General features: G+C 52.1%; 12 protein-coding genes and 2 long non-coding RNA genes across 29 annotated transcripts; 6 read left to right on the forward strand and 8 right to left on the reverse strand.

Moving 5' to 3' along the window:
• The first annotated feature begins 18,332 nt into the window (after positions 1-18,332).
• CD34 (CD34 molecule) lies at positions 18,333-31,058 on the forward strand. The gene is made up of 9 exons (XM_039565367.1): positions 18,333-18,384; positions 19,780-19,797; positions 23,543-23,662; positions 23,853-24,142; positions 24,245-24,334; positions 26,537-26,684; positions 27,001-27,047; positions 27,901-28,065; positions 29,373-31,058. Exons 1-9 carry the CDS (start codon positions 18,333-18,335, stop codon positions 29,571-29,573), a joined length of 1,131 nt encoding a protein of 376 aa, XP_039421301.1. The 3' UTR covers positions 29,574-31,058.
• A 1,594-nt stretch (positions 31,059-32,652) lies between these two features.
• On the reverse strand, positions 32,653-37,092 carry LOC120411285 (cuticle collagen 2-like). The gene has a single exon (XM_039565506.1). It carries the CDS (start codon positions 37,080-37,082, stop codon positions 36,600-36,602), a length of 483 nt encoding a protein of 160 aa, XP_039421440.1. The 5' UTR covers positions 37,083-37,092; the 3' UTR covers positions 32,653-36,599.
• An 11,380-nt stretch (positions 37,093-48,472) lies between these two features.
• Positions 48,473-52,031, reverse strand: LOC109145275. Its single transcript, XR_002046564.3, has 2 exons — positions 51,832-52,031; positions 48,473-51,746 (listed from the first exon to the last, which is right to left on the reverse strand). It is a non-coding gene; the product is annotated as an uncharacterized LOC109145275 (long non-coding RNA).
• Positions 52,032-55,670: 3,639 nt separating this feature from the next.
• LOC120411290 (membrane cofactor protein-like) lies at positions 55,671-75,137 on the reverse strand. 4 transcript variants are annotated; one of them, XM_039565528.1, is made up of 12 exons: positions 74,988-75,137; positions 73,947-74,138; positions 73,644-73,740; positions 72,951-73,036; positions 72,458-72,646; positions 71,736-71,918; positions 71,057-71,245; positions 70,765-70,956; positions 70,428-70,454; positions 69,701-69,767; positions 67,592-67,644; positions 64,422-66,303 (listed from the first exon to the last, which is right to left on the reverse strand). In XM_039565528.1, exons 1-11 carry the CDS (start codon positions 75,064-75,066, stop codon positions 67,635-67,637), a joined length of 1,311 nt encoding a protein of 436 aa, XP_039421462.1. In that variant the 5' UTR covers positions 75,067-75,137; the 3' UTR covers positions 64,422-66,303; positions 67,592-67,634. The 4 variants fall into 4 exon arrangements, with proteins under 4 accessions (XP_039421461.1, XP_039421462.1, XP_039421459.1 ...); XM_039565525.1 differs by lacking the exon at positions 67,592-67,644 and adding an exon at positions 68,106-68,211; XM_039565527.1 differs by lacking the exons at positions 64,422-66,303; positions 67,592-67,644 and adding an exon at positions 55,671-55,758.
• A 947-nt stretch (positions 75,138-76,084) lies between these two features.
• On the reverse strand, positions 76,085-135,562 carry LOC104692504. The gene is given in 88 exon segments (XM_039565552.1): positions 76,085-76,568; positions 77,242-77,326; positions 77,576-77,651; positions 77,795-77,824; positions 78,239-78,418; positions 78,626-78,808; positions 79,077-79,259; positions 79,467-79,514; positions 79,929-80,108; positions 80,844-80,929; positions 81,458-81,557; positions 81,803-81,994; positions 82,208-82,390; positions 82,885-83,076; positions 83,791-83,973; positions 84,064-84,246; positions 84,428-84,610; positions 85,235-85,414; positions 85,767-85,949; positions 86,439-86,633; positions 87,167-87,252; positions 87,426-87,525; positions 87,686-87,877; positions 87,973-88,059; positions 88,062-88,151; positions 88,505-88,699; positions 89,593-89,678; positions 89,950-90,049; positions 90,295-90,486; positions 90,781-90,999; positions 91,215-91,397; positions 91,574-91,753; positions 91,910-92,092; positions 92,588-92,770; positions 92,882-93,061; positions 93,218-93,400; positions 93,988-94,167; positions 94,787-94,921; positions 97,588-97,611; positions 98,196-98,272; positions 98,603-98,702; positions 98,829-99,017; positions 99,125-99,307; positions 99,726-99,917; positions 100,017-100,099; positions 100,799-100,895; positions 101,318-101,500; positions 101,635-101,877; positions 103,567-103,778; positions 104,673-104,768; positions 105,027-105,122; positions 105,333-105,560; positions 105,789-105,899; positions 106,066-106,129; positions 106,236-106,262; positions 106,362-106,421; positions 106,797-106,991; positions 107,251-107,336; positions 107,504-107,600; positions 107,806-107,997; positions 108,506-108,697; positions 110,199-110,460; positions 110,930-111,003; positions 114,670-114,807; positions 115,308-115,390; positions 117,013-117,112; positions 117,752-117,943; positions 118,372-118,560; positions 120,745-120,886; positions 121,203-121,402; positions 122,094-122,273; positions 122,545-122,733; positions 123,237-123,419; positions 123,876-124,055; positions 124,568-124,747; positions 126,196-126,506; positions 128,031-128,211; positions 128,450-128,638; positions 129,096-129,278; positions 129,948-130,145; positions 130,562-130,750; positions 131,312-131,494; positions 131,979-132,191; positions 132,588-132,673; positions 133,206-133,305; positions 133,896-134,087; positions 134,571-134,716; positions 135,420-135,562. Coding segments are annotated over 86 exon segments (13,008 nt in total). The 5' UTR covers positions 134,659-134,716; positions 135,420-135,562; the 3' UTR covers positions 76,085-76,568; positions 77,242-77,244.
• CD55 (CD55 molecule (Cromer blood group)) lies at positions 112,377-119,290 on the reverse strand. Of its 2 annotated transcripts, none has more exons than XM_019288901.2 (11): positions 118,800-119,290; positions 118,372-118,560; positions 117,752-117,943; positions 117,013-117,112; positions 115,308-115,390; positions 114,613-114,807; positions 114,097-114,156; positions 113,857-113,985; positions 113,582-113,758; positions 113,168-113,263; positions 112,377-112,753 (listed from the first exon to the last, which is right to left on the reverse strand). In XM_019288901.2, the coding sequence occupies exons 1-10, from the start codon at positions 118,918-118,920 to the stop codon at positions 113,184-113,186; spliced, it is 1,326 nt and encodes a 441-aa protein (XP_019144446.2). In that variant the 5' UTR covers positions 118,921-119,290; the 3' UTR covers positions 112,377-112,753; positions 113,168-113,183. The 2 variants fall into 2 exon arrangements, with proteins under 2 accessions (XP_019144446.2, XP_019144445.2); XM_019288900.2 differs by having other exon boundaries at positions 112,377-112,756; positions 118,800-119,289.
• A 749-nt stretch (positions 135,563-136,311) lies between the features above and the next one.
• On the reverse strand, positions 136,312-149,709 carry PFKFB2 (6-phosphofructo-2-kinase/fructose-2,6-biphosphatase 2). 5 transcript variants are annotated; one of them, XM_039565522.1, is made up of 16 exons: positions 149,628-149,709; positions 148,070-148,195; positions 147,884-147,980; positions 147,454-147,520; positions 147,242-147,316; positions 147,070-147,126; positions 146,489-146,613; positions 145,778-145,985; positions 145,455-145,601; positions 144,782-144,886; positions 144,024-144,153; positions 142,979-143,041; positions 142,378-142,451; positions 140,891-141,082; positions 140,289-140,351; positions 136,312-139,470 (listed from the first exon to the last, which is right to left on the reverse strand). In XM_039565522.1, the coding sequence occupies exons 2-15, from the start codon at positions 148,179-148,181 to the stop codon at positions 140,325-140,327; spliced, it is 1,479 nt and encodes a 492-aa protein (XP_039421456.1). In that variant the 5' UTR covers positions 148,182-148,195; positions 149,628-149,709; the 3' UTR covers positions 136,312-139,470; positions 140,289-140,324. The 5 variants fall into 5 exon arrangements, with proteins under 5 accessions (XP_039421456.1, XP_039421453.1, XP_039421452.1 ...); XM_039565519.1 differs by lacking the exon at positions 149,628-149,709 and adding an exon at positions 149,267-149,328; XM_039565518.1 differs by lacking the exon at positions 149,628-149,709 and adding an exon at positions 148,829-149,028.
• YOD1 (YOD1 deubiquitinase) lies at positions 149,501-153,461 on the forward strand. Its single transcript, XM_039565529.1, has 2 exons — positions 149,501-149,731; positions 150,335-153,461. Exons 1-2 carry the CDS (start codon positions 149,524-149,526, stop codon positions 151,039-151,041), a joined length of 915 nt encoding a protein of 304 aa, XP_039421463.1. The 5' UTR covers positions 149,501-149,523; the 3' UTR covers positions 151,042-153,461.
• Positions 153,462-156,368: 2,907 nt separating this feature from the next.
• Positions 156,369-164,167, forward strand: C26H1orf116 (chromosome 26 C1orf116 homolog). 2 transcript variants are annotated; one of them, XM_039565523.1, is made up of 5 exons: positions 156,369-157,307; positions 157,421-157,497; positions 160,237-160,343; positions 161,665-161,827; positions 162,226-164,167. In XM_039565523.1, the coding sequence occupies exons 1-5, from the start codon at positions 157,282-157,284 to the stop codon at positions 163,371-163,373; spliced, it is 1,521 nt and encodes a 506-aa protein (XP_039421457.1). In that variant the 5' UTR covers positions 156,369-157,281; the 3' UTR covers positions 163,374-164,167. The 2 variants fall into 2 exon arrangements, with proteins under 2 accessions (XP_039421457.1, XP_039421458.1); XM_039565524.1 differs by lacking the exon at positions 157,421-157,497 and having other exon boundaries at positions 156,634-157,307.
• Positions 164,168-166,096: 1,929 nt separating this feature from the next.
• Positions 166,097-177,760, forward strand: LOC104692510 (polymeric immunoglobulin receptor-like). 6 transcript variants are annotated; one of them, XM_019288781.3, is made up of 10 exons: positions 166,097-169,702; positions 171,551-171,658; positions 172,222-172,563; positions 172,995-173,324; positions 173,398-173,727; positions 174,286-174,508; positions 175,596-175,708; positions 176,335-176,473; positions 176,885-176,930; positions 177,508-177,760. In XM_019288781.3, the coding sequence occupies exons 2-10, from the start codon at positions 171,622-171,624 to the stop codon at positions 177,571-177,573; spliced, it is 1,626 nt and encodes a 541-aa protein (XP_019144326.2). In that variant the 5' UTR covers positions 166,097-169,702; positions 171,551-171,621; the 3' UTR covers positions 177,574-177,760. The 6 variants fall into 6 exon arrangements, with proteins under 6 accessions (XP_019144326.2, XP_019144327.2, XP_019144331.2 ...); XM_019288782.3 differs by having other exon boundaries at positions 172,219-172,563; positions 176,335-176,469; positions 177,508-177,542; XM_019288780.3 differs by having other exon boundaries at positions 166,098-169,702; positions 172,219-172,563.
• A 1,588-nt stretch (positions 177,761-179,348) lies between these two features.
• On the forward strand, positions 179,349-189,709 carry PIGR (polymeric immunoglobulin receptor). The gene is made up of 11 exons (XM_010404314.3): positions 179,349-179,497; positions 182,700-182,795; positions 183,028-183,357; positions 183,518-183,847; positions 184,454-184,777; positions 185,144-185,458; positions 186,853-186,976; positions 187,478-187,596; positions 187,943-188,068; positions 188,193-188,251; positions 189,098-189,709. The coding sequence occupies exons 2-11, from the start codon at positions 182,714-182,716 to the stop codon at positions 189,221-189,223; spliced, it is 1,935 nt and encodes a 644-aa protein (XP_010402616.2). The 5' UTR covers positions 179,349-179,497; positions 182,700-182,713; the 3' UTR covers positions 189,224-189,709.
• A 1,686-nt stretch (positions 189,710-191,395) lies between these two features.
• LOC104692336 (interleukin-20-like) lies at positions 191,396-196,466 on the reverse strand. 2 transcript variants are annotated; one of them, XM_010404316.4, is made up of 6 exons: positions 194,195-196,466; positions 193,463-193,642; positions 193,295-193,360; positions 192,737-192,889; positions 192,274-192,348; positions 191,396-192,157 (listed from the first exon to the last, which is right to left on the reverse strand). In XM_010404316.4, the coding sequence occupies exons 2-6, from the start codon at positions 193,619-193,621 to the stop codon at positions 192,080-192,082; spliced, it is 531 nt and encodes a 176-aa protein (XP_010402618.1). In that variant the 5' UTR covers positions 193,622-193,642; positions 194,195-196,466; the 3' UTR covers positions 191,396-192,079. The 2 variants fall into 2 exon arrangements, with proteins under 2 accessions (XP_010402618.1, XP_019144359.1); XM_019288814.3 differs by lacking the exon at positions 194,195-196,466 and having other exon boundaries at positions 193,463-194,181.
• Positions 196,467-200,284: 3,818 nt separating this feature from the next.
• On the reverse strand, positions 200,285-208,084 carry LOC120411260. The gene is made up of 4 exons (XR_005603643.1): positions 207,665-208,084; positions 202,955-203,033; positions 202,251-202,363; positions 200,285-201,455 (listed from the first exon to the last, which is right to left on the reverse strand). It is a non-coding gene; the product is annotated as an uncharacterized LOC120411260 (long non-coding RNA).
• Positions 206,353-210,789, forward strand: IL10 (interleukin 10). Its single transcript, XM_010404578.2, has 5 exons — positions 206,353-206,550; positions 207,878-207,940; positions 208,212-208,364; positions 208,901-208,966; positions 209,237-210,789. The coding sequence occupies exons 1-5, from the start codon at positions 206,389-206,391 to the stop codon at positions 209,327-209,329; spliced, it is 537 nt and encodes a 178-aa protein (XP_010402880.1). The 5' UTR covers positions 206,353-206,388; the 3' UTR covers positions 209,330-210,789.
• Positions 210,790-214,170: the final 3,381 nt, after the last annotated feature.

Raw genomic sequence — 214,170 nt, forward strand, 5'->3', positions numbered from 1 at the left:
GCAGATGGCTTGGATGCCTTCATCATCCCCCACGTCCAGTGAAGAGCCACAGACACAGCGTGGAAAGAATCAGGAGAAGAGCAGGTTTGGATCTTCCACGGGAAGTTTGGGGGTCCCAGCACTGAAACAGCAGCAAAATATCCTGGAGCTTCCCCTCATCCCCCATTTTGTCGCTGCCACCCCGTGCATCCCCTTGGCCAGCTTAGATTTCACCTTCTGAGCGTGTGGGACCGTCCTGTTGGTTAATCACTGTCACTCTGCAGATTGTGCAGCAGATTTTGGACATCCCGGTGCTGGCTTTTCCAGCCTGGTTATCAGGGCGAGCTAATGGAGGTGACACTTCCAATTATCAAATACAGTCGTGGCATTAATTTTGACCTGTTTAAATTTCAGCATCTTTTCCCTTCTGCGAGTGCTTAGCTAGAGGGTGACATAGAATTGGATGGAATCAGACAGTGATCTCAGACTGGCAATAACAGCCACAAAAATCTCCTGCTTTTTATTTATGCAGGGTCTGGTTATATTTAAGTGGCCAACTCATTTGTAATGGAAATTTAATTCCGTGTCATTGGACACTTCACTGCTTAAAATGAAGCAGATCACTGAAACCCACATTAAATCCCCTCCTCTCAACTCCAGACTCTCTCCAGGGGACATTTGGGGACCCCCTCGCCTGCCGGGGCTATAAAAATTACAATTTAATTAAAATTTAAAGGTAATAATAATAAAATATAAAACACATTACCCCAGGTGCCAGGTCAACCTGGAACCTGCAAAATACTGATGTTGTCCCAGTCTGACATCAACGTGATGAAAACTCATTAATTAATTTAGAGATCATCCCAAAGAGAGATCTTGTCTGTGCTCCAGTATATTGACAGGTTTGTGCAGGCAAGTGTACATAAAATAATGTGAAAGTATAAAAACAAAATATAAAGTAGATGTACAGCATAATCCAATATGAGCTTGTCTCTGTCTATTTGGATCAAGAGTACGCCCCGAGGTTCATGTTAAACTTAAAATTACAAATATTTATGCCAAAACAAAGAGTTTGTTTTTACTCCCAAATAATACTTAGGAAGATGGGAACCATTCAGGCTTTATTGTCACTTCATAATTAACTCCAGTGAAGGAATCTAATTACAAATGTTCAATGCTGCTCCGGGGCAATGTGTGTAGGAAAAGGGAAGGAGGATGGTCAGGCTTAAACAACTCAGGTAAAGATGAACTCCGTGGTAATATTTGATAATTAAGAATGTCTCTATCAGCTTGTCTGGCCATTAATGAATTGGGCTGTTCTTTTCACATTTGATTACTGGAGTTTTATGATGCCTGCTCGCCTTTATTGCTCCTGGGAATGGGCTTCTCTGTGGGCTGAGCACCAGGAATAACGTTAGAGAATGGGTTGGGTTGGAAGAGACCTTAAAATTCATCCAGTGCCACCCCTGCCACGGGCAGGGGCACCTCCCACTGTCCCAGGCTGCTCCAAGCCCCATCCAGCTTGGCCTTGGACACTGCCAGGGATCCAGGGGCAGCCACAGCTCTTCTGGGCACCTGTGCCACGGTGTTGGGAGATTTAATTGTATTTTGAGAGCCTCAGCTGAAAGGCACCAGGGATTAAAACATTCCTTAGTCCTGCTGGGTGCCAGGGCTGGACACACGGACCCCTGATGTTAAAGTGTGGTAGATGGCCGGGGGTCTGTGGGACGCCGGGCAGAGCTGCTGGAGCTGGCTCTGGACGCACGGAGCCCTGGTGCTGAGGCGCAGGTGGGTGGCAGAGCTGCCGGGTGATGCCAGGCCTGCCGGGGCTGGCTGGCTCCGCACGGCTGGAATTGTCATTCCGCTCAGCCGCCGCCGCCTGCCTGCAGAGGAGAAAGCGTTTTCTCTTTTGTTCGCACTCAATTAGGCTGAGCTTTGAGGAGAAGATAGAAATGCTTAAAAGTTCCTCTTTTTTGCCGTGTTCAGCCTTCACAAAGGGAAGTGTCGGGATGATCTCAGGGGGAGAGGCGCTCTCCACGCGTTTTTCAGGATTCTTTTGACGTTCATTTGATTTTTGCAGCGGGAACCTGCAATGTCTCTGAGCTCCCCACAAAGGCATCGCCTCGGGCTGTACAGGGGTTTATAGGCTGGGTCACGGACCTCATGCATATTTTATTTGTGCTCAAATGGCATCTTAGCCTTTGACAAGCCCGGGTCAGCGTGCCAGCACCCTTCTGGGAGGGACATGGCTCAAGGCAAGTCACACGGAACAAATGCACCAAACAAACAGATCAAGCACCAGAGATGCTCCAATCCACTCTGGGAGGGAACTCAAGGGATTGCTCTGTGCGTGGCCTGGCCTATTTGCCTGCACAGGGAGAAGCAGGAGGATGGCCTGATGTTTCCAGAAGGGTTGGGAGCGAGGAATGACGGCCCTGGCCAGCATCTCTTACCATGCTGAAGGATGGAATTCCCCTCACCTGCTGTAGATGAGTAAAAGAGATCCGTGTTTCTAGAAGGCCTCGCACCCTCTGGAGATGCCGTAATTCCCTGTACTCCTGTGGGAGCAGGAGCTGCTGGAGCTCGGTGTGTACTGGCACAGGGGAGGGTGTAGGAAATGTGTCCGCAGTGGCCTCAGCACTGTGCTAATTGCAGGTCTCAAACAAACACCTCATTTCCACACACACACTAATGAATTGGCTGCCTTTTGATGGGGAGCTGTGGAGTGGGGAGCTCTGCGGGGAGCTCCCAAGGCTGCACCTCTGAAAAAAGGCAGAATTCCCTCCCTCCATCTGCAGAGGAGCTGCTGGTGGGGAGCCAATGCCCCCAGTGCATGAGCTGGAGGATTAGCAGGCTGGTAATGGATATGGGTAGAGTAATAATCTGTGGAGTGATTAATATGGAGATGATTTTTGGATTAATAAGGATGCAGCAGAGCTGTCTGCTCAGGAAAGATGTTTGCACTCTGCAGCTTGAACGCGGTGACCGTTACCTTAATGCTGTGGTTAAATCCACATTTAAGACACCTCATTAAATTAGAGTGTAAGAGTGAATTCTTATAACCCACAGCAGGAAATGCATTCGGGCCTGGTGGGTGAAGAATGCCAGAAGATCCCTGGAGCACCTCTGGGAATGTCTGACAGCTGCCAGCCCCGCACCCTGCACTGCTCCCGAGTGTTTGGCTGTCATCACCTTCACCTCAGTTTGGAACTCTGCCCTCCAGCAGGGATCCTGACCGTGGTCACACGGCCACAGTCACCCCTCTGCAGCTGTGTTACCTTCAGTGAACTCGGTTCAGCTGCAAAACGAGTCTTGAGCAGGAAAATCCACTGCGAACCACGGGTGTGGGGCTCCTGCCATGCTCTGAAGTGCACCGAGCTTTCCCACCTCTGCTGAGCCCTGAAAACGAGGGGTTCTCACTTCAAAAAGGGCTTAAACGTACAGGTGGATCCCTGACCTGTCTGCAAAGCACTGACCTAGAAGGGAAGGAGACTTTCAAGCACTTTATGACCTCCCCTGCAGCTCGAAGCTCAGCTCACGTCCCCCTCAGTTGCCTTTCACTGCTCTGGGGATGAAAGCAGCCTTTGGCAGAGGGGATTGGAGAACCGAGGCACTGCAGATCCTCTCCTTCCAGCCCAGGCAAACGCTGCTCCGACCCTGCGGGGACGGGAGGGGACCCTGGCAGCCAGGGCCACCCCTGCCCACGTGTGTGCCCAGGCCCGCGTGCCCTGTGCGTGTTTGTAAAACAATCTCTTTCATTTTCCGCCTGGTTTAATTTTCTGCAGATCGCAGCTGCTCCTTGCCCAGAGCTCCTCAGCACATTTGCACAGGTTCCCGTTTCCATACGGGAGGGCTTTTCAATCCTTCCTCGCCGTGTGTTTCAGGGATCAACCCTCCGAAGTACCGCGCCTGCCTGGGACAGGGAATGGGGTGTGGGATGCACGGAGGGCACACCCGATGGCACAGCCCGGAGTTGTTGTGGCTGCCCTGTGGAGGAGGATTTCATGGGGTTTCGCTCTTCACTTGTTTTTGCTTTAACTCACTGGCTTTGTGTTTATCAAGCCCGAGCCGAGGTGCTTGAGGATTAATTGATGCTCGCCGCTGAGCGAGGCTCATTAAGCAGCAGCTTTGGGGTGCAAGTGGCCGCTCGCAGAGGCTGTAATGAGCAGGACAAGAGCTCCCGGACTGGAACTTCTCTCCCCCAGCATCTGTTACCACAATTACGGTCCCGGAACCACGGGAGCAGCCACCAGCACGCACAAAAGAGCCTCATTAGAACGAACGGCTCCGGCCACCGCCTCCCGCGGGGGAAACGGCGGGGATTTCTCGGGGAGCAGCACCCTGCAGTGGGTTAATCACGGGTGTTTGGGGAGCCTTTCCTGCCGCAGAACCTCGCACATCCCCGCGGCAAACTGGGCAGGGAACGGCTCTGCTTAAATCAGCGGCAGAACCTCGGGGTGTGGGGCGGAGGGGGGGCTGGCAGGGGGCTCCCCCCGGGCTGGGGCGGTGGGTTCAGCAATTAGTGTCCTATTGTGATTAATATGGTGCAATTTGTGCGTGTGCTGTAATTACAGGGACAATTTATGCACGCAGTTGATGATAGCGGAGCTCGATTGCTGCGGGTCCCGGCTCCCCAGGGCACAGCTCCGTCCCCCGGGGGCGATGCCCGGGCCGTGCCCCCCGCCGTGGGACACCGGCCCTGTGACCGCCCCCGGGGCGCTGCCAGAGCGAGGAAGCGGTGCAGGGGATGCAGGAGGTGTGAGGATGCTCCGGTCCCGCCGCTCCGGCTGCCATCTGGTGGCTTCCTGGAGCAGCTCCCGTGGACTCTGAGCTGGGGTAGGAGAGGAGCGCTGGCCAGGCTTTGGACGGGTGACAAGGATTTGCACTGGGTGGGGAGTGATACGGGATTTATTTCGGATTTATCTCAGTTTGCTTTATTAAAGCACTTTTCTGATATTGTTTGGCTCAACTTTTCCCTGTTTATGCCCCGAAAGTGCTCCTGACCCCGGGCACACAGACTGGCGTCAGCCCTGTCTGTCCAGCTCGGAAGATGCCGGTGATGACCTCGAGGGCAAGGGGTTTGGAATAATGATCTGCGATGTCCTCTCTTCCCAACCCAGCTGGGAGCTCGGATCCTGATTTGTAGCAGAGCAAATGGTAAACAAAACAAAACAAAAACCCCCCCCAACAATCTTGATCTATGTGCAGAGGCAGCGGGCTGTAAATGTAAAATGTAAATGTAAAATATCTGAAAGCTTGTCCTCACAGTGTCACCCTGCAGCTGGGACAAGGCTCTGTGCTGTTCTGCTTCTGAGGTTTAAGGCTTTTGCCTCATCTGGAAAAGAAGGATAAAATTAAGTGAGAACCTATGAACTCAGTGGGATGGTTCTCACCCCAGAGTGCTTTAGGGACTGAGGATCAGCCCTTTGAGTTGCCCTGATGCTCTGCAGTGCAGGATCTGGGCTACAATGGACAGCAAGGGCTGAATTTTGGAGGTGTGACCCCGCTCCAGATGGGATGGGAGCCCCTCAGAGCACAGCCACGACCCTGCAAGGACCAGCTGCTGCTGTGGCAGAAAGAAACCCGTGAAATAAACAGGATAAAATGCATTTTAGCCACTCCATGGGCTGCCCTGAGTGTGCTCTGCTCAGGTGAGTGATGGGAGCCTCCCTCTTGAGTCTGAAACCCCCCAAATTCCCTGGAGGAAACATTCCCCCAGAAAGCACAAGGATCCTGCTCCCACCTGGCTCCATGGTGCTGTTAACAGAGGCTCTGGAAGGCACAGACATCAGAATAAATGTGACCCTCTTGAAGATGGCTGATGATGCAAAGGTCAAAAGAAATGACTGACGAGGAGAAAAGTACATGCTAATATTTCTCCAAGAGGAGGAAGAATTGCACATAATGGGTGTAATATTCAGAGCGAGAGAGAGCACAGTCTGGTGACTGATGCCAGCATTTTAAAGGCACTTAAGCCTTAAATTTCCCCTTGACAAAAGTTATGTCACGTCACTCTTGCGCTGACACGGGCTATGGGGGAAGTGTCACAAAAACAGAGCCGGAGGAGAGGAGTGCCAGGGAAAACAGCAGGAGCAGAGGGTGGGCACAGCTCTTCCCACCTGCTCCTTGGGAAGGATCCCCCTGAAAGGTGTGCTCAGCACAGCTCTGGGCACTCAGATTGAGCCTGTGCAGGTTTTTTGTTGTCCTTTGTCCGACAAGAAAGAGCCCCAAATTCCCCTCTCTGCCGCAGCAGCTGGTTTTGATCATTACCAACAGCATCACACCCTCAGCTCGGACATGGCCAAGGGTGGGACTCGTAAATCCTGAGCTTTGCTCCAAGCCCACAGTGTTTGTGTCAGAGTGTTGTGAAACGAGGGCCTGGGGCTGTGAGAAATTCAGGGGTTTAGGCAGAGAAGGGCACAGGGTGCAGGGCGAGGATGCAGCATCCTGAGGGAGCACCAAGCACCTTCCTCAGCACCTCAGCTCCGAGCAGGGAGAAGTTCCTGCACCAAGAAACCCTCGGGATTGATTGATCTCTGAACTGGGCACACAAAAACCCCAACCAGGGCAGTAACCACAGTGATAAACTTTATGCTTCTCTATCACAAAAAATAATTGTTCTGCCTGAGCATCATTATCCTGACATTTTTCTGCTCCTGTGTCTCTCACCGAAAATAAAGGTTCATTTCTGCTGTTATAATGAGCTACACTTTCAATAATTCACAGCGATTTTTTTACTGGGCTTTTTTTTTTAATCTTCATCACAAGGCTATAAAATTTGTGCCACTTTTCCAGGTGTTCCTGGAGGATCAGCAGCAGGAGAAAGGAAGTGCAGATTTGCTGCAGTTCATTTAGTGGGGTTTTCCTGTGCTCTTTTGGAACTACTATTATTATTGTTGTTGTTATTATTATTAATATTATTATTATTATTACTATTACTATTCCAGTGCCTACTACTGAGGGAAGACTTGGGTTCAGAGGAGACTTGGAATGAAATTTGGGCCCCAAAGATGCCCTCCAGGCTGCTGTTTTAGAGACAACATTTTCTATTCCTGATACCTGCAGAAGTCTCTGAAGCAGTGAAATCCTTGCACAACCATTCCAGGCTAAAAAAGTGCCTTTTGCCCCCTCTCCTCCTATTGTTTCTTACCGGGTTTGATGTGTGATAACTCCATGTGTGTAAATATACGTAGTTAATTTTCCATCTGGAAAGTTCTGCCTGTCTTCATGAAGACAATGTGGAACTTCCTTGACATTAATCTGGCAGCATCCCGAGTTATGGTGCTGTTCCTGAATGCTTTCTTCATCTCTATGAAATGATTATTTGACAGAACAGCCATTCAATATTGTTGGAATAATTATTATGCTTGTTTAATACATCAATTTGAGCTGTTATCATGGATTCTTTGAAATGTTGGATAATTACATAAATAATTAGGAAACAGTCTATCAGTGCATTTTAGGGCAAAGCAGAGCTGCTGATCTTTTATACAGACCGGACTCAAACTTGGGGAAGGAGGAGGGAATCCATGGCACCATGAACAGGTGGCTTTCTGTGTATTCCCACTGGCTGTTGGCTCCTCCTCATCCTCTTTGTGCCCTCATGGCACCGCACATCCTTAAAATCATGGGGTGATCTGGTTATTTCCACAACTTAAATGTGTTAAAATGGCTTTTCTTAAGCAGAACGGTGCCTTGTGTCCAGTACAAGCCAAGAACTGGGGATTCCGTGGGATTCCATGGCCAACAAAGCCACTCTTGGCCCTTCCCTCTGCCTCTGCTGCTGCCTGGCAGGAATGCAGCACCTCTATTGATCCTCAGTCTCCTGGGGGTTTATTAACACACTGTTAATTAGCACACGAGGCCGAGGGGAGCCCCTTCACCTGCCATTCCCAAACCCATCACCTCCATTTGCACTGGAAAGGGCTTTTTTTCCTTCTTTTTACAGAAGAAACCAGGGATGGGTGTGAAGAGCGGCGTGAGCAATCTGAAGAAAAAAGAATTTCTTAATTTGGGAAGGATGGGGAAAGGATGGACCTGTGTCACTTGTGTCACCTGTGTCACTTGTGTCACCTCTGCTGTGCTGGCAGCCCAAGGATGGGCAGGAGAGGCTCTGCTGGATGCTGGAGCTGCAGCCCCAGCTGCCTCAGCTCAGCACATTTAGTGACAATAAATCAGAGGTTTGAATGAGGCTCCTTGAACATCGTGGGGAGGATTCGAGTGAAGCTCTGGGTTCTGACTGAATTTTCCTCCCTTTGTTTAAACTCCTCTGCAGTGAGGGGAGGCAGCAGCACCCCCTCAGCTGTGAGACCCCAGCAGCCCTGGCACCCTCCCCGTTTTGGGGGGGACATCTGGTGCTGTCGGCTGAGCAGCTCCATCACAGCTCCCCTCCGCTGTCACCGGGAGACGCGGCGGAACGAAAACAAAAGACGTGACAAATTTGTCCTTTTCTCTTTTATAATTAACCAAAATATCTCGTTGTGTAGCAAAGCGTGGCTCCTAATTAACAGACAGGCGAGAGGCTATTTTTAAAATCCAGACCCCCAGTAATTATATTTGCAGCAGAGAATGATATTTCAGTCAAATGCGACAGACAGTGAGCCAAGCTCCCATGTGAGGCAATTAATATTTCACACCTGCCAAGCAAATCAGTGGCAGGGAGGGGAGGGGAGGGCGTTGAGGCTGCACTGGGGGGGCCCTGCCTGCTCACAGAACACCAAAAATCCTTCACCTGGCTGTAGGGTGGCCGGTGAAGCAGCTCTGGCTGCTGTTGGGACAAAGAGAGTTGGCCAAAAGGGCCAGCAGGAAACAGAATGGGGAGAGGATGCATGGGAAGGCTGGGCCCTGCTGGAAAGGGGAGTGAAATAACCAGGAACACCCAGAATCCGCCCTGCCCTTCCCAGTACAAAGTTATTTTTCTTCTCCTGGCCCCTGGGGGCTGGAGGACGCCTCTGGCTCGGGCTGCTCTCCTCACCCAGGGCTCTGCTCCACGAGCTCCTCATGGCTGGAGCTGCCCCTCTCCTGTGAGTTGTCCACATCAGTGTGTTCATTTTCCCTGTTATGCAGACAAAAGCTGTATTTTCCTTCCCACTGTTTGTGCAGCTCAGGATTAATCTGCCCGTTAATGGATAATCTGTCAGCCTTTGGATGCTCTGGAAGCTGGGAGGAGATTCACGGGCGTGTGATGCCATCTGCTTTATCGGGAGGGTTTGGAAACCTGACGTTCGATTTGTTCTGCAGGATTTGATGGTGGATTATTCTCCAGATTCCAAAATAATTAAGGAAATCAAAAAGCAGAAAGAAGGATGACAAGGAGGAGGAAGCAGAGGGAGGGGAGGCAGCTCTCGACCTGTGCTCTGGGTAGGACAGGCTGACAAACCCTGCCTGGGGAGGTTTTCTGTCCTTTGTTCCTGTGCTTGGTAATAAAACTCCACAAGCAGTGGCTGGGGCACCTCAGAGCCAGCAGGGCTGATCCTGGGGAACAGCAGAGACACAATTATCCCTTATTCCTGGGTAATTTTAAAGCTTTTGTGTTTAACGAAGGAGCTGGTCAGGGAAGGGGTTGTGTGGTCCAGAGTTTGCTCTCAAACACTGTGCAAGGTGCCCCGGGCACTGCAGCTCTGGAAATTTCCCTTCCAAATTATGGAGGAATCTCGTCCAGGCAGGAGCCTCTATTGACCTCCTGCCACCCTCCTAATGAGAAAAGATGATGGCTACACTCCAGGGGGAGCAAAAGCAAACAAACCTCCTCTCTTCCATAAAAACAAACCTGCAAACCTGTAACAATTAATCTGAGACCGGCCAGGAGAGGTCCCAGGATGGGGTTTGCATTTCCAAGGCTCTCTCTGAAGCACTCCTGGTAAGTGACGGAGCCTCAGCCTGCCCGGATCGATCGTGTGGCCTTTGCCACCCCAGAGCTTTCTCTAAATGATGCGGCGTCACTTCCCATCACCAGCCTCTCCCTGCGATAACAGATGGGGCTGGGGGGAGCTGTGTCCCACAGGATCTCAGGAAAAGTCCTTTTAGGTGGAAAAAACAGTCAGGTCGGAGCATTCCCCATCCCAAACTCCCTGTGTGAATTCCCGCAGTCCTCCCACTGCCCCAGCCAAAGCCACACTGAGCAGCGCTCGTGACCCCGCTGTGGCCACCATGGTGCCATCCTGGGCATGGAGGGGCAGAGGGGCTGTGCCTGGAAAGCTCCTCCTGGCCCTGAAACCCTTCCAGCTGCTCTGGGAGCACCCAGAGTCATCAACCCTCTGTTCCTGCAGGAGGTTCTGTGCCTTGGTCATTTCTAATGCATTTTTTATTCTCTCATAAATGTTTTTTTTTGCTGTCGATCACCACAGCACTGAGAGGAAAGGTTCGGGATGGTGCCCACCATTTGGGTGCCTTTTCATGGTATCACGGAATTACAGAATTATAGGATGGCCTGGGTGGGAAGGGACATTAAAGCTCATCCCATCCCACCCCCTGCCATGGGCAGGGACACCTTCCACTGTCCCAGGCTGCTCCAAGCCTTGTCCAGCCCGGCCTTGGGCACTGCCAGGGATCCAGGGGCAGCCACAGCTGCTCTGAGCACCCTGTGCCAGGACCTGCCCACCCTCACAGGGAACAATTTATTCCCAGTATCCCATCCAAACCCACCCTCAGCGCCTCTTCAGTCGGACCCTCTCAACATGAGATAAACTGTAATTTGTGGGGTAAAACAGCACTATGATTTTAAACAGCAATTCTGTGGGATGTTCCCATTTAATGTGACTGTCCTGCGAGTCCCACCTCCTCCTGAGCTGCCCCTCGCTCCCCTTCCCAGGAGGTTTCACTGGATACCATCTACTTCCATATGCGCTTTGATTCCCAGTGATCCTGGAAGCTTTTTGTTCTATTATTCACCGTCGGTCTGTGTTGTCTGCGCTTATTATGAGCCATCAGAAGGTACCTGGGAGTCTGCAGCCTTCCCAGCCACTTCTATTGTACAAACACATCAATAAATAAGTGGTGTCTGAATTTAGCTGTGAGCTCGTAACTGTTAGCAGAGCCCTGTCATTTTTTCAGGTCATCTGGCACTGCAGTTAAAATAGTTTTGCTGTTGCACCCTTCTCTTCAGGAGAAAACCAAAGAAGTGGCTCTTAGATTTCTATTTCTTTTTTATTTATCACTCCTAAGAACAAGGACAGACTTCAAACTCCAGACAAAAGGAGGTTTGGAATGCAGGCCCTGGCGGTTTCCAGAGCAGTGGGTCAGGAGCAGCAGGAGTTGGTAATGACCGAGGATGCTCCCGTCCCCGTATTTGAACAATTCCTCCTTTGAAAAATGGAAAGCCTCGTCCCTCTGGGACCTCATTTCCCAGGTAGAAAACAGCAGCACTTTATTACCAGCAATTGCCAGGGTGGAGACAAGAGCCCTTTGCAGCCCCGTTCCCCTGGCGCTGCTGGGGCTGCCTTTCATCGCTGCCTCTGACGAGTTCTGCGTCTCCGATGCTCCAGCAACACCTGGCACTAATCTGGTGTTTACTCAGAGGAAAAGCCATCCCTTCATTTCCTAATTACAGTTTTGGTTTCTCCCTGAGAAGCGCCACCAAAGTTGGGGGTTTTTTTAGGCTGTACTTCCTTTGCATGAATTACAGCTGGAGGGGGGATCTCCCTGGAAACAAAGGCAGTTCAACTGAGATTTTTTTCTCTAATACCCTGGGCAGAAGGGATGCTCAGCAGGATCCAGCCAGGCTTCTGGCAAGTGTAAGCTTGGGATCAACAAGGCAACCCATCAGGTGGTTGTGTTTGAAGTGTATTTGTAAAGACAATAAATGAAACACATAAAAGCAGCCAATGGGAGATATTTTTTCACCAAAAGTTTGGTCAAGAATTGGAAAAGGTGACCCAGGGTGGAGTCCCCCATCCCTGGAGGGATTTATAAGATGTGTGGATGTGGCACCTGGGGACATGGCTGGGAACAGCAGTGCTGGGGAATGTTGGACTCGATGATCTCAAAGCTCTTTTCCAGCCTAAACGATTCCACGATCCCATCATTGCCCTTAAAACGAACAACGCCGCAAACAGCATTTATCTGGAATTCAATTTTAAATTAAACATCTCATCTATCTCGGATTCTGCTCTCTTGGGCCATCAACACGATGGACTTGCTGCAGCCCTGGCAGTGGGTGGAGAGCCCCAGCCGTGAGCCCAGCTCACACGTTCCTGTGACATCCACAAACGGGAGAAATAAATTGCAATTAGCGGGCTGCAGATCCGGCTGGAGGAGCCAATCTTCGCCCTGAATTACGAGACTTAGGCTTTAATGATTTTTATCGGTGTTTTGTGGTGCTGCTGTTTGTTACAGTGAAGCACTTGGGAGGGGGCAGCGATGGAAAGCACTCAGTGAAATCAGGTTAATGAGACTCTACCACTGATGGATGGGGACAGGAATGTGACCGCTCCAGCTCTGTCCTCTCCTCTCTGTTCTCACATTCCTGCAGCTCCTTGCTGCTCCTGGTATATTCAACTGATTTTGGTACATTCAAACTAATGGGGAAATTTCCAGAAAAATTTTAAAAGAACAGTTTTTGAGAATATCTTGGTACCTCAACACACTGAGAGTAGCTGCCTGAAATCACACTTCGTGCATGTGATGGCAGACAGGGATTCAGCTGCATCCCACAGAGATGGGTAATTCACTTATTTACTCTTCCCAAGGGATTATCATAAAATTCCAGACTGGTTTGGGTTGGAAGGAACCTTAAAAACCCCCGGGTTCCACCCCTGCCATGAGCAGGGACACTTTCCTCTATCTCAGGTTGCTCCAAGCCCTGTCCAGCCTGGCCTTGGACACTTCCAGGGACGGGATAGCAATTAAAATATTGGGTTTAGAATTAAAACCCATATATATATGGGTCTGGGGTTTTTTTAAATTTTTTTAACTTGAGCAAATTCTTGTCTCTTCACAACCCTTCCAACTGCATTTAACTGTGCCCTGCTATTTATCACCCTCTTGCACAGCTACTACTCACCCACTTACACAGAGCAGAGTCATTTCTCTGGGAGAAACAGCTGGAAAAGCCCCTCAGAATCCCAGACTCTTGCTCTGCAGATCACACATTTTATTCCAAAAAAGCTCTTGGAAATCTTAAAAAAAAAACAGAAAAAGAAGAAAGATGCATGGCTGCTGCAACTCTAACACACTGTTAATAAAAGTGGTCTATTAAAACAAATTGCTCGGTATGATCATTCTGCTAAAATCAATATCTTCAAATAATAAAGCACATATGAAGTGCACACACGACTGCAGCCCGGCAAACCATCTGCTGGGGAGATTGCTGAGGAGTTTTATGCCTGAAACTTTTACTCCAAGACTGTTGGTTCAAATCTAATCAAGGCAACGCTCATTTACTGCCTTCTGTGTGCTCAGCGCTTTGTGGGCTATTCCCAGGTCTTTAATCCCGGTTTAAGGGGCAGGCTGCGATGTAAATCAAGGCACTTAAGTGTTTTTCCATGAAACTCTTCCCCAGAGGAATAGTTTCCTGCAGCAATACCGGAGGTGGAACGAGTCAGGAGGAATTGCCTCGAAAAACAAGGCGAGAAGGGGCAAACCCAGCAGCCTGCAGGGAGCAGATGCTTTTCCCAGCCGCAGGAACGGGAGTTTGGGTGGGAAGAAAGGAATTCTGGCACAGGATGGGCACGGAGCCGGGAGATTCTGGGCCGGAGCTGCTGGTGTGACCTGGAAACAGTTGGTAGCACATGGAGCAGCACAGGCAGGAAACCACACCGGCTGCCCCAGCTCCAGCGCTAAATAAAGCCCTTTGTTGTCCTGGAAAGGAATCCCTCCTGGATTTGAGACGGGAAGAAGGAGGTCTGTGGAGATGATATCTGCCCGTGCCAGAGCTCTGCTCCCAGCGCGGCAGACGCGGCAGCAGAGGGACCGAGAAAATCCAACAACAGCCAGGAAACTCATCTAAAAACCCCCTCAAATTGGGCTTTTGGCACTGTGAGAGGACAGGCTCTCACTGCAGTCCTCGGAATGCCTGGAGGAGGAAAAAAAAGGAGGATTCAGGGAGATGTTTTAGCACCTTCCAGCGTCCCCAGCACCCTCCTGTGTGGGAGGGCAGCGTGCCCAGGGCAGTGCAGGGCTCTTCAGGACACTCTGGTGCAGAAATTGAGGCCACAACCTCTCCAGAGCCGCCTTCCCACAAAGGATGCCCTGGCAGGAGGCTCAGGATGGAGTTTCTGAAGCCCCACTGAAGGAAGCATTTCCTGCCCCAAGAGTTACAATACAATGATGCCACCGTGCAAATCCCAGCACAATCAAACAAATGGATGACAAGTTCTTCAGGAAATCACAATAAGGATGATACTACCAGGGCAGCTTTGGAGCTCTTTGCCCTTTCTTGGATGAATCCCATCAGTTCATTCCTCAGGAACTGCCTGCTCAGAGCAGAGTTTGTGTCCTCCTGCAGGGACAGGAGCTGCCCTCGCTCAGCCCTGGGCAGGATTTGGTGCTGCACCTCCTGCTAGCCCAGAGCAGATGTGATCCCAACAGCATTAATGAGGAGAAATAACCCAAACTCCACTAAATCCCATTTTATTTGCGGCTTCACGCTCTGCTCTGGCTGTCCACCATTCCCAAAAGCTGGATCTCCTCCTGCAGTGTCTCCTCCTCCTCCTGCATCAGCAGATTTTGGGGGCTGAGCGTGCTGGATGTCGAGAGGGGCTGTGATTTCCAGGGAATGGGGCAGTTTGGTTGCTAAGGCTGAGGGCTGGGATGCAGAACTTGTGTCTTTTGGGGTTTCCCCGCGGCGTGGCCCTGCTCCAAGTGCTTCCACGTGCCTCTGGAAGTGCTGTGAAGAGTTATTACTCACTCCAGTTGAAGCGGGAAGGTTATTAAAATGCTTTGAAACTCGTGAATAGCAACGGGTAGGTGGGTGTAAGGCAGATTTATTTGATGTGATTTTGCACAGAAATAGCCCTCTAACACTGCACATCCTCTGGGTCAGCAGTGCTGGTGCCTTGGGCGGATGGTGGGAATGGGATTATTTCATCTGTCCGAAATAGTAACTTTCAAGAGGTGAGGAAATGACTACACCGAAACCATTGTGTGCCATCTGCCTGCTAAAATGCTTATAGAAAACATGTTTCCTGGCATATAGCTTCCCAGCCATATGTCTATTGCATCACTCACAATTAAATTAAATCACCCTTAAACACTTGGACAAAATCCCAGCCCACGTGAAGGAGCCTTCATCGCTGCACCGTACGAAATTCGGACACTTGATCCCATAAATGTTTGGTTGGAAGGGGCTCAGGCGTTGTTAACCTGATACAGCTGACGCTGAGTGCTGTGAGATAATTCAAGGGCATGTTCCTTGTTGTGGTCTTTCAACTCCTGGCTATAAAAATGTGTCAGGGCTCTGAGAGAAAGGAAATAATTCTGCGGGATTCGATTGCAGCACACTCGAGTCACTTTAATCAGGTTTGAACGGAGGGTTGTATCCATGAGAAAAGGTGTTGTCTCCCACTCGTGGAATAAACAGAAATAACTGAAGGGCCTGGTCACAGCTGGATATTTGGGATGTTTAGGATGTGCTCGGAGGTGTGTACACAGAAACTTCCAACAACAAAGCCTGGCCTGCTCCGTGCTAGGCTGGGTCAGCTTTTTGTCAGCTGTGGGGGGAAGGAGGCTCCCGCTGCCACCACCCTGTGCTGTGTGTCCAGCACAGCAATTCCTGGGCCACAGGAATGATCAGGCTCCAAAACCTGAGTGGTTGGATGCATGGATGGATGGATGGATGGATGAAAGCATCCCTAGATTTGCCCACAGAAGTCCCCTGGGGACAGTGCATTCAGTTAAAGAATAATCTTAATAAGTCACTTATTTTGTGGTTTTGTGGCTCTTCCTTTGAGGAAATGTTGGATTTCCCTGTGCTTAGCTGAGCCACTATCCCAGGAGGAGTTCTGTGGGATGGTCTGACATGGGCAGTGCATAATTAGGAACGAAATTCTACATCTTTGACACAGGGAATGACGTTCCAATCCAAACCAGCTTCCACTGGAAACCAAACCCACGAGCTTCCCGTGCGCGGTGTCTGCCAGACCCGGTCACAGCCTATTTTTAGTGCAGCTCTCTATTTTCAATCTGGTTTTGAAAGGTGAAACAAGCCCAGCAGCCAGGCCCGGATGATCCCGGTGGTTTCTTCCATCCAGGAGTAACCTGGGCTATGGAAGGTGTCCCTGTCCATGGCACGGGTGGAATGGGATGATCTTTAATGTCCCTTCCAACCAAACCATCCCATGGTTCTAGCAGTCTGATTTTCAGTAGTGTTATTCAACCCAAATTCTCATTTTCATAGACAAAAACATATCTGTTATTTAAATAAGACTCTTGTCTCACTCTGCCTTTCACATTTCATCTCTGAATTCATTTTCTGGGCTGATATGCAATGTAAAACCTGGTTACACACTGAGTCAGGCGCTTCCCAATGTGCGTCCGTGTGTCTGAGGGAGGAAAAAAGGGAAAATTCTTGGTGGGAGCTGTTGCAGTCAGCAGGGCCGTGCCCACACTGAGGTTTTAGACCACGTTTCACTGGGGTGTTTTGGCCTTTAATAGAGCTGTGTGTCTCTGTCAGTCAGTAATGGATTACTGAACATAATAGAAATCTTTATATAGATGTTGGAGCCCTTTGCTGAGCTACAGATGTTTCCTTCCAAGAAACATTTTCCTGCCACGGAATCACAGAATGCTTTGAGTTGGAAGGGACATTTAAACATCATCTCATCCAACTCCTGTACTATGCTAAAAGCAAAAGCTACTGGAATTCTGTCCTACAATAAATGTGGAAATATTGTTTGAGGATTTCTTTGTAGGTAACACCATCTCAACCCTTTTTTTGGTGTCTTTTAATCCTTTTCTGGCTGTAGCCAAATGATGGCCATCCCTGCCCAGGGCAGGGACTTGGAATGTGTTTTGGGTCTCTTAAAACCCAAACCAGTTTCTGTGATTCTGTGATTGTAGAAGTGTTACAGGAGCATCCACAAAATGATAATCATGGAGTAAGAGCTTCCTCATCCTTCTTTCCACAGCTTTTTTTCCTGTCCACCTCATTTTTCAATTTCCTGTTCCCAATGACTCCTTTAATCACCTCATCATCCAGCTGTAAAAGAAAAGATGGAATTAAGACTGAACTGGAGCTGAGTTTCCCAAGTGTTCATCTCTTTTTTTTTTTATACCCAAAGGCCAAATTTTGAATTCCAGTCTGGTTTGGGATATCGAGGATCATCTCATTCCACCCCCTGCCATGGGCAGGAACACCTTCCACTCCCCCAGGTTGCTCCAAATCCCATCCAACCTGGCCTGGAACATTCCGGGGATGGACATCCCCATGTGAGGACACAGAGCATCCCTCACCCTGCCCTTCCAGAGCTGGTCTCACGTGTGTCTGCAGGGCAATCACTGCAGAACCAGAGAGCCAAGTTTCCCACTTGGTGAGGCCCAGCCTGGTAATAAAACTGCAGTCGGAGTTCCTGTGCTGCCTGCAGGGTTCCCACAGAGCAGTCCTAATGAGCTCGGGGAAGTTATTGCTCTCCTGTCCCTCTCCTGCTCCAGGTTCAACGCCAAAGCTTTTGCCTGTGGGTTTTTCTCTGCCCCAGACCTTCTCTAACCCATCTCAGCCGTGCTCCCTGTTTGACTGGAGTCAATTTAGTGCAGCTAATGGAGTTACTTCTCTTCAGGTCAGTGATGATTTTGCATCCTTGAGTTCCTTGCTTAATTTGCTGAGAAAATTTCTGATTCTGAAGCCCATTTTCAGCATTCCCCCGTTTTCCACGGTGCTGGGACCCCGCTCAGGGCTTGCTGGGCTGGAGCTGGGGCTTTTCCACGTCCCTGCTCTCCTCGGGCTGTGTTTGCTTTGCTTTGAGGGAAGCTCAGCTGCAGGCTCGGCTGCAATCCCTGCATCCAGCTGGATCAGGCTGTGTCCCTGCCTTCCCTCGGACAGGAAAGCAGCAGCTCTCAGGAAAGAGTTAATCCCGGCGGGCCTTTGGGATCCTTTGCTGGGGAGAGGGCTGATCTTTTGTTTGTTTTGAAGCTGCTGGCAGGAAAGTGGGGAGGAGAAAATTACCTAAGTGATAGTGAGGTTGCCACGAACTATATAAAACTGGGAAATCAAAGCGGAGAAACTCCACCTCGCAGTTCTGAACCACAAGCACAACCCCTGAAGAGAAACCCACCCCACAAGTGAGTGAACTCAAAGGCTTGAACTCCAACCAAGCTGCATGAGCTCAGAGCTGCTGCGGGACTGAGAAGCCCGGCGCTGTCCCGGCCGGATCCCGCTGCCCCGGGAGCAGGGAGCGCAGCTCTCGGCAGCTTTCCCAGCCATGCAGTGGGGGCAGCTCCTGTGCATCGCCGCCTGCCTGGTGCAGCTGGCTGGTGAGTATTGATGCCCCAAACCCGCGGGTCACACGAGGCACCGGTGAGTGGGGCAGCTCCTGGGAGCAGCAGCTCGGTGGGGGGAAGATGCTTCTCCGGGAGTTTGGGATTGCAGTTCCACCCAAAAACCCTGCGGTGACATTTTACGGAGCATCAGCAACCCGGCCAGCACGCTCACAGCCATGTGCTGCGGAGAAAACTCGCAGCTGCTCTGAAAAGGACAGGAATCAGGATCTAAACTCCCTACAAAATTCTGGATAACGTGAGGGGATGGGAGTGCAGCAGGCAGAGTGCAGCCACAGCTCGAGTTGTCTCTCAGCCTGTGCTGGTGTAAATGAGCCACACTCCTGTTTTGTGGTTGGAACTAAACATTTGCTGAAAATCAAATGAATCTCCATAAATATTAAAATCTCCTATTGCAGCTCTTCAAATATTCATCACATGGAGCAATGAATAACAGCACCGAGATTTTCTCGAGGTACTACTTTTTAAAGGGTTATATTTTAGGGAAATATTATCATTTTTGTCCCAAACCCAACAACCATGAGGTAATAAAAAAGGACTAAAAAAGTGAAGCAGCACTCTGTGTGTTGCCTGGTGTGCTGGGACAGGAGCCAGGAGCCTGCGGGTGTCTCCTCAAATGTAATTTTTTCTTACTCACACGAATGTGAGCGACGAGATCCATTGCAGGAATTCGCTGGGTTTTGTTCTCCTGTTCCACAGAGCTCCTTTCATGTTCCCCTGGCTGCCCAGGTAAATGGCTCACCTGAGATGCCAGCTGACTCTCCAGTCTGTGTTAATTTTACAGGAATTGAAAAAACAACCAGTTTTATTTAAGGGAAATGACATTCAGGACTGTGTGGTTGGGCTGAACTGAGCCAGGGTGTGTCAAAGGTGTGAGGCAAACCCTGAGTTTCAAACCTTGAGTTCCTTGTACGAAGCAAAAGTGATGGAAAAGTGATAAAAAGCTTGGGTTTTGGAAGGACAAAGCTGCTGGGCAGCAGGCGCTTTAATGCTGCACAATGTCCTTGCACAGCCCCTGCCCAGCACTCCTGCAGGATATTCCTGGCTGGGAGGTGGAGGAGGTTGATTTTTCCTCAGGCAGCTCATCCTTGGGACTCTGCTTGTTCCTCAGCTCCGTGGGGAATCCCAGAGAATCCATCAAAGGCTCCAGTTGTGCAACTCCCATGGAAATCCCAATTCTGTGGGTTTGGGCTCAAGTTGCTCCTGGCAGCGCTGCTGAGGGTGGGAGCAGCGGCCTCCTCCTACTCCCAGGACACCTTCAGCTAAAGCCACGTGTTTTATGGGAAAAAAACCCCTTGTGCCACACTGGGGCAGGGGTCCTACAAATGCTGCTGTGGATGTGGTGTGGGGAGGATGGAGTCTGGGTTCCAGGATCTGGAGCCAGGAGCAGCCTTGTCCAACCCCACAGGAGCAAATTCCCTGGGAAACCCAACCTCAAAGGCAGCAAATCCCCTGTAAATGCTCATTCTGGCCTTTGCCTGGTTCTTTGGGGTCCTTCCTGAGTTTCAAGGAGCAAGGAAGAGGTTTACACCCATCCCTGGTCTGCAGAGTGGGCTGCTGTTCCCAGACCCTCCCAAACTCCTGGGAGGATGCTGTGAGCAGCTTGTGTTGGAAAATTGGGGATGGATAAACCACATGGAGAGCTGTCCTGTGCTTGGCTCAGAGTGAACATGGAAAAGGGAGTACGGACTGTATCTGTACCCAATGAAAACACTTTATTTCTTTTACTTCACCTTTTATCTTTCTTTTTTGTTTATTTTTCATTCATCTCCCCCAAACTTGATTCTTAGAAAAATTTCTTTTCTTGCCATTTTCCAGCACTCTCTCTTTCCTCCACTCCTTTTGCATCACTTATGGAAGTTCTGAATATCAGGAAAGGAAAAAGAGACTTTAAAACTTCCAGCTGCTCGAGTTTAACATCCTTTAGAGGCTGCTGCTCCAGCCAGGAGAAATCTCAACCCCCGGGAAGGTGCCGGGCTCCCAGGCTGCACGAGAGGCCCCAGTCCCAAGGAAAGCCTTGGAGCAACAGCTGGGCTTTGGTGTGGCAGCTCGGGGGGCTCCCCCAGCCCCCGCCCCCGGCCCCACACCCACATCCTGTCTGGGCGAAGGAAAAGGCGGAGGGAAGGGATTTTTATCAGATATTTCCAGAGGGAAGAGGGCTCCACCCGCTTGAATTCCTGCCACATGGCTGAGAGCTGTGGAGATGGAAAGGCATGAGTAATGCCGGCTGGAGCCCTTGGAGGGGCTGCTGCGGGGAGCCGGGGCTGGCTCCGGCTCCAGGACTCGGCATCCCACGCTTCCACAACTCCTCTCCTGCCTCCCGTGCTTCCAGAACTCCTCTCCTACATCCCAGGGTCCTGCACCCTCCTGTCCTGCATCCCGTGGCTCCCCACCCTCCTCTGCAGCCTCGGGACCGGCAGTGCCCCTGTGCCAGCCCGGGGCATCCCTTTGCCGTAGCCCCTGGAGCTCCTGGAGTGCTCAGGGAGCTTGGGAATAAACTCTGTTAAAGACAGAGCTGGAGGAGCTCCCCTGGCCCAGGGTTTGTGTGTCAGCTGCCCAAGGAGCCGAAGGTTGAGCACAAGAGCAGAAGGTTGAGCACAAGGTTTGCCAGAGGTTGACAAGAGATCTGAGGCAGGATCAGTACAGGAGCTGCAGGTCCTGCCTGGAGATTCCCAGTGGGATTCACCTCCCCCGGTTTCTTTGCTGTGGGTACAGGATTGGGCTCCAGTGGTGGAAACTTTCCTCCTCTTTCCTGAACCTTTTCCACTGCAGAGCTGTTTTGTGGCCCTGGCTTAGTGCTCAGGGATGGGCCTTGGAGCAAGTTTAACATTTATATCATTGCCTTTTCTTTATTCCATCTAAGATCCTTCCTAAGCTCCGTTATTAAAAGATCTTTAAAAAATAATTTACTTTTTAAACCCAGGTGGGTGAACACAACGGGTGCTGTGAAGTGCAATTTTCTTTCCCATCTCTGCATGGTTTTGCTCCTGCACGTGCTTGCACCGCCAGGTGAAGGTTTCTCCCAGGTTAATAAATAGCTTGGCTTAAACTCTAAACCCTCAATCCTAACAAATTGACGAAGTTTAATAAAGCCATTAAAAATGGATGGTGCAATAAATAACCCTCTTTAGCTGAGCACCACGTGGATTATCCAGCCCACATCTGGATCATTATTTATCTCATGAGCCCAAAGATTTCAAAAACTCATCCATGTTCTGTGGAAGAGCCTCTGCACATGCTCCAGGAAAGGCAAGAAAAAGAAATCCAGAGTGACAGCTCCTCTCCCAAATTACACCAAGCAACAGCCAGGCTTCCGTTTCAATATTCAGTGCTGAAAAGGCTTTGATTAGAAATACCCCTGGTGCTTTACAAACATCTGGAAGAGTTCAGAGGTGCTTGGGTGGCTGTGGCACTCGGGGAGGTCAAGCCCAGGCGCTGCATTGTTCTGCCGATGTGAAGCTTCCTGCTCATGGCCATGAAAACACGGAGCTGTGCGTAAAGCCTGGCTTTAGCTCTGTGCTGCTCGTTATTCTGGGCACGCAGTCCTGCCTCCTGCTTTTGATTTGTTAAAAGTCGTCAGGAAAACGTGGTGATTTAATCAGTTGGAACTGAATTGTCTTGGAGAAGAAGGAACTTCTCTCCCTGAAATAAAAGCTGTGCCAGAACCTGAATTCCAGCTCCAGACACCTGCACCGAGCCCTCAGCAGGGCCCCCCCAGAGCAGCTGCAGCCCAGGATGGGGTGGGATGGGATGGGATGGGATGGGATGGGATGGGATGGGATGGAGATGGGATGGGATGGGATGGGTGGGATGGGGTGGGATGGGATGGGATGGGATGGGATGGGATGAATGGGATCTGCTGGATGGGATGGGATGGGGTGGGATGGGATGGGGTGGGATCTGATGGATGGGATGGGATGGGATGGGATGGGATGGGATGGGATGGGATGGGCAGCACCAGTGTGGGCAGCCCCACAGGTCCAGTCTGGAGCCCACATTTCCCCTCTGGCCCAGCCTCCCACGGCAGGACCATCGGAGCAGCTCTGCCCCTGCCACCCACGGCCAAAACAAACCCCAGTTACCTCAGGCTTTGCTCTTCACAAACCCTTCAGGCTCTGTGGACCTGACCCATGACGCAGAACAGCTCCTGCCAGGCCCATCCCAGTGCCCAGTCTCACAGTGCCCGGTGCCGTTTCCCTGGCAGCAGGTCCCGCCCGGAGCCAGCGCCGGCGGCTGCTCAGGACCTGCCAGAGCTGCTCCATCTCTCAGGGTGGTTTTGGAGGATGAAGTAACTTTTCTTGGAGCTGGGGCTCCCCTGGGCAGAACTACAAATGAAACAACACATTCTGTATGATTTTCTCTTTAGTGCCTGGATAAGAATCTTAAACACCAAGAGCCCTGGGGTAGAGGCTGACGCTGTTTGTTAAAAGTGGGAATAGATCTTAGGGAGAGAGGAGGTTAAGGAATGGGGAGAAATGCATTTTCACTGACTCACATAGCTCATTTCAGAAGGACAAGCTGCAAGTGTCATCTCTGTAACACAGCAGGAAGCAATATATAAACTTTAGGTTAGAACAGCAAACCACTCTCCAAACATTCTGCTTTACCTCCAAAGATGTTTTCGCTCATGAGTCAGGGCTGATCCCAAGCCAGTGGGAATGTTTCTATTTACTTTGAGATTGTGCCTGCAACTGTAAATCCAACTTATCTATCCTGAGGCACACAAGTGATCTCTTCCAAGGCTTGATTCTTTCCTCCCAGGATTATAAACCCAAACTACTATGAAATCCAGCTTTGTGCAGCTTTGTGCATCCACCAGTGAGCTGAGGATGGGGTGGGTTAGGGTAGGAACAAGCCTGTCCTTCTCCTCCTGAGAGCCCTGGAGCCCCTGCAAGGGCTGCACCAGAGTCTGGTGCTCACCCAGATGAAAAGTTTCATCCCTGAGCCTCTCTCCTGCCAGTTCAGGGCAAGAAAAAGCCAATTTGTAAGAGCAGCTAAACCTTTCCTGCTTTCCCACAGAGGCTCAGGGCTGGGCTGCGGGTTCCGCAGCCCCTAAGAGCTTCCTCTTCCCTCAGGCTGCGCTGCTGGGAGCCCGACAGCCACCTCCACACCGGCAGCCCCCCCACACCGGCAGCCACCCCCACACCGGCAGCCACGGGCGTGAGGGCGAGGGACACCAGCGGTGGGACAGCCAGCGGAGCCACCAATGCCACCACAGCCACCAGAGATGCCAGCAGTGCCAAACCTACATCTGGTAACCCCTTCCCTTGTTCCCCCCGTGATTCCCAGTAGCGTTTGTGTTAATAATTAGATTTATTAAGTGCACAGGCCCTGTGCTGCTGCTGGCTGTGGCAAATCAGTGCTGTACCTCAGTCACCGCGATGCCACCGAGCTCAGAGGGTTTAAGCTTTCTCCTGTGTACTTCTCTTTGCATTTCTACCAAGCTCAAGCCACAGTCGGGTCCGTGGCCACCAGCCTCACATCATCAGGGGTCAGTGGGCAGCTGAGCACGAGCCCCCAGCCCAACCCAGCCCCCACATCCCCACCGGGCACCTCCCTGGAGGCACATGGGAGCTCGGGGGTCCCCACAACCCAGAGCCCCCTGACACAGCCCAGGGACCAGGCAGAAACCTCGGGCTCCGTGGCGGCCGGGACGAACTCTGCAGCCACCTCGGAGCATCCTCCTGTGCCAGCTGCCACCACAGCCCTGCACGCAGCCAGGGCCAGCCCCAAGGTGAGGATGGACTGGGTGCTGTGGGCTGGGGGACCACGGGGAGGTTGGATTGTCCCCCAGCCCCCAGCAGGGCACTGATAGCACCCCTATTCTCCTTTCCAGCCTCCCTCCCCTGCCATCACCTGCCACAGTGCCAGGGACGAGGGTGACACTGGAGCCATCTGCCTGCAGCTCAACCAGTCCAGCACCTGCGTGAGTGGCCCGCGCGTCTCCAGGCGGGGAACGTGCAGGGGGACGGGGCTGCGAGGGTCCTGCAGCGGTGGGGGCACCCCGCACTCCTGGGGGGGCTGTTCGGGGTGGGCAGCGCCCATCGGTTACCCCTGGGCAGAGCAGCCGAGCTGTGCCAGGCTGGGGCAGGAGGGCACGGTCCCAGGAGGCTCCCAAAGGGGTGCATCCCAAAGGGATCACAGCAGTTCCAGGGGAAATACAACCTCCCCGTTGCATAAATCCTCCCTTTTTTTAGTGATTGAGCTCTGGGGTCAGCCCAGCTTCTAAAGCATCTCCCATCGTGTCTGACAGGAAGCTGCCTTTGTTCTTCTTCTTCCTCTTCCCTGTTGGGAACAAAAGTGCCTTTTTTTGTCTTGCCAAGTGCCTTAGGAAAGAAAACAGGGCACTGCAAGGAGCTGCTCAGTGTCCCCATCAACTCCTGAGGGAATCCCAGGCTCTCTGTGACCGTCCTTGGCCTTGTGCACCAAAAATGAGGCATTTGTAACAGCAGAGGGGGGTCTGCTGTGGGTGCGAGGAAGAAACCTTTCCCACTGGAGGCACGGAGGGTGGATGGTGCTGGGTCTTGCGAGACAGCAACGCCCTGGGTGTGAAATACATATAAAATATATCACTTTGGTTTTGGCACTGAGCCACACTGCTGCCGCTTAGGGTGAGTGAGTCTCACTTGGCTTTCCTCTGCAGATGAGTGGTTAAATGGCATTTAGGCTCGTTCCTGTTTACAGCGACTGCGCTCGAGCAGGAATCCACAGGGAAACTCCTGCGGGAGCCCGTGATTCCGATCTCAGATGCCATCTAGTGGGCTCCGATCCCTTCTGGGCACAGGGTTTGTGCATCCCGCGCATACAGCACACCCAGAGCATCCGACAGAGTCATAGCTCACATACCCCGAACCCTCGCTCCACGTGAAACAACCCAAACACCCCCAATTCCCACCGTGTTTTTTCTGGGAGCTCCCACCCCGCAGCAGAGCCCTGCCCTCAGTAACCCCGGGGTGGGAGCAGGCGGCTCGGGCTGGAGCTGGGAACCAGATAAGAGCAGTCCTAGAGCGGAGCAGCCAGGAGGGACCGTGTGTCCCTCTCTCCTGCTGGCCTTTCCCGAGGCAAATGAGCAATCAGCTGGCACCCGGCGCCGCTAATTGCAAAGGGAAACTCTGACACTCCGATGAGTTCTTTCCACAGCACAGAAAGGAAAATACACACTTGGGTCTCTTGTTCCATCTTGGCCTTCCTCCCCCCGAGCCAAGCTCTATAGAAACAGCTGAAAATGATTTGTTTGTTGTTCTCCCGTGGATGAGTTTCTGCATTTTCGAGCGCATTTTCGGGGGATGGAGGGACCCGAGCACGGTCCTGGGGCAGCTCTGGGGCAGAGGGAGGAGGGCACAGGACCATGGGGTTCTCCCCTTGTGCAGCCCCAGTGGTGGGATTCAGCCCTGGGCAGGGGCAGCACAGGGCTCAGGGAAGCTGCCTCTGTCTCTCGGGGTGGGCACGGCCACTGTCCCAGCTGGGAGGGTGTCGGGGAGCCTGATAAGGGTTTTAGCAGCACTGGGCTCTGTCTGCAAGCCTGGCTGTGGCTGAAAATAGCCCCGAGGAGAAAGCCTTTCCTGTCTGAGGCCTGCAAAGCCTGCAGCTCCTCACTCTTCTTCCTCTTCCACCCCAGAGTCAGTTCAGCTCTAAAATGTGAGAAATTTGTGGTTTTTTACCTAGCCTTTGATCAGCAACCTAGCAAAAACATTGAAGACATTTCCTAAACAGGAAGGCTCAATGCTTCTTTGTTATTTGCCTCCTTTCCCAGCCCCTGCCTGCGACTCTGAAACAATAGGGCTCTTCAGTTGTTCCAGCCCAAAAACTGGGGAGACTTCCCATGAGATTCAGATCCTAAATTTAACTTCGTTTAAATGCCATTTTCAAGAGTTGCTAATAATATCTCCATTTAATTTATTCTCGTTAAGTTGAGACACGAGAAACGAGCACCTCCACCTCCAAGGTGTTGGGGCTCTGGGCAGTGCTGGAGCGGGAGGGGAGGGTCTGACACCCAGCTCAGCTTTGCAGGGCACAGAGGAGACACCAAAACTCACATGGGACAGCACAGCACCTCCACCAGCATGGCTGAGGCAGAGAATTGCTCGGTTTGGTTGTTTAATGTCTGTCCTTTCTGAAAATTTTGCAGGAACACTTTTTAGAGAGGAAGGGATCGGATTTATGGCAAGCACTATGTGAAAATGGAACCTACACCGTGGACTCCTCCTGCGAGATCAAACTCATTCCATCCAGCCTGGACAGAGACTGTTTGCTCCTCATCCTCAGAGGAGAGAAAGGTCAGTGGAAGCGATTCCTTAGCTGTGATCCATGGATAATGACCCTGTTGTGGGCAATGGGACAGGGATTCCTTGTGGGAAGGGCTGTGAGACAGATCCTGGGAGGAGAAAGCTCTCTGCAATTCTGCTCTTTCTTCTGGGGTCCTGCTGCATCCCTGGAGCCATGGAACTGCCTCCAGGAGCAACCTTGGCTCCTCTGTGCACATCCGGGCTCTTTGGTGTGCCATGAGCTGCAGAGTGTGTGATTGATGCATGGAATGTACGTACCTAATGCGTGTCATGTGTGTCATGTGCTCTCCCGTTTCCAACCTTGCAGATCCTGACAAACTGCTGAACATGCTCCAGAAGTCTCACTGGGAAAAGGTAAATCCCTTAAGCAAATTCAGCTGAAAACGTGCCTGGCCCAAGTGGCTGGAGAGATGAGAGTTTTACATCAGTTGAGGCTGGGGGAGATGCTGACACTTGGGCCTGCCTCCAGTTTGGAGGTGCCTGAGGAGCGTAGAGATCCCTGGCAGTGCCCAAGGCCAGGCTGGACATTGGGGCTTGGAGCAGCCTGGGACAGTGGGAGGTGTCCCTGCCCATGGCAGGGGTGGCACTGGATGAGCTTTAAGGTCCTTTCCAACCCAAACCAGCCTGGGGTTCTGTGGTAGGAGCCAACCACCTGTGAGGCTGTGATGCAGCACAAGAGAACCAACACAACCCATGGGGGCAGAAATGCTTGAACTGGTTCTGTGAAACGCTGCAGCATTTTCTTAGCAAAGGTTTAGACCTCAACAACAACTCTCAGGATGCAACTGGCACTCGGCTCCTTCCAAGGACCAGGCTGACATAAATGAATTCCTCCTCCCAGCACTCCGCTGAGGCTGCTGCTGGCTCGTGGGGCTGAGCCCGGGTGTCTCTCAGGGTGTAAATTCAGAGCTGCAGCACACAGAGAGAGCTCAGCCGTGCACACGGGCACTCTAAACCCCGGGGTGTGCTCCAGAGGACAAAAGTTCCCTGTGCCACAGGAGACTCCAGGCTGGGAATGAGGCTGTGAGGACGTGAGGGCTGCCAGGGCTGGGGCAGGGCTGGGGCAGCAAAGCCCAGCTTTGTTTTCGTGCGCTTTCCCAAGGAGGTGAGGAGCAGCATTGTTTGAAGCCTGTGCAGCAGATGCAAATGTTTCCTGTTTGTCCCACTCCCGGCTCTCTTTGGTGTTTGTTTTTTTTTTTCCCCCCAGTTTGGAATAGAATCCCTTAAAAAGGAGAGCGCGAGGGGCCGCCGGGACTCTTCTCAGAAGACCCTGATTGCCCTGGTCACATCTGGGCTGCTGCTGGCGTTCCTGGGCCTGGCCGGATATTTCCTGATGAGGCGGCGCAGCTGGAGCCCCGCGGGAGAGAGGCTGGTCAGTGCTTACAGGTGGCAGAGCTGCAGGTAGAGAGGAGCCTGGAGCACAGAGGGGTCTGGGGGGACACAAGGGGCTCTGCAGCCACCCCCGTGTGTGTCCCCAGCTCATGGGACAGCCCAGCCCCGCGTTGGGGCCGAGTCTGGGACAGCCTGGGTGAGGCAAGGGGCAGGGGCACTGCACAGGGCGAGGGGAAACCTCTCCTGCCTTCCAAAACCAGCTCCTGCAGCAGCACCGCCCCTTTCTCGCACGTACTTCAGGTCTAACACTTATTTCTGCTCAGCAGCAAGAACTCATCCAGCAAGAGTCACCCTGCAGAGCCACTGAAACCCTAAGAATCTGTCATTAAAAGTGATGCCCTTTAATTTCTGCTCCTTGTTTGAGTCCCGTGTCTGTACCTGTGCTGTAATAAAGGCTGTTCCTCCCCATCAGCCATGGTAATAAAACATATCCAGAAAGAAAGAGGCAGAAATTTCCTATTTCCATTCTCCCCCATTCTCTCTCCGGGCAGGCTGACCCTGAGGGCTCCTCCCCACCAGTGACTTTTGTGTCCTGGGAGGCCATCAGGGTATTTCCTGATCAGAAAGGAGCTCCCAGAACACACAGCTGGGAAATGCCTGTGTCAGAGGCAGGGACACTGCCTCCTGTCCCTGATGGAAACCCCTGGCAGTGCCAGTCCTGATTCCAGGCGAGACGTGTCCAGCCCTCCCATGGAAAAGGGGCTGAGTGAACACCAGCCAGGAGAGTGCTGAGGAAATTCCAGCTGGGAATTGCCACCCTGGATCACCAGTGCCCATTCCAAGGCTGCATAACATCTGGGGAGTTCTTGTGAGAGGATGGAGGCAGCTCTGGGTGGCCCTGGACCCTCCAGAGGCAGCTGCTCTTCACGGCAGTAGCATCACCCAGCCCTGCAGAGGTGAAGTTCGGCACCCCTGCTGCACCTGGCAGCAAGCTCTGCACCTCAGAGGAAGGGGAAGGGAAGAAAAAGAGACAATTTCCATCATTTCTATTCAATGGTGCTTCTTGCTTGGCCAAAGCGGCCAGCAGAGGTTCTGTCGCAGCGCCAGGTCAGCTCCAAAACCTGGTTAGGAGTAAACACCAAGCCCCAACAGCTTCTCTTTCAGGTGCAGGAGGAAAAGCTGCAGCACCTGGGTGGTTTTCTTCCTCCACATGGGTTCAGGCCCTCTGCTCCCCTTCTTCTGAGCTGTGGCTGTTTGACCCTCCTGCCTGGGGACTGTGGGCAGCCCCTGCCCCCAAACCAGCCGCCCTTTCCCTCCCCTGACTGTGTCCCTTGTGTCCCTGCCCAGGCTGAAGACCCCTATTACACGGAGAACGGCAGCCAGGGGAACACGATGCTGATGTCGCCCTCCCAGGAGCCAGCAGAGCTGCAGGAGAAGCCAAACCTCCCAAACCTCAACGGGGGCACCCAGGAGAACGGGACAGGCCAGGCGTCCTCCAAGAACAGCCACTCAGCCCGGCAGCACAGCCCCGCTGACACCGAGATGTGACCGGGCCCAGAGTCCCCACGGGAGCCACCAGGGCAGCGGAGGGACAGGGCAGGGCAGGAGATTTCTGTGGACAGATAGGGAATTGCAGACCTTCTGTAGTGTTATTATTGTCTCTGTGAAGAACTTCAAAATCAGCCTAAAGCACATTGAGGGCCAGAGCTGCCAAAGAACAACTTCTCTGCCTCTGCCTCCTCCTCCTCCTCCCACTGACCACACAAGACACTTTTTTGCAGCTGTTCTGTGCTTTTGTTGTTAGAAGAACATCAGGACAAGTGCGAGTGCCCTTAGCCCTCCGCAGCTTTTAAGCAGAGGCAGAGTCTGACTCCAAGCAGCCCGAATTTCTGGTAGCAATATGTTAGGCTGACTAAAGTAGTTAAGTTGGGATTGCAGTGACAAAAGCCTCTCAGGTTTCAGATAGTTTGGGTTAACAGAGTTGTTTATAATCTCATCTTTATGTTTAAGTGCAGGACTTCTCCCTCTTCTAAGGCCATCAGGCATTTAACCCCCTTCCGGTGCTTTAGGCTCCTGTCCTATTTCCTACTCCAGCAGAATTTGCTGAAGCTCTGTAAAACTTTCCACATGGAATTGAAGGCTGGAATGTCAATAGGCCTCAACCTTGTTTCTTTGTGAATCCTACCAGAACTGTGTCCTGTAGCTGTTTTAGAGGAAAAAACCTTCCCCGGCCTCCTCTTGTCAGGGGCTGGGGGTTTGTGACGAGGCAGAGCCAGCAATTTATCCCTTGAGTGAGATGGAGAACTCTGGATAGGGCTATGGGGCTCTGTGGGAGCTGGCACCTGGGGCAGGAATTTGGGAATGAGAGGTGCCAAAGGGCTCCCAGAAGGATGAGTGGGAAATAAAATCCCAGCTCTGCAGTGGGTGTTCCTCTCCCTGCAGCAGCAGCAAGTACACGAACAAGGAGCAGGATTTTCACTTTGGGAAGCACCAAATCCCAGGAGCAGGAGCAGGAGCAGGTCTGACCTCTCTCTGTGCTGATCCTGCTCCTGAGGGAAGCACTGCTGCTGCTGGGAGAGGAACACCCACTGCAGGTACCCAGGGACCCAGGGCAGGTTTGTTCCCCATCCCAAGCACATTTTTAGGGAGCCAAAGCCCTGATTATGCCAGCCCTGTGCTGCTGGTGCCAGACCAGGAGGGGTGGTAGTTCAACACGAACACCAACAGCCACCTCCACACCCAAAATAAGCCCAAATATGGCCCTTGAAGCTGATCCACCCTCTCACGAGTGAATTCATCCCAACCTTTCCTCAGTGCTGAACACCTGAGGGGAGGGGTTTTTTCTGGTACAGCGTTCAAAGCAATGACGGCAACGTCCGTCACCACCTGGGGCTGGTTTTTTGTGGGGGCAAGAGTCGCTTAAACACAATTAAAATATTCCAGGCTGTTTGCTTTGGTGTGACTTGCTTCTCCCACATCTCATTGTAAATAATCCCCGTTGAAAAAGAAAAATAATGAAGTGCTAAAAACCGGCTTCTGCGTTGTGTCCTTGGAAAAGCAGCGTGTTTATCCCTCCGGGATGTGTGGCTCTGGCTGCTGCCAGCAGGAGCGGAGGACAACGCCTCACAAAGAGGTTCTTTCCCAGCAGAAATCCCATGACTAAAGGCTCTGGTTTGCTCTGAGCACATTCCCCCTCTCCTGACAAACACGAGTGGCACGCAGCAGACTATTACACCTCGTTTGTTTGATTCGGTTTTTTGATGTTTGAGACACCCAGTTAAATCCTGGAAAAGTAAGTGAGACTCCAGAGCGTTGTGCAGGGCTGGGGCTGACCTGACAGCAGGGAAGCTGCACCAGGGCAGGCTCAGGGTGGACAGCAGCAGGAATTTTTCTATGGAAAGGGCGGTCAGGCCTTGGCAGGGGCTGCCCAGGGAGGTTTGGAGTGCCCATCCCTGGAGGTGTCCAGGGACGTGGCACTCCGAGCTCTGGGCTGGGGACAAAGTGGGCATCGGGCACAGGGTGGAATCGATGATCCTGGGGGGATTTTCCAGCCTAAAGGATTCTGTGGGAATGCAGGGAATGCAGCCCTTTAGTGCCTTCTCCCGTGGTGATGCTCGAGCTGCCCTGAAGGCAGGAGCTTTGGGAATGGGGATCTTTCCTGATTCCCTCTCCTCCCTGCGATGTCTGACCCTTCCCAGTGCTGACTGCCTGGCACAGGCACACCAGGAACTGCTCAGGGGACACTGCCCAGCCACTGACTCCTGTTTTGCTGTGTTTTGGGGCAGTCTGACCTCTGGCAGCCCGGCTGGAGGGGGAACAGATGCAGGAAAACGAAATCACTTTCCCAGGGAAAGCTGTTCCAGAGGCTTGATTAGAGCTGGGAGGTGGGACAGGGAGCTGGGGCCGGCTTCTCTCGGGGCAGTTGTTTATCTAATCAGCACTGTATCAAGGGCTGGAGATCTAATCAAACGTCAGGTGCACTTTTCACAGCTCAGGGTATGTCCTAAAGCCAGGCAGGGACAATAAAGTTACAGTCAAGTGCTCTGGCAAAACAAAAGGTTCCTCCAAAGCCTCCAGATTGAGGGAAATGCAGGGAGCAGGCAGCGGAGCAGGGCTGGTGCTGAGCCAGCGGAAAAGGCTGGAAAAGGCTGCACTTCCAGCTCAGGAAGTTTTTTGCCTGTGTGTAAACACAGCCAGGCTCAGCCCTGGCCCGGCCAAAAAGGTTTTTATTATTATTCCTTCCTTATCAGCCCCCTTGCATTCCTTCCTTGCCCCCTCCTCTCACCATCCCCTGCAGCCTCACAGCTGCTTTTTGAGCCATTTTGGGGGGTCTGAATCCATTTCAGCTTCCAACAGCAGCCTGATTTCCCATAAATGTGGTTCAAGGTTGATGCAAGTGCTGCTCCCTGGTTCATGAGCTCAGGTTCTGCTCCCACACAATCTTCAGCTGGTGGGGAGCCTCATATTGAAAGGGATGCTCTAGAGGAAAATAATTGGGATGAAAACATCCTCTGGGGAAGGATGGTGGGGAATACAAGGCGTTAAATACAAATACAAACACCAACACAAGTACAAATACAAATATAAATAATATAAATGTAAGTGCAACACTGCCATTAAATGCCAGGTCCATTTCCCAGCCTGGAACAGAAGCAGGAGCTCTGCCACCCACCCAAGCAGCCCCCAAATCCTTCTGCAGGCTGACATCAAAGATTTTTTCCAGAAATGAAGGAACACCTTCCTGTCTGAACTACCTCAAAATTCTAGCGTGAGTTGAAGGTGGCTTACTCTGTGCATTGCTGAAGCCAAACTTACGAAAGCAAGCAAGTTTTAATTAATTCTTATTAACCACATCCCTCGGTTGGATGTTCCATCCCGCTCACAGTAAAACCAGCACACCCCTCCCAGGTGAGCACTGCACCATCACAGCCAAGCAGCCGATGCTGGGGCGGGGGAGAGCAGCTCCTGCCTCTGGTTGCTGTCACTAATTTCCCGTTCGGTGAAGCGGAGGGAGGTCAGAGCCCCGGTTTCGCGCACGCCGAGGATCCTGCAGGGCTCTGAGGAGGCACATTTGTACTCCAATGCTGCTATCTGCTGGCTGTGCTCTGCCAGAACGTTCAGGACTGGGCTCTAGAGGGCAGCTGGAACTCGGGGAATGGTGCCCAGGCAGAAGCAGCTCCCAGAAAATGGGTCCTGCCCCAGCACAGCGCCCGTGGTGCTGCCACTCAGCCCCGGGCTCAGTGGGACGATGGAATTACGGAAGAATGCGTTGAACAGCGGGACTTGGAGCCCATATTCCAGGAAAGGCGAACAGCCACAGTGACATTTCTAACGTGGATTTCACATCAATTTCTTCCCCATCCGATTGCTCAGGGCCGGGTCCTGCCAAACTCCTGTGGGAGTTCTCCCATCCCCTGCAAGGCCACGCAGGATTTTTGGTCTGAGACAGGGAATTTGGTGGCACAGGAAGGCTCTGGTGACATCCAGTGTCCCACCTCAGGGGGCTGATGGAGAAGAAGATGGAGACGCATCAGTGGGGCCGGGACATCCCTGAAATCTGAGCCAGGGATGCAGCAGTGCCCTGGGCTCAGTCCCTCTAAGCGCCAGCTTTGAGCCAGGCTAAACCTCTGTCACCATCAGATTGCCAAAAAGACGTTTCCCAGAGCTGGAAAAGGGTGATGATCAAGCTCATTTCTTTTTTTCCCTCGTCTTCCAGCCATGGTGGAGGACCTGGCAGCGCTGGGTTAATGGTCAGACTTGATCTTAGAGGTCTTTTCCAGCCTTAATACTTCCATGATTCTGTCTTTGCTTTCAAGGTAAAAGAACAGCATCTGTGTAGGGCTTTTCCACGCCAGGAAAAAAAAAAATTTCAGCTCTTTGCATTACAGGCACTTCCCATGTGTTTGGAGCCTTTAATCTTGGCCTTCAGATCCATTTAATTTGCCGCTGTTTTGATTTGTAGTAACAGACGTAAATGAGATTATCCATCCCTCGAGATCGACTTTCGAAGGCAAATGCTGAGGAATTGGGGTCTAAAAACATTTTAATGTGCTGCAAACCCCGAGATGGGCAGAGATCAGGGAGAGCCAGGACTGAGGTCCCAAAGGTCCCAGGCCGTGCCAGCAGGACCATAGGGTGGTGCAGAGCTGTCCCCGTGTTCCCAGACTCCTCGTTCCTGAAGGACCCACGGGGCAGGAAGAAACACCTTCACAGCATGCAAAGAATATCCTGAGTGCTGTGGGGCTAGAAATTTTCTTTATTAACTTCAAAAAAGACAAGGATGGGTGAGCCTGGGGTGCTGGTTTTGGGTCGGTGTGGAGTCACACGCAGGAATTCCCTTGGGTTAAGATCTTCCTATTGAAAATTCTTTGTGTTTTTCTTCTGGAGGAAAAAAAAACCAAACCGACAAACCACCACAATTTTGAGTAGTTTTGCTGTTAATTTTCTAACGGCAACTTCTGGTGTTGGGGAAAATGGGTTCCACTCCTGGTTCCACTGCTCTGACTGCAGAGAAACAAAGGTCTGAAAAGTCCTGTCCCGTTTTGTCCCGCATAAGACACAGACGCCCCAAGGGCTCCTATGTAGGAAATTCATTCTCAAGTTACTTTTTTTTTATTCCTATAAATTAAGCAGTATATAACCCTTCTGACTCTTAGTTATTTGTTTGCTATTTCTGGTTCTTTTAATTTTTTTTTCCTACATATTTTTTTAATCTTCATGTTTGCATCTTCCTTCTTTCCTTATCTCCTGCTGCCCCAGAGGCTTATTGCTGCTTTGGCAACATGCTAACATGTTTAGGAATGATAAGACGTCTAATTAATCGTTTAATTAGCAGTACAAGGTCTTAATAGCTTATTAAAGGAAATACATTCAGAAAATTCTTTTCCTCTCCTCGCGCTGGTACAATATAATTTACTAGCAAATGATAAAACAGTTTGAAACGTTCAGATTCTAGAGAGGGAAGCGGGGCTGGGTTGGTGATTTCACGGGGGATTTTGCACTGCTAATGCCATTATTTTGTTGTTGTTGTTGTTTTAAAACAATTTAAGAGATTAACAAAAGCGATTGGGAAGGAGCAGGCAGTGCAGGCAGGAGCCTGAGAGAGGAATTAGACACAACTGCTTTCCCTGTTCGTGCTTATAAACAAGTCCTGGGGAAGGCAAACTTGCTCTTTAAGAGGCTCTGGCTGAAATGTCAGGTCGCGGTCGGAGCCGGGGCAGCGCAGTCTCCTCCCGCTCCTTTGCCACTAAATTACTTTAAAATCATTATTTTAAACATCCTTGGCTCATAAACTCCAGCAGAGTCTGGCCCACCTCTAGACCCTGTGGCTGCCTCTTGCTCTCGGCAGTGAGAGCCGCAGCGGTGAGAAATCCTGCGGTGAGAAATCCTGCTGGGACTGAGCCGAGGGAAACCAGAGCGCGCCGCCGCAGCTCGGATTCCCCGGGCCGCCGTGTTTTTCCTCTGACCCACACAAAGATTTCTTTCTAAATTTATCACAGCGTTCATCGGCAGTCCCACTTAGTGCAGATTAGGAGGCTGGGCAGGCAGGGCCCATCGGAATGAGGGCAGGGGAGCCTGGAAAACCACGCGGGGCAGGTGCAGCCGCATCCCCGCTCCCCCAGATTCGCCGCTCCCCCAGATCCCCTGGTGCACAGGATCCCTCCCGGCGGCCGGAATGCTGCTCACCATGGCAGCGCCCCACCTCCCGGCTGGGTCCAGGGAGGTTTTGCCGGTCCCTGGAGGCCCCAGCGCTGGCACCGCTGGGGAATTTCCACTGGGCTGCGGAATTCTGGCGGCGCTGCGCAGGGCGCGGAGGTGAAGCAGCACTTGGGGAAGGCTGGAGCGGGGCTTTGTGCAGCACCCCCGAGCAGCTGAGCATCCGTCCGCCTCCCCAGAGCTCTCGCGTCCCCCCGGTCTATACCTGCACATCCTGCCCACCTTTGCGGTGGGCGGCCGGGGGACCGGAGCTGTGGGTTTGTGCCCCGAGAAGCCCCGCGGTGGGGACACAGACGGGTGCTGCCGTGGGTGCCGGCTGATTCTAGCTGCGCACTTTGCAGAGATGAAGCCCTGCCCAGGGAGTCTGAGCCGTGTTTGGAATCACGCAGGGAAATTATGCCGTTCCGAGGATGGCATAATTGGGAGAACGCTTGACTAGCGCAATTTTCTTGTGTGCCCGTCAGCAAATCACTTAATGTGTGCTGTGCCAGGTTTCCCAGCCGTTAAATGGGGAATGATTATCCCACTGCTTCCTAAGAGGGAGTGAGGATAATACCCACTAATGACTGTGGAGGTCCTGGAAGGTGGTCCTGGAGATGTGCAGTGGCACACGCAGGGGCTGCAGCCCTGCAAGGAGCACGCAGCACTTCAAGCCCGACAGTCAGGCATTTATTTCTCCTCATGCTGCTTTTTTTTTTTTTTTTTAATTGAGGAAAATCCCGAAATAGATTCGTGTGTTTGTGCCGGCTTTTCAAAGACTTCGCTGTCATCCCCTGGGATGGGACATCCCAGCTCCGATGGGGAAGAAGAGGAAAATGCCGGGGGAAGGCAGCTCGGGGTGGGTCTGGAGCGGACTCCTCACTCCTCCTCCGCTCCCCCGGGCCGGCCCCGGGATCTCGCTGCTTCCTGGGAATTGTAGTCGCTGCGGGGTGACCTTGGCCCCGCCGCCGCCGCCTCCTCTGCGAGGGATCCCGGAGGGCCGGGGGGCCCCGCCGCCTCCACCGCCCCCGGCCCGCCCCAGCTCGAAGCGGCCCCCTGGCACCGGGCCCGGGCCGGGGATGCTGCGCCAGGCGAGTACCGCGGGCGCGGAGCGGGGGGATCGGGGCCGCCGGGGCCGGGCACGGCCCGAGCGCAGTCCGCGCTCATCCAGCGCACATCGCGCTGTATCTCCGCGCACATCGCGCGCACATCGCGCTGTATCTCCGCGCTCATCCCGCGCACATCGCGCTGCATCCCCGCGCACATCGCGCGCACATCGCGCTGCATCTCCGAGCACATACCGCGCACATCGCGCTGTATCCCCGCTGCATCCCCGCGCACATCCCGCCGCTCCGCGCGCATCCCGCCGCAGCCCCGCCGCCGCCCCGCGCACATCCCCGCGCACCTCCCGCCGCATCCCCGCGCACATCCCCGCGCACATCCTGCTGAATCCCCGCGCACATCCCTCCGCAGCCGCGCCGCCGCCCCGCGCACATCCCCGCGCACATCCCGCGCACATCCCGCGCACATCCCCGCGCACATCCCCGCGCACATCCTGCTGAATCCCCGCGCACATCCCCGCGCACATCCCGCGCACACCCCGCGCACATCCCGCGCACATCCCCGCGCACATCCCCGCGCACATCCCCGCGCACATCCTGCTGAATCCCCGCGCACATCCCGCGCACATCCCCGCGCACATCCTGCTGAATCCCCGCGCACATCCCTCCGCAGCCCCGCCGCGGCCCCGCGCCGCCCGCGCGCATCCCCTGCCTGCATCCTGCCACGCTCATCCCCTTCTCATCCCCTGCATCCCCCCATGCTCATCCCCTGCTCGCTCCCCACTCCCGCCCGTCCCTCCCGCTTGTCCCCCTGCTCCTCGCTCGGACCGGGACCCCCCCGCCGCAGCCCCGGGCCCGAGGCGAGTGCAGCCGCGGCCGGGGGAGGGACTCGCGTGGGACGCGGCAAGGTCTCTCCTCTCCAGAGTGATGAGGATGATTTAAAATCGTGATAATGTTGATAATGACGATGATTACTATACTAATATCAATAGGAGCAACAATAAATAGGAATCATAATAAATAGGAATACTAGCAATGATAGTAATAATAACGATAATGATGATGATAATAATAATGGTGATAATGCTAGTTATCATAATGCTAATAATATAATTCTGTTACATTCAAATAAAAGCTTATATAATATCATAATAATAATAATAATAAATAATTTGTTACATTTAAATAGAAGGATCCACAGGATAAAATCTTAGGCAACTCTGCCCAGGCTCCCTCCTTCCCAGTGGATAAGTGGGAATGACAGCCCGAGGCCAAATGGGAACATCAGGTGGAATTTAAGGGGTCTCTCATTTCCACGGGGGTGGAATGAGCTCCTTTACAGCTTCGTATTTTCCCTGCTTTTCTATTTAGCGATAATTGCTCCACACAGCATTGTAACTCCCATGCCATGCGTTGTTATGTTCTTGCTCCTTTTTTTCCCCTCCCAGAATATACGATGCAGTTTCTGTTTGTGGACTGTTTTAATAGCAAGGTGGCTGAGACAAAGTTTACTCAATAAACTTGCTGTTCCCCTTGAGCAGCTTTAGCTTAGATAAACGGGCTTTAAAGTCCCGGTCTAGCGTGGGACTAAGACTGTTTACCATTCATCATTGTTAGTTAATTGCTGTTTGCTTAAATATTTAGTTTGGATTAAGTTCTTTTATGCTCTTTTCTTAAAAAATAATAAATAAAGGTGTGTTTAGTAATGTGGTAAAAGGCTTTTTAGAAGGCTTTTTAAAGACACTGCAGGGGGGAAGCTCCATAAAGCTCTTTTTTTATATTTTGCATTTAAATTTTCTTATTTGTAGTCTGCTGTGTTGTTATATTTGTAATTAGCCAGGCTGAAGCAGCAAGGGCATTTCACTGTTCTCTGCAGTGGCTGCAGACAGTTTTATTCCTTATTTCAAAGAGAAGAACCCATTGAACCATGGAATATCCCGAGTTGGAAGGGACCCACAGGACCATCAGGTCCTGCTCTGGCTCTGCACAGGACAGCCCCAAATACAGTTCTCAGCAGGGTTTAAAGCCACCAAATCCAGCTCGAGGCCTGCAGGTGCATTGGTTTCCTGTAAGAGGACAGCTGGAAAGGCAGTTTTGGGAAAGGCAGTTTTGGGAAAGGCACCGAGGAGGGATTCACAGCCCTGTGAGGTGTTTATGAGCCTCAGGATGAGGAGCTGAGTGCCGGGGTTCAGCCCCACAGCAGCTCTTTGCTCTCAGGTACCAGGTCCTGCTCCCTGCAGAGGTGAACGAGGAGGAGGAGCCGCTGGGGACAGAGGGGGGAGGCGTGGCAGAGAGCAGCAGATCAGTGCCTGCTGGAAAGGGCCTTTTTTGGTTCAAACTCCCGTGTTCCAAAGCAGCAGTGACCCAGTCGTTACGTAAACACGGGTTTAATTTTGGAACTTTAATATTTAACGGGTTAGGTTTCCTCCGCTTGCTCTCACACAGTGCCCGGCTGACAAAATGCTTCTCACCCACATTGTCGGTCACTAAAGACGTGTCCTGTGCTGGGTTCGTGTCCACTTGAGTGAATATTTGGTTTGGGGATAATTCTGTGTCTCAGTACTGCTCTGTCAGGCTGGGGCAGGGGTTTATAAGGTGCCGTCACCACGGGTGGCTCCTCTGAGCTCTGCTCTGCCATGACCAGGGAGGACAAGGAACACCAAAGGGTTTTTCTGCACTCAGTGACCCTTCTGCACAGGCCAGTGAAGGTACCACAGGCGTCTCCTGGGAGGGGACAGAAGCTCTGCCTGTCCCCTGCTGCCAAGGGCAGTGATGGTTTCTCACCTGCGGTCCAGCCCTTCAGCCTTGACTGGGCTGTTCCAAAACCAGCAGAGAAGTCAGAGGAACAGGAAGCAAATTGCATTAGGAGTGCTTTGAAGGAAGGAGTTTCCATGGAGATGGGGAGCCGGGTGGGTTTATTTCGGGTTATTAGGAGGCAGCAGGTCCTTCCCAAACGAACCTGTGTGGTCTCCATCCCATGACTTCTGCCTTTCCTTCTTGCTGAGCTGTGTTGGCTTTGGTGGTTCCCTCCCTGCCATCCTCTCCAGTCGTGGAATGGCTGCAGCTCCAGCTTGGAAATATCCCTGGACCACTCTGAGCATTCCCTCCCAATGCCAGTGGGATGGATTTCCCTGTCTCATGTCTGTGAAAGGGATTTGGAATCACAGAAAGGTTTGGGTTGGAAAGGACCTTAAAACTCACCTTGTTCCACCCCCTGCCGTGGGCCGGGACACCTTCCCCTCTCCCAGGTTGCTCCAGGCCTCATCCAGCCTGGCCTTGGACACTTCCAGGGATTTACAAGAGGAAGCTTTTGTTCTCTGTGCTGCAGGAATTACATTGGTATTCTGGAAAAGAAATATTTGCCTTTAAACTGCCATGTAGCATTTCCCTTTTGTTCCCAATACTTTCTTACCTGGGTGGGTCTCCAGGGCAGTGGCCCTGCCACCTCATTCCCAGCCAGCTGCCGTTTCCATAAAGCACTGGGAGAGGGAATAATGGAGACTTTGCACCCTTTAAATATGATTTAATGGTGCATTTCTCAGCGCTGGCTACGCTGGGCTGTGAAATGGGTAGGAACTGTTTGGGTACGGCCTGAAACTCGTCCCTGCTGTGTTTACCTGGCCTCCCACAGGTGCTCTGTGACCACAGCCCGTCACGCTGCGTGCCCAGCACAGTTTGTCACGTAACTGGAATGATGCAAACACGGGAATTAGCCCTGCCCTGCTGGGGCTGCACAAATCCATGCTGCCAGGAGCCTGCCTTTGCCCCACAGAGAACACCCAGGGAGGAGCCCCCAGGCATGGCAGGAGCTGCAGCCCTTCCCAGCCAGCTCTCCCTGTACTGCTGAGTAACGCCGTGTCCAGCACTCGGCGTGTCCGCTGAGGCTTGGTGGGCTTGGGGTTTTTTAACCCATCCCTTTGAACCTACAAATTCTGAATTTAATCAGATCGTTTTCCCCCAGCCACTGCACATCAGCAGCTCCTTCCTCTGCTCCTCACCCTTTTCCCATGGATGTGCCTCAATGACTTTCTGTCATCTCCGCATACTCAATTTTTCAAAATGTTTGCAGAATTCTCAAGAACCTCCCAAAATCCCGGCCTGGTTATTTATGTAGATTTGGGCACTTCAGTTCTCATTGGTGAATGCTCCTCCTACAGCAGCTCTCCTCTTGGACAGCCTCATTGTAACCTCCCTGTTCCGAGGCAGGGATGGCTTTAGATACCCCAGATTCCATCCCTGGGGCTGCTGGGTTTGGTGTCAAGGCTGTGCAGAGCCAAACGCTCCCCTGGACCCTCCTGCAGCAGGGAGGGGAAGGAGTGCTCCATCTCCAGCAGAGGAGCTGCAGGTGTCCAGAACAGCCTTCCAAAAAGCATCTGTTACACCTCACCAGGGAATTCTAAGGAGAGAGGCTGGAAAGCAAACTCCTGGGAATGCCAGAGCTCCTGAGGAAGGCTGGGATGCAGGGCTCGGGCATTCTTGGTTCACTGCTGGCACATCCGATGGCTTTGTTTCCTCCTGCCACACCCCGTCTGCCTCCCTCCATCCCCCCGAGCTCCTCTCCCCCACCTGGGATGACTGCAGTGGGGCAGCCGAGATGCCAGGAGACACATTCCTGAGCATTTCCCGTTCCACAGACTCTCTGATGAATATCCTGGACCTTTCACGCTGCCATAGATGCACCAAACATCCTCCAGACGTGCTCTTGTCCCCTGCCCCGTGGCAGAACCAGCCCAGCCAGGTCCCTGGGGACGCTGCTGTCCCCCGGAGCTGTGCTGTGCCCATCTTCCTGGCACACCCCGTTGCCAAGGAGCCGACGGTGCTGGGCTTCTCCAGAATTCCCGTTCATCCCCAGCTTCCTCCCCCACCTCCCACTCGGCCTCTGCCACCCCGGCACTGGGAACACGGACGCTGCAAACGCCGCCTCGCTGTGCTGGGACGTGCTCGTGGAGGATCCCGGGGACGGAGCAGGGTGTTACTACCGGGGGGTGCCAGGCACCTCTGCGAGATAGCTCAGGTTGCCATGGTTACAGGTGGAAAACTGGGCTATGGGTTACCTCGGGCCAGTGGCACACGGAGCAGAGCATCTCGTGGCGTTTGGGGACACCTGAGCCAGCCTGAGCCGGGCTGGCGGCCACCAGAACCCCCTGAGCCCCCAAAGTACAGCTGAAAACTTCCCCAAACTTCCCAGGCAGGAGTGGCTGTGGGCAGCAGCCCCAGGGATGGCATCGGGCTGGGGCAGAGCAGCCTCCTGTGAGACCCTGGCAGAAGGAGCCAGTCCCAGCCCTGGGGCCTTTGGTCACTTCTGGGTGGTATTTGGGCACCCCACATTTGGGCATCCCAAATTTTAAGGCTGCAACCTGGTCCAGTGGAATATGTCCCTGCCCATGGAATGAGAAGAGCTTTAAAGTCCCAACCCAGACCATTCCATGATAATTTATTCTTATTTTCTTGGGTTTGTTTTTTTTTTTTTTTTTTTTGATAATTTGTTCTTATTTTCTTGGGTTTTTTGGGAAGGGCTAGTATTAGATGCCAGCTTAGAGGCTTAAACCCAGTCCTTGCCATTCCTCAGGTGCTGGCCCTTCCTGCAGGATGAACAAGAATCCTCAGCTTTCCCTTCCCCTTTCAAGGAGTAAAACAGGCTGGGAAGGAGCTGGTTTATGTGGGGTTTTTTAAAGAGAAAAATAATTGGCAGGAACATGAGCAAAGCTGAAAGTATTTTCATCTGTTTTGGTTTGTAATGTTTAATGTTTTGGTTTCTACTTTACGAATTATACAAAGGAATCACTCAAAACAAAGTTCTCCCATTCTGGTAAGGGAAAAAAAATCTGTGGTGGGACTAATGAGATTAATGAGAATTGGCTAAGAAAGAAAAAATCCAAAATATCTTGAAAAATAACAATATCCATTTTTTCTTAGGAAAAAAAATGGAAACATTCATTCTCTAATTGAGCTTTGTTTGCAAAATAATTCCAGGCTGGGAAGAGTAATCAACTCGTGCATAAAAATACTGTTTCAAGATTAATTTTTATTTTATTAATGGTAGCTTGGGTTTTAGAAATTAGTGGTGGTTTTCAAATTATTTTTGCTATAGAAGTACAAAATAACTATCCTAAATTTGTGGGCCCTTGTTTTATGAAAGGCTATGGAGAGAACTGATCAAGAAAACACATTAAAAAAAAAAAAACAACTTGGCAGTTTGAGGCCAAAACAGCTGTGAAAGGATCCTCTCCTTGCCCCCTCTTTTTTCCAAGTATTTTAAAAGATAACAGCTTAGAACTCCTTATTTTTAGAAGCCTCTAGAAGGCTCAGCTGAGACCCAGAGGCCACAGTGGCTCAGCGCTGTACAAGCAAATTATTTAGGCCAGTTTATCCCCGGCCAAAATAATTTACAATCCCAGTTTCCAGGCTGAGGCAAGAGGCAGAGAGAAACCTCAGCCAGCGCTGCCAGCACCAATCCCAGCAGGAACAGCAGAACGCCCCGGTCAGCGCCGGCGCCGGCGCACCCAGCCAAGCTGATGAATATGATAATCCCAAATATGATAATTTTCGGTAATAAAAAGCACTTCAGGATTTTTTTATTTTTTTTTTCTTTCCCCCAGATCAGTATAAATCATTCGTGGCAGCGAGGTTCTCGTTCTGGGCGTTCCCCTGGCAGCCGGGGCTGGGCGAGGAGCCGGAGCTGCTCCGTGTGTCTGGCAGCTCCCGGGCGCCCGTGGGTGCTGAGCCGGGGTGGGAGCGGGGCTGCAGCGGCTCGGATGAATCACGGCACATTTCCCAATCCCTGCCGTGCTTGGAAAAGCAGCCACGCCAGGCAGGGCTGGCAGACACACACGGGCAGTGGGATGTGCCCTCCCACCCGCGGGCAGCTCCAAGCCAGGCCCGGGGCTCTGTGCACACCTTGCGGAGGGCACGGGGAGCAGGGATGCTCCCGGGCACGGGCTGCTGCTGGCCCAGCACGGTGCTGAACAGGCTGCTCGGGAATGCCTGAACAGATTCTTTCCCCGTTTGTTCATTTCCCAATTGGAAAATGTTGCTTTGTTACATTACAAGGTTGGCGGAACTTTTAATGGGAGGTTTTTGTGTACCCAGGGTGCAACTCCAGGGAGCCGGGAGCTGACAGCAGGAGGGACAAGCAGCACTGCGGGACAGCCAGAAACTCTGCTCCAGCATCAGCTGGGCTGCAGGAGACTGGGACTCTGCGGGACTGTCTTCTGGGGAATCAAACAGGGCTGTGCAGGGGAATTCCTGTCAGCTCGGGGGAGTGCCCAGCAGCCCACAGGTACCAACAGCTCTGCACTGAGTCTTTCTCATTTAATTGAAAACAAAAAAAGCCAAATCCTGGATCTGCATTTCAGTGCAGAACCCTAAAAATGTAAATTGAAATCTTTTCTGATCAGCTCTAAGCAGAAATACTGTTCTCCCCAGCACACCCAAACCCTTCTCCCCACTCAGAGCAACCTGCCAGCCCTGGACATGGGCCTGTCTCTCTCAGGGGTGTGTCCCGGCCTTCACCAGGACTTTCAGTTTTTATTTAAAACATCCCACCACGCTCAGTTGGACATTTAAATGAAACCCATGCTGTTCCCCCTGTGCCTGCAGGAGTTGTTCCTCAGGTAAATCCAAGACACTGAAGTTTGATTTCTGACACGGAAACTAAAAGAAACCCCAGAGCATTCACTCCTGGTGTCTGATTAAACAGAACTAAGTTGTTATAGCTGAAGGGATATATTTTCTGGCTAAATATTTAAATAGGTAATTAATATCCATCCCTTTGGTGGGAAAAGAGTTGTTTGCCAGAGTTTCCTAGACTGAACAGGACAAATAAACTTACCAGGGTTTGGAAAACAGAGCCTTAAATCTCTTTATTTCACACTAAACATTTTGTGACGCTGCTCATGAGGAGCAGTCGCCTCCGAGTGCGAACGTTGTCCCGGAGGAAATAAAACCAGCAGGGATTTCTGGCACAGCCCCGCAGCGGGGCTTTAACCAGAGCCTGGCACGGGCCACGCTCAGCGAGCCGGGAGGGAGGGAGGGAGGGAGGGAGGTGCCGGGGGTTCGATCTTTAACCAGGGAGCCGCAGCCCTGCCCTGCAGAGGTTTGGGTCAGCGGCAGAGCAATTTGCAGCAGGGAGCGGAGTTAAGCCGTGCTGGGCAGCTGGGGCCGGAGCCAGGGCCGGCAGGCGGGGACGCTGCTGTCACTGTCACTGTCACTGTCACTGTCACTGTCACTGTCACTGTCACCGTCACCCCCCGCGCCCCTGGCTTATGCAAGAACGGGCACCGAGTGCCCCCGGCCCCGCTGCGGCCACCCGGGCACCGAGCCCCTCTCCATTCACCGCCTCCTGTGCCCACGGGAGACGGGAAACCTGGGAAAAGCAGAAGTGTGGCTGTAATTGGGATTAATCTATTTTTAGCAGGCTGTCTGCTGCCCTGTCCACGCTCCAGCTGAGCTGTTTAATTCTGTCCAGCTCGACTCTTTCTGCAGTGGCACCCAGGACTGATTTTTCTTTTATTACAAACCTTGAATTTGTTTGGGTTTTGGTTTGGTTGTTTTTTTTTTTTTTCATTCCATTGTTATTTTTTGTTTTGTTTTTCCAAAAACCCTTTCCCCCTCCCCCTCCCCCCCCCCCCCCCCTCCCCATATAATAACTGGAAAATCCACACTAAAGTAATACAAAGGTTGCTGTATTAAAAAAAAAAAAAAAATAGAAGGAAAAAAAAAGTTATACAACGTTTACTATCGTTATTATTCATTTTACTATGGAGTTTGGAAACCTCGTCATAGATCAGGAATGTGTTGTACCCTGCGCTGCACAAACAGCACAGAAGGAAAATTGCCTCTTCCAAGCGATATTGGATAAAAACACGCAGTGATACCGAAAGGGTTTTTGTTAAACAGCAGCAGGACAAGATGTTAAAGCCATCTCTGAGCGCCTCTCCATTCACTGGCCCCGCATTTAAATACCTGCCGAGCGTTCCTTTAACCTATTATGAGGTATTTGCAAAGGGAACTTCAAGATTAGCGCTTCGGAAACCACCCTGGAACACGGCTGGACCGACATCAAGAGACTCCTCCGGCCGCGCTGCCCGGCCCGGCAATGTTCGCCTTTTCCAAATACTCCTGGCCCGCTCCAGAGCGGCCCTGGGGACGCCCTGGCCAGGGGAGCGGTGCCTTTTGCAGAGCATGGGGCGGCGTGGGGGCTGGTTGGGGTTTTCCTCCCGTGGGCGGTCCGCGGCCTCGGGATTGGGAAGATGCTCCGCAGGGAAAAACCAGGCTGCCCTGCCAAAGCTCCCCCTGCAAACCCAGCCCGGGGCCGGTTCTGCTCGGGGCACGGGCAGGGCGAGCTTGAATCCTGCCCACCGCACCTCTGCCCCCGCCCGGGGCTGGGGTGACTCACGGAGCTCCGGGTGCTGAGCCGGAGCGTGGCTATTTCCGTGCTCCCCCTGCAATCCCCGCTCCTCCGGCTGCGCTGTCAGGCACCTCAGCACCCCCGCCGCCTCTATTCTTAGCAGCTAATAGCTGAAATAATTCCTTTTGTCTCCGCGCTGCCGGCTCCTTGGATCGGGAGCTGAGTGAAAGCTGCCCCCACAGCCGCTCCCAGGGCTGCAGGAGCGGCCGGGGGTCCCGGGGGTGAGCGCAGTGCCCTGTGCCCGCCAGGAATTCTGGCGAGGGCTGAGGATCCCAAATACCCCGACCCCGACTTCAACACAGGCCATTAAGCTGTGCTTTGAAGCAGCTGGGATGTTAATGTGGTGCCGCCACCTCTTTGAAAAGGATCCTGGCTCTTCCAGCTGGGAGTTTCCTAGACTTCACCGGAAAAATTCCATGTTTTCAGGGGGAGGGCCAGGTTTTCACCTTCAGGCTCCCATTTCAGTGCCTGCTCTGTGGCGTGGGCTCGGTTTGCACCGAGAATGCGAACGCTCGGCTCCCCAATGCCAGCACAGCCGTGCCAACACATCCCCGACAGTGCCCGGGAACGATCCCACACCTCTGGCAGTGGCGGCTTCTGATCTCGACACCAGCTGCTCCTCACAATTCCCTTGAACCACCTCCCAAAGAGGACTGTGGACCCCCCACCCCGCTCTTTGGGGACTGTCAGCTGTGCACACCCAAACAGATGCATGGAATCGGCTTTAAAACTGGGAAGGGGTTTATTGCTCTTTATCTGCCTGCTGCTCTTCCTCCTGCTGCTTGGGACCCCAGGGAGAGCAACAGAGTGTTCCAAGTGGGACAGGGTGCCCAGAGAAGCTGTGGCTGCCCCTGGATCCCTGGCAGTGCCCAAGGCCAGGCTGGACATTGGGGCTTGGAGCAGCCTGGGACAGTGGGAGGTGTCCCTGCCCATGGCAGGAGTGGGACTGGATGGGCTTTAGGGTCCCCTCCAACCCAAACCAGTCTGTGATTCTATGGGCTGGTAAAGAAAGGACTCACTGGCCATTTCTCTAGAATGCACTAAAGAAGCTTGTCTGGAAAACAATAAACCTTCTGGAAAAAACTAAACCTAAATGTTTGTTGTGACTCTGGACCTCACCAAGGTTGTGTTTGGTAAGGATGAGGTATCACTGACAAACTCAACAAGACCTACCCCACATCAGCACTTGAAAAACATGTTATTCTGAATTTTAAAGCAGCTTTTAGGCCTCTGGGTTGGTAAAGTGAAGAAACTTTTCCACTGCCCTGTCCACCTTTGCCCGATTCTTTGCTCCTTCCATTCGTGCCCAGCCACTCCCGAGGGGATGTGCCAAGACTCCCCCTTCTGTGGCTCCCGAGGTCGAGGGGTTACAGATTTACAGCTGCCCAGACTTGCTCCGTCCCGGGCAGGAATTCGTTTGGCATCAACGAGGCCTTTGGATTATTTATCTCAGCCTTTCAGTTAAACAGGAACATGCCCTGATTTTAACAATCGTGCTTCCTGAGCTGGGGGAAGGTGTGGCCGATGGCATTTAAACCGAAACCCGAGCCAAGGCTTCCCCGGCAGGAAGCTGGAAGTGCGGGCAGGACCACGAGGGTTTCCTTCAGCACTCAAAACAACCAGGGCCTTCCTCAGGTTATTTTAGCACCCCCAGCAGCATTAATGATGTGCACGAGGGCGAGATTTGGGCCATGTCAGACTCCATATGTTGTTGCTATTAAGGTCATCGTAGCGTGAGAGCAGAAAATCGACGGGAGACGCTGGAGAACTGAGGATGAGCCTTTAGGTACAGCCTGGCACAGAAGCAGAGCAAGCCCAAACTTCCTCTGGAAGCTGAGGAAACGCTCCCTGGTGGTGCTGAGGGAACTGTCAATGACAGCCTGGAGGGTCAATCCCCTCCCTCCCTCCTCAAAAAATTGTATTTTCCCCCAGACATCCAGCCCAAACCATCCCGGTTGCAAGTTGTGAAATCTTGTTAATGTCTAGCACAATAAAAACTCTTTATTTTATTAATCAGCACTGTAAGCACTCGGGGCCCAGCTGTGATCAGCCATGGGGTCACCCCCAGTTTTGGAAGGGATTCCAACCCTGCACTGATCTCCCCTGCCTCCCTCTGACCACAGCCATGGATTATTCCCACTTCCCAAGCCTGTTTTCTAGCCCAGGACTTTGCACCCTCATAGGCAGCTCTTACAAAACCAAACCTCTGCCTCCTACTTTCAAAGTCTGGAAGGAAAAGAAAAAAAGCTAAGAAAAAAAAAAACCAAACCAGTACCAACACATGGAAATGGGCTCCAGTTAAACCAGAGAAGCAGCCTAGATTTTTATTGTGGAACCATGGCCTCTATTTCCTTACAGAAAATGTCAAATCCTGCCCAAGAGTGTCAGAAGATGACTTTATGTTTTAGGCCTCATCACTCAGTTCAGAGGGCCAAAGTTTTCCCAAGATTTCTTACACAGCAGATTGTTTCCCAGTGCAGACAGCTCTGAGTTCTTCTTGGGAGCCTGAGTGCCACCAGCAAGTACTCAGAGCCAGGTAAAGATAGAAACATTCCAGGGCTGCTGATTTTCAAACGAAAGCAAACCATAAAATAAACGCCACAATTCCCCTGAAAGCCACCAGAACAAGTCACTTGAAATAAATCAAAGCTGGCTTCACCTTCTTAATGCACCACAGGCCTGACAAAAGCGGTGTGAGCTGAAAGCATCAGTGAACTGCCCCATTTCTGAGGCTCTGAGTGTTTCATCTGGCTCTGGTGTTTCATCTCGCTCTGTCATGTTCGGAGCTCCGTGGATCTCGAGGTGGCCTCTGCCTGCCTGCACAGTGTGCTGCAAACCACCGGGGAAAAGCGGGAACGTGGAAAATCCGCCCTGGCCCTGCGTGCTGGGGCTCCTGGGAGAACTGGGGGTGACCACAGCAGCGCAGGCAGCTCCACATCTCAGCTCACCCCGGCCTGCCTGGGCGGGGATGACTCATTTCAGGAGCCTGTGCTCGCTTCGAGCCATTAAGGAAGGAGTTAATCCCTGCAGCTTTGGCCACAGAGTGGATGTGTAAGGCCTGAAGTCCCATGGGCTCGATTGCATAAGAAACCATGTATTGTGGCATTTAGTTGATCATGCACTACTTCTTCTGGTCACATGGAGGCTTGATTTCCCCTTGCATCAGCTACTACAGACTTTACATTTCTCGTACTGGTGTCTGTTCGGTTACCGGGGTCATCCCCTTCACCCCACAGCAGAGCCTGTGCTGCTCACCCAGCCCTGATCCACGGGATCTCACTCTGTTTTTTGTAGGATCCTATCAGAGGAACCGGGCGCTTGTAATTTTTCTCATTTGTGTCTGTGCGTAACAGGTGTCATTTTCAGTGTAGTACAGACAAATCCCAAAATAGCTCAGGCTCTTCAGACGCGGCGAGGAGAAAAAACCGTGGCTACTTCAGCTTTGGTTGTAGTGAAAAACCCAACGCTCGCAGCCGGCTCTGAAGTCGGAATTAAAATGGCAGACGGAGGTGGGGAGCAGGGATCTCTCTGCATTCCGTGCTTCCTGACGGACTGCTCCTCGCTGCTCCGTGTGTGCACATGAACTCCCTCACACAGCGCTGCCTCCCCATCAGCTTCCCTGATTCCCAGGAGCTGCACCTACCACGGATCCTCCTCCACACTTCCCGGTGCCGGCAGAGCTCTGCTTCCCCTGCCGGCTGCCGGGGCCGGCCGGAGGCACCGGAGTTAATCGAGGGATTTGGGGGGCAGAGGCAAGGAGAGAGCGTGCAGCTGCAAAAGGCTCCTTGCCTGGGGATGATGCCTGCTGTGCTGAAATGCAGAGCTGCTTGTGGACTGTCTTTGTCAGGGATTATTGGATTCTGGTGACTCCAGGAACGCAGTTATTAGTTCCCCTGCCTACGCCGAGCGTTTTGAATCTGTGTGTGTGATAACACTTATTAATACTGCTCAGATTAAGAAGATCCTATGGCTTTCCAGCACTTTCAGCACCTTATCTCACACCAGGCATCTGCCCAGCAGCTGAACCACGCTCAGATCAATGTCCTGTGGCCACCAGAGCAGGGGCTTGTGGGGCCAGCAGTAGCCTCATGCCCAGAAGTCCTGTGTTTGTTCACAGCAGCAGCTCCTCTTAAGCTGCCTTGTGCTCCAGGGGATCTGTCTGCTGAGGATTTGCAGGACGTGGGCCTAAAATATTTTATTTCAGGAAGTCAAGCAGTGGTTCCTGTCACCGAAACAGTTAATCAGAAAGCACCAACTCTCTACTGCAACGTGTGTGTGCGTGCGTGTGTTTTTGTTTTTTAGAGCCAGCAAGATTTGCTTTGGTTTCTTTAAAGCAGAAAACACCAGAAAAGTTGGCTGTGGTTTCAGCTGCTATCGCTTGAGATTTGTACTGCTGACTACCAATCCTAAAAGAGTTAACCTGGCAAGTATGACTCAGAAGCAGAGAAGTGGATGCGAGGCTGAGAGCCGGGGAGGAAGTGCAGAAACAGAGGTGAGGAACAGAATAATTGCCAAAAAAAGGTGCAGAGTCCAGGAGCGACGTTCCCTCCGATCTGCCTGGCCCTGGCACCGCTGGCACGGGCTCCCTGGAAAGCTGCAGTTCCGCTCTTATAACACAAGGAGCAGGCTGGAGAATTTAGAGCTGCGTCACAGAGCTCAGCGAGAGAGTGAGAGAGCGAGCTCCGTCGATAGGTCTACCAGCAACAGCCCTGCTGCAGCAAGAGGGGAGAGAGGCAGCAAGAGAGGCAGAGAGGGCTCCAGGAAGAGAAGTGGCACCAACACCACGGACTGGGCTCCTGCCACCATCCACTGTCATTTGCACCTTGTTCTCGGGCTCGCTTGGTGTAGGAGGCTTCGCCCATTGACGATGCTGGAGACCCGGTGCGCTTAATCCCGCGGGGAGGGAGAGTGGGCAGACACCGAAAGGGTTAACGGGAAGGAAATTTCTGGAACCTTCTCTTCTGCGGCGCTCCAGAGCGAGCGGAGGGCTGAGGACTGCGCAGATGGTGCACGGGCACAGCTCTTCGGTCCGGTTCGTCTCCCTCACGTACGTACCCTTTGATCAGGATGGGGCTGGAGCTGCACCTACGTATTTGGATTATTTGCAGGGCGTCCCTCTCCCCCAGCGTCCGTAAGTTTGGATCCCAAAGTGCCTTTATTATTATTTTGGCTGGGTAGGATTGCTCTGTTCTGCGTCAGAGCTGTTTTCTCAATGGAGCGACGGCACAGGTTGTACTAATGTCACTCTTGCCGGCATTGCTGTACTGCAGAGGAGGGTAGTAGTCGTGGGGGAGAGATGACAACTTTGCAAAGACTGCTGTTTTCCTGGTTTGTCTGGGCTTTTTATCCCCCCCCATGTCCCCGGAGGCTGGCATGTCGGCGAGGGGTTGGTGCAGGGGTTAACAGGCACCCTGCGATTCAGAGCTCCGAGGTTTGTCACTGCGTAGTTCGCAAAGTGGCAAACGGTGACGCAGTGATCATTGCAGGGCACGTCGTCCAGTTTTTAAAAGCACTGGGGACAGGTAGACGGGTGCCTTCCAGACGCTTCCACACCAGCTGAAAGGGGTTAAAGATGAGTCGAGCCGGGAAGCGAGCATTTAGGGATTAAATGTCATCATTTTGGCGTTGGAAAGTTGTTTACCTTGCTCTCTCGGTGTCTCCATGCTGGCAGGCGGCCAGCTCACATGTGATAGTCTTCCCTGGACTGCTGCATCATTAACGAGAGCCAGCGCGGGCTCCCATTGGCCGCGGCGGGCGCGGCGCCGGGGCCGCGCCGCCATTGGGCGCGCCGGGGATGGCAGGTGGAGCGCCCGAGCCCATTGGCCGCGCGGGGGGCAGCGCAGCGCAGCGCCGGCCGGGCCGGGCGGAGGGGAGCCGGGCCGGGCCGGGCCGGGCCGGGCGGAGGGGAGCCGAGCCGAGCCGGGCCGGGCGGAGGGGAGCCGAGCCGGGCCGGGCGGAGGGGAGCCGAGCCGCGCCGAGCCGGGCCGGGCGGAGGGGAGCCGAGCCGAGCCGGGCCGGGCAGAGGGGAGCCGGGCCGAGCCGAGCGGAGGGGAGGGGAGCCGGGCCGGGCCGGGCGGAGGGGAGCCGGGCCGGGCCGGGCCGAGCGGACGGGAGGGGAGGGGAGCCGAGCCGAGCCGGGCCAAGCGGAGGGGAGCCAAGCGGAGGGGAGCCGAGCGGAGCGGAGCCGGGCCGAGCCGAGCGGAGGGGAGCCGAGCCGAGCCCGCGGCGGGCACCAGCTGCTGCCTGCTCCCTACTCCCTGCTCCCTATTCCCTGCCTGCTCCCTATTCCCTGCCTGCTCCCTACTCCCTGCCTGCTCCTAATTCCCTGCCTGCTCCTAATTCCCTGCCTGCTCCCTGCTCCTCATTTCCTGCCTGCTCCCTGTTCCCTGCCTGCTCCCTGCTCCTCATTCCCTGCCTGTTCCCTGTTCCCTATTCCCTATTCCCTATTCCCTGCCTGCTCCCTGCTCCCTATCCCCTGCCTGCTCCCTGTTCCCTGCTCCTCATTCGCTGCCTGCTCCCTGTTCACTCCCTGTTCCCAATTCCCTGCCCGCTCCCTGCTCCCTGCTCCCTGCCTGCTCGTGTCAAGCAGAGCGGCCGAGTGGCGCGGCAGGCACCGGCTGCTGCCCTGCTCCCTATTCCCTGCCTGCTTCCTATTCCTTGCCTGCTTGTGTCAACCAGAGGGGCCGTCTGGCACAGCCAGCACCGTGCTTCTGCCCACTGCTCCCTGCCTGTCCCCTGCTCCCTGCCTGTTCCCTGCCCTGCTCCCTGCCTGTCCCCTGTTCCCTGCCTGCTCCCTGCCTGTCCCCTGCTCGCTGCCCGCAGGTGTCAAATGGGAGCGTTCATCCAGTGCTGCAAGCACCGGTGGCTGCCCCTGCCCTGCTCCTTGTTCCCTGCTCCCTGCCTGCAGGTGTCAAATCTTAACATTCATCCCAGCACTCCGAGTATCTGCCTGCTGCTCCCTGCCTGCTCCTTGTCTGTTCCCTGCCTGCTTCTGCCTGTTCCCTAACCTCCCTGCCCATTCCCTGGCCTGCTCCCTGCCTGCTTCCTGCCCAATCCCTGCCTGCTCCCAGCTCCCTGCCCACTGCTCCCTTCCCACTCCTGCTACCTGCCCTCTGCCCACCATTCCCTGCCTGCCACTCCCTGCCCGCTGCCCACCACCCGCTGCTCGCTCCGTTCCCACCTCGGATCCCAGGATGCCAGGCGTCCCTCGGGCAGCAGGCAGGACAGGAGCCGGTCACTGCTGGGTGTGCTGTGTGCAGCCCTTCGCCCACGGGTTCTGCTGGGACATCTTGTTTCCCTGTCCAGTCGCGATGATGACGATGACGTGTCAGAGCTGCAGCTCACGGGGCAGGGGAAAGTACTGGGGTTCAGGGCTTTTCTCCTTGCTTCCTTCTCCCTTGTGAGGTGCTGGAGTGTTGGCAGCACTGTGAACAAGCAGCTTGGGGCAGGGATTGCACCTGGAAATTATGTTGTGGGAATAGTCAAAAGAAGTGAAAACGACTCCTGCCCAAACTCAGCTTTTGTTTGCACAAGTGTGAGTTTGCCAGAGGCTCAGTAACATCACAGAGAGATGGAGACTGCCCTCAGTGATGGGTCTGCAAAGACTTGCAAAGGAGAGAACAGCATTAGAAAGCAAGGACTGAAGGACTGGGAAGGACTGGTTAAGGATGAATGGGAGACTGAGGGCAGAGAGCAGCTCCAGAGAGAGGATGAGGAAGTGAAGGGGAGAACACTTTTCCCTCTTAACCATTTACTATACTATTTTTTCACCTCTCTTCTTAAAGCGACCAGCAGTGAAGATGGCAACTCTGCCTGGAAGTGCTGAGGACACAACCAGCCTTGAGCTTGGTCCTTCTGGCCGAGGAAGTCTCCCGATTATGCAGTGGAGTGGTAACTTTGCTTTCTCATATGACAGGGACCATTATTCCATAGCCTTTCATCATTCCAAAGCTTACCCAAGTTTCAGGATGTGCTAGCAGGAGTGTTTAATCTCTCTTACTCACTGGCTGACATCTCCACTGTCAGGGTTGGTTGGTTAGCAACAACTGCTGGGCTCAGCACCGGCTCAGGCACCGCACGGCCGCCGTCCCCATCACCTGGGCTGCAGCCCGGCCTCTGCAGGGTGGTCTGGGAGACAGGGAGACAGGGAAGGGCTGGATTTACACCCCGAACGGAATTTCGGTGGTTTGGTCGCGAAGGCCGCAGGCGCTGCGGATTTTTCCCGACTCCGTCCTTTGCGCAGGGCCGCCATTTCCAACGGCAGTGCGGTGCAGGGACAGGGATGGAAGAACCCAACAGACTCTACGTGCCACTCCCCACTTTCTTTCCCTCTTTCCCATCTCCATCTTTCCTCCTTCCCCTCCTTCTGTGCCCGATTCCATAGGGAATTTCAGCCTCTTACTGCAGTCATCACAACCCCTCCTGACTCACTGAGCCTTCGCTGGCTGTAGCTGGCTCCCTCGGAGCATCCTCACGTCCTGCAGCGCCAAATCCGCAGAGCAGGGGAACAACGGGAACAACAGGAACAGCAGCGATGACGGTGGTCCCTGCAGCCAGACAGACAGGCATAAATACTCCCACACCCACGAGAACAGGCCCAGGCAGCTGTAGAGGGGGTTCTGTATGGCCAGGAGCTGGACAAAGGCACGATGCTGGGTTGTGTGGATGATGGGTGGGTCGAGTCTGTTTTCCCCAGTGTTGGTTGCATGGACAACTCTTTGTGGTTTTCCCCAGCACAGCTGTGGGGTAGAGAACCCCTTAATTTGTAAAGCTAGTGCTGTTTCATGGCTTTCAAGGAGGTGCCACTGGCTGCTGAGTGTGTTCAGTGTAGGGATGCATTTGGTTTAGTTCCTTTTGCCACCGTGTTTTGGCCACAGCGATGGTTTAACTGTGCCTAACCGCAGGGAGGGTAAGGAGACGGATAAAAGAGGAGTTATTTCAATGTTAAACTCCAATGTAAATCTCATTACTCAGGAATTGAGGTTACTGTCAGCAGGTAAATCTGTGGGACTGGCAGGAAACAAGGCTAAGAAGGGGACAGGGCATATTTCTGTAGGACAGCAGTGATGGTGTGCACAGGGATGGCACTGTCACCGCGAGCTGTACCTGGGTAACTGTTCCATAATCGTTCTCTGCAGAGTGCCGCAAAAGGACTGGGGAAAGCTGTGATTTCTCCCTCCCTCCGACACTCGTGTGTGACACTGTGAGAGCTGATTCATTTTCCTCTATCTGGGTTTCCCTGCTCTGGGGAGTGGGGTTTGCTCTGCCTCGGCCTTGGTGCAGCATCGTGACGCAGCGCTCGGTACCGCACCGACAAAACACACGCAGTTTTCTCGGGCGTTCTGACCGCTCAGGGACCGCAGGATTCGGGGAAGGAAGGCCAGGATTTCACATGCCCATGATATAAATTTAAAAGCATTACCTCTGCTTCTCTGCTAGCGGAGGAAGGCTCTGTAAGGGACGAGACAGCCATGATCTCCTCCTGCACTTGTTTTGCCGATGGTCATATTACATCTGTGACGCAGACGAATTTTGCTGTTGGTCCCTGTCGGTGCTTTAGGGAGTGGAGCTGATGAGGGCACAAGCTTGAATATGGTTAGAAACATTCACTTCATATCGATGTCAAAGTTCAAAGCACACCTGGAGGGTCAGGAGTATCAGATCCACCTACTGACCCCCCCAAATGGTGGAGGAATTCGGATGAGCCACAGCAGCCCTGGCCATTTTGCTGCTCGCAGAGCAGGCTCGGAGCCTGCAGCGCTGCTGCTGTTCATTTCCATGTTATACAAATACAGCATTGGGCTCTGTGTCAGGAGCTTTCTGATGCTGTGAGAAGCTTAAAGTCTACAAGCAAATGTTTTTCTTTTCTTATTTGGGAACATTCATTAAAATGTCTAAATGCCAAGTGTTCTACCCTCTCTCCTCTGACAAATCTCTCCCAGACCTATCCAGAAAATTCAGTGCTGCTGCGTAGGATTTTTAAAACTTTATCATGGTGTTTTCTTACAGTTTAATATGGGTGTGGCTAGGGAGGACAGTAAGATTTAATTTGGTTGAATATCTCAAATGCTGATGTTAATGGACAAGGATGTAGGCAAGAGACAGGAGTTGTCCACATCCTCTTTATCTCTGTATATAGATAGCCCCAAGCCCAGGCTGGAAGGAAAAAGAAGGGAATACTCTATCCCATTCCCACCCACCCAAACAATTTTGGTGCAAAGGCAGCAGTAGAAAAGGCCAAGCTGGAATGTCACAAAATGGTTCCCCCAGCACTCAGAGATGCCAGTGCCATTTATCCTGGCACGGCTCCGAGAGCGGCACTGCGAGCCGCCTGCTGCAAGGTCATTCCCCTGACTCATGGTCAGCAACCAGTTGGTTCAGGAACTCCCAATCCACTTCTCTTGCAATTGTGCCCATGCCTGAACCTGGAGGGGAGGCTTGAAAATTAACATTACTGCAGTAGTGGGGGCACTGACCCCAAAAGTCCATAAAAATCCTGTGTCTCTGAAAGGTTTTAAAATCCATATCTGTAATTTGTTTCTTTGCTAGCTCCAAATACTTTGCACTACCTGCCTCATCCCCCTTTTCCCCCAAGACTTCCTCTGGACTGCTGGGAATCAGGAGTGGCGTGTATTTAAGGACTCACAGTCTGTTCTAGGGAAAAAAACCTCGGTGTGTATTTGCATTTCTGTAGCTGCCAGGTGGACCCTGCAGGCTCCCCAGAGCCTGTCGAGCCAGGGGTGTCTCTCAGGTGCTTTCAGTTTCAGCTACCTCAGCTCAGGAGCTGTCTTGTCCCCTCCCAGGTTTCCCCATTTTTCCCTGGTGTTCCTATTTGTCCATGTCACTCATATTTTCTGTTGTCTCAGGACAACATCAGCCATGGATATGCTTAGGGCTGGCTCTGGATGTCGCAGCCACACAGGCAGCAGTGGAGTGATTAATGCCTCTGAGCAAAATAACTTATTTAGTCCCCAAAGTTCAACCTGGGGGCACGTTCTGTGAACAAAGAGGGGCAGGGGGAGAAGTGCAGGCCAAGCAGGGCCTCCCGGAGCTGCCAGCCCACCTCACCAAGCCCCCAGCCGTGGGCAGCCTGGCCCTGCTCACCATAAGCCTTCGCCTTCCCCACCATTATTCCCTGGTTTCCAAAGGGACAGAACCTGGCTGCCAATCCCGATGCCAGTGACGACTCCTCGCCCACAGGGAGGCAGATGTGATGGCTCGTCTGCTAAAAACTGAGCCAACACACTGTGATTCAGCCCTCCAGCTTTCCAAGGAAGAGCTATTTCTGAGTGAAGCTCATCTCTTCAGCTCCCCCCACAAATTCTCACGGTGCTCAGGAGTCCAACAGCAGCCACGGGGTTTGCATTTGGATATCCAGCTCAAATGCTTCTTAAACATCGACAGTGGCTCTTGGACACACGGTGATATTCCAGGGATGGAATGGTGGAAATCCTTGGAACAGGGACAAGCCAGCAGCGCGTGTGCTTGGGGGAGTCAGCCAGGAGTGTTTGGTCAGTGCTTTTCTCCAGCTGTTCTGCCAGCTCCTGGTACTGCAGGTAGTGTTGAACTAAAGGCTTGTTTTCAGAGGTCTGGCTTAAAGGCAGGTTGTACTTCAGTGAACATCTTCTGGCTGGGTTTGTTTCCTTCTGCTCCTCACTGGCACAGGACATTCTTTTGTCTCTTGAATGACACAGAAGAAAAATATGGCTTCCCTTGCCATTACCTAGAGGAGCTGCAGCGGTGGTGTTGGGGGAACACCATGTTCCTGAACTGACTGCACAAATCACAACAATCATCTCCCTGTGAGTGCTTTCAAGCCCTGCAATCAGTACTTTACATTCTGAAGTGATGCTTAGGTACAGAAGTTAGGAATGGAAAATGGCCTTTCTGGTTGCAGCTGCTTAGGTGGATCACTTGTTTGAGTGGAGGGAGTTTTGCAATGGGCTGCTCGCTCAAGCTCTGTAGGGCTGAATTTGATGGGTTTTCATTCCTGCTGCCCTTCCCTGACCTCAGCCGTGTAAGGGCGATGCTTCTCTTCCCCTGTGTGAGTTTGCCCGTGAAAGCTGAAATCCTCCACAGGATCCAGGGCTTCAGCAGTTCCTGTGCCCTCCAAACAGGCTGAGGGTTTGCCCAGGAACTCTCCTGAGAGCAAAGGCGGGGGAGAACTGGATGACTCCAGGCAGGCCAAAGCAATTTCAGATGAGCAGGGGGGGATCACAAGATGGGGAACTGCAGCACTAATATTTAAGCACACCTCTGATGGCCACCATGCTAAAACAGACACTGCTGAGTGCTCTGACAGATTCCCCTTAACAGGAATTGAAATCAGTGACTCAAATCAAGCAGGCCTGACAGTCCCATTGCTCAGAGTTAAAAGGGACACAAGGCTCCACAGGCTTTTACCCCGATTCTGTCCCAGTGTTCAGCCTGCCTTGGGGTTTTAGACACGGAGTTTTTAACTCCATTTGTACTGCAGTTCTAAGGCTGCAAGAGGAGGACTGAAGGAATAGGCTACGTTCCATTCAGGATTGCAATGTGCAGTTTTTATTGCAGTCTTTATAAGCAACAAAAAAAACCTCCATTATGTTTTAAACTCATGAGGGAGGTACCTGGTTTTGCTGCCCACAGCAGCAGTGGCATCTCCAGAGCCATCTCTTAGGCACAAATATCAATTTTCCTAAGCAGTGCCGCACCTACTCTGCCTTTCCTCAGCCCAGGCCCGTGCTGCTGACACACCAAGTGTTCCAGGCTGAGCACTGGCTCCAAGTGCAAGTCAGAGCACATTTGTCCATAGCTGACCCACGCAGCACCAGACCTGCACAACAAAGAGATGCAGTTACAGGCTCCCCACGCCGAGGAGGCTTTTTTAGAAACCTTAGAAGTTCACTCATTTCCATTCCCCTTACAGGTCACCACTTGTACTGTCACACCCCTTGTCCTGCACCTGGCCTTGGGCTGATTCATTCCTTCACTGGGAGGATGATGCATCGAGCTCAGATTCTCAGCATGTAAAACAGGGATTATTTTCTCCAGGGGAGACCAGAGCCTGATGAACCACGAGTTTCACCCCGTGATGTGAAAATGCAGGAGAAAATTTATGATGCACACTGAGATCTGTTTTGCTCTCTGTAAAAGCCCCAGAACTGCCTTTCTATGCAAAGTGCAGGTTGTGAAAAATCAGGTCTGTGACATCCAGGCTTGCCTTGTTCCTGCAGACTAAAGGTCTCAGGGTAGAGAGGAAGCTCCCTTTCACAGGGAAGGCAGGGATTCCCTTTTTGTCTTTGTCTCCTATGGAATGTATAAAGCAGTGTGAAGTCCACGACAGCCTTTGAGATGTTCCTCTGAAAGAAGCTACAGAACAGCACTGCCACTAAAACATCTGAAAAGGAGGAAAGCCACAGAATGACATTGTACTTTCCCTACTGTTATTTACTGGGAAGTCCAGACCACTGTGACAAAGCCAAGGACAGGGGACAGTACTTGCTGGTTGCCACGCAGCAAATGTTTTGAGACAAGCACTGCTTCATTTTCTTCCCTGTGAGGGTGGGCAGGCCCTGGCACAGGGTGCCCGGAGCAGCTGTGGCTGCCCCTGGATCCCTGGAAGTGTCCCAGGCCAGGCTGCAGCAGCCTGGGACAGTGGAAGGTGTCCCTGGCCACGGCAGGGGGTTGCCCTGGATGAGCTTTAAGGTCCCTCCCAACCCAAACCATCCTGTCATCCCGTTTTCCTGCCCATGTGCACATTTCCAGCAGGGTGCTGTGGATCACAGCATCCTGAACCATTCCTTTACTCCTGCCCAGACACACTGAGAGCCTTGGAAAGGAGAGCACAGACAGATGAACCCTTCCCAAAACATGCACCTGCACCTTGGCAAGAAGGGCTGACACCTTCTGAGGAGCTTGTGAAGGCAACAGGACAAACTCCAGGTAGCCTGGAGGAGGGACAGCAGCATCTTAATTATGCTGAAGTGAAACCTGGTTTTATCAAAACTATAAATAATAAATGAGCCGTTGGTCTTCATCTGCTGCATGATATTTCTGGAAAGGTTGGTCTCCTTTGCAGAGGGGAAGATGTGCAGATGTTTTAAGTCCTTCTAAATCTCCTGCTTTGACACAAGTTCCCATTTTCAGCAGCACAAAATGAAGTGACATTTCCTCCAACCATTTTTCAAAACCCTAATGAGGATTTCTTTGTAATGCTTCCTACTGAGGCAAGGAAAACCCAAAGCAAACCTCACTCTGAGCCTGTTTCTCAGGGATGCTGCTGTGATTCTGTGATCTGTGCTGCACCTGCCTCTCCTCACCAGCAACTCCTGGTCCAGCTTATCTCACCTGATAATAGAGGGTGCCTCATGAATAACTGTGCCAGCACAGCAGGCACTGGGGAGGGAACCTGCTTTCCACTCATCTTTCACCCTGTTGCCCCAGATAATGGATTTAGAAACACCAGTAAATATCCAGACACGGGAATCTAGTCCAGTTATTTCCCCTTCCTCCACCCCTCTTTCTTGGAAGGACAAGCTCCTCTCTCTCTGAGCTTTCCCTCTGCTGCCTGGGAGTGTGCATTAGGATGGAGGCACTGGAGCAGGTTTTTGGATGTGGTTACAGCAGGAATATGCAGAGTTGCCAAAAACCCAGGGCATCAGTAAGTGAAACTGCCGACTGCAGTTGTGCTTTACTCCATTTCACATCGGCCTCTGCTCCAGCACAGGTCAGACACTTATCCAAGGGTTGATAGCTCCTGAATTATGCATGTGTGGAGCAGTTCAGAGGCTTCACAAGACCCCATCTATTCCCTCTGCTCTGAGCCATGGCCACTGCAGGTTAAGTGCACTGCTCAGCCCTGCTGCAGTTCCAGGAACCATCAGCCACTCATTTCCACACTCTCCTTCCTCAACAACTTCCACTGAACCATTTACAGTTCAATTTATGAACGCTCCCTTTTTGTTCTGACCCACACTCAAGGTACTTCCAATCCCATTTATTTTCATTCTGCCTGCAGAATTTAAAAGTTGTCTCACAAAAATCTGCAAGTCCTCGCTTATTTAAAGCACAGGGACTGGTGACAGAGGAAGCTCTATCAGGATGGTCACATTTCCTTTCCTTGTCACAAAAGCACCTGATCTGCCCTGTACTCTCTGATCAGTGAGTGACAGAAAGCCAGAACACTCTCTGTCTCGGACAGAATGAGGTTTAGAGCCTGGTTTCATCCGCAGTGAAATGGAAAAAGCATTCCTGTACAACACGAGCTTCCCACTGTCACCCCAAGAGCATCGTGCTCTGCACCACCACGAAATACAACCTTGATCCCCACTTGCTGGGAAGAGCTTGAGTGCATTCCCCTGGCTAGGGCAGGGAACAACACTCACTGCCAGGCTGGGGCTTTCCTCACCACATACTCAATTTCTCCTACACCAGCCTCAACCATCCGCAAGATGCCACAAGAAAGTGTATCCATAAAGTAGCTAAGCCAAAGGTAACTGTCTTGCTGTCTAATAAAATTAAATAAATGAATTTTTCTCTAGGTACGGTGGAGATGAAGGATTTTCTCCCTCAGCCTGCAGCCATGCACAAGATGTGTCTTCCTCTGGAAGCTGGTTTCACATGGTGGCTTAGATTTTCCCACTTTGTATCTAGCACCATTTGAAATCAGTGTTCTAGGAGCAAGAATTACAGCGTGGGAGGAGACCAAGCACCTGCTCACTTCAACAACATCCTCTGCTCCTCAGATCAGCCCCTTTTCCAAAGGTTATTTTTTTGCCAGCCATCCACTTTGTAACATCATCTGATTTCTAGACACTTCTCCAACCACTGTATGCACGCTCCCAAGCCAGGGCCACGCCAGAACAGCCTCCTGCTCATGTACTTCTGCTTAATAAACAATGGATATGAGTTCAAGTTGTCCAGAGTAAAGTGATCCAGAAGTTGCACGAAAACCAACGTGGTGCTTCTTGCACCTTGACAGGCAGAGTGTGTTTAATATCCAAAAAGTAGGACCAACATTTAATTTACTGCCTCAGAGCAAAAGGATTTCCACTCTCTGCTCGGGGACTCCATCACCACAGGCTTCTCATTCCATAGCTCCCAGAGACTTGCTCTGCAATCACAGACATTCCCTCCAACAATTTGACCTCAGCAGTTAAACACAGAAGTGCCTTCAGCAATCCCAGAATCCCAGAACCCCAGACTGGTTTGGGTTGGAAGGGACCTTAAAGATCATCTTGTTCCAACCCCCTGCCACGGGCATCATGAAGATGCCACACAGCACACACAGAGCCCACTCCTTTTTCTACAGTTATTTTCCAGTTTGCTGCTGGTAACATCCAGCAGTCTTTCACTTCTCCAGCCCTGCATCCCAACCACTAGAACGAAGTGGAACTCTTTTTGTTTGCCCTCACTGATGTCCAGCGTGTTCCCAGACATGGAAAAGCTGATCCCTGTGCGGATGAAGGTTTGGTCAGAGCACTGAGTAGTCATCTCTAAAGAATGCATAGCTGTCATCTACAAGAGGATCCTTCTCTGAGCCAGGAAAACGTCTCTTACACAGGCTGACCGATTTCTCTTGGTGTTCAGAGTCTCAGTTTTTGTCTAGCACCATTTGAAATCGGTTATGATGTAGGGGGAAAAGCAACAATAGTGGAAAACTTCCTTCCCCCACCCCCCAAGTCACAAACAAACACCATCCAGAGCACAACCTGGCCTCCCAAACACCAGTGGTTTGCTGTTCTCTGACCTGGAGTTCCCCCCACAGGCCGAACATCCTGCACAAAAGGAGGACAGTCAGCATCCCTTTCAAGTAAGGATGGGATGCTTCCACACAGAGAGAAGCATCTCTTCAAACATAACTCAGACTCTTCAACTCAAGCAAGCCAGGGCCTGGGTGTGACAGCACAGCCTCCCAACCTTCCGACCACTTCTACTCCATGTGCTGTTTGTTTGCCTTAACCTGTTCTTTACACAGATTTTTTTTTTTCTCCCTTTTAAATAAAATTGTGTGCTCTACGCTCCTGGGCTGTGTCTCAGGTAGACAGATCACCTGATTCCCTGCTGGACAACACCTAAGTGCTGCAAGTCTCTTCATTTCAGCCCCCAGCTCCACCTTCCCCACTCTCAGAAGTATTTAGATTCAGAGAATCAGAATGGTTTGGCTTGGAAGGGACTTTAAAATCATCCAGTTCCAAGCCCTGCCATGGGCAGGGTTTAATTTACACTGACCTTAAGCGTGACACCGAGAACCCACCAAGCACTGACACTTTGCACTATTTAACCCTAAACCAGGTGACTCTGGACCTGTTACCAGTAGATGGCAACAACACATCTTTACTCCCTGCAGCCTCTCCCTCAGCACAGAGCTCATGTGTTCACGGCTCTTCAACTTTCAGTTCCAGACTCCAAAATGAAAGAATTCACGCAGCACTGAGTTTCAGAAAAACAGCACAGGACTCATAACAATTAGGCCAAATTAATGTGTAGTGTTTAAGTCAGATTCCTAGAATCACAGAGCAGAATCCCAGAATGGTTTGGGTTGGAAGGGACCATAAAGATCATCCCATTCCATGCCCATAGGCAGGGACACCTTCCACCAGAAACTCTGCTTATCCCCTCAATGCTCACTGCAAACCCAGAACTTCATGGTGCACAGTTGTTTAGTCTGGCATCATTTCCACACCAACTCACTTTGAGTGTCACAACCACAAACTGGGAAAGAAATACAGCATATGAGGTTATTTTTTCTATTCCACCCTCTGAAAGGCTTCACTCCGTCAGGCAGCTGACTCCACACATGGCTTTGCCATGGAAGTTAAGTACATTTCAAGTGTGAAACTCCTACAATTCCTAAACCTAAACCCACCAGGGCTGTATTCCCTAGGGATTGCATTTGTCACACACTGGACAAAAGGGCCAAAACACCCTCTGGGCTTTGCCTCAAGTGTTCCACCAGAACAGCCCCAGGATAATCTTCCTCTTCTCCATCAACTTTTCACCAAGTTTTTCAGGAGTCAACACTGGAAAGTTTTGGAGGTTCTGGGAAATTCTCTGCAATTCTAAAAGAAAACTCCCAAAGGCTGCTCAGCAAATTAAAACACACCCCCTACACTACCACTGAGTAACTCTGTGCACGAGCTGCAAACTTCAATCTCAGCAGTTACCACCTGATGTTTGGGACATGAAAAATCACCTGGGTAACAATGGGAAAAGAGCTGCTCAGCACCATGATGAATGAAAGACAAACACTTACTGCTAAATAATTTAACATTTTTATTTGCAATATTACAAATCATCGCTAATCTTTACATCCAGAAAGAAGTGCAAAAATACGGCCAACTTTTACAGTGATTTCACTTGCCAGTGAAGTGCATTTCAGTGTGTTTTAGGACATTGCAGATGCCACGCAAAGCAAGCTGAGCTCCTGACCACCACTGCACTCACTCCCAATCACACATCCCAGTGTTTACAAACAACTCTCAAACTCAGATATCAGCCAGGCCACGAACAGCAAATCCTTCTGCAGAGCCAAAGCCCCTTTCTAATAACGACAGCCTATTATGAACTCTAATAATACAACTGCTGGGATTGTCCCAAAAAAGCTCTATAAAGCCCTAAACAGTTCTGTGCCACTCCAACAATCTGATGATGACAGGGAGAGCAGTGCCAAGCAGCCACAGACAAGCCAGAGTCATTTCAGTGCTGCCTCAGGCATCTGAAGTGAGGCTATTTGGGTTTTCTGCGAAAACTGGTTCTTAGAAGCTGCCTGCATGTTGATAGTGAGATTCATGAAGCTAAAACCGGTTCTAGCTAAGGTCTGGGGTTTGCCAAGGAATTAGAAGTAGCAGTGAGTCTCAACTAATGGCAAACACTGTGGTGGGAGCTCCTGGAGTCAGAATCTGGACTAAAACCTTGATGAACAAACAGCAAACAAGAGACCACCACATCTACCAGCACTCCCACAACTGAGCCAGTCTGGTTTTCCTTTAACCTGAAAAGTGAGTGACAGGGAAAAGCTTCTGCTTCTGAACACGAATGTGATGCTAAATCCAGCCTTTCAGAGCTTGATTTGACATCACAGTCCACAGACAAGAGGTTAGAAATGTGGAATATGTGACTTCAAGTAAAAAAGCAAGGATGGGGGAATCACACAGCATCCATTTCTACCCTTCAAATCAACAGAAGATCTCCAGAACTGACATCAAGATTCCCTAAAAATCAAGCACCCTAAGGAACTTCCACTGTGCTCATGACAGGAGATGGCCACCACTGAGCTCTCAGCAGTTCCTTTAATTAGGGAGCTCCTGTCAACAGGCAGGGGATGCCTTTGCTACAGAACCCTTCAGTTTCCTGCTCCAACAAATCCGCTGCAGTATTTGGTGGATTATAGCAAAGAATCAGAAATATACATATATGGCTTTTTTCCTTCTTAAAAGCAAAGGAAAAGCTATAAAACTCTGATTTCAAGGCACACTTTAATTCACTATATATACAACAACCACCTTGGCAAACAAAGAGGTAGAGTATATAAGATCTTGATTGTGATCTTTTCCAAATGACATCGCCTTCAACGGCACCAAACTCTTCAGGGAATGAGCAACAACACATTTCAGAGTACAAAGAAAACAACAGAACCATTTACACCACCTCAACTGCAAAAAGGGACAGGAAGGACAACCAGGTTTGAGTGATCAGAGCTCTACAGGAGAGAGGAGAATACTGGACATCTTCTGAAAGCAAAGAGGTGGCACTGAAGGCAGCAGGCAGCAGCAGCTGGCACTGGGACAGTGACATTCCAGCACTTCCACAGACTCTGGCATGCCACAGGTATTGCCTTTCCCCCAGCTCACATGCACAGAAGGACAATGAGGGGCACAGAAGGCGAAGCAGGATCTATCTGTGTTACCTATATGCATACACACTTTTTATCCTATTAAGCATCTCCTCCTGCAGTTCATCAGCAGAGCAAGACACAGCACAAGGAACTCATCGACAGCAACTCACTGCAAGGGCAGTAATTTTGCAGCTCTGACAGGGATATTCCACCACAAAGTCCCTCCCACCCCCCAACAAGGCCAGTCATGCTTTACACATCTTATATTCGGCAGAACTGGGAGTGCTCTCACGTTTCCTACAAACAAAAAAACAAGTCAAATCAGAGGTTTTACATTTCAACAGGTTTTACATTTACACTGAAGCACATCCTTAGTTTTATCATTAAAGCAGCAGGTAAAGTCACAAACTGGGTCATTCTTTATCCTCTCTTTCCCAAGCAACTGCTGGACTGAGGAGATTCGAGCTTCATTCAGCTACTGAACTGTTAGGAATGACCCAAGGAGGAGCAGAGCCCTTGATCCAAAGGGATCGTTTCAAATGATGACTGATATTACCAAAAGCTAACACCAGAACAGGTACAGGATTCCCAGAACTCTACCAGCTGCACCCTGAAATTAATTTTCATCACAGTGTGTTGTTTATCTAACCAGAAATGAACTATTATTCTGTGTGGATTTTGATTCTGCACTCCACTAGCAGCAACTTTACAGTACTTAAACATTCAAGAATTAAAATTCACAATAATATTCTTATGTATGTCCCAAGTTCTTGAATAACTCCTGTTCTGCTTTACCAAAAAACCCACTCCACACCAAACCTCGGTGCTATTACTCCAAGTCTCTAAGGAGTTCCACATTCCATAAGAAAACTTCCAGACTTTAACAGTGTTTTCACACACCAGACCACTAATTTCTCGTATCATGTGTAAAGGTAAGATTGGAATGAAGAATTCTATTCTGTTCTATCTCCCGATTCCTTTTTTCTCTCCAAAAATAAGCCCAACTAACTCAGAAAATGAATCCTATCTTAATTAGAAACATCTTTCTTCACATTGAAGATGATATTCCTTAATCTATACATTATTTTAGAAGAAATGCCAAGCTTAATCTTCATATAAAAACTCACCAAAAACACTGAAAATTCACTTGTCCTTTACAAGTCAATAAAATCAAGACTATGCACATGAAAGACCTTTGCATTAAGCTGGAATAAGAGAACCCGTCACCTCCTCAGAATTTGTGCAGTGGAGAAAAGCAACACAAAAACAGAAGATGCTGGTTCAAAAAATATTTGTAGTTCCAGCTCTGTTAAGGTAGCAACGACAAAATCCTGTCAAGGAACAGTCAAACTGAGCTGTCCTGTCTGCAAAGCGTTCTGTTCAAACAAGGTTTGAAGAGTCAGATTTTGGAAGAGCTTGTCTGACCCTACACAAGTGCAGGAGGAACCCCAACACTCATCACATGCATCTCACCACTGGGCTGAGCTTTAGGTTAAAGTACAGGAGAGGACAGCAGCAGCAAACAAGCAACTGTGTTATGATCCTTTTTAGGGCTACAGAACTCTGAATTTGAAAAAGAAATCACCTTTTCATAAGAAGGCTTCAAAAGATCTTGTTAGAACCTTTGTTTATTCTCTTCTAGAAAGCAAAAATGCAGATGAATCAGTAATTGTGAGAGATGTGATCTGGTTTTCTCTGAAGGGATGCACAACTACCTTCAGAGTTGTAGTGTCCAAAGGTGGTTTCCAGCTTCTGATTACAGGGAATTGACTATCAGCTAAGAAAAGTAACTCACCACTGGAATGGGGGCAAACATTCTGCTGAGCATTGAAGGCAATACGCTACTCATTCCTCAAAGACAACACCAAGAAATGGGATTTACAATCACTGGAAGCTCTTAATGAGAGTGCTAGATGATAATTCTTTATGTATTACATCCTGTTCTCCCAAAATGAATGAAAGGTTAAGATATTCTTTCCTACAGGAAGCCAAGGTTCCCAGCTAGCTGGATTCCACACTCCCGAAATTCCAAGTAAACCACAATAAAAAAGACACTTAAGCTGCATTGCAAAAAGTCCAAATGAAGTGGGAAGTTATACCTTTTAAAGATTCAATTAATTCATTTGTGCAGTTTCTTCCATCTCAGCGGGGACATTAGTTTTTAAAATACATGTTTCCTTGCAACTCTCATCAACTGTGTACGAGCTGAACAGCAGAAGGGGAGAAAGGTCTAATTGAATGTCCCATCCAAGTGGCATTTTAAACACAAAAGAAAGAGAGGCCGAGGAAAGATTTGCTGCCATTTGGAGGCTACAAACCAGCAAGGATCAGGGGCTGGAAGCACAACAGCTCACAAAGGCTCAGCTGCATCAGGAACTCAGAACACTACACAGGGAGATGGAGGCCTTAATGAAAGGAGATTAGATCAGGGTTTTCAGACACGAAAGAGCTTTAACAGTCAGATGTTCACAGAGAGGAAGATAAAGGGAAGCACTGGGCACAATAAGGCTTTTCATGCTGTCAAATATTCAGGAATGTCACATTCTTTAATTTTTGATGATGCTGGTTTAGATCCCTCCTGCTTTCTACACCCTGAGAAGTCTTTCCACGGATGAAGGCAGCAAGTGCTGCCCTGAACTGCCAAGAGCTCTTCTCTGGCCCATCCAGGCTGCAGAATATCCAAGCACTGGATGAAAAGCAGTGGCTCAAAAGCACCAAATTACTCAGCAGCACACTCTGGCCCTTGGACTGATACTGCAGTGCCTGTTCAAAAGACACTAAGGCCAAAATCTCACTGGATATAAACCACCTCCAGGGCTCTCCCTAGTCCTCTGTGTGTACTTTATTACGAATAGGAACCACGGGAATCTTCCCACTGGTTTACTTCCTTTAAAGCATCCCTTCCTTTGTTTCATGTCCTCCAGATAAATCCCAACAGATTTTGGTAAAAGGCAACACAGTTTTGATGAGATGCTTATCCCAACATTCCGTGTGTACCACCTAACCTGCTCTGGATTGGGTCAGTGTTTTGTGTTACAAAATATTTCTCTGACAAAAAAGGTTTTTTCCAGAAGATAAAATCAGGTATCACAGCAAAAAGCAATGCACAGAGGCATTTAAATCTCCTGCCACCCCTCCATGAAAAACCACACATAAACCCCAGTTGTTCTGAAGATAAAGTTTAAAACACCCTACACGTCTCATTAAAAACAGAACACTAATTGCTTATGCACAAATCTAATATTTTACAGTTGATTTTGCAAGTCTTTAACAAGGGACACCAACACTGGGACTGCAGGAGGAAAAGAAAAACCTGAAAACCTTTTGGCAGCACAAGCCCACACAACCAATGCTCCCCCTGGCTTCAGCAGATAAACTGACATGTTTGAAGCAGATGGACAAAATACTTTCCTCGTCCAGTGGACACTGCCAAACACACACTTAAGAACGGGATTTTTCCTTCCTTGAAATTAGTGCAAGCGTTAATTAGCAGCTTAGCTGAACAGCAGATCCAAACCCAAAGTCAAATACAAGGTTAGGCTTTAGCTTCCATCAGCTGCTGGCAGGAGCTCACACAAAATCAGACATTTGAAAAAGAAAGGGCACACAAAGCTCAAAGAGCTTAAACATCAGCACAGCTTTGGCTCAGTCATTTGGAAATTTGCAATATTAATAAAAAAGGAAGCTTACTCACCCATTCTGTGAGAAGAATTTCTTGTAGACCCAGAAGGCTGCCAGGAGCACCACAATTACCACAATCACTTTAGGAAGAATTAAAAAAAAAAAAAAAAGCCTTAGAGTGATAAAGATCATCTCCAGCTGACAAAAAAGCATCAAAAAATTTTGCAGAAATAGCCTTGTTTTCATCTACAGGTCTACCCCACCTCTACACTCCCCTCAAAAAAACCCCACAACCCAACTAATTTTTGGAATAAGCCATGCAAATTCAATATTTGATGCTTTACTCAAGACTCTGCAAGATAGTTCAGCTCAAAACCAGTGACCACCATGATGGCAAAACCCCACCAGCTCAGGAACACGAAAACAGGAATGACAAGGCCCTAATGTCACTTTTTACGAGTTCATACAAATCTGGGTAACAAATGCAAGGACAGAAGAGGCACTGAACACTCCTGTTCACGGCAGAGTTATTCACTCACACCCCCAGTAAAACCAAGCTCTGAAATCTATCAAAGCTGCCAAGTTGTTGTTGAAATGCGACCTCACCACATGAGAAAATACACATTTCACACTAAATTAAACTAGAATTGCTAAGCAGTCTTTTTTTTTGAATCACGCAGCTTTAACCAACACTCCAAAATCACACTGCTGCCGTCCCAAATGACTGGAATCAAAAATGGATTTTCACATAAAAAATATAATTTGTGTGATATTTTGTTAAGGTTTTAGAAAACACTTACCACAGATGATGGCTATAATATATCCACCTAAAAAGACAAGGAATCAGTATCACAAGAGGAACAAAGTTGCTTCTTACCCAAACATTATTATAAAAATATTCACAGAGCTATTTCAAGTCATAAAGCACTTCTGTCAACACAATCTTTGAAGAAGGCCAGTTTAAATCATAACACTGATTTAACTTTAAATACGAATATTGTAATTAATTTCATCCAACCCTACTTTTCACATCAAAATAAAAAAGGAAGTTGCACTAAATTATTTCTCCCGAATATAAAAGGACTGCTCCCGTGGATGTATTTTCACCCTGGTGGAGTTTTTGCAGTCCATACTTACTCAGCTGGCAGGTTGGCACTGCAGGCACCCACTGGTTGCTTCCAATGTACTGAATCTGAGCCTCCCCATGCAAGGTGTACCCTGTGTAACATTCAATGGTAATGAAATCCCCCACAGAGTAGGAAGGTTTTTGTCCAGCTGTTACTCTGCCGTAACTTATGACTGGCGTGGAACCAGAACCTTCAGACACACCTGGAAAGAAAAACGGGGAGAAAAGAAATTAATATTACTGCATGAGACATTTCAAACTTGTCAGTCTGCCCCAGTTTCAGCAATCGTGCATTTCACTCACAGGCACAGTGCTCTAAAGCACCCCAGGAACTCTGCTCCTGACACGTCACGGTCACCTCTGCAGAGCCATCAGGGAAGGAGCAGCCAGCATTGCACCTGACCTGCACAGACTCTCCTTTTCCATAGGCAGCCTTGGCTGGAGTCAGCACTGCGTTCCGGATCTTTGGGGCAGGACACACATCTGCAGTAACTAACACAGCAATTACAAACAAGTTCAGTGAGAAGAAACTTCAGTAACTCACTCCACACACATACACATTCTCCCATGACAGCACCTCAGTCGTTTAAGTTTACCCTTAATTTTAAGTACAAATATTCCCTTTAGACAACCTCAACATCACTGTAGGTATTCATTAAGGCAATACAACCCTACAGTGTGGCAGCTCAGAAATCTGTACTGGTTCATTATTTCTCTGAGCTCTAGAATAATTTCTAGAAAGTAGGAGCTGAAGAGCTGCATTAAAAAAAAACCACACACAAAGACTTCAATTACTGCAGAAGGATACTACAGCTTTCCTCGTTGTGCAAACTCCTAATTCTCTGTATCCAATCTTTTCTCCTGTATTCCCCACCCTTTCTGCTGTCTTTACCCATGAAATCACTATACCACCACGATGCTCTATTTCAGCTGAAACACTTTCAACACACAACAGAAGTCAGAATCTTACAGAAAGTCTTACTTTTCTCACAAGTTGGTTTTGGAGGAACCCAGGTGCTATCTTCTCCACAGGTAATTATCTCTGCTCCAACCAAGAAATAGCCTTGATCACACTCAAACACAACCGCGTCCCTGTAACTGTAGGAAGGTCCAAATCCAGATGTTTTTCTCCCATGTTCAACTCTGGGGTTTTCACATTTGACCACTGACAGAGGGGAAACATTTGTTAACACAAACATCTGTTAACACTAACGTTGCAACAAACACAACATCCTTTCCCTACTTGCAAATTTCTTTGCAAAAATTGTGTTGCAAAACAACAAAAAAGTTGTTTTGGAGGGAATCTGTTTGATTCCTGCACTTCCACAGTAGCTGTGTTTTTAGGAAAAGGATTCTTCCTTAGCTTTTTACAGTTCCTAACCCGGCTCCAACATCCTTGCCCTTGACACAATTTTTCTGCGGCTACCCAGGATTTGTGGTCTCTCAGGTCCTTCACTTTGGCCTTGTCACTTCAACCAACAAGACACTCACACAGGCATTTTTCAAGCTTTAACTCAAATTTCAGTCATATTCTGTGTCATAATCAATCAATATCCACCATACTGACGTGACCTCCACTGGAACTGCACCAAACTTTGTACCAGAGGATTTGTTTCTTCTTTCCTAGAGGGAAAGTCCATTCTCCCCCCGCTGCTTCCAAAAAAGGGACAAACACTGTAATAAAGAATGAAAAATCCCAACAACCTCTGCATTCTGGAGGCGGTCCACTCCAAACTCCATTGAAATGTGCATCAGATGTGCAGTGAATCGTGTCTGTGCCAATGAGGGAGAAGGGATCCTGACACCTGTAGGTCACTGAGCTCTGGTACACATAGTCAGCTCTTTCCTCATACCTCCCGTTGGCTATTTCAGGCGGTGGCATACAAGGAATTACTGTAAATAAAGCACAAAAATTGGCCAAACAGGGTTTTGCTGTGTTAGCTGGTTCATTTCAAAGAGCAAGCCTTGCTTTTCAAGTAATTGCATCGAAAATCTGACACAGCTACTTGAAGTCACGTTACAGAACCTCAATTTCAACAAGAAATTGATTTTAATATGAGATAATTACCACAATAACTGATATTTTTCATCCCTGTTTTACCATTATTTTTTACACTGGAAAGTTGACATCACAGCTGATTTTGTATGAACTACCACCCTCTGAACAGAAAATCCAACACAGCAATTATTTACTTACTTTCACAGTAAGGCAGAGGTCCATTCCAGTCAACACCTTCATTCTTGATAACACAGGTAATCTCCTCATTACCCCGTAATCTGTATCTAGAGAGGTAAAAATTTCGAAAGAGGGGAAAATTAAATCTCTCATTTCTCCAACAAGCACCTAAAAATGGGTTTATAATAATTCTGTTCTGTGATTATGGGGACATAAAGGCTTTGCTGTAATGAGAACAGAATCTCGTTTATTTTGCTGACAGCCTCACTTTGAAAGCAAAACAGAAGCAAATGAGACATCACTAAGGGAACTGTGGAAATCTCACCATTTTCAGATATACTCTCTAATACTAAAGTCCTAAAATTACTAATTCTACAGGAAAAGGAGAAAAAAACCTCCTCAGTGTTTCTGACTTAATTGTTCAACAATGAAGGATGATGAATATCTATTTATGCCCTCTTCCACAGGAGCATTAAAAGAAGTCACTAGAGGTAACACTCTAGTTCTGCAGAACCTCCCTAAAAAGCTTCGGGTTGATGCAAAGAGTAATTAAACCAGGGAATCAAAGTAAATTCAGCTGCAATTTCATTTGCTACAGGTAGAATTCAGATTTCGGGTCAGAACTGGAATAGAAAATTTGGGTTTGGTTCAAATCTGGTGTAAACATAAAAAAAAAAAACCTAAAAGGATTCATTAACTTCACCAAACACTTACCCTTCTTTACAAGAAAACGTCAATTTTGAACCAAATGTAAGCTCTGTCGCATCAAAATAACCATTTTCCAAGTCTCCTGGGTACTTACATTTTCTCTCTGGGGAGATGAAAAAAAAAAAAAGAAAAGAAACAAAATCTACATTTTTGTAGTTACATACAAAGACAAAGTCTGTGGCATTTACTGCCCTTACCTGCACCAGCGTTTTCCAAGCTTCTTTTAAAATATGACAAAACCCACATTCCCACTCACAAACCAACTGAAATTGTTACATATCAGAGGAAAAAAGGGGTACAAAAAATCACCTGTACAGAACACGGCCGTGGGTGACCACTGCAAGTCAGCACCACATGTCCAGGTCAGTGACATCCCCGGGACTCTCACGTATCCCGGGCGGCAGCTGAACGACACCTTGCTCCCAACGGGAAAACTCTCCTTGGTCCTGGAGCTCTCGTCGAGCTCTGCGTACTGCAGCCGCTCGGGTCTGGGACACGCGTCTGGAGAGGCAGGAAAAAGCAACACAGCACCTTAGCAACGAGCAGAGAAACACGCCGAGGTGAAACAGCACGGGAGCCAGGCTAACTCAGAAGGCTTTAAGGATATATTTAACTCACTCCCAAATTTTTAATTTCGATTTGAACTGCAGCCAGAGTCCAGCTCTACACGTGTACAGGATACGTCACTTACTGTTTTCTCAAGTTCTTTCGTCATTCTACCCAGATAATGCACTTCCTTCTAGACCACAGTTTTTGTCTATTTGCCTTTTTTATAGTGAAATACACGACTTAACTCACCGCACACCCATCTAACTTGCTGCATGAAAAACAAACAAGCCAGCCCCGCTCGCAGAGCTCACCGTCCTTTCTTAAGGAAAAAGGAAAGCGAGTCTAAGGGACAGAGAGCGGAGTTTAAAATCGGCTCCAAGGCCAGGCTGGACGGGGCTTGCAGGAACCTGGTTTAGTGGCAGGTGTCCCTGCCCATGGCAGGGGTAGAACGAGACAGGTTTCGAGGTCCCTCCCAACTAAAACAGTCTCATAATTCTACAATTCGAGCCCGCCCGAAACCGCCCAAACCCTCGTGGTTCCACCGCCGCCCTTAAACCATTTCCTTCCTGCCTCCCCCTCCCTCGCCCCTCCGGGCAGGCCCCGAGGGCCCCTTCAGCACCGCGGGGACCGGAGCGGGGAGCAGGGCACGATCCCCATCCCGATCCCCATCCCCATCCCCATCCCTCCTCCCGGCTGCTCCCGGGGGCGGCCCCCGCGGGGGCTCCGCGCCGCGCCCGCCCCTCCGCGCGCCCCTTCCCCACCGGCACCGCCCGCCCGGGGCAGCGAGCGGCCGCCGCTCACCCTGAGCCCGGGCTCCGCCGAGCCGCCACAGCAGCAGCACGGGCGGCAGCAGCAGCGCGGGCACCGGCAGCGGCCGCATCCCGGCAGCGGGACCGGGGCTCCGCTCGGCTCCCCTCAGCTCCGCTCCGCTCCCGGCGGCGGCGGCAGACGCAGCGCGGGGCCGGGTGCGCATGCGCGGCCCGCCCCGCCCGCAGCGCGAGGCGCCATGGCCGCGCCCGCCCTCCGCGGCTCTGTGGGGCCGGGGCAGGGCCGGGGCACGGCTCGGACACAGCTCGGACGCAGCTCGGACATTTGCTCCGGTGCTCGTCCACGTTCCGCAGCCCCGGCTCTCGGTGCCGTTACTGCACGCAGGAGTGCAGGGTTAGGTCGGTTTCTGAGCACAGCCGCGCTGTTATGATGAGTTAATTTGCACACCAATGGCGCAATCCCGGCTCAGGTCCACGCATGCTCGGGGAAGGCTGTGTTTGACCCGAAAGTGTGGTTTTTAGCAGGATATGTTTGACCCGAAAGTGTGGTTTTTAGCAGGATAATGAACCTAGTCCAGCTGTAGGATACACGGACCCAGATCATCTTGCCAAATTAGCGGTGTACACCTAGACACGTATCAGCACCTTGATTTACTTCATCCTCAAAACGTGTTCACTCGGGGATGTCCTTGGCTAAGGGATGCTCCTGCCTGTTCCAATCATTACATCTCCTTTTTTTATGGATTAGGATTTTAGGTACAAAAAGATCTTCCGCCAAAAAACGCCCTGACTTAAAGTAATCTTGAATATGTGGGCATATTCCACCTTCTAGAACACCCTCAGTGCATTACAGCCCCGGGTGTGAGAAGATCAAACCCTTTCCTGGGCAGCTCAAGGAAAGAGGGGAAAAAATCAAAGTGTACTTAGTTGTGCAGCTGCCAAGATCTGAACACCTACAGTGATTAATTAAAAATAACAGCCAGCTCAGGATGGACACCCCTGTGCAGGGCTGCTTGCCTTTGGAAGTTCAAGCCCGTGTGTGGCGGAGCAGCATTAAAATAGAACAGCCACAAAATTTAACAGAACAGCAGAAATTACTTAAAGTTCTAGATAGACCTAGAAGACACAGAATTGTCATCATCAGCTTTTATTAGGTTAAGCATTGGTAAAGGAACACTGCACATAAGCATTTCTGGAAGGAAATAAAGGTGTAAATACAGCTGTAATTAAGATATTAATTAACACATGGTGACTTCCACCCCTGTTTTGGTGGGCACAGGGAGACAGGGAGAGGGGGTTATGGTCAGTACATTACACATGGTTTCTCCCTACCACAGCTTGGGGTTATCCACTTGGTTATCCAGTTTTTTGGGAATAAAGGAAATATTCTTCATCAGGAGCAGTGCACAGAATTCCCTCTGAGGCAGCATCTGCACAGTGTGCAGTCTGAGCCTCATTAGATCCTTACAGAAACTACTGGGAGCAGAAGAGCGTTAAAGATTTACAGTAAAATGCCCTTTTTTTGGCCAAAGAATTCCAGTCTCCACGTGAGCAGCACTTCCTCGCTGCAGGGAAGGAGCCCAGGGCCCGGTTAGCAGCAGCACAGACACCCAGCCTAGGAAAGAGATTATATCCTGGTGTTATCATCAGAGCTTTCCTGTTGTGTAGAGATTCCATCACCGCCCAGAGAGGGAGGAGGGGATTTCTGGGAAATGCTTTGTTTCAAAGAAATCACGGAAAAAACCCAAAAGAGCTATTGTTTGCACATGCCTCTTTGTAGGCAAAGTGCTGCCAACACCGTTGGCTGCAACAGATCCACCACAGAAAGTAGATTCACCTGTAAGTAAAAATACCATTGTAGTAAATGTGAAAGCAATAAAAAACCCCCCAAACCAAGTTCAGTGTCCTTTTCTGACTCTACTACAGCTTTTTCCGTTTTTTCATCATCTGTGCAAATTAAAAGCAGCTTTATGTCAGCAGCAAGGGCTGGTCTGGAAGTCTGACCTGTGCACACCTTCCATCCAGATTATGGAAAAGGAAAGCCACGCATTGAGGGTGGTGTCAGAAAGAAATAGGATGTTTTAAAGCCCCAATATGTTTAAAACGTCTTTTATTCAGCAAAAGAAATTATTCTATCAGAAGATGGAGGGGAAAGAGGTTTCTACTTGAACGACTGTATTAGGAAAATAATGACTGAAGGAGACAATGTAGTCAGCAATGTAAACAAGTGACAATGCAGTTATTGCAGCTGTAACTGATATTTTATGTAGAGGAATAGAAATCCATACCTCCTATGGGAGACATGAGCCTTTCTGTTCAGTTGCTGGGTTCAGGGGGGTTCTGCAATTATAGTTTTCATACGTACGATAATAGCTACGTGAAAAATAAGAGAACAGTGAGTTGCTTTGTAAAAGAACACTCACGTTGGTTTCCTTTAGGAAAGAAAAGCTTGACATAAAATGACATAACCACGCCATGGATTCCCAATTCTATCATTTGCGAGCCTAAGCTGAAGGTAAAAAATTAATAAGGCCTAAGCACACTGAGGCAAATATTTCAAGTGTTATCAAGTGTACAAAGCTTGGGACTTGGCAGCAAATGATAGGAACAAACCAGCCTTACCCTTCCTTCTGCTTGGAAATGATTTTCCAGACAACGCCTGCCCCCAGGAGCAGCACAACTGCCGCGGCTGCCACTCCTGAGGGAGAAGAGCCCGGGTTATTTTCACCGTGTGTGTAAAGCACCCGAAATACACAACAGGGTGTGTGTGCCAGGTAAGCAGAGGGAGCCTGTGCCCCTGAGCCACTGACCTCAAATGCAAAATGTTTGTAAGCTGCTTACCTAGGCCCACTGACCCAGACTTGGGGGATGCTGGAGGGAAGGAAAAACAGAAAAATCAGAAGATTGTTCTACCAAAATACAGCATTTCTCAACTGTCCCTAATTGCTTTACCGACAAACTTTTTAGAATCATGGAATGGTTTGGGTTGAAGGGAGTTTAAAGCTCATCCAGTTCCAGTCCACTGCCATGGGCAGGGACACTTTCCACTATCCCAGGCTGCTCCAAGCCCTGTCCAACCTGGCCTTGGACACTACCAGGGATCCAGGGGCAGCCACAGCTTCCCTGTGCCAGGGTCTCACAAGAGACCCTGCTAAGACCCACAACACCAGATTTCTTAAAACCACACCTTTATACACTTCTTTTTAAACGCAGACAGGTATTTGCATGTTTAAAATGCATTTACATGTTTCTGTTTGATCTTTGCTTCGTTCCAGTTCCACTCACTCAGTTTACAGGCTGGCACGGGAGGGTCCCAGCTGAAATCCTCTTGGCACTGGGTGTGACTGATGCCTTCCAGCATGTAACCATCTTCACATTCAAGAGTAATGTTAGTCCCAGAGCGATAAGTATTTCCTTTAATGGCTCTTTTAACACCTTGGATATCCGGGAATTCACATCTGATCTCTGAAATTGGAAGCAATAGAAGGAGGACATTTAGAGGAAACACAAAATACGTGAAACACAGCTGTGGGTTATTTAGGACATTGCTCTTGAGTTCCGAGTGTAGCCAGGAATGAATTCTTATTCCGCAGGATAATTCCTTTCTTTGTGGCTGCAGAAGTGCCTCAATCCCACGTGAGATTCCAAACAACAAAGGAAGCACAGACTCACCTTTGCACTGAGGGAGGGGCTGGCTCCAGGCTCCCGACACCGTGCAGTTGATGAAAGCATTCCCAACCAGCGAATAACCAGGATCGCAGCTGTAGGATACAGCGGCTCCATAGGGAAAGGTGTCAGAGGTGTTGCCTTTGAGCCTCCCATTGCTGATGTTTGGAGGCTGCAGACATTTCACAACTGGAAAGTCAGGGAGAGACAAACAACAGGATGCTGAAGGAGTGACTGGGACATTGTCCCTCTGCAGCCTTGACTGTTCCCTTTGATTTTCTTCCCCTGGACTCAGCAACTCAGACCCCTGTAACTCTAGCAGGCCTTGGAAAGGCTAAAAACTTGAGCTTGTTCTTGTCACACATTCTGTACCCAGATTTAGACCTTCTACAAACCTTCCCCTAAGGCAAGACTTGTTAAATGTCCTTTGTTCTTAGCTCTCTGCAGCCACACACACCTTGGCAGACCGGAGGGGGATGGCTCCAGGCTCCAGATGGTGTGCAATAAATGGATGCTGTCCCCAGGAGAGAGAAGCCATGCTCACAGATGTAGTTTACAGATGTTCCTGGAGTAAAAACTGCTTTTGCTGGGCCACGGAAAGACCCGTGGGTGATGTCTGCAGGCTTGGAGCAGTGCAGCACTGAAAACAGAGATGTGCAGGTCAAAACAGAGCTCAGAGGGGCAAGAGGGAAATCTTGCAGGGAAGGCTGAATGCTCTCTCCCACAGCGCTGACTCCAACAGCCCTGCCCAGCGCTCTGCAAAGTTCCCTCAGAAACGCAGGACAGGTTGGGAGACGGAGTTAGAGATTAGTAAATCAAATCTCGCCTCTTCAGGTGAGAGACCTACCTGGCTTTGTTGTGGTATCAGGATGGTGATAACGTTCTGCCACTCCATCTAGATGCAGCATTAAGAGTTTAAAAATGTGATTGAGCAAATAAAATGCACAAATTGACCTTCATTCCCCATCATCCTGATGTTATGTTTCCAGGAAAAAATTCACTCCTCTCTGATTGTCAGTGTGCTGAAGCTACCAAATTCCTCACTTCCAGGGAATGAAGAGAATGTGGATTATGGATTGCAACTAGCAGTGTGAGAAAGTGCAAATCGTGCCAATACTTACAGCATTACCCAAGCCCTGGCTCATCTCCTGCATGTGAAGAGAGGCATAAATGAAAGGAAAAATTTCTGCTTTCTCATTAAAGTAGTTGGGGCAAACGGGAAAAATAAAAGCAACTTTGGCTTTGGTGAGTGGGCAGGAGGAACCAGGAGGAATGTGCAATCCTGACAAGCCCAAGTGCTGATTCTTACCCTTCTCACAGACAGGTACGGGTGGGTGCCACCTCCTGTCCCCTCGGCACTGGGAGGTGGAGTGGCCCCGCAAGGTGAAGCCCCTGCGGCACTTAAAGGTGACAGAGTCCTTGTAGGTGTAGCGGGACTTAGGGCCAATCACTCTCCCGTTGTGGATCTGTGGGACTGGGCACACCACCCCTGAAAGAGAAATTGCTATTTAGGGATGCAAAGCCTTGTGATGTTGTAGTTAACACATCCTAAAGTCCATTCTCAGTGTGCTCAGAGGAGTTTCACTGGTACTACTTAGAAGCTCAGAAAAGAATTTCAAGAACTGAGGGGTTTTAGTTCTTTTAGGTGCTGTAAGGGTACCACAGTGTTATTTATATAAACATAGTTTTGTGCCTATAAACAGAATGGTACAAATACAGTCTAATAAATACATGAAATGGGGTAGAAATCTGTCAGTACTGTCATTCTCACGAATGCTTTACTGTCCCAACCTCGTGCTTTCCAAAGCAATTCCATCTGAAGGAAAGACTAATTGCAATGATCAACCCCTGCAAAACATCCCTGTGCTTTGGGTAACAGTACAGGATTTGGAAGATTCCACTTCAATCTTACTCAAAATCCCTCTCTTCTACTACAAAACACTTTTCTTCCTTGATTTCTTATGTATGCTTGTGAAACAAAAGGGACAAGTCCCTGCAGGCATGTCACAGCTCTCCAGTCTGCATTGCTGTGACAGATCAAAAGCTTACATCTGGAAGATTTTTAGAAGAAACCAAACATGCAAGCATAAAAAAAACTGTCCCAGAGGAGTATTATACTTTAATAGTATTATTCCTCTAGTTCTATTTATTTAAAGGAAATGCTTTTTCATTTCAAGGACTTAATTTGGGAATTCTGGCCCCAATCTAGTGGTGACCTACTTACTCTGACAGGTGGGAGGCGAACCAGTCCATGCAACATCTCGTCCCGAAACCTCACATCTCCTGTGGGACTGTCCAACCAGTCTGTACCTGGAGGCACAGAGAGAGAAATATCAGCTCATACCAAGTCCTTCAGCTTGGATTTTGCACTCCCCAGAGGATTCTTTCTGCAGCCTCCTGATTCCAGCTGATCACCAAGGTCCCTCTGCTGGTTTGACACATGGGAATGAAGGACACCAAGTTCCTTCTTCCCAGATCCAGGAGGAGCAACACTGGTCCCAAAAACGCTGGGTTAGGTTGGTCAGGTGCTAAATCAGGACCCAACTGATTTCCAAAGGCTGGAGCCTCCTTGCAGCACGGGCTTGCTCCCACTCCCAGCTCCTGCTCGAGGCCCTCTGAGAAGGAAAACTGAAACTGGTTTGCAAATTAATCTATTGAGCACATGAGGGAAAAATGAGACAGTTCTCCCTCTCTGGAGCAGGCAACTGTGGCGAAATTAGAACCAAAATTCCAATTCTGGTCTGCTGTGGAAGAACAGATGTGCAGAGGAGCAGGCTCTGATCCTTTACCCAGCACCAAACTCAGACACGGAGTCAGCAAAGGCAGCGTGCGACTCACCCTTCCTCACACGTGTGGCTCACGGTTGACCCAAAAAGGAGATCAGTCAGAACAACAACTCTGCCGTTCTTGGGGGTTTCTGGATATTTACATTGCTTCCCTGGGAAAGAACAAGGCTGAGTTTAAACTCCTCCCTTGCAGTTGTGTAACACACTATGAGAAGGTATCTTAAGGTTCTGTCCATGCTCTGACACCAATAAAGCTGTGATTTTGAAAAGGCCCAAAGCGGCCCAGACCATGTGACAAGTAAAGCCATGTACAAATCTGTTCTTCAAAAATTGCTCTAAGAAACCCACAAAATAGACAATTTCCAACAAGCAACACCAAACTGATGGAGCTATTCACTTGTACAGAACTCTGGGGCTTCAGACCACGTGTGGTTTTGGAGGCAAGTCAGAGTTTGGGGCATTCTGTGGCGTCTCGAGTGTCCCGGCCGGCAGCTGTAGCGCACAGTGTCTCCAACAGCAAATTTCAGCTGAGTTTTGTATTCCTTGGCTAGCTCAGCAAAGGTGAGGTTTGGAGGTGCACCACAGCCACCTATCGGGGAGAAAACATAGGGAGAAATGGGGGTGTCAACGACAAAAGTTGTTTTAAAATGCATTTTGGGTATGTACAGATATAAATTTATGTGCAAAATGGGGAAAAAAAGGGGAGGGTGAAGGATTCAGAATTTTGGGAAGGGTGAGGATGAGTCCTACAGGCAGAAACTCCCAGGCTATCCGTAAGTCCAACCTTAGAACCGCAGTGTACCTGCACACTGAGGGACAGGGAGGCTCCAGTTGCCAGAGTCGGTGCAGTAGATGGATGCCGCTCCCAGCAGGCTGTAGCCAGGGTCACAGCTGTAGTTCACAACCATCCCAGCGGGGAACACCTCCAAGTCCTGGCTGTCGTGGTTTCCTTTGTCAATATTTGGAGGTGAAGGGCATTGCAGCACTAAAGAGAGAGGACAAAACAGAACTGAGAAAAGGGCAAGGCCGAGATGCTGGGACAGGCTGGGGAAGTTGGGGTTGTTCAGGCTGGAGAGGAGAAGGCTCTGGGGAGATCTTAGATCCCGGACTTTGGACAAGGGTCTGAAGGGACAGGACAAGGGGGATGGCTTCCCAGTGCCAGAGGGCAGGGCTGGATGGGAGATTGGGAAGTAATTCCTCTCTGTGCGGGTGGGGAGACCCTGTGAGGGTGCCCAGAGCTGCTGTGGCTGTGCCGCCCCTGGACATGTTTGGAGCGGCCTGGGATGGTGGAAGGTGTCCCTTCCATGGCAGGGGTTGAGATGAGCTGATTTTACACTTCTTTCACCCAGTGTCATAGGAGAAGAGTCACTGTTTTCAGGAGTCTGCCCAAACCCTCCAGAGGAGGGAGCAGTAAAGGAGAAATCACAAGGCTTCATCGCACAACAACTTAAACAAATTAGAAGCATCTGCAAAACTTACGTTTGCAAAACTCCTGGGCTTCAGACCACGTTAGGTTTTCAAGACATGTGATGGTTGGTGATATCTGTGGCTGCTGCACGTATCCAGGCCGACAAGTGTAGTTCACAGTCATCCCAACAGGAAACTCAGTCTGATTTTTATATTCCTCACTTAGCTCAGCAAATAACATCGGTGTTGGTGTGCCACAACCGGCTGCCAAGAAACAAAATGGGCATGAGAACTATGTCCTTGGCTGTGAAATGCAGCTAAAGAGAAACAGGTGCTTTGATAGGCACTGCTGAACTCCAAGTTATTAATATATCTTCTGTGTAGTCTGCATCAAGTAGCACTCAGCATGTAAGGACACAGGCACCGATTTATATGCTCTTAAAAAAAACCCTAAATAAAACAATGCCCCCCCAAATATGGCCAGCATGGTGCCTTCACACATCTTTGGGCTGTAGAGCACAGAAATCTTTAATTTCAGTATTTAGAGCACCCAAGCCTGCCTCCTTTTGGGAAACTTGAGCAATGCCACCAGCTTATTCCCAGTGCCACCAAAGTGAGCACAGCTCCTGTGTGTGGCTCCCCCTGTACCATGCAATCCTGCAGGCTGGCAGGTTTGCCTGATCCAGGCTGAGCCTGGCACGGGACAGATGCTGAGCCCGGCATGGGATGGATGCTGAGCCTGGCACGGGATGGATGCTGAGCCCAGCACTGGATGGATGCTGAGCCTGGCACGGGATGGATGCTGAGCCCGGCACGGGATGGATGCTGAGCCTGGCACGGGATGGATGCTGAGCCTGGCACGGGATGGATGCTGAGCCTGGCATGGGATGGATGCTGAGCCTGGCACGGGATGGATGCTGAGCCCGGCACGGGATGGATGCTGAGCCCGGCACGGGATGGATGCTGAGCCAGCCCCACCTGCGCAGCGTGGATAGGGAAGGCTCCAGTTGCCCCAGGCCGTGCAGAGGATGGAGGGGTCCCCGAGCAGGGAGAAGCCGGGCTGGCAGCTGTAGCTCACGGAGGTGCCGCTGGTGAAATTTGTCCCCGGCTCGGCGCTGAGCGTGGCGTGGGCGATGACGGGGGGCGGCGGGCAGAGCGGCACTGCAGGCAGGAGCAGAGAGCAGAGTTTTAGGGATTTTACCTGGAGGTGGATCACCTGTACCACAGCAAAGCCTGTCACACCTGGCTCACCTGGATGGCAGGTGGGGACCGTGGGCACCCAGCGGCTGTCGGGCTGGCACTTGGCCCTGCGGCTGCCCCTCAGCACAAAGCCTGGGTGGCACTGGAAGGTGATGTTGTCCCCAGGGCGGTACACGTCCCTCTGGCCTTCAGCCACCTCTCCATCCTTGATGCTGGGGCTGGTGCAGGTGATCACTGGGAGGGAAAAGCAGCAGAGCTCGGGCTGGGGAAGCAGCTGCCAGAGCTGAGGGGTCCCCTTTGGGTTGGCGAGGTCACAGTTCAGGGGAGGCACTGTGGTCACTGTGATCACTACAGTGATCATCCACCTACTGCAGCGACTCCCTTTCCACTGTGGGTAACAGCATTTACAGCTCACCTTCACACCGGGGGTAAGGGATGCTCCAGGATCCCGATGGCAAACAGGAAACCGTGGTTTTCCCAGTGAGGACGTACCCCGGGTCACAGTAGTACTTCACTGACATTCCAGGGATGAACTCCTTCACACCTTTGCTGTCGTGCTGGCCATTTCTGATATTTGGAGGGGAACGACACGGCAGCACTGCAAGGAGGGGGAAAAGTCCCAGCTAGCCAAGAGCTGGTACCACAAACTCCCCGTGGTAAGGCAGCCTTTTAACTTTGTTGTTTCCCATTAACTTCTGCCCAAGAGCTACAAGGGCTGTCACTGAATGGTATTTCCATCTACCCTCTCTTACCTTCCAGCTTTCATGTTTTCTGAGCTTATTGACATGAAAATGATAGTTTCTCACTACTTAGGCAGCTACAGTGGTTTGTTTCCATCTGTGGCCCTAACAGCTTGCTCTGGTTTTTCTGGGGTTTTGAATGATATCGGGCACCAGCCTGGCTCCTTGGATTTTGAGGATTCACTTAAAGAGCCCTCCATTTAACAAGGGTCTGAATCACAGAATCATTTAGGTTGGAGAAGCCCACCACTACCCCATGTGCCCTAGTGCCACATCCACATGTCTTTTAAATCCCTCCAGGGATGGTGCCAGATGATGCCCACACCTCCCTGGGCAGCCTCTTCCGGGGTTTGAATGGGGATTATGAGGATGGAAGGACAGATATGTGCAAGTTTTTCCTTTCCAGTCCTTGAGAGCAGCCCCTTTACCTCCACACAGGGGTTCAGAAATCAGCTCCCACCCTGCCCCTCCTCTGCACTTACGCTTCTCACAGGTGGGGACAGGAGGGTCCCACTTGCCCCCAAACTTGCACTGAGACTCTTGAGAGCCCTTCAAGGCATAACCAAAGTTGCACTCGAAGACAACGATGTCCTCCAGGCTGTAGGTGGTCTCCAACCCAGCCACTTTTCCATTCTTGATCTCTGGCCGGGTGCAGCCAATTGCTGGAAGGGAAGAGCACGAGGATGTGAGGAGCTGGGGATGTGAAACCCATCCTGGCTGTGGAGGGACACTGGGCAGGGACAGCACCTGCTGCTGAGCCTTGCCATCACTGTCACGGGCATTTCAACATTACTGACTCTTGTTCTTACACAAAGTATCATTGTTCAGCTCTTCCTGAGCGTTTGAGCTCAGTGGGGACAGAAAGGGAAACCCAGAGAGGCACATGGGGCTCCTCCTGCCCGTGGCACCTCTGGTCTCTGCCTCTCCCTGGAGATTTGATCTGCAGCGATCAAACAAAGAGCCAGGAAGGAGGAAAGAGCCCAGGGACAGGCAGAGGAAGTCACACAAACACACCTTGGCAGCGGGGCTGGGGCCGGCTCCAGGTTCCCGCGGCCGTGCAGCGGATGGAGGCGTTCCCGACCAGGGAGTACCCCTCGGTGCAGGTGTACAGCACCACCGAGCCCAGCCCGTGCCTGTCCCCGGGGCTGGCACCGTGCTGCCCGTTGGCGATGCTCGGCGGGGCAGGGCACCTCACCTCTGCCAGGGACAAGGAAAGGCGGGTGAGAAACAGGGACAGGGCAAGGAAAACAGCAAAAATCCAACCTTCTGAAAGCAAAGGAGGGAGACAAGTGTAAGCAGTCAGGAGAAGGTGATATGTAACTTCTCCAGGACCTTTGCTTAGCTCTGTTCTCAATCAGAGGCCAACATCCTGGGCTTTTAGAGCTTTGACAAAAGTAATACATCAAATTAAAATGTAATGAAGACTGAAGTAATAATTGGACTTCCCCATCAGCATCAAGAAGGAAAAAATGTTACACTAAGGCACTACCCAAATATGCATTTTATGCCTAGGAAAAAGATAAAAAATGCATTGTAAATTCTTCGAGTTGCTTTGAACACTGACGTTAACTGCTGTGAATAAATATCAGTCGTGTGAGCTGTCGGCGGGTGCAGGTCCCAGCACAGCCGTGGCTGTCCCTTGTGCCGGTGACAGCCCGGGATCGGGGGGCACACCCAGAGCTGTACCTTGGCACCGCGGCGCTGCCCCGCTCCACGAGCCGCGCTGCCCGTCCGCAGAGCTGCAGGACAGGGAGGCGTCCCCGGCCAGGGACAGCCCCGAGGCACAGCTGTAGGTGACCACGTCCCCGAAGGAGAAGGTGTCCCTGGAGCTCCCGTTGTGTGTCCCGTGGGGGATGGCCGGAGGGGGATCACAGGTGATGCCTGTGGGGAGTACAAGGGGACGTTCAGCACTGCCCAGGGGCTGCAGGGCACACACACTGCCCAGGAAGGGCACTGATGGAGAGGAAGCCACCTCAGCAGTGACACAATGACCCGAATTCTCCAGGAACGAACTTTGCACGCAAAAAATCACATGTGGGAGGGAAAATCTGTGCCCTCCTGTGAGTCACTTCCTTGCTGCCCGTGTCTGGAGTGCTGGGACCATTCTCACCTCCCTTCCTGTAACCATTGGTGACACAGAGAGAGACTGACCACACCATTCCTACGAATGCCCCCCGAGAAATACTTACCCAGTAATAGGGAGTTTAAAATAGTAATGTTTCCTCCCTGTTTGGACCAGAATAAGTAAAAGACCTTTGAAAACATTTTCAGAAGCATCCACAACAAAATGAAAAGGAAGGATTTTACACATTCAGTGACTTTAGAAATCTTTTGTAATAAAACCTTTGGCTTGAAAGCAGTTCCACATTATCTCACAAACCATCTCCAAGGGCCTGTTGTGGTGGCCTACTTACGTTGGCAGACAGGAGCATCCCCACTCCACGAGACACCTGTGCCAGAGACCTCACAAGTTCTCTGGGAGCCTCCAACCAACTTGTACCTGGACCACACAGAAGGATTAATTAATTTAACAGTGAGATTTCTTGGCTTGAGATTTCTTTACAACCCTTGCAAGTGGCAGCCAAGAGCTCTGACTTGGGAACTGGGTTGTGTAAAGCTGAAAATCCACTTCACTCTCACCTGGCAGCTGAACTGAAGCAGAGCAAGACTCACCCTTTGTTGCAAGTGTAATTAATTTTGGACCCGAAGAAGAGATCTGTCAGGACAACAGCTCTGCCGTTCGCTGGGTTCCCTGGGTTGGGACACTGCTTCCCTGGAAGGGAACACCAGCCTCTGGTAGCCCTAAGCTGCTGCTCACATCCCAGCCAGGGATGTCACCACAGAGAGCAGGCAAGAAAACCCACAAAGCTGGGAAAACGTGGGAAACCAGCCCAGCCTGACACTGCAGTTTTTCCAGCACTTGTAGGACGTACTTTTACAGAACTCCAGCGCTGCAGACCACACCTGGTTCCTGAGGCAGGTGATGGCTGGTGACATCCCCGGGAGCTGGGTGTACCCCGGCCGGCACACGTACTCCACCCTGCTCCCCTCGGGAAACACTGTCTGGTTCCTGTAGGGCTCCTTCAGCTCGGCAAAGCCCAGCCTGGCAGGGGCTCTGCAGCCAGCTGCCAGGAGAGAGAACCAGCCCGGGTGTTAAAGAGCCAAGAAGAGGCAGATTTGGGAGAGCAGGGGATGGCTAACACCCTGTTGGGACACTTGCCCTGCTCGCAGACCGGCACAGGTGGCTCCCAGGCGTTGTTTGGTTGGCACTGGACCTCTCTGTGGCCACGTAGGGCATAGCCCGGTCACACTCAAAGGTCACGGTGTCCCTGTGTGTGTAGGCAGCCCTGGGAGCCACGATCCTCCCATTCTGGATCTGTGGGACAGGACAACTCGCCACTGAAAAAAGAGAGGTGCAGCTGCTCAGAACAGGCCCTCAGGCAGAGCTGTGCAGCTGAGAAGCCACCAAGGGTTGCAGTTTTAAAACACAAGCCTGAAAATCATTTTCCTAGAGATTATGTTGTGCCTGCACCCAGCAATATCAAGCATCTCCAAGGGGAAAGGGGATCCTGGGACAGCAGGGTGACCCTCCAGCCTCCCCTACTCTGCCTGGCCTCAGCTGCACCTCAGGCCCTGAAAATCCTGGGGCAAGAATTCCAGCTGGCTGGAGTTTCCCAGTCTTTCCCAACATGAAGCAGCAGTGCTGGGAGGATTGCTGGGGGTCCCTGCACCCACAGGCAGCCCAGCCCCACCTCCACACGCCGGCAGGGGCTCGCTCCACACGCCGTTCTTGCCGTCGCGGGTGGTGCAGTGGATGGAGGGCTCCCCGTGCAGCGGGAAGCCGGGGTTGCAGGTGTACTTCACCGAGGTGCCGTAGTGGAACTCGCTCAGCAGCGTGCCCGTGTGCTTCCCGTTGGGGATGTCCGGAGGTGGCATGCAAGGGATGCCTGCAGAGGGGCAGAACAAGGCTTCTCAATTCAACAGCAGCACCAAATGCTGGAAATCCCTCGGTCTGTGGGGCACAAACACTTGTTCTAAAGATGGAGTACAGTGACCTCCCAGGCAAGACCTTGTTGGCAGCAGGATCCCACCTCCCTGGCAGGGAGAAGGCAGAGCAGTAATCAAACCTCTGTGGAGGAAACACCTGCATGCTTTGTATTTTCTACACCTTAAGGAATAAGAAAGCAAATACTTGTTTTGCATCACTTGTGTAAAATCCTGGTGCCAAGACATGGAGCAGGCACAGTCCGTGTGTCACCTGTGGTTCACACCTCCCTGAAGAATCTGGGAAATGTTTTAAGACCCAGAATGTACCAGCAAATGTTTCTTTCTTTGTATGAAACTGTCCCCTAATCGGCCACATTGCTTGACCAGCAGAGAAACACCCAGGTGGAATTGCTGAGGAGCAGCACAGCAGCTCTTGAGCATTCACCAGTGCTTGGAGAGCAGGAGCAAGCCCACAGTTTGGGATTTGGGGATTCACTGCTGTCGCTCCTTAGGACTGACCCTTGGTCTCTGTGGGTCTGACAAAACAACCCCTAAGCTGAACATGTTTTCCCTTCCTCTCCTGCAATGGGTTCGTGGTGTCAGTCAGCAGCAGGATACTCAAGCACTGCTGGAAAAGCTCCAGCTGAGACATTGCTTTCCATAATCCGTTAAGCTTTGGGATCTTGTACCTTTTCCCAGACTGCTTTCTTATGACTTCCAAACCTTCTGATGATTTTCCTGCCCACAGAGCAGAGAAATTGCCTGTGAAAGCTCTGACTGGAAAGATGTGGCAGTCTCTGCTGGAAAATATTTCCCAGATCCATGCAAATCCCCGGAGCCATGAGCTACTTACGCTGACAGAAGGGAACGTCACCGCTCCATGCAACTTGCTCCCCAGCGATCTCACAGCGTCTGCTGGACTGTCCAATTAACCTGTGCCTGGTGTTAAAAGGATTGGTCATTCATCCCAAGCCATTCCATTCGGAGTTATTTCTCCTCCCAGCCACCTGGGATGTGGGATCAGCCCTGCTGGCAGCAGAGCTGTGGCCCTGAAGGAGAGGTTCTTTCCTCCATTTCACAGTATTTGTATGTACAGACACAACAGTGAGCACCTTCTGTGCTCTGTAGGTACAGAGCCATTTACTGGGAGTGAATGAACAGGAGTTAAAAAAGGGGCACTTACCTAATCCACCTCTAAAGCAGGACTTACCCTTCCTCACAGCCGTAGACCACTGTAGACCCAAACTGGAGATCTGCCAGGGAAATGATCTTCCCATTCATAGGCTCACGAGGGTGACTGCACTTTTTCCCTGGGGGAGGAAAACACCCTTGTTTTAGGCTCCTGTCTCTCTGTAGCACAGTACAACAGATGTAATTATTCCTCCAGTCACCTGCCCACATTCCCAGTTACCCCCAACACGGGTTTCTAATAGCAGAGAGTTACATGGCTTTACTAGTCACATATTCAGAATAACATTGAGGTTTTGGCAGCATGGACAGAACCTGGGACCTGTTCCTCCTGCAACAATGGACACCAAATCAAGGAGTTATTCACTTTCACAGAACTCTAGTGCTTCTGACCACACTCCGCTCTCAAGGCATGTAATAGTAGGTGACATTCTTGGGACTTTAGCATATCCAGGGCGGCAAGTGTATTGCACAGTCTTCCCAACAGAAAAATCAATGGCATTTCTATGCTCCGCATTTAGCTCAGCAAACTGTAACCTTGGGGGAGCATCACAAGCACCTATTGAGAGAGAAAAGAGACATGAGGACCAGGAAGGACAGGCACGTCGGGGACAAGAGCACAAAGAGCACTGTTAGGAGGAAAGGGGTTTGGTTTGCCTTGCAAAAATGTTTATTTTGGTTAATAGAGCCATTAATCAACACAAGATATTTTCCAAAAGGATTGCAGAGGATTAGGTTCTTATTCCCAGGGTAGGCTTAAATCTTCCCCTCAAAGGGTTTAACAACATTTTTTAAATGGGGTTAGGGGACATAAAATAGCAGTGTACCCTGAGGCAGCTACATCATGATTTACCTGGAGACCTGTTTAAGGAGTTCTGGTAGTGCAGTGGTCTGTCACACACAGGAGCAGGGGGCTGCCAGCTGCCATCCTCCTGGCAGGACACCCTGGCACTGCCCTGCAGGCTGTACCCATCGTGGCACTGAAATGTCACCGTTTGCCCAGGAGCAGAGAGAAGTCCGTGACCATCGATTTGCCTTCCATTGGCTACGTTTGGATTGATGCAGACAGTCACTGGCAATGAGGGTGTGCAGGAGGAGTCAGAGCAAAAGAAAACACAAAACCACAGGCTGTTAATATTGCAACAACAAACTCAGCATGATGTCCACACAAACCTCCCCAGCCGTAGGAAGGCTTGACATTAATTGATTCCATTATACACTTTACATGGAATTAACCCTCTTGCAGGATCTGAGAGTTTGTCCCGAGGGGACAGAGCCCGGACTCACCTTCACAGCGAGGGCGGGGCTGGCTCCAGTTCCCCGATGCTCTGCAGGACACAGCGGGATTTCCGACCAGGTAATAGCCGGGATTGCAGGAGTACATTACAGACATTCCAGCGGTAAAAAACGCTTTGCCCTGGCCGTTGTGGTTTCCATTGGCGACCTCCGGAGGCATCGGGCACGGCCGGACTGCGAGAGGGAGATGGGAAATACAGCTCAGCGAGAGAACAGGGAGCAAGGGGAAGGCAGCCAGAGTGATGCTGCACAGATGGGTTAAATCCCTGCCTCATGCCCTGTTCCTGCCCACAGAGAGCCCCTGCCAGGCAGGGCAGCCCTGGGGAAGCAGCAGCAGCACCCACACTCACCCCTCTGGCACACGAGCACCGGCGGGTCCCAGGTGCCCCCGGGCTGGCACCGAGCCTCGTAGGTGTCCTCTGTGGTGTAACTGGCATCACAGGAAAAGTGGAGAGTGTCTCCAGCTCTGTAGGTGCTCTGCACGTTGTAGACCTTCCCATTCTGCACCTCGGGTACCTGACAGCCGATCGCTGTGGGAACAGTGACAGCAGCCTTCAAACCTCACTGCATGGGCCAGAGCCTGCACACACAGAGCCTCCCCTCTGCTCACTGCCGTAAGCTCTGATCCTACAGCACACCCAGCACCCTTCCTGCCAGCCCATCCCGGGAGTGAAGCATCCACACACCTTGACAGCGGGGCAGGGGCCGGCTCCACAGCCCACTGTCCGTGCAGGTGATGGACACATTCCCGAGCAGCTCAAAGCCCTCCTTGCAGCTGTAGGACACGGTCACTCCCCGGGAAAACTTGTCCGAGGACTGTCCACTGTGCAGCCCATTGGCGATGCTTGGTGGCCGAGGACATGTCACCTCTGCAGAGGGAGGGGAAAAGCTCATGAGAGTTTGGGAGAGGTGATTTCAGAGAGCCAGCTCAGCCCCACCCTCCAGCATGTCAGACTTTGGGAGGACAGAGGGCTCGAACTGCAGGTACTGCCAGGTCCATCCTGACAGCAGCCTTTGGGTTGTCTCTCCTGCGATTTTTCTGAACAGAGAGTATTGAAATGATTCATAAAAACCCAGCTGGTCTCCCCCTAAAAGCTGTGTCCCAACCCATGCCCGTGCCTGGTCCCAGCACTGTCACCATCCAGCTCTCCATGGACATGCTGGAGCCAGGCTGGAGCACAGGGAGGACGGTGCTGCCTCTGGATTCATGGATCTTAGCTAATTGTTTAAATATTAGAAACCCGTATATTTCATTAAAATGGAATTCAGTCTCTCACTGAAGGTCGCAGTGGCAATGGTGAGGGTGTCCCCTGTGCTCAGAGCACACTGAGAGTTTGTCCCGAGGGGACAGAGTCCGGACTCACCTTCACAGCGAGGGCGGGGCTGGCTCCAGTTCCCCGATGCTCTGCAGGACACAGCGGCATTTCCGACGAGGATATAGCCGGGATTGCAGGAGTACCTTACAGACATCCCCATGGTGAAACCTGCTTTGCCGTGGCCGTTGTGGTTTCCATTGGCGACCTCCGGAGGCATCGGGCACGGCCGGACTGCGAGAGGGAGATGGGAAATTTAGCTCAGCGAGTGAACAGGGAGCAAGGGGAAGGCAGCCAGAGTGATGCTGCACGGATGGGTTAAATCCCAGCAGCACCCACACTCACCCCTCTGGCACACGAGCACCGGCGGGTCCCAGGTGCCCCCGGGCTGGCACCGAGCCTCGTAGGTGTCCTCTGCGGCATAACCAGGCAGACAGTCAAAGTGGAGAGTGTCTCCAGCTCTGTAGGTGCTCTGCACGTTGTAGACCTTCCCATTCTGCACCTCGGGTACCTGACAGCCGATCGCTGTGGGAACAGTGACAGCAGCCTTCAAACCTCACTGCATGGGCCAGAGCCTGCACACACAGAGCCTCCCCTCTGCTCACTGCCATAAGCTCTGATCCTACAGCACACCCAGCACCCTTCCTGCCAGCCCATCCCGGGAGTGAAGCATCCACACACCTTGACAGCGGGGCAGGGGCCGGCTCCACAGCCCGCTGTCCGTGCAGGTGATGGTCACATTCCCGAGCAGCTCAAAGCCCTCCTTGCAGCTGTAGGACACGGTCACTCCCCGGGAAAACTTGTCCGAGGACTGTCCACTGTGCAGCCCATTGGCGATGCTTGGTGGCCGAGGACATGTCACCTCTGCAGAGGGAAAGGAGGAGTCCTGCGGGTGAGCTCTTTGCTAGTTTGGGTGCTGCTGGGCCAGCTTGGGTAAAGTCAGAGTGATATCCCGAATTCTGCTCTGCGTTCCATTTGCTGGATCAAGGCTTTAGTTCTCTAAAGGTGCAGCTGCACCTGGAAGAAATTGCTGGCAGTAATGGCAGTCCCGACAGGACAACGGGCACATCACAGGGTTTGGCAGGGATCCACACGGACGTGGAAGCAGCAAGAGCAGTGAGAAGCTGTGATTACTTCCCGTTCCTCAGTGAAGGTGAAAATGCCCCACATCTGCCCGGGAGCAGAGTGACAGGAATCCCGCCAGGATTCAGATCCTGCCATCCCACGGGGTTAACTTCTCCCCATCCCTCTCGGAGCCCCAGACAGGGCACAGCCATCCCCATGTCCCACCCCAGCGTGTTTCTGTCTCTGCCAGCCACGCTGGCAGCACTTTGGTTGGGAAGGGAAGCCAGGACAGATCCATCCCGGCTCTGCCTTCCCACTGAATCTGAGAGGACAGAAGAGGGAGCTTTCCCCGCGGCCGCCACTGCTCACACCCCCGGGACGCTCACCCTTTTTGCACTGAGGCAGAGGGGGGTTCCACTTGGAGTCATCTCCGCAGGTGCTGCTGCGGGGGCCCTGCAGGGTGTACCCCGGCTTGCAGGTGAAGGTCACGGTGTCCCGTCTGTTGTAGTAATAGCGGACAGGGTACACCCTCCCATACGGGACCAGTGGGGACCGGCACCGGGCAGCTGGGGAAGGGAAAGGAAATGTTTACCGACACAGCTCCCGGGGGTTCCTGCCGTGATGGAGGGCGTCCGTGCAGCCTGGTGCCCGGCAGCAGTGGGGTGCACTGCAGGCTGCAGCTGGGGCGGGGGTCCCTGGGGCTGCAGGACCCTCCCTGTGCTCCTGGGGGACCCCGCGGCTTCCTCAGCTGCCAAAAATCTGCGTGTCCAGGATCTCATGTCAACCACCCAGCGAGGTCCTGGCCGTTCTGCAGGCTCTGAAGCCCATCCTAAGGGCCCAATCCTGCCCAGGAAAACATTGGCAGGGCAGTCCAGGACCGACCCAACAGCAGTGCAGGGATTTGTGCTGCCAGGAGCACACGGCTGTGCCAGGGAGCTGGGTGGGGGTGCCCAGCCTGGGCTGGGGGTGCCATTCCCAGGCCACGGACGTGTGGCTCTGGTGCTGTCCCAGAGGGTCTCTGTCATCAGCAGAGGAGCTCGGAGGCTCCGTGATGCCGAGCTCCACCTGGGACCGGCGCAGGGCTTCCGTTTTCCCCCGCAGGGAAAAGCACAGGGATCAGCGATGAAGTAGAGGAGGGCCGTGGGAGGAAGGCCCCAGAGGAGCAGAGCTGCTGGTCTGCCTTACCTTGAGCCCCGGACGCGGTGCCGAGGAGCAGAGCGGAGCTGCCCAGCAGGCAGAGGGTGAAGGCGAGCACCATCCCCGGCACAGACGGCGGCTCCCGGGGGCACGGGGCAGATATGGGCATCCCAGTTCCCCCCACTGCCCCCGTGTGCGGAACGAGACGCTGCTGAGGGACTTCCCAGGGCTGTGGGACAGGAACCTGCGGGCTCCCCAGCACACGCAGGCCCAGCCAGCACCCCCGGGGAGGCTGCAGGTGCCTCACGCTGCTGCTGCTGCTGGTTTTGGTAAAGGAGGATGTGGAAAGAGGGGTGAAAAAGGGGCGAGTGTGAGCAGAGGCGCTGTAGCTGCCCTGTGCCCACGGTGCAGAGCGTCCTCCCTTAGCAAAAGTGGCCCAAGCTCTGTCCCAGGTCCCCAGGTGGCGGCACCTAAAGGGACACGGCACAATTCAGCTGCCCAGGTATGGGATGGGCAGAGTGGGGCATTCCCTCCTCCCATAAAAATGGGCCCCAAATCCTCCTGACCTGATCCTGGGCTCATCCCTCACCACTGGCAGGAAGAATTAAACTCCCCAGACAGGACTTTGTGCTGAAGGAGCAGCCCCAGCAGCTCCAGCTCCCCACCTCACACAGGTGACACTTTCTGAGCCTCAAACAAACAGCGAGACAAGAACTGCTCGAGTCCTTTTATCCCTTTTATTGACAGAGAGCTTCCAATGCTTACAAATCCAACATTCACACTTCAGAATTGCACTGGGTCGTTTGCACTCAGATTATAAAGTAGAATTATGTACAATTGATTGCAAATACAGTAAATAAACCCTCTCCATGGTAAATCTTGGTGACCACACCTGTAAAGCTCTGTCACAGCATTCACAATTCCTTTCATTTGGTTGTGGGGAGATAATTCCAAGCTGATCCCCAAATCACATGCTAAATCATTTGAAAAAAAAAAATCACTTTAGAATATGCAGTAGGAGTAAATGTGCTGGGATTAAAATAGCAAAGCCAAGCACAACCCAGAGCTGTGAGGCTTTAGGTTGTGTCTGGTCCGTTTAGTCACTCCCGTGGCTTATGGTAAGAGAGAAATAAAAATAACCAGCAATGTGCAAGTGCTTGTTCTGCAAGGCTGAAGAAACAGGATCTGCAGTGGCCCTGTGACAGCTGAACAGGACAGTGCTCTGCTGGGAAGGGAGAACTTTGGGGTGTGTTTGGAACAAGGCTGACGTGTGGATGGAAATGGTTATTTGTGGGTTTCCTCCTTATCAGAGGAATGTTCCTGCTAGCAGGAAGGCACTGGGGAAAATGGAGAAACCAAAGGCCTGTAGTAGACACATTCTGGATGGTTCCTGTTCCCAAGTGCGCATCATGAGGAGCTCCCAGATGGGTGATTTACCTCTGCAGCACACAAAACCCCAAACCTCAACATTTTGCTTTACCAGCAGCTAAAATTCTGAGTGTGTCAGGCTTAAACAGTCAAAATTCCACCACTGTGTTGTTTTCCTTCTAAAAAGGAAACCTTCTAATCTTAACTCCAGTTTATGACACCCCTTCAGCTTATTCAGTGATCCTTTAGCCAGGCTGAGTTACAAGCAGGAAAGGATCCCAATGCCTCAGCATGGCCTTTCCATCAGCCACACAAATCCTGGGCATTTTGTCCACATGGCTCCTCCCTCACCTCTCTCTGTGCTCACACGCCGTCCTCAGCACAACCACGACTGGGTCAGGTCAGGCAGGATGAAAACAAAGTACCCAAAAGCTGTGGGGTTGGTGTCCTGTTCCCCACAGAGGACAGGGGATCCCATCAAGGATTTGGCTTGATGTCCATCTGCACCTACTTGGGATCAGAGCAAGAGCCGTCCCCCAGCCCTGCCCTGAGCAGAGCAAGAGCCCAAAATCCTGCTGGACAAGGTGGTGTTCGGTCAAAGGCTGGACTCGATGACCCTGGAGGTCTTTCCCAACCTTGAGCACTGTGTGGCTTTCCGTGCTGTCAGTACTCAGAGATAAGGCCGGACTCGCGCATCCTCCTTGGATCGAAGCAAGCACAGATCACTCTCAGGAGGACGTTCCCTGCTGATCCTTCAGCAGGGGCTGCACTTCCCACCTCAGGACACTTCAGGGACCCCCGAGTCCTGACCAGCCCCAGGCCCAGCGTGCCCTCAGTGGTGCTGAGGAGCCCAACACGTGTGGCACCCAAAGCGCAGGGATTTCTCGAGCTCCCTCTCTTGCAGCGTGAAGGCCTTTGGCATCTCTGTGACTTCACACAGGCATAAGGGCCCTGATTTCTGGGCAGCATGGTGGCAGGGAGCTTCCAAACCATTCCAGCCCTACACAGCACTGCGAGGGTTTCCTGGCTGGGCTTTGCCAGCCGAGGGTGGGCGGTTGCTGCTTCAAGGCCACTTTCACAGGAGGGAAAAGCAGAGCACTGGGAGCACTGGGATCAAGTCCAACGTGTCTACAGGTGCCTTCTCACTGCGCCCCTTCCCTCACCTAGATGTTCATAACCAGCATTGCCAGGAGGAAGGGGAGGATTCCTACAAGACACAAAGAAGAAGTTTCGGTCTTTTCCCTCCCTGGTCCCCTTTAGCTCCCCCTTCCCTTTCACATCCTGATTTAAAGCACCAACAACACCAAGATGAGCACAGACTGCAGCTTTGAAGCCGATTTCAAGCAGAACACACAGGACACAATAACAAAGGCAGGCAGGAGCTGGGTAAGGGAGGGGCTCAGGAATCCAGAATGTCAGAATATGTCGAGTTGGAAAGACCCACAAAGATCAAGTCCAACCCCTGGCTCTCCACTACTCACCAACAATGATCGTGTTCGCTCCACCTGGAAAGGAAATGAGACAAAACATGAAACTCTGCGCCCATCCAGCACAGCAATTCATGAACTACACAATGTGCAGCGTCTCAGACTGGAGCCAGTGCACATGGAAAACATCAGCAACACACAGAACGGGACCCCTGCACAGCCCAGCTCCACAGGTTAAAAGCCAGATGGATTTATTGCAGGATCTCCCCATGGAATAAATCACTGAGGTGCCCAGTCAGGCCAGAAGAAACATTTCGTAACACCCAATTTCAGCGTTACACCAAACTGAGTGAACAGTTCTCACATCTGATTATCTTCATCTCTCCCTGGTACTGGAGACAGAAAGCTTTCCTCTTGTGAAGGTTTTCCCCCTAATTTCTGCTCTTGCCTTGCTCTTTCTCTTTTGTCAGAATGATTCCTGAATTGTACAAGAGTATTGCACCTGAGGCCTCCCAGCCTGAGTTAGGATTGAAATGCTGATTTTTACAGCTGGTTGATAAAGAAGCACAGGTAGGAGCAGCCCAAGGCCACCAGCAAGGCAGCTCCACCAGAGCAGTGCCAGCTGCTGTTTAATGACTCTGTGCAGGGATTGTCCCTCTTACAGTATGGAGGTGCTGGATCCCAATCGACTCCATCTCCTGCTACCACACATGTGGCAGAAGACTGCTTCAATTTGTACCTAAGGAAAGAGAAGAAGTTTAGTACTTTGCAGAAGATGACCCAGCAGGGTTTTTCCCCACGCTCCCCACCACTGCACACAGGCAAGGGATTAACCAGAACTGTCCCGCTGTGAAATGGGACCTGGCCACAGCAAAGCCACTGAATGAGGGCGCTCATAGGAGCCAGGCTGGAGCAGCTCAGTGCTGTTTGTCACCCAACACACGTGTGTTGCCACACTGAGGCCCAAAATACAGGGTTTCACTGGAGAATTGCACAGGAGGGATGGTGCTGCCTGTGATCCCAGTCCCAGCCCCCCGAGCCGGTCCCTACTGAGCAGGGATCCACTCACGGAGGGTTGCAGGTGAATGTCACAACTCCTTCAAACGGGAAAGTCTTGGCATTTCCGACCACATTCCCGTGCTCTACCCTGGGAGCAGAGCACTGCTGTCCTGGAGGAAAAGAAAACAGCACGGGAATTACTTCAAACCTGGATATGGACATGACCCAAATTTCAAAGGGACACCCCAAGCATGTCCAGACCCCTCCCACTGTCAGGATGAAGTGGAGATGCTCACGGGTACAGGATGGTGGGTTTGCAGCAGACCAGGATGCGTTCCTCTGACAGGTGACAGCAGAGGAACTTCCAGGCGCTAGCTCGAAGCCCGGCTTGCAGTGATACATCACTTTCGTCCCGAAAGCAGAGCTCTCACCCACTGCCGTTGTTGGGGAGGCAAAAGGGAATTCTGGGGGACGGCCACAGCGGACTAAAGGGAGACAAACACAGGGCTGGTTACAGAAGATGCCCAAAGGCCTGGACTAACAACAGTGAACTGCAGCTTTGGAGCACAGAAATAAATTTGTCTGTGCTCACTTTCATCACAGGTTGGCAGAGGTGGTGTCCAGGTGCTGTTTGCATCACAGGTAACAGCGCTGCTGCCTTTCATGGAATAGCCAGGATTGCACTCAAAGCTCACTTGATCTCCATACATGTACTCAGATCTGAAGCCAGATAACTTTTTCCCATTTGTCACTTCTGGATTTTCACATTTGACTTCTGGAAGTGAAGATAAGACAATAAGAATATTTATTACATTATTACCAGAGATGCGACGCGAGAAGCTTGCTGGGAGAATCACAGAATGGTCTGGGTTGGAAGATTTTCCGGTTCCAACCCCCTGCCATGGGCAGGATGTCACCTACTAGATCAGAACTGTCACTTTGACACGGGCAAGTCCCCAGTGGAGCGAGAGAACAGAGACATCATTAAGAACCTCTGAGCACTTCATTTCTCATTTGCAGAAGCCCTGGGCATGGGCAGGGAGAGGGAGCTTTCTGTGGGCTGAAGAATCTAGTAAACCAAGCCCTGCCTCTGACCACAACCTGGCAGCCCACTGCTGGGAATCCTTTCAGGCTCAAATCCACCTTCTCCTATTTGGCAGCCCATCAGGAAAGCACATTTAACATTTATTTACCTTTGCATTCAGGGGCTGGACCGCTCCAGACTCCCTGGAAGTTCCTACCACTGTTACAGAAGATTGTGGCTTCTCCAATAAGAGATAAACCTTTGTTGCAGCTGTATCTTACAGCCATGCCAAAGGCAAACTCTTCATTCTCGCTGAGGAGATGCCCATTCTTAATTGCAGGCGGTGGTGGGCAGAGAATAACTGCAGGGGAAGGAAACGGTAAGAAATGAAAGAACATTTCCATCATGTAGGTTTAGCTTTGAGGAAGAGACGTCCATAAACCAGTTAAGATCTGCTTACTCTCACAGGATGGAACAGCACTCCAAGAAACTTTCCCATTTCTCACCACACACTCTGCAGACGGTGGCCCAACCAGTCGGTACCTGAGGAAAGGAAAGGTGCAATCTCTCTGAAAAAAGTGAAAAACCCTCGGGAGCTTGAGGAAGTTGAAGAGTTTCTAATTGTATTCTCTGGAGGAGGGGAACCCTAGGGTGTAATCAGCTGGCTCTCCTATAAAATATGATTTTGTCCACACCTAAAGAAATGTAATATATGACGAAGTTGAAGGAAATACTTGCAATGGGTGGATACAAACTCACAGGACCACGAGCAGGACCTCCTCTCACCCTGAGTCTGTTCAGTCCCGTCCGTGCAGCAGTACACCCAAACAGGAATTTATCTTCTGAGCAGATTCAGGTGTCACCGCTCTTCCTGAAGGCCTCTCCTTCCCTCTCACCCTGCTCCGGGCATCCCCAGGACACCACAGCCCTTTTTTCCGCAAGCCCTCGGCTACCACGCAGGCAGCCTGACTCACCCTGACACACCCCTCAATTACTAATGAGCAGCCACAGGAAACGAGCACAATTCTTTGCAAAGCAGCTAACAACCAACCTGCAAAGTCCACACGAGGGCCCAGAAAATTGTTTGGTTTGACAGCAAATCAGGGGGACAGCCCGACCCCCGTGGTCCCTGATCTGAACACCTGAGAGCCAAGGAGCAGCCCCCAGCACTCAGAGCCTCTGAGTGTCCTCTGGCTGCTGTCACCCAGCCTCGACCCAGCGGCAGCCCGGGGTGACACCTACCCAGCGTGACAGGTGAAGGTCACGGTGGCCCCAAAGAGCAGGTCGGTCCTGGCGTGAAAGTTGCCATTCTCAATGTGCGGTTGCCCGCAGGACTTTCCTGAAAGGACAAGTGCTCGGCATTGGCTTTGCTTTATAGGATCAGAGTGGAATGCAGGTGACAGCAGATGTTCAGTGTCATTGCAGAATAGGTGACCTGATTATCAGGTCCCTGACTGCCCTCAGAGCCAAGTGCCAGCACTTGCAGAAGAGATACAAGATCCACGTTAACTTATGAGGAACTGAAAGAAAAGCAAGTAACAGCAAAGACAGAGCTGAGGACAAGTGAGAAAAAAGCTGGGGTTTATGTGCTTACCCAGAAAGGACAGAGAGAGAACCCATGGGCTCGGGACAAACGTCTTGGTCCATGGGAAAACAGCGTGAAGGGGATGGGAACAGGAAGAGACCCACCCACCCAATTCTGAGCCCTGAAGGGGCTTGGGGTGCTGCAAGGGATGTGCTCTCCCCAGTCCCGGAACCCACTGGTGCAGAAGGCGGAATTCCTCGACCAGGAGTTGGCGAGACAGGTGACATAGGGGGACTCCTCGCCGTTCCTCACGTAGCCCGGGCGGCACCTGTACTTCACCACGGCCCCCTCGGGGTAGGACTGCTCGAGGGGCGTGATCGGCTCCGCAAAGACGATCCTGGGCGGCTGCGAGCAGACACCTGCGGGCAGAAGGGTGATGACGGCGGGGCCGCGCAGCCGCTGCCCCATCCCCGTTTCCCCGCGGGTCCATCCCGCGGAGCCCCATCCCCAAGTCCCCCCGTGTCCAGCCCCTGTCCCCCCGTGTCCCGCTCACCCGCGGCTCCGGGCAGCGCCAGCAGCAGCGCGCAGAGCCAGCGCAGCGCCATGGCCGGGGCCGCTCCCGGGGCCGGTGCTGGCTCCGCGGGATGCGCAGGGATGCGGAGCGCGGCTCGTTCCGGGACGGGCGGAGGGCGGGTCAGCCACGGATTCCCCTCGCGGCTGTTGCACGAAGAGGCGTTTTTTTCTCCGGCTACGGAGGGAGGTTTGGCTCGGCTGAGCCCCCGGGGCTGCGGGCAGGGTCCCCGGGACGGTCAGCGGGCGCAACGGCTCCTCCGCCGGTGGCCGCGGCCGCTCCCACACCGGCTCTGGCCGCTCCTACGGCGCTGCCGCTTTATATCATTGGGGAATGGCACCGCTCGACGAGCGAGGAACGGCGAACCAGGGGCGGCTGCCCGCTGGGGTCGGGGTTCCTTCCCCCCGCCCCCCGGCCCCTCCTGCCGCACCCGCCCGGTTCCAGGGAAGGAATTTATCCCCGGGCTGCGTAAGCCAGCATGCAGTGCACGCCTTCCCGTAATCAGCTCTCTGAACTCGGGGAGTGTCCGCCTTGGGAAAGTTTCCCGTTCTTCATCCTACCCTTGGAATTCAGCGCGAGGTCACCAAGGTTTCCTTGGAAGAGCCCTTGTCCTCCTGTCACGGTGCTGCACCACCCACACGTGCAGCAAAACATGCAACGCCGGGTGTGTGAATGGCCTGTGCGCTGTAAATCTGGTCACGCTCGGAAAAGCCGGGTGGCCACTGCCTCTCCCTCTCCTCTCAGCAGGACCCCACCTGCCAGCACAACCCCACGGGAATGCTCTGTATCCCAGTACGATAACAAACACAACAGCAGAGTCTGATAAGGGTCTGGCACTTTTGTTTCCCTGTGGCACTGCCCCTATTTCTCCAGAATAACCAAAACCCCAACCCAATCTCCTGCAAACACCGATAAAGCAGAAAGGTAAATGTTTCAGCTTCTGCTTTATCAATATTTTGTCCCCATAGCAAAGCAAAAGAGGAGCACAAGCTGAGCATGGAACACGTAGTTTAATTCTCTGAACACCCCGCTGCAGCTGCAGCCTGTTTTTTTAGGCAGATAAAATAAAACCAGTGCAGGAACACTCAGGGTCCACCCAGGGAAAAGGTTCTACCTGAGCAGAGCTCACACCTTCCCTGGCACATGCCCAGGTGCTGCCCAGAGTGCACACGGGCTCCCACCCAGCAGCGCTGCCCCACCTCCATCATTGCCATTCTCAGAAAAGGCCAGACATGGGACACCAGTGCAACAACAGCAATTAACTGAGCAGAAGTAATTAATGAACTTGAATACATCCGCCAAAGAATGAGACTGCAAAAGGCTTGATTAGTAACTATGAAATAAACCCCAGAGCCAGGATAGCAGTATTCCTTATTTTACATTCCTTTTATTTACAGAACAGTTTTGCTAGAAACACTGTAAATCTTGTACTTCTATCTGCACACTAGGAAAAGAACCCCAGTCAAAAAAAGTAGTTTAAAAATACAAATAAATCACATAAGATTGTGCAAAGAGGAAATTATTTTCCTAGTGGAAAGAAACGTTTACTGACTTTTTGAACTCTGGCTTTAAGAGCTGCAAAAATACTTTGTTCATACAAAAATAAACAAAAAAGTAGGTATTAAGCCAGCACAGAGCTGGGTTTGAAGTATGTTTGATTTTTCTGCTTCTTTGCCAAGTCAGGTGAAGTCAGACCCTTGACTTCAGGTCTCTTTATTGCACTAAGAACCGAACCCCTGACAGCACCAGGGATCGGTGTCAGAACTCCCCTTCCCTCCTCAGCCGCTGGATTTATCCTGCAACGGGAAACAAGCAGTAATCAGGGCGAGTCCCTCGGCCTGGGGAGGGTTTGTGGAGCCCTGGCCCCCTCCCCAGAGACCCCGGGGTGTTTGGGGTGCCCCGTGCAGCTCCTACCGTCGGGTGCCAGGCGCTGGGGCTGGCACAGGTGAGCGTGGGTGGGCACCGCGCACACGGGGCAGACGTGGCAGCCGGGGCTGTGCAGAGGGACCAGGTGGACCAGGCTCCCCTCCGCGGCCAGGGGACACACAGGGCTGCTGGATGTGTCCCCGTGGACAAGCGACAGGAGCTGCTGGTCCGTGCAGGGAGGGCAGACAGTGCCCCACGGGCTGTGGGGAGAGAGGTGAGGGTGAGTCCCAATGGGATCGTGACAGAACCTGCCCCTCTCCAAAGCACCCTGCACAGGCTCCAGCACCCACAAAAGCTGTTTTCCTTCACAATTTCACTTTTTAAACTCAAATAAGCAGTGATTCAAGAATGCAGATCTGGAACTGCTCCCCCAGGATTGGGGCCCACAGCCAGGCACTCACAAGAATAAATGAAAAAAAACCCCAAACAAACACAGCAACAAGGAGTTCACACTTCCTAAAGCCAAAGCAAGCAGATGCATGTCAAACCATGTTGGTCTGTTTTCTCCTATGAATTTGCCTCTGTCAGTGGTGACTCTCTTAAGGAAGCTTTGTGAGCCTGAGAGAACACCGGTCTCTCATGGGCAAATGTCAGAAGATAAATAAATAAACTGAGCCAATAGGCTTACCTTGCTCACGTCATCACTGCTCTGGCCCGAAACCTGACCTTGCCACAGGCAAATGAACCATACCCACAAGTGGGAAAAGCCCTGGGCAGTGGGTGAAAAGAGGCTCCTGCTGTAGGGTCTCACTTGGGCTCTTTGCTGCTTAACCAAAACCAGAGCTCCAAAGAACACAAGGCCGAGCCAGGTGAGCACAGCTGAGGGGCACAGGCTGCTTCAGAGACACCCAAGGAAACCCCACAAGCACCATCTGAATAAACCTCACCCGGTTTCACATCTCTCTGCTTGAACAGGCCCCACACTTCTGCCCTGGCACAGGGCTGGGAGCAAATGCCACCAACATTCACACACTGCCACCTATTTCTATTTTAAGTAAAGCAGTGAACTCTCAGTTTTGAGGGCACTGGGCACACACTGCGGTGCTGCTGCTGAGAGGAGCTGGACAGGAGCTGCCTGCACTGGCCACACTCACCCCTTGTCCCGCCACTCCCCCGGTGTCACAGCACTGTTGCCATCCTGGCCAGTGTGGGCACGGAGCCAGCTCTCACAGATGGGACAGATGTGGTCACTGTGGAGAAGAACCATTGAGGATGTGCACTGAGAGCATGGATGTGCCTTCCAGGCCATGCTTCTGGGGCTCGGAGCAACCTGGGATAGGGGAAGGTGTCCCCGCCCATGGCAGGGGGTGGGAAGGAGATGAGCTTTAAGGTTCCTTCCAACCCAAACCATTCCAGGATTCTCTGATAAGCACAGTTCTACTCCATTCTGAAGTGATTTTTGTCCAGGCCAACTGTGGCAACTGGGTATTTTTAGGTGGAAGACTGACCTTTTGTGGTCCATGGGCTGCTCTGCCTCACTCCACCACGGAGCAGCTTCTCCTGTGCCATCTCCCCTCAGCACATCCACAGCTTTGGCAGGAGAGCTGAATGCAGAGAGAGAGAGAGAGAGAACAACCTGAGTGTGTGGCTTTCCAAAAACACCTACTGCCCCACAGAGCCACTGCTTTCTAAATATCAAACACTTGCTGCCTCTAAAACAGCAACCTCATGAATTCCAACCACCAAACTCGCTCTCTCCACACAAAGATGCTTTCTCCCCCTTTCCCCTTGTTTTGCTTTCCATGGGCCCATACCAGGGGAGCAGGAGCAAGCCCCTGTTGATGCTGTACCTGGTGCCTGCTGCACTTGGTCTGTCCCCGTCCCCAATGCTGGGGACCGAGTAGGTGCGGGGTTTTTGGGGCTGGGAGCTCAGCCAGTCCTGGCAGGTGGTGCAGCCGCGGCGCGCGGGCTCCGAGAGAGGGGACAGGTCACTGTGGAGCTGCTCCTCACAGCTGGGACACACGTGGCAATTCCCTGTGTGGCTGTGGATGAGAGATGCAGTGGAAATCCCTCCAGAGAGCAGCCAGCAAAGCCCGAACCCTCCTGTGAGGCAGCCGGCACCCTTTGGACAGCGGGATGTTCATCGTGGTGTTTGAAAGTCAAAAACTGCTCAGAGATGTTCTGCACGGGTGTGCTCAGCACCAGTGAGACCCCTGGCTGTCGCCAGAAGTCTGACACAAGGTTTTGGGCAGGTGAACAAGCAAACCTACCAAAAATAGTAATTCCAGGGCTTGGGCTGCTTCTTCTCATGCGTTACCTCCGGGCGCATCACTGCATCCCTTCCCTTCGTCTCGTGCTTTTGTAAACTCACATCATAAGAGCTGAAGAGACAGAGAGGAGAATATTTGTAGAAAAAAAAGAAACTTAGCAACACGAAAAGATAGTGCTAACCATGCAAATGTAATGAAGGTGCAGGGCTTGAAAGGAAATAGTCACTTATCCCTAGGGAAGGTTATGATTTACGAGGGGCAGCTTAGTGTCGCTTACTGCTTCTCACTCTCTTTCCGTCTCATGATGATCCCAGCTAGAATTCCAAGGACTACTGGGGGAACTAACAAAGAAGGGAAAGGGAGAGTGAAATCAACCATTGACTCCAGGTATTTAATAGCAAACAGCTTTGGGGTAGGAAAATGTACTTTCAGTTTTAAGCTACTTACCGATGCAACTCGGAATGAGGATGCTTGCTGGGGAGGGAAACAATGAAATGGGTGTTAAAAATATGAAGCCCAAAATGTGGTGCAATTGCAGCAATTAACAGGACTTTTAAGAAATGGAGCTCTTACCCAGCCAGTAAGGGTTGTCTTCCAAAGGTTTGGTTTGGTTTGTCTCTGCTGTGGTTTTAACTAGAGAGACACAAAGGAAAAGCACTCAAAATGCTGTTTTATGTGGTGCTCAACTCGCACATAATGTACATAATCGCTCAGTGAGGAGTCAACATCACATGGGCAGGGACAGGGACCTCTTGTGATGCTCCAGGCCTTATGGACAGAGGGGATTCTGCTGTTCTACTTGGCTTTATTGCCTGGGTGTTGCTGGACACAAGATATAAATCCCTTCTAAGTTCACTCCACCAGCTTTGCAGTCACTGCTGCATTTCACACATGGTTAATTACATTTCTGCCTGTTCCTCTTGAAGGGAAAATGTAAAACCATGCCTGCTTGTGCAAGAAAAACTGCTGGGGACCGGGATGGTTGTGAGGAGAGGGATGAGTGCTCACCCCGGCACTCGGGAGGGGCCCCGCTCCAGGTGCCGTGGGTCCCGTTCTCCGTGGTGCAGCTCAGGGTGTCCTGTCCCACGAGCTCCAGCCCCGGCTCGCACGTGTAGGTTGTGACGGAGCCGAACACAAACTCCTCCGAGCTGTTACCACTGTGCTGCCCGTGGGGGATGGCTGGAGGAGGAGGACAGGAAATAGCTGTGGGAGGAAGAGAAAAGAGTTCAGGAGGTGACCCCTGGGATGCTCTTCTCAGCAGCCTGAGGGGACGCTGCTTCTGTCAGGCTTTCACAGGCAGAAGGCAGCAGTGATGCTCCCGGGGAGTCCCTGCTTTGTGACAGCAGCTCTCCCCTTGTGGGGATGCTGACCTGACTTCACTCAGTGAAGTAAACCAAAAAAGGAGCATTTCTGGGTTGGAATATTTGGTATTTCCAGTCAAGCACTGGGCAACTTCACTTACCCTGACAAGCTGGAAGAGGACTCCAGGCAGCTTTGTTTCCCTGTAGGAGACACCTGATGAAAGGTGATGCTCCCTCTAATCTGTACCTGCAGGAGCAAAAGGCACATCCCAAAATCAGCTTGTTGTCACCAGCCAAGAATGTGCCACAAGGGGTGCTGAGGACTCGGTATGGGCAGAGCCCCACGTCCCAGTTCACACCCCAGTGACTCTGGCTGCGCAACTGGGATGCAGTGGGCAGCGGCTTCACACTCACCCACGGTCACAAACCACCTTGGCTCTTGCACCCAGCAGGTGATCATCTGCAATAATTTGGCCGTGTTCTGGATTGGCTGGAATACCACAAGATTTCTCTAAAAAAGAGTAAGATTATCCTTAGGACACTGTGAGGCTGGGAAAAACCCCACAGACTTAATTTCCATGGCAGTACGGCAATGTCAAACCAGGCAGTTAATGGCATTTCATGTTAAATGGCATTAGAAAAGAGCAATATTAAAATACAGATGTGGCATTTGGAACAGAGTGCTGGAGAAAGTGAAATGACACGGAGACACTCACTCTGACACAGCTCAGGAACTTTTGTCCACGTTAAGTTGTCCAGACAGGTGCTGGTGGGGGACTGGTCTGTGGTGTTTTCATAGCCCAGGCGACAGATGTACCTCACCGTGGTATTAACGGCGTAGAAGTTCTGCCTTTGATCTTGTGGTGATATCCCAGCAAATGGCACGGATGGCGGTCGGGGACAGCTGCCTGGCAGCCACAGAGACAACAGAAACACAGCAAAAATAACAATATTTAGCTTTCAACTATGAACATAAATCCGAGCGATAACGCACGAGCCTCACTAAGAACATGGGTGCCCCAAACAGTGCCCTCCTCCCTGGCCTCTTCCACCAGGGAATTCTCTGAGGAGGGAAAGTGCAGCCAATTCTCACTGTAGAAGTTTCCAAGTCCCTAAAGCCAAACCTCCACCCTTGTTTAGCCCTTTGGTCACTCAGTGCTTCGCCCCTGCAGTCCTTCCCCTTTTCCATGTGCTTCCCAAGCTGTTCCTCTATATTTATTAACACACAAGTGCCAGCACGGGGCTCCAACAGCCTCGGTGGCGTGTAGGAAAAAAGGGCAGCGAGAGAAGTGGCCAAACCACTTCATCCTGTGTCGCTGCAGATGAGGAAACCCCTGAGGCAGCGATTGCCAAAGCCGTGGATGTTTTCACAAGCAGCCTGCACCCTCCTTGTGTCAGAGAAAGGGAAACGCTTACGGCCACAGAACTCCAGCAGGCTGGACCACTGGGAATTTGGCAGGCAGCGGATGGTGTCAGAGAGAAAGGGGAGCTTGGTGTAACCCGGGACACAGCTGTAGGTCACCGTGGAGCCCACACTGAAGCTTTCCTGGTGTTTAGTGTCCCCTCGGGGCTCGGCGTGGCTGATATTTGGCAGCGGCCCGCAGTCCCCTGTGGGAAAATAAACGAGGATTTAGCGGGGCTTCTGCTGCTGCTTTTGTAGCCCGGGCTGGGCACACGCAGAGCCTGTGGGAACGGGCGGCACACGGAGCAGGGCACACGGAGCACACCCAGGGGCAGCGCCAGGGGCACACAGACTCGAGGTACGTGGGAACAGAGCACACAAACCCGCACAGAGCACACACGGATGTGGGTATGGGGCACACACGGAGCACACAGAAAACACACGTGGAGCACAGGGAGCACATGGAGCACGCACACAAGGATCACACATATGCACATGGATAACACACGGAGCACACACACACAAGGATAACAGAGGGAGAACACACTCATAAGGATAACACACGCTCCCATGGATAACACACGGAGCACACACTCACAAGGATCACACACGGAGCACAAACATTCTCACGGAGCACACACTCACAAGTTTCACACACATTCCCATGGATCACACACGGAGCACACACTCACAAGGATAACACACGGAGCACACACAAGGATCACACACGGAGCACACACACTCCCATGGATCACACACGGAGCACACACACTCACAAGGATCACACACGGAGCACACACTCACAAGGATCGCACACACTCAAAAGGATCACACACACTCACAAGGATCACGCACGGAGCACACACTCACAAGGATCACACATATGCACATGGATAACACACGGAGCACACACACTCCCATGGATCACACACACTCCCATGGATCACACACACTCACAAGGATCACACACGGAGCACACACACTCACAAGGATCACACACACTCCCATGGATCACACACGGAGCACACACACTCACAAGGATCACACACGGAGCACACACACTCACAAGGATCACACACACTCACAAGGATCACGCACGGAGCACACACACTCACAAGGATCACGCACGGAGCACACACACTCACAAGGATCACACACACTCCCATGGATCACACACGGAGCACACACACTCACAAGGATCACACAAGGATCACACACACTCCCATGGATCACACAAGGATCACACACACTCCCATGGATCACACACGGAGCACACACACTCACAAGGATCACGCACGGAGCACACACACTCCCATGGATCACACAAGGATCACACACACTCCCATGGATCACACACGGAGCACACACTCCCATGGATCACACACGGAGCACACACACTCACAAGGATCACACACGGAGCACACACACTCACAAGGATCACACACACTCACAAGGATCACGCACGGAGCACACACACTCACAAGGATCACACAAGGATCACACACACTCCCATGGATCACACACGGAGCACACACACTCACAAGGATCACACAAGGATCACACACACTCCCATGGATCACACACGGAGCACACACTCGCACACCCGAGCGCACGCCCGCGGACGCGCAGAGCGCTCCCGCACCCAGGGAACACCCACCCCCGGCGAGCCGGGCTCCCCGCACACCCCACCCCTCCGCAGGGGCTCACCCCAGGCCGCGGGCAGCAGCAGCAGCAGCAGCAGCAGCAGCAGCAGCAGCAGCAGCAGCGAGCAGCGGCGGCCGGAGCCCATCGCGGCCCCCCGGCACTGCCCGGGCACCGGAGCCACTCCCGCGGGGCTGGTCCGAGCTCCGCAGCCGGAGCCCCCGCCCGCCCCTCCCGGCCAGCTCAGCTCCGGGAAATCTCTGACGAAAGCCGTGTGTGAGGGGGGGAGTGGGACTGGGTGTGGAAAACGCGGTGGCCGCGGTGCCCCCTCCACCAGTCACGCCTGGCATCCCAAAGAGCGGCTCTCCGGGAACCCGCTGCCTCAGCAGCTGCTTCTCAGCGTTACTCTGCACCTTCTAAAGGTGAAGACCCCCCTCCTTCCAAAGCTGTCAAGTGGCAAAGGAAAACAAAAGACCCAAAGCAAAAACGGCAGGAAGGGGAATGGGGCCTGCCACCCCGAGGAAAGGGCAGCCAGCAGCAGCCGACCTGCACCTTCCTGCTTCCCTTTGTTATCCAGGAAACAGTGATGTTTCTGCTGAGAAGCTCAAACTTACTTCTTTTATTCTATTTTTTTAAAATTTCCATTTTATTTTCCTTTCCAGTACAATTTCATCCCCAGCAGATGTAACAAAGGCATTTGCAATGAGACGCAGCGATGTTTTCCGAAGGGAGGAATCCAGCACCTTGGATAACGTATTCCTTTAAAATACTTCCTTGTAAGCACCATAACAAATTACTTGGAGACACCTTGGCTGCGTTTTTACAGTCACTGGCCTGAACGGGGATGGGGGCTGCGTAACGCTGAAGAAATCTGTTAACAGGAAAAAAACCACACCTTAAATTCTGGGGAATTCTCCTGTATTAGCTCAGGGCAGTGACCTTGGCACGGGGCAGGAGATGCTGAAAAGTCTCTGGCAAAGGCTTCACATGATGCCCAGCCCCCGCAGGGAGTGGCTCTGCTCACAGAACCAAGGGCTTCAGCTTCAGCTCAGTAAAATCCTCTTGCTAACAGGCTGGACCCTTGAGCCGGGTTGTTTTCCTGCTTGAGGAGGAAACAGGAGACGTCTATACCACCGGCCTGGCTCAGCCCTGCCCCTCTGCACCCACATTTGCTGCCCCTTTTTTGCCCCAGGAACCGGGGGAGCACCGGCTCCTCCCACGCAGCAGCTGAGCCCCACGATAGCAGCTCCATGCCTGCCCAGCCAGCGAGGGCCACTTGCTTTATCTGGCCCGGACATCCCTCCCTGCACGGCAGGAATCAGGCCAAGCAGCTGCTGGTGGCAGAAGGACACGCTCAGGGAGCAGCCTGACCCGAGCTGGTGCAGGGCTGGGGCAGCGGAAGGTGTCCGGCAAAACCTGCCAGCAAGAACAGCGCTGGAGCTGCTCCAGGCCTCCCACAGAAACTCAGCCTCAGCTCCCAAAACCCTCTGGGACTGGCCCCTGGGTCTGCATGGGCTGAGCCACAGCTCAGGGGCTGCAGGGCTCAGGCCCAGGGTGGCTGAATGGGATTAAGGGAGGTGTAATTCCAGCTTCCTTTTCCAGACCACTTCCCAGAAACACATTCCCACACATTCCTGCATGGATTTGATTTCCTCCTTTACTACTTTTTTTTTTTTTTTTTTTGGTATAACTGAGTTTAACTTGCCCTGAATGGCATTTAGAAAATAAATGTTCAGAGTGCTGATAAGGAACTGACTGAACATCAAACCTGAACATTGCCAGGATATACCTAAAAGCTGATTCCTTGCTGAAAAAGAGAATAAAATATGACAAGGGAATAGCAGGGAGCTGAATTTACAGACTTTATAAACAACTACCATTTATCACTAAATATAAATAAAAACCCAGAAAGGCTTTGGGAGTTTTAGGTCTTTAAGGACAAAATTGGGGTAGGCAGCCAAAGGAATGAGCATGACATTTCCTGTCCCTCTGTTGCAGGGTGGCAGCACTGGGGAGGATATTTAGGAGCTGTGTTTCTGTGTCTGGGAGCGCTTGATGTGCTCACAGCATGACTGAGCTGCCTCCCTCCCTCTGGAAAGCAGAAGTGGCTCCTTTACGTTACGAGATTAGGGATGCCCGGCCCACACGTGGCTTTATCTTCCTGTGGTAGAAACCAAAACTGCAAGGAACTTTGGGGCTGATACAAGAAGCTTTTCCTAAAGGAAGGGCTTAAACCACTCAGGATACAAAGATCAAACCATTTAATAACTGGAGTACCACGGTTTCCTAAAAGAAGTCAGCTCATAACTCTGCAGGACGGGGAAATCCGTGCTTTGCTTTTCAGCCCCACTGGCAGCTGGATCCACGGCTGGAATTCCTGGGAAGTTACGGGAGCAGCTCAGTTCCCCAGGGAGGCTGGGGCTGTATTTAGGGTTTGTTGTGGCGTTGCCAGCGAGCAGAAAACCTGCGGCCCTGGAAACACAGCATCAGGCTGGGCGTGACATAGCCGGGCCCCGGAGGAACTTCTGCCGGAGGTCTGAGGGTTTCTGGGACAACGCAGCCTCTGAAACTCTGGTGGGATGAGCAGGAATCACAGCTGGAGTCACGGTGCTGGAAGGCAACTGCTGTAAGAAAAACGCAGATGGGAGGAGCAAGTATGGAAATCAGCCAATGCTTGCGGGAATAACTTCCAATCGATTTCTTGGAATGCTAAAACATCGCCATTAAAAAGTTACTTTTTATATGTGGGACAGACCTGACTGAGGTCATCCTTTATCTCAGAGCAAAGTGTAAGAGTCCTGATAAGTGTGACCATTGCATGGGGCACTTTTGGAACAGATGAGGAACAGTTAAAGATTTTCTGACTTTGACCCAAGAGACAAAAGCCAGGGATGGGCAAACTCAGCTTGACCCTGACACCAGAGAAACACTTCTCACCATCCCCCGGTTGGACACTGAGACCCTCCAGCGGGTGTTGCCCTGCTTACAATGACACAATTACAGCTCCCAGCGCGTCCCACAGAGCCAACACTCACCCTTTCATGGATGGAATCATCCTTTGCAGCAGGTGGGGAATCTGGAGGAGCAGCACCTCCGCCGTGTCCAGCTCCTCCTGGCCACCCACGACCTCCCTGTGTGGAACAAGGTTGGCATCAGCACCTCAGAGCAAGGACAGGAGCCCTGGCACTCTCAGGGCTATGTGGTACAAAGTTATCTCTTGCTTTTCAAAAGGCCCAAAAACTGAGTTAAAAAAAATAAAGAGCTGTAATAACGTGAGGGCAAGGAAGAATTGATAAATTGAAATGTATTTCAGATGAAGCAAAGCTTTTTTAGAATGGGAGGTCAGTGCAGCCAAAGCTGAGTTGTGAACCAGATGCCCAACCAGCAAAAAATATAAATTATACAGAGAAAACTTACGGAGAGCAGAACATGACAAAAACCCCACTCACTTCCATGAAATGATGCAGCTTTGGACCATTTCAAGTTTTGAAAGCAGCCGGGTTGGGGGAGGATCCCCATGTACTTTGGAGGACACATGAATCCTTTGCTGGTCCCAAAATAGGATTTTGGGGATTTGTACAAAGGTAGAACAAATCTGAACTCTGAGGCAGCCCAGCTCCTGCTCACTGAAACAGAAATATGGGGGGAAAAAAAGAAAACTCTGGGTTTAGGGCTGGGAGTAAGCAGGAAGTGCCATTGATGTCATCATCCCTCCAGGTCTGACCTGGTTTCCTGAAGAAAGAGGAAGACTGGGAGAAGGAAATGGTATTTTGGAGCGCCTTTTGATAGAGGCTGAGCTTCATCTCCCACATGGAAGTTTTCTTAGAGGGCTGGATTCCATTTCCCTGCGGACCTGAGAAAAGGAAATTCACGGGGTGAGCTTCATCGGGTGGCCTTTCGTAGAAATGTGATAGAGGAGAAAAATAAATGGGACTTGATTCAATGTCGAGTCATTTCAACTCACTTTTGGGAGGAGCTGTCCTCTCCATGTCTTGTGCTCCGAGTCTGACAGCTGAGCTTTTCTCTGGGGGACAAAGAGTGAGCATTGCTCGGGGCACTCTGCCTTCCTTGCAGAGACCGCTCCGTCCTTGCTCCAGCACTGCCTTTTCCCCCTTTAAAATTTCCTTACAAGTGACATTTGACACCTCCTGCACCTCATAACCACAGTATTTTAAGCTGATTCATCCTAAATACTGAATTAATAAGAAATACTAAATATATAAATAGTAAATATATAACTATATAAATATTCAATATTCAATATTCAATATTAAATATACAAATTTACAAATTTACAAATCTACAAATCTACAAATCTACAACATACAACATACAACATACAATATACAATATACAATATTAAACATTAAATATTAAATATTAAATACTCAATACTCAATATTCAGTATTCAATATTCAATATTCAATAGCAATAAATAATGAATAATAATAAATAATATGAATGAAATGATGAAACCACCTTTGCACTGGGGCGCGGCTCCGCTCCAGGCTCCGCTGGTTTTGTCCCTGCTCGTACAACGGATGCTCCCATTCCCGACCAGCTGGAAGTTGGGGTCACAGCTGTAGGTCACCGTGGAGTTAAAAGCAAAAATTTCAATGCCTTCCCTGTCGTGTCTCCCGTGGCTGATTGGAGGAGGTGGAGGGCAGGTAATTACTGCAGGAGAGAGGGACAATGTATGTGTGCTAAAAGCTTCGGTTTTAATAAAAATACTAAATGTTTGAGTCTAGCTAAGGTTCCTGGAGATAAACTTTGGACAGTGAAGGTGGGTAACCAGCACTAGATGGGTAAAGCACTGCTGCCTGTCTCAATTCTCTCTTGTTTGTCCCTGAAGTGTTTCTCTTCTCACACCTTTCTCCCTCCCACAACACGGCCCCAACAAATAAACAGCAGCTTGCCATGCCCTGACTCAAGATTCCTGGAAATCTCATCCCATCGCCTTCAGTCATGACAAAAATGTTGATTTTGTGGGAACAAAACTGCTGAAACTGTGTCAGCAGCAGAATGGGCCTTTCTCAGCTGCAGTGTTAGAGACAGATCAGCCACAGAATATCAGCAGAAACAATCCAAAGAGAGGTTCAGACTGGTCATGGGGATGCAGGGTCTGCTGGAGTGAAGTAAAAAGGTTTAATCTCACAATTAAAGATGAATCTCACGTTCACAAGTTGGAAGTTCGCTCCATTCAACATCGTTTCCTTTCAGCTGGCACCGGATGAAATTATTCCCAACTACTTTGTACCTAAAATACACGAGGAAAAATTCAGTGTAACTATCCAAAATCTGTGAATATTTCCCACCCACCCCCAGCATGAGTAGGATCAGGAGTGTAAAGCCAGCGGTGATGCTGACACTGCTGGTTACCAGCAGAACTCCTTCCAGGATCTGTGTTAATCTATTTTAGGAGATTCTCTGCTCTGACTCGGCATTTTCCACGGCAGGAATGGGAGAAGCTGGGGCTGGCACAGCTCTCCGGGAATGCCAGACAGCGCCGAGCTGAGGTGTGGATTCCCACACGGATTTGCTGAATCAGAGACTCCGTCCCTGCCGGTTTCCCAGCCCAGCAGTGCTGGGATTGATTCATTCTGCCGCCATCCAGGGCCTTTCCCACGCCGCTGTCACCTCCAGGACGAGGTGACGAGGGTGCAGCTCCCTGCCGAGCACACACAGCACCTCCAAAGGCTGGGGCTCAGCCCTGGCTGCTGCTCGCTGGGGTCACTGAACTGGATCTGCCAAACCCCTCGGTGCTGGTGGGGCAGGGCAGGGTCCCCAGTGTCCCCCAGTGCCACCTCCTGCCCAACACCTGCTTTGGGGTGTCAGGTGCAGCTGTTTTGCTGAAGTTTTGCCAGAAAATCAAACACCTGCACATTGTAGGGGCACTTTCTCAGCTGATAAGGTGCTTTCCCCAGAGATCCTGTGGACTTCCCATCCCTGGAAGTCTCCAAGGCCAGGTTGGATGGGGCTTGGAGCCACCTGGGCTAGTGGAAGGTGTCCCTGCCCATGGCAGGGCATGGCACTGGATGAGGTTTAAACTCTCTTCCGACCCAAACCAGTCTGGGATTCTGGGATTCAGATACATCCTTCATGTACAGCAGGGACCCGTGAGGGGCAACAGGGATCGATCCACATCTAATTAAAGTGGTTTCTGCATTGGCTTGCTGGAAGCTCGTGGATCTTGTTCTGACACCTTCCCCATCTCTGAATTACCCTCCTGTGCTAAAACCCTCAGCATCTGGACATGATGGAAATTATCTGATCTAAATTACATGAGCAACATCATCCCTCCACCCTGCTGTGGATTTCCAAAGTTTCTCTCAACCCCTTTCTCTCAAGAAGGGTGGGACATGCTGTTATTTTCTTTAATTACATCCTGAGGGAGAGAACAAACCCCTCTGCTATGTCTGGAGCTGGGCAGCACAAGTCAGATGATGCCAGGTGCATCCTGCTTGGGAGGAACACTGGCTGGAGTAGCAAGAACTTGACATTTCAGCTCAGTCCACTGCATTTGGGCCCTGATTGAAAGCAGGCAGCAGCCATGAGTCAGCTCCTGACTGATGGAAACTGTGCTTCACTGCACTTTTCCAGCTGAACTTAACTGGATTTTAAACATCCCCATGTAACTCTTTTTATTCGATACCTCTCAACTATCTTACGCTGAAATATTTTAAATAACTCGTGTTGAAGTCTAGAGTTATCCGCTGAGAGTGCAACCAGCTGGTGCTGCTGGGAATGGACACTTAAAGCTCCTCTGGGTGGCACTTGAAGGAAAAGGTGAATCCTGACCCTGGTCCCCTCCCTCCAGCTGTGTGCCACTCTGCAGCTGTGTCCCAGCCCCGCCCCGCCGTGGCAGTGCCCAGCACTCACCCATCCTCACAGAACACATCCACCCGCGCTCCCAGCTGCAGGTCCGTGAGGGGCCCCATCCTCCCCCCGGGCAGCGCTCCCGGGGCGCCGCAGGACCTCCCTGGGGGACACAAAGAAGGCTGAATGAGACATCAGACACAGGCTTAGAGGGTTATTCCCAAAGGTTCCAAAGCATTTTAGTCCATGGGCGTCACAGCCGGGCTGGCAGGAGCGAGACTCAGCTGCAGGGGAAGGTGGGGATCCCAAAAGGCTCCACACTCACAGAGGTGTTTCCATGTCAGTGGATTAGGAAGAAAGTGCTTGACTGTGAAAAAATTTTCCTGTCACATCACCAGTCTTAATATTCCATGGGGGTCACCAAGAGGATGCTTTGCCCTCATTTTGAAGTTCAGTGCTAGAATAGCAGATTGGGATTTGTCCCCTGCATGTGCCATGTCCCAGTGAAAACGCCTTTAGGATTGTAAAAAGGTTGGAAAAGACCTGTAAGCTCATCGAGTCCAACCAAACATTCCCTAACATGAAAATCAAACCACATCTGTTTATGCCAGCAGAAAAATAAAGAAAGAACATCACTGATAGTTCTGCTGTTCAGTCTTGAATAGGGATGACAAGGAATATCCACCCAGCTTTGTGCTAATGGGGCTGTTGGGATGATGACAACCAGGCTGCATTTTGGGATGCAGGTTGGGAGCAGCCAAGGCTGCTTTTTTGGGGCATGGGGTGGAGCAGAAATACTCACTCCTGCACAGCTCAGCAGCTTCTGACCACGCCAGGTTCTCGAGGCAAGTGCTGGAGGGGGAGCTCTCCGAGGTGTTCTCGTAGCCGGGCCGGCAGACGTAGCTCACGTTGGTCCCCACAGGGAAGAAATTCCTCCTCTCATCCTCCTTGGACAGGGCAGCAAACCTCAGCCTGGTCGGGGCAGCGCAGCTCCCTGGCGGCCCAGGAAAGCCGGCCTGAAAGAGCTGCCCACCAGGAGCGTGCCAAACACACCCTGGGATCACGGGAATGCTTCTGGAAAGCTCCTGGTGCTCATGGCAGGTTAATTTGGGTTCCTTACCAGGCTGCCAAACTGCTGCAGGCACCAAAGCGGGGATGGAGCGGCGTTAGGAGCCCGGGGAAGGGGTTAGTAGGACATGGGGAGCACATGCACAGGCTGGGGGGGCACAGGACCCCAGCTCCACCCCCCGACTGACCCCTCTCCCAGCCCCCGCGGCCACCAGCGGCTCCGAGGGGCAGCGGCACAGGGCAGCGGGTTTGGGGTTTGTCCCTCGGGACAGGGACGGTGCCAGCGCAGCGCAGCCCCAGGAGGGACAGGGATGTCGACCCGGGGCTGTGTTTCAGAGAAAGGAGGGTATTTACGGCCGCAGGGGTCCAGCAGCCTGGACCAGAGGTTGCCGGGCAGGCATTCCGTGGTGTCCGGCAGCCCCGGGATCTTGCGGGCGCCCTCGGCGCAGGTGAACGTCACCCTGGACCCCACCGGGAAGCTGCTGGGGTGCTCATCGCTGGATGGCCTGGAGTGGGTCATGGCAGGAGGGGGCCCACAGTCACCTGTGGCAGGAGAACACCTCCTCAGGTGAGGACCCCCTGCCCTGGCCCCTTCCCCGCCCCAGGAGGGTGGTTGGGATGGCCCAGGTGTCCCCTGTGGGGAAAGCCCCAGCCAGGGCTGGATCTGACAGCACCTAGCCATGGGTTAGTCCCCAGGCTTGGGGCTGGCATCACCCAGCCCCTGAGCAGCCAGGTGGGATCCAGGCAGGTGTCTCTGGTCCTTCCCACGGCCCCGTACTCACCACGAGCCACAGGAATGCTGAGGAGCCCCAGCACGGCCAGGAGCAGCAGAGGGTGACCAGAGGCAGCCCCGCAGGTCGGGGGGTCTGGGTGTCCCCCACATGCTGGTGCTCCAGCCCTCATTGCAGCAGTTCCTGTGCTCCTCTGCTGAGCACCGCTGCTGCCAAGGGCTGAGTGCAGAGCTGGGAGGAGATGCTCTGCAGCAGGCTCCACCAAGCCTCTGGAGCGTGGAAACCTTCCCAGAACACACACAGAGCTGAAATCTCTGTCAGGAACACGGAGAGCAGCCGGGGTGGGGACAGCTGTCACTCACAGGCTCGGGGAGAGCCTGCTGGTCCTCCTGCCCCATCAGGCTCAAGCCTTTTATTTGTCCTGAGGCTGGCAGTGAGCACTGACCAGCACAGTTTTTCCAAAACTGTGTTCCCAGAGGAGGAAGGACTCCGTTCCCGCCCCAGGCTGTGTCCAGGGTAGGAAAACACCTCCTCAGTTATTTGCTGGCAGGTATTACACCACAGATCAGCAGAGTCAGTGAAGCAAAGAAAAGCATTTTCCTTTTTGTTTATTGCCTGACTCATTAGTAATGAGGAACGGGTGTGAGCAGCATATCTGTGTCCTGATTAACCCTGTGACAAGTCCCATGTGACATCAGCCAGGGCTGCTGCTCAAACACCCTCAGATACACCCAGGATGCAACACCCAGCTTTTACCCACACTTGTGGGTGCCAAGCCTTGCACAGGGAGGAAAAAACCCCTGTCTGCAGTCCCAGGTAAGCTCAGGGTGGAGGGGACCGAGGTGTCACACTGAGAGGGTGCAGCCCTGCTTGTCTGGTGGTCAGAGAGCACTGGAGAGCAGGGATCTCTTCTCATGGCAGAACTCCTCACCTGGGGGTGGAGAAGCACAGGATGCATCCCCAAGCGCCTTTCTGTGCCAAATTAGAGACACCACCTCTTCTCTGGCTGTTGTTTAGGCTCTGGTAACAAGTAAAGCGATTTCAGTAACTTCTAAAACACACATCTGGCAGCGATGCTCGTGCAGGAGGTGAAGGCTCCTCCTTCTCCCACCCAGCCTGGGCTGATGCAGCTCCCTGAGCACCCCAGGACTCACCCAGCTGCCAGGGCTCAGCTTTCCCCCAGAACCAGCACTGGATCATGCTGGAAATCTGCCCCATTTACAGCCAACATGACAGATCACAATTCCCGCCCTGGATAAATTACCGGGAATAAGCACTGCAGCAGAGCCACAGGATCTGATCAGCATTTATTGAGGAACGGGGATTTGCTGCCTGATTCTCTGCACTTACAACTGGTTGAATTCCAACATCTATTCTCAGCATTTGCTCACCAGAAATAGGGATGTGGAGGATGAGACCAACTCAGATGTTTGGCGAGTCCAGGAACCTGTGCCCTGTTTTAAATCCAGGGATGGGGCAACAGCAGCCTTTAGAAATGCACTTCCCATGCACTGCCCTTAGCCAGACAAACAGAAATCAGGAGCTGGATGAGCAGGAAACCAGGAGGTTAAACACTTACTGCACCGCTGTTTCCAGCAGGGTGCAAATGTACACAAACCCCAGCAGAACCTTCAGAGCCAATCTCCGGACTCAGCTTCTCTGGGCTCCGCTCCCATTAGTCTCAGCTTACCACAGTTAAGGCAGTGACTTTAAAAAGCTAAATTTAATCTCTTTCTATGTCTCCTAATATGAAATGTGAAACAATTTATTAGTTAAAGAGGAAATCAAGCTTGCAGGTTAGAGCAAAACCCACTCTGTGCTCTGGCATGTAGCACAGCCTCCCATGCACTGGTGAGTATTTTTCTGGCTCCAGGCATGCAAACATAAACCATAAAATCACCCAGAGCCTTCTTAGAGATGCTGCAACTGCACAAACTGTGAGTTCACTGAAGGAAACATGAGGGTTACAGGGGTCCAGTTTTGTTTCAGTTTTTTAGTTCCAGCTCTAGTTTTTTAATCTCCAGGAACAGTTTCTGTATTTCCATCAGAGTTTTCACTTCTTCTACAGGCACACCACATTCAAAGGTCGCTTTCATGTAATGAACCTCTTGACACACATCAGCATCACCTTCTTCGATCTGTTAAACAGGAAAACAAATGCCAGAAAAGCCTGTAAGAATGGACTGGAGCAGAGGGAGAGCCACCCACCCCTCAGCTCCACGGCTGCCCTGTCCCGACAGGGGCTGCATCCTCCTTAGGACCAGAAATTAAAAGCTTTTGAGAAGTTTGAGCAGTTTTCATGTTAGAAATCAGGCAGCATCCACCAGGGGCTCAGCCAGGCTCAGCAGCCTGGGGCTCTGAGCACTGGAAAGGTTGAACCATGGCAGGGGTGGAACTGGATGATCTTTAAGGTCCTCCTGAACCCAAACCATTCTGTAATTCTGCGGTACTCACACACTTGGGCAGCGGTGTCCAGCTGCCATCAGGCAAGCACGTGGCGGTCCCAGTGTCTCCCAAAGGCATCATCCCATTGTCTGAAAACTGGTACCCGTGAAGGCACTCAAAAGTGACAGTCTCGTTGGTCTGGTACCACTTTCTGCCACCCAAAGGGCTTTTCAGCCTTCCATAGGGAATTCGTGGTTGTGGACACACAACTGAAAGGAAAACCCACATTAGAAGGCAGCTCAGCCAGGGGTCAGTGCCATGGGGGCAGAAAAAACCTGGGAGGTTCGGGAAGGCTGAGCAGGTGCAGAGGAGCTTAAATCTGTGGAGCTGTGAAATCAAATGCTAAAGCAAAAATACTTCTCTTCAAGAGGGTGAGGTCAGAGCAGCCCCTGAGAGGTGCTGTGAATTTGTTCTGGATTTGCTGTTTTCTGGCAGCATCTCAGCTCAGGCACCCCCACGATGGGGGTGGACATTTGGCAAGAAGGGAAGGAAGGGAAAGTCCAGGAACTCCTGACCTGACCTCAGAGCCTCCTTTACACACAGCTGTCAATAAAAACTCAACTATTACCTGGAAAACATCAGACTTGGGAAGGTTGTTTCTTCTGCAAAGAGGGGAAGGACTCAGGGAGCCTCGAGGACAGACAGAGCCAGGCAGTGCTGCACCCCAAGCCCTCTGCTCTGCCCCAGGGGGCACAGGCTGAGCAGGGAGATTTTGGGAGCACCCCTAAATGCCCACCACGTTTGCAGTAGAAGGACACGGTTTCATTCACCTCATACCACAGTTGGTTAGTGAATCCCTGCATCCTCCTGCCGTGGGGGTTTGGGACACTGAACTGAAAGGGAAATGCACATTAAAAAATCAAGGAATGGGAGGAGATGGAGGAGGAAACGCTCACTCACCTGGCTGGCAGGTGGGCACGGGAGGGTCCCAGGTGCCATCGGCCCGGCAGCGGCTCTGGGCAGTGCCGCGCAGCCTGAAGCCCTCGTCACAGGAGAAGTGCAGGAGCAGCCCGTAGGGAAAGGTGAACCTCTGCGGGGTCATCCTTCCCCTCTCCACCACGGGCCTGGGGCACCGAACCACTGCGGGACAGAGCAGAGCTGGGAGTGGGGTCTGGCTGCTGCCCTGCCCCAGGGACAGTGGGGACCTGGGCAGAGCTGCTCCTCCCGACCCCCTGATGGCCTCCAGCTGGGAGAACCAGAGTCTGTCACTTCCAAATGGATCATTCCCCCTTCTGTGGAGGAAGCAGCACCTCCTGGCAGCCCTGCTGGCTTTAACCCATTGAGCTGAGTGCTAGCACTGCGCCCAGGGCCTGACCCCATACCCCGACCCCACACAGGTCTAACCACTCACCCCTGCACTCTGGGGCAGGTCTGCTCCATGCCAGGTTCTCCCCATCCTCGGAGGTGCAGTGGATGGATTCGTCCCCGACGAGGGACAGCCCCTCTGAACAGCTGTACTTGACTTCAGAGCCATAGGGGAACTGCTTAACCCCCATGCCAGAGTGCTGCCCGTTGGTGATTTTGGGAGGGGCATCGCAGACTGGGTGAGGGGAAAGGAAAAAGTCAGGTTTTCCTCATTCCATGAGGGAGGCAGAATGCAGGGAGGCAACAGGAGAGGCTGGTTCTCAATGTTCATGCCAAATGCTGCTCTCCCCACAGTCCTCCTTGCCTCTGGCCAGCTTTGGCCCTGGCCCTGCCAGTGTTCCCAGTCTGAACCCAGCCCTCAGCATGGCCCCAGCACTGCAGCATCTGTGCCCTCCCCTTCAGCCCCTTCCCCTTCCTTATCCCCTCCTCTTTTCCATGAGAAACGATCCTAAACAAGGTCAGGGAGTGGTGAGTATCATAAACCCCTTGAAGGGTCCTTTGAGAAACAGCTGCAAGTCCCATTAACCAACGCGTTTAATCAATTTTGGTAGAAGATGGAAATGCTACAGCCCTTCGGTGCTGTGCCTCGGGCACCTCCTCCTCACTCCTCACACGATTTTCTCCCTGCTGTCCCTCCCCACGGATGGAATTCCCCCAGCTCCCGCTGTTCCCACTCACCCCTGTCACAGTAGGGCACGGGGGGTCTCCACATCCCGTCGGACAGGCACTGGACCCTCTCGCTGCCCATGAGCACGTAGCCGTGGTCACACCGGAATTCCACCTGCTGCCCAAAGGTGTATCCCTCTCTCCTGGGGCTGGCCTCTCTCCCGTGGGGGATGACCGGGGTGGGACACTGCACCTCTGAGGGGAACAGCAGCACCAGAGAGGAGAGATTTGCGCAGAGGGACTCCCAGCAGTGGTGCTTCACTGACCCAGCAAAGCTGCCAGGCAGCCTGATAGCGCTGCCAGACACCTCTAACCAGAGCTGGCAGGCTCAGGGGTGGTAATTACAGATTAACAACCATTCCTCTTGGAAGGCAGAAGGATGTGAGCGCCCTGTGATCAGCTATAAATTGTGCTGAGGGGATGGCATGTCACGGCTGCATCCCTGAATCCTTGTCTGAGCGGCCAAATAACCAGGGGGAGCTGCAGCTTTTCCTTTCCAGCCACGCCACCCTTTGAGCAGCGAAGTTATTGCCAGGGAGAGCCAAAGCTTCTCAACAAAGCGCTGCTGGCCCAGCAGCACGAGCAGGGGTTTGAGAACGGTGTCATTAAATCGATGCTTTGTTGGCAAAGCAAAGGAAGTGTGGTACTCACTCTGGCAGAGCCTTGGGACCGAGGACCACGTGAAATTTTGAAGGCAGGTGGTTGCTGGGGACACTCCAGGGATCAGAGAGAACCCGACTCTGCAGGAGTAGGTCAGCGTGGTCCCAACGAGGAATTCGTGCCGGTGCTGGACGTCGGCGTGCTCCACAGCGGGTGGGTGGGAACACTGCCCTGAGCCAGAGCAGGGGACAGCACAGACCCTCAGCACTGCCCCATGCCAGGGCAGGGGACAGCACAGACCCTCAGCACTGCCCTGTGCCAGGGCAGGGGACAGCACAGACCCTCAGCACTGCCCCATGCCAGGGCAGGGGACAGCACAGACCCTCAGCACTGGGAGCTTTCCCTTGGTGGAAAACCCCAAAAATAAGTGAGGGACAGCAGCACCCCTGAGCGTGGCTGTGGGGTGTGTGGGGTGAAGGGAAAGGGAAAAACAAAGGGGAAAATTCACCAGAGGATGTGAACTGGGGGGAAATCTTTATTCTCTGCACTTTTGTACCTCGTGGGTGCACCCTGCAGGAGGGGACAGCCCTGCCACGCTTCCCAGGGCGATCCCAGAGGGAATCCTGCCAGCCAGCACCGCTCCTGGTGATGCCCACCCTCCAAGCCCCACTCCAGGTGTTTTTGGGGAATTGGGAGCAGCCGATTGCACCTGGCAAAGGTCGGGAGAGGGAATCTGAGCGTACCTGGGACGCAGGAGGGCACCCGTGGGTACCACCTGCCGTTGAATGTGCACCGCGCCGTGGTGCTGGTGCCCAGCGCCGTGAAGCCGGGGTCACACTCCAGCGTGGCCGTGCTGCCATAGGTGAAGTTCTCTGCAGATCTCAGCTGCCCGTTTGCAATGGAAGGGATGGGACACTGAGCCTCTGGGGATCACCAAAAGAAAGGGGATTTTCAGGGGTGTCCTTACACAATCCCACCCCGGTGACCAAGAGTCACGGCAGCTCTGTCTGGGGGGTGAGAGGAGGCAAAGCTGTTTAAGGACTGCAGGGATTGAGGCAGAGGGTTTGGGGGTTCATAAACATCCTGAGGAGCCACCGGTAGGACCCCAAACCTGTAGGGTTTCCTTCCCACACAATCGAACACCTTTTCTGCCCTTCCCTTGGAGCCCTTGCTCAGGCAGGGCACAGACAACTCACCTGCACACTCATGTGGGTGACTCCAGGGTACAGCAGCCCCCTCCAGCTTTACAAAAAACAGAGGCTCTACAACAACTGCATAACCTCTGTCACACCTGCACATCACTGATGTCCCCAAAAAACCTCCTCTTTCCATGCCTCCCATGAGAAATATTTGGGGCTTATCACAAATAGCAGAGAAAACAAAACTCCAGCAGCTCTAACTGGGATTTCTTCATGCCTGGCAGTGCTGGCAGGTCACCAAGGCAGAGTTAAAAACATGTTAGGACATCCTGGCTCACATCCAGGTGCAGCAGCATCCCACACCCGCACCGTGCCCGGGCAGTGCCAGCGATGCTGCCTTTGGTGCCATCCCCATGGAAAATATCCTGTACGTGTCTCCTCCAGGCCCCAGATTAATTACTGGCACCTCGTTAGTAATGTTTGGCTTTGGGGAATGGATGGAGAAGCATCAGGAAGTAAAAGCAATAAACATTAAGAATAAAACCAGTGTGCACAGGCGGTGCTGGTGCAGGGAGGTGCTGGGATGGGCTGGGGAAGTTCCTCGCAAGGTTTGGTTTTAACTGAACCCCCAACTTCCAGACAGAAACTGCTGCGTATTCCCCTTCCCAGAGACATTCATCGCTCAGCAGATTTGCACTTCTCCAGTTCTCAGGTCAGCCTGGGGGATGCCCGGCAATGCCCCTGCTGCCTTGGGCAGCTCTGGAGGGTGCCCCAGGGCTGAGGCATCAGCCTGGGCATCACAGAATCAATCAGAGAATCATGACTGATTAAACTCGGAATGGAAGGGACCTTAAAGCCCATCCAGTGCCACCCCTGCCACGGGCAGGGACACCTTCCACCATCCCAGGGTGCTCCAAGCTCTGTTCAGCCTGGCCCTGGACACTGCCAGGGATCCAGGGGCAGCCACAGCTTCTCTGGGCACCCTGTGCCAGGGCCTGCCCACCCTCCCAGGGAACAATTCCTTCCTAACACCCAATCTAAACCTTCCCTTCTTCACCTTAAACCCATTCCCCCTTTCCCTGTCACTCCATTCCTGGTGAAAAGCCCCTCTCCAGCCTTCGAGGAGCCCCTTCAGGCACTGCAAGGCTCTATGAGCTCTTCCCAAGGCCCTCGTGAAAGGAAAGCAGAGCCCCAGAAGCCGAGAAGCCGAGGAGGGAGGGGAGGACACTCACCCAGAGTCCCCGTGGGCTGCAGCACGAGAATCACCAATGCCAGGAGCTGCCCCAGCCCGAGGAGCCCGGGCATGGTGCGGGATGGGAGCTGCCCTGGGAAGGAGAGATCCTCTCCCCTGAGAGCCTGCCAGGGAAGGGGAAGCAGCAGTGGGAAGTTGGGGACACGCCAGACACGCCACTGACACCACCCCCAGCCCTGCTGACCTGCCCTGGGCAGCGCTGACCACCCTGAGCTCCCCAGCAGGGATGGGCATGGCAGGGGAGGCTGCTCTGCCCCTGCCCTGCTGGGCACACAGGGAGCGAAGGCGTTTTACAGCTAAAAGAGCTCTGCAGCAGCCTGGCCACGTGTGTGAAGCACATTTACCCCCAGGGCAGGCGGGCTGGGGGCTCAGGCTGCTGTGAAAACATCCCCCACACCCCCCTAAGCTCATGGAACAGCACCTCATCAAGCAATATTTATTATATACACTGTATATATTATATATACTTCATATATATTATATAAACGCTTCCCTTTACGAGGGATGGGATGGATTATTGAAACCCAGACAGAGCTGCCGTTACAATTGCAGGTTTATTGTAATCCCTGGTCCCATCACAAGACACGTGGCCCACACAGTGCTTCCCTTTCACTGGATGTTGCAGGAAAAGAAAAATTAAAAATCAGCCATTTCTTTCTTTCTGTACATTTTGATTTGTCTTTGGTGCATGCACGGAGATGTGGCCCTGCTGTGGATCCATCCATCCTGCTCGGGAAGGAAACCTGGCGTTTTTGCTTTGCTAGAAGAGAGCATTTGAGGTTTTCTTGGCCACGAGAAAAGTAACTGGGCAGTGCAGGGGTTGTTCTCACTAGTGAGTGCAGCGTGGGTGAACTGGGCAGCACTGGGAGAGACTGGAGAGGTGCAGCAGCTGGGAGGTGAGTGGCTGTCACCACGTTCCTGTTTGTACCACAAAAATTCTCCTTCCACTCAGTTCCTTCCCAGCTGTGCACTGCCAGTGCAGCAAACAGATCTAAATGTGAAGCTTTAAAAGGCATGAGGTGATCTACAAACTTAACCTGGTGAGCTCTGAAAGGTGACTCACAAGTCACTTTGACTCCTCGTGTGACCAGATCTGTGGCCAATTGCTAAATTCTGTCCTGGCTGCTTTAGCATTAGCACAAATTACAAAGTAATAAAAAATCCGCAGTTAGATCATGATTCAACACCCAGGGAATGGTTCTTACAATCCCAGTGCCACCAGTCAGCTGTAGGTGGGGATTTTTAGCTCCTTTTCAAGTTTCTGGATCTCCAGGTAGAGCTTCTGGACTTCCAGCAGCGTTTTCAGGTCTGACAGAGGGATCCCACACTGGAAAGCTGCTTTGTTTTGCAGAATCCTCTCACAGGTATTATGCTTCTTCTTCAAAAGAACAAAAGCAAAGGCAGGGTGAGACTCCAGTGCAGGGTGACAAAGCAACCGCCCCCGTGAAGCTGGAGCAAAGCTATTCCAGGCTGTAAATGGGGCAAGAAACAGGAAAAATGGGGCAGCTGGTGGTACTTACACATGTGGGGGGTGGTGTCCAGGTGCCATCAGCTGAGCAGGTGGTTTTTGAAAGTGTCCCTAAATGCCCATCACGTTTGCAGGTGAAGGACACGGTTTCATTCACCTCATACCAGAGCTTGTTGAAGTGAACCACAGCATCCTCCTGCCTTGGGAGCCTGGGGCACTGAACTGAAAGGGGAAATGCACACAAAAAGTCAAATAATGGGAGGAGATGGAGGAGGAAACACCCTGCAAACTCCCCCTGTGAGCCAGCAGAGCAGCCCCCGGGCTGTGCAGGCGGGGCTGGCACTCACCTGGCTGGCAGGTGGGCACGGGAGGGTTCCCAGGTGCCATCGGCCCGGCAGCGGCTCTGGGCAGCGCCGCGCAGCCTGAAGCCCTCGTCACAGGAGAAGTGCAGGAGCAGCCCGTAGGGAAAGGTGAACCTCTGCGGGGTCATCCTTCCCCTCTCCACCACGGGCCTGGGGCACCGAACCACTGCGGGACAGAGCAGAGCTGGGAGTGGGGTCTGGGGACAGAGGAACTGGGGCAGAGCTGCTCCTGCTGCCGCTCTCTGCAGCAGCTTTGTACTCAAATGCAATAGCTGACCCTCAGCCACCTGCAGCAGCCCTCGAGGACACCCTGAGGCGTCCTGGTGTCACACGGGAGCCACACTGGATCATCCACTCCGGGTTTGGAGCTCCTGGAGCAGGGCTTAACCTGATCCCACACTCACCCCTGCACTCCGGGGCAGGTCCACTCCACGCCAGGTTCTTCCCATCGTCCGAGGTGCAGTAGATGGACTCGTCCCCCACGAGGGACAGCCCCTCTGCACATTTGTAGGTCACGTTGGTGCCGTAGGGGAACACCCTGTCCCTTCTGCCAGAGTGCTGCCCGAAGGAGATTTGTGGAGGCGGCTCACAGACTGCAGAATAAAGGGAGGTGATAAGGAAAGAAATGTGCAGTTATCATCTTCAGGTGAGAATCAAAATCATTTCTGGGCACCCAGTACAAAGTTCCCTTCGTGGTTGGTGTGAGGCAAATTCACAAGAAGCTACTGCCTGGATTCTGGCCTCTTACACCAGCTCAGGGCTCCAGAAATACTGGGATATTTCCAGTAGTGGACTCCCTGCTCCTGGAAGTGTTCAAGAAACACATGGATGTGGCACTGGGGGCTGTGGGTTAGGGCATGGTGGCCTTCGGTCAAAGCCTGGGCCTGATGATGTTGGAGGTATTTTCCAACCTTAATGATTCTGATTCCACCTCCAGGGAGAGGACACCTGGCTCAGCTCCTGTCCCCAGGTGCTGCAGGCAGATCACCCACTGGTGCTGCTCCTCAGCACCGAGGCAGGAGATCCCTTGTCCCTGTGCATCACACGTACCTTTGTCACAAAAGGGCAGCTCAGGCTCCCAGCTCAGATCGGCCCCACAGGTGATGGACTCCGAGCCCCGGAGGGCGTAGCCCTCGTCACACGCCAGCCTCACCTGGGCCCCCACTGTGTAGCCACTCCTGCGATTGTAAACCTCTTTCCCATGAGGGATGTCAGGCTTTGGGCAATGAGGTTCTAGAAATAACGGAAAATAAAGGATGTTGTGTGTTTCCAGATGGGACTCCAGTCACGCTTTCTGTGGAGAAGAGCTCCCAACAAATCTGAACTCTGGGAAGAAAAGTGACCATCACCCAGGTGCAGGGCTCAGGCTCCTCTGTAACCCTAAAGGGTCAGCACAGGGAATTGTCCATGCTCTAATGCTGGCTGCCCTGGGAGGTGGAGCAGGTTTTTCCCTCCCGGCAAGGTTCTCCTGAGCTTTTGTGGATGTTGCTGTAGTGCCCCATTGCTGGGTCAGGAGCTGGAGCAGTGTCAGTAATTCATGCTATTGCATTTTCTGCTGGGAGGGAAAATGCGTTGGGAACATCCTCTGCTCCCCAGCCTCGTGTCAGCAAAGCAGCCCCAAACACAAACCACACTCCCTTCCAGCTGGGTAAATGTCTCCCAGGCTTCTCAGGAACTTCCCAAGCCTCTAGAAGCTTCCAACACACCCTGTGCACTCCTCCGGACACCAGCTCCGCCCTGCCAAAACCCTGCCCTTTTTCCATGGGGCAATACAATGGCCCATTGGGATTTTTGCTGCCTGTACATTCCAAGTTAACCCAGGAGAAGTAGATCTGGGGCCACCTAGAGTGGGGAAAAACTCTCCATGGCTTCTAGCCCCATCATCCCTCCACTCTGTCCCACCTGGAATGCACTCTGGTACTGCTGGGTCCCAGCTGCCGTCATGGGTACAGCGGAGGGTGATGCTGCTGCCATGGCTCTTGAAAGCAAATCCTTCACTGCACTCCACCTCCAGCCTGTCCCCGTACTCATAAACCTCTTTCACGTGCCATGGGTGCATGGGCTTTCCATTTGGGATGTGTGGATCTGGGCAAAGAATTCCTGGGAAATGCCAAACATCAGCAAGGGTGAAAGTGTGGCAAGGCCAGCGGGGTGACAGGAGGTTTGTTGTAAAGACAAGGACAGATGCCTTGTAGGACACAGACAAATCATGACATTAAATCCGCCCCAAAACCATCCCTGGGCTTTCCTAGAGGGTGGAATGTTTGTGGTGCACCCTCCCCTTGGGTAGAACAAGGCACCCTCAACACCAAAACGGATTTTTCCAGAGGCTCAAGGGACTGGAAAGCAGAGCTGGCAAATAAAGCAAAGAAAACGCTGTGGCTGGGGAATAAATCAAAGGAATTCCAGACTCAGCAAAGGCCAAGCTGGGCCCCCGGAGCATCCCCTGTCCCCCAGGCAGTCTCCACGCCACGTGCAGCTCCTTCCCACATTCTGGCAGGTCACAGGGCACTCACTTTCACACGGAGGTGGGGCCGCACTCCACCCAAAATCCGGCAGGCAGGTGACGTTGCGGGTGGTTTCCCCCGCGCTGAACTGGTAGCCCTGCTGGCACTCGTAGGTGACCACGGTGTCCACAGGGAACAGGTTCCCAGCCAGCCTGGCCTTCACAGCATTCCTCACATCGGGGGGGTCATCGCAGCTGCCTGGGGGTGAGACACCAGTTTAGGGACAGTGGTGCATCACGGGGCTTGGCATGGAGGGAATTTGGGTAAAAACCATGGGCTCGCATTTTTCATGGTGGGATGCACTGAACCATCCGAGTTCGGGGAGGGTAAAGAGGGAATGCAGGGCAGACAAATGAAGACATAATTATTTTTTTTTTTCTTCTCCAGAAGAGAGACTTCTCACAAGGGTGACAGGAAAAGGGGTAAGGGCCTTAAAAAGAAGGAGGTTGGGTTTAGATCAGATATTGGGAAGAAATTCTTCCCTGTGAGGGTGATGCCCAGAGAAGCTGTGGCCGCCCCATCCCTGGAAGCATCCCAGGCCAGGCTGGAGCAACCTGGCACAGTGGGAGGTGTCCCTACCCACGGCAAGGGGTGGAATAAGATCAGCTCCAAGGTCCCTTTCAACCCCACCCATTCCATGACTGTGTGATTCCGGACTGCATGGCAATTTTCACTGCTGTAACAACGTTTAATTTCCAATCAGGTCCATACTCTCCGAGCAGGGGTGGGTCCCAGGGGCCGCTGTCCCTGCACACTCACTGCGCTGGCAGAGGGGCAGGGGGGGCTCCCAGAGGTCGCTGTCCCTGCAGGTGGAGGCACCGCTGCCGCTGAGGCTGTAGCGGAAGTCGCAGTCGAACACCACCGTGTCCCCGAAGGTGTAGTCGGGCCGGTACCCGCTCAGCAGCTTCCCGTTCTCCACTCTGGGCTGCTTGCAGGTCACCACTGTGCCAGGGAAAGCACGCAGGGAATTGGCAGTCAGGCTCCAGAGGGGAGATGAGGGTGTTGAAAACGTCCCCATCGCCTTCTGCCACCAAAAAGGCTGGAAACGGCCAGGCCACCCAGCAGGGTGACGGGGTGGGTTTGTTCACCTCGCTCCAGGTCACAGCAGCGGCTTTTAAGGCAAAGCATAAAGAGAACAGGGGGAAGGGAGCAGCAGGTACTCCAGCAGGTCTGGGAATTCTTTGCAGGTGTTCTGTGAGATGGATCACCTGCCCTGTGAGCACAGTAAAATCCCAGTCCCACGTCCCTGCTGACGCGGTGACCGTGAGGGGAGACCCTAATTCCTGTCACAGCTACCAAACTCAGAGGGTCCCATCTGCAATGGGTGATTCAACTGCAGCAGGACGAAGCAGAGGAGGCTCCAAGGGCGGAAACAGCAGAGCAGGAGCAGTGCAGGGGCTGGTGCTGGGACGTGGGAGCAGCTCACCTTTGCATTCCGGAGCTGGGCCGCTCCACACACCATTCAGGTTATCCCTGGTTGTGCAGAAAATCGAGGCCTCTCCCACCAGGGAGAAAGGTCTCTGCCCCCTCCTGGGGCTGTGGCACCGGTAGGTGACAGATTCCCCGTACACAAAATCATCCTTGTCGATCCCACTGTGCTGCCCATTCTCTGTCTCTGGAGGGGGTGCACAGGGAATCGCTGTGGAAGGAGGGAAGATGAGCATGGAAAGGAAGAAGAAGAGAAAAAAATTTAATTCATTTCAAACCAAAGATCTGGCCAGAAAAAAGTGGAAACAGGGGGTGGCAGAAGGGTCAGAAATCAAGGGCAGGTCTTGAGGAGCTGCACACCAGCCCCGAGCTCGGACTGGGCACCGAGGGGGTTTGGGATATCCCGGGCTCAAAAGCAGCTGCATCACTTCCAGAGAGTGAATGAACATTTCTGCAGGAAGGGAAGCACAGATTAAAAATATCTTTCCAGGCTCCACCGTGCACTGAGACACCGAAATCCTCACCAGAGCAACACAACAGCTTCTTTATCCAGCCCCAGTCACATCCCAGATGCTGAAAGAATAGATAATTAAGGCACTCTGCTTACCCTGACAGGTGGGGATATCTCTGTTCCATGTAAGAATCCCATTTCTAACCACACATTCAATCTCAGAGTGTCCAATCAGTCTGTACCTGCATGAGACAGGGGACAGGGAATTTCTCCACAAACTCAGTCCTGAAGTGTTACCCATGACATCACCACCAGGAAGGTTTGGGCTCCTTTGTCAGAATTCCAGCAGATCAGAAATTGGCCAGCAGCGTCATTTTCTCGAGGACACGCTGCCTTTTGACAAAAGCATTTTTTAAATTAAAAAAAAAAGGACACGTTCCTAAGGAAAAGCATCTACTTTATCAACTGCTCACAGCTCTGAGCTCAGTATTCATGTCTTTCCTTCAAAAAGACACTGAAACTTTGGGAATGGTTTGGAAAGAGCCAGGAGGGTGAACCTGAGTTTGGGAAGAACTGCCTCAAAGCAGGAGATTAAGACACTCACAGCCAGTCTTAAAGCTCCCAAAGGAAAGCTTAGAAGGTATTTCAGTCAGGGTCTGCAATTACCTCCATGGGGGAGGCTCTGACAGCACAGGCTGTCCTCTTGAGGGGGAAAACTTGGGGGAAAATGGCTGGAGGGGAAGAAGCCCTGTGGCCCAGGTGCTCCTGGCTTACCCAGTGTTGCAGCTGAAGTTCACTCTGGAGCCAAAAGCGAAGCTTTCGGCCAGGACCAGTCTGCCGTTGGCCGGCTCCCCCGGGTAGGTGCACGCCTTGGCTGGGGACAACAGGGCTCCAGTCAGCTCCCAGCTCAGCTTCTTGGCAGGAAAGCCAAAGACTCCCCCAGTTCTGAGCCAGGGGATGGATCAGAGACCTCCAGATCTTCCCTCCAACCCAAAGTTATTCCATGATTCACGATGCTGGCCGGGCCTGCCTCGTGAGCTGCTGCCTCTGGGGTTTGCAGTGACCCACGACAGCGCCTCTTCCCAGCTAAAGGATTCTCCCTCTGCAGGTCAAGTGCTTTGTTAGACCCAAGAGTTCAAAACGCCTGAGCAGAAGGACATGCTTTGAGTCCGCAGTGAAGCACAGCCAGCACCAGAGCTGATTGCAGCTCCTGCCATCACCGCCAGCACCCCGAGGAACAAACCCGGTGCTTTCCATCAGGTCACTCATTGTCACCATCCCAGGGCTCCCTTTGGATCCTGCTCCAACCAAAGGAGCTGACAGCATCAGCAGACAAGAAGAAAAGCCACAGAACCACAGAACGGTTTGGGTTGGAAGGGACCTTAAAGCTCATCTTGTCCAACCCGAGGGCAGGGACCCCTCCCGCGGGAGCAGGGACACCAAGCCCACCCAAACCACACTCACCTATGCAGATGTCACTTGGCCCACTCCACATGCCGTTTGCTCCACAGATCAGGATGTTTCCAGTGCGAGCATTTCTCACAAAGCCCGGCCGGCAGACGAATTCCATCCTGTAGCCGTAGGGGAACAGATGAATGCCCTGGAACTGCTCCTTGGGCTCTGCCGACGGGGAGCGCGGCGGGGCAGGGCAGCGACCTGCGGACACGGACCCCATCAGACACGTGCAGGGGGGTTCCAGGCTGGATTCACTCTGGAGGTCCAGGGGAGGACCCTCAGTGGCCCACAGACTCCTCAAAGCCAGAAGCAAAGAGGAGAAGTGCAGCCTGTGGCTGGGGATGGCTGTGGCTGGCAGGGATCGGGAGGAGCTTCACCCCCTCCAGTCCCGCTCCTCACACCTCACCCAGCAGATTCGAGGGCTGGACACAAAATACAGATTAAGCATTTCTTCTCCCTATTTAGTATAGATTATTGCACTTTTTCAGCTGAAATAGTTTTGTATCTGCTTCCCACAGAAAGGGAAAAAAGGGCAAAGGAAGATGGATTCTGATCACAGAGATTTACAGCGTCCTTGAAAGGCAAAGGCAATGAGGAAAAGAGAAGGATCCAAGTCTTGTAAAGCCCTGGAGAAGGTTTTCCTTCAGGGGACCTTCGTTTATCCTGATGGACTCATTCACTTACTGTGGACAGTCACAATGAGAGCGGCAGTGAGGAGTGACCCAAGGACAGCAGCACAATTCCTCTGCCTCCTCAGCTCCAGGGCTGACATGTTTATTCCTGCCTGGAGATCCCACAGATGTTACCACATTCTTTTCCTGGGCCAACGTCTGTGAAGACAGCAGAAGGGTATTTAGGGGTATTTATACTCAGGGCAAGCACAGCTCATCTGCCCAGGTCTCATTTCTCCACCCCTGAGCACTTCCTACAGTCCCAGGAGGGGAGCAGGAGCAGGAGCAGGAGGTGAATTTCTTTTCTGGAAACTTAGGGGTAAAACACTTTAGTAATAAATCTCTTGGAAGTAAATTCCTAGTCAGATGAAATCCTGCTGGAGTCACCAGTTCAGTCCCCTAACAATGAATTACCCTGAGGGAGAGAGAGGCATCTAAGCAAAAAGTTCCATCAGTTCTGTGCAAACAGTATTACCTGAGTCAAGCAGTAAAGCTGACAAATCAAATTGCTTTACAAAATGGAATTTAAGGGCAATTTGCACTCACCTGGCACCCCTAGGGATCAGTAAGAGCCCTCTCTGTGTTATCCAGGGACATCATGAGCCCGAACCCTCCCAAAGCTCTGAAAGCTCCACGTGCCTGCTTTCCTCCTGGAAATGAGGGTCCCCCTCACTGCTCCCTGCCCTAAACCAAACACTCCCCATGGCTGTTTCACTCCTCTGCCTTTCTTCCGACCCTTGTCACACCTCCTGGTTTAATCTGGTTTCATTTACTGCCCTTCGTGCCTGCTGGAGTCGCACAGAAGCTCCAACCCAGGTCCCAAGAGCAGCACTCGGAGCTGCAGGGCTGGGAATTGTCTTACCTGGAGCTGTGGAGGCAGCAGATGGAGAGCCCCGGCGTGTCCAGCACTTGCAGGATGAAACAGGGACTGCTCTCCTCCAGCCCCTCGGGCTCCAGCCCCAGCCAAAGGAGGAGTTTGGAAACGCCCACACGCTCAGATATGGCCCCATGGCGAGAAGCTCCAATTCTGCAGAAAGCAGAGCTGGCCCGTTGACCCATAAATCATTAACTCCTCCCGAGCAAGAAGGAAGGAGTTTATTCCACCCACGGAACAAAACTCTACAAAACCGAGTGCAACCCAGGCAGATGTTGAAATTGTTTGGTTTTCATGTGTGGAGGTGCCAAGTCTTTGAGATAATCCTCACTGAGCTGCTCCACTGGGCAGCACCAGCACAGGGAGCTCGGGCACACTGTGGGGTGTCCTCAGCAGAGCTGCTTCAGCCCAGGGCATGCCACCAAGAGTTCATCCCCTCCGACCTCAGAACCCCTTGGCCAGCATGCAAAAAGGGGTTTCTTCAGCCAGCTCCACTTAATCCCATTAAAGCAGCAGCAGCTGGAGCTCAGCAGCACCAGAGGTCCCTGGGAGCATCACTTGGAGCTGAACACTGGAGAGGTCCAGAAGGGTTTGGTTGGAAGGGACCTTAAAGCTCAGTTCCATGGAAACCCTGGAATTCTGAACTCTAGAAGCTCCAATAAAAACATCCTTAAAACTGAGGAGAGAAGGGGAACAGCAGTAGGGTTTGAGATTCGCCCTTTTTGACTCCAATTCCCAAACCCAGGGACAGCTGCCCACCCCTGCAGCCCCTCTTCCTCTAAGCACATCCCAGAGACTCCCCGAATTCCCCACCACCTCAGGAAACCAGCACCTGGTGGAGAGTTAGAGCAAACAATGGAAAAGAACAGAGGAAATGATCTGCATTTTTTTAAGTCTCTTTATTGTAAATAAACACTGACAGATATTTATGCTCAAGTGCACAGAGCACACAACACACAGCACAAGCTGACAGACACTGCAGCGTTTTAAACCTAAAAAAAAACAATTAGAAGGCAGCAGAGCAGCAAAGTTAACAAGCAGCTGGGCAAGACCCCTGTCACCAAAGCCTACAGACAGAGCTGCAGCCTCAGAACAGCGCCCAGGAGCAGGGGCACAGCAGGGGTGGCACCGGCAGCGGGTCACCCAGAGCCCTTCAGAGGGGCACGGGGTGAGGCCTGGGGACAGCCCCCAGGGCAGGTGGCTGCTGGATGTGCTGGTGAAGGTGCCTCTCCTCCCTCAGCAGCTCCTCAGCCCCTTGGCACCCGGGCCAGGCTCTTCCCTGTCACCCAGCCGAGCTGCCGGGAAGGGGACGCCCGGCAGAGGTGACAGCTCTGAGGTCACAGCCAGTGTACACAGATCAGCCAGCCAGGCTGGGTTTAACTCTTTTGCCCCATTTTCCAGATTTTCCCACCACTGGCAGCAGAGAGGGAGCAGTTTCAGCCCAAGTGCTCCTTTTTCTCTGCAGTGACACAGAGGGACAGGTCCCACTGAAGGTGACAGCAGCCACCACCACCTTTGCTGCTGGGCACAGAGGGACAGAGAGTCAGGGGGTCACAGAAACCCCCAACCGTGGGGAAATGCTCAGGAAGGTGCCAGGCCCACATCCACACCTCCAAACCCACCTCCACCTGCCCAGCCCACGCCACTGATGCCACTGACAGCGTGAGCTGCTGCTGAGCCTGCTCCACCAAAAACATCTCAAAAACCCCATTGTGCAACGTTTGTTTATTCTGGGGTGTTTGCCCACACAGTGCCAAGGAAATCAGGTGGTTTCAAGGAAATCCCTGGCACAGGGAGCTGCCAGGAGATGCCCGCTGGCAGCACCCCAGCCCTGCACCTCGGAGGGCTCAGCAGGACCCTCAGGGCAATGATCTGCTCCCAAATCTGCTGCTGCTCTGCTCCAGACACGTTTGCTTTAAACCACAAAGCTTTTCAAGGCTAAAATGCAGGAGGAAAAAGCTTTAATCAAAGCACTGAGGCACAAACCCTGCAGAGAAGGACGAAATTCCATCCCACAGCCCAAAAAGGGACCCACTCCATGGGAATAAGGGACCCCCAGCCACTGACCCAAACTGCAAAACACCTGATTTTCAGCAGTGATAAAAAAAAGTCACGACCACCAACACATCAACAGCGACATTCACGAATCCCGGCAGGTAAAAATAGAGATTTTTGTCTCCTTACAATCATTTACTGCTCAGTGATATGAACATAATGAACTCTTCAGCGAGCCACCCCAGCATTTTGTGCGTAAACATCCTACAGTACGTTTTCCACTCCTTTTTTCCACAGAGCAGGAGGGGTTTGGTCGGAGCAGCCGGCCTGACAAGGACGGGGTTGTGCATTCAGAGCATTTTGGAGTGTGACAGCAAGCACTGCCATGGACAGGCTCTAAACCTCTTCCTTCAACATTTAATCTTTTTTTTTTTTTTCTGGTTGATTTCTAAGCATAAAAACATTTAAAAGTCAAAACCAGACAGCTGCGCCCTGGGGGGGAAAGCCAGAGGAGGAAAATTTAAAAAATTCAATTTCTCACCACCAAATTTCACCCCTCTGTGGCACAACACATTCTTCTGCTCCTCTGAAATCCTGAGGGGTCAGAATTAGTGCCTTGGTCCTATCTCAGTTTTATCAAATTACAGCTCTGGGAGTGTTTAAAACAACCAAATTCGAGCTCAAAATGCCCAGGTAAGCCTTGAACTCTGGGGTTGCTGAGCTCCTCCACAGCCAGGGCACAGTTTCCCTGCTGTGGGTATATCCAATGTTAATTCCCACATTTAAAATGAGCAACTTCTGGGGCCCAGAACTGCTCAGAGAAATCCTGGAGTCACCTGGGAACAGCAGGTCCAGAACAGCCTCCTGCTCTGCACCCAAATGTTCCTTTCTTCACCCAACCTGAGGGCCCTGCCCTTATTGCAAGAACAGCTGGAGTGGGGTGAAATGGAGTTTGGCAAAGTGCAAGTCAAGACTTGTGGGAGAGAACTGAAAATTTGGGGTTTTAAGGGATTTAAGGAAAGGACCGAAGTCAGACACAGCCACACGGAGCTGCAGCACCTGTGCCCTAAACTCTAAAACAGCTTAAAACTATGAAAGGCAGCATTGGGAACATTCACAGCTTATTCATAGGCAAGTTAAAAGCTTGTTGAGGGTCTAAAATTTGGTGTATTAAAAAGAAAACTGGTAAAAACCTTGTGCTGCCTGCAAACCCTGCCCAGGAGCGCTGCTGGTCCCAGCCACGCTCCCGTTTTCTGGGGTAAGGGATAAAACATCCCCAAAATGCAGGAAAAATGAGCGAGAGGATGAAGTTTAGGTGGGGATGAGAAGCTAAAATAGGGTTTGAGGTGGGATTTAAAGCACTGGGAGCTTCCAGAGAGGGACAGGAGGGTTTATTGCCATCTGTCCCTCACAGGAGGCACCCCGGGGGATGGATATGCTGACCTGGCAAGTGCAGGGTGTTACATCCAAGCAAAAGCCTCCCCAGGGCAAAGGAAGTGGCTCAGATTGGGGGATTCACACCAGCACTCACGGAGGGAAAGTCAAACTCTACCTGGAGCTCCCTGGACGGCTGAACAACAGAAAAAATTGTGTTTGAACTTGGAAATAACTTGGAAATGGTAATGGAGGAATAAAAGCTCGGGGATTTGGCCTGGAAATGCCTCTTCCAAAGAAAAGCTGCCTCAGTGAGTAAGAACATGATTATTTTGTCCTCCCACTGAGGTTAATTTTGGCATTTGGCCAGGAGGAAAGACGTGGGACACCATTTCAACACCCGGGAATGCGTTGGCTCACGAGCGTTAAAAGCAGCTTGGAAAAATCTCCACAATAAATATTCTCCAGCCTTGTGGACAGACATTGGAGAGAAAAGACACAGACAGGCTCTAAAAACACAGTTCAAGGCGAGTACTGGACGAGGTGGCTCGTGGCTCACTGTGCTCCAGGGATGCTCCCGTCCCAGCTGCCGGGCTCCTCCCGGCCGTGGAATTCCCAGCCGGATCCCAGGTGAAAGCAGGGACCCCTACACAGCTAAAGTGGCCATTCTCTGCAGAGAAAAGAGAAATAGGAGAGGGTAAAGCAGGAGACAGCTCAGCTCGGCACACTGAGAGGTGAGTTCCAGCTCCACGGAATTGCTCCACACGGCAGCAACCACCTGAGGATTTCCTTCATCACTTCCATCCGAGCACACAAAGACCCATTTGGCTCTTTACATCACCCTTCAACCTCCTGCCAAGCCCCCCTGAAGGGTTCTCCCATTGCAGCCTGAGCCCACACAAGCTCAGAGTGCTGGAGAAGCTCAGGAGTCAGGAGGCAGGTTGGTTACTTGGGGTTGCTCCTTTTTATTTCCCTTCTCCATGGGAAATCACACTTCCAGAGCCACCTAAGAACCCTCACAGTGACCATCTTGCATATGAACCACAGTAAATACTCAGAGTTTTGATAAAACTCCCTCCTCTGCCTCACTCAGGGCCCAAGAGACAGCAGGAACACACTCAGACAGTGGAAGTGAATGACAGACCCACGATCCAGTGGCCCCTGCAAAATCCCTGTGAGCAGCAACACCACCACACCTTGTCCTGGGCACAGCTGGGACCCTGCCCTGCTCAGCCCCAGCGTGGAGCCATCCCATGTCCTGATCCAGGGATGGAGCAAGCTGGGCTTCAAACACACTTCAGCAGCAGCCAGCACAAGCACGAGCACCAGTAAGCCCAGTAGGAGCTCCTGGATCAGCGGGCTCAGCCCCCACTGAGGCCCCCCAGTCTCAGGTTTTATCCAGCAGAAAATTCCTTCTGCTCCATGAGTTTCTCTTTGCCCAGAGTGGTTTCCATGCAACACGAATCAAGAGAAATCTGACTTACTAACCCCAAAGAGAGCACCCAAAGCTGCTTGCAGTGGTACTCAGAGGCAAGCAGTTCCCACTGGAGGCTGCAAAGGAAACAGAGAAGCACAGCAGGGCTCAAAGTGCATCTTAAAGGAGATTGAAATAGGAAAAGCAGCAAAGCAAATGAGGGAAGGAGTGAAGCAGCCCCAAAATTTCGTGTCAGCCATGGGCAGGTTTGTGTGGCAGCAGGAGGTGATACAAGGCAGGGACATCACTTGGCTGCAGTAAAAAACTGGGACAAAGAGGGTGTTTGTAACTTTTCCGGTCAGGTTTTAGCCCAGAAGCAAAATCCTACCCAGAATTAACCCCCCTGCCAAAACCCCGTGGCACTGGTGGAAACCTGCCTGTGTGGAGCCTGATTCTGAAAGAGACTGGCACCAGAATTCCAGTTGAACGGGGGGGATTTTTCTGTTTTGGGCTGGTTTCACGGGGTTTTTTTGGCTGGGGTTCTTTCCTTAATCCAATCCAGGATGGATGATCTCCATGCAGAAACAGAGACTCTGCTCAAGATCCTGGGCACGGGCTGGATTTCAGAGAGGACCACGGGGGATGGCGGGGAGGGGGAGCAGAGGGAAGGTACCACCTGGACAGGGACTTCCAGCTGTGGCTGCTCAGCCCCTTCTCGAGCTTCCAGGCATGGCAGAGGCCCCAGCAGGTTGAGGGGTTTGCTGCCCAGGCTGTGGTGCCGCGGGCGCTTTACGCTGTCGGCGCTGGCCCGCGGGGTAAAGCTGTTCCTCCTCATCCTCACAGGGCTCTGCCTGCTGGGGAGGGCGTGCTGATCCCACACAGAGGGAATCACCAGGGATGAAAAGGGGGAACCACAGTTTAAAGCCACGTCACACAGCTCCAGCATCCCTCCCGGAACGTCCCCGCATCGGGCTGCGCCTTCCCCAGCTCTGCACCGGCTTGGGAAGCAACTTAATCCACCTTGGAGACAACTGGGAAGTGCTTTTTCAGCAGTTTTACTTCCCTTTGGGATCCTTGTTTTGCTTAGGTGGCTCTGTTTGGGTTTGGTTTGGGGTTTTCTATTTTGTTTCCTATTTTTTTTTTTCCCTCTGCACGATCCATTTAGGGGGGGAAAAAAACAAACAAATAGAAAACTCTCCCTTCTTCCTCTTTCTGCCCCAAAGCAGTCGTGTTACCCCAGCAAAGCAAAGAACAGAAACAGCCTCCAAGTGGGCAGCAATGATTTCCATGCAGGGATCACAGAGAAGTTGGAAAAGTGATAAATCCCAGGGCTGTTTGGGTTGGAAGGACCTTTAAACATCACCCAATCCAACCCCATGCTGGAAACCACGAGGATCCACACAAATCACACCCGATATCCTCAGTTTGGCATTTGACAGCTCCACAAACCCTCCAGCCACAGCTGCAGGCTCCCAGTTTCCCCAGTCCCTCGGCACAAAAGAATAACCAGATCCCAGCCCAAGAGCTCTTCATAAAATACAACAAAAAGCCTAAATGTACCAAAAACACCTAAAACCAGGTGCATTCAGACTTCCTGTGAGCCAGCAGAGCAGAGCTGGTTTGTGCTCTTTAATTGGGGGCGTTAATTAGAGGCAATCACTGAGGCTTTTCCTGGCAGTCCCTTTGCAAAACAGGGTTTGCAAAAGCAAGGACCTCAAATCTCAGCAACTTGCCCGGGTTTAGCCCGGGGTTACAAGGTGGATGGTCAACAGCTATTTAAATAATGGCAGAGAGAGGATTCCAGAAAGAGAAAACTCATCGAGACAAGGAGAAAAATCCACCTTAACCCTTTTGCCAGGTCCTTTTGGAATGATCAGTAAGCATCGACAACAAGCACTGCACTGAAAACAGAGAACGAGACCTGGAGTTTAAAGTCTACGTCCGAAACTTGCCTGCTCTGCTTCCTACAACAGCTCTGAAAAACATTCACCCCCCTGGCCTGGGAAGCACTGATTCAGCCTACAATTAATTCTGCTTTTGGGGGTTATTTCTGAAGAGAATCCTTCTGCTCACTGAAAGCCACCAGCAGTTCTCGGTGTTTAACAGGGTTTGTGACTTATTTTGGAGAAGGGACAGAGCCAGAGGTGTAGCAGCAAAACTTACTGAGTTCAGGGAGGGTTTGTCCCGGTGGGTGTTCACTGCTTCCACATTCAGGGTAATTGTCTCCACTTTACAGCCTTCACCAAAGAGAAAGGGAATTTTATTTAAGCAATTTATTTAAAAAACAGCACAGAAAGTGAACAGGAATACATTTATGATTTTACTTATAAAATACAACACAGCTCATAAACGCACAGTTCACCCCACAAACAGAATTTCTCACTTCACTTTGTGGCTTTAAGCGTGAGAGCACAGCCCTGGGTTATTTGGGCTGCACAGGAAAGCCACTTTTAGCTGCCTGCAGCCCAAGCTTGGAGGCACAGCCTTCCTTACTCACAGGGAAAATCCACTTGTTTACAGGAGAGGCCAGGGCAGAACACCCTGCACCTCCACATCTGCTCCCCCAACACCCCCAACCCTCCAGAACCCTTTTCTATGTTAACCTTTTACACGTTAGCCAGGAAATAACCTGTTTATGTGTCACCAGAAGCTCTTACAGCATGGCCAGGTGCTGCCACACGTGGACACAAACCTGCCCATCACATCCCACACACAAACCAGGCCAGAAATTAAAATTAAGAATTAAAAGAAAGCAGCCATTTACCATAGGCAACAGGTGTGAGCTTGAGAATGGTGTGGAGGGGGCAGCGCAGGTAGGGCAGCTCATCTGGGACAGAGAAAGGTGTTATGGGGTCACCTGTGATGCCACAGCCCCCCTGTCCCTCCCCAGCCCCACAGCAGCAGGGATGTCCCTGCCCATCACAGAGGGGTTGGACTAAACCCTCTGAAGGGTCCCTTCAACCCAAATCATTCTAGGATTGCACAGAAATTGTTCTGGGGACGAGAGCCTGTGGATGGCACCCAGCCATTCAGCCAGGGCAGCAGTAAGCCGCAGAAAATCAAAATACAGGAGCTGGAAGGGAGAGTGGAGCCCACTGATTGCAGCCAGCCTGGAGGGCAGCTGGCTCAGGGCTCCCCAGCACTTGGCAGGGCTGGGTTAAGGGTTGGACTCAACCCTCTAAAAGGGCTTTTCCAACTCAAACAATTCCATAATTCCTGCCAGAGGAAACCTCTCCAGTGGCACACGGCTGGGAAAGCACCGCAGCAACAGCTGCCATGGGCCCACGGGAGATTCATTCAGAACTGCATTAAAAAGTTCACAAAGTTTGTTAGAAGCTTATGAACTTCACTGAAAGTTTTATTAAGCTCTAGTGCCACTCACTGGAGCTTGCAGCAGACTGGAGCCTTCCAGTCTGTGCAAGAAATCAGCATTTCCCTGGGACAGAGCACTCCTGCCAGCCCTTCTGGGCCACTGAGGCTCTTTAATTCATCAGAAAACCTTTTCTTTACATTAAAAAACAGTCCCCTACACACTCTGCAAGTGCTGCTGCTGCTGAAAACAGATCCAGAAACAGCATTGGAGCAGAAAAGCAGCAGCACATTTGTGTTTGACCCTCAGGGAGCTCCTTGCGCTGCTGCAGCGCAATGGTTAAAGCGTTGCTGAAACGTTTCCTTCCCTCCTTTTTTAAGCAGCTCCTCCCTTGTTAAAAAAAAACCCCAAGCAGTCATTACAAGCCTCCCTCCCAAAAACCCTGTGAGGGGAAGGAGGGAGAGGAGCCAGCCCCAGCACCATCCCTGTATTTTTGTACCTGCACTCTTGTCAAGAAAATAAGCCAGGAGGCACCTCATAACTGCCTGGTGGGAGATAACAAGGACGTTGCCTTGCCTTTCCAGCTCCATAATTACCGGCTCCAGGCGCTGGACTAAGTCCTGGTAGGACTGGAAAACCAAACAGGAACTTGTCAAGGGGTTGTGTAAACACGGGGTTAAAGCAGAGGTGGCAATTAGCAGCGTCACATCCAGGGAAATATCAGTTAAAGTAGCAAAATGAGGAGGCTATGGCTGATGTGGTAAAAACAGTAAAATACCCAAAAATAAAACCCACAGCAGAAGGTGAAATGCAGTGTCAGAACCCTCAGACCGTGGGAGGGATCGGATTACTGGTAACTCAATGAGTAGAGTCAGAATAAAACTCAAATAAAATAGTAAATGATTCATTTAAACAGGTTGTGAAGTAAACCCAGAATTGACTCCAGGCCACACCCACAGTAATTTCATTTCCCAGATGGTTTCTCAATGACAATTCAGGCCTGGGGTGCAGAACCCCCTCGGTGTCTGAGGGCAGCATCCAGCAAGTGGCCAAATTAATGGATTGAAAAGCATATCTGCACACCACAGCGAGGGAAATCAATAAGCATTTCCCCCAAAAGGGAATTGGGGATCCTAATGTTTTCAGTTTCTCATACAAATGGCAGAAAAAGTTAAACTGAGTCAAGTCTCTCAATCCCACACGTAAATGTTTGTTTCACTGCACTCTGTATTATTGTATTTTCTTTAGGGTCCTCACCTCCCCTCCAGGATAACGATAAAGGTACTTCTCCTGATCCCTCATGGCAAACTCATCTGGGTACTTGGCTTCGATTTCTGCGTAGGTCATTTCTTCACAGACCCCCTGAGGGAAGGAAAACTGGTTACCACAAACCTTATTTCATCAGAGGGCCAACACCACAACAGGGAGGGAAGGAAAAGCAAGAAGCTGAGACCAGGGATCCCTTTATGGCATGGAAATTTTAGGTGTCGCATCTGACCCAGCCCTGCCCCCAGTGTGGGTACCAGGGTGGTTTGAAGAGGCTGGGCTTTGGTTTTGTCTCAAAACCTGTGTTTGCCAGGGATGAAAAATGAGCCCTCACTTCCCCAGCAACCACCCTGCAATTTCCTGAGAGAATCAGAGTGGGAGCAGCAACCTTTGCCCAGCCAGGAGGGTGTGACAGATGTCTGGGATGTTCAGTGTTATCCTCCTCCTCCACACCAGCTGGACTGTCCCCAGCAAGGCCTGGCAGCTCTGAACACTCTCAGCCCTGTACCAAACCACCCCAAACCTCATCATGACAGCTGACGTCCGTGATACAAGAACATGGCTAAAAACCAACAGAAAACAGCCAATTTTATGGTGATTAACTTGGCTTTAAACACTATTCCCACCTAGAAAAGCTGAGGGTTTTAAGCAGCCTTTCACTCACAGCATCGATCTCGTTGAGGATCTTCCACTGCTCGTACAGCACCCCCAGGGACTCGGCTGTCTGGATCGTCCTCTTCAGCTGGCTCGTCCACACCTTCAGATCCACGATCTCCTGCTCCTCGATGAACTTCTTCAGCGCTTGGGAAAACTGGGGAGAAAAGCTCCGGGGAGGTTAGGAGGGGGCAGGGGGAGCCGCAGCTGCTCAGAGCATCGTTCGGGGCCGTGGTGGTCGCGGCAGGATCCGGCTGCGGGGGGGACGCGGAGCCCGGCGCTGCCCCGGCTCACACGGCACAGACCCAGCCCCGGGGGCTGCCGGGCACGTACCTGCTTCCCTCGGGCTGACAGACCAGAGTCCCCACCAATCTTGCCAACAAGGTTATATTCACTCTCACCGTGTCGGCAGAGGTAGATGGTGCGTGGCTGGACATGAATGTTCATTAGGTAATAGACGATTTTACTCTGGATGTAATCCTGGACTCTGTTGACCAGGAACCGCTGGCCCACATTGATCACTTTAATGAAGGAAAGATCTCTGGAGTCAACATAAAATAAGAACACCCACACGACTGGTTTTAAAAACGAGGCACAAGCACCTGCGGGTGTCACCCAGCTATTCCTCTGCCCCTGGCTGCTCCAGCAGGCAGGACGGGCTCTGAACTGCTGTGCTTAAAAATCCTTCCCTGGGAGCATGGGCAGGCCCTGGCACAGGGTGCCCAGAGAAGCTGTGGCTGCCCCTGGATCCCTGGAAGTGCCCAAGGCTGGGTTGGAAGGGGCTTGGAGCAGCCTGGGACAGTGGCAGGTGTCCCTGCCCACGGCTTTTAGAGATGGGCTTTTAGATCCCTTCCAACCCAAGCTATTCTGTGCTCACACTGCAGCACACAGAGAAAAATCCCTTCAAATCAAATCACTTGGGACCTGTGATTCACCTTCACACAGTCACACCTGCGGAGAGCAGAGGTGCTGGAGCATCCTGAGCCCCAGACAGCAAAGCAGCTCCAGTGCCCCAGGACAAAGTGTACCTCGGGATTTGCTTACTTGTCATTAGCATCGGGGTCCAGAGGCTGGTAGGTGACCTTGTAGCACTCGATCCTCTTCAGGAAGTCGTCCATCACGTTCTCCCGGTGCCTCTCTGGATAGTCGGGGCTGGAAACTTTCACCTCCTGCCCAACAGACAGCGGCGCTTTGTGAGAGTTAAGCAAACTCAAGTGGGAACAAAAGCAGCGATGAATAACATTATTCCCCCCTTCTGAAACAAATCCACATTGTTTAACGCTGCCTTGAGGAAAAACCTGCTCCTGGAGAGGACACAAAGGGCGACTCTTAAGGCACTGAAGTGCTTGGCCCTGACAGACACAGCTGGCTCCAAGCTCTGCCCTCCCTCCCTCGCCAGGACAGCGCTTCAAGGTCACACATTCCCCGGCTCCATTTGATTTCCACATTCTCACATAACGGCATCTCTGGCTTTTAATAAACCTGCAAATCCCAGCTGCTTATTCCCCAGGTGAAACGTGAGAGGGAGGCGTTTGCAGAGATCCCCGAGAGCTCCCGGAGCCTGTGACCTTGCACCAAGCGCCCGAGTTCCCACGGCAGCCGAGCCTGGGAAGAGCAGCACGCACCAGGATATTGGCAGCAATGACCTCTGGATCATCACAGACAGACTCCACGAAAAACACCTACGGAGAAGGCAGGGAAGCACATTTCAGAGTCAAAACTCGAGAGCTCCTGCCCCAGGGAGCTGCAATGCCCTTGGCACAGCGACTACAAATTAAACACACAACTAAGCACTACCTTGAAAGCATTTTCCTTAGCAAAATTTAAGATCAGGTCCCGTCGCTCCCGAGTCGTGTTGGTCGCGTCAAACACCTGGCAGAAGATGAGGAAGGAGCACAGAGCAAGTTTGGCTTAAGACTTTTAAACCAGCCCCAAATCAGGTCCCCAAACACCCCGGGCAGCTTTGAACTGCCCCTGTGTAGAACTGTTTTTAGTGCAGAGGATCTTACAGCTATTTGCCCACACTCCTCCAAGAGATAAGACTTCACATCTTCCAGGGCCACCAAGGCGCAGCGTCTGCGGGACAGAAATAGGGATGCTCACAGTTGACGGAAAGCATTCCCACAGCAAAGCTCCTGAGCCAGCAGGGAGGGATTCAAACACCTCCCTCCCACCCCTGCACCTTCCTAAGAGCCTCAGAGATCTTAGGGCACCTCTGTCTCTAACCTGCTCTGTGACCTGACACTCGCAGCCCCTGAGCTTTGTGCCAGCCCCAAACTCCCACGCCCATCCCTGGCAGGATCCCTGCACAGGCTGTGCTCTTCCCTCCTGCTGCCACAGGCACTCAGAGCGACTCTGCGCTCCTCAGACACGCAGCCTGCCAAGACCCGAGTGCCCCCAGCCCACCCCGGACCGACTCAGCCCCTGACAGGGACTCACTTGCGGATTTCCATGGCCTCTTTGTTGTCGTGCCTGAAGAAGTCGTAGGACTTGTAGGACTTCACCGCCTCGCGCCGATACACCCCTAAATTAAACACTTTGCACACGAGAGAGGAGGGCGTGAGGCCACGGCCCTGACAGGTGTCACAGCACAGGGCAGGGATGTCCCCACACACACCCCCCCACCTTTGGTGGGCACACCGATCCAGTTGAGATAGCGGGTGAGCTTTTTGGACATGTAGGTCTTGCCCCGCGCGGGCAGCCCGATCATCACGATCAGCGTCGGGGAGTTGGTCATGTAGGAAGCCCATGCTGCAAAAAAAGAAATACAAACACCCCAAAACAGCATCAGCGGCACTGCAGAGCAGAAAGCGAGACCCAGGCCAGCGTCACCGCATCTCCCGGTGGATAAAGCACCTCCGTGCATCCCACAACGGGCTCGCGTTGAGTCCGTGCCGTTAATGAGCTGCTGTGACCACTCTGTGGTCTCCCAGGCGTTGCTAACGAGGCGGACGGGCAGCACCGCTGCTTAATGGGGCTTTTAGCGTTAGAAGCATTTACCGCCCGGGCAGGAGCCGTCAAGGGCGAACGAAAGATGTTTTTAACAAAACGATCACGTTCTCTCAGCAAACAGCCGGAGAAAGCTCCGAAAACGCCCGCGGAGAGGCAGATTTGGGGGGAAAAGCACGAGATGGGGATGGATGCAGCAGCCGGGAGGCTGGAGGCGGGCGGGACAGCGTAACCCCAGGGAGGGAACAGCCAGGGCAGGCAGCAGGACCGGCATCCCCGCCCGGAGCGCGTCCCGCGCGGGATGGACGCGGCTCCGGGGCAAACGCGCGCTTCTCCCCCCGCCGCCCGATCCCCCGCCGCTACCGACTTCATTTAAGGACACGAAACGCGCATCCTGCCCCGCATCATCCACCCCCCGGGGCCGCCGTTACTCACAGCACTGCTTCTCGCCGGCCCTGCCCCGCGGGGCCCCGGCGCAGCCCCGCGGCGCCGCCGACATGGCTGCGCGCCGCCGCTCCGCGCCTCGCCGCATGCAAATCGCATGCAAATGCAGGGGGGAGGTCGCAGCCGGCGGAGCGGGGACGGACACCGGGCCCCGGGCCCCGCACGCGCGGGAAAAGGGGCGCGGCGGGCGGGAGGGCGGGCGCGCGTCAGGCGCGCGGGGGCGCGCGCTACATGCAAATGAACCGGGCGGCGGTGGGCGGGGCGAGAGGGGGACCGGGGATGAGAGGGGAGCGGAGCTCGCGCCTCCATGCAAATTCAGGCGGGCTATGCAAATGAGATGGGCGGGGCTCGACGGGGAAGGGAGGGGACCGGAGCCCGCCCCGGCAGCTCGCGTTATGCAAAGGACTGGCAGGGGGTGTCCGGTCGTACGCAAATTAGACGGGCGGTATCCCCTTCTTTATGCAAATCAGACGCCCGGCGTGCTGTACGAACGGCGCGGGCGCGGGGGCCCGGCTCTATGCAAATGAGGCCATGCAAATAAACCGGCGCCGCGCGCGCTCCGCCCCCCGCCCCGGGCCGCGCTCTGATTGGCCGCGCGCCGCGGTGACGCCGCGTGCTCTCGCGAGAGCGGGGCGGGCGCGGGCCGGAAGCGGAAGCGCGGCGGCGGCGCGGCGGCGGCCCCGAGGATGCTGCGGCTGCGCTGCAAGGCCCGGAGCGGCTCGCACGCGCTGCCGGGGCTGTCGCCGCACTCCCGCCTCCGCGACATGCAGGCCGCGCTCGCCGCGCTCACCGGCGTGCCCGCGCCCGCACAGCGCCTCCTGCACGGCTTCCCGCCGCGCAGCCTCGACCTCAGCGACGGCGAGCGGCGGCTCGGCGAGCTCGGCATCCACTCGGGTGAGGGCCCGGCGCGGGGAGGGGGAGGGCGGGGGGCGGCGCTTTGCGGGCTCTGCTGCCCCGCCGGCTGCTGTTACGTTAATTAAAGAGGCCGTGGCACACACGCCCCTCGTCAGCCGGCGGTCGGGCCGGTTTCTGGTCCCGGGGGAGGCGTCACCGCCCGGCTCGGCGGCGCTTCCTGCTCGCTGCGAGTGCCGGTGGTGCTTTGGCCGCGTCCCGGGGCTCCGGAGGCAGAAGCGAGCGGGGCTGGAGGGGACAGGGACGGCGCCGCGCCAGGTGAGTCCCGCGGGCCGTTGTGGTGCCAGCGGCTGTTGGCTGGGGCTGTGTCCCAGCAGGATACCGAGATGGGGGAAACGGGAGGAGCTGTCCGAGGCCGGGTTGGACGGGGCTTGGAACACCCTGGGGTACTGGAAGGTGTCCCTACGCGTGGCAGGGGTGGGACTGGGTGATGTTTAAGACCCCGAGCCATTCCATGATTCCATGATTGTCCTCTGTGATCCTCAGCAGTGACAGCACAGCCGTGTTGTTGTGTTGTAGGAGCAGCAGCAGCTTTTAAGTACCCGCTTTATGTCCCTCTCACCTCTCCCTCCTCCTTTCTGGCAGGCGACACTCTCATAGTCGAAGAGGACACATCCAAACCCGAGCCCGACTCGCCTGTGGTCACCAAAAAAACAATGTCCCACCCTGTCAGGGAAGCTGTGCCTGTGCTGGCCAGGAGGGTTGTGCCAGCAGACAATTCCTGCCTGTTCACCAGCGTGTCCTACGTGGTGGAGGGCGGCGTGTACGACCCCGGCTGCGCCCCCGAGATGCGCAGCCTCATCGCCCAGATCGTGGCCAGCGACCCCGAGTCCTACTGCGAGGCCGTCCTGGGCAAAACCAACAGGGAATACTGTGACTGGATCAGGAGGGAGGAGACCTGGGGAGGAGCCATCGAAGTGTCCATCCTGTCCAAGTTCTACCAGTGCGAGATCTGCGTGGTGGACACGCAGACCGTGCGCATCGACCGCTTCGGGGAGGACGCCGGCTACGCCAAGCGCGTGCTGCTCATCTACGACGGCATCCACTACGACCCCCTGGAGCGCCGCGTCCCCGCCTCGGACATTCCCCCCCAGACCATCTTCTCCACCAGCGATGACGTGGTGCTGGCGCAAGCCCTGGAGCTGGCGGACGAGGCCAGGAGGAAGAGGCAGTTCACGGATGTGAATCACTTCACCCTGCGCTGCATGGTGTGCCAGAAGGGACTCACGGGGCAGCTGGAGGCCAGGGAGCACGCCAAGGAGACTGGACACACCAACTTCGGGGAGGTGTGAGCTCAGCATGAGGAGGGTGCCATCGACTACCTCACCGCTCCGGAATCAAATTCTGGAGTCCCAGATAAGCTGTTTGTAATCATAAAATTCCGTTCACAGAGCTTGAAAAGCGAATTAACTTAATGGTGGCCAACGCACAGGTTTGGGAATAGGGGACTGGGAGTAGGGATGCTAAGGGATGGCACTTGAGCTGGTGGTGGACAGTGGCAGCCACACCTTGAGTTCATAACCTGCTCTGTGTGTGTGTGTGTGTGTGTGTGTGTGTGATCTGAGCAGACAGACACAACCAGGCTTGTCCAACCCACCTCTGAGGTGCTGAATGAATGTCTCTGGACGATTTCAGGGTAATTCAGGGGATGCAAGGCTTTGGGACACACACACATCAGCACCACTTACACTGGGAATTAGGCTCTGCACACAGGAGCAGCTCTCAGAGGGGAAACTGCTCGTGTGGTGCATGATTTGTAATGGAAAGATCAAGTACAATAGCAAAATACAATTTGTAGTGGAAAGAGGATCTCTGAGCTGCCCTGTACCATCAGGAATAGACTGTGTAGTTTGTGTGGAGACAACTTTAGGGAGAGAAATGGCCTCTAAGCTTTAAGGTAGCCTTTAAATTAATGAGTAGATGGATAAGTGTTGAATAAAACTTATTAATCCTCCGTAGGTAGTTTTTAGTTGCTTGAAAAATAACTCTCAACCCCCTGGTGTTTACACTGCATCAGAGCATAGGCATGTTTCCTGGAGTACTTGGGATTCTTCTTCATAAGAGCATTGGAAATTCCTGCAAGAGGGAAGTGAGTAGTTAGGGAAGTGACTTAATTTGCATCTGTTAAATACATTGAATACTTTACTTGAGTAGAGCCAATCACGGCCATGGTGTCACTAAGCTGTTCCAGTTTCCAAATACTGTAAATGAGCACTTTAAGGTTGAGTTCTCACTCTTTGCTGGTAAAAAGTTTTGCCCTCTGAAGGCCAGAGCCAGAAGGGAGGCTTGAAATTTCATCTGCTTTCTGCCTTAATGTGTTTGATTTGTCACCGGTGACTGTGGAGTAGCGAGACTTTCATTGTGATAATGAAGGGTGCAGCTGAATATTCAGAACAAAATAAGCTGGGTGAAGTGCCCCACTCCTTGGACTGTTCAGAATCAGGGAAGATGAAATTGGTTTGATGGGATATCTTACCTCACAGTGGGGCTGTGAAGCTTAACAGCAAGTGCTTTCGAGGGCTTTTAAAAGGTGCTGTAAAGGTGCATATTACTGAAGGGGATTTATGGGGTGTTTTTTTTTTTCTTTGAAATGCCTGCAACACATCCTTGTTTCTTGAATTTTAAAATATCCTTTGCCTGCCATTCTTGTGTTACTGTTTTGAGTGACCTTCCTTGCACTTTTAGAAGGGGAGCAAGAACGAGCATCTTTGGACTGAGGCAGAAATAAACCCCCTTTCCACGTGGAACCTAAAATCCAGTTTGAAAGGCCTCTGTTCCCTAAGGCACCTGATCAAACCGGTGCAGCAACACCACCTTTTCTGCAAAAATCACATTTCAGGTTCTCAGCGGAAGCTCCCACTTGGATCTTGAAATGCAGAAGGGTTTTACTGAAGAAGGAACATAATTACAGAAGTGCTTTGCTGAATTAAGGCATGAATAATTAAACAGAAAGCCTAGAATCGCCAAGAGCACTATGGACCAGGTTTGTTTTTAATTCAGTATTAAAATACACATGAGCACTGTTGGGAGTTTCCTACAGAAAGCCATTTAGCTTCCAGTGTTAAACCCCGCTCTGCTTTTAGCCTCTCATTAGGAAAAGAAGATAAAAACCCCCAAAACCCAGCATTAAACCCAGCCCTGTAGAAGCTGACGCTTAAAAACCTCCAGAAATACCTGACAGTTCAAAGGAACTTGAAGATTACACTGTGTTATAACTACTTGAGCTGAAGTACTGGCTAGGAATGAGACCAAGAGACTGTCGAGCCCCAGGTGTGCTCTCGGCTTTCCCAGGGAAGCAGGGACGTGCCTGGGACAAGGAGCTGATCCTCACCCTTTGCCATCTGTCACATGGACACAATACCTACCTCAGAGAGGTGCGCAAGGTGTCTTTGAAACACAAGTGGAAGATCCATATTTATTGTCTGCCTTGACTTTGGGGAGCAACCCTTAGATTTTAGCTTTGTGTCCTGGATGGATTTCTCAAAGTGTGTAAAACCTTTTTTTTTTTTTTTTTTTTTTTTTGGTATTTCTCAGTTGCAGTATTTGAAAAAAAAAAAAAAGAGCTTTATTTAATCCAGAGTGTTGAGCTTTGCTGGATCATGTTTGCATTGGGAATCTGCTAACAGAGAATCAGTTCCGTTGGAGGGAGGCGCGTCACTATCACTGCTTGGATGTTTTCTTCTGTTGCCTAGAAAATAAAATCTCTTTGGTTTAAAAAAAAAAAAAAAATTACCTGTAATTTGTGGTTGTAAAAGAACAAGTCATCTTTGGCACTGACTGTGAGAAAAACTTCTCCTTGTTCTCTTAAACTTTCCCGAACAAAAAGTATCTACATTGTTTAAAATGTAAAGTCTGGATAGATTTAAATTACAGCTCCTTTTCTTTTTACAAATTATTCTTAGGGGTTTTTTTTAGTACTTTTTAACCAGGATTTTCCTGCCCTTAGTGACACAGTCAGGGAATTATCACAAAAATGACATCCTTTAGTGGTGGGATGAATTCTGAATATCAGAATGGGACAAGATGAGCTTCAAGGTCCTTTCCAGCCCAAACCATTCTGGGATTCTACGAAATATGATACCTGAGATATCAGGACTGTAAAGAGAGTTTTACATCCCTGCAGAATCTATTATGCATTGAAATATATAAATCATTAAACAGACTTTATGAATATTTGGGTCCAGTATTACAAAGATCTACTCCGTGGATGCAATAGACTGAAAGACCAGTCTGGGGAGAAAATCAGTAGTAACTGGAATTTCTGAAGGACAAACCTAATTCCTAAGTTCTGGGTGAATCCTATCAAAAGAGCAGTTTCTGGGGAGAGCACTGAGGAAAGGAACATCTTGTTCCGTGGTACATCTAAAATCAGCACCTTTCCCTGAGCACAGTCCCAGCAGGGGCCACTTGTGACAGGTTGGGGACAGTCCCCTGTAGCCATCCTGCTCTCCTGGAGACTTGGAGAACATCCCAGCACTGGAACTGGGATCTGTTCTGGGGCAACCAACCCCCTGTGAAACTGAAACCTCTCTGACCCGGCAGTGCTGCCTCTTTGCCCTTCTCCACGTGGGAGGGGACAGGGCTGAGTGAAGAGAGAGCAGAAGTTCTGTGCTGCTGTGCCCCGTGCTGGGGGAGCTTCTGAGAAATCAGACCGACACACGAGTGCTGAATCATCCGTGTTTGGCTGATTTCGCTGCAGAACCCGCCCATGGGCCAGCCCTGGGAACCTCTCCCTGGCAAGGAAACTCTCCAGAAGAGGAACTAAAAGTAGTCAGCTTGCTGTTTTGAAAATTGCTGCTGCCACACAATTAAATGTCTGCCTGCATTTTACATCAAACTGCATCCAGCTCTAAGACTGCCGTCAGGCTTGCTCTGAAAAAAAATCCTTCAAGTTGGGTGAAATCACTCCTGCTGTTTCACCTGTCTGAGCACCAGATGTTTCCTGGAGCAGGAATACAACAGAGGAGCTAACAAAATCAGGTTGTCCAGGATTGCAGTGCCCTTGTCTTTTATTTTTAATTAAAGTCTTGAGGAAAGTGTTGGGGAGAAGAGCTTGAGAGCTTGAGAGCTGCCTTCTCATCTCTGGTGTTAATGGTAACCAAGCTATGGGAACACCTCATGTCCCTTCTCTGGCTCTTTTCTGTAAAGCAGAGATAACAAACAGAGCTCCTTGGCCATAGGAAGGTTTAATGACTGCTGTGCAACAGGAGGCATTAACTACGTGGTGCTTTCCATAACTGATTTGTCAGCACCCAGGCTGTACCTGCAATTTGGGCGAAGGAAAGTGCCCAAGAGTTCCACAGAGTCAAATAAACATCCTTACCTTGACAGGAATCTTATCAGTGACGCCATGTGGATGCTTCTCCTTCAGGGCCAGGCCTGAGTCACTTGTGCCCTCGTATTTAGGAACAGGGTGAGGCACAGCAGGGCTGTGAACCTGCCAAAGTCCTTCCAGGGCACTGGGAAGTTCTCTCTGCATCATTTGACTCCTCACATACCCTTCGTGCCATCTGTGTGAAATCACACCTTGTTTTGGGTTGGATCTATTTGTATTTGTTAGAGGGAGAGGAATGTGGAGAAAGAACAGGTTCTTTCTGGGCTTCTGATTCGGAGCAGCTCAAGATTTCTCCTGATGGATCATGACACCTTCCTGACCCACACAGGGCTGCAGGCAGCCAGCTCTGCCTGTTCTACTGCCCAGATTGGAGTCCTGGTGCTGTCAGGACATCCCTGCCCTGTGCTGGTGCTCACTCACACCCTGCTGGCACTGCAATAACAAAATAACCCCAGCTTTGGTTTCCTCCCTCTCTCAGAGCAGCCTCAGCACCGGGTACAACTCGACAAAACCCGCATGGCTCTAAAGCTTCCATTTAAAATTAAAATTAATTCAGAATCAAACCCACTCCATTAATTAATTTCACATTTAAACTCTGTTTAAACTGCTGCACCATCCAGCACAACTCCCGAAGCACTGGCACCAATCCTGCCCTCAATCCCTGGCTGTCAGCGCTCCGGCTGCTCCCGACGTGCTGCATCCCCATCCCTCAGCTGCTGCAGGCCAGCGTGGGAGAGCAGGAAGGGCTGGGGCTGGCTGGGGCTGGCAGCAGCCTCTGGTTCGTTGATTTGCTCCCCAGCACGTTCCCTTCTGGAACAGCACTCGGCTGGGCTCGGCACCGCCGGTGGGAGCCTCGACGCTTCCCGGCTCATCTGCTTTCCCTCCATCTTCCTGTGACTTTCATTAGCTCCACTTCCCTGTTCTGTGGAGCAGGGAACATGTGTGGCAACACAGACTTTTGCTACAAATACAAATCTAAAAAAAATAAAAATCATTGTAGCATAGAAATGTGAATGAATCCCGCAGCTGTGTCAGCCCTGGAAATTCCCTGCGGGGTGTTTGTAGATGTTCAGTGAGCAGCACCTTGTCAAGCAGGTACAAGTCCGTGCTGTGTGTGGGGAATGGCCAAAGTGTTGTTTATCAGCTGGAAAAGCTCTGATTTTAGTAACAGAGCCCGAAGTCAGTCATAAGGAGGCATGGCTGCTGCCTCCCTGCCCTGCAGCACCACCCGGGCTGGGGGTCGGTGTCACCCTGCGCAGGGTGGGCGAATCTGGGCCCCTCTTTGGAAGAGGCAGCAGAGGTGGTACCCTGGGGCTCAGAGTGGGAGATGCTGCTGAAGGAAATGCCTGGCAGAGTTTCTGAGAAGGTGTCATCAGGGTGAAGATGAGTGTGGTGGGCATCTTGGGGGGCTTTAGCTTTCACCAGAGCTCCAGGAACTGACCTCAAGCTGCCTGGGGAAGGAGTCCCCAGCACTGGAAGGAGCTTGCAGAGGGTTTTGGTGCCAGCAGGGAATGGTGCCAACTGGGGCAAAAGCAGCTGCAGGTCGGGACAGGCAGAAGGAGCCTTGGAGCTGCGCAGACCTGGGCACCCCATCCTGCAGCACGTAAATAGATCTGTGCTGAAGCTTCCCTTCCAAAACACTTTCTGCCTGTCTTCACAACCTCCTTCCTTTGCAGGCAGCAAACTTTTGGCCTCTGGGAAGCTGTGGTGAAATGCAAGTCCCTACCTGTCCTAGCCCAGGCTGTGTTTTCAGAGCCGAGGAGGAGCCAGCTCCTACCCCGAGCTGCGGGATCCCTGCACAAACCACCTGAGAGAAGAAACCTGTTGTGGGTGACGCGTTCCTGGGCGCAAACGCCCAGCCGGGGACGTAATTATTGTGTGCAAGGCTCGGGTCAGGGCTCGGCTCGGCTGCTCCGGTGTCAGCGAGCAGCTATGCGGCAGAACAGGATGTCGGATTAAGGAGTCTCCGGCGAAACCCGTGCCGAGGACAGCAGAGGACAGCAGGGAAGTGAGGGAGCTGGGTGGTACCGAGCAGAGCTGCCCGCAGCTCCCGGGCACTGCCAGCTCACACCCAGCGCTGGCAGCGCAGCAGCCACGACCCAGCGCTCTGGGGCATGGCACGGACGGGTTTTAGGGGCTCAGCCACGCCGTGACCCCAGCCTGGAGCAGGAGGAAAGGTGCCTTGCAGGGCTGCAGGATGAATTTCGCTCGCCCTGGCTGCAGGTGAGGGGCCAGGGATCGCCTGTCAGGACGTACCTGCGAGCAGCCACGGGCCCGGCACAGCCTTATCTGCAGCGGGAGCAGAGTTAATGTGTAACCTGGCTGTGTTTGCTTAGCCCAGAAAAGCAAAGAAGTCCTGGGACAGGCACGGCTGGGACAAGGAATTGGGCAGCACGGAACGACGGACGGCCTGGTAAAAACAACGAAACGGATTAATAATCATTTGTGTTCCTGCTTGTCCTTTGCTTTCTGTGCTTTTCGTGCTGGACGGGCTGCGGGTGAAGGGCTGGGGGGCTCTGGGTACCTGCAGGGCTCTGCTTTGGAGGGGTGAAATGCAGTGGGGGATTCACCAGCGAAGCTGGATGAGGTGGTTTGAAGGTGGTGGTGGTGGTGGAGGAAAGCTGGGGAAAGCTGTGCCCAGGACAGCAAACAGCTCAGGCAGCTGCTGGGGCGCTTCATTCTTGTCCAGAGAGGAGGAAATGCGGATCTGCCACCGTCCCCTTTGCCCCTGAGGTGCGATCCATCCCCTGGGCTGCTCAGGAGCAGGTGCCTGCAAAGGGGGATTTGCTTCGGGTTGTGTTTGGGGTGGCCGGACAAAGCCAGGGGCAGCAAGGGTCCGGCTGCTCTGCCCCAGGCAGCAAAACCGAGGTGTTTTAACCCGGGATGGAGAGCTTGGGGTGGTGCTGGCTGAAAGAAAGTAGCCTCTTGTCTAAAGCAATTAGCATTAATTGCTACCCAGCACCTCTTTGATGGCTCCGTGGGCTTTCAAAGGACAGTTATGAGAACGGCCACAAGAGCTGAGGGACCTGGCCTTTGGATTTAGATTAAAAAAACTTCTTCCAAATATATTTTTAGTGGGGGAAGAGATCAACACCGTTGAAACCCAGCTATAAAACAGCTTTTTGAGTACTGCGTCTTTTAAATCAAATGCTCAGTTGCGTTTTTAATTCGTGGCTCTTACTCACGAAAAGAAGGAACTGAAATCCTTCTGAATCATTAAAACTGGGGAGTTTCAACACTGATTTTTCCCCTTTCCCAAGCTGGATGAGTGTGCTGGAGCCGTAATCACATCAGAGAACTAAGGGGCAGGAAAAGGAACTTCTTGTTTCAGAGCAGATCCTCTGCAGCACCCGGCGGGCTCAGGCTGAACTTTGCCTCCCGTGAGCCGGGGCTCGGTGGATGCCAAAGCCTTGGCGGCTGCTTTAGGTCCCTGCAAATGCTGTTTGAATGAGAGGAAATTCATTCTTTAACGGCCTGGTGGTGGTGGGGATCCTCATGGTGGAAATGCCTCCCTGCTGGCCCCAAGCAGCTGCACACTCAACTTCCAGCAAGGCTTTCACTTCCCCAGGAGGGTTTTGCTGTCTGAAATTTGGGAGGGAGGCAGCCAGGAGCACTGCAACAACCATGGTCAAGCCTCCTGCTACTTAGGAGTCAATATAAATCTATAAATCTAGTTTTGATATAAATCTAAATTTCACACTGTGGATGTTCAAGTGCACAGCAAAACCCTGCAGAGGCCTGAAGTCTCCCAAGCTCAGCTCTGCTTCCTGACAGCTCAAATCCCTGGCCATGAAGTGATCTGAATTCAAAGAATCCAGGGAACTGCTGTTCCAAAGCCACCCCTTACTGCAACGTCATTTAAGCAGTAAATAATGCAAAGCTGAGACTGAAATATTAAAATCCTCCTGCGTGGAAGGATTAGATCTGTCAGGGTGTGGGTGTTGAAATCTGATTTTTGCGGCATATTCCAATTACAGAGGAATTCTTTCAGGGTCTAACGCTCTGAACAAGCAGCCAGTTCTGCTCACTTATCGCTGGATCTAATTCCCTGATCCTGCTACAAGAAATAAAAGCAGCAGTGTGTTCCTGCCTGCAGGTTACAGCACAAAGGGCTCCTCTGTCTTCTGAGGAGCAAATCCTCTCGCGTGGGTCCGTGTGTCTTGGAGGGGGTGTTGGTGTTTGTTTTGCTGCTCCCTTTTGCCTCCACAGCCCAGTTCCCTCCCCAGGAACGGGGTGGTGCATGTGGAGGGAACTAACTGGTGGTGCCAGGAAATTTCGGAAGCTCAGTGCTTTGCATCCATCAGTAATGACACCTTCCGTGGGCGCTCAGCCTCTCTCTGCGGGCAGCAGAGCTCTGTGCAGGGATAACTGTCCCCTGTGCCACGTGGGCCCCTGCCCTGCCCCTGTCACGGTGTTGGACCGTGACCCAAGTTGGACCCTGAACCCAAGTTCAGGGTGTTTGTCAGGCAGCTGCTGCCACACTGGGGTCCCACTGGTGATGGGGGGTCCGGGCTGCATCCAGAGGAGCATCAGGGGGACCCTGCTGTGAGCAGGGGGGACATTGAGGGGCTGCTTGAACCCCCCTGGAGCAGCCTGAGCACAGCCCCAGCCTGCCCTGCTCCCCACGGGCTGCGCCAGCCGTGTGCCCAAACACACCCAGGCGTGCCCCAAAGGCCGGGGACACCTCCCCAGGGCCCCCAAGGAAGGGCGGCAGAGGAAGCTCCTGACAGAGCGAGGATGTGAGTAACCAGCAGCACTTGGGGCCAGCTCGTTCTCAAGTTCAAGCTGCAGGGCTGGCACAGGGTGTGGCGGAGGAAAGAGGTCCCATGAGTCGGGGCTGGGGCTGGTGCTGGGATCTCTGAGGCTGAGCTGGGCTTGCAGCTTCTGCCTTTGCCTTACCCACCCCTCTGAGGTGATTAGAGAGCCACCAACACAAGCTGGCTGTGCAGAGATGACCCTATTCCAAATTATTTTGGGGAAAACTTCAAAGATTATTTTAAAAAGCCCAGCTGTGCCTTCTCCTGGAGACAGCAGCCTAAGATGGAGCACATTTCCTCCACCCAGCAGCATCAGAGCCTGCCTGTCCTCCCTCCCAGCGTGCTTGAGTCAGCCCCGGGAGAATCTCACAACTTAATGCTTCTCCTTTCTCCAGCCACCAGGGCAGCCCGTGCTATGCCTAGGAAGGAGCTGGGGATGGCTGGCTGCAGCTCCGGCAGCTGTGACAGCATGGTCAGCACAGCTTCCGACCACTCACAGCGGGTGAGTAACCCTGGGGTGCCCGGCCCAGCTCGCCCCTCTGAGCTGAGCAAGGGTTTGGGGCAGATCTCAGTTCAAATCCGCTCTCCATCGGTGCTTCGGGAGCCCCTGGAGGCCCTGAGCCAGCACCAGGACCAGATGAGTTCCTGCCCCAGAGCACTCGCAGCCTTCCCAAGCTGCCACGTGTGTGGCAGCAGCCGGGAGCCTTTGCTGCTGCAGGGTCTGCTCTGGGCCAGGCTGGGATCCGTGCCAGCGGCTCCTGTGCTGCCAGGGGTGCGGGGCAGACCCTTGGGTAACTGGGTCACACTGGCTCCGAGGAGAGTGACTTCACCTGGAGGAGACAGCGAGCTGAGCTCCTCCTGCCTGGCAGAGAGGAATGCCCCAGTTAAGGCAGAGATGAGTGTGGGCCATGGGTGTAGATGTGTCATTTTTCACTATCTCTCCGTTCAAGCTCGTTTGTCTCCCAACGCCGATTCCAAGATTGATGCACTAATTACATCCTGCCTTGCTGGGAGCATAATTGATATGTGTGAGAGCAGCGCTCAGTCCTGGCAGGTTTTCCATTTGATGTATTGCAAACCAGAACCAAACCCTCTGAATGTAATAGGGATGGAAAAACTGGTTGTGATAGTGCACAGTAAAAGATTTGGATAAGGTGCCTCTGCAAAACAACTCCACCTGGGATGATTCCTGCCCCGTGCTTGTTGATCTGATGCACATTCCATCCTGTCCTGCGCTTCATTTTGTTCATGACAGATTGCAGGAATCACCTTGATATCTGATGTTGCAATATCACATCTCCTGGTACTCAAAATACAACAAAAATTAAGCAGCTCTTGCTGAGGTGTGAATGGGAGAACAAGGAGAATTCATCACCTGCACAGAAACCTTCAGTATTTATGGTGTTTTCTAAGCATTAATAGAAGTGTCTGTACCTACAGTTCTGTCACCCATCTGTTCACATTTCACAGTAATTTAAAGAACTGAAAGTAAGAGGCCAAGTTCCCAAGTTAAGAATAATCCACCTCCTGACCCACAGAGTAGGGTAATATAAAAAAAGGCTTTAAGTATACATATATTTCCTATTTTAGAGGAGGTTGTCTGGTTTTCTGGAGCTGTAAATACTCATCATTGAACAGCCACTGGCCAAGCAGCTGCCACAGGCTCTCCAAACTACCCAGACATTAAACAGTATAAAGTTATATGTATATAAAAAGTTATATAAAGTTACATATATATATATATATATATATATATATATATATAAAAGAGAATAAAGTAAACCTCTCTTTCTTACCTGCACTGCTTCATCTTCTTTCTCCAGAGTGACAACAGCTATGACTATTTATCTGTGGAAGAGAAAGAGTGTTTGATGTTCCTAGAAGAAACCATTGGCTCCCTGGATGCAGAGGGAGACAGCGGGGTCTCCACGGACGACACCGACTACGGGGAGCCCTCCAAGCCCAGGAAGGGCCCTGTGCCCCGGGGTAAGCTGGAAACCCTTGTGCAGCTTGGCTGTGCCAAGGGAATGTCCTTGGCAGGGAGGGAGTGCCCTGGGTCGACAAGGCACAGGTGGTCCCCATCACACTGCAGTAGCCACACGAGTCGGGCACCATCTGTGCCCTCCTGGTTCTCACAGGCGGGTGTGGAGCAAAGGCAGCAGAACCGCGGGGCACAGCATCTGTGCTCATGGTCTGAATGGGCTCACACAGGCTCACAAGGCTTTGTCAGGCCCAAAGGATCCGGTTTCCCCAGCAGGGATGGATCGGTGGAGTCAGGGGAGCCCTGGGTGCCCGTCCTGAGCCGTGGCTGTGCGGGCCCAGCAGGGGTGAGGGGTGTTCTGTGGCCCTGTGCTGTGCGTGACTTCATCTCCCTCTCTTCCCAGATTTGGGCAATGGGGCTCCAAGCAGAGATCAGCAGTGTGGGGCTGAACAGAGGAGTGGTAAAAGCGTCTCTGCCTCCTCCAGCTCGGCTCCAGCAGCTGCTCCAAGCCCAGGTTATTCCAGTCTCCCGAGGAACAACCCTGCAGCAAATGGAGCTTCTGGCAGCAAAGGAAGTGTCCACACAGTGCCAGCAGGAAAACCTGCACAGGAGGTGCCCAAGGAGGGCAGGCTGGACCAAGCCAACACAGGAAGCCACATGAAGTCCGTGATCATCCAACCGCCAGACCCCTTCCAGGATGACCTGGAGTGGTCACGCAGCCCTCGCTCAGATGCCAAAGGGGAGGCGGCCAAGGAGACCAAGACTTGGACTTCGTGGGGCCACCCGGGGAAATCCACACTGGAGGAGGCCCCTCAGGACCACGATGCCAAGCGTGGGCCTCCAACTGCCCCCAAACCACGGAAATTGCCACCAAACATCATCCTGAAAACCAGCAGGAACAGCCCCGTGCCGCTGGCCACAGAGCACAACCAGAAGGTAAAAGCAGCACCTCCACCCTCAGCCACCTCTCACCCCAGCCCTGCCAGCGACAGCACTGCTGAAAAGGGGAATTCTGGGCACCTCGACCCCAAGGAGAAGGAGAAAGCCCGACGGGAAGCACTGGAGAAGCTGGGACTGTCCCAGGACAGGAGGGAGCCCAGCGCCCACCTCCATCCCCACCCCAGCGAGATGCCGCTCCCCATCCCTGGGCAGCCTGCGGAGGGCTCCGTGCCGGGGATCCGGCAGATGGCCTTCAAATCCAACACCCTGGAGCGCTCCGGGGTGGGGCTGGGCAGCTCCATCAGCAGCACCAAGGAGCAGAACGCCAAGAGCAGCAGCAGCTCCCTGGGCAAGATGTCCTTCATCGAGCGCCTGGCCCCCAGCTTCCTCCGCAGCGGCCGCCCCCGGCCCGCCTCCCTCGGGGCAGGGAAGGACTTTACCGGCCTGAAGGAGCAGGAGGAGCAGGACAAGAGCAGCAAGAGGAGATCCCACCCTCTGCCCAGCTTCCCCAGGCCGCCCCGCTCCGCTGTGAGCGTGAAGATCTCCCCGAAGGGCGCGGCCGACGAGAACCGGCGCGAGGCGCTCAAGAAGTTGGGGCTGCTGAAGGAATAGCTCACGGGGCTGGTGGAAAAGGGGCTTTTCACCCCAAATCCAGCGGCCTTCACTGCCTGGCCTCGGCCATGAGCATTTTCTGCTGCCACCTCCTGCCCCAGCACCTCGGGAGTGCTGTGGGAGCTTCACGCCAAATAAAGGAGCGCCGCGTGTACAGAGTATTTTGTATAGAGCAGATGTATATGAGCTATTTATACAAAGCATCTCTCAGCATGGACGGGGTGGAGTCTCCTGCAAGGGCTTTAATGCATTTGGGGATTCATCAAAACAGGGAAGCCATGGAATTAGGGATTTGGCGTATTTTCAAAGGGGTTGCCTATGGATAAAGCGTCTCTGGGAAGAACTGCCGGACTTTCCTGCTCCTTTAGGACTTTTTTGGGGGTTTTTTTTATTAATTTTATCACAGCCTCTGAGGCCTGAGCACTCACCTGCCACATGAAAGTGCCTCCCAAAACCACCACTGCCTGCTGGAGGGGCTGGAGGGCTGCACAGACATCCCACTGCTTCCTGTGCCATGCTCTGCTCTCCCATCCAGCCCTGACCACCCGAATCCAGCAGCTGGAAGACTTTGAACTGCAGGGAGGGGACAGCTAAGGAGGCAAGAGGCTGTGCTGGTGTCAGATCCAGGAGTGCTGCCAAAATGGGACAGATGCAAAGCTGGGACAGCCCCAACTCCTTCCCTTCTGAGCTGTCCTGGCACCTCTCAGGCCCGGCTGATGCTGCCAACACCTCGCTGCTCACCTTGGGGAACAGAGGTGGTTTGTGTTCCTAATAAACCCGTGTGTGATCAGAAAGTGCCGTGTGCTACAGATTTATGTCACAGTCAGGTAAATCTAAATGCTGGAGTTGTAAAACAAAGAGTTCTGAGACAAAGGATGAGCCAGGTCAGGTCTGTCCCACCTATGACATGGAATCATTTTATCAGCACAGGCAAAGTCTTCCATGGAGCCACCTGGGACACTGGAAGGTGGCCCTGCCTGTGACAAGGGGTGGAACAAGGAGAGCTTTAAGGTCCTTCCCAACCCAAACTGTTCCATGATTTTGTGATTCCCAGCTCTCCCTGCAAGCCCAAAGAGGGAGTGTGGAATTCCCGCTGCTCCCGTGTTTGCTGGCAGGCTCGAAGCAGCCTGATGTGCAGCCAGGCAGCAGCAGAAGTTCCGCCCAGCCCTGAGCTCCTCGGGCTGGGGACTTTCAAGTGCAAATGGTTGGATTTAAAGGCAGCAAGAGCACCGTGTAGAGAGGAGATGCCAGGGTAAGCACTGAGTGAAAGGGTCAGCCAAGCTCCTGCCTGGGTGAAAGGTGCATTTTCATCCCTGTGCTCCTCTCCTCTGACCACTCTGTCTCACCCAGGGCTGATTCCAGCTATTTAATGCTCTGTCTGACTGCTCAGCACCTGCATGATGCAAGTCCCAAGGGAAATCTCACCTTGTTTATCTACTGAGAAGGGAGGGGAGCATTAAGGACTCTCTCAAAACATTTTTGACCTGAAACAGAACCTAAACATTTCTTAAAACCAGATTGTTTTGGAAACAAAAGGTTTCTCTTCCAGTCCTTGGCTTTAGTCAGAACCATTGTGTGCCGGTGCCATGAAAGCTGAGTTCTGTTCAGATTTCCAAGGAGGAATCTCAAAGATATTCCAAAGATCGCTTATCAGCCTGTGATATGGTGATCTTCACAAACAGGAGCTGTGCACGCTGGTATGAAATGGAAACAAAAGAGAATAAATTAAAACAGCCACAGAGCAGCAGGGTCATTCCTCTGGGAATGAACTCCACATTTCTGTGCCTCTCCTGCTGCTGCTGCCAGATCCTCTGGGCTGAATCGCTCACCACGGGCAAGCCCCGTTCCAAGAGCAGGCGTTGCTGTTTAATCCTGCGAAGAGAATACGGAATTTTACCTGCTGGATCTGTCGGTAGCCCTTAGAAACCGAGCTGTTTATGCCCAGGGGCCAGGACCTTATGCAAGAGCAGGCCCGTGACTGTGCCTGGTGCCACCCAGAGCCGAGCCCTGCTGCTGACAGAGGGATCCTGCCCCTGCCGCTGCCGCTGCCCCTGCCCCTGCCCCTGCTCCTGCCCCTGCCCCTGCCCCTGCCCCTGCTGCTGCCCCTGCCCCTGCCCCTGCCGCTGCCGCTGCCCCTGCCCCTGCCACTGCCCCTGCCCCTGCCCCTGCCGCTGCCCCTGCCCCTGCACCTGCCCCTGCTCCTGCCCCTGCTGCTGCCCCTGCCCCTGCCCCTGCCCCTGCCGCTGCCCCTGCCCCTGCCCCTGCCCCTGCCCCTGCCCCTGCCCCTGCTCCTGCCCCTGCCCCTGCCCCTGCCCCTGCCCCTGCTCCTGCCCCTGCCCCTGCCCCTGCTCCTGCCCCTGCCCCTGCCCCTGCTGCTGCCCCTGCCCCTGCCCCTGCCCCTGACCCTGCCCCTGCCCCTGCTCCTGCTCCTGCCCCTGCTCCTGCCCCTGCCCCTGCCCCTGCTCCTGCCCCTGCCCCTGCTGCTGCCCCTGCTCCTGCCCCTGCCGCTGCCCCTGCCCCTGCCCCTGCCCCTGCTCCTGCCCCTGCCCCTGCCGCTGCCCCTGCCCCTGCCCCTGCCCCTGCCCCTGCTCCTGCCCCTGCCCCTGCCCCTGCTGCTGTTCCTGCTGGGAGCGCGGCCACCTCAGCTCCACCTGGAGCACCTGGCAGTGGCTTCCTGCAGCCCAGCTGCTCCTTTTGCCTCCTGCTGCCGGCGAGTTTGCTGATGTACAGGTTTGCATCAGGCTGGCCAGCCCCAGAGGAATTCAGTGAATTGCTCAGCTACAAGCGAGTGTTTCCCTGCTTCCCCCGAGTGCAGCTCACCAGGCATCGGTGCATTCCTCAGGTTCTTTCTGTGGGTCAGCACCATCCCCCCCCCGTGCACACCTTCCGTGTGCGGGGGCGAAGCGGTGCAGTTCTGCTCTAGGGTGCCCTCCCCTCCCCTCCTCTCGACACAGAGCAGCTCCAGTGCTGCCTGTTTGGAGAGGGATTAAAAGCCTGGCTGTGGGTTTTGTCAGCCTGAGCCTGTTTGGTATTCACAGAGTGTCCTGGAAAGGTGCTGGTGCTGCAAGGTCAGCGATGGAAACGACTGAGTGCAGCTTAGTGCTGCAAGCAGTTAATTAACATCAGTAAATTGTTTGGTGCGATTGCCTCCACGGGTCAGGCCCTCTCTCTAAAGAAAGCCTGCGTTAGTTTGGAAATTAAATTGCCTGTAAGGAACAAGGGCACTCGCTTTGTCATCAGCATAAAATCATGGAATGGTTTGGGTTGGAAGGGACCTTAAAAGTCATCCAGTTCCACCCACCTCCCACCATCCCAGGTTGCTCCAAGTCTGGGTGGGGGACAAAGCAAGAACACAAACAAAATCTACCCCCAGGTTCAGCCAGAGCCCAGTAGAGCTCCTGGGTTCTGGTCTGGGGACCCCCAAAATCAGACTTCGTACTTTGGCAGGGGGTGGAATGAGACGATCTTTAGGGTCCCTTCCAACCCAAACCATTCCATGAATCTAATTCTGGGCATATTTGACTCAATTTGTGCCCAGAAGGCAAAATCCCAGCAGAGCCCAGACACAAAACAGCCACGAAGAGAGATCGCAGCCTTGCAGAAGCAACAAGTCTCAGAAGAGTTGGTGAATGTACCCTCAGTGTCTTCATGCAGATTATCCAGACTGAGTTTATGTGGCAAAACAATGTTAAAAACAACAAAGAAAACGCCCAGCTTTGCATTTTGCACGGAATATTCATCTAATTCCTAACTATCAGTCCCACCCTGGCTCAGACGTGTCATTTCCATGTCTACATGAGCCTGTCAAGACCTACTGGCCCAACTGAAACATCCTTGTGCACATCTTTCATTACAAAGATCAAATTCAGGAGCAGTGGCTGGTGGAATTCTGGCGGTGTCAGGGATCATCAGCTGCACAGGCCACAGCAGGAATCATTTGTGTTGGTTAATAACAGCCCTTGTGCCTCTGGGGCGGCGTCAGGGGAGCCTTGGGGCTGAGAGGTGGGGAAGGAGGGTTGGAGGCTGCTGAACCGAGCAGGAAAACACCAAACCTGGGCTCCAGGATCAAGCTGGGCTTGCTCCAGCTCTGTGGGAGATGGCTGGAGATGTCTGCGGCTTTTTGACCACATTCCAGCATGGTTTGGGCAATAATCAGCAGCCGAGGCTCTGCCCTTCCCCACGTGGAGGGAAGGACCCTCTCCAACTCCACCAGGCTTCTCTCCATTATCTTTTTTCTCTTTTTTTGCCCCTGGCCTTTGTTTCTAATGGAATTGTAAATGGAAAAAGGCCAAAGCTCGTCACTGCAGCTCCCAGCCGAGCAGGGCTTGGCCCCACAGATCCAACAACCTGCAAAGAGGAGCCCGGCCAGAGGCATTCCAGCCTTTTACTGCTGTGCCAAAGCAAGCAGGGTTTACTGGTTTGGGTTTGCTTTCCTCTGTTTGCCGGCAGTGCAAAGTTACCCGATAATATCTTAAACCAGAACTAGACCCGGTGCTCCTCGTTCCTGCTCTTAAAACCCGGTGGGTTCAGGCAAGGATGGATCACGCTGGCAGGGCAGCGAGTGAGGATCTCCACTTCCCGAGAGCTCAGCTCGTTTTTTCCAAACACCCTCGGATTTGGAAGTCCAGGAAGAGACAGAGAGGGGCAGTGTTGTTCCTTGCAGACGGGTTTATGTGCAGCAGTGAAATCCCCGGCTGGTTCCAAGCAGGAGTTTAATCATTAACCGGGCACCGTGGAGCAGGCGGGGGTTGTTATCATTCATTAATTACAGCTCTGAGCGCGGGCAGGCCGTGCTGAGGTGCTGACAGGGATGGAGATCTGCACAGGGATGGAGCACACGGGATGGAGCCTCTGCCTGTCCCGGTGCTCCTCCCGGGGAGAGGATTCCCCCTCCAGCTCGGGCTTGCCAGAGGAAGGAAGAGGAATTTCCTTTACAGGCACAGCCCGGAAGAATAAATTCTAAGAACTGTAACTCTCCTTTAGCAGTGGAAGGTGCGAGGCAGCGGTGCTGCCCCAGGAGGGTCTCCCGTAATTCCGTGGTTCTGTGATTCTCCAAAACAACACTGAGTACTCCTGAGGGGGTCCCACCATCACCTGTATCCAATTTCTTGCTCGCACAAGGCCAGTCCTGTTGCTTTGCTGCTGGCATGGCAATAAATGCCCTCAGACAGAGCAGTTCTGCCAGAGCCCAGCCAAGAGTGGGGAATTTATGGGGCAGGTTTGGTAGGAAGCACAACAATTGCTGCAACAGAAGCAATCATATCATGATTAACGGCACAAAACTGCTCGATGGAGATTTATCTTCAGCCAGGGAGATTCCAAAGTGCTCCAATGATTGTGTTACACAGAAAACAACCTGCTCTTCACTCCCTGGCTGACCCAAGAGGGGAAAATCAAGACCTTGGACTTGAGAACAAAGTGGTTCCTCTAAATCTCCCTCTGAACCCGTCACACTCCTCACACAGGGAATGTTGTCCTGCAGATCCTGGGACACAGGGAGTGCTGGAGCCAGCCCCCGAGTGCCACAGGTGGGTTCTTGCTTGCAGCCCATCATTTTTGATTGAAGGCAAAGCAGACCAAAGCCCCTGGCAATAACTGACCTGCCTCCATGGTTTGAAGCTATCAGCACATCCACACTTCTCTCAGTTACCGGGGTCATGCAGAAGAGGAATTGTGTTTATGTTCCATCTTCAGACCCTGTGAGCTGAACCCACCTCGTTCACATTTCGGGGCCTGGTTTGTGACAAAAATTGAAGCAGAAGCCATCTTTTTGACCCTAAAACAGGATCAAAACACAGACATGAGCTCAGTTAAGGTCCATTCAAACCACAGATGTTTGAGGAACCTTTCACAAAGTTCTTGATGTGAAGTTCTGCCTGGAAGTGGCTAACACCGTTTCACTCCAGCTCTCTGGGAACAGGTGCTCCATATTAAAGCATTCTGTCTGCAGAGCAGGGGAATTCCTCTCAAACTCTGCGGTTTCTGCTCCTGACCCCTTTTTCCCCCTTCTGTGATGTCACCACATCCCTATATAGCTAAAAAAGACCATTTTTGGGTCCCATCCTCACTACATTGGTGGCACCTCTGCTACTCCCCTGAGCATTTTGCCCATCTCCAGCTTGCTCAGCAATGCACATCAAGACCTCAGAAGATTTTTAGTGCACCCATTTTAAACTCTGCACATCAATATATGAAAAAAAGAATTAAACATCAAGAGAAAAGCAAAGGCAGACTGAGCTGCCGGCTGCAAAAACAACTTTATTAAACTCAATTCAAGCTGGAGGCAGAGGAGGAGAAAATTCCCAGCACCAGAAGCATCACAATCTAAGGTAGGTGAGCCTCAATTTGCCCAAAAACACTGGTTTTTGGAGAACAGTGCTGTTGTAGAGTGATTATAGGAGATAGCTTGAGAGATTTCACCATAGAATGTAACAGTTCTGAAATTTAACATAATTATTTCTATAAAAAATAAAGGTAGTGATTTAAGGTGATTTTTCTCCCCACTGTGGCTTTATTATTTTTTTCTTTTTAAAGCTATAAATTAAATTACTGTCCTTTTTGGCCAAGAACACCCAAAAAAATGATGTGGACAAGGTAAAATGCATCCCAGTTATGGATGGTGGAAGGATAATGGTTTAATCAGATCCTATAAACATTTTCACAATGTAAGACTGAAATAAAGACAGGAAAAAACCAACCACGCGTGGTTTACTCCTGGGATTTCTCCAGCTCTTTCTTGTCGCTTTCTGCTTTATATTTAATGCCTATTTGCCGGTTAAAAATGTTAAAAAACACCTCCTTGCCTGAAAACTAACATTAAATGAGATTAAGATGGAGCTGAGGGTTCTGTCCTGCAGACCACAAGTGAGGAAAAGAGGGAGTGCACTGCTGGACATCAGAAAAGATTAAATAAGCATAGGGATCATATTTTTACTGATTTCTTGATGAAAAAAAAGGCCATTCAGCTCTCCCAGGGCATTCTTGTTAGCTCCCCCTTGCTTCAAGTCCTCCGGTCTGGTGGGAATTTATGACATTGAGTGAAAATCCCCATTTTTCAAGCCACCCCACTGTGGGCTGGGGTGAGGGAGCTGCTGAGGCTCTGCTGAGCCCTCTGCCCCAGGCGAGCAGAGCTGGGGGGACCTGAGCTGCCTCCCCTGCCCCAGAAACAGGAGAAACCTGGGGGGAAGCGCCCGGTGAGGATCCTGGGCCAGCAGGACCCCCCAGGCTGCGCCCAGCGGGGAAGGGGCATTTCTGCAGCCCTGCCCCACACTTCCCTCAGCAGAGGGGAGGCAGAGCTGGGTGTCTGCAAGCTGGGGAGGTGCCCAGTGTCTCCAGCACGGGCTGTGCAAGGGACTGGTTGTGCTGGTTTGGGCTGAGCCGTGGCACTGGTGCGAGGCTGGGCTCGTCTCCCACCCTCTGCAGCCCACGAGCAGTGGGGTTTGTGGGCATCCAGCCCAGGACTCAGCCCAGCAGGAATGAGGCTCCTTATGGCTTTACGAGTTTCCTTGTTCACGTTCCCTGAGTGCTTTGAAGAGCTCCCAACGCTTGAACAAGTGTGAAATAAACCACGGGGTTTGCACTCGCCGAGGTTTGGGCAGGGCTGGGGACGAGGCAAACCTCAGACAAAGAATTCCAGAGCAAACGCTGCAGTGAGCCAAAGTTTTTAATTCAAACAAGGAAGTCATCCCTGTCTTCAACAGGAACAGCCAGGCACTGTTTGTGTTCGGATCTGGAAAGGGGCAACAGCAATCTGTGCAAAGATAAATGGCAGGGAATAAAAATTAAAAAGGGGGATGATTGGAGGGGGGGACAGGAGATGTTTAAGGGTGTTGGCATCCCTGAGATCTGCAGCTTCTCCTCCTGTTTCTTGGGATGAAAAAAAAGAGAAGGGAGAAGGGAGAAGGGAGAAGGGAAGGCTCGGTGCCGCAGCAGGTCCCTCACACATCTTTTGGCCGTCACTGCCCCCTCATTGCCAGCGATGCCTTTAGCAACCGCCCCATCCCCACAGGGTTCAAAGCAGGAGGGAGAGATATGCAGAGCACCATTAGCACCTTTTTTCCTTTTAAAATTCCCCTATTTTTGGCCTAGGACAGGTCAGAGTCTCGGAGCCACCGCCCTGCCCTGAGCAGAGCAATCCAGTGGCTGCCACAATCTCTCTCTTTTGTTTGATAATGCAGAAATCAGCAAAATCCCGTCCCCAGCGTGAGATTTGTGAAGTTGGCCGAGGGAACACTCGGGAGGGCTGGACATGGTGCTTCTCTTCCTTTTAGCAGCTCTGCTGCAAGGTGAGTCACCGCGTCCTCAGCCCCTGATAAGAGCAGGTAAAGCTGGAACCGGGGACACAGGCTGTGCTCTTCTGGCTAAATCCTGCCTTGGACACCAAACACCTCCACCTGCAGTGTGCAAACCAGTCCAGACACCCCCCTGCCCAGTCCAAATCTGCAGAGAGCCAGCAGATTGTGGGAAGTGCTGGGAGAAGAATCCCAGCTCTCCTGCAGCATCCACAGGAAGACGGAGGTTGTCAGATCAGGCAGAGTTTGCAAATGCCAGAGGTTTTTCCCATTAATTTCTGCCCTTGGCCTTTTAACTCCAGGGCTGGGAGGAGTCTAGAGTGTCCTGTAAGGAGCATCGAGGGTCCCCCCTCTGTGCCAGTGGCTCTGTGACACCAGTGCCCCTCAGGTGGGTAAAGTGGCACTCGGGGTGGGTAACACAGCACATCCAAAGTAGATTTCCTGAGCCAGATGTCCCCTGGTGCCACTCAGAACCACAGCCCTGCCTCAAAGGAGCAATGCTGGGTCCTCCTGGTTGTCTCTGAGTAACCAAAACCTTCTGTTTCTGTCCCCAGAAGAGCCCGTTTCCAGCAGCCTGTACGGCTCCAGGTTTTTGACAGGAGGGCTCGGAGGCTCCATCACCCACCAGTGCTTCTACTCCCCCACCCCAGCCAACAAATACGAGCGGAAATTTTGGTGCAAAATGGCAGCGACCGGGGTCTGCTACACCATCATCTCCTCCAGCAGCTACACCTCGAGCGAGTACCGGGGCAGGGTGGCCCTGGGGGACACCCCCCAGAACGGCACCTTCACCGTGACCATGACAGGGCTGAGGAGCAGCGACGCGGGCACCTACAGGTGTGGCATTGGCAGCACCAACGACGGGCTCTACGTCAGCCTCAACCTGACGGTTCTGGCAGGTAGGATTCTCTCCTGGGAGAGGTTTGGGGTCATCGACACGCAGCAGGCGCCTCATCTTTTTCTGTTAACCAGATGTTTGTAATTGTGGGGTGTAAAAGCACCCAGATTGGGCAAAAGGTATGTAAATGTGGAAGGAAACCCTCTCCTGGCTGTTGGAAACCCAGGTTTGGAGATTCTGGGGAAGGGCACAGAGGAAATGTCTGAGTGAACGGGTTTTGGAGAAGTAAAGGAAATAACTGATGGGTTTTTAGGGTGTGAGGTATGTGTGTGCAGATATTTTTCAGTTATTATAAGCTAAAAAGATGAATCTTTATTATCCTGGAGCAGAGCTCAGGAACATGGCCTGAGAGAATTTGTAGAGCCAAAAGGATGGGGCAGGTTTTTGGGGGTTCTGCGAGCTGACAGTCCCTGTCCTGCTCTCTCCCTACAGATGCCATGGTGGCAAAGCCAACCCAGCTCATCCGAGGGGAGCTCCGTGGCTCTGTCACTGTCCTGTGCCCCTCTGGGGACACCCGAGGTGACAAGAAGAGGTTCTGGTGCAAAGTGGGCAGGAGCAGCTGCGGTCTCATCGCCAGCTCCGATGGCTATGTGGACAGGAGGTACCAAGGCCGAATCCTTATCACCCCTCAGGAGAGCTCTGGGGCTTTCAAAGTCCTGATGAATGACCTAAAGAAGGAAGACTCGGGTTTGTACCTGTGTGGGACACAAGGACTGAGGGGTCAGGAGAGCCCACAGGAGGTGGTTCTGCAGGTGGCCACAGGTAGGACAGGGCATGGGGGGTTCACAGCGCTGGGTGAGGGGCATGAAATGCTAATTCTGTCCCTCCCTTGCAGCCTCCACCATTCCCAGGAGACCCAAATTCTTCAGCGGCACAGTCGGGGGCTCGCTGTCCTTCCAGTGCCACCACGACCCCAAGGGGACCTACGAGAAGAAGTATCTGTGCAGGTGGAAGGGAGGGAGCTGCCCGGTGCTGCTGGATGACGAGGGATTCGTGCTGGAGTCCTACAAAGGGCGGATACAAATCTCCAGCAGTGACCCCGAGCGCGGGACCTACACGGTGGTGCTGAGGCAGCTGGGGGAGGAGGACGCAGGGTGGTACTGGTGTGGGGCCAGGAGTGGGCACGAAGAGCTCACGGCCTCCCTGAAGCTGCTCATCCACAAGGGTAGGTGGTGGCAGGGCCTGGGTGATCCCCAAACCATTCCACACCAGGAGAAAGCAGCAGCTCTACATTTTCCCCTCAGTTATTAGAGAGCAGCTGAGGTGATGGTGAAGGTTATCAGGAGTGTGAGAGCTGAGCTTTCGGAGGAAATCTGATGGGTTTGGATTATATTATCGATTGTTTATGATGCAAACGCCCTGGGATCTGACATCCTGGTCCTGGCACGTGCAGCACAGAGACGTGTTTGGCTCTGAAGATAAGCTGAAGGTTATCTTGCAGTTTGAGAAACTGCAGAGTGTAAATACACAGGTCCATGGAACTGCTCCTCTGGCAACGGCAGAAAGAGCGGGGTTAAAGCAGGAATGGTTGCCAGGTATTAAGGTTTTCATTAGAACTCCCAGGCTGCTTTCTGTAGGACTCCAAGGAACACAGAAATGCCTGAGTCTGGTGTTTTTTCACATGAGATGCAAGGTGAAATGTGTAAATCTTCAGTAAATCTAACAAACCCGTTGCCTCTGCAAGAAGGTGGGTATTAAAGCCTCAAAATAATGTTCTGTGCAGAAATCTGCTCCTCACGAGACCCAGGAACAGCCCCTCCTGTGAGACCCTCATCAGCAAGTCCTGCTGCCCACAGCACACCCAGGCATGGGAGCATCACAGACCTGATGGGCACTGTCCCCAAGGGCACCACGATGGGCACTGTCCCCAAGGGCAGCAGCACCCTGCTGCCCACTGCCACCCCGGGCACCGCTGCAACCTCCCCAGGTGAAACCTTCCAGGAGAGGTGAGTCCTCAGCCACATCCTTGGTGTTTTACAACCTGTGCCCCATTCCCCGGAGCCCTGTGGAAGTTGTGCACAGCTGAAAACACCTCCAGGAGACACGAGAAGCTGGAGAAGGTGAGGTTGCCTCATGTCCATGCACACTTTGAACTTGCCTCCAACCCGCCTGTGGAGCAGGTGCCAGAGTCAACAGCTGTGCTCCTGCCTGGTTCCCTGTGCTCAGGACGGAGACAGGACCTTGGGAAGCGTTGCTGAGCTTGAGCAATAGCCCTGGTGAATGTGCAGCTGCTGCAGAGCTCAGTGCACCTTCCCCAGCCCCGCAGCAGCCAGGAGCCCACGGGCAGTGCTGGGTGCTCACCGCTGTGTCAGGACTGAGCTTTGGGCAAGGTCCCTCAAAAGGCTGGGAGCGTTTTGGCCAGGAGTCATTCCAGGTTGTTCTCCACACCGGTGGCTGTGTCTCACCCCAGTGCAGACGGTTTCCCGGTGGATTTGCCTCCTGTGCTCCCTGTGAGCAGCTCCAGCCCTTCTCCCCCCGCTGTGGCCACCAGCCAGCCCTGCTGAGGGGATCTGGTGCAGATGCACCAGGTACTGCAGGATCAGCCAGACCCAACCTGGGCAAAGCCCACAAATCCAGTTCAATATTGAGATGGGCACCTCGGATTTGCATCCAACCCCCTGAGCCCCAGCATGGGAAGCCCCATCCTCCCCATCCCCAGCTTCCCCCAAGCCACATTTCCCTGCCATCCTGACAGAAAGAGGAGGGAAGACACCTTCCAAAAACGTGAGGGTTGTAACAACTCGCCAAAAGGACGGATCTCTTGCGAATTTGTATTGTGCAAACAGCTCATTTTCCTCTGGAGGGGCTAATTCAGCTGGCAGCACTAACCCCACACAGCAGCTGCAGGAATCACTCCCTCATAAGCCAAGCTCCAGATTGAATGATTTCAGCTCTCCTTGACTCTGTTGACTTTTCTTTGATTCAGACAGAGTTTAAAACTCCTTGAATACCCTTTAGTGTGACAACAACCACCTGCATGAACCACGAAGGTGAATCCAAACCCAGTTTAATCCTGGTGGTTCATCTCCCCAGCTCCTCGGGGGAATCACGGCTGCTCCCAGTTGTGTTACCAGCTCTGCTTTTGCTGATTTGCGTCGCCATCACCATCCTCACCCTGGCCAAAATCAAGCTTCTAAAGAAGCCAGGTAAGCTGGCCAGGCAACACTTTTTGGGGCTGCAGTGGTTGTTTTGCAAGGGCTGGAGTCTGACCCGTGGAATATTTCCATCTCTCAGACACGTGTCCGCTCTGCAGCCCGACAGCGCGGCTGGACCTGCAAGCAAAGTCCTTGAGAAGTTGTTTGGTTTTGTCTTAAATGTGCTCAAACACAAAACAAATGAAGGAAATGGGAATCCTGGAGCCCTGCTGAAAGCAAGGCTGGGTTTTGTGTGTAGAAGATTGATGGCCCCGTGACTGATAGAAAATCCTGAAGGGAGGGACCTGTGTGGTGCGAGTGGCTTCACTCTGGGCAGCTTCTGGGGCCAAATCCAGCTCATTCAGTGCAGAGCTGACAAAGACAGGCCCAAAAAATCCCTTCTAATGACTGATCTGCAAAGATACGTGCACCTATCTTAATCCAGACCATATTATACCCATAGAAATAAATTTAGGGACAAAAAACCTTCAGCGATGACAGCGGTGAGGGGAAACACATTTTTCACAAGAAGGAAACTGTGAAATGATGGCCTAATTTGGGGTCTGGCAGGCTGGAATACTTAAAGAGGAGCGAGTGGGGGTGTTCCCTGCGGTGCATCCGTGTGTTTTGTTTTAAAGGAGAAGCAGGAAGCACCACCGGGAGCCTGGAGCCAGCTTCGGCCCGTGCTGGGCTGAGTCCTGGAAGGGAGGAAAGGATGGAGGAGAACCCGAGCCCAGGAGAAGTGCAGGAGTTCAGGATGGGCTCTGGCAAATGTAGGTGGGTGTTTGCTGGGGCTGGCACTGCAAGTGTCGTCTCCCTTGGTAGGAGAGAAGAAACCCAAATTTTAAGCGGGGAATTCGTGGCTCTCCACAGGAGAGGCACCAGGTTTGCAGTCCAGGAAAGACAATCCACAGTCCAAGAATCCCATTCTGCTGCCAAACTCTTGCCTTTACTCCTTACCAAGAAAAGTTAAGCCATGGATTTCAAAAGACTTGGATTAAATCCTGTATAAAGTTTATTTATTGTAGGGCTGATTGTAATTTTTAATTGCAAGCACTAAAGCTGTTATCGCTCTTCCTGCCTATTTCAGTAAATTCTGATTGCTTATCACCTTTCTCAGTATTACACAGAAGAAATTATTGTTCACTGTGTTGCAACCATGTCATTCTTTTTTGTTTTATTGCGCAGGACAATCTCTGCTATCCTTGGGAATATCAGGATGACCAGCTTCTGTGTAAGAGTCTGTCTCAGACTGTTGATGCTTTTCAGAGAAAATCTGCAAAAATCATCTGAGCAAATATTTGAAAGTGTATCTAACCCGTAGGAATTCGTATCAGTGAAAAGGACTCCACTGGAAAAAAAAAAAATAGTGGAATAGTGGCTCAGAAATTTGGTGATTTCACATTCTCATTATGATGCACTCAGAGCCAAAAGGGGCCTTCTGGTCCTGAATATAAAGACTGGAAAGGAAAAAGTGTGTCCCCCCTAAAACCTTGAAAATAAACTCTTAGTGTTCCGTGAAAAACTCCTAAAAATGAGAATGAAACCCAGAAATTATTTGTGCCTTTTGCTCGCAGATGTCTGGGTTGGGGTAAAGCCTGGGAGAATTCTCTTAAGCTGAGCAGGAGGGTGACTCCAGAAGTCCCCTCTGACCTGGGTTTCTCCAGCTTTCTGTTCTCAGAACCCCCTAAAATATCACTTAAAATACCAAGTTTGGCATAAACCCAGAAACCCCTATGGAATCACTTCTGCAAATACCACAGAGAGGCAGTGCCAGGTCACAGCTTCTCTTCTGTTTCATTATTTTACAGCTGCCCTATGGGGAAAAGTTACTTTTCGAGGTGCCTGATGAAGACTGGAGCCAGAACCTTCTGTGAAAGCCCCATGTACCCGAGCTGGGAATTTTCCCTATGGAAAGCCAGGGCAGAGCTATAAAATGCCAAGCCCCCAACAGCTCCCATTGCTCTGCTCAGCACCCAAATCCCCTTAACTGAGAGCTGAACCCCCAGACTGCCCAAATTGCTCCGTGTTTTGCACAAGAGAGAATAAAATTATGCACCTGAACCCGGCTATTTGGGGGTTATTTCCCTGAGGGAAAGGTAAAGCTGGGGAGGGGTGGGGAGGGAAGGATCTTTGTGGCTTCAGGGTTGCTCAGTGGGAGGCAAAATATCGGAGAATCATGGAGTGGTTTGGGTTGGAAGGGACCAGGTTGCTCAAAAAATGAGAATTTTCTGGTTTGTTTTTTTTGATTCTGATCCATGGAGTCATTTTCCAACACATAAACCACGTCTGATTTCAGTTTCTCAGACACCCACATTCCCAAGTGCTATTTTTCCTTCACCTCTTCTGCAGGGATATCCACAGCTTCAAAACCAGATCAGCTTCAGCCCAAGCACAGCCCAGCCCCGAGCAGCAGCGTGGGTTTTACACTCAGATCATGGTTCATGCTGCAATCTGCACTCCCCAAATAAAAGCAATCCGAAGGTTGTTTGTTTTCTGGAGATGCCAAAATGCTTTGGAACCTGGGACTTGGCAGGAAAACGCTTCCTCGTGTGCTAAAGCAAGGAAATACTTTTCAAATATATTTGCATGAGGCAACAGATTGGTTTTACTGGAAACCTTGAGGGTGAAAGGGGAGGTTTGGTTAAAAAAAAACCTGTTTGTTCGCCTTGGATTAATTTTTCCTTCTTGAGATGCACCAGCAGTTACAGGTTCCAGTGCTTCTGCCAGGATTTCCTCTGCCCATGGCCATCCCACCTTCCCCTGCAAGGTCTTAAATACACATTTCCATCACTCTGCAGGATCCAGCAGGGAAGCTGATCCCGAGGGATCTGGCCTGGCAGAGTGGGAGCTCCAGGAGAGCAAACACAGCTGAGTCCACTGTGGTCCAGCCAGCACAACTCCGTGGCCACGAGGCAAAAATGTAATGCCAGCATTACCTGGGGAATGTTTGGAATGCCCAGGGAAGCAGCACTGGTGGGAAGCTTGGAGGGGATCGGGGTTTGCTCCCATCCAGGAGAGGTGGTGGCTGTTCTCCTGGTCCAAGATCCCCACCAAACACAGCAACAGCCAAAAGCTCCTTGCTCACCCCAAAAGCTGTGCATTCATGGAAAGAAAAGAGCTCAACACCCTCAGCTAAACAAAAGATACTTCCAAGGCTGGCTTTAACATCTGGCAAATCTGTCAAAGATCCCAATTCTGGGTAAGGATCTTGCTGCTCCGAGACACGGCAGGAATGCCTGGAGCTGCCATCCTGTCCAAACTCATCAGTTTTCCCTGAATGGATGAGAAAAGCTGCATGTGACCCCCCCCCCAGTTAGAAGGAATTCCTGCTTTTGCACCATTAAAACGAGGCAAAGCAAGGAATCACAGCTGCCCAAGCAAAAAGCTGGTGCGGGGTACCCAAAGGACCCTCCATGGACTTGACCCCACAGAGCCACCAGGCTGCTTCCCAAAGGAGGCAGAGGTGCCCTGGACCTTTCGTGAGAGCCCCCTGCCCTTGGGGTGGCTGTGATCAGGAGGGTGACAAGAGAGGGCACCCTGCAGGGACAGCAGAGCTGGGCTGGGCATCGGCTGCCCGGCCCTGCCGTGGGCTGGGGCTCACCTGGCAGCGCTGCTGGATGTTGTTCCTTTAAGGCACAACAGGTGGAAATGCAGGGCTGAAAGTGCAGCGAGTATTTAAACCAGGCTGGCAGTGCCAGAGCCCCACGGGGACCGGGACACCGCTCACTCACAGCAGGTCCAGGGTCAGCCTGAGAGGGAAAGCAAGAAGTGCCCAACACTGCAGGAGGAGCCCTGAGTGTAAGTAACGCTGCCTCGTCATCTTTGGGAATGCAAAACCTCTTGTAGGACCATGTTGGGATGGGGAAGGAGAAGAACACAAGTCTTGGGCCACTTCCTTTTGAGGACCCTTCCTCACATGGGAGGGAAGCTGCGGTTTGGAACCATTTCATGTTCAGGGCTCACTGGTGGGAGGCTGATTTCTCCTGAAAGAGCCATAGGAACAGGCTTATGGCAGTTATGGTTTCTTCTCTGCAGTAGATTTTTAATATTTAATTTCTTGGGGGAAAAAATTATTAATTATCATTACAATATTTGCATTAAGTTTTAACACAGGAATTAAAAGTTAGTAAATATTACTGTAGTAATCTAAATTTTGCCACTCAGCCTGAGGTCATTACAGACTTTTGAATGCCAGCAGGCAGATTTTGAAATTTCAGAAGAGAATTGGTGCGGTTCTGTCCGAAAGGAGCTGCTTCAGAAGCTCCCTGAGAAGCTTGTACAGTTAACAGGAAGATAAACAGAAACTGGAGCTTGAGTGAATGGGCTGGACATCCTAAAAGTGAAATCAGAGAAGCCTGGCAGAGCCCTGTCCCATCCAGGCCAGGGGAGATGTGGGCTCCTGCACACCTGAATTCCTACTCTGCAAAGGGAGCATTCCTATAGATTCAATACATTTCTGAGGTACAGATAAACATCCCCTAATTGCAACTGTTAATGAATCCACCCTGGCACCATCAATCCCTCCAGGCTGAGCTGAACAAGTGCTCTTGGGCCATGGAATGTTCCTGCTCCTTGCAGGAAGAGGAGAATTAAACCAAAATTATTTAGTAGTGCTGGAGCTGGTTTCACTTTCCAGCCCAAGAAACAGATGAACCATGAAGGTCTGATCTGGAAAGCAGCAAGTTGGTGCGTGGGGGATCCAACAGCTTAAAGGAACATAAAATTAGGTCTCAGGTTAGTGTAGAGTGGATCCAACAGCTGAAAGGAACACGGAATTGGGCCAGCAGCACAGTCCCAGCTGGGATTTCAGTCACCGCTGTGAGAGCTGCCTGTTTATTCTATTTCATTTCTTTTCTGGAGTTTGTTGCTCACATGTTTAACTGACACAAACATTCTTAGTTCAGAGCGTCCTAAGCACTGCAGGCATTCCTAAAAACTGCTGATTTCTTGGTAAATCCTGATAATCTTCAGTAAACTCTGCCTGGGTGTTTCTGCTCACAGCATCACAAAACGAGCCCCTCCCATTCATTCTCTCCTCATTGTAAAGGGGGTCTCTGTTTGGAACTGGAAACGTTCATTTTCTGCACGTGTTTGGGTCAGCTTGATCTTCTATCTGGAAGGTGATTGCACATTCTGAACCCTGTGAAAATGGGGTGGATTGGGGGCTTTTCCCCATTCCACTCCCCCCAAATAAAACTCATGGCAAGGCAAGGTAAGCAGTGACCTTGATGGGCAGTTGAAGATGTGGAAAACCCAGTCCTGTGCAGGATGAAATTTGTTGCTGTGCCCTTTTCCTGGGCACAGAAGCCTCCAGCACCTCCTCACAGCACAGCTCTCCCTACAACCATTTGCATCTGCACAGCTTCCCCACGGGTCAAAGGGATTTGAGTGGGAAAATATTTCCAATATATAAAATATACAGAATATATCACCTCAGTATAGAATGTATTACCTCTGTGTTATTATTTCTCAACTATTTGAATAGCAGCAAACATTCCACAAAACGCCAGAAGGGCTCCCAGGCTGGAATGACAAATGTCACAACCAAACCCTGGGGTTTTGCTGGGCCCATGGCACGGCCTTGACACGGGTCGTCGTTAGGAGCAATAGTTAATATCTGATGGGCCAGACTGGGCTGACCCCTGGAAATCCCCACAGCAGGAATTCAGCAGAATTTGGGAACTGAGCTCTGGTGTTCCACACCCAGACAGAGCAGCTGCTGGCTCAGGTTTGCCCAAGTCAGGGCTCAGTCCTGGTCTCTTCCAAATCATCATAAATCTGAAGATAATTCTCCCTAGGGCTGACAGAATCCCAAAAGCACAACAGAAATGTGAGGAAAGTCCTGTAATGGACGAGATTTGGAAGAGCCAGCCTGGCCAGAGAGCATTTGCTGCTGGAAACCTGGAAAATATCAAAATTTAGGCATAAAATAGCACTGGAGAGGAAGGGGATGGTCCCAACCAGGTTGTCCTGGAAATGCCCTTCCCTACCCCACAAAACAACGTGGTCTGTATCCCAAAAACAGTTGAATTTTTTGAAGAAATCAGAATAACAGATTATTTCAACTTTGCCGAAATGGGCAAGGCTGAACTGGGGTCCTGCTTGCACCACAGAGTGAGGGCTGGGGGGCACTGAGGTGACCATCAGCCAGCGGAGCTGCTGTGAGCCCAGAGCAAATATCAAGGCCCTCTTTGTGCCACGTTGTTTACTTTCTGCAGAATTTGTTATGTTTGCCTTGCTGGCTACTTCTGGGATGTGTTTGAAAGAGAATTTTTCATGCTCAGTGAGTTAATTATTAGCCACCTACCAGTGGCCATTGAGCAAGGAGAAATCACAATACAAGGAAGAAGCACAACAGAACACCTTTGATCTTAACAGGGAAATAAAAGCTTTTCTCTTCTGCTGGGAATTACCCTTAATAAAATTGTCACTCGATGCCCTGAAATCAAATTCCTCCGCTTGTTTATAAGGGTTTTCCTTGGCACCTCTCATCAGCTCCTGTGGGTGCCTTCCGTGAACTTGTAATGGGCAGGTGGATCAGGAGCTGTGCTCAGGAAATGCCCAATAAAATCTGATTTTTGGAGGAGCAGAGCTGAGGCAAATCCCTGCAGCTCACTCAGTTCCTCAGCAGCTGGGGAAAGAAAAAAAAATAGAGGTGAAAATATCACCATTTTTCCTCTTTTGTGTGTCCTTGGACGGAGCAGGGAAACAAAGAGCAGCCACCAAATACAGACTTCAGGCAGGAATTCTGTGACAGAGGGAATATTGGAGTGTTGGGATGAGATCCATGGGCAGTCCTGTTGCCATGCAGCATCACTGGCAAGAACAGAGTTACCAACTCCCTCTCTCCTATTCAATTCCTTGATAGGAGCAATTAAAAACCGCATTTCTCCCAACTTCAAGTAGCCACAACCCTCATATCCTCAAAGCACGAAGACTATTAGATGGTTAACATGTTGCAAGCGTGATTATTCACCACATTCTTCCACATCTTTTCCAGGGAATGCAAGAAAAATGACTCTGCTGGCGTTACTGTTCCTGCTCGCCTTGCTCCCAGCGGGATCTGCAAAGAGCAGACACCTCCCCAAGGCAAGCAGTGAGTGTCACCTGCCCGGGGCACAGGTCTTGGGGTGGCCAGGGACTGGAGTTGACATTGGGAAGGGAGGAGGAGGGTCCGGAGAGCATCTTTATCTCACGGGTGCCCCTCGGTGCCACGGGACCCCGCGGGCACCTGCTGCTGCCCAGCCCTGGGGCCGCCCCGCTGCCCTGGGACACGTGGCCAGCGTGGCTCGTGGGGCACTCACACCCGGCCTGTCCTCCCCTCGCAGTCTCCAGCCCCGTGTTCGGCCCGCGGCAGGTCCATGGCGTGCTGGGCGGCTCGGTCACCGTGAAATGCTTCTACCCGCCCACCTCGGTGAACAGACACGACAGGAAGTACTGGTGCAAGGAGTCGGGCTCCAGGTGTGTGACCATGGTGTCCACGAACTACGTCGCTCCGAGCTACCAGGACAGAGTCTCCCTCACTGACCACCCCGAGGCAGAGAACTTCCAGATCAACATCTCGGCGCTGGGGCTGGAGGACTCCGGCTCCTACCAGTGTGGTCTTGGGGTCAATGGCAGAGGGCTCTCCTACAGAGTCACTCTCACTGTTGCTGAAGGTAATCACAGACTCCCTAAAATACCATTTTCTTTCAGTTTTCCCCCGTCTCCCTTTTAAGCAAGGCTCCACCGATGGCCTGCCCGGTGTCTGAGAGCTGCAGGTGCTCGGTGCTCTCAGGAAAGTTTCATTTCAGCCCCTGCCTGTGTCTCTGTGCACAGCCCCACCTGTTCCTGAGGCGGCTGAGCTCTTCTACGTGAAGCTCCGCAGCACCTGGACCGTGTCCTGCAGCTTTGGGCCGGAGACTGCCGACATGAAGAGATACCTGTGCAAGAAGGACAAGGAGGGCTGCCGGACCATCGTCAACAGCTATCAGGAAATTGATGATGCCTTCAAAGGCAGAGCTCTGCTGACTTTTGAGGAGCCTCTAGGCTCATTCAGTGTCACGATGACCCAGATGGACTGGGAAGATGCAGGCTTGTACTACTGTGGGACCGGCGAATATGGGAGCGGAGGAAAATCGAAGGAACTGGACGTGTTTATCTACGAGGGTGAGCTGTTCCCAGTGTGTTTTCCCCTTCCTCTTTCCTTCTCTTCAGGAGTATCACCAGCAGTCTCACTTTATTTAGCAAGAACTCAAATTTCTCTTTGCTATTACCCTGTTCTCTCATCTAAATACTTCTTTCTGTTCATTTAACCACCTGTAATGTACTAAACCATTGCTATATAAAGCTGGTATCCAGACTTCGCCTTCCCAGCAGTGGGTAGCTCTGTTCCCCAGCCCAAAACTCTAGGAGACAAATTCCAACCCCCAGTCAGAGGCAAGCAAGCTGTCTCTTCAAGCCCCTACTTCCTTAAATCCCAAACTGACAGATATAGATGCTCCCTCTAGCAAAGGGAAAAAAGCTTTGGAATGTCTGTCCACAAAGCCAACAAACACCCAGAGAACTTGGGGAAAAGCAAGGCCTGGCTGACCCTTTAGTATCAATTCCCACCAGTGCCAGGACAGTCTCCTGCTGGGTGCCCCCCTGAGCTTTGCCTGGCCTTGCTTTACCCACAGCAGCTTTGTTTGATCTGATAACGTTGATTTTCTTGGGAGAGTGCCCCATGGACACAAGTGAGGCGTTTGTAACTGCTCATTTCATTCTCACCAACAGACAAAAACTTCCCTCAGTTAAAGACCACGGTAACCGGGACAAAAGGAAGTTCGGCAACTTTCGAGTGCCTCTATGATCCTCTAAAGAAATCCACCACGAGGATCTGGTGCAAGTGGAGAGTCCAGGGATGTGACAAGATCATCGACAACACTGGGTACGTGAAGTATTCGTACGAGGGAAGAGTGGCCATGTTCGAGAACCCCGGAAACAAAACCGTCACCATCGTCCTGAACCAGCTGGAGGCCAAGGACCAAGGCTTTTACTGGTGCATGTCAAATGAGCTGAAGGAGCAGCAATCATCAACGGAGCTGAAGGTTGTAGACGGTAAGAGCTGTGCACTGGCGGTTCTCTGCCTGCTCAGGAGGTACAAATCCACCTCCTGAGCACCCCAAGTGAGCAATCTGGCGTTTTGGGAAGAGACGTGAGCTCCAAGCCTGAACTCACGCCAGCAGCTTTACAACTGAGACAGAAAGGTTCCGTTTTGTGGGAATTTTCACAGAAAATTCTCATTTAAGTGTTTCTTAAGCCTTGCAAGACAAGAACCATAAACACCCTCTTTAGCCTTAATTTAGCAACGCCAGGAGCACTTTCCCTCGGAGCTCCATCCCCAGCAGCACCGTTACCTGCTGGCAGCCACCCCCACCACCGAAACCACTCACAGCAGCCCTGATGTCCCGTTTGCCCTTGCAGGAGAGCCTGGGCTGACTGGCAAGAAGGAAGTGGAGGCACCAGTGGGCTCCCGGCTGGGTTTGACCTGCTCCTACCCCTGCAAGTACTACTCCTACGAGAAGTACTGGTGCAAGTGGAACTACACCGGCTGCCCCGTGCTGCCAGCGCAGGACCAGGGGCTGCCGGGGCCAAGTGCCACCTGTAACACGTCCAACAAGACGGTCGTGCTGAGCTTTGACCCGGTGACGGAGGAAGATGAAGGCTGGTACTGGTGCGGGGTGAAGCGCAACGGGCTCTTCGGGGAAGTCATGGCCGTGCAGCTGCGGGTGGCCGCAGGTGAGCCCCGGGCAGGGCTGCTCCGCTGGCCCGGCTCTGACCGCGCTCCCTTCTGCCCGGGGAGGTCTCTCCATCACCGCTAGGCTGCAGCACCGCAAAACAGAAGCGCTGCCGCCCAGCATCTCCCGGAGGTGCCAGCAGCGCCCTGCTTTGCACCATCTGCCTTCGGTGCTTTCATCCGCTTTTGACTTCCCAGTCATGAAACTGATGCCTTTTCCTGGTCTTAAAATCAAGAGGCATACACGGTTAGAAGGGGAAAAGGGATTTTACCTTGGTATTTATTGTAAGGATCCTTAGGTGCACACGTCCAGGTCATGTGCATCGAGATGCACCCCGCCGAGTCTATCTCTGTGTCTTCCCCCCTCCCAACATTGGGTATAACATTATAGATTTTATTAATTAGCAGATCTATCAAAGATTCCCCAATGAGAGGCTCAAGTCAGCCCCCCTCCCCAAGGAACCTTCCCCTGCATGGTTCTATCTTGGTTTACAGAATGTGTTCTGGAGAGGACCTTGGGCTCTGGGGCACACTGAACCCTGGCTACGAAGCTTCTAAAATGTTGAGTCTCTTAGCTTGATAAACAAGTCTAAGAATGTAGGCAAAAAGCACTGAGAATACAGAAGTTGTAAAAAGGTATAACAGGAGTATAAAAGAAAAGGCAAAATATCTTCATGGCATCAAAACATCCAGTCTAAAACTCACTTCTTTCCATGCATGTTTTACTTTTAACCCCCGAATTATTGCTATTCAGTTTGTACCATCATTGAGTTTAGGCAACACCTGGCACCTTTCAGGTGAAGAACTGACCCAGTGCAGGGATCTCGCTCCAGGGAACTTCTTGTCTTAATAAAAACCAGGAAACCAGTAAGGAGCAGGAAAAGCTGACACCAACAGCAAGGGGCTTGGTCTCAGCTTTGGTGGAATATCTTGGAATTGAAATGGTTTTGGGGGAGGAACATTTTTAGAAGCAGAGAAAGGGAACAGCTCTGGGTATCCCATATTTAGCCACCCTAAGTGGGTGATGGCCAAAGTGAAAAGAGAAAGAAACAACCTTATTTCATTGCTTTTGATGGGCAAGGAGCCAGGAGTAAAAGCAAAGCAGGGATGCAAAGTTTGATGGACATATTAGAGGCAGAACTTAGAAATTTGAGCCTTTTTACTTAGAAATGCAAGACTTTCAAAAGTTCACAGGCAGAGAGAGCCTGCTTGACATTTTCGCAGTAAATTATTTGGTGTGAGATCGTTTCAGATCTCAAACCCCCATTTTGAAGAGGCTCTCATGGAAAGCCAAAACCCACAGCAGCTCCACGTCCACGAAACACATCCAAATAGTTTTTGTGTCCAATTCTCATGCCGCTGCTCACTGACCACCCTCCTTCCCCGGGGCACACAGGGAACGATGCCAGGCACAGCCCAGAGCTCCTGGATGTTGGCGATTCCAGCCCCGAGTCCGGAGCTGTTCCCCTGGGAGGAGCCTACAGCGATGCCGAGGTGCGAAAAGGAGCTGCCCCAGAAAGGTTGGTTCTCTCCCTCCCCTGCCATTTATCATTTTTGTGGGGTTTGGATGGACCCGTTGTGGTTGCTGTGTTTGTGCACCCTGGCTGTGTTGTTTAGCAACACAAAAATCATCTTATCCACAAAGAACTTTACTCTAAATGTCAGAGAAGATAAAAAATGACAGCAAAGGGCAAGATGACTCACAATTAATCTCTGCTTCAAGCAAATAGTATCAGAAGGAAATTATTAGAAATTCCAGGTACAAAACAGCTATTTGAAAGTACTTTTGTTAATATTAGATAATTTTCCTTCACGTATTTATGACCAAGCTGCTGATGGAGCTGTTTCAGCACAACCTCTAGCCTATATTTTTATTTGGTTTTTATTAATTATATGTGCTAGGATCCAGTTCATTGATTGAAATGCATCATGCTCACTCAGAATTACCATCCTACCCAGATTCAGCCTGCTGGATTTTCACATGTATCATCCTCAGTGAGATCTCCTTCCCTCTGTTCCAGCTCTGATGAAAGCCACGGCTCCAACACTCTTGCCTTAGTGCTGGGCCCTCTTGCTGGGCTGATCCTGATCGTCGTGACAGCTTTTGCCATTGTCAAATACAGGCAGATGAAGAGATCTGGTGAGTCCCTGCCTTTCTGGGCTCCCAAGAAACTGCAGCAGCACTAAGTTAAATCAATACCCACGTGCTGGGCTCAGCTGCTCTCCTGGTGCCACACCAGGATGGGCAGGGGAGGTCCCTGCTTCTCCAATGACCCCATCCAGAGAGCTCCAGCTCCCTGCTCCTCCCACTGAGCCCATCCACAGGGCTCCAACTCCCAGAGCGCCCAGGCTGAGACAGAGCCCAGCCCTCCCTGGGCTTTGCCCATTGTGCCACACGGCATCGCCTGGCACGGAGCGTTTGGGTCTGAACGTGCTCCCACCCAGTCTGAGCGAGACCTGAGGGATTTTCTCCTCCCTCTCACCAGACCTGGTGTCCGTGGGGAGCTACAGGACGAACATCAGCATGTCAGACTTTGAAAGCGTCAGGGACTACAGCGCCAGCAACAGCGCCTGCGTGAAGGACAGCCAGGAGACCCCCATGGGGCAGGACGGTGAGTGGCTGACCCCAGCCCTGCCCCGGGCTCAGCCCTTCCTTGCTGAAATACCCCACAAAAGCCACAGAAACACCTGCCAGCCCCTGCCCCCTCCCCAACACCTCCCTTTCTCTGCCTGCAGAGTTCATCACCACCACGGACACTTTGGAAAGCGCTGCCGACACAAAGAAGGCAAAAAGGGTAAGAGGAGGCAGGAGAGAGGCCACGGACCCGGGAGATGTGGCCACAGCCCTGCAGTCTGTGCAACAGGGTGTCTCCTCCCAGGGGCTTTATTTACACCCAGGTGCTCTCCATTTTACCCCGATCCAGCACCTGCTGTGGACCAGCCCCCGTGGGTGGTCTCACCCCTGTCCTGACTCCCTGTTTCAGCAGAGACAATTGCAGCAGTCACTTTGCTTCAAGAAATAAACCAGAGCAGCCCCAGGCAGTGTCAGGAAGGTTGGGATTGTTACCAGAAATGGGAAACATTGGGATAAGCAGATGGCTGGAAACCAGAGCACATCCCACTTTTCAGTGGTACAGGGGGCACAGGGAGGGCTCTGCCATTGCAAGGGGTGCTCCTCAGATCCCTGCCTTCCCCTAATTTTCTCTGCCTCTCCCTGCCCTCTCCGGCCTCTCCTCCCCTCAGGTAAGATCATGGTCCAGTGGCACCACTTGGCAGTGGCTGAAGGTGCCAGAATCAAGCCTGTGTTTTTCAAAGTCCCTACCAACAGGTGAGGTGTGGGTGTTGTAAGTGCCAGGAGCTGAACTGGAGCAATAAAGGAAGTTCGGGGAACCAGTAAAGCCCAGCAGGTGTAGGAGAGGGGAGCTGGATGCCAACACCCAGGGACAGGCTTGCCACGCATTCCCAAACCTAAAAACATTTGGGGTCTTCCCAGGGGTGATGCTCACACCGGCACCAGCGTGAGCCGCTGGATTGTCCCACTCCTCCAGTGTCCCCATGTTATCCTGAGATATCCCCATAATGCTGCCCTGTCCCCTGCTGCCCATCCCCATCCCCTGACTGCGTCCTCCTGTCCTTCCCAGAGCTCCAAGGAGGATGCTGACCTCGCCTACTCCTCCTTCCTCGTCACCTCCGACAGCATCGCCCAGGACAGCTCCAGGGGGGACAGCACTGTCCTGGACGTGTCCCCCAAGCAGGACCAGGTCTGAGGGGGAGGTGGCAGCGCCTGGGACCGGCTCTGCCTTGAGTATCACGATGTCAGCCAGCAACACTCTTCATTGCTGCCACAACTTGCTATAGCTTGACCTCTTTTTGCTTAAATTCAGCTTCAAGCGGTGATTTAGGAGGAATCGTTTGATGCCAGAGGGGGCTGGGCTGGAAGTGCAGGACTGAGTGAGGAGGCTGGGCCGGGGAGCAGCAGGAACTCGAGCGGCTCATCCCACCAGCAGCCCCAGTCCCAGCACTGAGGTCTCATGGGCCAGAAGGAGCATTGGGGGGAAAAAAAAAAAAAAGAAAAAAGAAAAGAAAAAAAAAACCATTTTGTTTTAAAGGCAGCTGGAAAACCCTTCAGAACAGCATCTGACGCTTTTGATTCCTCTAAGCTTTTGCGACCTGTGGGCAGCACCTGCAGGCCAGACACGGTCTGGAGTTTTTTGTATGCACGAGCAATAAAGAATCCAGTGGCTTTCAGCAGACTGGGGAACTCGTGGTCTGTGGGGTATCACAGGAGAGCCCACCCAGAGAGGCACAGAAAGGGTGGGAAAAGCTGAATATTCCACAGATAAAGCAGTGTAGGAAGCTGTAATGACCAAGAGGTGACCACGGCGGGCTGGGTTCGCTGGCAGACACTGAGTTTCATTGCAGATAAAACACAAATTATTCCTGAATTGTGGACTTGGAGTGCTGGGATGAGCGGGGCAGCAGCTCCCCCCGCTCAGCGGTTCTCACACCCACATTGCCCCGGTCAGCACCTCCCTGCCAGCCCCCAAAGGGAGCTGAGGGCTCACCTGCCCCGTCCCCAGGGCTGCATCCCTGTGGGAAGGGGTTTGGAATCGGGAAAGGCGTGGAGGGGCCGGGACACGTCCGCACCCGCCCGGAGCTGCTGGAAGGGAGGGAATGTCTGACTCTGGTGCAACAGGAAAGGCGAGAGCCTGGAAAGCGTCCCCGGGGGGGGCAGCAGCGACAGCAGAACGCTCGGGTTTGGAAATTTCTGAGAGGAGAAAACCCCTTTTGCTCTCCCTTTGCAAATCCTCTTCCTCCTCAGCCTGCCCGACGGCGTCCTCTGCTCAGCTCCGCTCCTCCCTCACTGCCCGGGATCAGCTGAACTCCGGGAGAGGAGCAGGGGCTGAGCATCCCGCAGCCCTCCTGCACCCCTCAGCCCTGGCAGCTGCCTGCTGCGACCCCCGCTCCTTCCCACTGCTGGCATCGCCAGCTGGCATCCCGTTTCCGAAGGGGAATGGCCCTGGGCTGCTGCCGTGCCCTGCGGTGGGTACAGAAGTGTAAAATCCCTGGTTGAGGTGAAAGCAGGGAGCCTGGCATGGACTGAGGCGTGCAACACACGGGGTGTGATCAATGGATAGGATGAACTGTGATGGTTCCAACATAAGCTGAAGGCGTGGAATAGAACCCTCAAGCTGTGATCCAGAGCCCAAAAAGATCCATGAGGAACTCACCTGGCAGCCCCTGTGTCACCAGGTGTCAACTGATTTCCTGCGGTCAGGAATCACAACTGATTCCTGTGGTCCCTCCCTGCAGTCCCTCACTGCATCCCAGCATCATTCCCGGTGGTTGTTCTTCAACGGAGAGTTGTGGGAAATCCCAGGTGTCTGTCTTTCCTAAAAGAGTGATGGAGCTGAAAAAGCAGCTCTCCTGAGCACTGCCAGAGCATGGGGAGATGAATTCACCTGTTCGTGCCCTGACACCTGGACAAATTAAACCCATGAGAAAGCAGATTAACAGAATCAAAGCCCTGAGAAGCTCCCCTTTGGCATAAGCCAATATTTGAGGGAGGACAGTGAGCAGTAAAAGATCTTTCATCCGAAAATGAACGACCAAATGTCACTCGGCGTGACACACGTGCTGTAGGGAAATGCTGGTGCTGTCCCCCAGCCGGGATTGAGGGTGGCACCAGCAACATCCAAAGAGGGAGAGAACAGACCAGAGCTATAAACAATGCTCAGTAAAAATTATCTTGGGGACAAACTGGGGGGATTTAGCAGCACTGAGGTCTGAGTTTGGTGTTTCTGGCATGCCCAGAAGGACACATCAGCCCTGGGATGCCGGAGTGACAGCATCTGCTGTGTAAGGACACCACAGAGAATTCAGAAAGTTTCACCAACAAGAACAAGAAATTCCTCAGAATTTTGACAAACAGACTTAGCACAGTTTCAAGTGGGGTTTATTTACAGGCATGGCAACCGATTTCCACAAGACTCACTACTGGCTGTCAGTAAATCGCACAATACACTCAAGAACCTTTTTCTATTCAGCAACTCCGTATCTTGCACAGAAGTTTCTTTACTGGTAAGGCAGAAAATATCACCTCAAAAGGAAACACAGATTTCTGAGGCCTGACATACCTGCTGGGACCTATTCTTGGAACCATTTCTCACACTGTGCTCCTCATTTCAGCCAGATCCATCAGTGGCAGCAGCCCTGAGACTGAGGTTTATGCAACATCAGCTGCACCAGAGTCCTCCCAGCCAGCACTCAGCGCTCATTCCCCACATTCCCTAGACAAAAAAAATCTATAATTTAAACAATAATTTTAGGGCATGATCACAGCTTATGTCTGCCAGCAAGAGAAACCCTGCTAGGTTTTCCCTTGGAGCATCCTTTGGTAGCAGTCATCGAGGGCGATGCTGATTTAATCAAACTCGTTATTTCTGTCTTAATGAAGACTCTGCCACTGTCCCTGGCTGGCAAAGCTCTCCATGTTAGCCTGGATGCAGCTGGAATTGCTGAGGGGCTGTGCTGATCCAGTGATTTACTGTCCCTCTCATCTCTGCTGTGTGCAAAGCCCCTGCAGCTCCTCAGCCCCGGCTGTGGGTCGTTAATGCCGCCCACTAACGAGATTTCTCCATCCAGTCCAGGAGGATGTCCAGCTCCCCCAGGGACTTCATGGCTGCAGATGTGACATTCAGCTACAATGACATAAAGGATCGAGCTGTAAGCAGAGACCAGCAGTACAACCCAACATAAAGAGAATTTAAATATAAATTTAAATGGTGTTAATTACCAGGCTCAGTCATCAACTCACCCCTTCGTAGTTTGCAAGTATTTGCTTGAATTTCTCTGTGGATTCCTCCCCACACACGCAATTATTCTGCTCATGCTGGAAACAGAAGATTAATTCATTAGTCTGGGCAGTTAATTTTTAAAAATGAGATTTCAGTTTCTCATTTTGCTGGGCATCATAGACTGAGACTTTGTGAAACTGTGGGAAAGGCTGCAGGTCCCTAAATCAGACTTTAGCTAACAACAGCTGACTTGGCAGACTCAGGAACAGGACAAATATTGCTCCTGGGGACCAGTGGGGGAGTTTGCTGGTGAGATATAAAAATCTCTCAGTGGACAGAACGCTCTTCACATCACTCTGCTTTGTGTTCTCATTAAAACCATTTCTATAAATAGAGACTTTGCAGCTTTATGGAGCTCTCAGGCTGGTTCATACATGAAACAGTAACAGAAGAAACTCCACTGGAGCAGTACCCAAGACTTACACACTGCTCGAGCTTCCTCCTCGCGCTGAGGAAGGAGTTGGCGATGCTGCTGATTTTCCTGTTCACAAACGAGTCCTCGGTCCTGCAGTGCTTGAAAACTTTGTCCACGTAGAAGGTGAAGAGGTGATGAGTGATGCAGCATCTGTCTGAAGACTTTAAGAAATGGATTTAGTGAGTGAAAGGCCTTCCAAAGGGGTGTAACCTGCAGTGACTCTCTGGGATAAAGCATCTCTAACAGGAAGCCTGTTGTAGCTGAGCACAGCAGGACAGTCTGACTCAAAAAAAGCTTCTTCAGTGCTTGATTGAAGCTGACAAAATATATGGGAAATCATTTTAGGCTGGTTTTCCAGGAGATCCATCCTCAGCAATTCTCACGAAATAAAAGCAGCTGATTTTGCAGCTGGATATCAGAGGCTGAGGCCTGGAGCAGTGGCCCTTGTCTTGTGCTTTGGGGTGTGAGAAAGCTGAAGAACACTGATTTCTGATAGATTGCACTTCCCAAGGTCACATTCACCTGCTTTTGGATCCTTTAAGGGCTCCCCAGCCAGGGCCACCTACCTTAACCTTGTGTAGGGACTGTGGGTGGGACAGGATGCTCAGGGTCCGGATGGGGTCTCTGGATTGCTGCAGAGAGGACAGAGGTGGGCATGGACCTGCTGGCTCCAGAGGGGCTCCAGGAGCTGCCAAGGGCTCCCCTAGCTCCCCAGGACCCTGGGGAATACTCACAATATTGGCTTTAATTGCTGTGAAGCCAGCCCTGATCTCTGTCATGCTCATGGAAACCCTGCAGGCTCCGAAGTGGAAGATTTTGTCCCCAGCTGTCGGCATCAGATTCACCCAGCAGGACATGGAGAAGAGGCAGAGGAGCAAGGAGGATCCTCTCATGTCAGCTGCCTGGGAGACCGGCTCAAGGAGAGAATATTCCTCATTATTTTCCCAAATAACACAACTGTGATCCATATGAAAATAGACACATTTTATGTAAAACTTGTACATCTGTATTAAAAACCCCATGCTCATTAGGGTCTCTTACCCATTTCTTTTTTGCTCCCCCTGAGCAAGAGAAAAAAAATCAAATGAAGTCAAATATTGAACAGAAGAGCTCAAAAAGCAGAGGAAAATTAAATAAAACATCAGTTGAAAATGCATCTAAATAAACAGAGGTCTTCTGAAAAAACGTTTTCAGAAAAATAAATACAGTGAAATTCAATTTTTAGAAGTCTACTGACACAGAAGCAGCAGGAGGTGCTGAAAGGAGCAGACCCCAAAGTCTGATCCCAAAATAAAGTGTTTTCCCTCTGGAATAGCAGAAGTCAAACACAAGTTTTGTTAGCATTGAAAATTAAGGTTATTAATGAAAAAAAAATACTTCAGAGAAATTATAGGAATATTACATTATAGGAATGCAAGGAAATACCCAGAAGGACAAAGAGAAAAGGGATAAATTCAGGATCTTACCTTGTTCTTCGGTGTGGGTTCGCCTCTCTCACCGCTGTCTGACCTGGAGGGCTCCGAAGGACCCGTTTTTATCCCGGTACCAGGAGGAAATAACTCTTGGATTAACTTTTGGGATTTTTCTTGCTTTTCCTGGCATGTATTTCCCTTTGTAATTTGCTGAATTAATGAGCTCGTGCAAGGGACCAGCTCCCTCTCCCACAGGTGTTTCCCTCACCTACGGAGGCGGGAACTCTTGGCATCACTGCGTGGGTTTTCTTTTGGGAAGAGGGATGTGACCAAAGGAGGGACAATCCTGGGGGTCACATCCCCAAAAGTCTCCAGCGTGGAGCAATGCTGACAATCCCCGTGGAGAGGGGCTGTTCCCAGCTCACCACAGAGGTGTTGGGATGGGGGGAGCCCAGAGGCATCACCCCACAGGGTGCCGGTGGTCCCAGCACCCCAGGGCCTCTGGCAATGGACCTGGTAGAAGTGGTGAAACCAAGTCCAGGGCTTTTCTCCATCAATGTCCTGGCACAAGTGGCCTTCCCCTGCCACTTTCAGGGAATCCTGGTCCCAAATCCAAGAAATCTTTCCCCCAGGTTCAGGGAATCCTGGTCCCAGTCTCCTCAATGGCTGGACACTTCTCCATCCCGTGTCCCCGGTGTCGGAGACGCAAAGAAACACGAGGTCAGGGATTTTGGAGGACACAGTCCCACCCTGCTGGCAGGAGAAGCTGTTTCCAGGGTCACAGGTGATTTAGGTGATCATTATTCACAGTCCAAAGCTGTCACCCTACAGGACAGAAATGTCACTGACACTTTCCGAAGTCCCCCAGCCCCGTGGCACAGTGACACCCCCGATCATCCCACCACCAGCTTTAATTGCTGATGCAGGTCCTCGAGCAGAGCAGGCACATTCTGTTCCCAGCATTTCAGCTCCAGGCTGTGCCCAGGGAACCAGGGTTTGCCAGCTGGGCACACTGTCACACAGATGTGGCAGTGCTGGTGCAAACCCCGGATCCCTGCGCTGTTGGTTCCAAGGATGGTTTGGTTGTTCCTGTAGCGCCTTTGGAGGGAGCTTTGTTCAGTCTACAAACAAAAATGTGCAGCTGAACAAACTCCTTGGAGTTCCTGGGGCTGGGAGGGATGGCCAGCTGGACTTAGAGGGCACTGGGGTGGCAAAGTCGCCCCTCTAATCCCAGAGGCAGCCTCTGGAGCGGGTTCCTGCTGGGAGCAGCAGCCCCTGTTGCAATGAAGGTGTATCTCGTGCCTGTGGGCCAGGGCTGTCCTGCACAGATCTGCTGGTGACTAATTTATTTATTGATAACCAAGCTCAGTCTTGAGCGTAGATCTGTCACCAGGGGAGGACTAGGCAAATGGATTTTCTGCCCAGGCTAGTCAGGGTATTGCACATGGGATTGCTGAAACTGCCCCAAAAGCGCCCACCATGCCTCCCTCAGCCCACTGTAGGGCAGCCTAAGGGCAGGGCCCAGGCTGCAGCAGGCTGGACTTGCCCTGGCTGAGGTGTTGGAGGGATCTGGGGCAGCACAGGCCTGTCAATCCCTGCCTTCCTCCCCTAATTCCCAGCTGCTGCCTGGAATTGCAGCAAAAGTTTCGCTGGGAGCAGAGGAAGTGGCAGCATTCCCGGGAGCCCGGTGCACACCCAGCCCGGTGAGGAAACAAGGGAAGAGGCAGTGAGTTCTTACTTCATTATGTAAATGGCAGATGACATGAAAGGATTTCTTGCTTTTCGGTTTTTTTCCTTTTGGTAACCGAACTGACGCCCAGGATGGGTCAGCCAAGTGCCAGAAGGCAAGAAAGAGGTGTGGATTAAAGGCTGTGGGGGAACTGGAGGAGAGATGCTGGGAAGATACGGGAACACGAGGGAGATGTATTATCGGGGTCCAGGGCCTTGTACAGATCTCTACATGGTCCTGGCTGTGTCCCTCGGCCTCTCTGTCCTGTCACCGACCTTTTGCAAAGCAGAGGAAACAGCAGGACCCTCACCACAAGGGCAAGAAGGAGGAAAACCCCATCGGGGTGGGGGACAACCCAGAGAGATTTTCATTTTTGGGTTTTACTGTCTGTGAAATGGTGGTGATGGGGCACCCCAAGTGCTGGATGTGGGGGATGTCCAAAAGCCTCTCATTTCAGAGCAGATGGGGTGGAACCAGCAGGGTTCCCAGAATGGTTTGGGTTGGGAGGGATCTCACAGATCATCTCGTGTTCCACGGGCAGGGACACCTCCCACTGTCCCAGGCTGCTCCAAGCCCCAATGTCCAGCCTGGCCTTGGGCACTGCCAGGGATCCAGGGGCAGCCACAGCTGCTCTGGGCACCCTGTGCCAGGGCCTGCCCACCCTCACAGGGAAGAATTCGTTCCCAAAATCCCATCTATCCCTGCCCTCTGCCAGTTTAAAGCCATCAGCACGTTGGACCAAACCCAGATGGAAGCAAATCACCCCAGCTTGGCTTTCCCCAGGCTGTCATCAACCTGACAGCTACAGCAGCATGAAAATACCCTCAATAAAACAGCAAATCATCCCTCTTTTGCTCTGGGAAGGAAGAGGGAAAGAAGAAAGAGGGATTTCTGAAACTCAGCATTGTGACGCTGCAGATGAGCTCAGTAAAATGGGAAGTGATTCCCTCAGGCACTCTCGGAACAGTTAAACCCTTCGGGCACCGCATGCTGGGAATGGGGCAGGGAGAGCGCTCCTCTCCCCGGGAACACTTCCAGGCTGCCCCCAGCTAACGGGGGAGGGCTCCTCCCTCGGGATTTTATGGCAGGCACGTTGTGACAGGGCACCCTAAGAGCAGTTACGACCCAAATAACAAGCCAAGGCAGCAGAGAGGGTTGTGAGCCAGCTGCCCTCGTGCTCAGGAATTAAAGCTCATCCCTGGGCATCACTAACTTTTCTGAGAAATCACCTCTGCGAAGCCCGTGGTGAGCAGCGCAGTCCCACATCACACAGGCACCAAGGGGCTGAGCCGGGAGCAGAGGGAATATCCCCAGTGCGGCTGGGAAGTAACACTCAGGGGAAGGAGCCTCTGGGACCCCGCTGTGTCCCCACAGCTCCCAGCGCCGCGGGGACGATGCTCAGCCCCGCCAAGCACCGCTGCCACCGAGCAGCGTCACTGCTCTGCTGACAAAACATCTCCAGGGCAGCAGAAAGCACCGGGCTGCTGCAGACCAAGGGCTCGGGGGAGTGACGAACCCAGGAGGCGATCCTGGAGAGCCCGGGGGCGTGACAGGGACGCGACACTGACTCAGCCCCGGCCGGTTACGCTGGGAAACTCAGCTCCCAGCCCTGCTCCATCCATCCCCTGTGCACCCCACTGGTGTTGCTGGGGGTCACTGCAGTCCTGATCCTGCCCTCGCCCAACTCAATTCGTTCCCAATAATTCATTTCAAAGAATTCATTTCATCCTAAAAAAAATTTCTAAAAATCCTTAAAAAAATTGTCGTCGAGCTGTGCTGATCTGAAGGCGCCCCGCTCTCGAGCACTGGTCCTAGATCACGTTCAACATCAGGTTTCCAGTAAAGCGTTTCAGGGTGATAAGGCACCAGTTTCAATAGTGCCTTTCAATGCACTTTTTGTGCTCTAAGAAGTTCTGATAACACTCGACAGCCCAGCCTTGGTCTGACATTCTTTGTCATCGCCCCTATTTCACAGCAGCTTTAGGTAAACCATCATTTCAGATATGAGGCTGATAATGGTTTTTCTCAGGTCCCCAGAGCCAGAGAACCTGAGTGAGAGAAATGCTCCCACAAATTTTAATAATTGAGCCTTGATAACAGCATCCAGCAGCAATATCTGGGCTCAGGAACCTTCCTGATCTCCTTCAGGAAAAGAGCTGCAAAAACCAACTCAGCCACGTGAAACAGAAATGTTTGCAGGGTGTTACAGTGCCCTGATAATGCTGTAGCTCACCAAAACCCCTGTCAGAGAATTGTGATTCCAGCGGCAGAAGGAAATGTTTCCACTTAGTTTTTATGCACTGGAGTAATTTCTTGGACACTTGCAGTGGTGTGATTTGTGAGCCAGCCCTGCCCTCAGCGTAGCTGGGTGTCAATGGCAAGGTGAAATGCAGTGCTCAGCACCTCAAAATTCAAGACTTAATTGTGAAGAAATCCCTGCCGCTCCAATCCAGAGCGGAAACCTCGTTTGAACGAGTGCTAACCTGGCACGATCCTCCTGATCGGCAGGCGCCGACAGCAGCACCCTCCAGGTGCCACCCCTGGTGTCACTCTTTCCGTGAGCTCGGCACCGACGTTTGCTCTCCGTGATGGCAACGCCCTATGCCAGCCCTGAAAATCAGACTGCTCTTCTCTCCCTTAGTTAGTGCAGCTCGTTATGGGCAGAAAGCCTGGCCAGGGCCAGCACCAGCCCTGCCTTCACCCACCCACCCTGCAGTGCTGCTAACAGAAGTAAAAAAAAACTGTTTTTCTCAGTAAACTCGCCAAATGAGTCAGAAAAAACTCAGTGAGGAGCTACTGCTGGAGAGGTACAGCGTGTACCCTCTCCTCAGTCACGTTTCAAGCCACAACCACTTGAATAATTCTGAAAATCAAACACTGGGTGCTGCCTCGTAGGAAGCAACAGGCTGAGCGTGGCTCGGCGCAGGGAAATGCGCTTTTTATTCAGCCAAGCTCCAAGAGGCATCCAAAGCCCAGGGAGCAAAATTCAGCTGCTTTCCAGGATTCTTCCCGAGAGCTTCACGGTGCCCAGGACTCTCAGCAGCTTTAGGATGGGCAGAGCAGCTCCTTTCTCAGCTCTGGGGGCCTCAGGGACTTTTGGAGAGCCTGGAATATGTCCCTCACCCCAAGACAATGCCCCTCACCCCAAGACAATGCCTGAATCCTCCTGATTTAGGGCACCGCCCGTGGTTGTCCCTCTGGGGCTCTTCCTGCCGTTGTCAGACACCAAGAGCCCGGCCCAGGCTGTCCCCAGGTGCAGCAGGAAGGGGACAGTGCCACGTCCCCCAGGGAGCATCACCCCAGTGCTGGGGGTGACCCTGGGCTCCCCCTGTCCTGGCTGGAGGTCTTTGGCCAGGTCAGGGACACGTCCCAGCCATGCAGGGCTGCACGTCCCAGCGATGCCACCTCCTGTGCCACCTCCTGCCCGGAGCAGCTGTGACATTCACCCTGTGACTCACTGATGGCACTACTGCTGCTGCTGCTGCTGCTGCTAGGACAGGATTTCACCCCGAGAGGGGAAAGAAATTGCAAAAAAAACCAAAAAAAGGTGCTTTTCTGTTTTTCCTTCCACCTCGAAGATTCACCTCTGAGGAAGAGGAAGAGCGTGGTGGAGGATCACAATCGACAACTGTTCTGCAGAAAATTCATTTAGTCACCAGGGTGGGGGACGTGGAAGGTTAGATAATTGTTTCCCCTGCTCTGGCAAAATGTGAGCTTGTATTTTGGTTATCATAAATGGCATCTTCCCCAAAGGGAAACGCATATTTCAGGCTTTTAGAGTCAAATAATACAGCACAAAAAGCTGCTTTTTTTTCAACTATCCAGCACTCAGGTTCCAGCTGCCACCTCTGTCTCTGTGTGAGCACACCCAAAGTGCCCTGTGCCCAAACCCAGGCTGTTCATGCTCTGTGCGATGCCAAGGACCAGCCCATGAGGGCTCAACTCACCTCTGCCCAGTTCAGGGACAACCAGAGAATTAAATTGTCTGGGCCAGGGTTTGCTGGGATCCCCATACCCATCACCCAGCTCTCATATTCCTCCCATCCTTATTTTCGGAGAGCTCAAAGCTGCTGTGACAGCAGAAGTCACGCAGGGCATTTCACAGAAATGCAGAATCACCCAGGCTGGAAGAGACTTCAGGATCATCCAGTCCAACAATCAACCACAGCACCCCCATAACCACCCTTAAATCATATTCCCAAAAGTGGCTTTTGATGGAAAACCAGGCTTGGCTGAGGCTGGAGCAGCCGATGGATCTGGCAGCCCCACACAGCACCCGGGTTTACCCCGAGGGTGAAATGTGCTGACACTGCAGGCAATAAATGACACCTAATAAAGGAGAAACTGAGAGCTGGCTGATATCAGCCCCGTTTTTGAATGATCCAGGGAGCAAATGAATCACTCCAATAGCCACTCAGGTTCAGCTTTCACCAAAACTGAAAGCTGTGTTTCAGTAAATTCGCTGTGGATTCTGTACGCAACCGGCTCCCGGCGCCGGGTTTCGGTTTTGGGTTAATATTGCCCCTCTCAATTTCACAACCTCACCGAGCCAAGGCTGGTTTCGGGATGGATGCACGTGAGCTTGGGGAGTTCTGCTCCAGCTCTGGCCCCAGGGTAAGGAGAGATGGGCAGTAAGGGACAAGCAGGGAAGGCTGGCACATCACAGCCACTTGGCTCCAACAATTCCTGCCTTATTTGATAACACATCCTGTGGGAAGGGGAAAATCCAGGAGAACTGGGCACTTTTTGTTTGCCTCTAGGTGTAAATTCTTGTAAAATCATGCTGTGAAGCAGGGTTAATTTTTCCAGAGGCTCATCCTCTTACCAGTTATCCTGGATAGCTCTGCCTGATGGGGAGCACCAGCTCGGCCCTCTGTCCCCTGACCTCGGGGAGCACTGAAGGCTCTGGAAAATGCCAAGCACTTCCTCACTGCACAGCCCCTTTCAGCCATCAATATAAACCAGGGGCACTGCGAGGATTTTGAGTCTTCATTTGACTTTATCTTTTCCGCAGACGCTGCCGGACACTCCCGAGGCACGGGGATGAAGGGCCCATCCCTCCTTTCCCGACAGCAGAGGAAGTTTGCTTCAGATCATTGTTTCTTCTTCTTCTTTTTTTTTTTTTTAATCTTCTTATTTTTAAACACCATTTTCAGTGAGGGGTTTTCCACCATTCAACTTCATCTTCCACTTCTCAGTTACAGTCCTCAAAAGCGACGGGGAGACCAAAAACAAAACACAGACACAAATGCCTGATGCTGTTAATGAAATAAATCTTCCTCAGACTTCCACAGAAAGATAAATCCCAGGGAAATTGGTGAAGAGGCTCAAGGAGAGCAGTGCTGAGCAGGAGTGGAGTTGACACCCCAGTTCCCATGGGGAGCAGCAGGATTTCAGGAATTGCTTTTCAGTGGTTGAACTCCACTGCTTTCAGAACTCAATTTCAGCCCCCATGGCAGGGGGTTGGAAACAAAGGACCTTTGCAGTCCATTCCAACTCAAACCACTCCATGATTCCATGAGTTTCTTTGGGTCTCCATAAGCAGATATCTGTCAGGAGAAGGAGGCTGGATTACCTGTTCCCTCCCTAAAAAAACAAGAGAGAACAGAAGGGGGATCTGAAGACTTCCAAAAGCCTCCGAAACCTCTGAAAAGCTCATCTGGTGGATCATGTTTTGATCAAAAAACCACAGCAAAGCCTTTGGAGCAGAAAGATACAGTGGCAGCACGTGGAAAATCCCCTGGCAGCACCGAGGACGCTGCAGCATCCCTCGAGCTCCGAGGATGAGCCACCATCCCCATCCCCGGCCAGCGCTGAGCCGCAGTTTGTGGGCTGGCAAAGAAAACCCAGGATTTCCAAACCCTCCGCGTGAGCGCTGCACAAAAACCACCCCGAAACCCCATGGTGTGAGTTGCCAGGCCAGTGTTGGCTCCAGGGCCTCGTGCTGCTGTGGAAAGTGAGTGGAGCTGGCTCTGAAATTCACCCTGGGGTCACACGGAGCTTCCGAGCAGCGGCTTTGCCTTATCTGATTTCTCAAACCTTGACAAGGAGTTTCTGTCTTGTGACCCCTCAGCACAATAAATATGCTGGGTTTGTGTTATTGGTCAGAGTGTTGGTGCTAAACCATGACAAAGTCAATATTCTCCAGAAGATCCACCCATCTTCTCCCCAAGTAATACCAGAAGAAGAAAAAAGAAACTCCTCACAGCAGCACTTATGCAATGAGCTGCTCAGGGCAGGAGTTGCTCAAAATTGCTTCTGTAGAAGGCTCAAAAAAAACCCCAAAGGGCACTGGAAGTGATATTTGGGCAATGGATTATATATTCAGGGAGCTTTTTTTGCACACCTTTACACTTTTTAATTGTCTGCGGAGAAACTCACCTGAGTAAACCTCACTTGGAGCACACAGTCCCCACTGCTGAGACTCCAGTGCCAAGGTCCCATTGGTTTCTCTAAGGACAGTGCTGTGAGCATCATAAAATTCCTGTCAACAGCTGATTTCAGGGCAAAATAAAAGAGATAAAAATGTAACAACACCTCTGTTTGCTTTGTGGAGTGGGGAAAGTCTCATGTGGGTGATGGCAGCATCACTGACCTCACCCACGACTCCTCACACCCCTCAGAGAGGGGCTTAAAATGGCAAAACTCATGGAAAATTGGGAATAAAGCACAGCTGGCTCTTCTAGGTTGGCAGAGGGCACCCTGGAATTCCAGGGGGGATGGTAAATAGGGATGTTATTCAATCTCTGCCTTAGACTGCAGCAGAAATGCAGATATTGGGAGGTTTATGCAGGCAATTAAAAAGTGCAAATATTTCTCAATTAAGTTCATCACCAAAACTGAATCTGCAGAGGGGAGAAAGTCTCCACCCCTTGATTCTTTCATGTGCCAGTTCCAGAGAGTTCCAGCTTAATTTAGAACACGTGGAAGTTCTGGACCTTCTAAGAACTTCTTATGTAATTCTCTCTCTGTGTCATATCAGAAATCACATCAAAGCCATGATTGATTCATGATTAATAACCTATTTCTGGACAAGATAAACTGGTGACATTGGTTAAATTCCCAAAGAGCAATTTGGGATTTACCTGTTGAGGTCGATGTGAGTCATGCTGTGAGTCCCACCAGGTTCCCACATGTGAAATGTCCAACGTCACGCCCTGCCAGCTGGAAAAAATATTGAAAAAAACATGAAGCAGTGCACTTGATGCTTCACCAGGAACTGTTAGTCATCAGCACTGGGCTGCTGAGAGAGCAGATGCCATCGCTTCAAACGCAGGGTGAAGGAAAGGCCACCAAGGCCCTACTTCCCCCGCAAGCGTCACTGGCAGCAGATCATCCAGATCTGAAGGGATGAGAAATGGGGAATTTCTGAACAGGAAAGAAAGGAGAACACCACTGTGACAGCCTGGAAATGTAGGGGACCCTCCAAGTTATGTCTAGAATAGACAGTGCAGAAAATCACAGAGTCACAGATGACTGAGGTTGGAAAGGACCTCTGAGATCATCGAGTCCAACCTGTGACCGATCCCCACCTTGTCACCAGACCAAAGCCCTGAAGGCCACGTCCAGTCATTCCTTGGACACCTCCAGGGATGGTGAAGCCCCTCCAGGGATGGTGAAACCCCTCCAGGGATGGTGATACACAATGTTCCTCTGTCCGAAAGCAACGGCAGAGACCAAGATGGCAAAAAAAGTTTAAAAATTCTCACATTAAACCTTGCCAAGGTAAGAAAAGCCCCTTCAATTATCAGGGCCCGGTGCCACCCTGCTCCAATGATGGGACCCTGAGGATGTCTGACCCCAAGCCTTGCCCAGGACCATGTCCAGGACCATGTCCAGGACCATCCTTTCCTCATGGCACGCTGTGGGAGAAAGTGTTTGCCCCCAGGCCTCTGTTTCGGTGCAGAAGCAGCGTTTGCTGCCCCGTTGTTTCTTGTGAACTCGCTGCTCTCAGAAGTTTGTGGGAGGTGGGGTAAAACTGCACGAACGGCTTTTGAGTAACACATTCTCCTTCCTGAAATGATCTTCTTGGCAAAGATGAAAGCTGTTTCCTAAAGATTCAGAGATACACCCACGCGGCCCGGACACTCTTCAGGCAAAGGTGCTTTCTTCATTCATGAGCGCCGGTGTAGTAGCGCAGTCACCGCCTTTCCACAGCGCTCAGCAAGGCTGACTCAGAGCGAAACTGCCCCGTCAAGATCTCTGACGAGGCAGAGGAAACGCAGGTAAACACAGCAGAGAATCGCCCTGCGCAGGCCAGAGTTTCCTCTGCGGAACGGGCACGGGTGCCTGACGCTGCTGCCAGCCCCAAAACACAGCCCGGGGTTCCAAAACGGGGAGGAGGGAATTGCACAAGAGCCGGAGCGCTGGGCGCGCTCGGGATGTCAGACGTGACCTCACGGACAGCCCGGGGTGGCTCGGAATGAGAGAAGTGTGGAAAGGAGCGCTCAGCCCCCGGGCAGGGTGGAAGGAGGCTCCTGGAGCTGCGGAGCTGATCCAGCTCCTGCAGGTGCCAGGGCACGCTCCCAAAGCCCCTCTGCCTTGCATCCCGTAAAAATACCAGCAGCTAAACCCACAGCTGGCCCTTCCACTGCAGGGGAGTGCCTGGGGCTGCATCCTTCCCTGAAGGGAGCAGGATTAGCTCCAGGATTTGAGGATCACAGGATCCAGGATCACACAAACCAACCTCACGCATCAACTTCCATGCCCTGACGAAGCTTCAGCAGCCATCCAGGTCTTGGCACTGAAGATTTATTGACCCCTGGCAGGTTGAAGTTAATGCAAAAGAAGCAAAAGCATCTCCCCGTGTGGGATCCCAAGGAAAGGTGGGATCCTGGCTGTGGGAAGTGAGTTTAAGACTGATTCTGTCTGAGCTTTCTGCCCTTCTCCTTTCAGATGGATTCTGCTGGTGGGAAAAACCCCATGGCTGTGTTAGAGCAGGGGAAGAAAAAAGGGCCACCAAAAACATGACCCAGGCCATGATTCAGCTGCAGTGATGTCCCTGCAGTGGTTCCCCGGGAGCAGCTTCCCCATCGCCTCTGGAAGAGGTAACACAACAGAAAAAAGGAAAACAAATCACAAAATCCCACACTTTCCCTGCCTCAGACACTCCAGCTGCTGATGTTTCATCCCCTTTGCTCTTACACGTGTGCATGCCAACCATTCCTCTCTCCTGCCCCCAAAAATAAAATTAAAAACTCTCAGTGTGCAGGAACAAACAATTCTTTGCATTTTTCCGGCGATAAATTCCCTCTCAGAGGTTCACAACTTCAACTTGAAAGAAGATCAGTGCCATGAAGGAGATGAGAATTTAAGGGATTGTTCCCTAATGGAGGAAGGCTTCCCTACTGGGAAGAACGAGCACTTTTAAAATAGCATGAGGGATTTCAAAGAAAACCCCGTGATTTCAGAAAAGTCGAATTTATCTCCCTTCTCACTTTCTGCGATGCCAAATTCCTGAATAAATAAGTGAAATCTTTATCCCAAGGAAGCAGGGGATGTGGACTAAAATAGATATGGAAAGAGAGGAGAAAAGAGAGGGAAGCGGAAAATGGGGAGACGTCACAGGAATTCTCTGAGGCTCCACAAGGAGAATTTTTATCACAGCTGGGACAATCAGTCCCAGCTAAGACAGCTGCTTGGATGGGGCTGCTGTCCATTTCTAGGAAACAAAATAGGATTTAAAAGCCTGGAAAATGAGTTTTTATGACCTGCTCATGCACTTTAACACCAGGCATAAAAGTAGTGGCACAAACCCTGCTCCTCCCCTGGAGGATCCACAAGGGACCAGAGCAGGACTGGAATCCTCCACTGGGATCCCCTGATCCTGTTAGCTTCCAGCTGAGTTTTGGGAGCATCAACTGAGCTTGCTGAGCAGTGAAAATTCACACTGGCTTCAGCAGAAATATGCATTAATGGAAGAAAATTAAAATTAATTAAAAATGAAGATTTCAGATGATTATGTGCATTTGCAGATTAGAATGCCAAAGGAAGAGACAGAGAATTTGTACAGTTCGTGAAAAGCAGTTCTGCTGAGTGATGCTCTCTGCAGGTTTGATACTGAGATTTAAAAGCAACAACACTTTTTTTTTCCCCTAACCATATAGCATTCATCTAAAAATAAAAAATGGAACTGTTAGAATGAAGTAACCTCACACAGCACCTTGGCTTCTTCGTGTCTCTGCAGCTTTCCTCCTCAGCCACAGCTAAATTTACAAGAAACAAGCAATGTAAAAAAAAAATGCAGAGTCTAAGCACAAAAAATCGATGGGGTGTGAGTAGAGGAGGGGGGTCAAAGAACAGGAAACCCAAGTTGACGGGAACCCAAGTGACATTTGGGCTTAATGAATGACTTAAAACCCCAATATTGCTCGTCAGGAAATGGGGAGAGGAAATAGACTGATGTTTTGAGAGTATAAATTAGGGGCTCCATCAAGGTGAAAGCTGCAGATCTGCTTTATACCCTCCTGTGGAATCCCTCCGGGAGCTGCAGCAGAGGGAAGCAGCCCTTTCCCACAGCATGAGGACCTGCTCCAGGGGCACAGCCGTGCCCATCCTGCTCCTGCTGCTGCTGGGCACGGCGCCTGCCCGCGCCCAGCCCTCCTGCCTCCACTTCCCCGACCTCCTGCCTGCCAAGCTCAGAGAGCTGAGGGTCAAGTTTGAGGAAATTAAGGATTATTTTGTAAGTATCACCCTGCTGCTTTCTCCTCGTTCTGCCTTTTTCGCAATGTTCTGGGATCTGGAGGAGGGGGAAGAACTTCCTCCCAGCAGAAATGATTTGGCTGCGTTGCGTTACGGGTGAGCAAGAGCAGCTCGGTTTCACTGCTCACTGAGAGAAAATCTGCAAGGCTTTTCTTCCTAGTTTTAATTACAATGAACTCGAGATTTCATAATGAACCTTTGCAAACCTTTCTAGCCAGGCTTCCCCAGAAATGTTGCAAACCAAGTTAATCACTGAATTAATAGGAAGGAAATTGTCTTTTCTTTAGGGCACCAAGGTCCAGCCCTGCTGAAGTCAGTGCCAGGTGAAAAGGGAAACCTTTTGCTGCAGATTCTTTCTTTGAAAGAACCACAAAAGCCTGCACCGGGTATTTTATGAGTGGAGGAGCAGAGCAGTAACTGAGCACCTGCTTTGGTGCCTGTGCAAGGTCGCTGCTCTGCATCACAGGAGCCTCAGGGCTGCTGAGCAATCAGCACTCGGTGCACTCAGAGCATCTGCCATGGCATCAGTACTGATAGAGGCGGCTGGTCACAGCTCTGTTGCTGTTTTAGTCCATGTCAGTGTGTTTTAGCAATAAAACAAGATAATTCTCCAGACTGAATCTCAAGCTGATGTCATGGCTTGTATTCGTTACCAAACAAACACAGCCAAGACTTCAGATGTAGAGCTTGCTGTGAACCTCCCAGATAATGTTGGGAAAGAATATTTTTAACCTCTCAGGACAGCTTTGAAGCCTTTGATGCTTTGGGTGGTGCCTGCCCACCCCACCGCAGTTGGTGCGACAGAGGCGCCTCGGGAACAAACTCCCACTTTCCCCATCAGCTGGAGGCTTACAGGGGTAACAGAACCAGGGGGATTAAACCCTCCTGCCCTGGCAGAGAGGTCGGGGTGGCTCCCAGGGGCTGCCACGGCTCTGACTCCTCTCTGAGGAGCGTTGGTGTCTACAGCAGCACCTCACACAACACCACCCTGCGCAGCTGAGGCGAGCGAGCGGCTCCAGCTCAGCTGGAGCAGTTTGACGTTAACAAAATCAATGGCACCAAAGGTTGTGATTGCATTTTCCTGCTGTCCTGACCTGACAGTCCTTGTGCTTCAAGGATGAGGACCAGAGAATTGGTGACTCCTGTGCCTGGTGTCACGGTGCTCTGCACGCTCCTGCGCTGGGTGCCCTCTGCCTTTGCTGCAGGGAGACCTTAAATGAAGACAAGGGAAGGATCATTTGTTAGGGTAAATTGAAAGAATTGACTGCCTGCCTGAAAAACTCATTTTTAACTCCATCCTCCCCCAGCAATCGAAAGATGACGACCTCAGCATCCAACTGCTCAGCTCCGACCTGCTGGAGGAATTCAAGGTAAGAATCGCATTCCCTCGCGAGTTCCTTCTCCTTCCCCATCCTTCCCCGGCGTTTCATAAGAGGGGAAGCCAGCTGGAAACTGGGGCATGCGCTGCTGTCACGCCAGGCTGGCTGTGCCACCCTGCAGGGACACGTGTGGCTGCGGCGGGGCTGGCGCTGCTTCCCCCGCAGCCAGCGCGGCTCCCACGCCCGGCTCTGGTTTGTACAAACGCCCACACCCCGTGCTGGTGGCCATCCCCAACCAGGCTTCCCCCTCCTGTCGCCCCAGGGGAGCCTCGGCTGCCAGTCGGTGTCAGAGATGATGGGGTTCTACATGGAGGAGGTGCTGCCCAGCGCAATGAAGACCAGCACGCACCACCAGCAGAGCATGGGCGACCTGGGCAACCTCCTGCTGAGCCTCAGGACCATGATGAGGCGCTGTGTGAGTGGGGCTCGGCAGCACGGGGGTGGGCAGGGTGGGCAGAGGGTCCCCAGGAGCAGGGCAGGTGCAGGAGCAGGGATCCAGGCAGGCAGGGCCCTCGAAGATGGGGTTTGTGCTCACCATCAGTTAAATGACGATGGTGCAGGAGCACCACGTGCAGCCAGCCCTGCACGTCAGAGCCCGGCTGAAGAGACAAAGAGAGGGCAGGAGGAGGTCTGACCCTTACCTCGATGCTGGGGCTCCCAAAATCACACCTGCTGCGGCCATGAGTCCATCAGTGCAGTCAGCCGGGACAAACCCTGTCCCAGACACAGGGACACAGGGCTGGGAACGGCCTGAGGGTCCAGGCTTGGGTCACTCCGGCTCCTTCCATCAGAGCCCGGTGCAAAGCAGCTGGAATTGCTGCCCCCGTGGCCCCACAGGGGAAGGGGAAGGTGGGGAGCAGCAGTGACAAGGGACAGGAGGAGGGGACAGCCACCACCACACCCCTGGGGAGGAACCCCTGGGCTGAGGCCGCTGCTCGTGTCCCTTTGCAGCACAGATTCTTCACCTGCGAGGACAGGAGCAGGAGCATGAAGCACATCAAGGAGACCTTCACTAAGGTAAGGCCACGCTCAGGGGCTGGGCCGGGATGGGAGGAACCTGCTGCCACGGCAGGGCAGAGATCTGAGAGTGGAGAACAGAATCCCAAAAAGTCTTTAACCACATAAATTCTTGCAGCAGAGGAATCCAGAGGGCAGTGATTGAAGGGTGGGAATTCCCAGGGGATCAGGCAGAGAAGCTGGAGGTGTCCGTGGAAGGAGGACTTGTCCAGGCATTGTACATCCCATATCTGTGACAGTCACACTAAACACACCCGGCTTTCCCTGCAGATGAACAAGAACGGAATCTACAAGGCCATGGGAGAGTTTGACATCTTCATCAACTACATCGAGAAATATTTGATGATGAAGAGAAGGAATTGAGAGCACCCCCGGGTCTGCATCTTCCACACCAAATCCTGCTACTTGTTCAAAAATCACTTTAGGCTGCAAGAGCTCAAATGAAGTTATCTCAGGGTTCAGGTTAATAACTTCCAGCTTAATTTTGTATTTAAAAGTTATTTTTTTAATAATTGAATTTATTATTTATTACTTCAAATACCTCAGTGTTGATGTTTACAATGTGTTTTGAAGAAAGGAGTGATGAGCTTGTAAATTACTATTTATTGTTCGATATTTTAATACTGTTTATCATAGTGCTATTTTATTCATAGCTTCAAAACATCCAAAGCAGCATTATTCTGGAGGGCAGACAATGAGCTGAGCTTATCCTGAGTGCAATTCCACTCCTGATTAGAAGCAATTCCAGCTCTCAGTTCAACAAAATTTAATTTTAAGCAAATGATCCTCTCCTCCTATCCTATCTCTCTGTTTATTTATGCAATCAGGTGCTTTTATGTTTAGGAGGAGAACAAGCCACAGCAACAGCTTGGTTAACTCCACCTTAGACTTCAGCCTGTAGGTTAGTCCAGACTAAATTTTAAAAATTAGTAGTAGGAATGAAATGTTTGGTTCTAATAGAACTTGACTTAAATATCGCTCAGCATCTGCCTTCCAGAGCTGCTGGGTCGGCCACTCTGCACTTTCCAAAGTTAACCTTACTATTTTCCAGTCTCTGATTGGGTTTTGCTCACTGTTTTACTGTTGTTAATCTCCTCGTAGAACTTAGAGGATATTTTAGTTAACCACCATTTTAAGGTGGCTTGGGTAATTTGCATTCAAATCCATGCTCCCAGCACTGCCGATATTGGGATTGGATTTTTAATCCCCACGAGCAGTGGGAGCAGCTCCAGTGCCCCAAAAGTGGCTGATTTTAGGGCTCAGCTTCCTCCTCACCCCGGCGTGCTGCGCTGCCCCAGGAGGACACTGAGCCCGAGGAAAAGGCCACAACCCCAGAGAGGCTTTTACTTCTAACATTTAGGAGTGAAAGGGCCCCCACCCGATGAAACACTGCCAGTTTGGTGTTTGCCGTGCAAGTCCCGGCTGAGGAGAGGTTCTTTATACCGCATTTACTCTTTGTGCACATTACGGAGGCGGCCCGCCCGCCCGGGAGCTCGGCATCCCGGAGCAGGGCAGCAACGCTGCTCCGTGGGTCGCTCCTCCTGCTGAAAGTGCAGGCTCAAGGGCAGCCAAAGCCTGTAAAACTTAAATTAAGCTTCTTCCCGGGGCACATTAAGCTCCCACTGAGCCAATTCTGCGCTTGTTTTTCCCCCAAACACCTTGACATCGATGTTGCGGGAGAAGCGAGGACAGCCCTGGAGCCAAGGGCAACATCGGCTCCTCTCCTGGGGGGTCCCACGGCCTCTGTCACTGCGTGAACTTTCGCCTATTTATCTGTATGAAAAGAAATCCTTTATTTTTGCTAATAAAGACTTCCTGATGAATCAAGCCTCTGTCCTGTTCTTGCGAGCTGTTAACGGGGCTGTACATCAGCCCCAGTGCGCGGATGCTGTGCCCGGTGTCACCGCGCTGGGAAAGAGCCCGGCGGGCACAGATCCAGGTGGGAAGGACCACCAGGGAGGAATTGCATGTGTTAACGACCAGGGAGGTGAGAAAACCTGAGGTCCTCACATTTAAAAGCAAATTTCTCACAAAATACCTGTTACTCATCTCTTACAGCGGAGAAACGCCAGCCCCGGGTAATTCGCGGGTCTCTCCAGGCTCTTCAGCCTCTAATTAGCAACTGCTTCAGGCAGCGTCCTTTTTAGAGCAGCATTTAGAGCTCTAAATCGTGCCCAAATATCACTGATAATCACCAGGGCTTTCACCTCGCTTCCCCTGATTTACAGGAGAGAGCACCGCTGCCTTCCTTTGTCTGCCGGGATGTTTTTAACTCCGCGTTTGTTCTCGGGCAGGACCAGACCTTGATTCCCGATCAGATCGTAGATACCAGCTCAAAACCAGACTAACACAAATTAACACCAGAACTGCTCGTTTCGCGCAGGCTGGGGGTTGTGTACTTGTGCAGGTGGATCCATGGGCACATCCCGGACAAATCTGAGCGGGAATTTACAGCTCTGTTTTTCCTAAACCCAGAACTCAGCCAGCAAAACCATCTCCAAATTCCGGCTCACCGACAGCCCAGGCACCTGCCAGGGCCACATTCCTATTTCACTTTCGAGCCTCTTTCATTTTCGCCTCTCTCAGCCCTTCACTTGCAGGTCCAGCAGACTCCAGGCGCTTATGGCAGTCGGAGTTTCCTTCCTCACTGGATTAGGAACAAAGTTTTTCACTCAATACAACAATTTCAAAGTCTGCTTCTGCCCAGACTCCAGTCTGATGTGGGTCAGTGGAATCGCTGCCTTTGCCCCAAGAGATCATTGATGTTCTCAGCCAAACCTGCACTTACAGCTCAAAGCACTGCTCTCTACGTCTGCTGCACACGCTCCCCTGACCCCTCTGCACCTATTTCCATCCCTTTTCCATAAGTTTTCTTCCCTAGAGAGGCAGGAAGCAGCTCTCAGAGCCCCTGTCACCAGCTCACAGCAGGAGATCGAGGACCCTGGGCCGAGGAAAAGGGCAACATCAGCTCAGCTGTGGAGAGTTTCTCAGTAAAGCTCAGTCAGTCTGCTTCAATAACCACAGGAAGGAGGCAGATGGATCCTCGTGCAGCACAGAGAGAGAAGGTTTCCTGTTACCTGATGGAGTTGTTTGATTCAGAAGGAAAAGGAGGCAGAACAAGCCAGCGCTCCGGCTGGGATGGATGATCAGGATGGGACAGGAGGTGGCACAGCAGAGAAATGCAGCTGAGCCCCTCTGGTGATGCCTTAGGTTTTAACCTTTATATTTTTCAAATTCTGCACTGCTTGGTGTGTGACTCTGAAGTTTCTTGTAGCCTGTTAATTTCTGCTCTCTCATGCTAGGTAGACACAACAAAGCCTCTCCGGCCCTGCTTTCCAACGACACCCAGACTGTCCTAGGCCAAAAGTATAAACCAAAGAGCTGCAAAGGGGGGTAAGCTGAGGGGAAAAATGAAGCTTTAACTGGAGAATGAGCCCTGCTAAGCAAATGAACCTAACCTATAAAAGAGTGAAGAACTCGTGACCTGGGGTCCATTTTGGGTCCATTTTTGAGAGTGGCTTCAGGGTCCCCAGGGGGTACCTTTGAAGGCCTTTCAAATAAATACCTCTTTTAACCTTTACTGCTGTCTAGTCTCTGTTTCTAGGAGGCCTCTTAAGGCATCGCTGACACTGGGCTGGGAAGCTGCGAGGACCATGGGGAGCTGCTGCAGGGCTCCCAGCACAGGGCACAGCCAGGGGACCTTTTGTGGTAGATTCCTTGCAAGCCACATGCAAAGTCATCTGTGGCATTTGTCACCGGAATCACGGGGCTGTCACGGTGCAGCTCTGGTGGGCAAAAGCACGCAAAGATCTCTCTGACTAAACACGTGCATCATATCCCAGAAGTTTTAGGAGGGGTGTTCTGGAAATCCCAGAAGAAACCATCTGGGAAAGCAAAGGCAGCATGCGTGGGGAGAACTGACATTTCCAGGGGAGGAGCAGCACCTTGAATCATCCACACCGTGTCCTCCAGCAGCGTTTTCCCATTGCTGGAGCCCTGTCCACAGCAGTGCCAGAACACATTGCTTAAAGAAACAGCAGAGAAAACCCCAAATGGCAGCTTGAAGAGCTGGGAGACTCAGGGCAATTCATCCAGGTGACCTAATTCCATCCAGAACGCTGGCACCAGAATCACCCAGTGTCTCTCCAGGCTGCACCCTGTCTGATATTGGGTGCAGGCAGCAGCTCTGCAGATCCCTTAGATCTCAGCATCAACTAAGCCAAAAATATCAGTGTTTGGGGGAAAAAAAAACCAGTAAAACCCAGCCTTTTGCTTCTCCTGCCTCCCCAAAAGGCACGGCTCCTCATCCCCCAGGGCTTAGTGCTGATGTAGTTCCTGCCAATCTCAGTGGCAGTCTGGGTGTTACAGTAACAGCACAAAGCCGTGGCGGAGATCAAAGGTGGTGGTTTCTGGTTTTGTTATCCCACAGAAGTTGGGTTTCCTTGCTGGGTATCCTCGCCCTGAGAGCGCTGCCTGATCAGCAGCCCCAGACCTGAGAGCCCAAAACACCTCCCCGACCTGACCTCGGCTGCTCCTGCTCTGCCCCAGGGCTGAGCTTCCCACCGGCCCAAATTCTGCATCTCGACCTGGGGCTGCCTCAGAGCCTTCTGCTGCCTGGGGGAGCTGCTGCTTCTGCTTTTGCTTTTTGTCTCTTTAGAAACTTTCCTCAAAGCTGTCCCGGTGCTGGACAGCCCGTGCTTGTGGTCAGGAAAGTAATGAACCGTCTTTGTCATCTCCTGTTGGCCAACGCGAGGAGGGCAAATCCCAGCTGAACACCCGGGTGGAAGTGTGTCCAGAGCACAGCAGGACAGACAGATATCCCTCATGTACCAAACCTTGTCACAACCCTTCAGCCTCCCAGGGTGCCACGAAGACCAGGGACAAGTCTTGAGGTGATAGGAGGGACCTTGAGCACAAAAGAGGCAAAATCAAAACAAGCAAAGTCTGCTATAACTTCTTTTGAATTATTGAAGCTTTCAGAGCTTTCCTCATTTTGTTGTGGCTGTAGTTAACACTTGTTATTTAACTCGAACTGGCTGCACCACTCAGGCCCACGCAGCTCCTGCCTCTCTGTGTCCTAGATTTTGGCAGCACGTGACTGAAATTGGGGCTTTTGTCATGAAAGAGGCCAGGGGGAGCAGCAAAAGCAGGGCTGCGAGCCCTAGCTGGGAACGTAAATCACCGAGGGGAGTGGGGAATTGCAG

Source organism: Corvus cornix, chromosome 26 (assembly GCF_000738735.6).
Source record: "Corvus cornix cornix isolate S_Up_H32 chromosome 26, ASM73873v5, whole genome shotgun sequence".
In the NCBI taxonomy this organism is placed as follows: domain Eukaryota; kingdom Metazoa; phylum Chordata; class Aves; order Passeriformes; family Corvidae; genus Corvus; species Corvus cornix.

Coding starts and splice junctions, on each gene's coding strand:
- CD34 (XM_039565367.1), top strand. CDS start 18,333: ATGCAGTGGGGGCAGCTCCTGTGCATCGCCGCCTGCCTGGTGCAGCTG. Junction 24,335..26,536: donor TCAACCAGTCCAGCACCTGC/GTGAGTGGCCCG, acceptor AAAATTTTGCAG/GAACACTTTTTAGAGAGGAA. Junction 28,066..29,372: donor GCCCCGCGGGAGAGAGGCTG/GTCAGTGCTTAC, acceptor GTCCCTGCCCAG/GCTGAAGACCCCTATTACAC.
- LOC120411285 (XM_039565506.1), bottom strand. CDS start 37,082: ATGCGCGCGGAGCGGCGGGATGTGCGCGGGGATGCAGCGGGGATACAG.
- LOC120411290 (XM_039565525.1), bottom strand. CDS start 75,066: ATGCGGCCGCTGCCGGTGCCCGCGCTGCTGCTGCCGCCCGTGCTGCTG. Junction 69,768..70,427: donor TATTATAGCCATCATCTGTG/GTAAGTGTTTTC, acceptor TTCTTCCTAAAG/TGATTGTGGTAATTGTGGTG. Junction 68,212..69,700: donor AAATTCTTCTCACAGAATGG/GTGAGTAAGCTT, acceptor TCTGCTGTTCAG/CTCGTACACAGTTGATGAGA.
- CD55 (XM_019288901.2), bottom strand. CDS start 118,920: ATGAGGGCTGGAGCACCAGCATGTGGGGGACACCCAGACCCCCCGACC. Junction 117,944..118,371: donor GCTGCTGGACCCCTGCGGCC/GTAAATACCCTC, acceptor CTGGGCCGCCAG/GGAGCTGCGCTGCCCCGACC. Junction 115,391..117,012: donor GATGTGTTCTGTGAGGATGG/GTGAGTGCTGGG, acceptor CGTGTATTTTAG/GTACAAAGTAGTTGGGAATA.
- PFKFB2 (XM_039565518.1), bottom strand. CDS start 148,925: ATGCGGCGAGGCGCGGAGCGGCGGCGCGCAGCCATGTCGGCGGCGCCG. Junction 147,521..147,883: donor GAGGCCATGGAAATCCGCAA/GTGAGTCCCTGT, acceptor TCTGTCCCGCAG/ACGCTGCGCCTTGGTGGCCC. Junction 146,614..147,069: donor TCATTGCTGCCAATATCCTG/GTGCGTGCTGCT, acceptor TCTGTTGGGCAG/GAGGTGAAAGTTTCCAGCCC.
- YOD1 (XM_039565529.1), top strand. CDS start 149,524: ATGCTGCGGCTGCGCTGCAAGGCCCGGAGCGGCTCGCACGCGCTGCCG. Junction 149,732..150,334: donor CGAGCTCGGCATCCACTCGG/GTGAGGGCCCGG, acceptor CCTTTCTGGCAG/GCGACACTCTCATAGTCGAA.
- C26H1orf116 (XM_039565523.1), top strand. CDS start 157,282: ATGAATTTCGCTCGCCCTGGCTGCAG. Junction 157,498..160,236: donor ACGGAACGACGGACGGCCTG/GTAAAAACAACG, acceptor TCCTTTCTCCAG/CCACCAGGGCAGCCCGTGCT. Junction 161,828..162,225: donor GAAGGGCCCTGTGCCCCGGG/GTAAGCTGGAAA, acceptor CTCTCTTCCCAG/ATTTGGGCAATGGGGCTCCA.
- LOC104692510 (XM_019288780.3), top strand. CDS start 171,622: ATGGTGCTTCTCTTCCTTTTAGCAGCTCTGCTGCAAG. Junction 174,509..175,595: donor GGTGAAACCTTCCAGGAGAG/GTGAGTCCTCAG, acceptor TCATCTCCCCAG/CTCCTCGGGGGAATCACGGC. Junction 175,709..176,334: donor CAAGCTTCTAAAGAAGCCAG/GTAAGCTGGCCA, acceptor TTTGTTTTAAAG/GAGAAGCAGGAAGCACCACC.
- PIGR (XM_010404314.3), top strand. CDS start 182,714: ATGACTCTGCTGGCGTTACTGTTCCTGCTCGCCTTGCTCCCAGCGGGA. Junction 184,778..185,143: donor GGAGCTGAAGGTTGTAGACG/GTAAGAGCTGTG, acceptor TTGCCCTTGCAG/GAGAGCCTGGGCTGACTGGC. Junction 185,459..186,852: donor GCAGCTGCGGGTGGCCGCAG/GTGAGCCCCGGG, acceptor CGGGGCACACAG/GGAACGATGCCAGGCACAGC.
- LOC104692336 (XM_019288814.3), bottom strand. CDS start 193,756: ATGAGCATGGGGTTTTTAATACAGATGTACAAGTTTTACATAAAATGT. Junction 193,361..193,462: donor CAGCAATTAAAGCCAATATT/GTGAGTATTCCC, acceptor TCCTCTCTGCAG/CAATCCAGAGACCCCATCCG. Junction 192,349..192,736: donor GGAGGAAGCTCGAGCAGTGT/GTAAGTCTTGGG, acceptor TTCTGTTTCCAG/CATGAGCAGAATAATTGCGT.
- IL10 (XM_010404578.2), top strand. CDS start 206,389: ATGAGGACCTGCTCCAGGGGCACAGCCGTGCCCATCCTGCTCCTGCTG. Junction 206,551..207,877: donor AGGAAATTAAGGATTATTTT/GTAAGTATCACC, acceptor ATCCTCCCCCAG/CAATCGAAAGATGACGACCT. Junction 208,967..209,236: donor TCAAGGAGACCTTCACTAAG/GTAAGGCCACGC, acceptor CTTTCCCTGCAG/ATGAACAAGAACGGAATCTA.